The sequence below is a fragment of the Lutjanus erythropterus genome, chromosome 12 (genome assembly GCF_056507025.1).
Source record: "Lutjanus erythropterus isolate fLutEry1 chromosome 12, fLutEry1.hap2, whole genome shotgun sequence".
Taxonomy (NCBI): domain Eukaryota; kingdom Metazoa; phylum Chordata; class Actinopteri; order Lutjaniformes; family Lutjanidae; genus Lutjanus; species Lutjanus erythropterus.
This window is the reverse complement of record NC_139328.1, coordinates 12972427-13191270: the sequence shown is the minus strand read 5'-3', so window position 1 is coordinate 13191270 and position 218844 is coordinate 12972427. Positions and strand designations below refer to the sequence as shown.

The 218844-nt window shown below is 40.1% G+C and overlaps 6 protein-coding genes across 6 annotated transcripts; 3 read left to right on the top strand and 3 right to left on the bottom strand.

Annotated features, from left to right (window-relative positions):
* Positions 1-11532: 11532 nt before the first annotated feature.
* Positions 11533-55647, bottom strand: LOC146317704 (tensin-3-like). The gene is made up of 27 exons (XM_084731352.1): positions 55278-55647; positions 45773-45941; positions 45519-45569; positions 45253-45375; positions 44134-44198; positions 42568-42651; positions 40505-40617; positions 39947-40007; positions 38689-38764; positions 38469-38598; positions 38142-38207; positions 36612-36713; positions 29303-30502; positions 23900-24057; positions 23176-23308; positions 22966-23049; positions 20368-20500; positions 18920-19470; positions 18718-18804; positions 18485-18616; positions 16272-16367; positions 15214-15291; positions 14937-15014; positions 14537-14705; positions 14386-14454; positions 13256-13285; positions 11533-13129 (listed from the first exon to the last, which is right to left on the bottom strand). Exons 2-27 carry the CDS (start codon positions 45920-45922, stop codon positions 12985-12987), a joined length of 4164 nt encoding a protein of 1387 aa, XP_084587478.1. The 5' UTR covers positions 45923-45941; positions 55278-55647; the 3' UTR covers positions 11533-12984.
* A 2912-nt stretch (positions 55648-58559) lies between these two features.
* dspa (desmoplakin a) lies at positions 58560-82881 on the bottom strand. The gene is made up of 24 exons (XM_084733204.1): positions 82488-82881; positions 77254-77338; positions 77001-77119; positions 76465-76609; positions 73643-73768; positions 73436-73495; positions 73163-73330; positions 72945-73049; positions 72764-72859; positions 72552-72677; positions 72199-72351; positions 70263-70417; positions 69582-69708; positions 69276-69462; positions 68937-69160; positions 68590-68771; positions 68253-68391; positions 67836-68029; positions 67559-67721; positions 66986-67069; positions 66539-66646; positions 66246-66344; positions 63748-65562; positions 58560-62289 (listed from the first exon to the last, which is right to left on the bottom strand). Exons 1-24 carry the CDS (start codon positions 82742-82744, stop codon positions 59062-59064), a joined length of 8145 nt encoding a protein of 2714 aa, XP_084589330.1. The 5' UTR covers positions 82745-82881; the 3' UTR covers positions 58560-59061.
* A 9514-nt stretch (positions 82882-92395) lies between these two features.
* On the top strand, positions 92396-148335 carry LOC146317702 (solute carrier family 22 member 23-like). The gene is made up of 10 exons (XM_084731968.1): positions 92396-93725; positions 107851-107954; positions 108069-108223; positions 128151-128319; positions 130976-131103; positions 135844-135946; positions 136798-137033; positions 139578-139610; positions 142106-142229; positions 143019-148335. The coding sequence occupies exons 1-10, from the start codon at positions 93270-93272 to the stop codon at positions 144508-144510; spliced, it is 3000 nt and encodes a 999-aa protein (XP_084588094.1). The 5' UTR covers positions 92396-93269; the 3' UTR covers positions 144511-148335.
* Positions 148336-150698: 2363 nt separating this feature from the next.
* Positions 150699-155710, top strand: LOC146317701 (tubulin beta-2A chain). Its single transcript, XM_084731485.1, has 4 exons — positions 150699-150889; positions 151301-151409; positions 153047-153157; positions 154249-155710. Exons 1-4 carry the CDS (start codon positions 150833-150835, stop codon positions 155331-155333), a joined length of 1362 nt encoding a protein of 453 aa, XP_084587611.1. The 5' UTR covers positions 150699-150832; the 3' UTR covers positions 155334-155710.
* Positions 155711-162014: 6304 nt separating this feature from the next.
* Positions 162015-172255, bottom strand: LOC146317700 (desmoglein-2-like protein). The gene is made up of 14 exons (XM_084732366.1): positions 172046-172255; positions 170728-170850; positions 169527-169682; positions 169279-169423; positions 169022-169185; positions 168234-168368; positions 167948-168133; positions 167563-167834; positions 167290-167432; positions 166970-167191; positions 165829-166059; positions 165395-165519; positions 164928-165275; positions 162015-164098 (listed from the first exon to the last, which is right to left on the bottom strand). Exons 1-14 carry the CDS (start codon positions 172109-172111, stop codon positions 163070-163072), a joined length of 3345 nt encoding a protein of 1114 aa, XP_084588492.1. The 5' UTR covers positions 172112-172255; the 3' UTR covers positions 162015-163069.
* Positions 172256-179123: 6868 nt separating this feature from the next.
* On the top strand, positions 179124-189548 carry dsc2l (desmocollin 2 like). The gene is made up of 16 exons (XM_084731709.1): positions 179124-179458; positions 179674-179764; positions 179881-180083; positions 180181-180285; positions 181858-182013; positions 182199-182343; positions 182441-182595; positions 182710-182844; positions 183017-183202; positions 183331-183578; positions 183750-183892; positions 184832-185050; positions 186604-186825; positions 187100-187212; positions 187344-187670; positions 188538-189548. The coding sequence occupies exons 1-16, from the start codon at positions 179426-179428 to the stop codon at positions 188733-188735; spliced, it is 2679 nt and encodes an 892-aa protein (XP_084587835.1). The 5' UTR covers positions 179124-179425; the 3' UTR covers positions 188736-189548.
* Positions 189549-218844: the final 29296 nt, after the last annotated feature.

Genomic DNA, 218844 nt, shown 5'->3' with positions numbered 1-218844 from the left:
AATTAGTGTCGTTGATAACACTTTTGTTTATTCTAGTATTTCGTATCAGTTTGACTGGCCTGAATAAGGTTAATTGTGCCATTCTACAGATATTTTTTCTCAATAACAGACCACTGCTATGAATAACAGACCGTCGCTCTGGAGGTTTTGATCACAGATTCTGGAGGACTTAGCAGAAGCAACACAATTATTTTTAAATCAGTTAAATCATTTTACACCAATTTTGCTGCTTTTTTGTCATTTATGATAATCCGTGAAAAATCTTTTGGTTTTGGACTGTTGGTTGGATAAAATAAGTCATTTGAAGATGTCACTCCAGGCTCTGGGAATTTGGGATGGGCATTTTCTGCCATTTTTTGGACATTTTATAGACTAACTGATTAATTAGTTAATCATGAAAATAATTGGCAGATTTATCAATGATGAAAATTATAATCAATCAATAAATAATTGTTAGAAATAAATAACATAACACTGGAAGCATTTAATCTGCATAATAATTACTAATACTTTTGAAACTTCTACTTCTCCCACCACTGTAAAAGAAAATGACTTAATGCACTTTATTACTTATGACCTTATTAGCTGTGAGATATTCAACATATGCTGTATTATGCTTGTATGCAGGTTATATGATGTAGATACAGTTTATCTCTTTATTAGATTTAAATCTTGCCATTTGCAAGTAATTCTGCAGAACAGTGGCTTCAAAATGTTGCATTAAACCGTATGTAGTTGCAGACTTGATGTTTGTTGCAGGGCTAAGTTTTATAAATGGGACAAAGGCAACCCAAGTGATTGGATTTTATACTAAAGAGTTTTCATGTAGGCCAGATGAAAGTCAGAATATACAGTAATTCAGCCCTAAGATCTTCTGCTATCAGTTTACACAATCAGTTCTGTTGAAAACATGGAGAAAATCCACCAGCCGAACATAATTCAAGGTGACCTGCACATATGGTATTCAGTAAATGCCCCTCATGTACCTGTTCCTCACACATACAGTAAAGCAGCCGTCTCTGAACTTGTTGTTAGGACGTGTGACATAGTTGGGCCTGTTGTAGTCATTTGTCAGTGCTACAAAGCAGACCTTAAAATAAGGACACATACCACACATGTAAGTGAGAAAATTCCTCAGTAATTACATCTGTAGTAATTTTAGCTCCACTATTAATTGGTTACAGATGAGAGAAGGAATACACCGGCACAAAACGTCCAAAATACCTCAAAAGAATAACAGCAAGGAGAGGCGAGGTATACAGTTCCTCTCTGCTTTTGAAATTTCTTGGAAGCCAATGTCAAATGAGTTGCCAACAAGCCCTGGCGTACTGCCGCCTGTTAACAGACAGGTCTACAGCAGAGCAGTGCTCAAAGGAATGCCAAACATTTGTTTCATAAGCTGAAAAAAGCCTGCTGATTTTCCTCCCTCTGCTCCGCTCAGAGCTCTTTGGAAGGGGGTCTCTCAGCCACCTGTGCATATTCAGCATAGCAGAGGAGCGCGTCGGGCACAGGGAGTAATGTACTGCAGGAATGTCGTCCCGCAGAGCAGCCACTCAATAAAGAGGGAGTGTGAAGAATTTGCTTTTGCACACACAGGATATTACTGTACATGTGTTTAACATAACCTGCTGTCAAAGGCTACGCCGGCCAACCGCAACGGCTTGTCAAATCCTAATCCTGAGCAATTTTCCACTGTTTTAACATGATTTGGACAAATCGGATACACTCGCTGGAAGCTCTGAGAGTGGTCCCTGTTGGCTCCAGAGCTGCTCCAGCAGTTGTGCTGTAGCTTACTGCACTGAAGCCCTTGACTAAATATAAAGTAGCTACTGAATTCCTGCTTATGTACGTCACACGTATTCTCAGTTTCGTCTTAAATCTTATAAAAGCCGTAGCTTGCCGCTCTGTGTAATTGTATTTTCATAATGCTGCTTTTAGTATTGTATTTAGAATTATAACACAGAAACTCAATTATTAAAGAACCAGTGTGCAGGATTTAGTGGCATCTAGCGCTGAGGAATACAGCTGATTTCACCCTCCCTTTCTGTCTGATTCTAATGTAACAAAAACACGATACATTATTGTAAACATACCTATGATTATTATATCCCATTCTTGTCATACTCAAAAACTAGATCTGTAAAGGATCAGTCCACCCAAATTATAGTGGTACGTCTGTCAAGTCGATCACAGTGTTGAAAAATATCCATTTAATAATCAGTGAGGAAAGTGAGAAAACAACTAATTTTTACACACTCAAAATTACAGTGTGTTGATGTTGTACTGTTGCATTTAAAAATTAATTGCACAGTTCACCTGAGTTAATCACAGGGTAGAAAAAACTAGTTTACATTACTGATCAGAGTTCCTTAAAGGTTTGATAAGTAACATTTCTGCGTTAAAATGTATTATTATATATTTTGTGGAGCGGTCTACTTACATTATCCCAAATGTTTCCAACAATGTTCAAACCCAGAGAAATCTGTAATTTATTCAAGATAACAATGTGTTCCTCCTAGAATACACTGTATACATCAGAGAGTGAGGAAGGAAGCAAACGTGATGACGCATAACATGAATAAAACTCTACATTGCCTCTAACATGAACATGATTTAGACCTAAGTCATTTCAGTGGAAAAAAAAACAACTCCCATGAACCCTTGCCACTTCAGGATGTCATCAAATGATGTCTTCTGTTATTGTTTTGATGTGAGAGAGACCCCTAGTGGCAGAACTTAGCATATTGTGCATTTAATTCCTTTTATTAAAAAGTACTCTGATGCTGCTGTTTTGATACATCACATGTGGTCAAGTCAAGCCAAACAGAAGTTAGCTGAGGGCACTTTTATATAGAGCAAATGTAGAAAGTATTCTTTGTAATACCAATGGAGACCCAATAATGAGCAAGCACTTGGCAACAGCAGCGAAGAAAAACTCAGTTTTAACAGGCAGAAACCTCAAGCGGAACCACACTAATAATTATAATGCTTGTTTCCCCACTCCTCGCTCGGATGGTGTGTTTTTGTCTGTGCTCAGCGCGGAGATACAGCGGATGGTGTTACTGTAGTGATGGGGAAAAGCACAAGAATCTGCAGCGAGGGCCAAAGCTCACAGACTGAAAAGCACATAGTTTAATCAGCTGGAGGTCTGCAGAACATGTCTGGGTTAACCCGGAAGAAGGATGTGTGTGTGTGTGTGTGTGTATCTGTGTGTGCCCCTCACTCTCAATCACCAACCAGCTCTTTCCCCATTCTTACCTGGAATTTGGGCTGGCAGTGGGGGTCCGGTGTGTCTGGAGAGAGGAGTGTGGGTGCATATTGTGTGTAGATGTGTTGGACTACGAGGGGACAGGTGGGACTGTTTAGGAATGAGGCTGCCACAGATCACATGACAAGTCTGGTCCGGTCACTGTTATTCTTTTTTTCCCCCCACAGTCTCATGACCATCTCTGATATAATTGCCCCTGTCTGAGGGCTTTTCAGGCAGACTCCCCTTGCAAATGAATTGGACGCAAAGGTCTCTATTATGATTAATATGATCATCATCGTTTCCCTTTGATTCTGCGCTGGCTGGCACCCACACAGAGCTGCGACAATTATCCGATTATTAGATGTGGTTTGAATGGTGGATAAAATAAAGAGCCAAAAGGGCAAAGGCCACCTTTCATCTGATTCCAGGGTTGGTTAATTATTTTTTTTGGAGTGGTCTGTTCGAGGAGCTGTCATGGTCCCCGTTTCTGGAGGCTTGGCCCCCGAGGCAGTCCAAGGCTGTAATTAGGCCTGAGCGAAGTGGAGGACGGAGAGAGAGGAACTCTCAGCACTCAGCCTGACGGATTGCAGAGGGCTCGGAAGTGGGCTGAGAGTGGCGCCGCTCACTTTGGGCCCCGAATCCCCCCCAGACAGTATACACTTCCTATGTCTGTATTTCTCTGTCTCGTGCAGGAACATTAGGACATTTGAACATGTATTCACACATGTATGTACATTTCCTCACATGTGCAAAACATATTGACTCATTCAGTCAGTCTTTCTGTTACTGAGCCTCAGTATTTACAGAAGTGGGAAGTAACTCAGTACAAATACTTAATTACTGTACTTAAGTAGAGTTTTTAGGTATCTGTACTTTGTTGAAGTATTTATTTTTCAGGCAACTATCACATTTTACTCCACCTTCCCAACAAAACTGATTTCAACCCAAGTGGATGTGACAAATAGAAGAGACAGTTCTAACATGACAAAAAGCAATGCAAGAGATGTAACAAGTAAAGAAATGTAAAAGACTTAAAAGTTAAAATGAGATATAACAAGATGAAAACAACACAGAAACTACATAACAGATGTAACAAGGCAAAAACATGACAATGTGAAAAGACGTTAGACATAAGATAGACAAGACATAACAAAATGTAACAAGATGAAACCAGCGTAAAATATGTAAGATGAAAACAAAACACATAACAAGATGTGACAAGATGTAACAAACTAAAAATGATGCAAAAGATGTAATAAGATGTAACAAGATGAAAATAACGTAAAGATGCAACAAAACATAACAAGATGTGACGAGATGTAACAAGATGAAAACCACGTAACAGATATTACAAGATAAAACAAGGATAGGCTATACAAGACTTATATAAGACTTAACAAGATGTAACAGTGAAAATGTAAAGAATGTAACAAGAAAAAGAAAAAGATGTGAAAGATATAATAAGATAAAAACAACATAAAAGGCGTAACAAGGTGTAATAAGATGTAAACGTTGTAAAAGACATAACAAAACATTAAAGATGTAAAAGACAACAAGATGAAACAGACAGAGGGAGACTCACCTGCAGAGAAAAGGTGAGATTGAGTTAGCTTTGCATAGAAATGCCCTTCAGACGGCTACTTTTTATTTTTATATTTTAAGTACATTTCACAGACTGTACTTTTTCCATAAGAAGTTGAATCAGTACTTCCACTTTTACCATTTTTCTTTTACACAAGCATCTGCACTTCTACTTGATTAAATCATGTCTGTACACATCTGTTTTGTTTTTTTTCCTGAACTATAGTAACCGAATTATATGGAAAGCATGATTTTAATGTAAACGTACTGTTATTACTGCTTCTAACTGTCCACAAAGCACTTTTTCATTCGTGCTTAATTTATCTTTTTCATCCTGGAGACCCGCAATCAAATGATTTAAATACAAATGAAACAGACAACTACGTGTAATTTATCCCCGCACAGTCATATATCATTTCATCACTGACACCAACACGCCATTACTCATCATAAACAAAGACAAAATTATAGCTGTTGGAGGAAGGAATATCTCTTGCAGATGCAGGCCTTACAATGCTCCATTTATTTTATAAGTGGTGGTGGTCTGTGGTTGCAACATGTGGGCTGACAAAATGAAGACAAAAGAGAGTTGTCATGAAGTTGTTAGTCGTCTCTGACAGATTCACACAGCTAGTCTAATTTACATTTTGTAGTATAAGTGTGCAAATCAGATTAGTTTTACAGTTTCTCCTGTTACTCCAGCCATATCTTCCTTTTGATGTTCTCTCTTTTATACGTCATTGTTCATGTCTAGTTTATTTTTGGTGTAGCTTTCTTTGTTGGTCTGTTATAGTGAGTTGGGATAAGACTATGGAGAGGAAACATTTAGGTAAAGCAGTTACAACAGAGCACAACTATAAGATTTGCCGGCTTGCCCAGAGTAAGTAAAATGCCATTACACTATTTTGATAATCAATAATAGTTAAAGTAATTGTTAATGCAAAAAATGGTAGAAAATGCTGTTTTCAGCCTCTCATATATGGAGATTTCCTGCTTTTCTCTGTTTATTATCATATTCAACTGAATATTTTGGGGTTATCGGCTAAAAAAAACAAGACATTTGCAGATATAACCTTGGACTCTGAGAAATTGGGATGGACATGTGTCACTTTTTTCTGACTGTGCAATCCTACTTTAAACATGACAGTTTACTTTAGTCTTTGTTATTATTTGATAACCACCAATAAATAAAATAATTTTTAGATGGGCAACTAAGAACTGAGTTTGGACAAGTAAATTTCTGACCTACTTTTCCAATTAGGCAAATATGTAAAAAAAAAAAACAAAAAAAAAAAAAAACACTGAGTTTGAGCCCTGTACAAGAGCACATGGTACAGTGTGTGCCCAACAAGTTACAATAAAATAATGAGGTGTTTAAATTTTAATAGCTTCAGGGATTTTTCTCGGCTGTCATGGCCTACTTTGAAAAGAAAATGGTCTGACAAGTTTCACTCTGCTTACCTCTTTCAGCCCAGTGATTTCAAACAGGACTCTTGTGACAGAAATGTTACCTAACTGCTTGTCCTATTTCAATTTAACTTTCCATGATCAAACAGCAGTGGTGCTGCCATTTTTGGCAGTCGTTTTGAATTTAGGACAGCGTCTATCCATCCAAGAGTCTTCTCTTAGGACATTCTTCAGTTAGGGTGGTTCTGTATTAGCTAAATTCCTATCCTAAGATAAGACAGGGATGGATTCCTAAGAAAGATGTTTCTGTAATACCAGAAATCCTGAATGCCATCCTAATGATAATGAAATAGCTCAGATATTTTGATCCACATATTTGTGTGTAGGAGGAGAATAAACACACAAAAAGCTTCATGAACTGGTGTGAGGCTGATCTTTAGTATATTTATTATTGCAATATCCAACAGGCTTCAGGAACACTGCTTATAATTCAGGACTGTCCTGAATTTTTTTGTTTGATCACCCTAGTAACGCCTCCGACCAACCTCTGTGTTGGAAAATTAGTGGGGCTTGTTGGGTGGTAATGATGAAGAAGTACTCGATCTCGTCTGACAGGGATGAGGGGGTGCATCACTCAAAATCCACACACCCTTACTCAAACCATGATGTAAATAGAAATTCACACCACAGAGGCAGCGCTGGGCCTCAGTGATTGTAATTTCCAGTTCAGTGACCGTGACCATGACCTATTGAGACCCCTCCACAGCCCCAGTCAGTGAGTAGGAGACATCAGCCACCCAGGGCTCTGTAATTTTCTACCCTCCAGTTAATGGGTCACCTTTTAGAGAGCGATACATCACAAGCTTCTCTGTTTATGGCACAGAAATGTGCAGCTTTGAGACATTAAAATGCATTTTAAAAACTAAATAATACTTCACACTGCACCACTCATTAGCAACTAAATGATCCATTGGTGTTTTTGGGCATCATCTTGACCTGACCGTTTGACCTGAACTATTACGTGGTCTCATACGAAAGCCCACAATTAATCTCACAGCGCGTTTTGAGGTTTCAGCGTCTGCTGAAAACCAAACAGGGGCCTCAAATTGTGCAGCCATCCCAGAATGCACTTTCTATTTTTGCTCCCCAACCTTTATTCAGCCTCAGAGGAAAGGAGATGAGCCCTGCCCCTCTAATTAAGTGGCCGTAAAAATGCTGCAGAGCCGGGGTGCCGGAGGAATGAGAATGAGTTCAGTCAGCCTGATAAACAGGGCCTCTCACCTCCACATTATCTGCCAAGTGAAACTTGATTGGCTTCAGCCCGCTAGAAGACACTGGTGTAAATCTGTGAAGTTTATTAGAAAGCTGGTATTTGTTGAGACAGACATAGTGTATGTGACAGGCTTAATCAGTGTCTGTTACGGGTCTTTGCTCAGGTCAGGAACGTCAACACAATAGCCGTGATTATATTACAGAGGCTCATCAGCGGTCACCATGTGTAGGCAAGGGTTGGAAAATAAGCCTAACTCCACTCTGGGGCAATTTCTTGTCTGTTTTTCTTTTAAGTTTACTTGGTAACCCTTTATTTGAATGGATGTACATAACACTGTCATTACATCGTCACCACCATGTCATGTCACCTGTCATGAACATGAAGGAGTCTACTGAATGTTTGTAACTGTTGTCACTGAGTGTCATCTGGACACTTATTTTAATTTAATGCAAAGTTGACTTTGCTGAGATGTCTTTATCATGACAAGTTGACATTATCAAATATAAAGAAACTGTGTAACTTAATGTTTTAACATGACAAACTGTGTGGTTGGCTTTGACGCTGGCTGTTAGGAGACCATTGTATGTGTGTCATTCATCGTATATTTTGGACTTGTCATGAAGAAGTTTTACTACACTGTCAAATGCTTTTTTTTAAACTGTCATTAATAATTTCCTGGACTTCAACTAAAGTGGTTTTATTTGTAGTTGTCATAAAGATGTTATTGACGATGGAGTATGATACCAAGTTAGTTTAGCTTACAGAGTTAGCTGATGGGCAGTCAGCGGTTAGCTAGTTCACTTGTGACTCTAGTAGGATAACAGCTATCTGCTGTTAGCTGGCATTAGCTAGTTATCTTGGTTAGCTGTGGAGCTAGCTGACTAATTAGCTAACATAGGCCCGGGCTCCCAAGAGTGTCAAACCCAGTATTAAATCCTGTGGCTAAATCATGTAAATAGGCGGTTAGGTCCACAGCTAACAGAGCTAACTAGCTAATGCCCAATACAGTTAACAGCCAACAGTGTTTATCCTACTTTAGCAACAAGTAAACTAGTTAACCACTAACTGTCTTGGTACTTTGCTCTGTTATCAAACTGCCCACATAATATTTCATGACATCTTTATGACAAGTCCAAATGGTACCACTATAACTTAAGTCCAGGAAATTATTAATTGCAGTGTTACAAAAGCATTTGTCAGTGTAGTAAAACTTAATGACAGCTTTATGAAAAGACCAAAATGTACCACTTTACTTGAGGTCAAGGAAAACATTCATGACACACTTATAATGGTCCCGTGATGGCCAGTGTCAAAAATAAAAACATGAAGCTGAACAGTTTTTTTTAAGTTTAATGATATCAAGTTGTCATGACAAAGACACTGACAGGGTATGTTGCCTTGGCTAATGTCAAGTTGTCATAGTAAAGACATTCAGAGGTTTTGTTTACTTTTTTAATGTCAAATTGTCATGGCAAAGACATTGACAGGTTATGTTGCTTTGGGTAATGTCAAGTTGACATAACAAAGACATTGGCTTGATTAATGTCAGATTGTTATAAGACAGACATTACTGGCTTGATTAATGTCAGGTTGTCATGACAAAGACATTGACAGGGTATGATGTCTTGGTAAATGTCAAGTTGTCATAACAAAGACATTGTTGGCAGTTTCAATTTTGTATTAAAAATTACAAAATTGGCTGAATGACACTTAACGACAACAGTCACAAACATTCATTAAGACCCCTGTCATGTTCATGACAAGTTTCATCACATGGTTATGACAGTCTTAAGCACACCTCTTAAAATTAAGTGTTACCGTACATATTCTCCTGTAACATTAATCAGTTTAATAGTAAATATTTAGACATAAATTATGTTTGATGGGAAATCATTGCGGTATTGAGCCTACATAGCTCTGTCATGCTCACACACTGTTATTACCTCTGTGAAATATCATCTCTGCTGACAAGTTCCTCTGTAGTCTAATAATCTTGCTTGGTTTTCTGGACTTTCCCTGGCTTCTTTTATTTTGAGACCTCTCTGCTCTAAATAACAGAGGAAGACGGGCTCTGGGCTCTCTGCAGTCGCCACACCTGGGCCTTCGCTTCCTTCCTGCCCTCCCCGGGAATTCTTCACTTTCACCACCTGCAGAGGGACAGTAGTGAGGGGGGGAGGAGGGAGGGTCTACCCCATTACACCTTTCCTCCCTCTTTGGCTAGGCTCTGCAATTTTATTCCCTCTCAGCACCATTAGAGCAACCTGTCCAGGCTTGTGTGGAGGTAAAATCGTCTTTTACTGCACTTCACAAATGAGACAGTGGACACGGGTGCTGGATCCATGCATGTGTGCTGAGAAAGCAGGGCGTGGATATGCACAATGCTTGTGTTTGTCAGCCTTGTCAAAAGATGTGGTGGTGGTCCACTTATCTGTCTCCATTACTGTTTCACCTTTAAGCTACAAGAAAGTTTGTTTTGACAAGGGAAATAAGCCACGTCACAGAATCACTCCACTCGTGTGCAGGTTCACAAGTGTTGTGTTGATAGTGTCCTCTGCTGGCTGCAAACTGAACTGAAGCTATCCATGTCTAAAGCAGAGTTTCCTCATTACTGAGCCCTGGGCAGAAGTGTCAGGATCTGCTTGCTTTTCAAATCCTCCTTTGTGTTGGATGGTTAGCTACTACTGGAAGACACTGCAGCTAGAAACCTGCCTGTGACTAATACTCCATTTATTGTGGTGGAGATTTGAGACCAGGCAGGAACTGTGCATGGTGTTTTTGGTTTAGCAGTGTGCTCAACCCCTTAAATAGCAGCTTGCTAGTGAGTCAGTCATCACTAACACATGGTTTGCAGATAAACATTATCCAAACCCCTGTAACTTTATTTAAAATGCTAATATGGACCAAAAACATACCATATATGATCTTGAATTTTAAGGAAATGTAAGTTATATAAAATGAAGGACATCTGCAAAATTAAAACATTATTAAAAACATGGAGTCTTGCCTTTGAATATTTCATTCAACAAACAACTGGAACAAACTCAGTCACCAGACAGTCCAAAGAATGTCCCATTGGACAGAAAGTCCGTTTGTTCAACAGCCCATTATCCAAAAAGCCAACTGCTCCGATGGCCTGTTGTTGCACTTTTTTGCCCTTGATATCTTAGTTTATTTTGACATGCAAAAGTCAGCTGACTTTAGTCAGGTGACCTTTGTCATCATGGTAACAATAATCAGGTGACCTTCGTCATCATTGTCGGGCAACTTTGTTGTCATGGTAAAAACAATAACATTGTGAAACACTCGCAGCTTCGCTTTAGGTTTAGGAAAAGATGGTTTGGAAGAATGGTTTGGTGTGTTGGTTACATCCGTTAAACTATATACGGAAGTTCGGAGCAATGGGCATTTGCTTTCACGGTGTAACTCAACTGATGTGCCTAAAGTACTTATTTTAACCCAAACTATGATCTTTTACTAAACCTAACCAAGTACTTTTGTTGCCTAAACCTAATCAAACTGTAGCTGCATTTCACTTCATATTTGCTTGCTCCAAATACACAAAGATATTAGGGCCAAAAGGCTCCAGAGATAGTCAAGAGTGTGTATTGTTAGAACAAAGGGCCTTCAGAGCTGTGGACTAAAAACTACTGAAGAGGAAGTAGAAAACTCTCCTTATCTGCTGTCTTGTCGAGAGTTAACAATAACTAACCAAAATCTAGATATAAAGTTTGATACCTCTCAGCCTGTTTGCTACCATTAGCTAAATTTGAAGCTACTGCCAGCAGACAGCTAACTTGTTTTACTTCAAAGACTGGAAACAGTTAGCCTGGCTCTGTCCAAAGGTAACAAAACCGTTTTACCAGCACTTCTAAAGTTCACTCACACATTATGGTATCTTGTTTTTGTTTAATCCATACAAAAAAAAAAACAATAAGCCCACTTCTGGACTCTTCACAGGTTACCTGGCAGCAGGTCTTGGTCATATGGAACTTTTAACAGTTAACGGATCACTGAGATAAAATAAATGTTGTATTTTGTTTATTTACAGAACACATCAAACAATGCAATATCAATATACAAACAAACCATTCACATGTATAATGTTATACACAGAGGCACAGTATGAGATAAGCATGAGGTACAGATAATAGGTCATGAAAACAAGATAACAAATGTGTACATAATCAATGTAAGAATATCAACAGAGCTGTATATTGTGGTGGTAGGTCCCTCTCTGGTTAAAATGACCGCCCAGCACAAAAAGTTGAAAGGAATCCAGTTTTATAGTCATCAACTCATATACAATGTCAATAAAGACTCAACTTTGTCCCAGAGCAAGTACATTGTAACTGAGAGATGACTAATAGAGACTGTGTCAAATCTTAAATTTACTTGTGAAATTCTAACACTTGTGACTAGTACAGTTACAGCATTTGTTCTCTCCATATAGCAGCCTATGTCTTTCAAATGAAATGTACAAACTTGAGGATAAGGACATATTTTTGATACCGAAACACTGCAGTGCTGCTGTTTTGCCCCAAACAAGGGCAAAGCATAGTAAAATAAAAATCAGCAGCTGAGTGGTATGCCACTTGTACTATCTCCTAAGCAAAGTACTGATGTGTTTTTAACCTTGTCACGTCAATATATATTAGGGTTTAATTAAAATATTTTCTATGGTTTCTCTCATTTCAACACACACACTTGCACACTTTCATTAAAATGTTGCAGACAGTTTTAAAAGTGGTCATATTCACATACATCTTAAGAAGAACGTTATTTAACAGGTTCAGAGAAGCCACATACATGCTGCGGCACATGTACAGAAGGCCTTGGTTTAAAAAAATAAAACTTTACATTGCATAGATAAAATAAGATAATCCTGTATGCGATGTAGCCTGTCCCCAAAGTCCAAATTATACATATTTTCTCTACATTTTTAACTCCACATCAAAATACTGCATGTTGGACAGATGCAGCGCAAACATCGGCTACAACTTTACAGGCTGTTAATAGCTTGAATGAAGTTTGTTTTGGTTAAATATTAGAAAAAATACATGCAACAAAGTAAGGTTTTCTTGATTTGTCCGTAAAACTTCTATACAGGAATAAGAAAAGCAGCCTTTGAGTTAAAATATGTTGAAATTGAATATATCTAACTGAATAAGACATTACAAACCAGTAAAAAATGATTACACATGTCTTATGATTTAGTTGTTCTCTTACTTGGTTACTTTACAGTTCATTTTACAGGAATAAAACAAACAACAGAATAGAAGATGATTTATATTTTAATGTTAAAAGATGTCAGTAAATGTCCTGGTACTGGTAAGTGGTCATTATCCAGTTAATATCCAGGGTTCATGTCCAGTCATCACCTTCAGTCCTTTACATTTTGTCCTTTGTTCAGCTTTTCAGTCTTTGTTTCTTGTCTTTACTTTCAGTAACAGTCTGTCCAGATGAGGCTGCAGGCCTACTTACTCTTCTGCGAGCCAATCATCACCTTGGAAACAAAGTTGACGATGGCACTCGCTGGCTGCTCGGGGTCATGCTCCGCAAACAGGTGACACACATTGTCCATGGAAGTGCCAGTTTTTCTCGCCACAAAGCCAAAGATTCTGCAGAGGTGGAGAAAAGTACTTAATAACAGCTCAGCTGCCTCAAACAGACTATGTCAGTTTAAAAATAACTGATTTAATGCAGCTTTGGTTGCAGTGATGTAAAAGTAATCATAATTTACTTACTTTGCTGAAGGGCAGCCATCTTTCTTCCACCTGTGAGCAGTGAAAAGATGATAATAGTGTTACTGGCTTGTTAAATTTACATCAAATCACAAATTACACCTCAGGTTTGCCTAACTTAGCCATTACCAGTATCACAGAATTTAAAATCAAAATTAAAGAGTAACTTTGTTTATTCTCAACCTGGATCCTATTTTTTCCATGTTTTTGTGTCTGCACAAGTAATGGGTACAACAACTTTTGAAACTGGCCCAGTATAGAGGAAGAGTGCTGCTGTTGGCAGATGCTAAGCCAACAGACCAGACAACTGCTAACCGCCAAAGTATGTTGACTAAAAGTGCTTGTTTTTGCCACTGACAGGTTCAGATATTTATTCTAATTATCTGACAGCATTGTGGAATCACTAAAGAGGTAAACCTTTTTGTCCAGAGTAAGATCCTTTTTTTTGTTCAACTAGAAACAGTTGTTTTATGACTCTCACTCCCTTTACAGAAACAGTAGTTTTATCATTGTAAAAAAACACTCGTTTTTGCTCGTCTTCACACTGCTTTAGTCTTTAGGTTTAGTCAAAATAAACCCTTCATTAATTAAGGTAGATATGAGAGAAGCATTAGGGAGAAATGTGAAGTACAGCTAGAATATTTTCACATCCACCTTGGTGAATTAAGGGTTTACTTTGACCAAACCAGAGTTGGTGGTTGTTGCAACAGTGGAAAGTCATTTTGGTGAGTTTTATTTTGTTTCTGTCAAGTTTGAATGAAGATGACGACGACAAAGTTAAAATTACCATTTTGTAAATGGAGTCTGGTGGGTTCAGTGAGTTTGCTGTTTATGATTAAACAAGATGTTTCTTACTCTTGAAATCAGGTCTCTCTGTTGAGATCCTTTCTATATGGTCAGAATAACAATCTGAGCCTGTCAAGCCTTAAAACAAACACTTTTTAGTGGATGTACTTTGCAGTCCACAGTTGCCTGGAGGAATTATTTTGTAGCATAGTTTAGCTTCTGCCAGCTGCAGTGCTCTGAGTAAATCCTGGATGAGTTTCAAAAGCTGTTTACACTTATACACATATATATATATATACATACTATCCAGGTTTTAAAAAAAAACATACTGAATCAACAATACTCACTTTCTATCTTGAGGGTCCAATGCACAAAATATGACTGTATTGACATTGTAATGCCTCCTGAAGAAGAGCCTAAAAGGAGAAAGAGGGGGGCAGTTATTATGAGAAAAGGGTCTCTCTGCATGTATATAAGGTATGTCTTTGTGATACTCACTTCCTCTGGTTGTCAGTGAGGGTGATGCCCTGGGAGGACACCTTGAAGTGGACTACAGTGGAGGCCGGAGGAGGGTTGGAGCTCAGAGTCATACTGGTGGCTTTCTGCACCGCCTGGACGCCTGTTAGTGACTCCATCTCCACGGAGCACAGGTACCACACGTTACAGGCTGCAGGAGCACAAAGATTCAAATTACACTTAAATCATAACTGTAAATAGCTGCAAAGCGAGGGTATTCAGTGACTCAGTCCGTAATAACAGGGCAAGGCAAAATGCGTGGATAAGCGTGGGTGCGCTCATTTCCAAAAGTGTCACAGAATTGTCAGTGTTTATCTAGAGTGCCATCATTTCTTTGTCATAATATCTATTCAAAGCAAGTGATGTTAAGACAGCTGATTACCTGCACCCTGTTTTAGCAGCTCAGCAGCAGAGTTGGTGACTGATTGTGAGGTAGTCTCCACAACATCTTCAAGAGGATCTATGAGCAAGAGAAGCCAAAACTTCAGTGAGATTATTTGGGAAAAACCCACAACAGCTACATCAACAGAGAAAATGACTAAATGACCAGAGAGCTGAGCAGACAGACTAGTCGCGAACCCTAAATAATGTTTATTTTCTATTCTGACCATAATCTTGAACAATAACATTAGGTCTGTGACTGTGTGCTGAAAGTTTACCTCTGTCGGGTATGATGAGTTTGCAGGGCAGCGCCAGCGGAGTGATTGAATGTTGGCAAACCAGCGCAGTTAAACTTCCTGTAAAACAATAAGATATCAAATCAATATTACAGTGAGATTTGATGCTTTATTGCCACATCTGTCTTATTTTTCATAAAAAATCTCAGAGTGCTATCAATGAAATAGTTCAAAAGAAAGAAAAAAAAACAAAAACAAAGAATAACTGAAACAATATTGTGTAATAACAAAACTAACTAAAATAAAATGAAAAATATACACTAATTTGTCAACACAAAAAGTAGAAAGCATTGGTGTAGATGTTCATTAAGACGAGTCTACATGACTGTGAGGCAGTTGCCGTAACAAAGTGTTGTGTTTGTATTGTACCTCTTCTAAACTGACAAGTATCCCCCATTTAATCCCAACAAAGCCCTAAAACTAATAATGGCACTGATAAAAATGTACAGTACTCTGTACAGTATATCTAAAAAAGACTAGAGGAACGTACAATGCAAAGATATTTCCAAAATAAAATGACGATCAGTGGAATGACCCATCCATGTAATCATACAGCCACAACAACAGCTTCAACAGTTGCTGAGAATTTGTTGAATTGTACTTTAAAAACATGTGACTACAAGTCAGGGGAAAGGAAAATGTCATATTTATTGTTAAAAGGAAGTGATCAAAACATGTCACATGAAACAGCAGGTTATGGATAGAGCTGCAACGATTAGTTGATTCATAGATTAGTCGATCAAAAGAAAATTAGTAGAACTGCAACAATTGATCAATCAACTATTAAATTAATCGCCAGCTATTTTGATAATCAATCTTTTTGAGTAATTTTGTTTGAGAAAAAAATCTTAAAATTCTCTGATTGCAGTAATCTGTCATTTGTCTCACCAGCCTGTTGTACAGTGCAAAACACACCAGTAGAGGGCAGTGTGGTGCATGAAGTATTTCACGTTGGTGCAGTGGGACCAAACAGCCAGGAAGTGTCACTCTAGTCAACCAGCTGTGAACAGAAAAGAGGTTTTAACAGAATGGATACTCACCAAAATAAGGCTCATTGGGGCAGCCCTTCAACCGCACTCCTTTCTGTGTACACTCGATCAGGAAGTGGCGAACTAATTCATTGGATAGATCTCCTCCTATTAGAAAAAAGGACACAAAAGATACAGAAAGAGATCAGAGAGATGATTAATTCCTCACAACAGTTTTAATAAAACTGTCCCATAGATTTACTCTGACCTAAATAATAGCTCCAGAGCATTTATCTCAGTACAGCACGTAATTTCCCAGCCTCGAAGAGTTACATAAAACATATTAAATCGCTACATTCAGTCTCTGCGGAGATTAATGGGATTATGATTCAACAGAAGCGCCTCTGAGGGGGCAGGAGGAGTCTCTGTGAGGAATGTCTTGACACAAAGGCTCGGAGAAAGGCCCGTTCCTTAAGGTGGGTTGGGTTTCACACTTAGAAGGAACCACAATGCCCCGCGCTGAAAGTGCGGAGAAGGACCGTGTCATGATGTCACCACAGGTGCCGCTGGACTGCGACGGGGTGAAGGCAAACAAAAGGACAGGTGTGAGTGGGGGATGAAATGAAAGAGCTGAAACGCTGCGGTGGGTTGATGCAGGAAGGGCATGGGGGCATCCTGTGAGCCGTTTAAAAATGAAGGATTTGAGAAAGGCAACTTACTTCAATAGATTTCTGAGTTATGAGCCCAACTTCAAGTCTTAAAGGAGAAATCTATGATATATTTACTGTAATAAATCATAAAATGGCCATGATATGTCAGCAGAGATCAAGGAAACAAGCTAAAAACAGACAGCTGACAGTGGATCAACTGACAGTGACCTCGCTTACGTGTTCAGCTGCTTCATATTCTCCTTTAAGTTTTGAAAAAGTTTTACCAACTAATAATGTTTTAACAATTTACTTTTCTACTCTGGATAACCGTAAATCTTTGAGTTTTAGCAACCCCCAAAATCTGTCGTTATTTGACCCGAGTTTGATACAAAATTTCAGAGTTTCAGAAAGCCAAAAAATGTTTGTATTTCAGAAACTGTGGAGTAGACTCGTCAGATCAGGTTCACAGCTCACTGTGAGCAATTTTTGAAATACAATATTTTGGAGGGGGTTTCTAAAACTCAAAGATTCAAGTTTAAGAAAAAATTATATAATAAATATGTAAATAATAATAATAAATGATCTCACAAAAGATTAGAGGTCGGCAAAACTTTGTTTATCTCAAAACTCCTTTTTTAGATTGCAATTTATTTTTACAGTGAAATAGTTCCACTTATTTCTGATACACACTGCATAGGATTTAGTGTCCTCTGGGCCTGTTTTGAATAAGAAAAAGTGATGTGTGAATCTCTTTCATCACTCAATCAGCCTTTGTTTTCATGTTGAGTCATGGCCAGAGAATGTTTGGCCAGATTCCTCTAGAGACTTTGTTTCCCTTCCAAAAAATCCCACCCTGTAATTCCCAAACATGCTAAACAAACACACATGGAAGTAAATAACCAAGCAGCCTGTTTTGACCCCAGCGAGTCCCTGGATGTTCCATCTATACCAGACAAGAGTTATGTGGGGCAGAAAGCTTCCCAGGAGAAGGCCCCGGGATCAGAGCAGGCTTATGGACCCAGCACATCCTTTGTTCGGCGGTGAAACATTAGCTGTACATCTAAGACTATCAGGCAAAAAGGGGTCTGTTTGGCTTCATCGTGATGATGCCCAGGAGAGAAACACAGAGTGAGGAGCTCTCACACACAAACACAGGGAGGGACTCTCATGTTCCAGCATGAAGGGGACTACAGTGAGCTGTAACTGTAGAAGGCTTTGTGTGTGTGAGTGTGTGATGCAGGATTCCCATGATGTCTGTAAATACACTGATAAGTGAAAAACAATTAAACGTTTTGGGAAATACACGTTAACGTTAACGTTAACGTTAACATAACAAGGTTAATACCTACCTAGGATTTTAGCCTAACTTAGCATGAGGTCTAGGAGTAGGAATATTTTATTTTAATCTTAAAAAGACAAAAATCAAAAGTTTTTTTCTGTGTCATGGTCAAAAAGAGATGAGTGAAATTTTAAAAACATACTACTTGTATACATACTACTCCAATCCAGCCATCTCAGTGCACAGGATTGCTTGTTTGTTACTTTTAATAAATAATAAAGTGGACCCTATTCTAAAATAGATAAGCATAAGCCAACCATTTAAAACAAAAAGTGTGTTGTCCACATCTACTGTACCTTTCTTGGTCTGTTGGAGAACGGAGGGTGGAGGAGTGGCCACCTTCATTGCCAGTCCGTAGGCCCCTCTGAAGGAATGACTGTCCCGCACGATGAAGCAGCCAGGCTCCTTATCCTTCAAGACTGAAATGGCTGCATGAAGAGAAACATAATTGTGAGGCAGCTCTGTAATTCTGTGAATTATTTTTTCCCCTTTTATCACCTTGAAACAAACGTGGACATTGGAAACTTACCTTGATCCCTTGAGATGTCTGGCTTATACCAGAATTTTGATGTGTCCTGCACAAATTTTACAGTAACCTGCTTGCTGGCCAGCACATCTGGAAAACATACAATAATCAGCAAAAATAATCAGTACAGGATTCATTTGTGTGCAGTCACAAAGCCATGTGACAGCAATGACGCTGTTAGCTTCATTAGGGGACTCTGTCCTACCTGGAAGAGGCGAGGCTGTGCCCGGCATCTGAGCTGAGAGGTCAGGCAACACGTTGGGGAAGGGAATACTCAGGGAGCTCCCACTGTGAGGACTGGAGAACCCACTGAGGGCCGGAGACGCTGTTCCCAGCGAGTGCTCCCCATCTGACGCCCTCTTCTTCTCAGGCAGAAGTGGAGGCTGCATCTGGGGCAGCTGCGTCTGACCCTGCCCGTCCAAAAGTTCCCTGTCAATGCCTCCATTTCCCAGCAGAGAGGAGGTGGAGTTTGGACAGTCCGTGCCGTAGCCGAGGCCCGAATCATCCTGCTCGTCAAAGCTTTGTGCCGGACTGCGGTTGAGAGCGTATCGGGCCATGCGGCTCCGCTGGCTGCTTCGGGGAGAGCTGTGGGCGTTGGGGGCAGGGTGGATGTGTGGGTGGTGCAGCGGAGGAGAGTGGTGGCCGTAGTCCAGTGACATGGAGTGCTGCGGTGGTTGTCTGGCAGAGGAGTAGCTGCTCAGAGAGGAGTGGCGGCTCAGGACGGGATGCTCTGGCCAGGACTGGTTCATGGATGAACTAAAGAAAAAAAAAACAGTAAATAAGCATTAGTTAAGTTTCCATCTGTGGGACCCAAGTTATGTTTATTAAATATGTTTCAGTTTGATAAATAAGTGCAGTCTGTAATTTGTTTAATAGTTGTTTAATCAGTGGAGATAAGTGACTTCAGTGGAAACTAATTTGTCAACTAATAATCATAGATTTAATTTTTGTTTATGTAAGCATGACATTTTGTAAAAGGCAACACTATGTAAGCTTTCTGTTAGAACAGTGATGTGGGTTAACGTCACTTGAAGAGAAACAGGTGAAGGTTTAAAGACATGGTCTGTTCCGTTGACGCTCAAGTCATTACTGAGCCACAAGGTTTTCTTACCGCAGTTAAGTCTGCTGTTTAGGAGAACTTACGTTTAAACTGTGGAATAAAAATACTTTGTTTTATCCTTTTTTACATCAGAGTTCTGTGGTCCGTTTTCCTTCTCAAGTTAAAGTACGCGAGTTAAGCTGAGGCAGTCATTGAGCTTCAACCGCCTGCACAATTCAAATGTAGGACAAATATTTCCAGAAAATCAGTGAAAGAAAATGCAAATTAATGCAAGATTATATCCACTGTTATGCAAATATTAGGAGCTGGTCTCATTCTGTTTTTATCGATACAAACTTTTCTTCAGTGTAAAAACTTTTTTTCCATATTTCAACTTTTTTTCTAGTTTTCCATTCAGGTTTTTAATGAAAATGACTGAAATTGAAAATGTGCATTAAAACAGGTGGATGGGAACAGACATATTGTTTGTATCACTGGTGTTGCACTGAAGGAGAGGACTTGATAAATTTTTTTTCAAAAGTGCATAAGTCTGAGGTTTGCGCCCTCTAACAGATCAACGCCATTTTAAGGTTCTGGATAGGACAGATCTGTACCTGTCTGTCCTCTGAAGGGTCCCAACAATAGAGGCAGAGTGTGTGGCACTTAGTGTCCTGTGGCAGTTGATGGAGGAGTCCGGTAAACCGTCAACTCCAACATGACTGATCATCTCTGAATATCCCCGGGGTTCTGTGAGGGAGCAAGAAAACAAATAATTCAAGCATATTTATTTTTCTTTAAAACTGCAAAGCAAAGCTGTGCAAGAACTACTTCCATACATGTGGGACTGTATGATATAGGAAAAAAATCCTTCGGGAAAGGGCACTGAGTTCTTTCCAGTAACAAACAATCAATATTGGAGTTTATATGAAATGAAAACTGTCCACATGGCCTTGAATCCAGTCATCTATCTATATAAAACCAATCGCCAATTACCCTCGCCACGACCGACGGAGTCAACAAATCAGACGTCACTGTGGCTGGAAATTAAAAGCCCTCTGACGTAATTATCTGGAAGCTTTATTTTAATCAGTCACAGCCAGGAGCCCCTGATGCCCCAGCTCTCTACAGCCAGGTTTTCTCTGGTTACTTTTACAAGAACGAGAGGTGCAAGGCTGAAAGAGTTGCTGGTTTCTTCTCATCCCTGTTTTCCCTCTGTGTACACAGAGACACTTTCATGGGGGGGAGAAAAGTTTTTTTGTGTTATGCTTCCTGACCCACAGTAACCATGGAGATGTGGCAGGACTGAATGCGGTGATTCTCGCCTGGGTGTCTGAGGTGGTAAGAGAGGCACAGCAGGGGCACAGATCTGCTCCCAGGCCCAACGGACTTTTATCAAACTGTAGATAAGTACGGAAACAAGTCCCTTCTTCATGGGGAGACCAGCCATATGTATGTGGGTAATTCCTGACAAGGACAACCTTGTGCTTCCTGGGACAACACTGATCCAAAAACATGGCAAATAAAACACACCCAGATAAGCAGAAAGGGCCACCAGCATGGACACTATGCACAGAACTACAGTGGACAGGATCAGGCACAAAAGGTATATTAGCCACTTAAAAAATATCAGTATCAGTTTTACACTATATTTAGAATACTTCCAGCAGTTTGCCATCAGACAGTCTTTTCTGTTGGTAAACCACAGTTATACAAGCCAAATATCACTGTCTCCAAACCAAACAGGAGAGAGCAGCGGACCAGCAACAGGGGGTTGCTGGTTCGCTGCTTCCTCAGTCTTTTAGTTTGTTTGTGTAATTGTATGACTTTGGTGTTAAAAAAGGATGGTTCAGATTCACCAGGAGTCAGACAATAAGACAAACAAACAAAAAGATCGAGGCAGCAACTCAAAATTACTGATTCCGCCTAGGGAGTCTGGCTGATTTGGAGAGTGATATTTGGCTTATGTAACAGCAGTTTCTTGTCAGAAAAGGCTGTCTGATGGCAACTTAAAGCAGTGAAAATATTCTAAATATAACAAAGTGATAGTGATTTTTTTAAGGTTTACTTTTATTAAGTGGCTGAAATACCTTTTGTTGCCGACCCTGTCCACAGGACTTCATTGCTTACTTTTTCTGCTTCTACTGCAGTCCACTTCAAAAAATATGAACTATCCCTTTAATTTAATCAGCTTGGGGCGCAACATAAACATCAGAAAAGCGATAACCCAATTTTAAACTGTTTCTGCAAAAGTCCTAAGACGAAAATGGAGTAAACTGTAAAAACATGAAAGGTTTTTGGGAATTTGACAAAGTTCTCATATCCTGGTGCTACAAAATGCTATAAATGGACAAGAACCTTATAGGCAGGGTGTTAGAACCCTTAGCTCATCTTGGAAAAACACAGGGTGTGTTCCACCTCAGATAAACACCACATAAAAACATCCATACAAAAACAAACGAAAGAGGCCTTTAGTTTTAATCTAAAGAACAACAGTGTTATGTCTAAAAAAGTGTTCTCTTTGCCGTGCTGTGACCACGCAGACATTCTCCAAAAACCAAGCATGAAGGGCAGAGTCTGGTTAGGAATCTCCCTGCTTTTGCATTCATGAGACGTCTTTGTTTTCGGCCTCTGTCTCAAAACCACTAAAATTCCAAAAACAACAATGTCGCCATTATTAGGTAACGCAAAGGGGGGAACCTGAAAGAGCTCCGTTCTAATGAGAGAGTGGATCCAAACACGCAGTGACAACAGGCCAGACGAGAAAGAAGACTCTTGCAATTACCTCCCGTCACTTTTAACCAGCTGAGGGGAAAAACACAAGACAGAGCTATGGTGGAAAATAAAGCAGTCTTGATGTTTTGGGGTTTTTTTGTTATTTACAGCAACTTAAAGCTGCCTTGATAATGTTTTATGATAGCTATCATTAATAAATGGGTTAAATAAACTTCAGTTTATAGTTTAATAATAGTATCACTATTAACAAACTATGACATGACCATTAATTGCTAATAATTAATGCTATAATTAGCATTTTTTGAGATATTTTTGATATGTGTGCAACAATAACATTTATTTCAAGTGTTTACTCTTAAATGCTGCTGTTAAGTTCACAAACAAAAACCACTTTGTTCTCTCAGATGGGAGAATTTTATAACAGCTTCATGTGATGCTCCGTTTTCTAAAAATAACACATCCAAGAGATTTGAACCTACCATGGTCTGTCCTGTAGCCTCCGTAAGACTGCATGCTGGGAGACGGTGTTTGCCTGAGTTGTGTAAATTCTGACATATTTTTCACTGAAGACACAAAGGAGACGAGGACAGGGACGATTAATTAAACCTAAGAAACAAAGCCGGTCACAGATACATGCAAATGAAACACTGAGATAAAAGGAGGCTATTTACAATGACAAAGGACTTTACCATAAGGTGTTGGTGGAGAGATGGGGAAGGCAGGAGTGGGCGGAGTCATGTCACTCCCTGCCTCGACCCCGCTGTCCATGTCTGGGCCCTGGGCCCTGTAGTCAGCGCTGTCACTCCTGTACAACATGTGATGCTGCAGCAAACAACACAAACATGCAGTACATGTGACTAACCGAACAATGTCATTAACACTTCCTTTTTTGAATATTTGGAATATTACCAAAGTTGGAACGTTTTTTTTTACTCACAAAGATGCTGAAATACTCACTCAAATATTAATTGCTAGCAGTTTATATAACTGTAACTCCCTTTTTACTGGATTACTTTAAAAGTCTATAAGAAAACTACATTTGGTTCTGAATGCTATGGCCAGAGTCTTCACTAAAAGAAAATGGATCACATTACCTCACTGCCTAAAACACTACACTGACAACTTGCACCCACTAGAATTTAGAAATGTAATTTACTTGTATTTATTTTATTTATTTTTAGTGTCCCATAAATGTTCTTCTGTTCTGTAATCTTTTGTTTATGTGTCTCCAAACTGGAACTCAGTGCCTCTGGATATCAGAATAACTTTCTGTATTTCTAAAAGGAAATTAAAGATCTATCTTTTTAATCTGGTCAGAAGCAGTGGGAGTAATATTATATCATTAGTTTTTAATTTTATCCTTAGTATAAATAAAAGTCAAAAGAATGAAGTAAAAGAAACACTCTTATTTACCTGGGACTGTGGCACACAAGGGGAGTACGTCCGCTGGCCCCTGTACTCCTCTGTCCCGCCCCACCCTGAGTTACAGAAGCCTGGGTGATCCATGACATCACTTCCTTCGCGACTGAGACTCCGCGTGACACCCGTCCGCCCCTCATTGGACTGGACAGCTGGATACACACAAGTGGACAGGCAGCAGCAAGCAGATCATTAAGTGTTAACAGATTTACAGGCTTCACTGATTTCAAGGAAGTAAAGTACATTAAAAACACTGAAGGGAAAAACAACAGTGACATTTGCAGGGTGTCTGTCGCTTGGGATGTTAACGATTAATGATTCATTAATCTGTGATAAGAATTGAACCAATTAAAAATGTATAAATTCATAATTAATCAATTGTCTGGAAATGGCAGTAATTGTGCCTCATTAGACATGGTTTTGTCTGGTGGGGAAATTTGATGAATAAGGAAACACAAGAAATCTTATTAATTTATCAACTGTTAACATTTTAAACCATTGGTTAAGGAAAATGTAATAACCCTAACAGCCACCCTGCTTTGGTACCTTTTAGGAAAATATTCAGCCAAATGTTTTTACCAACACTGTATTTTCTTCTTGTCAAGGCACTATTGAAACTAAACCCTCCCCTTTTCACTCTGTGCTCCAATAACAGTTGAGCTAACTGGGTGCCTTCTTCCTATAAAAGTGACATATAGGTCACATCTTAAGTTAGCTAATGTTAGCAAAACTCAAGCACCTCTGTACAGAGCACAGGAAAAGGAGAAAGTTGACCAAAGTTACAAACTTGCTCACTTGACATTTTAGCACAGACTAAAAAGGTACAAGATCATAATAACCATCTGATTTAATGAAATCATAATCTTGATGTATTTCACTTTACTAACTAGAACTGTGTGTTCTGATGATCACACTAATTTTAACTAATGTTCTGACTTAGACAACTGTAAAATGACACGGTTACTTTCATGACGACTCTCTGTCAAAAGTCTGCGACCGATGACATTTTGATTTAGTCAGTCCATAAAGTGAAAGCACCCCGGGGTGCTGCTACAGCCATGTTTTCTGAGGACAGCTGAGGAATGCCAGGGGTCTAGCTGGTGGGCTGAAGGTGTGGAGTGTGTGTGTGTGTGTGTGTGTGTGTGGGTTCAATGTTGTGACTGCTGCCACTCAGCACCAGAGTGTTAATTTGAGCCCTCCCACCGAGTTGCGACCTCTCAGGCCTGAAGAATGCTAATGGTGCAGAAGTGCTAATGCCAGGGATCATTACTCACTTTGTCTGGGCCGAGTGTGGATAACACACACAGTGTCATGCATACTTGGCAGCGTTTCTCCATGCATGCATCACATTTTTTTTCCTCTTTCATCTATATATATTTGTCTACAGGACGTTATATGCTGTATGTGTGCAGCATTGATCCAGAGAATCTGTTTTCTGTCTGTAAGACGTAAACAACCAAGAGACGAGCCAGCATGAATCCGAATGGTTCAGTTACTATTACGCAACAGAGACTCTCTTTCTCCCCAATGACTCGCTTTCAGTGTCATCGTTTCTGTAACTTAATATGCACTCAGGAGTAGGGTTGGACAGTATGAGAATAAATACTGTATTGTGTGGCAATAACACAGCATAAGGTTTCTAGTTGTATCAGGCTGCTACAAGCCAATGACCTGGGGTGCTTTACGGCATTATCAGCTTTACAGGACTTTTTTAAATGATGGCTTGAATTTTCTGAAAATGTACTTCACCACAATATGTTATTAATATAATGTAACAGAAGATTTGATCCATAACTTCAAATCTACCCATTGCACGGGCAGTTCTGATATTTTAAGTAGGTTTGTATGAGGTACTTATCAATAGTCATTATTACCTACAGTAGATGGTGGGCGACAGGCCCCTGTTTTGGAGAAGCAGCAGGAGTACCAGTATAGGAAGCTAATGCTCTGCTGTGACCACAGTTAGCAGCATAACATGTTTAGCCACCTAAGTGTATGCTATCTTAAGAATATTTTTACCAGGCCATCAGACAGCTTTTTTTGACAGGAAACGTCCGACTGGTGACTTTGGAGAGAATCACTCTCTCCAAAGTCACCAGCCTCCATTGGTGAAATCAGTCATTTTACCATGCAGAGCTCAGAGGCTTCTGGTCTATTGCTGCTTTGATTGTTTAGTTTGTTTGTGTTGTTGTGTGACTTCAGTGTTTTAAAGGCTTGGTTTGGAGACCAGCAAGTCCCGTTCTGCCTGGTAAAATTACTGATTTTGCCAAAGGGAGCAATATTTGGTTTCTACAATGGCAGTTTCACCTTGGAAAAGGTTGTCTGACAGCAAGGAAAAGTGGTAAAAATATTCTAAATATAGCATACACTTGACTTTTTTGTGATGGGCCTTTTTTTGGTGGATAGAATATGTTTTATTGCTGAGCCTGTCCACAGCAGTACATTGCTTAGATGTCAGCTATCAGTAAGTACTTCATCCAACTCCACCTAAAGTAATATGAACCATCCCTTTAATTAATTTTAATTAACATCATAATCAAACCACAGTAATTCATAGCAACCTGCTACAGGTGTACCACAGGTATATTTTATTGATGCTAAAATAAACTAATTTGGATTTTATGTTGGGCTCTTATGCCGTAATATTGCCTGTTAAGATGCACAGCAACAAAGTGGTGAAAAAGATTAAATCCAACAAAAATTGCTGCCCCAGCTCCCTTGACACAACATAAACACTGAAACCTCCCTCTTCTCCTTTTCTTCACCTCCTTAATACAGCAGTAGTAGAAATGGGTGAATTTATGACAAAACAGTGAAAAGTTATTAAAAATCATAACAACATGAAGGTGTGGTGCAATGATGTGATGAACACAAGCAGGAAGAGCCTGACTGGTCTAGTTAGATGGATACCAGATAGTCTCTTATGTTTAAGGAATGAGACTCAACTGTAAATAAACTGCCTACCGCCAGCTTTAATACAGCTATGGGTGTTAAAGTGAACTGAGAAGAAATGGATGAAACAGAAACAGTGGTATGTTAGTAAAACTAATAACAACATCATGGGGACTTTCTGCAATGATGTGGTGAGCACAAGCAAGAAAAGCCTGACCAGTCTAGTTACATGAACACTGGGTACAAACTTAAGCCAAAAGCTTGGATTGCTTTGAATAGTCAAAAATCTATACAATTCAACCAAACCTTCTTTATAACAAAAAACTTTTGCTCAAACCGTGCAGAATGACTTCTGTTACAAGTGCAATCCTACATCAGAAAACAAACAATCCATTACTTCCTACAGGTTATTTGCAAATTAACAATATTACATAGCCTACAGCGTTCGTTTCTGTTGGAATGACGCTTCTGTGTAGTTGATATGCACAGACAGGTATGCTTTTGGAATCAAATGGGAAAAACATTGCCTCCAGGCTCACTTGTTCCTCTCTTGGAAATTCCTCAGGCCTCCCCATCTTGAGCCCCCCCCCCCGCAACCACACAAACATGCTGGAGTGTGATTCACGCTCTGCTGCTAACAACCAGACAGCATTTTCTCTGCTTCACTGGGTTTCACGTAAAGAAATCCACAGAGTGCCTTTGTACCCTAGTATGAATATTCTTGAGTCAGTACTGGTGAACTTGATAACCTGTGAGGCTGAGCCAAATCTGATGTAGAAAAGACAACATCTTTGTTGCACGGGAAAGCTCCGGCTTTCCAACAAACTCAAGATAGACAGAAAAAATTCATAATCTTGTCATTTCTATTTGGTAGAAGCAGATATACAGTTGGTGAAACACATTCTGTGAATTCTTGCGTAGTGTTTGGAGATAAGAGTGCATCCTTGAATGTGGCCTGGGGATTAGTTTCAACATGAATCAGGCGAAAATAACTTTGGTGGATATCTACCATTGATACAAGAGTCATTATGTTGCCTAACTTCTGTCTGCACAACAAAACTAACAACAAGAAGAAGAAGTAAAGAAGACATTTTAAGATTATAGCAAAGACCAAAGAAAATTTTCAGATAGGAGTGTGATGAACATGAGGATACAATAAGTAGAGCATCTATTAGAGATGACTAAAAGAAATGGTGTGTGTTTTACGTAATCCTTAATACTTCATCTACACACAACAATAAGCAGTCAGTCTGTGGGAAGGACTTTGATTTGGTAAATATCTGTATTCCTCAGTATGCCATCTCTATAATCAAACACTGAGAGATGGCAATGTTCAGAGAGGTCGATGACAGCTGCTCTCCCTCGCTTCATGTACCGTACTGATCCTCTAGTCAGATAGTTGCTACGCAGACAAGTCCGGACGGCGCTCTCTTCTCAGAAACACACCGAAAACATCTGAAAACCTGGCAACAACCCTGCTATTTCTGCCACTAAAACACGCCAGGTGGGGAGAGGGAGAGAAGGTGTGCTTGTTAAGTTAACTCTGTAGTGGAGGAGAAGGAAATCTGATGCTGCTGGAGAGGAACCACTTTTGAAATATTCTTTAAGGAATAATTCAGATTAGTAGAAGTGGAGTCTTATGAGATACTTCAATAGTGAATTATCTACAGTAGATGCTGGTCAGTGTGCCACCAGTTTGGATAAACAGAGAGGAGTACCAACATAAAAGCAAAGCAATGAACTGCTGTGGACAGGGTCTGCAACAAAATGTATTTTAGCTTCTTCAAAAAGGTAAACCTGCAAAAAAAAATACATTTAAGTTTGAGTGCATTCTATACATTTAGAATATTTTCACTGCAACGCAAACAAAATAAATGATTAGGGCAGCAGTACACCAGCAGCTCCTGTCTTCTCCAAAGTAAAATTTCTGATTTCGTCTATGGTGTTTTGACTGGTTTGGAGAGTTATAGTTGTATAACGCCACTTTTCTGCAAAAGGCTTTCTGACAGCGAGGTCAAGCAGTGAAAATATTCTAAATATAGGGTACACTTAAATTGATATTACTTTTTTTAAGTGGCTAAAATGCGTTTTGTTGCTGTTCCTGTCCACAATGGTACATTGCTTAGCTTCCGAGCTGGCACTCCTCTCTGCTTCTCCTCACCAGGAGAACTAACTACACTGATTATTGATAAGCACTTTATACAACCCCCTTCATCAAATAAGCCGAACTATCCCTTTAAGCTGGCATATGTTAGCAACTCCTCACCCTAAACCTAACCCTGACCAGTGATAAGTACCTCATACAACCCCGCTTCAAATATTTCAAACTATTTCTTAAAAATTGCTTCATAACTTGTAACTTTGCCGTGTTTGTTCGACATCTCTAGCAAAACAACCTCTCTGGTTTCCTAATGACAATCGCACATTTCTTTCCACGACCGCACTTCCAGACCACACTGCATCATCAGCATCATCACCACACCCACACTGTCTGACTGATCTTACCTGTCTGCTGTGTGTTTTTCAGACTTGCAGCGTTATTATCGTTGAATCTCAGATTGATGCCGTTTGAGCATTTGGAGACTGAGCCGTTCACGTGCGTCCCGCCGTTCCTCTTTATGGAGCCGCTGTGGCTCGACACCGGCACAAACGTGGGATCCAGGTCCATGATCAGCTGGTTGAGCTGGTCGATGGAGTTGTCGATGTCCTTTGTTAGAGATTTGAACTCCTCATCGCGTTTGTTGTTGTTGTTGTTATTTATGGTTGCCTGCTCCTTGTGTGGCGCCGTGTTTCTCAGAGCATCTGTCGTCATGTCCCTGGCAGGGCCCTGTGGTTCTGCGGGCAGGCCTGCTTTGGGTGAACTGCTCCCTTGCTTGTTCCCTGGGTATCTTTCTGTATCGTTTCCATCCTCTGGCATGTAGATAAACTGTTGTGCAGCAACCATCTGCTGCTGGCGGACCCAGGACTGTGTGGAGTAGCTTCCCTGTCTGTACACATGCTGCTTGGGCATGGAAGCACTGCTGGGATTACAGGAGGCCACAGAGTTGCTCCTGGAGTTCAGACAACCCCTTCTAGCCTCAGCATAGCCTCTCTCGTACTCCTCCATGGAAGGCGGTGCAGGATGGTGGAGGTGGTGTTGACTTTGGCTGTGCTGCTCCTCTCCTCCGGGACTCCCAAACCCATCTGACAGCAGGGAGTTCTGGCTACTCTTGTGGCAGGAGGACGACAAGGTCCCTAAACTGTCCACACTGTGCAGATCATGCCCTGTGATGACCTCGTCGTCCAGGATGTCCGTTTCCCTCTCTCGGGGTCTAGGGTCTCCGTTGATGTGCACTTGCGCCGGAACTATCTGCTGGATGCCCACTCTGGGGCCTTGATCATCCATCTCCTCCACAGAGGGGTCCTCAAGTCCGAAGCCGCTCAAAAGACGCTTGAGCTGGACCTTTTCCTGCTGACTGGGGCCCTGATTAGGCTTTACGGTGGAGGTGGTGGTGGTGGTGGTGGTGAGGACAGGTGTGGGTCTGTCTGCCCACAAAGAAGTGCTCGACAGGCCTGAGTCACTGCTGACAGAGAGAGCGTGGTCGCTGTGGTCAGGGCTGGAGGTGGCGGAGGTCGTGCGGGCCCCTCGGCCAAGCGTGGCCTCTCCTCCGATGGGGCTCCTCTTGGTGGCTGCTTTGTCCTGGTTTAGGCCTTGAGAGCGTGGCGCTGCAAAATAGAAGAGATGCAGCGCTTCATACAGTCAGCTGGTGAGGGGGACACATACACACAGAGACACACAAACAGCAGAGACTCACGCAGACGAACACAAACTGCTCAAAACCACAGACAGAACGAGAAGCTGTTAACATGCACAGTCATGTCATCCCACCAACTCCATCATTCACAATCTGTTATTGACAACTCAACACTTAGACTCTTAGAAATGAAGGTTCCAAAATATTTATTCCTGCAGGTCTGAGGTTCTATTTAGAACTATTTGCTTGTGACAAACCTTTTTCTGAAGAAATGGCTCATTATGAATTGTTGAAATTGTTGAAGAAACTTTGGTTCTAGATGAAATATTTGTAATACATAAAGGGTCAAGGGTACAAGCATCATTACACCAAAAAAGGGTTCTCTGTAGAACATCTTATTTGGTGAAAACTTTCCCAGATGGTTCAGTCAGGTACCATAAAGACTTCTCCAGTTAGGAAAAGGAAAATAATCCTTTATGGTTCTAGTTAGCACCTTTATTTCTAAGAGTGTACAATCACACCTCACCTGACAAAGACAATAGTCCAGACAATACAGACCACAATTAATACACTGACAGTGAAAAACATGTGAATCATGTTACAAGCAAATATCCTAATTAGATGTGTCAGAAAAAAAACTGTACAATCATCCACATTATTCAAATCCCCTCATTTTGATTGTCTAATTCAAAGATACTCCAACAATTATCCCATGGGGTTACCCAGAGTACTTCCAAGGTGCTAGTGTATGCAGTGTGCACCGCAGACAAAGGTGTTCCTCATACTCAGGTTATATAAGACACGTTCAGTCTTCTGTGCCGCTACGAGAGTCAGACGGCTGTGGATCTTCAGAGTCTGACCCCTGCATTCCTCACCCTGCTGCGATTAAGCCACCCTACTACCTCTCGCCTGCCCCTTGACCCCCAGCATATGTCCAAACAACCTCCTTAATCCCCAGAAGTGAAATCACAAAAGTCAGTCAAATCCATCATGACAGCAAACAATCCTTTCCAGACTCACACGAAGACGCAGCGTTGCCAAGTCGAGTGAAAAACTTGCTGTTTCACTGTAACTCTCCCTCTTCCTCAACAATAGAAGAACTGGAACATGACTCCTACGCTTCTCCCCTCAGTCTACCGCCTTAAGTACTTGCCTTTCAGTCAAACCATGACTGGAGGATCTGAATACCAGACATGCATGATAAAAGCTCCCCCCTCCTCCTCCTCCTCTTGTCCAAAAGCTCCTGTATGTATGCATTTGCCCCCCACCTCCTGCTCACACAAACACACTAGCTGAACCTGCATCCGGCCTTGAGGAGCCTTGGCTCAGAGGCAGGCCTCCGCGCAGGTCAGCTCCGCCGGGAGTTTTCCCAATAAATCCCTCGCATAACATTCCTTCTGGCAAGGTGCAAGAAGATTTTTTTAAGACAGATGTTTTCCCTCTCCCTCAGTGCTGGCCATCTTTCTCTGTCATCGCCCAGCCTGCCTGTCTTTTCTTTATCCCTCCCCCTTATGGTCATCTGTCTCAAGAAAAAAAAAAAATCTCTTACCTTCGCTGCCACCACTGCCAGGTAAACACACAAGACAATCCCAGTCTCTGGTAAAACAAACCTTGTTGAGGACCGGAGGCACCACAGATACACGAGAGCGGACATGGCTTTCAAGCAGCAGATAATGGTCAGGGTCAAATCACGAGAGTTGGAATAAGTTGGCCCTGCTTTCTTTCTTTCTCTGCTGAGAAGGTGAGAGTGTTTGCACTCCACACAAGGGGGGACCTTGAGATCTCCAAATAAGGGCAGAGGAATGTAAACAAGCGAGGCGGGGCTTCGGTGCGGAGGCGGGATGGAGGAAAGCAGTAACCCGACCTCTTGCCCCGCATTAGGGGACTACCCCACTGCGGGAGTGAAAAAAAGAGGGAAAGAAAAGAAAAAGAGAGGGCGGCCCGGAGAGGATCAGAGAATGAAAACAACATTCCTGCAGCTCCAGACTTTTTCACTCTGTAAAAAGACACTTTTTAATTAAAGCAATCCTTCGCCTTCTACTCTGAGCTCTGGGGCAATTTTCACGAAAAGTGGTAGTTGTTTTTCTCTCACTCTTGTGTGTGTGTCATGGAATTGCAAGCCTTAAATCCTCATGCGCTATATCAGCAAAGAAACAGATGCACCCTAAACTCAATTATGCACTACCAGAAATTAGGGAGTGAGGTTCTACCCAGAACCATTTGCTTCTGGAGAACCCTTTTGTGAAGAAATGGTTTGTCAAGGGTTCTTCGTAAGACTAAGAGGTCAATTAAGAACGCTTTATATCCAAAGAACTCTTTTGAGAAGAGTTCTTCAAGGATTTAAACAATCCTGAAACAATTATCTTAAGGGATTTTTTGTACCACAATATAAAAGGGTTCTCATTAGAACCCCCTGAGTGTGTTCTAGATAAAACCCTTGGAATGTACAAAGATTCTCTGTAAAACCCCCTAAGTCGGTTTTAGATAAAATCTTTGAAATATAAAAAGATTCTTAGGGGAACCCCCTCGTTGGGTTCTTGTTGGCACCTTTAGAAGGTTCTACACAGTGAGGTTTCTGGGGGAAACCACTGCATTATAGAAGGGATGTCTGTAGAACCTCTTGTAAGGGGTTCTGGGTGGAACCTTTCACAGATAGTTTCAGTATAACTCTTTATGTTGGGTTCTAAGTAGGACTTTCTGAAAGGGTTCCAAGTGAACCCTTTATGAAAGGTTCTAACATGAACCAAAAAGTGTTCTCTTATGGGGACGAGCCGAAGAACCTTTTATGGTTCTTGTTAGCGCCTTTATTTCTGAGAGTATGGGGTTAGAACAATTGTTTTACTTATCAGAACTACACTGACATTAACAAACCCATGACTGGTTAACCAAATATGTTCTTAGCTTAAGAAAATCATTCAGATCTTTTATATCCAGCATTCATCATGTTGGTTGTTGTGGTAAGGTCTGTCTCCGAATAATCCACCAATTACAGCGCAGAGAGGGGCGAAACCAGAACTGTTCCTCAAGCCTCTGTCACATCACAGGAGGAGGTCCGCTTCTGTTTGGCCATGCAATTACAAAACCTTTCCATTCCTTCTCAGTTACTACCATCCCTTTCCGCACCTCCTGAATGCCAAAACCGTGAGTCGAAAGCATAATGATGATCATCATCCTCGCTTTCTTCCGCCCAAGCTTCTACATGCGCCTCTGATGTTTGGCTGACAGCCCTCTGGGAAATATATCTCTTAAAAATCCTGTGTACAACTTCTACGGGACACACTACATACAGAAAGTGTAGAGAGGAACAAACTGTAAAGGGAAATCTTCATTCTTAAACAGTTGCATTTACACAATTTAACCATTTTCGCACATACATATACATGCAGGCAGTTTTATTTGCCCAGGTTTTGAGATTCTGCTTCTACTTTCTTACCATGAAGGTGAATAAAATGTTTTTAGAGCAGCTCAAAACATTAAAAAACTTCATCTTTAAAAAGTCAACAGCATCATTTCTTTCTAGAAACAGCATCTCAGTTACTCTGGGTAATCTGTGAACAGTTCCCTCTCTTTTGTCAGCTTTCCTTACTCAAGTTTTCCTGCAAAGTGACATGAACAACACAATGTTTTTACAGGATCGGGGCTACATCTTAACGGCAGGGGTGCTTGTGTGGGTTGTAAGTGGCCCCCAGCAAAAGAAGGAATAGAGTATTTTCATTTTTATCACATTTTCTATAGTAATCCTTGTTCAATCATTGATCAACTATTATATATAAAGCCTTTTTATTTTCAAACCTGCATCTACTTTGGGGGTCCTTGCCATGAAAGTTTTGGCAACCCCTGATCTGAAGGCATGTGCAGTCCAGGCATCCTGGGTTTAAAAGTTTATCTGGCATCTGCTCAAGGTATAATTTGAGAAATATGAGAAATCAGCTTCATCTCATCTCGTCCCTTTAATGACCACCAAATGAAAATAATACATTTTTATGAACATGAGCCATCAGACATTTTTTAACCACATTACCTCCAGCATCGCTTTTGTCCCCTTTTTAAATAAAGATTTCCCAAAGTATCAGATTCGTGCTTCCCCAAAAAACACTCTAACCAGGATGATGAATTGGTTGTCTGTTTGGCCCAATATATTACACCAGTCTTCCTCAGTTATGTGTAATTCTTCTATTGAGATGTTTGTGCTGTGAACAGTTTTCATTGGAGCTTCATTCTACCAGAGGAATAGTGCCCATGAAAACTGTTGACAGTATGGTTTAAGGATTATCCAGAGTATCTGGAACACATTTTCTGGAAAAAAAAAACTGTTGCTGTTGAATTTTTCAGCACTGTGAGCCCGACAGATGAAATTCACCTACACCGTACTGGGATGGCAGCAGAAATCTGAGAAACAAAACCTGCTGCATGGGTATATACCACTAGAGGAAAGCAGAAAATCTATATTTTTTGTAATTTAGGTTAACTGAGCCTTAAAAAGTCACTCTTCGCAAAGACAACAACCTGCTTTGAAAGTAAACTAAAGTAAACAATCTTTTAAAAATCAACTCTGAATTCACACATGGGGATAAACACACACTCTCACTGGTGATTGAAGAAAAGTCATTGAAGTAAATGAGGTTTTCTTTTCACAACCTTAGCACTACAGTGGCAAACGTTTTTTCAGACTTCCTCCTCCCGACCAAACCTCTGACTGACAGCCTCTCGGAGGCAAACTGAGCCTGCCGGAGGACTGCTGGTAAGTAGATGCAGAATTCCAACAAAAAGCTCCCAGTTTTCCCCCTCAGATGTAGTGTTTACATGAGAAAACAAGGCTGTAAATATCCCACATGAATGCTTTGGAATAAAGGCAAAAGAAAAAAAATTGCTCCTTTGTTTAGGTTTTTAGTTTTGCTTTGATGAATTCTTAAATTTGGTCTTTCATTACATACCCAGAGGTGTGTGTAAAATCCTATAAGGCCGTGTTGGGGTATTTTAAAAGAGAATAAAAAAGGCAGCTCATTTTCATCAAGCTGAACTTAGCTTATAAAAACACTCAATGAATACTGGGAAAGGGTGGATCTGTGTTTTAATGCTACCACCACGTCGCTCTATTCTGGGAGGTTGTTGTGAATTCTGTGGTTGAGTGGAGAGCAACGACCGCAGCTAGGACGGGACGCCCCGACAGGGTGGCTCTGAGTGTGAGTCTGTGTGTGTTTGTGCAGGCGTTGCTGAGATATGTGTGTGTGTGTGTGAGAGAGTGTGTGGGATGGTTAAAGCATGCCTATTCATTTGATGAAACAACAAAATAGAAATCTCTTGAGAACTGACTGCTCTTCCTCTGAACCCAGCATTCTCCACATACAACAGCTCTCCTCCCTGTCCTTCACATCACTGGTGGACTCAGAGGGGGGGGGGGCGACTATGATTGGTGTCTCCAAAAAAAAATTCAGCAAAAGTTCCCTTTTGGTTGCTCTTCCAGCTGAAAAACAATGCCATCAAGAGTGCCCTTCCAGTGGACAAACCATAAATGCATCACGGCTTTCTGCGTTACGCTGCCGGTGCCCTTTTTTTAAAATTTACATACAGCCTGAGTCCACCACTGCTCCACATAGAAACAACCCTGTTTGTCATGCCCATCACACTGCAACTAAAGGTACGTTTTAGCTTTCATTTCCTCTCCTTGCCATAATGGAAGTCTTGTTTCCACAGGGCCTACCCGCCCGCCTGCCTGCCTGGGATTCAAGTCTCACTCCTGAGTAATAACTCCTGTCGATTGAAACATAAACCAAGCTAGTGGTGACTGTACGTGCATGTTAATGCAATCACACTGCAGTCCCTCGGTAACATGGAGCACAGGAGCTGTCACACTGAGTTAAGAGGAGAGAGTTTATGTGCGTTTGCGCGAGCGAGAAACAGAGAGAACATGTTGAAGTAATAGCAGAAGAAACTTCACTTAATGCCTAAATAACAGCCTATGCATATTTCTTCCATTCATAAAAGAGCCGCTGATATTTTCACTATGATTCATTAAGCAGACCTTGGCACTGTCTGGTGAGTCATGTTCAGTGGTGACTAATGCAGCGTAGTAGCAGTACCTTCACCGTCACAGATGTTCTGGTAGGAGTCCCAGCGAATAAGAGGATCTGCTGTGTTGTAGTCCACAATAACATCCGCCCCGTTTTGCCACCTGTCTGCACCTGGACCCAAAAATAACATTATTGTAGATACAGTAGCTAGGTGTTTTGTATTTGTACAAAAGGAAGCAGCGTTAGTAGTACTGGAAAATACAAAATACATAGCTTGAGGGAAGAGGAAAAAAAGGACGTGACTTAGCAGTACATTTTTCCATGTATATTTAGGGCTGAGCAAATACTTTGATATTATCAGCTTTCAGTAGAATCAGTGATACAATCATTCATGTTCAATGGATATCAGTCAGCCCTGAAGACATAATAAACATATCTTTTTTTCTATATTTTTCGGCCATAAAAGCCCTAAAGGATTTGTTTGACATTTTGGGATATATACTTATTCACTTCCATTCTATGGAGGCCTGTTTTCACATCTCTGATATAAAAAAAGATCCTGCAACTCATAATGACAAACTTTCTCAAAGTAATAACTTACTTGTCTCAAAATAATGTGAAACTTTCTTGCAATAATAACTATAATAAAGTTTCTCTATATTTAAAGATACTAAGTCATTTGTTTGCGATACTTAATCATTATTTGAATATAGTGCTTTTTGATATGGTAAGTAATTATTTTGTGATACTAAGTCATTATTTTGAGTAAGTTTGTCATCATAACAACTTTGGTGTGCTTTAGATAGTTTGTTGAATCTTTGGACAAAGCCGTGCTAACTGTTTTTACCTAAGCTAAGCTAACTGCCTCCCGCCTGTAGCTTCATATTTACCATGCAGACATGAGAGTGAGTGAGTTTTCATTTTTAACTCTCCCCAAGAAAGCGAATAAGCGCATTTCCCAACTATTCTTTTAAAAATAGTTCCAGCATATCGCGCTAAATCACATTGTTGGGGGTACGGATGAAACCAATACCAGTTTCATGATAAAGCACTATAAGTTCACTTAGCTTTGAAAAACACACAGGAAATACGACCTATCATCAACCAAAGTTAGCAGCAGTTTCCCAGATGCAGCATGCAACGTTGGTTTGTTTTGCATCAGTTAAAACACATCATTAATCCATGGCGTGAAATTTTTCAGGCCATTTTGTCTCTCGTTAGGGGACAACAATGAAATCTGAAAACTGAATTTTGTCTCGCCCGACCCAACATATTTTATCTATGCTAGAGAAACTGTGTTTAATAAACACTCATGCAACTTGAACACGCACATACGCAGACCCACACAGCATAGTTTCACTCCCGCGGCGACACATGCTGTGCTTCTTTACGTCTCTGTCAGCACACACTTCACACTACATTTCCCCTCTGCAGCATTCCACATCCCTCCTCACCAGGGGGCAGAGGGGGAGGAACAGAGAGCAGGACGGCAATGGAGGAAAAAAAAACAGAGAAACAAACTCTGTGTCTGCTTTTCCAATTCACTCTCCCTGCAGAAACTTTAAAAAATAAAAAAAACACTGAGTTAGAGGGATCTACCTGGGATCCTCTCTGGTCCCTCGGAGAACACCAGCTCCACTTTACCATAATCTGCAAATCTGGGATCTGGAACGTAAGCACACAGGAATGCCATTAGTGTGGCCACTCAGAAATGGAAAGATGAATAGCGTTGTCTGCAAATATGATCTTCTCAGTACACGTAACATGTTTGGGAAAACAAGATTATTGGTCTCAAAGTGCCAAGTCTAAATTGAGTCCAGACCGAGCCCTGCAGATGCTGCGTGGAGCAGAGGAGCTGCTGTAAACTAGCAGCTGCACGCTGAGACCTGTCGTCAGGGTGTTTTTTTTTTTTTTTTCCGGGTCTACCTTTGTTGGCAGTCTCCATGTCCTCTTTTTCAAACATCAGGTTGTAGCCCTGCACTGCTCCCGTGTGGAACTGCAGCCGGAAAATAACCTCACGTTCTGACGTTATGTCACTCTTGTGATAGCATTTAATCTACAAAGGAACATAAACAAATGTTGTGATTAAGACAGTCCATACTGATTGTAAAACAACATCTAAAAAGGCTTCTTTCTGTTTTCCCACCATGATGTCTCCTTTTAAAAGCTGGGCAGGCTCCAGGGTGATGCACAGACGGTCTCTGTGGCCTGGACCAATGTGGCTGAAACAAAAACAACAGACAAGTGAGTCAACATGAGCTGTAAGCAATCTGTAAAGATATTTACAGAAAGTAGCCACTCAGAAATAGGCCTGCAACTAACTATTATTTTCATCATCGATTTATCTGCCAGTTATTTTCACAATGAATCAATTTATCATTTGGTCCATAAAATGTCAAAAAATTGTGAAAAATGTTCATCACAATTCCCCAGAGCCCAAAATTATATCTTCAAATCGCTCCATTTGTCCAGCCAGTTCAATACACAGACTCCTCATTTACAATATTTATCATAAATGACAAAGAAAAGCAGCAAACCCATACATGTAAGAAAGTGGATTCAGCATATGTCTGATATTTTTGTGATTAATTAAATATCACAATAGCTGGCAACTAATTTTCTCTCAATCGAGCCAGCGATTAAAATTTGGAGAATCGTTAAAGTAGTAATATGTGAGACCCTGGTATTCAGAAATTTGGAATGCAGTCCAAATAGCGAGTTGGGGCCATAGACAGTATTTTAAGGCTGAATCCCTATTTAATATACAATCTATGGCTGAAGTGGTTGACTCTATGGTTTAAGTTGTTTGTCCCTGCGCCGTCCTCCCCAAACTTGAGGAGGTTTGGGCAGGCTGCAGGAACACTGCAGGAACACTGCAGGAACACTGCAGGAGCGCAAGATGAAAACAGCATTATAATTTGACAATGGAAACCAACGAGAAATCATATACTGTAAGTTGATCAGCTGTTTATAACCACAAACTGTCTGTCGATCCAATGTTAAGCCCGTTATTATGAAAACAACAGCGCACAACTCCGAAAACACACACTCTGAAGTTGGAGTTCAGTGACGGCCTGTCTTACCAGACTCCATTAATATATTTCTCAATTATTACCATTGATTTCTTCCAACTCATAACCAGATATTTACTTATTCAGCAAACAATGCGGCTTTGATTTGAACTCTAATAAATGTGAAACAGGCACTGGATTGGAAATTTCGAAGAAGCATTTTTCCCTCAAACTCTGACGACTTATCATGGTCATTTTTATGATTCTGTACAGTAAATATATTACATTTTCTCCTTTAATAAACATTAAAACAGAGAATTGCTCTGATATGTTCCAACATCCTTTGAAGTAAACAATGTTAAAATTACTGTATGAGATGTATAAACTACTTACTAGATTCCAGATGAATACACTGCTTGCATTCCCTGGTAAACCTTGATGTACGGACGACACACTGAAAAGGAAGACAAATTCTTAGATAAACAATAGGTATGCATGCAATGACAACATGACCTTAAGTAGCCCCGAAGGCAAGACATTCATGTGTAGCATCTCAAATTGTTTTGCTCACAGTTAAAGTGTGATAAGCCGATGTTGTGAGAAAGGGATTTCAGTTCCACTAAGTGACGAAGACCTTTGTTGTTTCAGCGAAATTAGAGAAAACAGTCATTTACATGCAAACGCGGGTGTGAATTCCCATGAATTTACTGGGAACCAGTAAGCAAGTTCTTCTCTTCAGTTGTGTTTACTTGAGTGCCTCTATCTGTCTGAGCACGCATGTGTGTTGGAAAAAGAGAAAGATATAAAAGTACAGATAAGTCTCCAAGTCTTGTTTACTGCTCCAGCTCTGATGTGGTTGTGTCTGGAGTCTTTTATACTGCAGTGGTAGCAACAACTGTAGTTTCATTGGGAGTTGCAGCTGTGTGTAGTGGTAAACAATATGAGTTTAACCTCCAGTGGTGTCGAAGTTCGGTATCCCGTGAAGGATGACGCAGTGCAAGAACAACGGGGAGGCGTTGATCTTCATGGAGCCACTTAAAAGACTGTTGAGGATCCAAACATACCTGTCAGAAAAGCACAGAGCCGGACGTAAATAATATGCAGGAGAATTAGACGTATTACCACAACCAAAACTGTCAAGTAGTCTTGTTTACTTGTTTAAAAAAGTGAGATAGTTACAAATTTTAGATTCAGAACATCGATGCATCACAGGGTTGAAGATACACAGGCGTTCAATCCCTAACAGAGCCAAATATATCGATCAATTATTATCAGCCCGATATTGGACTAGCTCAGCTACATCAGTCTAAATCTGCATTGGTGTATAAGTTGTCCCATATTTTTTCACAGAAATACCCATAAATACCCAGATTGTCTTTTTTTAACATTTGTTTGGATTGTATATGTATATTTGTCCCTTTTTCTTAATTCAAATTGAGTTATTATTCAGAATTATTAAAAATACCAGTGAAAATATTTTTTAAATGGTTTAAAATCCCTAATATCTGTATCAGCATCGTCTTAAAAATCCTGTATCTGTTGGATCCTAATCCCTAGCACTGGTCAAGCTCCACAAACACTGTATCCTTCACTACATTTCCCATTATACACCCTGGCATTATTTTCATTAGACCATCCTCACCTGAAAAAAATGTCCTCACAGGCCTTTCATTAAAATAATTGCAATCTCCAAGCCAAAACTGGGACAACCCTGGTGAAATCACTATGACTTCATCGGGGTTATTTTCTCAGACTTAACAATAGTTAAACATTTTGGAAAATAGGCTCTTTAGCTGTGAAGTTTGATGAGTAGATCAATACCACTCTTATGACTTTGTATTCAATATGAAGCTAGCCAGTTATCTTAGCTTAGCACAAAGGCTTAAAACGGGGAAACAGCTAGACTGGCTCTATCCAAAAGGCTAAAGATTCTGCCTTCCAGCTCATCTGAAACTCCCTAATTAACATATTGTAATCTGTACAGGAACTGAAGTGTAACAAAAACATTTTGTGGTTTTACAGGGATTCATGTGCCAGACAATTTCTTGGCTGGTAGCTGTGACTTTCTTACTTGGCAACCTCATAGATTTGACAAGACTCCAGGACACTCCAGGACACAAGATATAATGTGTTAATTAATGAGCTTTAGAGGCGCTGGTAGGTGGATTTTGTTACCTTTGGGCAGGACCAGGATAACTGTTCCCACTCCTTTCCAGTATTTATACAACACTAAGCCAAGCTAAGCAGCTGCTGCCTGTAGATTCATATTGGACGTACATACATGAGAGTAGTATCGATCTTCTCATCTAACTATAAGCAAAAAAGCTGTTAAATGCACAATATGTAAGATCAGCTGCTAGGGATCTGTCACATTGAAACAATAACAAAAAAAAAATGACGCCATGAACAATCATCTTCACAAGAAACAGATACCTCTGTGTTTGGACATTGCTGCAAACATTTGGGATAATAGAATATATAACGTGTAGCGTTTTTAGATATTTTAATGTAGAAATTTTATGTATTATAGATTTAAATGAAAAAAGTGTTTTGCAGAAAAAAACATTTACTTTCAGTAAAGCATCACAAAAAGTATCATCTTCGTTTGTCTGCCAAAACTCAGGTATCACATATACAAAAACCCATCTACCATAATATGGGCTCATCTGTCCATGCAATAATTGCTAAATGTTTATTTCACATAAACTTGGGGACAAAACAGCCAGGAGAAACTGGAAGAAGAGCCATCAGTGAAAGCAATGATGATACACAGGGTTAGGATTACACCAGATCACCGTGGGGTCCCATTCTCATTACAATAATCAACAATGGCGGGCTTTTCAGTGAAAAAAAAAATAACCAAACAGCATCAGGACATGCAAAGTTTTGTATTGAATCAGGTGGGTCCGGGACATGAATGTGTTTGGATGCGGGTAAACAAAGCACCAGTCAAACAACATGTGGACAGACGCGTGTTGCTAGACGGCAGGGCGTGCTTGAGTTTTGGGTCTTACCGTTTCTGCGAAGGTGTCATCAGAGCTGAGACCTTATCATCATAGTATTTCCTCATCGCGAAACGGTCCAACGCCTGATCAGCACTTTGAGGGAGACAGAGAGACACATTAAACACTTTAGGTAATTATGACTCCAGAGAGAGATTACACTCCGCTGCTCTATAATTGAATGGTGTTAACCCTAACTTAAATTAGGACAACACACACACACACACGCGCACACACACACATGCATACACATGCATAATGGACAAGAGTGAAAGTAAGCAGAGAGACAGGGGATTCCAGCAGAGAGGAAGAGAATGCCAGCCTTAAGTAAACACGGAGGGGGAGAGGAGGACAGAGAGAGGCCAGAGTGTGTGCACAGCTCTGCTATTCAGACAGACCTAAAACCAACAGGCGCTGGAGCCTTTTCACCACAGCTCTGTTTCTCTCTCGTCGGCCCTCTCCCTCTGCTCCCCCCCTCAAATCTATTCCATTGTAAATCTGCCTCATTGTTTTCCTATCTCTTCCTCTGCCTCTTTTTGCCCTCTGTCTTTCACATTCGCCTTACCGACCCAGTCCTCCTCAGCGGGACACAAACACTGTGACTGTGTTGCACCAACAAGGATGAAACTTAGCCTGAGATTAGTTCAAATCGGAGTTTCACAAAAACCCAGATTTAATATGAAGCAGAGCTCTGTTGCACAATTTAGAACTAATCTCAGTTCAATCAATATGGAGATGCTTGCTTACCCACAGTAAAATAAATCAATCAATAGATAAATAAATTAATAAATAAGTGCACAGTCTGGAGCTAGACAGTATAAAATAAATTTGAGTGCATTTAAAGAAAGAAGAGACACATCATAAAACTCAACTGGTTTGAGGCCATTCCTTTAAACTGGGATCAAAATCTTTGGTGCAACAGAATTAAATTTCATCTAGGTTTACGTAGCAGATGTTAAAAATTAATCTGTCTTAATCTTATGCTAGTTTTACAGTTTGGTGCAACATATTTTGAAAATAATCTGCTGCGTGCTCATTCCACGGTGACCCTTCTGTGTGCAGAAAGGATCTACACAGCAGCGTAACACCAGGCCATCTCTCCTAATGTTTGCTGCATGTCTTTACTTTAGGGCTCAGTAAAGCTCCGGCCTCACTGAATTTCTAACAATGGTCAGATAATTCAGTTTTCTTCATGATGAATAGATTTCACGAAACTGACACTGTGGCCAGAAGCTATTACAGTAACTAACATTTTTCCAAGTTGATTCATGCAATTCAATATGGGGTGATTCATGGCTTTAATTGTGCGGTTTTCCTTTGAATCTGAGAGAGGTGACTTTTGTTTGACTCACTATCTGAATCACCTTCACCCTAAACTAAAAGGAGGTAAATAAATCAGCCGTGGTTAGGTGGCGACGTTGCTTGTGGTCTACGGAATGAGTCTTCATCAACCGTTGTGGGTTGTTGTTGACATCACTTGTTGCTAACAGAGCGGGTGCACTTATGATAAATCCTGACCTCAGAGTAAACAACAATATTTCAAGTGACATGAAATATGCGACACACGGTTGTGATTACCTGGCGGACACGTCGGTGAAGTGCACAAAGGATGAAATGACAACTCCGATTCGGCCCTTGCCCCCCTAAAGAAACAAGAGAGGACAGGAGATGATTCACTACACATCCAGCACTTGCGGTTTCACTGTTTTTAAAAGGCCCCAAATACTTATTTTGTCAATCATCTCCCCACTGTGAGTGATGGGATCCCACATAAACACGCTATTTTCTGCCAAACACCACTGGTTATTTCACATGACACAAATCTGTAGTTTAGAAAAATGCTGCGTCACATATTTGCGTGCACCAATCAAAATTTAGCAAAGATTTAACCAGAATATTATGACAGTTGGTGGGTTGATAGGACACTTTTTTTTGCTTTGCTTGTTTAGTCATGAATATTTTACATCATAGAGAAATACTTATGACACTTAAAGCAATAGATCAGATTTTTTGAAGTGGGGTTGTGTGAGGTACTTATGCAGTTTGTAGAAGCAGTAGGAGTCAGTGTAGTAGGAAGCAGAGCAATGTACTGCTGTGATCGGCAAAAAAAGGTACTTCAGCCACTAAAAAGGTCCACCTAAAAAACAATCATTATCAGTTTGGGTGTGCGCTATATTTAGAATATTTTCACCACTTTGCTGTCACACAGCCTTTTCCGACAGGAAACTGTAGTTATATAAGCCAAATATCACTCTCTCCAAACCAACCAAACTCCAAAGGAAAAATCAGTCATTTTTCTTTGCAGAACATGGGAGTTGCTGGTCTACTGTTGCCTTGGTCTGTTAGCTTGTTTGTGTTATTGTGTGACATTTCTGTCTAAAAAAAGATTTTCCAGATTTACTGAAGTCACACAATCACACAAACAAACTGACAGATAATGACAGACTGATGATTTCCCATCAGAAATGGCTGTCTGACAATAAAGTGAAGCAGTGAAAATACTCTTAATATAGTGTACAAGTAAACTGATGTTGATTTTTTTTTTTTTAAGTGGACCTTTTGTAAATGGCTAAAATAATCCGAACTATCCCTTTAATAAGCCAAGCTAGGGGTTTTCACAAAAAAGACTGTAGTAATCATTAAATTATGAATGTAAAACTAAAGCTAGCTGCTACAACACAATTCATAGATGCTCACCCTGCAGTGTATGACCACCACATGGAGAGGGTCAGCGTTGAGCCAGCTCTCCATGGCCTTACAGATGGTGCAGATCTTATCCAGAGGTGGAGCGTGCATGTCCGGCCAGCCTGTATCCAGGGTCTACAAACAAGAAATCACTCACTGTAAACATGCGACTTCCTGTGCATTACCAATCAATATTATACTGTTTATTTTAGCTGGTTAAAACAGCTGATCAGAAGGTGAACAGAGGTCAACCAGAATTTATAAACCTTTAAACTCACCTTGGGGTTCATTTTAGAGAGATCATGTCTTTTCTCTGACAGGTTGATAATCTAAAGAAAGAAACACAAAGACTTCAAATGTCTCTGAGATCAGTGCTTTAACACCGCTCCTTACATTACACTGAGATCAATAGTCTCCTGTCAATATCCCATGAAAGCCCATCAGCCCTGACATCAATACCGTTTGCACTTTGACACTTGACTTAAGCTCATTTCAAGGTGAGACAGCGTGCGGCACGTAGGCGAGCACTGACCAGGTAATTATCTGCATGCTTGGACTTGAGCATTCGCGTGACGTCCTTCAAGTTGTGAGAGTAGATCTCCTCTGTGCAGCCCCGGGGGAAGGACACGGCGATGATCCGCTCTGTGATGTACGTCAGGTCGAGCTCGTATCCCTCCTCCATCGTGAATCTTTGGGACTTCCTGTTTAAAAATAATGAAGCAGAGACGCAGGTGGCTCAGTCAGACCCTTCAATTACCTCACAAAGTTCCCGCTTTAAGGCACACTGAGAAATAAAGATTCCAAAAGGGTTCTTTATGAAGGGCTGAGGGTCTACCCAAGACTACTTGGTTCCTCTTGTGTAAAAAGGATTTGTCTAGGGTTCTTTGTCAGACTAAAGGTTCCATTAAGAATCATTTTAATCCAAAGAACCTTTTTTTGGAAGACAGAGTTCTTGCTGAAATTCTTGAAGGATGAATTTGTTGAAATCTCAATACAACCCCAAGTAGAACCCCATGGTAGTTTCTAGATAAAACTCTTGGAATATAAAAGGGCGCTCTGTAGAACATCTTCAGTGTGTTCTAGATAAAAACTCCTTGTCTTGTTGGGACCCTTAGAAGGTGGAAAGCTTCTGGATGGAACCCACAGAGAGGGGGTTCAATTACACCCTAGAAAGGTTCTCTTAAGAATCTCTTAAAGGGGGTTCTGGGTGAAACCCTTCACAGATGGTTCCAGGTATAACCCTTTATGTTGGGGTCAAGGTAGAACTCTCTAAGAGGGTTCCAAGTGGAGCCTGTGGGGACAAGCCGGAGAACCCTTCGTGGTTCTAGTTAGCAGCTTATTTCTAAGAGTGCAGGTGACTTTGCTTGAGTCAATATTTGACGTTCAAAGTCCTCGGCTTTAGTCATTGTGTCTGAGTTTCCCGCAGATATCTTTAGAGAATGACCTCAATTCCAGATTGTATGACAGAGGGCGTTTGCACAGAAACGGTCAACAGTCTGCGTCACAAACACTGTACCGGCTGAAACGAGACAATATATCAGCTGCTTCTGAGGATGTGAGGGATGATTGTCACTTACCTCTGCTGCAAAAAGACATACAGCGCAGCAGCGGGTATCAAGAGATTGAACACCAGCAATCTAGTCCCCACAGTCGGAGCAACAGTGACAAAGACAAAAACAACTTTCAAAGAACTCCGGTTGAAACCAGTTGCTGTAAATCCCAGAGTGATGGCGTGTCCCTCTGACCTCATGTCCATGCACTTCCTGCAGCGGTGGTCTGGAGAGAGCCTGTCTCACCCCGCCACCACATCCACAGACACATCCCTTATTCTCTTATCTAGTCATCTCTGTATGCTCTGTCAGCCGGAGAACAGCAAAGTGTCGCCTGTTATCACTGCTGCTGACACCATTGGTCGATTGATCAATAAGTCAACTGACAACTAATTGTTTTTTTATCGAGGGAATGAAAACATTTGCTGTTTTCCTACATTAATTGTGCTTCTCTCTGTTTTTAAGTGATTTTCAATGTAATATACACAGGTTTGTTAAAGACATCTTGACATTTCTGATATTCTATGGACTAGAATAAAGATTATTCTAAAAAAAAAAAATGCACATTATTTTTATTGTGAATTAAAATTTGGAAAGTTACAGCCCTCGCCACTGGTGCTCTACACAAAACCACATCTGCCTGGAACCTTCTGTACCTTCTTGGATCTAAAATTACAAAGTCTGGTCAATGCTTTGGGGTGTTTTGGTAGTTTTTTTGTGGCATATATTGTTCTTTGGTCTTTCTGCAATCAACTGTTACTGCTATCATAGCCAAAGCAGCCTCAATGAAGCTTCTCTGGTTAAATAAATGTAAAATTATTAAATAAAATAAATGAAAAAGCACTAATTTCTTGGGGAAATGCTCTGTTATAAGATTTTACAATTACATCTTTTAAGCTACTTTTTCCTAATTATTCTAAGGAAGATGTATTATCATCATCATCATCATTATTAATAATAATAATTATTATTATTATTTATAATTTACCTTTCAATTAATTTGCATATAATTGTTGTTTTCTGTTATTTGACAATGTCTCCATCTTAATGAAGGTTAGTGGACAGTGAGAAAAAAACATTAAATTCTTTCTAACAAACTAAAGAGTATCTTCATTATCAAATATTTTGCTGCTTGCTTTCTCAATTAACTGATTGACTGTTTTGTGTAGGCTATAAAAAAGTTTTAAAAACAATGAAAAATGTCCATTACAATGTTCAAGCGCCAAAGTGAGGCCTTCATATTGCTTTTATTGTCTGACCAACAGTTTACAATCACGCAAAACAAGAAAGAGGAGCCAGTTCTCACATTTGTGATGCTGGGAAAAACAAATGCTTGGCATTTTAACAATAAATCAGTTATTAAAATAGTGATTTTAATTTCTGCTGATCAACAAAGCAACTAATTGATTAATTGTTTCAACTCTCATTCTATCCCTGACAAAATCTGATATATTATACGTTATAATATTATTGTCCATAAAGCAAACTAAGCCCAATGTTTTATTGTCAGTGACTTAAAAAAATAACTGATCTATACTACCATTTGTAAGAGATATCAGATCCATACAGCCGAATAAATGTTTCAGATTTCACACAAACATAAGCACACGCTCTCACAAACACAGACACATTCCTAAAACGGCCAAAGATATCATCGCTCCTTCTTGAATGACCCCATTTGTTTGTTGTGATTAAATCGATCCACAGTAAAGAATGTGTCCATCAATTAAGTTCGCAGTGACTGCAGGCTACAGCCCAACACTTTGAAGGGGGCCGGGGAGGGAGGCCATAAACCAGGGACGGCGTAGCCACAGCTTAAACCAGCCCTCAGAGCGGAATGAAAGAGGCCATGTGTATGAAGAGGTCATCACTCGGGGAAACGGGGCCCGGTGTTTTGTGCGAGTGTGTGTGTTGGTGGAGGTGGTGGGAGCGGGGGGGAAGAGGTCCTCAGGGACTGTCAGGACTAAGGGCAGGGTTAGTCTATTTCCCCGGAGACTCTGAGGAAAAACTGTTGACTAATGGGAAATTAATGAACAGGTCGGCCAGCACTTAGGCTCTGTGTATCTCCAGGGCAGGGGTATGGGAAGAAGGCTTAGTGATGTTTTGGAAGTGTCAGAGTACCGTGCTAACTGGAGATGGGAAGGGTATCTAACCAACACTTAACCTCTGTGTGACCCAGGAGTGTGAAAACATGTTACTTTATTAATTTGGTACAGCAATTATCAGTATAAAGATGTGTTTTCAGGGAGTTCTTAAAAAGTTTGCTCAGTTAGATGAAAAAGATTGGGAAGTTTGACATTTCGGGAAACGCTTGTGCACTTTATTTCTGAAAGTTAGATGAAGAGATTATTGTGAGTAGCCGGGTAGCTTAGCTTACTGTAAGATGAGGAAACACCTAGCCTGGCTCTGTCTGTAACAAAATCTGCCTGCAAACACATCTAATGCCAGACTTACACCAAACGACTTTTGAAGGGATCTCACTGTCGCAGACAAATTATCAATGTCCGAGTAAAATGATAAGAGTCTTGCTGGAGTGAAGGCACGCCGTCGTCCCAATCATTTGGCTCAAGGTTGTCTAAAACTCAGCCTGTCATTCAGTTAATGACCTAAAACTTCTGACAAATTGTCTTTAGATATGAGAGGTTGTCAGACTTAAGTCTTATACAAATCGTTTAAAAATCTTCTATTGTATGGTAGACATAAAGCTCAATAGATATGTGCCAATCTATTAGATAGGCATAGAAATTTCCTACTTACTTGTTTAAGACGAAACAGTCCAGCACATAACACCCTGTAAAACCTCAGTGTTTGTTTTTGGAGGTGCTATCATCCTGGTAGACTGACTTTGCACAGAGCCAGGCTAGCTATTTCCCCATTTCCAGTGCTTATGCTAAGCTACGCTAACTACCCTGATGTTAGCTTCATATTTAACGTACAGACATAAAATTGATATCAATCTTCTTATCTTACTCTTGTCCAGACAGCATAGTAATACTTACAAAAACCTTTTAAATAACTGACTAAATGACTACTTTCAAAGTAACTAAACAAATACTAGGGTTGCAACTTGTGTGCATTCAAAGCAATAATCAGTTAATCATTAGAAATTAATAAGACTCCAAATACACTTTGGTCATTTCGTTGCACTTGTGTAATGACAAATAAAGATTTCAATTCAATTCCTTTGTTTAAGTTTTATTCAAACAGTTCTAGGGACACATTGTTCGCTGTCTGAAACATTAAGTAATGAAGCAAAGTAAACAAACAGAGTAAAAAAACAATAAGGCTCTTGCTTGAAATTGCTACTCTTGTCTGCCTGCCCTTATTCAACAAATGGCTCTGCCAAACAAAACGATGTCAAATAGGGCAAAATTACTGCCATTTCTAGATTAACAACACAGACCAAACCAAATCTTGACAAAACCTGCAGGCTCCAGGGAAATGCTGCCCAAAATACACACTGTCAGCTAATAAATTCTAATGTGTGAAATACTTCACGGCAATTAATCATCAATCATTAACATTCCTACAAAACCCATAAAGATGCACACATGTAGCTTCTGTGTCACCTTATAAAATGAATCATAAAACTTTTAAATATCAACTGATGCTCATTAATTCCACATGAATCATTCATGCACAACGCTGCGGCAAACAACATCCTTTTCCTACTCGACCTCTCACTTCTCCGCTCATCATTCAAGCTAACATGAGCGACTTGCCCGAGCACGCACTAAAGATAATTGGTCTTTAATTTGCACTGACTGCTTTTGTTCCTGGTTTGAGGCGCAGCATTAGCTCACAAAGGCAGAATAAGCAGTGCCAAGGAACTCAAATCCCGAGCCCACCCATGGCACTGTGAGAGCAAGGCTGGTAGAGGAGTGTGGCAGGCGAGGAGAGATTCAAGACAACGGGTTGCCAGGTCTGCTGTGGGCAAGCTGCGACAGGTTTGCTAAGGTCAGGATGTTGGGGGATTAGGGTGTGTCTGGCTCCCCCAGCTCCAACCCCTGCAGGTAAGAGCTTGACTAGGCTGCGTGGGTGCTGTCAGCCACGTTCACACACGCATGACCAACGCTCGGGACCGGCTCCAAATACTTTTCTCTCAATTATGCAGAGCAACGCTGAAAATAAATTGATCAAGCATTCCATTAATGAGCGACAAGACAGAGTAGGAAGGCATATTAAAGCGTTGGGATGGAGCCCGTTTCTATTTCAGAAGCCACACCCGTCACCTGGCCTGGAATCGTCCATTTTGTACGAGCAGGTGAGCCACAAGATGAAAGCAGCATCATCTAATAAGACATGAACCGCAAAGCGAACTGTCTCAAAAATCCAGACACCGGTTAGTCAGACCCTAAGGGTTAAACCATGGCCTAATCATGTGAACAGTGACCTCATAGCTGTTTTCATTTTTTGAGTCCACTGTGGTGACAACAGTTGGCAAGAACTTTGCATGCTTGTCTGCTGGGCCTGGTGTTGAGCCACAACAACCAAGTCCATCTATGCAAAAGTTTGTTTGTGTGTGATTAGGCTGGTTGCTACATGTCTACAGACTCCAACGCTGTATTTTCCATTAGTGATCTCAGTGTGGTCATCATCATGCAGATTACTTTTACATACTTGTATAAGCCAGTAGAAGACAGTAGATATAGAGCATCCTAGCTTACCATAAAGACAGGGAAATGTCTAGCCTGGCTCTGTCCATAGGTGACATAAACGCCTAAAATGCAATTGTGTGTATAAAGAAAATTTGCCTTAATTTACCAATTTTTTAAACATGGTTTGACGTGACACTCTTTCCTGCTAATGTTGGCTCACTGTGCTAAGGCAACAGGGAAAGAAACAGTGATTTAGCTAAAAAAAACCACCACACTGAACCAAAATGTCTCACATCTGAGGGACAACTTTTTGTCAGAACGGAGCGCTCCTCAAGTCTCTGTCCTGTCTGGGGACCTCCAGTGTAGAAATTAAATATTCCTGAAATATTTTATTTGAAGATTATAATTTGTTGCATTCAGAATTTGAAAAATTGCACAGTTTGCATTAGTGCAACCTAATAAAAGTCTACCTAATAAAACTGGGTAGGTTGCAAATTAGTGTTTTTAAATCAATTAAAGAAGACTAAAAATGTCCACAATCATTTCACTTGCACACATATGAAAGCAATCAAGGCGTTCCTCCCCCCCCCCATTCACGCTCTGAAATCAAGCTGAATTGCTTCTGTTGGCTCCGGCCTCAAGTTTATGATTGACGTGTTGCGGCAACAGCCTCCATTTTGTGACAGCTTAAATATTTTTATAGGTCCATTAAACTGAAATTATGTGTCTGAAATGAAAATGGGCGCACTGATAAAGGAGAAAGAAAAAAAAAAAACACCTAACCCCTCGTTACACATCGACCCAAACTTTATCTGGTGCAGACGGCAGAGCTGCTTCCGCTAAGATTAGAGCTTGAATTCAAAGTGGGGTGATAAAGCTCATCCAACCCAGCAGCAGGTAGGAACGGGCTCTGTTTTGCACCTATGGAAAAAGAGTCTACACATACTTTACACTGCTGTCTCTTTGGGAGACTCTGGACAGATTAATGATCTCCTAAGCTGTTTGTCTGCGAACGCGAGTAACACCTAAAGTGCCATAAATGCTTCAGGAAGTCTGGCTGCCTGTGGAATGCTGGATTGATGTTTTTTTTTTTAACTTAACGCATTTTTCACTAAATTTAGCTCCATTCTTTCGCAATTATCTTTATTTCTTTGTTTGCCCAGCGCATGAAAAGAACTATTCATGCCTGTTTACAGCTCCATCAGATGACAAGAGTTGAACAACCAGAACAGATTTCTTATTTCTTTGTCCTCTGCGGCTGTAGCCCCCACTTGGTATTTAGCATCCACATCTAATAGCCACCTTAATAACTCTGATACCATCAGCTTCACTGTTCCAAACCGCCTTGTGTTCATACTTGGCACGAGCGCGCAGCCTCATACTGCGGGATAACATGTCCACAGTGACATAACAGGCTGGTCGAAGGGCCCGGCAGAGAGGGACAAGGCCACAGTTTGTTCTGTCCTTTTCCTGTCAGGGGCTCTATATGTTTGTGCTGTGGCTTTGACACCCTTTCACTGCCGAGGAACTGAAATAAACAAAACCATGAGAACTATTGAGAAAAAGCCGCAGGATCGAGGGGGAGCTGGGTATTTTTAGCAAGTTTATTTAGCAACCCTGGAACCCTAACGTGTATTTGTCCCACATTTTCACGAAGGGAATAAAAATGACAGCCCTGGCTCGGAGCAGATCTGTGCACCCTTAAGGCTCCTAAAAGTACTCCCTAATTACCGTTCTCTATCCCAAGGTCATAGTGGAATGCGTTCCAAAATGGATTATGCTCCCACTCTCGCTCTCTCATTCCCTCCATCTCTCTTTTTCTTGCCATTCTTTCCCCCTTTATTGCTTTCATTCTCCTTCCTTCTTCCTCCAGGTCTCCTTCTCTCCTCTCTCTTTAATGGCTTACACATGTCAAGCCGAGTGGCCGTGGCACCGCTGTGACAAAGTGAAATGCCCCAGTGCTCCGTCCCATTCTGTTCCTCCTCCCAGGGTTAGATCACAGTGTGCTGCTTACAGTACACAACATCCCCAGCCCTGTGCCAACCCACCTGTCCAAACCACACTATCAGGATCCCCTTTCATCCAGCCCTTTGTTATCACCGCCTCTTATCAGTGAGGAAACAGTGACACTTTGCATTTCGGTTGAACTTTACTGTACAGTACACTAATGAGACGTGACAAGCTGTACTTTGTATCAAATTAGACAAAAACTAGAAATAATATGTTCTTCATTAGATTTTCTTAGAGGGTAATTAGGGACACATTAAAGCAGAACTGCACTGTAAATTCAAGTGTGCCATTTCCCAGTCTTAGACCCTTATTAGACTTTTTTAGAGAGTCATTAGAAACTCATCACAACAGAACTGTACTGTAAACTAAAGTGAAATCACATAACTGCTACTTCTCAATTTAAAAACAATACAAGAACCAGATCTAGAGGTAGAGGAATAGTGGATGTTTGTCTATAGGTGAGTGCGATCATGATTAATCAAAAAACTAGGCATTGGTCTGGGCTACTCTGCTAACTGCACAGGATCAGCCACAGAAGCTGTGTGTTAAGTAGTAGATTGGAGATTTTACTTTAGTTTACGGTTCAGATCTGCTGTAATGTGTCCAAAATTGCCCTCTAATAAAGTCTGATAGGGGTCTCAAAATGTAAAATAAAGTGTGACCAATTGTAACTGCCGGGCAAAAAACTGACACTTTGGACACATCTCCTTCGCCTTGAGGGGGGCAGATATTGTTCATGCGCCTCTGACCTCAAAATAGAACCACCAACAAAAGCTATAATTGCCAGTTCAAAAAAATGTTTCTCCTGTCTCACTGCCGGGCCTGTAATTAGAGCTAATCTTGAAAGAGTTTAGCCTGCAAAATGTTCAGAACAACCTGCATGGTTTATGTTGCATGAAAGGAAGGTGCGCGGGCCGGGCGGGTGTAAATGCAGGTGTGTGTCTGATTTCGAAGCAGGTAAAGGAGGGGAGGGACTGATATTCAGGTGAAGAAGAAGAGGGCTGTGATGTAAGGACACTTGTACATGTCATCAACAATGGCCGCCTGAGGAACTTGGCCCCTAAGGCCGCAAATACCACGCAGCAGCTGTAGCTCAAAGAAAAAGCCAAATTCTCCAATTTTGAGTCTCCATCCTAGATTTCCCTGTCTGTCTGTCTGTCTGTCTGTCTGTCTGTCTATCTACAGAGGAGTCCAAACAAGTCAACAAAGGACAAAAAAGGTTGTTTCTTTTGGAGCTCTATAGACTGCTCCACAAGAATGGCCCCATATGTTTCACATTATAAAAGGTCTCCAGTACACCATACAGCCCACAACAGCAAGGAACCCCAAATTACAGCCACTGCAACACACAATTCATTGAGGAAGACATTTAAAAGCTAAAAAGACTCAAAGAGATCAAGCCAAGCTTTAGGGAATTCAATTCAAAGGCCATAAATAATACTCTTTCACATTTAAAAAAAAAAAAAAAAAAAAAAAAAGGAAGGAAAAAAAATCACAAGATCAGTGCTTGCTCAGTTTGAATGACTCCCTTCTCTGTCCTCTGGAGGAGCTGAAGCACAAACACACACACACTCTCACACACACACACACACACACACACACACACACACACACACACACACCCCTGGTTTAGTGGGACTCAGAGCCAAAGTAAATACAGAGCAGTGCCCTGTTTTGCACTTTGAATAAATGAGCAAACTCAATGAAATGTGACTGAGCAAAGGGCTAAAGAGAAGGAGGGAAAAAAGGTTGAAAGGTGCTGCAGAGTGTGGAAGTCTAATCCTGCTTTTTTTTTTTTTTTTTAAGTAGTGACCAGCTCGACTTTAAAAGCCTCCCTGCTAATGATTGACCGTGGAAAAGTTCGGACACCGTGCCTTACCTTTTCAAACTGAGGGCGAGTTACTTTGATTCTTCTTCTTTTTTTCTGCTTCTCTTTGTCAGTCAGAGCTGCAGCTGAAAAGAGAAAGAGTGGGGTAAAGTCCTGATCAAAGAGCCCTCAGCCCGTCATACAGGCTTAATGCAGGCTGAGAGGCTCATTTTCCTCTACTGGAATCTGCTCTCCGGTGCTCTCCTCTCCTCTCCCCGGCCTTTTCTCCGGCTGGCTGTCGGGTGATAAAAATGGAAGCTTTCGCTCGGATCCAGAACTTGCTGCTTCTGCTGCTCGGCTCGGCCCCCCTCAGCACACTTCCTCCAGTCCAGGCTGCCGCTGCAGCCGCCACAAGTCCTGGCATGGGATAGTCCTCCCACTGCGCCGCCAGGGCTGTCTCCCTTGTTCCCTCCCCCTTCCACTCCACTCTGCCTCCCCTCTCTGCGGCCTCCTCCTCCTCCCTCTCTCCCATTTGTTCTCACCCTCACCCCTCACACGCAGACGGAGACTTCCTCCAGCCAGCCCCCCACAAGACCCCCCAAAAACTCTTCAAACACGAGACAATGAAATAAGCTTTTTTAATGTGTATGTATGGCTCATTAAATCATAGAATAACAATTATAAGGTACTTAAGTATTACAAGGTCTCATCAAAGTGCAGTTTCACAAGTTTTGCATAACAATATAGGCGCAAAAAAAAGTTAATTGGGTTTTTTTTTGTAGGGGAGACTGGGGACGGTTGCAACACTCCTGCATTCATCTGTTACTAATAGACTTTTTCGACTAGACCAGGTGCGTCAAACTCAGTTTCATTCCAAATCAAAATTGTGGTTAATAATAAGACTAGCCTATGTACAGTAAATATATCTACTTCTTATATATGATTTCCTCTGCATTTGATTATTTTTAGTTTCAGGCAATAATTTTTAATTAGTAACTAGCACTGACAGCAGAAGACTGAAAAATAATGGCAAGCATACATTCAGGTGTAGTATTATCATTTATTTAAGAAATTAAATATACACATATAAGTAAATAAGTCACAAAAACAATAAGGGTTGTTTCAGTTTGTGTAGTCTACAAATGTTTTAAATACAAAGATAATTTTAGCTTAAAAAATTAATGATGACATTTTGCTTGGCTGCTACTATTAATGTTACTAATGTGTGTACAACCACTTTGCTAAACTGCCATTGCTGAAAATAGCTATATGTTTGTTTGTTTATGCATCAAACATAGGCCTACTTTGAGTCAATATGCAGGTGTTACAGATGCTATTCAATCTCTTAGTGTGAGACAGGAAGATTGGAACAATTTGCAATGCGACAAACTTTTATTAAACATATATTTATTGTACAAAACTGCAAGAAGGACTCGTTGGACTCGTGTTGAAAAATACTGCTATGTGGTCTGTTTTAAAATGTCTGTTTTTGCTTGGGGAGAGCTGCAATTAAGTGTTGCAACCATCCCCACTCTATGTAGCTAAGACACTGTCACTTAGAAATCAACAAAACAAGGATTCAAACCAGGCAAGTCTTAAATGATTGATAGAAAAGGTAAGGACCGTGTGACAAAAACACATTAAAAAAAAGTTTACTTATACCTCAAAAAAAAAAAAAGGAAAAGAAATGCAGTAAATGCAGCAGAAGACTCTTACTGTGTTTCCATCTTTGTTGGGTAGAGGGTCTAAGTAAGAATGTGTAGTATGAGTATCATCACTCTACCATGTTTCTGATTAGAGGAATAAGCCTTGTTGTAACCATCAAATTGGAACCGTCCCCAGTCTACCCTATCCTACAATGTCACCTAAAACAAAGATTTATGTGTCAGTTCAAGTCAGTTTTATTTTTGTATCCCAAAACTCAGTGGCCAGGAATCAGTTAATAAACAAACATTAATTATATTTATCAGATGAAACAAATGAACATTAAAAGGCCCAAACTCATCTTTGAACGTGCTACAGAGGGTTTGCACATGATTGGGTACATTCAGAATATACTGTATGTTGGCAACAGTTGGGTTTACACTGGTCATGCCAAATGTGCTATCCCTGAATAATGACTTCATGAATAATTGCTAATTAATTTTTAGTTCAGTCTGTCATATTCATTATCATAAAACTGACAGGTCCATCTATTACCAATATTGTACCAGTGTCCCAGCCTCCAGTGGCATCTGGATACCATCAAATTATCTTTAGGTTAGGAGAAAAACCTGCTTGATAATTTTATATTTAATTATACATACTGTATTTAATGTGGTTATAAAGGCAGTGGTGTAAGACGTGCTTAGATCCATAACTAAAAAGTAGCAATACCACATTGTGAAGGGTAAAGAACTGCATTAATCCTACACTTATGTAAAGGTATGTAAGTGTGTGAGGAACATTTACTTAAAGTATCAAAAATAAAAGTGCTTATTATGGAGAAAAAAATTGTCCTTGATGTGTTTTACTATCATATATAATGTTTTTCGATTAATATTACTGCTGCAATGTCTAAGATGCCTTTTACCACTGTCAGTGTTTAAGGATGAGCTCATTTTAACTTTATATATTGTTGGGTAGATTAATTTGCAGCAATGCATTATATTCTGAGATTATGCTTGTAGTGCTGCTGTCCTGTGAGAACCACGTCCTTAAAAAGTCTGCAGTGAGCTCAGAAAAACAGCCCTATTTTCTGATTTATTAAAACACACTTTACAGGAAATCCAAGAGGATTTTTAAGGTAACGAAGCAGCCCATAAATGAATCCTTCAAACTCAAAATAACCAAATATTTAGATAAACAGTTTTTACTGGACAGAAAGGGTATGAAAAACTGTAATCTGAAAACTAAGTAGTAACTCAAACTGAGTAGAAGTATAAAAATGTATATACAATATTCAAGCATAACTACCTTAAATACAGTAGTTGAATATACTAGTTACATTCCACCACTGCATACAGGGACCACAATTATCAAATTGCAAACTAAACATCTCGTGTTGCTGGTGAAGTTCCCATCAGTCCATTAATATTAAATGTTTCCAACACAACAGCCTTGCTAATGTTATACTATAACCAATGTGTATACATTTAGTTTCCCACCTCTTTTGTAAAATGTAAAATGTGCTGTTAACTTGAGGCCAAACAAAATTGCAGGCATGTAACGGTTTGGCGCCATCCATTGGTTACAACGGATACTGCTTTTGAGAGACATTAACCTCTTCTTACACGGTGAACTTCTTTAGCTTTTAATGCACAATACAGATATTCAGCCAGTAAATGCATGAATGAGTAAACGAATGAATCAAAATTGTTATGAAAACTTTATTTTTAATCACTTGAGAATAACATTGTAGTGACATGGATATCATTATTTTGTCAAGTTAGTGTTTCAAGCTAAACCTAAGTACTTGCAGTTGACAACAAATGTTTTTCTTCCAAAAAATAAAACATACACAAGTCAAGCAAGGCTAAGCAATACAAAAAACTGTGTGCTAAAACTGAGGTCAACAAGCATGTCTGTTAAATTCTAAAAAAGCCATATATTAAACGAGCTATGACAAATATATTCATTAAACATTATGCATAGTTCAAGAGCATTAATAATACTCTGCATTAAATTTAATATAGAAATACCAAATTACCAAAAACTGCAAACAATCAAAATACATAGATGAATTCAGAATCAGATTCAGTATTTAAACAAACCTCCAAAAATCTTAAAAGTAGCATGAAAACATTTAGAAAAGGAAAACTGCATAGGAACTGCTGGTAATAACTAGTGTAGTTCCATTCTTTAGCAATGCTGCATATTAAAAATGATTGTTGGAGCTATAGGTGGTGCTGCTGGTGGAGAAGCTGTAGCTGTAAGTAGAGGAGTAATCCACACTGCCTCTACGAGATCCATTCCTGGAGCCGGTACGGGAACCAGCCCTGGAGCCAGAGCGAGATCCTGGGTTGGAGACGTTGTATGGACTGCTGATTCCCTTGGAGGAGACCGAGGAGGCCTGCAGCATCTTCATACCATTGCTCTCCTCCACCATGCAGCTGTCCATTGCTTCCTTGTAGGAGATCTTCAGTTTTGTCTTGGGACAGGTCAGATTCTTCTTGTGGTTCCGTGCATCCTGAAGTTTCTGGGCCCCCTGACCATCTAGCCAATCTCTGCGGATTGCTTCTTCGATGGTGATGCGGCATCCAGAGCCTGGCTCGATAAGGCCTCCTGTCAGGTACTGAAACTCCAAGAATCTCTGGCCAGCTTCATAAGGCAGCCATGTCTCCTTCACTGCCTCTGCTGCAGACATTCTTCTTTTCGTCTTCACATCCTCAAAACCAAGAAAAGCTTTCTGGGCAGGTTTCAGTTTGGTGGCCATGTCATCATCAATGATGCCCTGATGGACAGCATCCTGTAGGGACAGTCGTTCTCCAGTGGCGGGGTTGATAATACCACCGGTGCATGCCTGGGCCTCCAGTAGCCTCTGTGCCGTAAGAGTATCGATAATGCCTCGTTTGATCCCTTCAGGAATAGTTATTTTCTCCAAGGTCTCTGTGTCAAAGATAGCTGCCACTGGGCTTTGGTCGTCAAACATCTCAGGTGGGGAAACAGTAATAGAAATACTGCTGAAGCGCTTACGGACGGTAGGAGAAGATGGTGAGGCCTGGGTGGGACTGCTGCAGGTGACCATGTCCTCAACATTGCTGGCTGAAATGGTCATCTCAGTGCTGCTGGTTCTGTTGGCAATTTCATCAGCAAACTGCGTCAAGGTGAGGTTTCCAGCTTTATACTGATCAAAAGACCTCTGGTCAATGATACCACGTTCCACGCAGTCCTTGATGTCATACTGGGTTCCCGTTTTCCTGTCCACTATCACCAAACGTGCAGAACCGTCAGACCCCGTGATAGTTATTTCCTCCCACTCACACTCCTGCTCCGACAAGTCCAGGAAAGTGTCATAGTCAATTAGTTCCCGGTGGTAGGCCTCCCTCACTGACATCTCAAGCCCAGTGTCTGGATCGACGATCACAACCCGCCTCTTGCGGAGGACATTGGTACGGCTCTCCTCTGACTTCTTGGGCTTCTTGTTTTTGTCCTTGAGCGGCAGGAGTATTAGGCCTGTTTTGCTATCTGTGATGCACCTTTCCTTTAGCTGAAGATATGTCAGGTTATCTTTGGTATTGGGGTCAAAGAATCCTTTTGTGTCATCTCCTTCGTAAGTTAGGATATCATTCATCTCCTCATCAAAATATCCCCTTTTATAGGCAACAGCGACATCAATACGGTGGCTCTCTTTGGGGTCAATAATCCCACCGCTAGCAATTTGGGCCTCAAGAAGACGGATTCCATGACCTTTCTCAATAAGATCTTTCTCAATAGCCTGGAAGAGGGAGATTGTATTTCCTGTGGCTGGGTCTTTGTATCCAATTACTGCCTTCTCTGCAGACAACAGCTTTTTCTTAAACTCTTTTCCGATCAGGCCTCTCTTTGAGGCCTCTTCTACTGTCAAGAAGACATTGTTGACTGGATCAACGATGAAACCAGAGGCAGCTTGGGCCTCAAGAAGCTCCAGGGTGGTTCCTCTCATGAGCAGACCTTCCGTCATTGCGTGATAAAAAGGCATTATTCGATCATTGGCTTCATCATAGATCCCTGCAATGCAGGTGCTGCCATAGAGATAGGACTTCAGCTTGTCTTCAATTTCTCTGCTGGTGAGCTTGCCCTGATTGAGCTTCTGCAAATCAGTTTCATCCAACAGTTCAGATTTGATAAGATCTGTGACAGAGACTTCACCACGGAGACCCTTCACTGTCATGGGTTTTTCTGGACCACGGAGCAGAAGCAAGCCAGCAACTGGGTCCACTGTACACTTCTTCCTCAGGTCACTGTAGCTGTTCTTCTCTTCTGTTGCTGGATCCAGGTAGCAGGCAGGTTTTTTGTTCAAAGCCCTGTAGAGATCCTCATCAATCAGATTGCGATCCAAGGCCAGATCTTTTGGAAGGAACACACCCAGAACAGGGTCCAATATGCCTCCAACAGAATCTTGAGCCTGGAGCAAGCGGACGGCTGTGTCTTTGTCTATGCGGCCCTGTTTGCAAGCCTGGCCGACAGATAATACTTTGCCAGTGTATGGATCTTTGAAGCCTGTGCTAGCTGCCTCAGCTTTCACCAAGGTGTCTCTGTCTTCTGTGTCTACAATTCCTCTGGAGCACGCAGTATCCACAGGCATCTTTTCGTTTAACACGGGGTCAATTATGTAGCCTGTTGCTGCTTGAGCTTCCAGAAGCATGAGGGCACTCTCTGGGCTGAGGAGCTTCTTGTTTTTGGCTGCAGTGAATGGCATTTTCCCTTGAGAATTTGTCGTCATGCCGGCAATGACGCCGGTACCCTTTAGACTGAGGTGGATGTCCACAGCTACCTCGTCCACTGTCTTTTTTCCCTTTAGGAGCTGGTCTAGAGTGGATTTACTGATTATACCACAGTCACAAAGCTGGTGGGCTGTGACTTTGCGGCGCACCCCATCAAATAACAACTTGGATGGGTCAATTGTTGGGACCTTCTCATCTGTCTGGGTCTGCTTGTTCTGAGAGCTGGGTCTCTGCTTCAGCCTCTGTATCTCTCTCTCAAGGGAGTCTTTCCTGAGGGCCAGGTCCGATGCCTCCTTTTCAGAGATCAACAGGCGGCTCTTGTACTTCTCCTCTACACTCCTTAGCTCCTTCGTGAGCCTTTCTATCTCATTCTTCAGGGAGAGCCTCTCTCGATCAACCTTGTCTCTGTCTGATTCACATTGCCTAATCTGGGTATCTCTCAGCTCATACTGGCTCTTCATGTAGTTGAAATCCTTCTGGATGGCGTTCTTTTCATCCTGCAGCCGCTGTTTGTTGCGGAGCTCAGTCTCTAGTGTCAGCTTGATGCGGCTGAGCTCCTCTTCTATGCGCAGATGACGGGTCTTGTCCTGCTCCAGCAGTTTGAGCTTGGACAGCAAACTGTCTCTCTCCAGCGTCAGTTCATTGTACTGGCTTTGGGATGTTTGCGCCATCATGGATGTCTGGGGAGAGACAGGAAAACACATTAGTATGTCTATACAGAAATGCACATAAACATTCCCTAAGCAGCATGTTCTAAGTTTATCAACATGTAAAATGTTTCATCATATTTATTTAATTTGTCAGGTCACAAGCCAATTGAACGTCAAGCCCACACGGAATCTGCGCACGCAGAATTTCAACAATACCTCTGCAGATCTTCCATAGAAACAGAAACAAATAGAGATGCTGCTTGTAAAACTCAGAATGTTATCAAGCAACTTACTAGTAATATACGTGTTTAAGTGGTAAATGTTCAAAGATGAATGAATAATTGTTTTGGTAATCAATTTTTGCTGCTCCTCACTGAACCTTTGTGTTTTTCTGACAAATCTTCACGCTTTGTTTTGAACTGTTGGTGATGAAACAAAATATCAAATTTAAGGTACTACTTAAAAAAATGAAAATTCTTTCAGCCCTATTTGAACTTTTTTATGTATTATGTGGCTCACAAACAATCTTTATCTTAAGTGAATATTATTTATAGGGCTGCAACTATTATTGTCAATGTAGATTAATGCTTTTCATTTTGCTTTGCACTTAAGCACTGCTGCAAAATGTTGTATTTTCCTTGATTTTATGCATTCTACATACTTTCTAACTTTAACTTGAACTTTATTAATATCATGTGAATGGGTTTTATTTTCCATCTTAGGTTATGCATTCTATTTTTTATCCTTATTTTTATCTTTTACAAGTATTATCAAATGGGTTGAAAAACATTTCATGCATCCTATTCTCATCTTATTTTTACATGTGGGTTTTACTTTTCATCTTATTTCACATTAATTATGGCATTATATTCCTGTTTTTTATCCTCATTCTATGTCTTTTTATGTGAAGTACTTGGTGCATTTAATTTCCTTAATTTACAGCATGTTGAACTGCACTTCTAGTACGAAAGGTGCTACACAAATAAGTTTGAGTAATTATTATTATTACGTCATAAAATGTCCTGTTTTTTCCATGAGCCAAAGATATTCAGTGTACTGTCAGAGGAATAAAGAAAATAGAAAATAGAAACATTTTTTGAAGTTTCTGAGAATTTTGACTTTTGTTCCTTAAAAATACTCTACTTCCACAGATTTTCATTCTGGATAACAGCTTAAAAATACAAAAATAAAAAAGCTGCTGATTCCATGTGGACCTGCACATCAGTTAGTATGCAGTGATTAAGTGATCATGATATTCACAACACATTATGTGCAAAGAAAAAGGGTGAACAACATGCATATCAAAGCAAAAGCACTTGTAAGTAAATGGATTTCTTGCAAAACTCCTAAAATAACTCATGGACACTAATATAACAAGCCTACTTTGCAGTCAGGTACAGTCTTACTGCATCTAAAGCCAGTCATGCAAAAGCAGAAAAACATTAGTTGAATTGTGTTGAGATGATCCTTCAAGGCCATCAAAAATACCTCGATCGATTGCTTTTGGAATTTGTCTATTTCCAACTTAAGCTTTTCCCTCCCCTTGGTCAGGTCATTGATGAGAGCCTGGAGCTCCGCTGTCCTCTTGGTGCTACTCTGAAGCTGGACATGCAAGGCTGAGATCTGAGTGGCACTTTCTCCATCAATAGCATCTTTGCTAAGCTTCAGGTCATCCCTCTCCTGTCTGACTGCCCTCAGCTCCTCCTCCAACCTCAGTCGCTCCTTCGTCAGGTTCTGTGTCAGACTCTTAAGCTTCTCAATCTCTGTGGTGTACTCATTAAGCTGGCGACTCTTCTCCTCAATGGTCTTGTACAGGCTCTCGTTACGTTGGTTGAGCTCAAAAATTCGAGCCTGTTCCTGTTGGAGCTTCTGTTTCAGTGCCCTCAGCTCAGCAGTGACAGCTGCCAGCTCCTGCTTGGTGATTTTATGCTCCCTCAAGCTCTTCTCCAGAGCTTCCTGGAGGGCACTGCGATCCTGCTCGAACTTCCTCTCAGTGCTAGAAACCTCTACCTGGATAGATTTCAGCGTGTTAATTGTTGTGGTGTGCTCTCTGCAAGTATGTGTCATCCTCTCCAACTCTGCCTCCATTCTCTTTCTACGTGTGAACTCCTCCTGATTCGCCTTCCTTTGCTTCTCCAACTCAGCTTCCATTGCATCCAGAGAGCACTGAAGTTCCCGGATGCGGCTCTGCAGCCTGGCAGAACCCTGCTCAACTTTAGTTTTCTCACTCGTCTGCTTCTCCAGCTCGACTCGAGTGATGCGGATCTGCTGCTCAGACACTTTGAGCTTGTTAATTGCCTCCAGATGGGAGGCGTTCTTTGACTTCAGCTCTGCCTCAACCTGCTTAAGGCGACTGATTTCCAGTTCCAGGGCTCTCCTCTTCTTCCCCTCCTCCTCCAGGTTAATTGTTAACATGCTGATCTGCCTCGACTTTTCCTGACTTTCTTTGGTAACCTCTTTTAATTTGTGCTCATCATCGCCTCTCTGCTGCACAAGACTTCTCAGCTGAACCTCCAGCTCACTGCGCATCCTCGTCTCCTTTGTCACCGAGGCCCTCTGCTGGCTGGCCTCCTGCTCTGCTCTGCTTCTCTGCTCCTCTGTGTGCGCGATGGACTGCTTCAGCCTCCTCAGCTCTTCCTCTAGATCTCTCTTCTCAGCGGTCAGTCTGTCAATTTGCAGTCTCAGTTCTGTTGAGTCTTCTTCCTTCTGCTGTGAGGCTTTCAGCATGGTGGTTTTGGTAACGTGGATCTCTGTCTCGAAAGTCTGCTTAAGTTGATTAATCTCCTGGCTGCACTGTGTTCTTACCTTTGAGATATCTGATTCAGCATTTCGTCGACGTGCCGTTTCCTCCTCGAGCAGTATCTTCAACCTCTCCAATTCACGTTCCTTGTCCTTCACTGCCTTTTCCAAGTCAATCTTGGCCCAGTTGAGTTCTTCCAGTTCTTTCTGTCTGCGGCGGACAGCCCCCTCATACTCTTCTTGCTGACTGTTGTAGCGCTCCTCCGCCAGCCTTCTCTTCCTCTTTTCCTCATCCAGCTGGTATTTAATGCGCGTCAGCTGATCATTCAGATCTTGAAGCTGGCTCTGTTTGCTGTCCAGGCTTTCCTTGGTGGCGTTAACTTGCATCACTGTGGTTCTTTTCACTTCCTCCATAGAAATTAGCTGGTCTTTTGATTCAGCGAGGTCCAGCTTGTAGCGGGTCAAAGCATCCTCCAGATCCTTGTTTTTCTTATTACGATCCTGGATGTCCTCCTTCAGACGCCTCAGTTCCTCCTCCAGCATCTCAATCTTGGTGTTCCTGATCTGAAGAACGCAATGACAGAAAGAGAAAAAGCCTTAGTCACCTTTTTTACCTCTCACCTATATTTATACAGTTAAACAAACCAATTTATTTTTCATTCCCTTTCTTCATGTTTCATGTTTATCATGCTTTTTATACTAACATAATATTATAGGATTAACAAAAAACAGTAACGTCTTAAATACACAACATGGCATTTCTGCCTCTAAGAGTCTCTTTCAAAACAAAACATTTTGATGACAGTTTGATGACGTTGTGAAGTAGTTTCGGATCATGGTAGCCGTTATCTTTATTGTTAAAAAACTACCAAACAATCAAAATCTATCACATTTGCCCGCTTCTTTTCTGACTCTCTGATGTGTCCCTGTTTCCCCTGAAGTTACAGCAACAGGCAACCAAATTAAACATGATTGTAAGAGGCTGTGAAGACAGAAGTCTGGCCTTTCCTGTGTTATATTCCCCTCATGACATGCAAGGAAATAAAATACCTAGACTCAAAAAACACTGGCATTATAGCCTACATAAGAACTGTTTAAACTGACTGATGAACTACTGTGTTTTTATATTCTGTCTTCTTTTATCTTCTTTTTTTTATTGCGATGGATCCTCTTGTGAGTCCTTAACAAACTTTGAATTGAAACATATATTATATGTTACAATGGCATCGTACAAATTCAGTACCGACCTTCAGCTCTTCCATGTTCTTCAGCAGCTCTCCTAGGAACTTGTAGTAGTCACTGGAGCGGGTGAGCAGCTCTATGTAGTGAGACTGGAGGTCAGCCGCCTGATGGAATGAAAATTAATGGATGAATACTGATGTCTAATGTTCATGGGTTAATGACATACAAGTGAGCGCTTAAATGACCATATTTTAATTAATAGTGATCAAACAACAGTGTATAATTATTACTTGACTGTCTAATAACTAATGTGTGTTAATAACAGTGTGTGAATTAAACGGAGAGACAGTCCTCATACCTCCTGTCTGACCACAGAAGCAGGGGACTGAAGCATTGTTCTCTTGATGGGAATATTAAGCAGAGTTTCCAGGCCTGAACTGTAGGAAGCCAGCTGCAGCTCGTAGTCCTGAAAACAAACACACAACACAACATGGACTTTATTATGTTGTACCATTCTTCCTTGTGCTCATCAATTTAGTAATATGTATTAAAATATTTTACACCGTAAAAAAAACATAAAAAAACAATGATAATTTTAAGGCCACTAGATTTTTGAGCTTTGAATCAAACGCAAACTCTTACATTTTAATATAAACTAAACAAAGCTTTGCCAACATACAATCTTTTGTTGAGATTATTTACTTCTTTAGATAAACTTAAATCTTGAAGTTTTATCAAACTTTTAATTATTACAGTGTAAAATGAAGGAGTGAAGAAAAACAGTGCAGATGAATGGACAACCTACCTTTATGGAGGCGGCACAGGTGTCAGCGTTTTTCTGCACATCCTCTACTTTCTCCTTTTTCCCTTTGATTTCAGTGTGAAGTGCCTGCGTAGTCAGCAAAGAAGAGCATGAAACTGATGTCAGATTTAATCTGATATCAGACAATCCAGTCTGTGTTTCTTCTTTAACATCCATTACTTCATTAAACAAGAATTTTAATGGCATTACAAGCAGTTACTCAAATCTACACAGCTACACTAATGCTCACAGCTGTCAGCATCTTAATTTATGTTTAAATGGTCCAATTCAAATCCTATCATTTGAAACTTGAGTTTATAGAATACCACCTCAAAATGTATTTTGGCTGCAAGTACTGTACTGTAACAGTTATACTGTTCAGTTTCAAGTCCAAATGTGCTTTTGCAAATAAAGCCTTGTGGTTCTTCCATCTTCTTTTTTTTTTTTAAGAATTATTTCAGGCAACATTCAGGCACCAGGACCATTTTAAAAGTATTGTTTGAGCACTGGTGTCGGAAAATACCCAAACAATACCCAGCCCTAATAATATGTTGATGTAAACTAGGAAAAACGTGCCTTCTGTTGGTTGAGGTGATCCATTAGAGTCTGGATGTCACTGAACTTCGCCGTCTGAAGCGTGTCCTGGCGCTTCCTGGCATTGTCTATCCACTGTTCCAGGGAAGCGGTGCTCTGCTGATAATGGTTCAGCTGCTTCTCCTGCTTCTCCAGGTCCCACACTCTGAGGAGGAAAGAGTGGGAGAAAGAGGAAGGGATGAAAGGATTATTTTTAGTGTTGTTACCAGCAGCGATGAGTGAGGCATATGGAGAAACGTTCACGTGCGGATGAGCCTACCTGCTGTCAATCTGGGTTTGGATGCGGCGCCAGCGGTCACTCATCTGACCCACCAGCTCAGAATACTTGGACAAGTCCACGTCACACTTGTGGAAGGAGTCAGAGATTTGACCATTCCAGTGCATGGCGTTAGCCAGGTCAGACTCCATCGCTGTCAGCAGGTCTCGTTTCTGCTCCAGATCGCTCTTCATTTGCTTTAATAAAGAATCACAAAAGATTTAGATAATAAATTTTAAATTATAACCATACAGTCCTCTTCAGTATTTTTATCTAGAGATGGGCACTGTGGTCACATTCTGTATATATGACACATGATATGAATTTAGGCATCAATGTACCAAAAGACTTATGACTTATAAAGTAATTCATTAACAACAAATTCCTATCTGGTTGATGTATCCGTAAAAATTGTCAAACCTTTAGTGTGTTCCGATAATTCTCCACCTCTCGGAGGTCCAGAGAGGTGGTCTCCTTCTCTGTCAGCCGAGCCTCATGGACTTTAACGATGTCTTCAACCTGGAGAAGGCTCTGAAGTAACCCCTTCAGAGCTGTCAGCCTGTTACAGACACACAGCCATTACATTAAATACACTTGGCTTTCACTGCATGAAATGAGAAAGAGAATTTACTCCATCATCAGTAGAGCTGTATGTTACCACGACTTCTGGTTCAGATACTTACTGACATGTGCAGTATTTACTCAGTCATCGTGGGATAAACACTGAGGTTATGCGATTAGACAAAAATCTAAGTACCTTTGAAGGTAGGCTTTGTAGAGACCCTGCAGGCCTCCCAGTTTGTGGTTGATGATTTCCAGTTCAGAGCGGAGGAACTTGGCTTGCTCGGAGTCTGGAGGAATCCCCTCCAGCTGCTTTATGATCTTTTCCCTGAGTCGCAGGTACTCATCATAAATGGAGTCCAGTTCTTGGTGTGCACCCTAGATATAGATATGATAACAAGTTAAATTTAGAATAATCACTTGTTTGAAACAGGACAGTGTTTGTTTTTACAAAGTGCTCTGGAGTTAGCTATACTGAAGGATGTTGTGTATTTACAATTATATTTTGCTGCAAAGAAAGAACAATAATTAAAATGTACGTACCTGCAGCGTCTGGATGTGCACTGAGCACTCGTGCACACTGTTCTCCCCCAAGGGAACGTGGAGATGACTGGTGAGGCTGGACTCAGCCAGCTCCAGCCTGCGTCGAAGGTCTTGCAGACCACTGAGCAGGGTCAGGCTGAGGGTGGAAGTGGGTGGCGGAACCTGGACAGGAATGACCTTGACGGTGTCCTGCTTTGGGGGTTCAGGCTTCACTGTTTCATCCTCTTTAATGGTTGGTGGAAAATTTGGAGAAAATCAATTGACAGTGAGAAAAATAGCAGCATTTTTTTTACAAATTTAGAGGTCATATTTAGGGATAATAGTACATTTTATACTCACTGTAAGCAGGCAGCTGGATAATCAGTGTGTCATAGTGGTTCTGGGCTTTATCAAAGTGGCCTTGGATATTTTTCTTGTCCTCGTCCCCAAAAAGCTCAGAGCCTTGGCTGTTATGCTGGAACTCTTGGTAGTGAGTCTCCAGTCTTTTGATGATACTGCGGTACTCCTCAGGACGCATCTTGGACAGCTGCAAGACAAAGGACGCAGGAGTTGAGTGGGATAAGATAGAAACTGAATCAAATTCAGCTTTTTTTCGCTATGAAAACAATAAAACTACATTAAATTGCATCCTCTGAGATAGCTTACCATGCTGAGTGTCAGGGAGTTGATGTAATTGATGTCTTTGACGCAATACTGCCACGAGATGAGACTCTTGATGTTGATGTAGAGCTGGTTCCAGATGCTCATGATGGCGTCATAATACTGCTCATTCCTACGGAAAAAACACATGAATCAGTCTAAAAGTGCAACTATATCTTGCTTTGTTCCAAACACTATATCTTAAACACAGTATTTTACATATTGCACAGTAATGCGTTACCAGCGATACTAATGAAAGGGTTTTGAAGTGGAGTTTACTTTGCCTTATTTGCTGTTATATAAGCAAAATATTGCTCTCTCAGAACCAACCGAACTCCAGTGGTGAAATCTGTGTTGTGGTTGGTTTGGAGGGAGTGATATTTGGCTTGTATAATGGCACTTTCTCATCATAAGGGGTGTCTGATGGCTAAGCATAGCACTGAAAATATTCAAAATATAATATACACCAAAACTGATGATTTTCTTAGGTGGAGCTTTTTTAAGTGGCTAAAATACCTTTTGTCGCTGACCATGTCCACAGCAGTTCATCGCTTATCTTCCATGCTGCTGCTTAAATCTGAGCTATCCCTTTAGAATATTTTTCTTATCTGTTAGGCTTATAAATCTCTTGGTTAATTTCAACAAAAATATTTATTACTAAGACAAAAGGAAGGCTGTTTTTCTTACTTGTTAGCAAGGCCGATGCTGAGCGGGTTTGGTGGGGGGATCAGCAGACACACAGAGGGAATCAACATGTCCAGACCTCCAGGTCCAGTCACGAGCCACTTGCTGCGCTGTGAGTTATCCTTCAAGATGCCCTCGTTTCCTTTTAAAATTCCTTTCTGAAGGACAAAACAGAACATGCAGACAGATAAAAGAATTAATTATACTTATAACATTTCACTTCATACTTCAAGGAGCCATTGTGTCTATATGTATATCAGGTGTGTCACTCTTTGCTGTAGGAGAAAAGTTCATATTCAAGCTCTAAATTCAACATTTACAGTCTATAAACGTATCAGATCATTTGAGGTAGTTTGCCTTATGATCCAGCAGAGGGTCCTCTAAGCTTTGGTTTTGGGTTCTACGCTGCAGAACACCAAGTAACTAACAAACAGGCTGTTTATCAATTTTATAAAAAGAAGCTGTCTTACTCTTCGACGACAACAAATCTTACCACCCAACGGAAGCAACAGAGGCGGTGGCACCACCACAGACATGTGGAACAATACCAAGTGTACAACCTTGTTCGACTACATACAATTCAACACATTCAGCTCCAGCAGGCTCTTTGCCAGAAGCTCGTAAAAAAGCTGCCAGTGTCTAGATAGAAAGATTTATACGCAAGGACAAGCAGCCCATTGGTTTTGTTTCAGGATCTTGTGATGGATCTGAATCCACAATATAAAAGTGCAAGTTATACCACAGACTAAGCAAACCTAGTGCAACTGCAACTGCATGACAGCACACAGGAAAACATAGACTATACTAAAGGATAAGACATTTGTTCTCACCACAGGCGGATGGATATTGCTAGTCACATTTGCTTTTAGTCACAGCTTGCTGTATTTCAGACTCATGGGAACTTGAATATTATCTTCTGTGTAGTAAGGAGCTGAGAGGAAGCCACATAGATGTCCAAACTGCAGAAAGCATGAAAGCAAGAGCAAGAAAATGCTGTGAACTAGAGGTCTTCACATGTCCAGCCAAACCCTAGGACCCGTCACCTGACCCGGGACCTGTGCTGGTTTGGATCCATGTTTTATATAGTTAATTGGATCCAGGTTGGTTGCCATTCTATTTTTGTGTCACAAGTCTGTTTAAAATTATATCTAATATCTGAGAGGAGACCCTGCTGTGAGCAGACAGCTCTTGATCATGATGGAAAAGCTCTGTGTGTGTGTGTGTGTGTGTGTGTATTGTAACTTTTTTGGATTGTGGAGAGCGCAGATGATAACATTATAGCAGCCGCAGCAAAAAATGACCAATCGTTATCATAGTTCAAAAGGGCAGAGTTCTCTGTGTTATGTGAGATGCAACAAAACTGCACAGCTGATGATTATCTGCATTTATAGGACTTTAAAGATGAAACAGAGTGGATTAGTCATGCTGTTTCACTCAGCAAGAGAGGAATAGTTGTAAACCTTGGGGAGGGGGATGGATTAATGCATCACTGCCAGGCATAAAAGAAAACAGTACGCTACTTTAGATAAGACACAAAGTTTTGTTTTGACAGCCTGTAAATTAATGTTAACGTGTTAGTTATGAAGTCAGGTCTGTGCCTCCTGGCTGGGTCAGGTTCGACATCTGTCGGTTTTACATGGGTACACGTCCCAGCTTTCAAATAATAGATGGGTCTAGTTCACTTTGAAGTCAGTACATTTCCAGGTCTTTTTGGGTTTGGGCTCGAATATTTGGATCCGTGAAGACCTCTACTCTGAACTGTGAACACTGTATTATTAATGTACCCTGTTTGGTTACCAGGCGAAACCTTGCAGTGTGGAAGGGGCTGGAGATGAAAGCTGTTGATACGGCCATTTTCACACTAAAGCAACCTCCTCATTTCGGAAGGTCTCCATTGTGTGTGTGTGTGTGTTCGTAAGAGAGAATATACGTGTCCCACCTGGTCTTGTTTAAAGTCACATAAAGCCTGCACCATGACGGGGCTGGTGCTCTTCGTCTCAGGGTTACGAGGCTTCAGCCTGACGATGGACTTGGATTTGTTGACCAGACTGTGAACGTGCCTCTTATTCTCCATGATGCGCTCCTTCTCTTTCTGTGAACAAGCAGAAATCAGTGGTTTTACCTCTGCATCTGTTCACTGCAAATATCATTTAAAGCAGCCCCAAGCATTCCACCTAGTCTCTTCAAAACTGGTTTAACAAGTTCACCAGACACGTAACGACAGCCATGTCACTCAACAGAACAGACTGTTTTATGTCTCACACCTGCAGGGAAAACAGATTATAATGATACCTCCAGGTTTTTCAGGAGTTCAACGAGGTTTTCCAGCGAGGTGTTCTTGTCGCAGGTGAACTTGGTTCGGATGGTCTCATGCTGCTTCTGCAGCTTGGAATACGTCTCATTGGCCTCTTTGAAAAACTGAAGATGGCAGCAAAAAGTTGCAATCAGTGTTCACATCAAAACATGCAGGGCTCTGTTTGCATGAGAACAGGAGCATGATTTACTTGGCTATAGGCAGCATTCTCCTTCAAATGAGTGTCGATACACTTGGTGATCTGGAGGAGCCAGCTCCACTGGGTCTGCAGGGTGTCCATGTAGGCCTGTGGGCACGCAGCGTCGTTAGTACAAAACCACTGAATGATTTGTGGTTTAAGAGACTGTAAACACCCATAAAAGGCATTTTACTTGAATCTTATCTGAGGCAGGGTGGTCACTGTTCAGGAGTCCGTCTGCTTTCACTTTCAGCTTGTTCAGCTCCTTCTCTTTCTCCTCCAGGTCCCTCATCATTGCCTGCCAGGAAAACACAGTGTGAGGGATGCAAAAGGCTAGAGTGTAACTCTGAGACCCTACACACGCAATGGAGGTGAGATAGGGGTGGAGAGAAAAGAAGAGTTCAGGCTTACTGAGTAGCTCTCTTGCTTCCTGGGGATGTACTGGTCGATGTTCTTGTCTCCCCAGTCGAACATGAGCTCCTCCTCCTCTCTCTCATTCACCCACATGATGGCTCGAGAGATCTCCTCGATGATACTCTGAAGCTCCCGCAGCTGATTCACACGGCTGTGGGACATTTTCTGAGACAGGAATTAGGTAAATGTATGAATTTGGTCTAAAGTATCATCACCAATAATGCATGATGATGCTGATTTTGACATTTTTGTAAAAGCGTTTGGTTCTACCTGCAGACTGTCCCATTCTTGTTCCAGGATGGAGAGGTTGTACCGGTCGCCCTTTGAGTTCTAAGAAAAGACATTTTGGTTTTTGCTAAAATATTAGTTTTTTGTACGCATGATCCTCCTCAACAAACACAGTATCTAAAGAACAAAGATTAGGCTAAAACAGTCCAAAGTGAAAGAGTAACAAAGAGGAGCTTCAAGGCCACTTACCAGTTCATCTCTGGCACGGTCTACTTCCTGGCTCCTCTGGAGAGAGCTGTGGGTTTTGTTGTGGCTCAGGATCTGCTTTTCGATGGTGGCGGAGTCATCTCCAAAAGGAGATGTCTCAATCATGCGCTACAGGATGCCGAATCACAGTTTATTAGCTTTTAAAAGACAATACCTGCTACACAAGTACAATATCAAAGTCAACAGGAAAAGAGGAGGAAAATAACATTTTATAGAACATTAAGACAACCTTTATTTTAACTCTGATAATACATTGGGAACGCATTTATTATGTAGCCCAGTAAAAAACACAAAAAGCGCCTATACACAAAGAAACACAAATAAGAAACTTAGATACAAATAGCAATAAAATGTAAAACCAATAAAAGCCACAATAAAAACCTGAGATTAAATAAAAACCTCAACAACAAATAAAAACGGTTAAATTCTTGCCCTTTCTGTTGCCTATGCCCATTCATCTCAAGAAGTAAATCCATAACAGGAGGTCACCAATATATTATTTTATTTTCTAACAAAGATCAGCAATTTCCTGAAACACCTAGGCAATGCAGTTTTTAGCAAATGCTTCTTAAAACAGCAGTGCATTTGGCTTTTATTGACAATAAGAAAAATATTCATTCCTTTTCTCTCCTCGCTAGTAATTCCCCGACTTAACTTTGTGTTCTTCCCCTCTTTGTCCTCTAGGTGTCAGCGTCTAACCATTAAATAGGCTGTTAGGCAGGAAACTATCCCAACTATTCCCCCCCGGTTCGCAGCCCTCAGCTTTGATAAGAGCTCTGCCAGTAAATCGACTTCAGCCAGCCCCTGCTCTTCACTCACATTTTTTTCTCTCTCAAGCCTTTTGTTCTTTCACCACTCCCTTTTTCTTCAGGCTTACTGGGCTGGGGCTGCACACAACACGACTGTTAAGAGACTGTGCAGCCAGTCCAGAGCAGAAAGGTTAACAAATGTTGTAGGTGTACTTGCTGAAAGAGTGACCTAAAAGCAGAACACAGAAACTGAAATATTTCTGGTTTTATAAAACGCAATACCCGAAGTTTCTAGATTGCAACATAAAAATATGTGACTGTAACTGATGACGGGGGGAAAATGAATGACATTATATGGAGGGTGAGGCTTGAAGTGGTGACAGAATGACAGGGTGTGTTCTTTGGTTGGGTGGGAGGGTTGGGGAGGTAACAGAGTAGAAGGGCGTTTTCCCATGAGCATGTGATAGATCTGCTGAACTGCCCTGTCCCATAACAAGCGAGTCAGTAGAGAGTGTCAGATTTCACACTCTTTTACTTCTACTTCTCTTTCTGCCTTCCACAGCGTCTTTTTTTTTTTTTTTTTTTTTATCTGCCTCCCTGTACCTCCACTGCTCTGTCTCTGTTTCTCTTCTTTCTCAAATGGCAGAGCTCTTTCCTCTTCATTGTTTCAATCCTCCTGGCCTCTTTCACTCACGGATCAGGTTTTGGCAGCATGTCCAGATGGTTTCAGTTACAGGAGGTCAGAATAAGTGATAGGGTAAGTGCACCCCCCCTCTCTCCACTCCTCCTTCCTCCCTTCACATAAAAAAAAACCCAGTGCACTCAAATGTGCCCATACAGGCATGCAGGCACATGCAGGTGCAACTATTCACACTGCTGGGAACAAAGTTTTATCAGTACATTTCTTGATGATGCTGTCACCAAATGGTACTGAATAAGGGAGTGTCCTACATATCACACTTTTTTCCCCCCTAGATCCATCTCAAACAACTGCTCTAGGAAACTAGAACTGTGATCACTTGTAACTTGTGACATGTTACACAATGTATTTTCTCTTTTTTTACCTGTGTGTGTACATTGTATATTTGTTTTTGTACATTGTTGCTTGTAATATCTCTGTTTTGTTACCTGTCTAGGGACTAAATTAGCCTTCTTGCTGAAAGCCAGCTTGCTTACCTTGTGTTTTTATACTGATGTTCATTTTTGTGTACTGTCTCTACCAAATACATAACTAAGGAAAGAAAGAAAAGTAAGAAAGAAAGTGTTGATGAGTCGACTCAGCCCCCTTGACTGAGATTCTTCAAGTTGAGCGGTTGGTTTTTGTTTTATTTTGGTGTTTTTTGTCTTTTTTTTTTGCCAGTGCATTACAGTAACAATATAGCTCAAATGAAAGCTTAAAATAATGCATATGGAAAATCTTAAATATATTTTCATATTAGCTGGCACACTTGCTAAGAAAATCCATGTGATAGCTTGGGCTGGTGGTGAACCAAAGACAGAAGCTTGAAACCTGCGGTGGAGTGGTTGGTAAACAACTTTCAACTGTTTTTTTTTTTTAGCCGCATCATTGTACACAGAACAATGCAACAGCATGGCAGGCGGTAAATTTAACAAACGAGTCTCAAAATCACCACAACCAGCAAAACCGACTGTGACGGAAGCAGAGCAAGCTACAAACAGAGAGCAGCGTGATGCCAGGCAGTGTGCACGCATGTGTGGCAATATGATGTTTTCACATCACAAATGACAAATAAAGCTCTAAAATATGAGTGTTACTGTTAAAACACACTCATGTAGGCTGATATATAGACTGCTGCGGCTGTGGTGCGCTGAGATTTTATACTGAACTACTGCACACTTTTACTTTCTCTGACTGAGTGGAGCTTGAGCCTTGCAGGTAAAAAATATTAATTTGGCTAATATAGGAGTTAAGTGTGGGGCTGAACTGAAAAAAAGGAATAAATAGTAGAATCTTTGCACTGAACAGCCTCAGAAAATTCAGATTCGGGTACAGCCCTGGTGCTCTTATCTTTAGCTAAAGTATGAAGCGCTCACCTTCTGTTGGGCAATCCAGGCCATGGCATCATTGAAGACCCTCCCCCCGTCAAGGGAGCCAACGCTGCCTCTGTCCCGTCCTTTGGTCATGCTGCCAAGTAACTGCTGCTGGATACCGGCATGCATGTGCTGAAACTGCTCTACGCTGTGGAGTTGTACAAAAAAGGGAAATACTTTGTGGATCGTCCAAGGGCACACTCATCATCACCACTCAGCTTCAAAAGCTCAGCTGGGCGAATACAGCTGAACAGGAAGAATGTTCAGAGGGCATTTCACTATTTTTCTGCTAAAGGTTCGGTTCAACTGTAAAATAAAATTCAGTTGTAACTCAAAAACTAGCAGATTATACCCATTTAGAGCCATCTATCTATGTTGATCTGTAGACAGGATTACTACAATGTGTACACACTGTAATGAATGAACACATGCAAATTCAAGCATGCAAAAAAAAAAAAAAAGCACACATACTCACAAGTGCACGCCCACACTTTGCAAATGCAAACAAACACACACACACACAATGCATCTTGTCTTACTTTCTGATGATATCATTAGGTACACGTAGTTGCTGCAAGTCTCTGGCACAGAGCTTCATCTGCTCTATGGTCTCTGCAGCCATGAACAGCTGCCTCTCTGCCTCCATAGCTGGACCTCCCTATAAAAAAAAAAAAATCCCCCAGGAGTCACAATTACACTTTACTGATGATACTGTCTGATTACTGTCTGAATACAGCATCGTCATGAGACAAAGATCTGTAATGTCCAGTGTAGTTTGTGTGCTTCACTTACACCCTGGACAATAATCTTTGCTCGGTGCAGGTGTTCTTGACACTGGCTTGACAGGTACAAAGATTTTTGCTGAATAGCATGTGCACTGCAATGAGAAAAAGAAAAAAAACAATACATTTTCAGACTTGTAATATTTCTTTAAACAATATCAATGAGAAAAGAGAACACAATGGCATACTGAGAATATAGAGCCAAGTGTATATTTTAAGAACTCAAACATCTACAGCTGACTTTGTTTGGGAGGAGATTATTTAGAAGCATAAAAATGTTCAATATATCATTAATGGAACAGCGTTTCAAAGATGGATGCTGTTAATATAGCTAACGGGTCAAATTCACAGAAAGAACAAGGCAGTTTCTAATGAGGAATAAGCCTTCAAAAAGTACAAACGTAGTTTCACTCATTCAATTTTTTTGTAAGTCTGGCTATGTGGGATCTGGAAATGACCAACTGTTGGGACCTTAGCTGGAAACAGCTAACAAACCCCATCGGCTTAAATTATATCCGGTATTTTCACTTTAACCTCTGTTCACCATGACTTGATAGATAAATTATAAATGAGGAAATAAGTCTGACAAGCTCTGGCTCAGACTCAGGCACCATGAAGGATGACAGCAGTGGAAAAACGTTCAGGGGATTTGTGCAAGTATTTCTATAAAAATAATTCCAACAGTTTCTGTTCAAGTGCTTGCTATTGCATTATTCTGTTCCAGTATGAAAAACATATATATCGTTTTCTACTCTTTCTACTTTGTACGTGACCGCCTGCTTTTAGCCTACTCCTCTAACCTGCCCTGCCAACATGACATGATAGAGATATTTGGGTTCAATTTCATAGTGGTGTTCTCACAAACAAATCAGTCTTTTTATTTATTTCTGGATCCTTACCAGGATCGTGATTATTATGCTGGAATATGAAGATTAAAACAGCAGCAATTTCATCACCAGACTGTGAAGAATTGTTTATGTTAGTCAAATCTAACTGAATTCAGGTTTAAAAATAAATTAAAGGAAAAAACATACAATAAAACTAGATGCGTTTATATTTTACTTTCTTTTAACAGCAGATTATTATTGTTTGAATCGTAACATGCATATAAAACAAGGTGATCATGAGATCTTAAACATGTCCAGGAATATTAATTCAACAAAAAACAGTCATAATCTAAGATGTGTTTTCATTTTTGAAAATCTGCAGTAGCAGAATGAATATGAATACAGGTGTGCAGTGTGCCAGGACACTCCTCCCTGCTGAAAGTACATTCCCACGCACATGATGTCACATATTTTACATGTACATTTAATAGATAATTTAAGATCATTTAAAAGGAAGAGGCACTTCAAAGTTCTTACCTCATTCCAGCACCTGTCCTCGTACTCAGTCCCTGCATTATGTTAATTTCTTTCGGTACTCTTTTGGGAACGGTGGCTGGGAATGGTACTGCCCCTACTCCACCGTCCCCTTCTGTGGAACTGCTTTCACTAAAATCCGCCACTATCAGTCGCGAATTAGTTCTCTTGCCCATCGAGGCCGGTCCTGAACTGGAGAAGTACATATTCAAGTTTGCTGAGTTGTTTTATGTTTTTATAAAAAAGTGTTTTGGGTGTTCATGTGTTTCTGTTCTGCTGAGAACAGACCTCTGTCTTCTCCTGTCTCCTGCAGTGCAGATCATTGTGTGCTGCGTGAACAGAGGGGAGGGTGGCTGCCACACCTTTATGAAACACTCCTGCACTCACTTGCCCATGTAGGAAGATTACTGGAGCTTCTTTTTCATTCTGCCGAATCCTCTGAGATGTTATGTCGCAATCATCACTTTGACTGCTCAGTTGTATTATGATAAATTACGTTTTGTTTTGTTTTTTTTAAGTTTGTGAGACTGCCATAAAGCTGCAGGGCAGGTGCCTTAAAGGGACATTCCACCCTCAAGTCAAAAACACGTATTTTTCCCCTGGCCTGTAGTGCTGTTTATCCATGTAGATTTTTTTGTTTTGAGTTTTGATGATAACGGCTGTAGAGATGTCTGGCTTCTCCCCAATATAATGGGACTAAATGGTACGTACAAGTCCTGCGGTGCTCAAAGCGCCAAAAAAATACACTTGAAAAATTCAAAACTAGTGTCTCTTTCCAAAAATCATTATCTAGTTACTCAAGGTAATTCACAGACCTTGTGGTGAACTTTCAATACGGTTTAATCAGGACCATTTCCTGGAAAATACAATGATGGGAAATGTTTTCGTTTACCTTTTTAAATACAGAACATATGAAAGTGTACTTGGAAAAATTTTGGCTGACAGTTTACTGTCTTAAAACACGTAGCAGGTATGTGTGTGCCAGTAAAACACAACACAGCTTATTCATTAGCATGAAGCACAATAATTAAAAAGGACATGCATGCTCAGAGTCTGACTTTGTGGGACTGCGCCTCTATTGTAGGTAGTATGGTAACACCTTTTGGTCTATCAAATTCATTGTGTTGCAGGCTGACCTCTTGTGATTGCGCCAATTCCAATGTTTAATACGGTTGGCTGACTGACTTCATCTGTTGCAGGTAACTCGCACTCGCAACCTCGGCTCGCAACAGGAGAGCAGCCGTAGAATACTTAGTTTAATAGAGTGGCTTAGAAAACACCTAATGACTTGCTTTACCGAATTTCGTGATTTTGAGCTTTATATTCTGCCTGTGTATGTGGAGCCATTTAAAGTGTGGAGCATTAAAGACAAATTTGTCAGGTTAAACATTCTTGAGGTCAAAAGGAAGTAGCTACTTGAAGCTGACAACCAAGTCACACCAAGTATATTTTTATATTTCCACGTTCTTTCTCTCACTCGACTATCTCTCCATTCCTCTGCACACCACAGGCAGGTGTGTCTGAGCTTTGAAAAGCGAAAGAAAGTGAGACTGACAGGGAGTCGGGAGGGTCACACGTGACGAGGGGTCAGCAGAGGCGGTGTTCAAAAAGTGTGTCAGTAAAAAAAAGTAAAACAATTAACTTATTCATTTGATTCATTCCATCTGAAAACATTTAGTACATTTTATCTATTTTCAGTCCTAGTGAAGAGTATTAAATCCCCTCATTTTTCCTTCCTTATTTTAATTTAATTGTTTGTTTTTTCCCAGCATACATTTAAATAATTAGCATACAAATATCAGGAGCAACCTAAACTCTTCAGGTCACTAAACCTTCCTGAATTTCTCAGAATATTACAGAAGACTTGACCTCCATCCTCAACTGAGAATAAAACACATCTGCAGTGAACTTTGTGTTACTTCCACAGTATTTGGCTCATGAAAGATAATTAACTCAAGAATTTTTACAGTATTTGTTCATTTGTGTATATTTGTATGGTCTTGTACAGTCCATACACTGCACACGTGCACGTCTCATGAATTTATTGTTTTCCCTCTTTATCTAAGGTGATTTTAACTCACTTTGCACTAGTCCAGTGTTTCTCAAACGCGCATAATAGCACCCTTAGGGGCACTCTGGAGAACTGCAGGGGGTAAGTGAGATTTTTTTTATGTTAATTAAAAAAATATTAGTTGTGCATAATTCCTAAAATAAGTATACTGTAGCAAGTTCAATAAAAAATACACATTTACGTTTGATAAACCACATTTTATATTCAATACTCCTATTTTCAGTGTTTCCAAACATTTGAAATGGTGCATTTAGGTGTTTTTCAGTTACAAGAACACAGACACTGATGACACAGCACTGTATTTTACCTGCTGTATTTTGGTCAGGGGTTTTTTGGCCGAAAAAGAAAACATTTTAAAGTGGGTACAACTTTGAAACCAACTGTCTTAATGACTAACGTGTGAAAATCAAAGAAAGAACGAAACTTGTCACGAATCCAACACATTCATTGTTTTGTCTTGCTATGCAGGACATGAAAATGAGTCACTGAAGGGTCACCAGCACAAAAAAACACGAACCAGCTGTGGTCAGCTCAAGACTTTCTCTCTTGCAACACTTTCCGTATTCTTACTTTAACCTTTGTTCACCATGAGTTGAGCATTTATAGAGAAAATCTAGAAGTGGAAACAGACACAGACAGCAGTGTTACAACCTTGGACACTGACATCATTTGAATGACAGTAGTGGGAGGACATTCAAGGGGTGTGTGCAAGTACTTCTATTGTAATTCATTATATTGGGCAACAGATCAGGAGTGATACAACTGGGATTACTTAGATACACACATTACACAAGCTCATTAAACAATGATGTCAACACCTGCAGTGACGAAACAACAGCTTTTATGTTGCTGTGGTGCAATTAGCTTCTCGACATTCATAGATTTTGCCTGTTTGTGCTACTTAAAGGTGAGCTAACTTAGCTGTGGCCTTTTTGGAACCTGCTTGATGACTTTTTACCCTTTCACAATGTAAATAAAATTGACTAAAACTCTGCAAACAAGTTCTAATAACTTTACTTGAACAGATCTGACACAGTATTCCTCAAGAATTCTAATAAGTATATAGTTTATGGATAAAAATTTGGGATTGTTTTCCTTAGCCTGCTTTTTATTTGTAAATTTTGATGACATTTTTCTCATCAATTCTCTCTTAATCTTCTAAAACACATCCACATGGATTCTCATGCACACCTGACATTATATTCCTCATAAATTCTGATAAATATGTATCTTATGGATAGAATTGTAATTGTTCTTATGCCATTTTCCTCTTTCATGGTGTAAATAACAACTTAATTTCACCTCCAAATGGATTCTCATGCACACCTGACATAATATTCGTCACAATCCTTAATATAAATGTAGATTATGCATATAATTGGAATTGCATACTTGTATTTGTACGTTTGTTAACATTTTTTCTCTTTTATGGTGCAAATAAAAATGACTTTATCTTCGAAAACATTCCCACATGACTTTACATGGAAACACCTGGCATAATGTTCCTCAAAAAAATCTTAAATATATGTAGTTAAAGGATAATTTGAAGTTTTATTTCTAAGTTTTCTCTTATATGGTGTAAATAAAAACGACTTATTCTTCAAAAACATTCTTAAATGGGTTCTCGTAGCTTTGCTTGACATAATATCCTTTAAAATCCTAATAAAAATGTAGTTTACATATAGAATTTGAATCGTTTTCCCAGGCCTACTTAATATGTAAGTGTCCTGCGTCACACTTTGTGTAGGTAGGCCTATATTAATGGCTAATTGAAGCGCATTTAAAAGCAACAGGTGTCTTAAAAGTTCTTACCTCAGTCCACCACCTCCACCTCCGACCATGCCGCCCATGCTAACAGGCATCTTCTGCCCCCCGCCGTGCATGGAGGTCCTGGAGAAGGTGGAGGTGTAGGTGTATCCTCCGCCGTCTCCTGCCTGGTAATCCCCCTGCATGAAGCCGTTTCCACCGCCGAACACGTCGTTTCGAAAACTTGCGCTCGCCAAATCCGGTCGCGAATTACTTCTCGGGCCCATGGTGGCCAGTCTTTGGTTGGAGCCGTAGTGACTCATGTTTACGGAGTTGTTTTAATGTTTGTTTGTTTTTTTTGTAAAAAGTTGTTGTTTTTTCCAGTCGTTTTTAGTTTCGTCCGCTCTGCTGTCCTGGGAGAGGACAGACCTCTCTCTCCTCCCCGTCGTCTCCTGTTGCGCAGATAATGGACTGCAGTGAATAGACGGAAGCTGGTCGCTTTTTGACTGAAACCACACCTTGCTGTGTTTATGAAACACTCCTGTGCTCACTCGCTGGTGTGGGAACATTAGTGTTTGTGCTGTCATTACATTCTGCTAAATCCACTGAGGAGAAGTTATGTTGCAATCATAACTTTCCCAGCTAAATTCTGATGAATTTCATCGGATTTACAGAAACCGAGCAGTGGGATGTGGCTTAAAACCTGTTAGATAGGCTAGAAACTATATATACTTCTTGGTTATCAACAAGACGCCTGTCTTTTTTCTTCATTCTCGACAAAGTCTTCTGTTTTGCTTTTTCAAAACACCCCTATTCTCACATTCCCAAAAACAAACTTCAACAACTTGCACACTTGTCTTTACTTAGTTTCACTCAATTTCTGAATCATAATTATCTTTTTTGATCCTATAGACACTCAGCAATTGAGCCAAGACAGCCTATTATTGCTCTTTTACAACTTCAGACTACACAGAATCAGTAACTATTGATTATTTACCTTAATGCCATAAGTGAATCCTGAATATCTAATATATTTTGTACAGGAGAGTGCGATCAATGACCAGAACAGAGCACAACAGTTGGGGGTAATTTATACTGAAGATTTGGAAAAATGGAAATCCCTTGATTGATTGCTGCTACTGATAAAACATAAAATCAGTGGTCCTCAAACTGTGGGGTGGGCCCCACTGGTGGGACGTAGAGCCACTGCAGGTGGGCCGCATATGACCAGAGAAAAAAAAAAAGTTTCCTGATGCTGTCATGCTCGTCATGATGTTTATTTCACTGAAAATCAGCTTGGCTCCTTTTTTAATTTGTTGCCTCCCTGATTATTGTTGATTTTTTTTAAAAATGGGGAGCGTGAACTTTTTTTTTAGCTTCTGAAGTTGGGCTTGTCAAAAAAGGTGGAGAAACACTGCATTAAACATCAATGGTTTAAGAAGTAACTAATTCTTAGAGCACTTGTGAGTATGTTTAACATCAGTACTTTTATTTGTAATTGAGTGACATTTCCATAATGTAACAGTACTTGCACTTGATTGTAGATTGGCTGTAATGTTAGGTGTACTTTATATTTAATGAATCTACAATCAGAGTAAATTGATTTACATATACAGTGTTTGGGATGTCTTTTTCCTGATGTGACAGCTGGCAAAGACACAAAATAATATACACTGCTAATTTTACTGGCAACTCCCTGTTGTTTCTTGGACCCCTTCAGGGCTCACTGAACCACACTGACATGATAATAGGGTATAAATCTGTCAAGGTAATGTATTTGTAATTACACAACACAATGTTGCACAAGTAAAAGTAAGTTGTTGGCTAGTACCCTCATGCTACACACTCATAACATATTTGCATCTGGGAAATGTAAACAGCAGCAAGATGGTGGTGATAATATGGTTGACATACTTACACATTAAGTTTGACATCTGGGAAACACTGTCCTTCAGCTTTGACTGAGTTTGTGTTTGTTTTTAGATTTTTAGGTTGCCGTATGTCTGTTTCATTTGCTTGCTCCCTTTTCCCCTCTGTCACAACACCAGAATCAACGTGGAGCCATGTAAAAGCCTGGCAAGTGACAGTGTCATAATATATCCACTTTATAAGAGTGAAAGCAGCCAACACATTTCATCCCAGAGGAGTGAGTAGAGATAGTAGTTGCGCAAAGAATTTGTCATCCTGGGTTCAACATTCTTGAGGTCAAAAGGATCCCATTTGAGAGTTCAGTGTTTTGTGCAGCAGCTTGGAGCTGGCAGCCAAGTATATTTTTACATTTCCATTTTTTTTCTAACTCTGTCCCTACTTCTCTGCTATCTCTCCATTCCTCTGCACACCACAGGTAGGCGTGTCTGAACTTTGAAAAGTGAAAGGGAATGAGAATGACAAGGAGACAGGAACAGGGAGGGTCACACATTGGCTGACAGTCAGTGTGAGGTGGAAAAAAAAGTCGGTGAAATGTCTGAAGAGTAAACAATTAACTCAAGTGTGATTTTATATGATTCTGCAGGGGAAATAAAATCAGACGACCCAAGGGAAGCAAACACATAAAAGATATAGCCCCAGACATGGCAATAAAATGCCTGAAATGCTTTGCTCTTCATGAATTAGCTGGTAATAAAAAAGTTGTACAGCCTTTATGAGTGATTGAGAAAGCAATTTGCTGGCAAACATATTGTGCCCTCTGGTGCAAGGGTGGATATTTCATGCCACAGTTGGTGAGGACAATAAACATGTCCCCCTTGAGGTCAGTACACTACTGCTAGTAGCTACACCAAAATAATATAGCTATGTGTGCATTAATAAGACAATTGAAGCAGACATTTAAAAGTAATGCAAAAGTTACTTTCCCTGGTAACTAATTACTTTTATATGCAATAATTGGTAAAGTAATTCCGTTACTTTTGAGAGAAACTAGTAACTAGTAACTGTGACTGATTACTACATTTCAGTAACACGGTTCAAAGGGAGACGGCGAGACGCTGTGTTGCTGCCAGAGGAGTGCTGACTAAGATTACAGCATGGATGGGAACAAATTAAAAAAATAATTGGTTTTGGTATATGTCTCACTTTCCCTGTGATGGTCTGAGTAACTCACGAGATTTGGCACTAGTCGTTCATTAAAAAGATCCCCTGGGCTGCAGGTGGGCAGTGGAACAAACCACTGTGAGGCGTAATGAGGCGTAATGTAGAACTTTTAAACTCATTGTTTTGCCTCCCTAATTAGCACAGGTGCTTTGTCACAACATTGAAACCATGCTCTGGTGTTTCCACCCTGAGCTGTAGCCCTTGGACACACCCAAGTACTCTCCTACGGCTGTGGACAGAGAGAGGGCTGAAGTGAACTGGCGACTTTATGAAACCAAAGCCCCAAACTGGAATCTTCGCACCATTGAAGCATTACGAAGCTTTTCTTTTTCACATTCAGCGTGGTTATTTGAAAATCTGGCATGACTAGCCCACGCTGAATATTCCAGAGAACTTTGTTTCAAACCTATGAGGACATTCACATCTATTATGACAATTCTTTGAACACACCCACCTAAATACACACCCAATGCTTTCCTCCCACTAGGCTCAGGTGGGTTTGCTTTACGTATTTGCTATTTTTCTTCCAAACAAAAGACACTGCAAGACTGAGCATGTAAAAATGTTTCAAGCGTCATGTCTGATAACAGCTCTCATGCCAGAAGAAACGGACTGAACAGTAGGACAGTGAACTTGTTCTGTGTATGAGATAGTTCAGATTAACTGGAACCAGTCCATTAATTATAAGTTTTCCAACAGAAAGGGTTTGGCCTTATTACAGAAAACCACAAACGCACACTTAAAGGTGATTTATGACATTGTCGTGCAGGGTGTTACTTTTTACTTCATTTAGTTTTGGTAACACTTCCTGTGGTAACATTGTCTCTGCCATGACCATAATGCATTGTAAACACACTTATAATGCATCACACCATGCCTATAGCGATGTATAATTATACTAATGAGCATCAATTAATATCCATAATACTTTATAACAATAATGATAACACATTATAAAGCATTTTATAATGACTTATAAGGTCAAGTATAAAATTAATTAATAATTGCTGGTCACTCACTGATATTTGTTGTATATGTATATATGTGTATATATATTATAATCACTGTTATGATGCAATATAATGTGATTATATGTTCCTCTGAGTGGCCATTGGGTGCTTGAAGTGAAGTAATGAAATATGGAGGCATAGGGAGATATAACGCAATACAAGCTGGTTATAGGACACTATAATTGGTTAATGGTTGTTTTAACTTAAGTGATAAGTTTATTATACATGTTTTGGGCATCATAGAAAGTGTTATCATAGTTGTGTTTTTATTGCTTTTTTCAGCAAGACATGAATCTTTCTGGGAGATAAGTGTCAGTGTGATCACCATTTGTTATAAGCACAAATGTATAACTCTGTAGGTAGATTTAAGTGACAGGGCGGTGACCGTGAGGTGTGGCAAAATACTGTAAGCATGGCTCATTTTTGTCAGATTTAGTGATACTCATCTGTCATTCACTGGAGCCACCCTCGGACTTATCCTCCTTTATCCTTTAGGTCTCTCCTTAGCCCATACTTTCTGTCTACATTACTCATTCAGATGTACACAGACAGGGGATTGTGAGCAGAAAAATAAAAGCTTTGCTTACTGTCTCTTCAGCTGGGGAGTAAATATTTAACTTGATGTTTGCTTTCAGGACTGAAATCCAGTGTGGGTCACTGCTACATTTCCCGGTTGCAAAGAGGCGGTTTGTTGCAGAAGTGAATTTGTCACTCATGTGTTTGTCACCCAGAGCAACATCTGGAATATAAATCTGAAGCGTAAAAGGACTGATACCAAGACGTAATGGAAGTGAAATATGATGAATCGGAAACAGTGTGAGGGCAACAGCAGGTTAACTCTCCCATATTATGTCTAGTGATTCACAGTGACTGTGTGAGACCTGCTGACACTTGTAGACACACGTATGATATCACATCCAGACACTGGAACTGACATCATTCATTGAGCGAACAGTGAAAAAATGCCTGACAGCTGATTTATTAACCTGCACAGGCAATTAACGTTGTCTCGCTTATTAACCTTGTGTCATATCTGAGTTTCAGCAGCCTGTTAACATACAGATGGTTCCTCAGACTTTCCACTGCTTCATAGAACGATACTGGAGAAGAGATGTTTCTTCAGTGCTGCTTTATAGCACTGGTTTCCAACCTGAGGGTATATATATATATATATATATATATATATATATATATATATATATATATATATATATATATATATATATATATATATATATATATATATATATATACATATATATGTATATATATGTATAGAGAGAGAGAGAGAGAGAGAGAGAGAGAGAGAGATATTCAGTGGGCCTATATCATTCATTTCTGTAAAGTAAACTAAATGAAATTGTTATTTTTTAAAGCTAGGACTTTGTTTAAGATATAAAAGTTAAAAAAAATATCTTATAGGATAAAGACAGTGAAGACCTGAACACAGTCTATATTCACAGAGCCTTCACTCTGTGCTATAGCTTTATCCTGCATTACAAAAGTTCACAGTTAAAACAACAAGGGAGAACAAAACAATGAAACTGTCAAAAAAAAAAAAAAGCCTATTAAGCATTCATGAGTGTTAAAAATAATTAAAAACAACATAATACAGATAGTGAATTGTACATTAAGTTGATAAAAACATCAGGAAAACTCATCTCTGATGCGATATCAGTGTACTCAGTGATAGAAAAGGTTGGGAACCACTATCACACATCAAAACATGTGACTCACAGGGCTAATGGATGTGGAGCTTGTCCACAGCTTATCTTGCATACTACTGGACCGATTAGCCTCAGGTTTGTGTGTGTGTGTGTGTGTGTGTGTGTGTGTACATTCATGACTGTATGCTGAAAGGTCTGTGTGATTCACATTTTTTTAAAAACCTTGAAAAACTTGGGTTGGCTTGGCTCTACACAGACAACAGCTGTGGCCTGCAGCATTATGTTTTTTATACCATTCTTGTGAATGTGACATCTCAAAAAACACCTTGAGGGAACTTCTTCAAGGATGAACTGATTAGATTCTGGTGGTAAAAGGTCAAAGGTCACTGTTACCTCAAACTCCTGGCATGCAACTAGTTACATGTAATTAAATTACAATGTAATTTGTTACTGACAAAAATATGTAATTAAATTACAGTGTTTACAAAGGCGTTACATCCAAATATTCTTTTCAGGTTGCTCCTTTTCTTTCTTCTAGTTTATCAGGGATTTAGTTTTATATGGAGAATATTATATCCTTATGTATTTTATTTTGATATTTTTGGCAGAGAATCAGCCTGAAAATGTCTCTCATATGAAGGAATTTGTTTTTGATTGTAGAATGTAAACTGCATAGGTCATTAAACCCTTCCGTATACACCAGAATATTTCACAGAACATGACCTCCATCCTCTACTGGGGAAAAAAAAAAATCACAGGCCATTCTGCAGTCATTTTAAGCTTGTAGTTAACTGGCTTCTCTATTGTAATATTTGCTTATCTGCAGGGAGATTGACTTAAGAATTTGTGCGTTAGTGTATCTTTTTATGATCTTGCACAGTCCAAACAATGGGTTATTTATTGTTTTCTCTGTCTGTGTAAGGTGTGACATTAACCCCAAAGTAACAAGTCACACAAGGTTGCACTAGTTTATCTCTTGAACTTTGAACTGACCTGTAAATCTATTACATAATGAGCAGAAACAATGTGACAGATGCACATACAGATCTAAATACTGTTATCTGATGGCGAAAAGTAAAAGTACGTTTTTTTTTAACAGCAGAACAGTTGAGCATTATTCGCTTGCAGAGGGAAAGCTCAGACACACCCCTGGATTGAAATTCTTTTTTACAGCTCATGTGTAACCAGCCGGTTTATGACACACACACACACACACACACACAGACAGACAGACAGATAGGACACACACTCATATAGATATGAGCACACTGACTCATAGCAATGCCTTGAGGCGGGTCCTTGACACACCTGAATTAGTTGCTAGGGAGGGTCCCGAGCAGGTTTGAATGATAACAAACAGCACAGTGAGATAGAGTGAAGGTACAACGGTCGACTGGTTTCTGTTGGAGCAGAGCCATGCGATAAATTCTGCACACACCGCAGCAGAGTGCTTTGTCTGGGTGTCTAGTGATTTGTAAAGGATGTAGATAAAATAAATCCGGTCATTAGGGTTTTTGTATTGTTAGCTTTCAAACAATAGAGCAGCTAATAAAAGAAAATGAAGGCTATTTCATTTCATAAAAGACATTTGGAATTCAGTAATTAGGATTCAGTGCACAGGACACAAAAAAGTACATTATTTGAATTTAACAGATTCATTTTGCACATATCCTGCCATTTATTTTGTGGGATTTTAAAACCTGCTTTCACCAGTCAAAGGTAATCCTCAGTGCATCTCCACCTTACTGTAATAAAAACAAACACAAATTTCCAAAACACAACAAATACAAAACTGCTTATGTTGCATGATTGTTGTTGCCAGGAAAAACACAGGCCGCATATGCTGCAATGAGAACAAAAGCTGCTGTTGCTCCAGTTTTCCTGCAGGTGTCATCAGTGTGTAACAAGACACAACAAGACACTGCTAGTCATAATTCTAGGGGCCACTCAGGACCTGTCATGCCTGCTATGCATGCAGTAATGTGTGTTAAATCCTAAAATGTGAAATAAGCTGGCATCGCATGATGATCTGCTCCCATTCTAATCCTTAAAAAAAGAAAGAATTGCAAAATACAAACAAACAAACAAAAAAATCAAATAATTACACTAGCAGATCCTGGAATAGCTAATAGAAAATAAATACATGCATGTTTCAACACCTTCATTTAAAATCACGTATGTACTGGCACATGTTGGCCAGGAGGGTGAAGCATTGCTAAACATACTGCTCTGTAGATGAAGTAGGAGTCTCCCGTCACATGGCCAGATAAATATAGGCTTCCAGGCTGGTGGGAGTAAATCAAACCTGACCAATATTGAACTCTTTGTTGTCATAAATTTTGTTCATTTCCCATTAGACCTCCTTAAATCTCCCACAATGAGTGTTACAACACAAAATAATCATGGTTATAAATCAACACATCTGTCTGGAGTGTAAAGTGTAGTTTTGGGAACATATGTCTTTATTATATTCACAATAACACATCAGTTATAATTATTGGACTTAAGTAAAATGAAAGAAAGCAATTGTAAAATATCAAAATAATGAATCATCTTACATTGACCAAATCAATTTTGTTGATTAAAATGTTAAACACATCTTGTGTTGGAAATGTGATGTGTTGCTATAAAGACTGCCCATTTAAACTGAACATACTTTATAATTTGTGGCGTTATTGATTGGTAATAAATAATTTATTCATGCTTTATAGATTAGCACTTAGCCATTAATAAGGAAAGGTTTGAGGTTGCCAGGTTGTGAAAAATTATTTGGCTGGTGTTTATCCTACTATAGCAAAACTTAATTTTGTCTTTTGTTTTAGTTTGTCAGCAAAGACTCGTCAATGTTTAATTCAGCCTCTACTGGAAAGAGATGAATATCATCCAGAACAAAAACCACTGATTAACCACTAATTAACACTGACGACTTCAAACATGTTAAATTGTTGTAGTAGAAGAACGTCTTCATTAATGACTCAGGAACATTTATAACTGCAAACCTGACATTTCACCACCGGGCATCTTAAAAGTTCTTTTTAATAATGTTTTATCATTGATCTGTAAATGCATCCAAAAAAAACTAAGAAAAAAAAAAATCACAAGATAGTAGAAGTGACTGCATAACACTGACACTGATAACCTCCATTAAGAAAAACTCAAACTTTATTATTCCCCATAGGGGAAATTCATTTTTCTGTTGTTATTTTATACACACAGGCCTAAACATGCACAAACATAACTTATGCACATGCATTCATGTATAGACAAAAGTCAGTGCTTTGGTGCCTTACACAAGGGCACTTCAGCTGCGCTCAGGAGGTGAAGTCGGACCTTTCAAGCTTCCACTTCAAACTGTGTCCTGACTGGTACATGCCGGACTCGAAAAAGCCTATGACTACCAACAGGGCAGAAAATGATAAACCCTTCAACCCTTCAATTGATTTAATTTGATCTCTCTAAGTTATTACAAGTGACATAAAGAATACTACTTTTTTTATTCACCTTAATAACCTTTAATAAATAAATAAATAATTGATATAGTTCATCCTCTTCAAGTCCAATTAAATACTAAATCTGACAAATATTAGATTCAACTAATCTTTTCTCATTAACTTAACGTAAATATCAAGTTTTGTTTATTCAAGTTAATTAAACTTAAAATTTCTCATATTTATTTTAAGAACTTATAAACATGAGTTTGTCTACCTTGATGTCTTTTGACTTGAAATGATGAGTTGAATAAATATACTCATTCAGTTCAGTCAGAGTTCAGTCAACTCATTATTGATGATATTCCCAGCATGCACTGTGAGAGAGTTAAAACTGTCCTCAGACCCTCCTTTTTTTTAACATATATACAAACATATAATGGAAACTGTGTCTGTAATACCCTTCAAAACCACTCTGAACCATGACAACAGTTAGTCTTGATTTAGTTCATTAAAAGTTAATGAATTTTATAAATGAATGAAAGAAATGTTTGTCAGTGTGTCTCAAGAGTTGCTGGTTCAACATACTGCATTTACTTAAGCTTATTGAACATGTTTTCTCATGTACAACATGATTAGTATCAAGTTAATTTGACTTGAAAAGTTTACAATACAAAATCACCTCAACTCGTGTTTTCAAACTCAGTCAACCTAAGATTTTAAGTCAGCCTGGATACTATTTGCTTAAGTTAAAACATATATTTTATTATATTATTACTTTTTTATGTTTCATGTACATAACACAGTAGCCTAGACACAGAATATGAAACTGCACTGGATCTTGTGCCTCTCTTGCAAAATGTTTGTAATTCCAGTTTCTGAAGAATAGTTAGAATGTGACTGTTGCTATGTTTTGGTTTAATTTTATTCTGTCATTAAATAATATATAATAATACACATTACATGCTTGTAAAATATGCAGTATAAGATCAGAGACACGTGTTTTCTATTATATAATATATAATATTTATAGATTTATAAAATATGAAGGCTACAAACAAATTTAGTGGCGTGTTTTTAGTGAATAGTACTGAATATTTAAAGGAAGAATATGATGGCATGCTCTCCTCCTGCACACAGAATGAGCAATTTCCTTTCAAACTGGTTACCAGTGGTTACAGGTGGCCATATTGGGGTAGAGTCAGCAGCAGCACACAGCCTGCATGGGCAGGTGTGTTACCTGTGGCTCCCTCAGGAAGAAGCACTTCCTCCAGGAGGACTCTGCTCTTGCGCCCACAGCCTCAGCTGACCGACACAGAAACAGAAACCACCGAGTCAGACGACGGAAAGGATCATGAAATAGTTTTCCTCGCTGCTCATCAATTCATCGCAGTCCTGCCTTTTGTTTGGGAGCTTGAGCCCCGCAGTCAGTCAGTCAGTCAGTCAGTCAGTCAGTGAGCCAGCCAGGAGGAGGGAAGTGCTCCTTGATAATAAAGAGGTGCGTCTTATTTCCATTCCAGTGATTGACTGCGCACGGCTGGCTTTCACCGCCTGTTCGGAGCTGGGGGCATTGACGCATTGTGGAGTCGACAGGGGGGAGCACTGCAACCCCGGCTTCGCTACACAACGGAGGCATCTATCGGCGAGAGCGCGATGGCCGTGGTGCAGCTCGACACGGAGGACCACCAACCGGAGAACGGCTTCGTGTCCCCCGAAACCACGTCCGCGGGGCTGCTGACACGCATCGACGGCGCCGTGCTGCCGTTTCTCGGGGGATTTGGGAAGTACCAGAAACAGCTGATCGTGCTGACATGGATCCCGGCGTTATTTATTGGATTCAGTCAGTACTCTGATAATTTCCTCCTCGCCCAGCCGAACAACACATGTGTGCAGCCTTTGGTCAACCTGACTCAGAACAATAACCACACTGCAGGTCATTCCTCGCTGCTGGACAGTCCAAAAAACAGCAGCAGCGGCCGGCCGGCTTACATTTATGCCAATGGAAGTTACAGCAGCAGCGGCCACAATGACACGGACAACATGCAGTGTCGCTGCAGCGAGTGGACGTTCGAGCTGCACACGGGACTCGTGCAGAATGTGGTCACCAAGGTAAGGATGGGCAGCCTTTCCATCATATTGTGTTGTGCATATATGATACCCTCTCTGCTGTAATCCTCTTAGGATCGATTTACCTCAGCGAGAGGAACAAATACTGGCACTTATCAACACGAGAGGATCACTTTAAAGCAGCAGCGCGCTCATGTTCATTTAAAATCGTGCACAAATCGTGTTCTGACAGCTCCTGGATGGTGGTTGTGGTTATGCCTCCATTATTGCATCAGAGGCGTGCATTTCTCCTCACTAACACTAGAGTCATTTTTATTCTGATGTAGAGATTGGCTCACATTTGACAAGAGCCCGACCGATATATCCAGTTGATATTATCGACCCGATACCAGCTACATCAGTCTATATCGTTATTGGCATTAGGACTGTGCATCGAATCTGGTGATACAATGTGTGTCATAATACAGGAGTTATGATTCAACATATATCATGAAACTGTGAGGTGATATATTTCTACTTTCTAGACCTTCATGTGCATAAAATCTGAATTCAAAAGTTTACTTTGTTTACAATCAGAACAGAGGATAGATAACAGCAATGCTAAGTAGTGGTCAGGGGTCAAACACAACGTAAACTGAACCACTGCCCCCAATCTTTGCACTTATCACAGTATCATGAGACAGTGTTCTTTTCTTACACCCATTGTTGGCATATACTGTATGTTGGCAGATGTGTGCCAATATGTTTTTTACAGGACATAATGCATATTGTTTTTATTTATTAGCTTCATAAGCAACATTTTATGTGCATTTGATTCTTTTTCTTAATTTTAAGTTTAATATACGTACAATATATTAGGAGTGTCATGAATCAATCTTAGATTTAAAATCAATTAAAAATTTGCTTTCAGTTTTAATAATTGAATTGAAAAGGCAAGAGATCACTTTACAGCAGTTTGATCGTTTTCATAAAAAAAATTGTGCCCAAATCTTGTTTTGTTATTGTGATGTAGAGATTGGCTCAAATTAAACTAGAGCCTGACTGATATATCAGCTGAGTCTTATTATCAGCCTGATACTGGCCAATCACAGCTATAGAGAGGTGAAGTCACGCCCCTTCTGGTGGACCAAAAGGGTAGTCAGTGGGCGGTAGTCAATAAAATGTGCCTTTAATTAAAATGATGTTTGTCAGTTTGATAATAATTTTACATGTCAACATTGTGAAGGTAATTAGAAGGACTACACACCCAACACAACAGGTTTAAACACAACACAGAAATGACCCACTGTCACGAAGTGTGTGAATATTTTCTGACACCCATAGTGTCATACACTTGAGGTGTCGCAATTATATCAGAAATCCTACTTGCGCCGTTTGACACATGTTTGAAGGTAAAAACAACACTTAAAAGATGACGCAGCATAGGTTAGCACTGGTTGTTACATCACGCTTGATACCATATAGATCTTTATAAAGAAAAAAAATAAAAATGACAGTTGGGCATGAAACCAATGATCTGTTGAGCTTTACAAATCAATGCTCAGTAGTAACAAAGGCTTAGCTGTCAGTTCTGAAAAGATTTTTATTTATAGTTTTTGATAATAATTAAAAATGGTGCTGAAAATGTATTGTTTCAGTGCTCTGATGTTTTTTTTGGACAATAAAGTTCATTGTTAAACTATAAAACATCCTGCGTCTATTACGTATCTTTGTCACAAGTGTTTGATAAACACATTTGAGGAATTATTGCAAAACTGTGTTTATATATCAGCTATATTCTGTATATTTATAAAGAATATCTGCTGATATCGATCAGAATTTTTTACTCCCTAATATCGGCCCAAAATATCCAGTATCGGTCGGGCTCTACGTTGGACCTGAAAGTATAGTAATACTGTATCTATAGGTAACAGTGACTCATCGTAGCAGCTGACACAAAGTGCGACCCGTCGCAGAGAGACGCCACCATTGGCGCATTTGGCAAAACCGCCAGGGCTGGTGGAATTTGCCGGTTGTCCTAATGGACATAATAGACTTAGAGGCTTTGATTTGGAGCAAAGGTCATTAGTGCACTCTCTAGAATAATGCAACCCCATCCCTGGCCAAACACCACCCTCCCCACAACTGCCCTAAACAAACACACCAGTCAGATATTCTTCTTACTTTCATTCTGAGGTGATGTCTTTACCTCCTATCACCATATTGTTGTGATAGTCCCATCTGCACAGGCCAGGTTGAGGAGACAGTACAGGCTTGCGGCCATCAGAGTTAAAAAGGGGTGAAAGAAAATATCGATACACTTGAGTATCACGATAGTATATTTTATGATACCGTATCATTTCTCAAAAATACCGTATCGTGATGTGGTGATTACGGTTGTGTATTGGTAAGAATCTCTCAATATGACACATATCACAATACAGGGGTTACGATTCAACACATTGTGAAATATTGTGATACTACTGTACAAGCAAGGTGATATATTGCTATTTTTTTAAATTCAAATTTTAGGAAAACTGTCATAACATAAAGAAAACGCCAACGTATGTATAAAGTCTGAGTTAAAGAAGTTTACTTTTTATGTAATCAGAACAGTAAAGATAGATTACAGTGCTGTTATCTACCAGTCAGGGGTTGAAGCAAAATGAACCGCTGCTAGTGTTTTTGATAATCGATACACTATCACAAAACATAGTACAGTAATACTCAAGTGTATTGATATTTTCATACACCCCTAATCTTGATACATATAAAGATTTCTGGCAGCGGTTCATTTTATGTTACAGCTTGTGTAAAATAGGTTAAATTATTTTTAAACTGACGAACATCGTTTTATGCTACAGCTGCCCTGATTACATCAAAAAACATACTTTGTAACTCAGATTTTATGCATGTGGTGGCGTGTTCCTTATACTATGACACTTTTCCTAAAATTAGATTAAAATTAGCAATATACCACCTTACTTAAAGTATTGCAATATATTAAACTGTAACTCCTGTATTGTGATACGTATCGTATCGCCAGATTCTAGACCTCATACGTATAGATTTGATATTTGATATGGACCTAAAATAATATCATGATACTTTTCCAATATCTCCACTATATTTCTGAAATAATGGATGTTCTTGATGATATGACAAAGTACAGTAAAATATTTTTTTTAGAGTTGCTCCTGTTTGTAGAAGTAACTCCTCCACCATGGAGCTGGTAGCAATGCTACTTTCACTTTCAGACAGGCTTGTTATTGCTTATATTATTTCTTTTTTTCATTTTTTAATAAAAAGAAATTATAATAACATATTGTGAGCAATAAAATATGACACACCCCTCCCAGTAAGAACTACGAAATGTAGCAGAGGACTTTATTTTGATGTGACATTTACCTGAGAGTTTTACTGCATTATGTTGTTCCATAATATTTTAATTGGTCATCTGGCACCTAAATTTTGCATTTTCCTTTACATAAATAAAGACATTCCCACTATACGCTGGTTGATGCAGAAAGCCACAAATTGGTGCATAAAAAACCCCCCACCAGAATGAAGGAAATGAATGCTGAAACAAAACCTACACCCTTAACAGCCCTAATCATAGTTGGCCTGCTGGCTGGAGGAGGAAGAGTTTTTATATCTCACTACGCCTATGACCTCTTCTGCTATTGTGGATGCTTCATGCTTATATCAAGATATCAAGTTTTATTTTTGTGTGAGGAGAAACTCATAAAACATTGATCTGCACAGGCTTCTCTGGGTTAACTTGACATTAATATTGATGGGGTACTGACAGTAGGCAATGAGAGCGAACGGCATCCCCCATTGTTAGCAAATGACGCTCTCCATCCCCTAATAGCAGAGAGAGTGCAGTTGCACATGTTGGTCTAGTCTGCCTGACGTATTGATCTGTTATCTGACTGAGGTTTGTGCAAGTTAAAATCTATGGCCCTGACCATAGCTCTGAAATATCATATCCTGTCCTTCTATCAGTTTCATCCTGGATCTATAACATTATCTTGACTATACAGAACTAAACTGCAGTTGCTAGTCACAGATGAATGAAACAAACGTGATTCATCCCCTGTGTTTAAAAATAAACAAATCACTACTGGGTAATGTGATTACATTACAGAGAAAAGACTCATATGTTCTTATCATAGAATGGTGTGAAATGAAAACTTGAGACACAGAAAGACTCAATAATGGACATTATTCAATGTGCAGTTTTCCTCATTAAAAAGTCTAAAATGTTGTCACACCCTCTGATAACCTCACAATAAATTGCATTTTAATCTGCAGCATCTTCACCTCTGAAGAGTTTGGCATGCATGCTATAATCAAAAGGCTTATCAGGAATAGTTAGATCTGAAGCCGGAGCTTTGAAGCCTCTCTGTGCTGTAGGAGGGGGGTTGTGGCACCCTGAGCTTGCGTCCACTGTGATGCCAACAGCCCATCTGCCTATCGCTGATAATGTCCCCATTTAAATAACGCAAATAAAATGCAGCTGGGGCTTTTTAATTCAGTCATGATGGGCCAGGGGGGACAGTTTGAGCCATGATTTCATTTACTGGCCGCAGGGTAATTTGGGGGGGTGTGGTTGCATGTTCTAAAGCAAGTCTGATATACTGTTGTTATGGATGGAGGGAGGCAAAAAACTCTTAACCTGCAGCTGAATGTGAAGTCATATGTGTGGGGATTCAACTGGGTGGATACGTATTACTAAGAATCAAAAAATGTCTGTTCCCTGAAAAAGAAGTGAAGTTTCTAATATGAAAACACTGCTCATGCTGGCACTGTAACCTGTAGATGCTAATATTTGTGTTGCCTTTACACGCATTCAGAGAATGTCATGTTGACACTACCACCACTGTAGATTGGTGACAGGCCCGAGCAGTTGGTAAGAGTGGCTGTGGCTGTGTGCTCATCTTCCCCTGACCCATGCAACCCACATTCTGACAAGGTCACCGTTGGAAGAAATTGAATCAGATGGCATGCAGACGAATCCCGAAATGGAGCCAAAAACTGTGGCACAATTGACCCTCTCCAACTTTGTCTCTATTGACGACCTGTCCCTCACTCTTCCAACGCCTCTTCTCTCCTCCACAGCACAGAAACTGGGATGTGACCAGGGTTGGGAGGGCTACTTTAAAAACGTATTCTGATGCAATTACTAATTACTTGTTGAAGTATCCAAGTATCACAATATTAAAGTAGTGACAGGTTAGCTAGTTTACTGGATTTCTGTGTTGCTACTGTTAGCAGTTGGTCTGTGTAGCCAATGTTAGCAGTTGGCCTGTGTAGCCAATGTTAGCTCTTGGTTGTGCAGCTAGAATTAGAAGTTGGTCTGTTTACCTAACGTTAGCAGTTGGTCTATGTAGCAAGCGCTAACTGTTGGTCTCTGTAGCTAATGTTAGAAGTTTGTCTGTGTAGCTAATGCTAGAATTTGGCCCCTGTAGTAAATATTAGTGGTTGGGCTGGGTGGGTAACAACTTTCCTGTAGATGTTTCTTTAAATCAGAGGTTGAGGTCTTGATTGATAATGGTATTTTAACAGCTGAAAGCTGAACTGTCACAGTGATGTTCCTCATTTCTGATTTAAAGACAAAATAATGTTGAAAATGACACCTAGAGAAACATTTTTTCACATGAAAATGATTTGACTGTACCATTAGCTATGGTTTCACTGGAGGTCTGAGTCATTTTTTGAGACTTGTGAAGAGTTGTAATGTGTGTGCAATGCAAGTGGTAGTATCGTTTTCTATATTAAAAGGTATTTTAATTGTAATCCTGCTAATAATCTCCATTTTTACTATATGTATCTGTAACCTAATTATGTCTTTTTTATGTAGCTGTAATTGACAGTTAGCTTTTGTTTTGTGTCCTTTCTACGTAATCTTGTTACATGAAATCCATTACTCGCCCAGCCTAGATGTGACACTACAGCAGGAAGTGATGACTTGGCACTTCTCCCTGTGTTTGGATTGCATAGGCATAACTGCACATGACTGGGCTCAGCTATCTGTGACATTCGATCCCCTAAAAGGCAGAGTGGAGTGCAAACGCTGAGGAAATGTGGTCGTGTCTCTGTCAAAATGTACTGACACACTCTAAGACCATGCAGCATGACTCTGCTAACACTTCATAAGACATGAGGGGAGCATGTAAATATATGTAGATGTAGTTTCACACAGCTTTTCTGCAGCACAGGAATACGTTTCTGCTCACTCCTCCTCTTTCTCAGCGTCAGAATTGAAGGCTTTGATGGAGGCGGTTGTTGAAGGTTGAGGTGGTGGTGAAGGATCCAAAGTGGTTTAATGTGGAGACCCATCCTAATTGAGTCTAAGCTCTCCTCAGGGCCTGTCTTAATTGGACTGAGCCTTAGAAATGAGAATGTATCATTACTCAGAGACAGATAGAGTCTCTCTGCAACCTACCCTGCACAGCTCCCATTCAGACAGGTCGCAGCTGCACATGCTGACCAAAATAGTGGCATTGAATGCAGAGATTAACCTCTACACTGATCCCTGTGAGAGTTTGGTTCTTGTATTTTGAACAGAGACCCTTGCAGTGTTACATCTAAACCTGAATGTAGGATTCCCATTTTGAAAAACACCATAGAATGGCGTATAGATTGCATAACTTGCTACAGCACTATGACACCATCCTGCACTTTGGCTATTTTTAATCTAGACTAATGACTAATGCTGAGTCTATCAGGGGTTTTCAAAGTGCCTTGGTCCATTTCAACACTTTCACTTTCAATAGCCTACATTTAATGCACTACTCAGCTGCCACACCATATGGTGACCCCACTAACAAGCGTCTGGCAGGAATTACGTTTTGCCATCAATGCTAGTTCTCTTAGCTAAAGCTAGCAATTGGCTTTGATTCATCAAAACTTTGAGGACCCTGGTCATTATGATGTCAGAAAAAGGCGCAAGTTCCCCCAGTACAAGCTGATGTCCTCAGATTGCTAATTTTGTCCAACCAACAGGCAAATTCCCAAAATGATAATGATAAATCTGAGGAAAGCAGCAAATCTTCAAGTGTTATAAACTTGAAACAACCAGTGTTATGAATTGTTGCTTGAAGTTGACTGAATCATTGACTGTGAAAAATTGGACCCTTCTTAACTCCAATCCCTTTTTGCTTTGTGCTCAAATGAAAGTTGAGCAAACCATTAGCAAAAATGCTGCATACTAGGCTCCTGTACTTGAAAAGGAAAACAAATTTTGAAGGTGGTGAAAAGATGTTGCTGGGAGACCTGTAAAAGCGACAAATATTCACATCTTAGGTTAGTTTATGTTAGCAAAACATTAGCTAACTAGCTAATCTGTGGCTGTGTATGAAATTCCATATTAACATGCGCTAAAACAGTATGTGAGAATTTTTAGTATCTCCAAAACCTTAATAAGAAACCAACAGTATGTAAGGTGCATACTATGTCCACCGAAGTATTCCAGCATGCAAGCACTGGACTCTTCACTGGCATACATATCCCACAATGCAATGCAGCAGTGATGACAACAACATAACAGACAGGAAGATGACAATCAAGGCAGCTCTGGTGTAACATCAGTAACACTTAAATTTAACTCAGGTTTCACTTTCCTAGACGTAATATATTTTTAAAATTGGATCGTTGTTGGCAGGGATTAGCACGGGTACATGTCTCCAACCGACAAGAAGGCTATTCCAAAATGAGGTGATACATACTGAGCAGTATGTCTGCAACAACACATACTTCTGTTTATTTACACACAAATTTGTTGAATGATGACAATCAATAAATCATTAAAGTAGTTATAAAGCAAATGTCACAAATATTCTGTATGTCCTTGCGTTTTGGACTGTTGATTGGACAAAGAAAGGCATTTAAAAATGTTAAGTTGGGCTTTGAAAAACATATCATCGACCCAACAATTCGCTGAATAATTGAGAGACATATTAAGCTTACTGGGCAGTTATGAACAGAATAATTAATTGTAGCCCTAGCTGAGTGATTAATTGTTCAGTTGTTTCAGTGCTACATCAGTATGGACGTGGTACAGTTGTAAAGTGCTATTGATGTAGATTAGCACATTGTATGTAAGTGATAAGGAAGATATGTTGTAGAAGCACGTTAGAGGGTACACCCAGCCTCAGTATCACTGTACTGAAGCTTGCACACCCATAGATCTGAAAGATGATACTGCAGTTGAACACCCATGCAGGCCTCTCTGCTCTGTGTCCCTCCATACTGTTTACCCAGCTGGTCGGCTCCTTCCACAGACCCCGGATGAGTGTGGGACACTTTGAAACAGCCTCAGCTGTCGAGAGGCGACGAACCCGCTGAAGACACCCAGTCAGCAACACAATGACAGCCGCTCAAAAGACGCCTGTGTGACCAAAAGATAAAACTGTGTTGAGGCTCTGTGTGTGTGCATGCTGCAGGCTTGTTTCTGATAAGTGCTGTTTTTGTGACAGGGAGGGGTGAGCATTGTGGGGTCCCTGACCCTCCTCGGCAAAGGTTTAAGTTAAGTCTTTTGGGTTTGTGTGATGGAATTCAAGTTGTTGGTTGGTTGTCAATGCATATTAGTACAGTTCGGTGACAGATGTTGAGTTATGCGTCTTTATTACAATCAAAAAGAGGCAATGAATAATAGATTGATGGGAAAGGGTTTGTTGTTTCACCATCTGTCACTGTGAGTCATTGGAAAATAAAACTGCCATCAGCCAACTTGTCAAATATGTTAGTGTTTTCCATTTGATATGTAGCAGAGCTGCAACGATTAATTGATCATTAAATTAGTCGCCAACTATTTTGATAATTGATTCATGGATTTGAGGAACTTCTTAAGAAAGAAATTCAGAAGTCTTTGGTTTTATTTATTAGTGTTATATATAAATTAAACCCCTTTCAGTCATCACTTATGATACTAGATACTTATTACACTAGAAGTGTGTGGTTTGTCTGTATCTGCCCTGTGCCTTTATTTCCTTGATTTTTCTCATTGTTTTGCTGTGCTCAGGATGTTTCACCAACCCAAAACATTTGTATTTGACATCTTGATGCCTTTATGGACAGCTTGGACAAATCCCACTGGCTCTACCCTTAACTGTCATGTTTAATCTGGGACTGCAATGTCTACAGAATGTCAGAAAATAGCAAAAAATGTCCATCCCTTTCTCAAAGTCCACAGTGAAGTCTTCAAATGTCAAATGTCTTGTTTCATCTGTCCACAAACCAAGGATATTTAGTTGAATTAACATGAAATTTCAGTATTTGAGAGGCTGACATAGTATTTTCTGGCATTTTGCATGAAAATTACTGTAATGATTAATCAAGTTTCAAATTGGTTTAATAGTTTTTATTACCACTTTCCTGGTTGGCTGAATCAGTTGCCAGATTTATCAGCCCAACATGGCATTTTATTTTCCCCAGGCAAGTGGGTAATCCTTATTGTTGAATCCTGTCAGTAAACTGAATATCTTTGGGTTGTGGACAAAACAAGACATTTGAGGACAGCACCTTGGGTTGGGGAATACAGATCAACATTTTTCTCTATTTTCTGAAATGTTAACTTATCAATTAATTGTTAGTTGCAGTTCTAATGTGGAATATAGTTTGGATGCTGCAGTTGTGTGGCAGTTACCAGAAATGTGGCCACACCTAGATAATATAAACATGCTCTCAAACTGTAAGTCCCTCAGGCTGCATCTCCAGTGTCAGATATCTGTGTATTGTTTCCTTCTACACCTCTTTTTACCACAGCACCTGCAATGGAAAGTGAGTTTGTGTCGTATAGATTCATTTTTTCTCTCCCTCACCTATAAGCTCCCATCACATTATAGGATTCAGTGAGGCAGTGATGCTAAAACTTGCACTTGGAAGCAGAAAGAGTCTGATAACCACGGTGACGGTCTGTTGCTAGGCAGTAACTATGCAGCAGTCTCTCCATGTGTTTTCTGCCTTCTACCTCACCCCTGCTTTTAAGCATCTCTCTCTTTAGCCTGCTATCCTTTCCCCTACTTTTTCTTTATTCTTTGCATTTTTCACCACCTCTTTTGAATGTTCTGTTTCTACGTTGTATAATGTGTATTTCTCCCTCTTCCTGTGCCCCCCACCCCCCTCCTTTGAACCCCCCACCCCACACCCACCGCTCCGTAGTTCAACGAGTGCAGAAATGTGCAGCTGTAGTTGAGAGCGTCTTCATCTGAGCTAATGAGACTCGCTGGTGTACGCCGATCATTGGTGGCCCGTCATTTGAGAGAGGTCGGGAGACACCCCAGGGATTTTAACTGATTCGCTTTTGGCCCCTCATTGCTCTGCATTTTTCTGTCGGCTAATAGATTTATGTGCGTCTAAACCCGACTCTACACACTGACTGCTATTCATTAGTCCCAAATGAGCAAGACAATAGCGAAGGGAGCAACTGACAGAAATAATAGGAGCATAGCAGACAAGCTGCGTGGATTTGACTCATGCTCAGTTCACTGAGATGTCTTTGCTCTGCTGTAGCTGAAAGTCTGTCCATATTTTTCCCACTTGTGCTAATAGCAGTGTGGATATACCCATTAATGATGGCGTATGAGCTCGGTCAGAGTGTTGGCCTGGAGAAAAAAGCTGGTTTAAATAATACATGTGAATTGATGCTTTTAAATAAAAAGCATTAAAGCAACTAGAAACCAGAATCCACAATGGGATTCAAACTATGTAGGTTAGAGTCTTATATACATATTAGAAAGCATCTTAAAGTATTAGAAATGAGTTTTAATCCATATTCGAAATATTGTCATTTAAAGGGATAGTTCAGATTATTTGATGTCAGGTTGTATGAGGTATAGTCAGTGTATAACCTGAAGTAGATGGTGGTCAATGTTCCCAGTTTGTAGAAGCAGAGAGGACCAGCATGGAAGCTAAGCAACGAACTGCTGAGGACAGGATCAGCAACAAAACATATTTTAGCCACTTCAAAGAGTTCCACATACAAAATGTGAAATGTGAATGAATATTAGTTTAAATATTTTAAACATAGCATATACTTAAACTGCTTTACTTTGCCGTTAGACAGTCTTTTCCAATGGGAGACCACCGTTACAGGAGCCAAATATTGATCTCTTCAAATTAAGGTTAAGGGGGGAAATATTTTCAAATATATCATGAACTTAAACTGATAATGATTTAGGTTAAAATATCTTTTGCTGCTGACCTTGTCCACAGCAGTTCATTACTCAGCATCCATACCCTTCTCTGCTCTGTCTAACTGGGGGCATGCCAATTGGCAAGTACTGCAGGTAATACACTATCCCTTTAGGTTTTTGTAAACTTTCCTGATATTAGGCTTGAGTTGGGTGTGCTCAAACATCTGTTAGAAAAAATATCCAAATAATTCCGCAAACCAAACATAGACAATCCAAATCAGCTGCTCCACCAAAATAAGTGCAACAGAACCTCTCTGCTTCTGCCTAATCTGCCTCTTTGAGTCTGAGCCGACTCAACAATTAGAAATTCGAGCCGTTGACGCTTTTGAGAAAACAGTAATTTTACCTTGCAGAACAGGGGAGTTGCTCATCCACCACTGCATCGATCCACAGCAAGTAACAATAGTTTGGATCGGAAATAACGTGTCAAAGTCACACAAAGACACAAACAAACTACAAACTAATGAGTATTTTGATTGTTGATTAATCTCTCGATTATTTTCTCCGTTAATTGATTAGTTAGTTTAAAATATTGATCATTTCTCAAAGCCCAAGGTGCAAATATCTTCTTTTGTCTACACCCCAAACATATTCAGTTTACTGTCATAGAGGTATTAAAAAAAACAGAAAATATTGACAATGAAGAAGATAAAATCAGAGAACCTTTTTTCTCAAAATATGACTCAAACTGATTAATCACAATAGTCTGTGATTAATTTAATAGTTGACAACTAATGGATTAATTATTGTACCTCTACTGTAATGATACTTTGGCTGTCACAGTCTACCACGCTCTGCCCATTTGGCCATACATTTCAACAGCACTCAGCACTTGTGCAACATTCCTGCGTCGTCTCTGGCATGTGATATGGGAATGCTCATATGTTAGTGTCTTGCAGCGCTGGTCATCTGTCTGTGGTCACCCGCAGATGTGTGCTCTGCACAGTCACCAGACTGTCATCGAGCCGTACAGTGCCGGGCCCTGCATAATCGCCAACTCAGAGTTTAATTTCAGTGTACATTCCGGTTTGTCACAGTCCCGGGGGAGGGTGGCTTCAGTCCTGTTTAAACACCCTTGCCTGTGTAGAGATTGTGCAACAGGAACTTGTTTGCCTCCCTCTGTCTTTTACTCTGCTGACATCGATACTGAAACCATGAATGAGTGGCATGCCTGGATCATGTGATGACTGGTGGCTCTGGGTAATCCTGGAGCGTTCCATTCGGAACAGGTCACTATGGTAGAGGTTATGAGAGGTTAGAGCCCCTGACAGAAAAATGCAAGAACAAGCCACAATTTGTATTTCAAGATGAGGTCGAACTGCTGCATGAAATTCAATATTTTTTTTTTTTGTGACATGGCAATAAATGTTCCCATATTTTTCATGGTGCTAAATTGTATGAAATTGCATGTTTGCTTTATAGATGAGGCACAGTTGAGGCCAGTGTTGATCAGCCTCCCCATACACTATGCACCTGCTATAGCCACCACGCCCCTGTCTGCTCCTTCCTGCTGCTTGTGTCAGCACAGACAGCTGGGAGGCATATGGTGCCAAAAAACACTCCGAATATCCACCTCCTCTTCGAAATTCATCTTCTGTTCCTCTCAGAGATCCCAGTTGAGCAGTTGATCCTGAGTAATCGTGTCAATGGTAGCTGCAGTTGCAGGTTAGGGTAGATTTCTTTGAGGTATCGAGTTTCCTACTGCAAGCAGTTCACATGCATAAGAAGTGCACATGCTCCTCTGGGCTTTACATTTGCTGCTGCACCTCTCCCTTTCTCTCAGGTCTATTTGTCACAACTTGTCGCGACTGTGGAGGAGAAAAAAATCAGGGCGTGCTTTACTCATGCAAAAGCAGACACACACTGCATTGTTTGCAGTCGAGGAATCCCTCTGCTGCTGGGGTTTCAGTCACGGAAGAAAATAAAGAGTGGCAGAGTGTGCTCGTAATATTGTATACCGTTTCGACACACAGCAGGGGAGGCACAAATACATAAGAAAATAAGAAATGTCAGCTTAAGTGCACCCGATGGTTTTTGACTGGGGAAATTATAGGCATAAACAGAGATAATTTAATCCCTGATGTTGATTTGCAGAGGACGACCTTCTGTCGGGCAAATACATGATGTGTAGTGGAGGAAAACCCCAATGCATTTTGATGCTTACTTGCAGAATCGCCATTTTCAACACCCTTATTCCATGAGAGAAATTCTAAAACATCAAGTCTGTTTGGAGATGTATTATTTTTGAAGACTGCTGAGCCTGCAGAGTAATAGCAATTACTTAAAATACAGTTTGGAATAATAATTGAAGTTATAATCCCGAAAATTTCTGTCCTGGTTAAGCAAGCTATCATTTGAATAAAGAAGTCAGGCAATAATTGGCCTTTTCCATGATCCTGTGAGCAACCATGATGTGATTTCATGCTGCACATAGCATGAGTCTTTCTGAGATGTTTGAGGTGTGCAGCCTGTCATTGCATTTGCTCCTACTTCATAATAAAGGTCAACTTGTTTTTTTGCCAGTTAAATGCTTTTAATGTGAAGTCGCAGCAGAAGGAAATGTTCGCTTTGCATTCGCAGTAACTTCATGCAGCCTTTTTTTTCAGAAATGTTGCCACAGACATCCAATTTGTTACATACCAGATACTGCAAACATATAAATATTGCAATGCGTTCATCAGTAGGCCAGACTGTTGCTTTAACAGAGGAAACGGTAATTTTTGGAGCTCTGTCATGCCAATGTTCACATCAGACGAAATACCAGGAAGTCTCCTTCTGTTACACACTGCACCCTTCTCACATTTCATTGTTATGTGTTTTGAGTGCTAATAATCCCTCATACATTAGACAGTCACTGACCTAGTGAAGAGTGAAAGTCAGTAGATACAAATGTCTCATCCTACAAAATTATATTCATCTTTCATTTTCACATTTTTACCCATCATACACTTCCCCGAACTCATGCCTGTGTTTATTTGTCTCTACAGTGGAGTCTGGTGTGTGACTCAGCATGGAAAGTCCACATTGCAAAGTTTTCTCTGTTGGTGGGATCCATCTTTGGATACTTGGTGTTTGGAATCCTTGCTGACTGGTAAGATTTTCAACAACAAAAGTTCTTGCACAACATACTGTCTCAAATCAAAGCCTAATTTTTTTTTTTTCACAGTACACGTAGTCAAAGATGAACCTTTACCTTGTTCTGTAGGTTTGGCCGCCACCCGGTGCTGATCATTTCGGTGCTGTTCATGCTGGTGTTTGGTCTGACTGTGGCCTTCTCTGTTAACGTCCCCATGTTCAGCACCCTGCGCTTCTTTGAGGGCTTCTGCCTGGCAGGGATCACCCTTTCTCTCTACGTCCTCAGTAAGTCTCTCAGCCGAAAGCCCCTCTGTTATTGCTGCTACGCCTGTCGAGCTTTCCGTTGTAGGCATTCACCACTCAAAATGTATAGTAACTTTGGAAGCAATGGTCGTTACATTTTGCACAGAATAATATGAAACCAGGACTCACATTTCTAGCCAGCAGCTGTCAAATTTTATTGCCTGAAATGACAACTTTTGCTAGGACATTTTACCTGTAGCTAGCTAGCTGATTAATGGTCATTTGTTTAACTGCAACTGACTTTTTAATGTTTCTAGCTGATTTTAAATGAAAATGGAGGATAAAGCTGAAGCTATTGTTCCTGCAAATTGTGATATACATTACTATCTTAGGTGTCCCAGTCCTGAATGAGGAATTTTCACCTGTAATCAAACAAAGTACTGTAGTTAGCAAAGCTCCTGTTATGGAAACAATGCTAGGCTACTGCTGTAGGTCGTAATAATGGTGTTTTTCCATCGGCACTTTTGTTTCTCTCCTGCATGCTTGTTTGTACTTTCAGGTATCAGCTGTGTTTTACAGTTTCATATTTGCTTTCAGCTGTAATTGAATATGTCAGTCCCTGCCACGCCATGCTGACACGCTGAGTCAGACTGAGTCAAGCCATGCCAGCACATGTCTATGGAAAAGTCCTACATTAGCTTGGCATGCTAACATTTTCAGCTCACCTTACAGCAAACAAACAGGCTGTTAATCCATTCAGTTGTGGTCTTTTGGTTTTGGTTTTGGGAAGGTTTAACATGTTCCTCGGAGGGGTTTGGCAAACAATCAGTTGATGCATGAATACTTACCTGTATTGACTGTGAACACTGAATATTTTCCCTAATACTTGGCACTTCAAGAAGCAGAGACATATTTTGCTTGAGGCTTGAGGCAGAAGTGCTGACAAGGAATGGCACTGCAGTAATGCAGCAGCATACTGTGAAAAATGCAGCCCTATTCCATGGTAACCTGACGATTTACCTGTTGGACAAACTGGTTTGTTCGGGACTTGGCTCCATGTCTAGAAAGTAGGAGCAGCTCTTGTTGCGCTGCAAGTTGTTAAGAGCAATTGTCCTCGTCTGGGCTGAGTAAATATTTCGACATAACGTCAACAGTATCAAAAAAAATCTTCAAAACATCATACATATTACTTGAACATACAGACATTTTTGAAAAATTTAAATGTGTGGCCTTGACTAATGTGATGTACATTTTTTTCATGCTTTTGAAGCGCTGTAGCTTCTTGCTTTATTAATTAGCCCACACCGCCCACTCTTATTCCTTTGTATCCTCCCACTGATGCTGTTTTCATTACAACCAGACACACCTAATCAAAAGGCTATTCTACTTTAATCCTCGTCTCTAGCTGAGGGGAGCATCCAGTGAAAAGAAGAGTAATTGTGTTGCAGTGACCTCCTAACATTTATTAAACCGAATGTCATTGTCGGGACAAATTCTCATTACAGAACAACTACCAGCCTCTTTACCCTTGAAGTGAACTCTTTAATTTTCATTTAGGGGGACTACCGTGTGCCTTTTCCTGAGATTTTAATCCTCGTTACTGTTAATCAATAATGTGATAACGGCAGAGGGGGATGGTGGAGCAGAGACTGTAATGTTCTCAGAGATGAGTCCTCTCTGTTGATGTGACCTTCTCTCTGCACAGTAAAGGTTTTAGATAATTAGTTCTCTGGGAAAGTTTGTAAAGAATGGGAAGGAGGGGACTTTTTGATGGCAGCAGATGCACATTCTGGTCTAAGCGATGGATCCTTAAAAGCCCGTTTGGCTGCAGAAATTGACCAGTGCAGGGAAAGGTTTGCAAAACGTGGAGGGGAGGGAGGATGAGAGGGAGGGGACGGAGCAAGGGCGAGATGATGAAGGAAGGGGCCCTCAGTGTCCTTGTCATTCTAATTTACTCCACACTGTATACCTTGAAAAGCTTCGCCGCGCTCCCAAAATAGAAAGAACCGTTCAGTCTGAACCCAGGACAAAGAAAAGAGGGTGGGACAGAAAGAGGCGAAGGGGCGGGGTTAAACTGTACAGTGCGGTGTTGTATCAAATTTAAACGAACTTGACATCTGCAGCCATTGTTTTCACATTAGCCTACAGTTTATGGTTCAGTAAATCAATGGTTCTCAATTTGGTGCTTGGAACCCAATAGGAGGTGGTTTGGTTGCATGACGGTTTTGTTGAGTCAATATTTCTCCACATCTCTACGATACAAGCTTATATAAAATGCTTATTGTTTGCTTTTTCTCTGATTTTAGATTTAATCCTGTGAAATCTTGTATTCAGTCTGTAAACTTGGTCTGAGACTAAAAGAATCAAACGAAAGAAATAACATAAAACCAGTGTCAGACTTAAGCAGTTTTGGGCTAATTTTTTTTATGATTCACCCCTCCTGACAGCTGGAGGAGAAATCTTGTCTGGGAACTTGGCTGGTAGGGCTGGGTATCGTTTTGTTTTTTCCACATTGGTGTTAAAACAATACTTTTAAAATGGTACTGGTGCTTAAACCGTGCCTGAACCAATGCTTTTTTTTAAAGTTGAAATTAAATATGAAATCATATAGAAATTTGATTATATTATCATCTTTATCGTCATATTTGTTAAAGTGAAAAAAGGCTGCTGGCATCATCATCATCATCAGACATGTTGTAGCCTAGTAGACCCGTGATTGGGTAAGGAAAAACTCTCCCACAAAAAAATCTTTTTAAGAACATCATGTACTGTGTGACATACCATTATTTTCAGATCCTGCAGTGTGAACATGTTTGAGATCAGAGAGCAGGGAATGTGTGAAGTTTCTCCTGATGTGCGTGATGCAACCTGATTTCAAAATCAGTTAGAGGCTTCTCAGTTCCTGCTGTCTGAGCCCAGCTTAAGAGAAAAATCACTCACTGGTTGAATTAAGTTGTTAATAGGCATAACTTGATTTTACAAGCGCCACTGCAAAATTGCACAATTCAGACTTGGTACTGCAGCTCTTAGTTTTGTGCGTCTGTCTTGTTTTATCTTGACTCGCAAATATGTGTAAGTTTAATGTGTTAACCGTTAAAAGATAAGATTCACCTGCCATCTGCTCTGCATAGTGCTGCAGTGAACAATGCAAGTTGCTGATGTATGGAGGAAGAATTAAAAAGGCGTTTGAAAGCATAAATCATCTGCCTCCTTAACAGCTGAACACCAGAGCAGAGCAGCTCAGCAGTATTTGACCTTTCTGACTGATAAAAAGGAAACGATATTTGGATGTATCTGGTGGTTTCATCAGCAGCAGATAACATAATGTAGCAGGGACTCATTCCAAATAAACTACAATTGTGTCTAGAGAGCCCAATTATTGTAAGTCAGAGTAAAGATTTATGTTTTTTCCCTTTCCTCCTTACTTTCTTCTAATTATTCTTCATTCTTTCTGTAGTTTTAGGCCTAACTTTGTTGTTTGTCTGCTTCCTTCCCTGCCTCCATCTTTTGTGCTGTTCTCTACCCTGCTTTTACATTCTTTGCAGACTTTATTGTAAAACTACAATACAGTGATTGCAAAGTAAATCCAGTGGTCACGAACAATCTGTTGTAATTTTATAGGTGCTCTTTTCTTCACTCAGCCGTCTTATGAAAGGTTAATGCAACACCTTACCCTCTGCAGTCATACTCATGTACCTGTGCGGTTGAGGAATGGATTAGAGGGTGAGAAGTTTCCAAGAATATCTAAAATATTAGGTTTAAAGACTCTGTAGCTTTATGGGAAAGTAACTCTAGAGGTGGTAACCTTGTATGCCCTGAAAGCCCAGGATTGACCAGGACTGTGGAGTCTGGTTAGATAACTCACGTTGATCCGTTTGCATCAACAGCAAACACATTTGTATGTTTCCTTGCTTCAGGCTGAAGCAGATAGTAATTCCAGTCACCGGTTCCTCATTTAATAATCATAAAACAAACAGTCAGCCACAAAAACTGTCATGTAATCAGTCAAATATATTTCCTCCTTGCAGTTGTTGTGGAGTTTTCCATTTCAGATGGCCACTTAATCTTGAAATGATAATCAAACTAATTTCCCCACAAATGTTTTCTTTACTGATCAACTGTGTCCTCATGATTACTTTGAAATTACTGCTCTGTCTATGAACAGCTTGCTGTAGTAGTATAAATATAGTAAAGTCAACCTGAGCAGGGCTGAACTGCACAGATGTTTGTGCTTTGCATATTTGTATAGGTTTTGTGTTGCTATACCGCCGCCCTTATTTGTGATCATGCATGGCCTCCGTCACATGCTATTTACCCAGCAGGCACTCTGTATTGACAAAACTCCACAAGAGCTGCTCCAAGAGAGGCAGTGCAATCGTTCAATAACACATTACTGCAGAGAATCAATCGTTTTTATTTCAAGACATTCTGTTTAGGGTATTTATTGCATTCTTGTGAAAGTTGGCTACATAAGCTGATATTCCTTATAGTCCGGATACTGTGTCAGTCATATGACGTGTCTGCGTGTAACGTTATGAACCACATGACCCTCCTTTGTGGCTTGCTTTGTTTGACTCTGCTTACAAAGGAAAGTCAGAGCCAAATCCCACCTTCGCCTGTGTTTGCACTGGAGACTTCACACTAATCCTCCCTTTCCCATCAATCCATGTGCAATTAAGTCTTAGTTCATGGATCTTGAAGGCTGGGCACCATAGCATGCCATAGTTTTAATCTAGAAATCAGCTATATGATAATTGCAGTCTGTGTGACAGATAGTTTCTCACGTTCTTGTGAATAATTAGAAACCAGCACCTCCCTGACTTCTCTGTATGTTACCTCAGTGACTATGTTTACATGCTCAAAATATCTGTAATAGTCTTTGCCTTAATTCCAAAAAGGATAATATCCCTACTAAGCTGTTTACATGGCTAATGAAAATAAATATTCCACTGATATTCTCATTTACACGCATACTTAGATTATGGTAAAGTGGAACAGCTGTAGCTGCTCGAGCCATTTTCCATCTTTGCATTTTAATCTATTTATTAAAGGTTTTCCACCGTTGGAGGACTTGTTTGACCTTGCAAACACAGCCTCCCTCTGCCATTTGTTCAGCCGCCTTCTTCTGTGCTGCAGTATTTGCGTATATCCAAAACACTGTCGATATCGAAGTCTTTCATGATATTTAAAATTAGGCGCACAAACGTTTGGCTAGTTGGTTTATTTACAGTGCTCAAAGCTGACTGTAAATGGAATGGAGTGATCTCTAAGTGGAATATGCTGTTTACACGACATGTGTCAAATTTAAAATATTGTTGTATTCTGAATTATAGTGGAAGATTAGCGTACGTGTAAACGTGGTCATTGTGGAGAAGGCGGCAGTCAGGAAACCCACTGAGTTTTCAGTATGTGGGTTAGCCTCTTTTAAGAGTGTAGGGCAATTTGCGCACAGCTACAATCCGTTCCGCCAGAATGGCCTGTCAAAGTTAGCCCCACTGCTGGGCCCAACACAGCTGATATGATGTGACACTTATACGCTAACTGCCACAGAGAGACAGAAACAGCGGGAAAAGAGAATTGGCGGCGGTATGGTTTCAGACAAAAGGAGAGAATGGAGACTTGCAACTAATATGGATAGAAAAAAAAAGTGGACTAAAAGGACTGAGAGGGATGTTGAAACTACACAGGGGACACAGAAAGCAAGATTTTTCTCCTCTGATTCTGGACAGTGCTAGACTTAGAGACAGTGTGACACAGTTACACCATCACAGCAAGTGACACAGTGAAGTGTTTCTGTATGTTGACATTCAGCCCTTTCATGTATAAACTAGGCTAATGCATCCTTCTACAACATTGATTTATTGTATGTTGGCTCCAAATTATAACAGCAGAATAGCAAAGCTGGTAGCTATAGAAAGTCATCTGATGCAGCGCTGCTATTTATACCCCAGTGCTCCATCCAGTGTGTGCTAGCCTTTTTAGCATCACAACACCAGGCAGCAGGACGGGCAAGGCTCACAGTGCCTATAGCTCAGCATCATTGTGCTGCTCGCTATTGCGTTTTTTACAGTAAACATACCCCCCCCTCCCCTCCCACTCCATCCCACCCCCGATGCTCACCTACTGCCCCCTCACACACAAACACACACTGTGCTTCAGCTTGCTGAGTCATGCTAACTGGCTGTGCTGGGTGTTTGTGTGAGAACTTTGTGATCAGCTTGAGACGAGGTGATTGTGTTCTGGGGCAGTGGGCCAGAGCTCGCTTTTTTGTTTACACAGCTTATACCATGTGTTGACATCAGCCATTTGGGCCTAAAATCTTTTTGACGGAATAAATTGCTTTTTCTTTCTCTGAAATATTTATTGTGACAAAAGTACACATATCTGGTTGCGCAAACACAGACTAATTTTTCACCCCTACTTAAATCATGGTTTAACTTTAAATTATGTTGCACCAAACATTTAAACTTCAATTTAGTCTTGTTTAGTTTTTTAAACTAAAAACGTACACTTTAAGGGACTGTAAAGGGACAGACTCAACACATCACTGAGTATTTGATGTGTCTCTCTTTCACCCCAGCTGATAATTTGGCCAACAACTTCTCTGCCAAGCCATCATGAGTAGCCTAACTTTGCCTGCTAGCTTTTTAGCTAACGCTAGCAAGCCAATTTGTACTTGTTCATTGGCTCGCAAACAGTGTAACATTTTTAAAAACTTTTTTACCTAGCTAGCAAACAGTACAACTTTTAGTCAACTTTCTAGTTGGCTAGCAAACATTATGTTAAGACAAACAGGTCTTGACTTCATTTATTTATTTGAATTTTGGTAGCAAGCATTGATTAATTTCAGTTTACATCGCTAAACTTGGATTTTTTTACTTAAATGAGATTAGTTTTTAAGTGTGCAACAATACTCTGCTTAATTTTAAATGTGGATTCACTCATTTTAAATCTAATTTTGATCAACTCTTATTTAAAGTTATCTCAGATTAAATTAATCTTTGTTGGTGCAACCCGCTGTCTAACTCGGTGAAAGAATTGTGTGTCACTGCATGTGCATGAACCAATAAGCTTAATGTTTTTCATTTCACACCTTGAATTTCCTGAAAGCAACTATTCAATGTTTTTAAGAGGCAGGATGTCTGTCTGTATAATTCCCTCGCAGCAAAGAGCAAATGCCTCTACACTCCTCTCAAGAGGAGTTCCTGCTCCTTTCCATGTCTGAATCAGAGGTGGCAAGCCTATACATGTCCTGGGTGTGTGGGAGAGGAGCCTTGTAGAGCAGAGAGCTACAGTAGACATAGAGAGGGAAAGAGAAACAGATGCAGACAGAGCGCAGACAGGCCACATGATTCTGTCATAGTCTCGGGTTGGGCGTCATAAAGAGCTTTGTGACTTCTCTGTCAGTAACCTCTGACACGCATGTTCATGACTGCTCTGCATGTGCTGATGCAGGCTAATGGAGGATGTCTTGGGAGAAACTCCCGTGCTAATGGTCGGCTCTAATGATCGTCACTTCCTTAATTTTGATAAGGGGTGGCATATTCTTTAAAGGTTGATTCCCTTTTTCTTTATGCTTACAAAGTCATGATATCTGAGACGTTTCTTAAAGCAGCTACAAGGAACTTCAATATGTTGTTGATTTTGGAGGCCCCCGTGGACAGAAGCACTAGTGTTTCCACTGCTATAAGCACAAGATATAACCTCAAAAATACATTTCTTCTTTCTATAGAAAGATCTACTGCTTCTTTTTAACTGGCTGACGCACTACTCACTGTAATTTTGCCTGGGAAAATGTAAACGTGGGCTCTCCCAGTCTGCATGACGTAAATCATTTCATCTCTGATTTCAAGGAGAATCTGATCCGGTGGCTGGCATTGAAAATAGCCAGACAGAAATCAACCCAATCAATCTTCTCATATCAGTATTGAGACGGTTTCATAAACAGATAAAAATCTGTTGTTGTCCGTTTAAAAGCAGCATGGGATATTACCCCAGTATGTTTTGCTCTTCCTATGAAGAAGTTTTCCTCCACATTTGATTTCCGTTACATCATTCTGTCATGGATTGATAAGGTTAAAGTGAAATGATCTGGTTGTGAAATATGTTTTCAACTTGAAAATCATGTTCAGATTTATTGGCACATGTGCCAAGCATATAAAGTTTAAAATATCAATAAAACCTCCATAGTTTGGTCAAGATTTTATAAATGATTTCCAGCTAAGGACATCCTTTTTTGTGCAGATGCCAGATCATGGCCACATAAATAAATGTAATGACCAGAACAGGTCACACAAAAATAAACACACCTTGTGAGATGACAGTTGGCGGCACTCAGTGCTCATTTAGCAAATTTAATATTTAACAATTCAAAATTAATTTGTAAGACGTGACCTGTTGCTATGTGCCACCAAAATGGCAATAATGGAACCGCTCCCTCTGCTGAAGTGACCTTGTTTTCCAAGCTGATTTTGTATTGCAGTCTTGTTGAGTCCTGGCTAAAATTCACCCTGCATAAATAATTTTTGTGGCCCCAAAAGGCCTGGATTTTGTTTAGTTAGTAATTCCAGTTGCTGCTTATGGAAACATATCACTCCTTGGACAGAATTTGAAAGGAAAAGGAAAGACAAAACTGTACAAAAATACAAATGTCTACAAAACGTATCACATTCATGTCTGGTCCATGAATGTTACATTACTCCACTTCAGAAAGTGTGATTTCTGAGGAGAAAAAAAATTGTCTTGTATTCGTGTAATATTGCTGCTGACACCCACTCAGACTGTATTGATTGTGTGGGTAGTGTTTGCTGTCACTCCTTTTGTACATAGCAGACAAATATTGTAGTGATCAAGTACGCACATGAATACGGAGGGAAGGGAGTTACATATGATGATACATGGCATTATAGCACTAACGGTTTGTACTAAAAGGTTTGTGAAGGGTGTTACAAGTTATAATTTGACTGCTCTTAGAGTGTGTGTGTGTTAGTTATTGCCTCAGTTCAGTGAGGACGCTGTCCTCAAGGTTGTAACCATTTATTGCAACAATAATATGCATTACAGTGAGGTGGATCTGCTCTGCTCATGTGGTGCTTCAGAGCAAATCAGATCAAGACTGATACAGACTGTCCCTGAACTTACAATCACTACAGCACAGCCTGAGGTACACAACACAGGACAAAAAAATGAAACCTTTTTGCTATACCTTGCGCATGTTGGTTAAATCATCGTGAGGATCTGACAGCAAACTGGGCAGAGACATTTTACACAGCCGCCTCTATGCAAACAATAAAACACGGGCTTGTATAGCCTACAGTACATCCTGTTTCAACATGCAACTAATGAACCAGCTAGCCTCTCAAAACACATGGCTGCATACAAACTGTAAAAGTGCACAGGCTTTTAAATCACAGACTCATCCAGCCATTGTCCTCTCTAGTCTACTCTTATGTAATGCAGGAGAGGTTTTTCAAAGCGTATGTCGGACAGCCGGCTCCTCTGATTAAACTTCCGAGGCATAAGAGCCTCTCCACAGGTGCAGTAGTCTGGATGGTGTCAGAGTAACTACAGAACTGCAAAACTAGCAGGTTACAGTGTCCAACAAGAAAGGAGGTACTCTGAGTATTTCCAACACTGGTCATACATGACGGTTTATAAAACGTGTGACTGTAACTGTGCCGTACTCAGCAGGAATTTTCACTTCCTGTTCTTAAGAATGTGTGTCAGTGAAAACACACAGCACAGTAAGGACATTTGAGAGTGTTTCCCTTTTTTAATCGGAATCATATTCGACATGCAAAACCAAAACGGTTTGGCAATGTGACAACATCCTGATGTCTGATCTGTCCTCCGTGAGATTTTATGCAGTCATGTCTGTTGCCCAGCTGTTTGTGCGTCCGTTTCCTTCCTCATGACAGTGGAGTAATGCTCCTCTGTTCTGGCAGGATGACCTGTGATGTATGCTTCCTGCTGCAGTGCCGCGCTGTGTTTTGTCAGGTTGGCCAGGCCAGGTCAAGCCCAGCCGGTCTTGTCCTCATCACTGTTCCTGTGTTCCTCTGTAATGAGGTCCTTTCTCTCTGTGGTGCCCTCTTCAAACCGCAGGTATTAATCTCTCCGCACACAGATGAGGCACAGGGGGCAGCACAGAAAGATGGAAGCTCGGTGTGTGTGTTTATCTGTGTAAATGGCTTCCTTTGTGTCAATGACAGATTCCCGTTTGTTGGTACAGTCCGACAGGCGGCACGCATTGTTTGCCAGCCTCCTCTCCTTACCTGTCTAGCTCTGTGCGTTTAAACTGTCTGTGTGTGGGCCATCGATGGGTATCGCTCAATCTGGCGTGATCTGAGCGGTGCATGCCAGATCCGGCGTCTGAAGGGAGAAGCTTTTCATTTCCCATCATATGGCGCTGCCTCCCTGAGGACAGTAGCCAGGCCTGCCTCACGCCACTGCAGAGATACTGTGCTGCCAGCAGATTGAACCTATTGAACTAATGCTACTTTTTATTCATTCTGTATGTTGCCAGTAGTCTGGAAAGGATGCTGAAGTACACAGAGAGGCATGATGCGACACAGACTATGGACTGTGTGCAGAGAGCAAACGCTTTTCAGACAAAGAAAGGTATTTTCCATGATACACAGGTTGACCCGTCCTCATCCTTCCTCACAATCCGCTCTAGCCGTCTCCTGATAAATGGGTTAAGGTGCAGACTCAGTTTTTTCCCTCTAAGCAGGGTTAAAGTTCCCTTTTGTGCAGAGTTTGTGATTTTGGTTGCTAAGCAGACTTCCTCCCCTGACACAGTAGGTTACATGTACAGTAGAATATCTTACATTTGTTTTTACTGTACATCTTTACTTTAGGAGATCACTCCTCTGTTTAAAAGCAGACTGGATGACCTGATGGTGATGCTCTAATTGGCCCAAAGAGGGAATAGTTTTTAACCCTTGTTGTTTGTGAGAGACATTGCATGATGATATAATCTCGAGCTATCTCACACCACAAATTCCTGAGTGAAGTCCAGAGATTGGCAAAGTCAGTACTGGTGACCTTTGGACTTTCTTTTGATGAGTGTGAAAGGAAATGAACCAGTGCCCTTTTGAATGTTCGACAAATTATTTCACTTTTAAAAGACTGCTATGGTTACTTTAAAATCTCTTGTGTAAAATGGTCGCTAAGGCCATTCTAACAACGCAGGCAGACAGACTGAGGTTTATACACAAATTTTTTACATGCAGCTCTAAGAGGAACTTAGTCTATTACATTTGTGTCAGAGTGTAATCTGTGTACCAGTCACTCTGTTCCCCTTTGGTTTGTCCCAGAGAACCAATAGCTCGGTTTTGTGCTGACTTGTCTGTGTGTGGGAGGACAGGGGGTCGGAGTGGTGGAGTAACAGGGTAGTTAGGACATACAAACACACACGCACAGAGAAAAGTAGTCTCCTGGTGGTGTTTGCCTTATGTTTGATTGGTCATTTAAGCACACATGGATCAAAGACGGTGCCTGTGGCCAGTTGGGGCTTCTTTGCATTCTTTGCTGATCCAGATAAGGAGCTAATCAATGACTATGACCTTATTCTTAGTCAATAGCCCCTTTTAAGTGCTTAGAATAAGGGAGGACACCTCAGGATATTTGTGTGCTAACACAATCATCCTATATATAAACAAGGCTGAGAGGGAAAAATACTTAGGGATCTCCCTTCGGAGCATTCTTTGGAAGTTAATTGTAAATAAACCACAGCTTCTTCTAGGCCACATGTACCCAGTATCTCAATTATCTACCATCAGAGGGATCTTTTCACTTGCACCAACTCCAAATCAAACTCTACAGCCCCTTTCACAAAAATCCTGCTAACAACAGGCTCTTGTCCTCAATGGGAAAAGGTACAATCGGCATTCATTCCCAAAAGTCAAAAGACTCTGCAGTGGCAGACACGCAGATTCCTGGAGGGACCATGCTAACTTTCACCACTGTTCCAGCAGAGGCAATAAAAAATTGTTGCCTCCGTCTGTAATTATTGCGACTCTTTTGCCCCTCTTCCATACACATGTGCTGCTTGGCTAGGTTGGGTTTGACTTGATGTGTCGGCCCAGCAGGGTGGACTTTGCACCCATTTGAAAGTATGTATTTAAAGGCATGATATGCAACATTTTCCTAAATAAACAAGGTAGAGACTCAGAAACATAATCCCTTTCTATCATTACTTATGACCCTTTACTAACCCAAAATGTTGGTATTTGACGTTCTGAGAGTGAGACATGACGATGAACTATCTTTCTGGTGAGTTTACAAACAGTTTGTAAAAACTTAATTAAAATTCAAATGTTTTACTATGAAGCAGCAAAATCTGGAAGTTGAGTTTTCATCAATGTAACTTAAAAGAATTCTACATACAGCTGAAAGTGACCATGAAGCAATAAAAAAGCAGAAACTTGAAAGCACAAACGGTGATGCAGGACAGAAACTAAACCACAGAGATTCAGTTAGTAGCTACAAACGTACCGAGAGCGGAGCACACAGAGACTTAAAAACGCGTCACAGACATGAGGCTTTCTACCACATATTCTGCCTATTTTTAGAGGGTTAGCAGCATTTAAAAAATCTGCATAAATGTGCTAATTTTGCTGTAAAAACAGTGTACTTTTAATTGATCTGACAAAGACCATTGATCTGCCAGAAGAAGTTTATTCATGCTCCATCATGCTATTGGCTTTCTGCAAGATGTTATGTTCTATTAAAATGTAAAGGGTACCTTATGAGTAATAATACTCTCCCAGTCTACTCTGGGTCAAACAGAGCTGTGCACTCGCCCCCACACTGTTTGTTTCTTGTCCTGTGTGGTCACTATGTTCAACTGAGGGACTGATTTGCCTTCACATAAAAAAAAAAAACCTCTTTGGTGTGCAGTAATTCTCGGACAAGGTTCATTTGGTCCTTATCAGGCCAGTGCTGTTTGCTGACAATGCTGCACCGGCATGTCACTCAGAGGAAGCACTCCAAAAACTCATCATCAGCAGAGCTTTGCACATGCCTGAACTGAGTTTGGTCTCACCAAGCATTTCCACATGTGACCACCACAGCTTTGAAGGTGCACAGCTTAAGAAGCACCTACGCCGTGAGGTCTGGATGAGCCCCATGCGGACCACACACATGAAAGTGAAGCAGGCTTGTAAGCTCATGTACTTAGTGTGCTTAGTGTGTCATTGTGTGGAGGCAAGACTTGGACTGTGAGCATCTCAGGAAATGACCTGACTGCTTGTAGAGAAACAGAACCAGTGCAGATGCACAAAGGGCCTTGATTTAATGAGTCTAAAAATGCTGAAAATTATGGGAATCATATGACCTTTACAGTCACTAGATTTCAACCCAATCACACACCCTTTGGAGATTTTGGAGTAATGTGTTAAAGCATCAGTATGCTTCAACAGAAGTGCTTTTTGGATGGTTGGACAACAGCTTGAAACCCCCACAGTCAGGACAGCACCCACTCCTGCTTAGATGTGGTATTGGCATACGCTGGGTGCGGCTGCTGTGGATCTGATGCACGAGTATTACTTGTGCTGCCTATGTTGTTTTGTGTTTCATGCTGGGTATTTTGTACTGTTGACTCTGTAGTAGGTAAGGCTATGCCCCTTTGATGTGCCACTGTGCAGTTTTTCCTGACCCACCGTTATAAACTTCTTTGACCTCAGACTGATCTCCCAATTACATTTCCTACAATCGCACATGTTGAAGACAAAAATTGTTCATCTGAGCCCTTATGTCCCCACCACTTTTCAGCACAAAGTGACAGCCGTGCACACACATTTCCAGGATTTATGAGGCGTGTGCAAGTGTAAGGCTGGATGTTACCTTTATTTTATTTTTCTCATACTACTTCCATTATTTTTAGTGTGTGCAACTGAGTACAACACCATAAATGCCTTCATGGAGAGAGATGCGCACCACAGTGAGCAATATTGCGTATTGCTCTTCTAAGACGGCTAGCTTTGTCACTGCCTTTGATAGTGGAGAGTGAACAGACAAATCATACAGCTTCATTTACTGCTTCATTTCAAGCATACCCTGACCTTCATAAAGCACTGTTCACCATCATCAAAACATGAAATAGGAATTCCTTTTGAAAAATAAAAAAGTTCATCCCTTCAAGCAGCGCTTCAGAGACACCTTGCAGCTTGCAGGTGTCCTTTCAATGAAGTTTTTTTTCAGGATTTGCATTGATGTTACACTATACCAACCTTTATTAACCCTGCGTCAACTCTGACATTGTGTTCATGTCAGCCAATTTCTGTTTATGAAGAGAGGACATTTTGTTTTTTTTAATAGTGAATGACTTATCTGTCCTGCCAACGCCATTTTTAATCGCCATGGTAGCAATTGCTCTGAAATTGCTCACAAAGAAATATGCTGTCCCCAGAGTTCCCACAGCCTGTACAGCTGTGTTAATGTCATGCATGTTTGTTATCATTTTTGTGGTCAATTTTCCATCACCATTTCTAATGGATGTGACTAGATAGCTAGCTATGTAGGAAGCTGACGTCTTCCCTTTTTAATTTAATCTATAAAGCTTTAATTGATCGAATGTTTCTCCAATTAGAGGAAACAACCATTAATAATGGATGGCACACTGGATAGCACTTTGCCACAGCAAGAAGGTTGTGGGTTTGAATCCTGGTTCACCCTGCCTTTTTTTTTCGTGGAGTTTGCATCTTCTCCCTGGGCTTGCATGGGTTTCCTCTGGGTGCTCTGGTTTCCCTCACCATCAAAAAACATAACTCCTACCCGAGACCAAGATGCTGGCTTATAACTGCCTTCTGCTTTTTATGCTAGGATGGGTTAAATGCAGAGACTGAATCTGACTGCACACTGTATAATTGTGTATGTCACAAAAACGATTCAACTAACGATTATTTTTACTATTGATTACTAGGCCTATTATTTTCATGATTGATTGCTTAGTCTATAAAATGACAAAAACATAGGAAAAATACTCCTCATGATTTGCAGGAGCCTAAAGCGATGTCTTCAAATTGCTTCTTTTGTCCAAGCAACAGTCCAGAACCCAAAGACTATTCATCTACTGTCATAAATGACAAAGAGAAACAGCAAATCCTTACATTTAAGAAGCTGAAACCAGCAAACGTTGGACATTTTTCCTTGAAAAATGACTAAAACGATTGATAGATTATCAAAATAGTTGGCAACTAATTGTCTTTCGATTAATCAGCAAATTGGTCTCTTAATAAGCACAACACCAGACCTATTTTAATTTCGGAATGAATTCTGATATGTTCGTGGTGAATCAGAGGTCTGGAACCGTGGCACCACTGATGCTGAGGTATCAGAATTCACAGCAGTGGAGGTAAAAGGCGTGGGAAGGAAATATGGAGCGCAGCCGAGAGATGACCACTGCAATACAGCTGCACTTTTCATTTCACCTGTGACACCTGCAAGAAGGCCTGTAGCTTCAGACTTGGACTGCACAGCCACTGCAGGTGCTACAAAAAGTAAATCATAATTATGCCATAAAAATTAGCCACAGCAAACAAACTGCTATTATCTCTGATTGTACAGATAGTCTCCTCACTGTGAGTGGCCAGAGTCAGGCAGTGAAATCATGGCATGAGGCCACATGGAGCTCATGTGACTAGTAAAAGGTCATGACATTAGCCTGTGGGTACAGGGAGTGGCTGCACTGAGTGCCTTTAGTGGTCAACCAGTCTCTTTCACTTGCAAAACAATGGGGCTCCTTGATGGAGCTGTGTACTTGACAGAAGGCTGGTGAGCTACTGCGGCAAGTACCAGAGAGTCTGATTCATATTCTTGTTTTGCCAAAGTCAGCAAACCAGCTAAAGCTTCTTTAGGGATTATCATTATTAATTGGCTATTGGCTTGATCATTGATGACGTCACTTCCGCTGTGTACAGTGTGCCTCCAAATGCATTGAAACATCTCTATTTTCTTATATATTGTATGTCCCACGTGTTTTGTGCCCTCACAGATCCTTGGCGAGTTTCTTGTATGTGACATCAGAATAGTTAGTGTTAGATTTATGTCAGTGGAACACAGGCTGTAGCAGGGCATTGTGGGAATGCTGATCTAGTGGGTTGTGGAGGATTAGGGTCAGCAGGAGTAAGGAGCTCAGGCCTCCTTTCCTTTTCACAAACTTTGGTTCCATTCTGTAGCTCCATCTACAGAACATGTGCCATATTATGTATGAACACTTATTTTACCATCACAATTACAAAAATGTTGGCACGTTGTGTAAAACATAAATATAAAAGAGAATGCAATTCAATTGAACGCAGTTCAAAGACAAGAAATGTATTATTTAAACTGATCAACTTTATTGTTTTTGTAAATATTCACTCTTTTTGTATTTGATGCTTGGAACATGCTCCAAAAACGTTGTTTACCACTGTGATACATCGCCTTTTCTTTTAGCTTGAATGTGAAATTCTTTGTCATTCTTGCTTGATATATGACTTCAGGCACTCTGCAGTCCGGAGTCTCTGTTGTTGTATTTTGTGCTTCATAATGCACCACTTATTTTCAGTGTTAGACGGGTCTGGACTGCTGAAAATGTCTGGATGGAAGCATATGGAAGCATATGTTGCTCCAAAACTTGTATGTTATTGAGTATATTAAGTATTTGCCCACAAAGTTGTGTGGTGAACCTCACCCCATCCGTGCTTGTGAACGACTCAGCCTTTTGAGTATTTCCCTTTAATATCCAATCATGATACTGTCATCTGCTACTAGATAACCTGTTTACCTGTGGAATGATTCAAACAGATATTTTTGAAGTATTCCACAACTTTCCCAGTCTTCTGCTGATCCTGTCCCAACTTTTTTTGAAATGTGTTGAAGTTATCAATTTCAGAATGAGTGTGTATTTATAAAAAATGATAAGGTTTTTCAGTTTGATCATTAAATATTTTGTCTTTGTATTATAATCAATTGTCGAACAGTATTTGCAAATTTTAATCTTTAACTTTATATTTGTTATGTCAGCGTGTACTGTCATATGTCTGTCAGTGTGCGTTAGCAGTTCTCCACAGTTCACCACAGGATGTACTTTTTTTCCCCGGTCACAATGCAGTGGCCTGTTCAGCGCACATGACGTCTTATAGGCTACATAACCGAAGAATTCAAATCCCATGCAGTTCGTAACCAGTGAACCGTTGCTTTTCTCCCAGCAGCACACAGAAAGGGGGTCTTGAGGTTAGTTGGTTCAAACTCAGCAGGTCTTGCACCCATCGCCCTGCTCTCAGCTCATTGGCTTTGTCATTCCAGCTGCGATAGTGTCTGTGAACAGAGAGCATTATTCATGTCCTCAGAAGGGGGCAAGTCCTAATTGAAATTCCGGTCTTTTCCACTGGAATGAAGCGGGGCCGCTGACACCCACTGTATTATGCTGGCCTTGTCACCTTGAAAGGCCCATCTGGAGACCGTCCACATTCCTGGGCAGCAGAAAAGACCCACTGGGAAAAAAAATAGTGATGTACAACGAGAAGGGATGAATGAAGCGGGACAAAAGATTTGGGAAGAGCGAGAATAGCAGCATTACAGTACTGTTCACCCTGTACGGTTTGATGTGAAGCCATCCCCTCCACTGCAGTAACTAAAGGGCTGGACTGTCTGTGGTTGCTGGCTGCCAGTGTGGTGTGCATGCTAATGGCTGGCTGAATGAATCAGTGCCATTCTGATAGAGGAGAATTGAGTACAAGGAACCTCTTTCTAGTTAGTTCACTCTCACAGCAGCCTACTGTCTTGGTCTGTCTACTGTCTCAGAACAACAACTGTACACGCTGATTTGTCGCCTTTATTTAATGTCAGAACATATGACACGCATTGAAGCTCTCAAAGTAACATTGTTTTTGACTCTAGGACATATTGGTGATTTTACAATTAATCAATTATACAAAGCAGTTTTGAAAATGTCAAAAAAAAATTGTCAGACATTTCCCACAAATCCCACAATTTCCCAGAGCCCAGGGGGATGTCTTTAAATGGCTTCTTTTGTCCAACCAGTAGCCCAAAACCCAAAGAGATTCAGGAAATCTTCTCATTTTAGAGGCTGAAACCTGCAAATGTTTGGAATTCTTGCTGTTTAAGTGACATAATCATTTTAAAAATTTATCAAATTTTGATGGAATTTTTCATAAAAGTTTCCAGATTAATTTTCTTTTGATTAACTAAATACTCCAGCATTAACAATGGATGGAAATCGTTAGGATTTTATCGATATGGATATCAATACTGATAATACTTACTGATACAATGCTTACTTACTAAACATACTATATATTGATTCTATTCATCATAATTTGGTGCAAAAAATAAAGATATAAGTTACCTTTATTGTTTTTAGCTGCATTTTCTTTGTGTATTTTCATTATTATTATTCATTATTATTATCGTGTATGTTATGTTACATGAATACTGATAGCATTGTCATTTTTCCAGGAGCTTATCAATATTTTGCAACTGACCAGTCAGGAATAGGTACCGGTTTAGTATCAGTTCTCGATACCCACACCTAGAATCAATTGGTGCACATTTCCACAATGTTATTTAACAGGGATGTGACTGGCTCCAGTGCTGGTTTAGTTTAAAACAAGTGTAAACTAATATCAGGTGTTTTTTAGTGTTAAAAGTCACAGTATTACTGTAATACAGTAGTCATCGATGTACAGTGACTTGGGACTTGTGTGTGTGTTGCATCGGAACAATGTACACGTCTGTTCATGAGTCTCATCATCACTGTCAGGATCCATGTTCTGGCCTGTCTGCCTCACCTAGTCAGAGGTGGTGTTCTGTTTTGATGGTTGATTCATCAGCTTTGCCCTGTTTCTGTCAGCATGAGGAGGAAATCAGCTAACGTTCAGATCTCACGTTCTATTTACATAAATACTCCCGGGTCAGGTTGCTGCAGCTATTTGTGAATTCCTTACCAAGTCTGTGTGTAAAGTCTTGCCTAAGTTCTTAACAACTAGCTAGTTTCAAGCTTGTGATTTACTATATTCAAACTTAAGAAATGTCTTAGCTGGTAAAGAACTGTAGTAAAGTTTAAACAGGTTGCTAGCTCACCTGTAGTGCTGTCCAATCGAAGGAAATCAAATCTGTTATCTGTTACTTCCAAAAGGTACAGGAGAAAACAACGCTGCAATGTCGATGCTGTATTACTTTGTTTTATTCACACAGTATATTCACCCATGGATCTAGATTAGACAGATTCAATTTAGTGAAGAATGAGTGGGAAATATCAAAACGCTAGCAAACTAGCTAATCTACATCAGTTACTGCTAGCTAGTTAGCTTGCATTTTGCCAGTATTAGCTGATGTGGCTATATATGAGTCTCTTTTACAGGTCCTGCTTCAAAACCAACTTCAAAATGCTGCACAGACAAACCTAGCCTAAGTGCAGGAAACAGAAATGGAGAGCATACCTTTTTGCACAGAGCAAAAAGGTATGAGACTAAAGAAGTAGTTTGACCTGGCTGTTACTGAATGTCAGTACTTGGCGAGTAACAACTAACCTCTACTTCAAGAATTATTAATAAGAGACACTCTGCCGCCAACAGCGGAACAGTCAGCACAAGCCATCGTGACACTGGTTTATTGTAAACTACAAGTGGAAACATGACAGACTAAATCATCATCAGAGAACGAACAGATTAAACAGATAAACAAGAGGAGAGAGACACAGTAAACAACAGCTTCTGATCTCACAGAATCACAGTGGGCGTCACAGGTGCAATCTGTTTTAATTTAGTGATTCGTAACTGTTCACTTAGCTTGAACTAACAAAAAGCTGGTGGGACTGGCCGGTGTTATATTAACAAGAAATCTTGAAATTCGGTATTTGCCTTGTCGCCACACATGCTCATTTTGCGCCTTTGTCTGTTGCAGAAAACCTAATAACACATGTGCTCTCTCTTTCTTTGCTTCTTCTCTTTGTTCTCTCTGCCAGGGATTGAGCTGTGCCTGCCAGGATGGCGTTTTTCCATGACTATGGTGGCCAGTTTTGTGGTGCTGGGTGGTCAGCTGCTGATGCCGGGGGTGGCCTACCTCTGTCGAGACTGGCAGGTACTCCAGGCCGTCATCATCTGCCCCCTCCTGCTGATGCTGTCCTACATCTGGTAAGGAAAAGCCCAGAGCATCTGCTGCACTTTGGCACAAGCCCGTCTTTTGTTTTTGTTGTTCTGCTGAAGTTTAAATGTGTTTTTCAGTTCAGATTCTACACAAGACTCTTCTGTTGCTGAAATATGTGGTGCCATCTGCAGTAAAATTCAAGGTGTTAGATTCTAAGCAACCGGTGCTTTTATTGTAAAGTAAAACCCTGTTAAACCAGCAATGCTTTTGCAGATTTTCTCGAGTTAAACAAAGAACAGGGAAAGGTCTTACCTCCAAGGACATTTTCCAGCAGCGAATTCCCAGTTGACTTAAAAGTAATGTCTTCTCACTAACTCATTTGACCTCTACAGTGACTGCAGTCCCTTTTGCTAAAGCTCAGGCAATAAATACTTATGTATTCACTTTGATTTATTCTACCGTGATGTACTGTGCTCCACAGCACTGCTGATGTGTACAACGCAGAAGGAAAGCTGAAGAAAATCGAGGAATATAGATTTTTATCACAGAGTATCAGAGAGCTTGGCTTTCTTTAATGGTGTACCTGAAAAACAAAGGGGGTTTCCACTCAAAAACACTCAAAAAGTACTCACTGAACTGATCAAACGTCAATACTGGTGATATCATGCACCAGAACCGATGTGGGATTGATGGGGATTTCCACAATGATTCAGTGCAGGAGTCAGAAACCATAAAGGGATAGTTCTGATTCTTTGAAGTGGAGTTGTGTGAGGAACTTATCCACAGTCAGTGTATTGCCACGTAAAAAAGGCCAATCTAAAGATCCAGCCTGTTTTGTAAACCAAACCAACCAGACTTCATTGGCGAAATCAGTTATTTTACCTTGCAGAATACTGGAGTTGCTAGTCTACTGCTGCCTCCATCAATTAGTTGGTTTATGTTATTGTGCGACTTTAAAACTGTAGTTCAGAATCACTGAAGTCACACAGTAACACAAACCGATCGAAGCAGCAACCAAACAGCAACTTTGGTATCCTGTCAGGTAAAATTAGTGATTTTGCTAACAGAGTTTGGTTGAGTGAGTAAGAGCGATACTTGGCTTTTATAATGCTGGTTTCCTTTTGGAAAAAGTTGTCTAACAGCAAGCTTAAAGTGGTGAAAATACTCAAACAAAGGAACTGGCATGCTCAACTTGACTGTCTTTAATATATGATCTTTTTACATACATCACTGTTACATTAATGAATAAAAAAGCTGAACTCGAGGACATGAGGCAGTTGTGAATCTGATATTTCACACAGATGTTATTACTGGACATTGGACAGTAAACTCAAACTAGCTAACGCATGTCCACACAGCACCCACTGCTGAGATAGCCTACGCAAACACATCAGTGAGCTTGAGTCAGCCTTCACAAGAGGATTCTGGGAATTTCAAAAACATGGACCCATGTTGACTTTTGATTAAGCCAGACAGTGTCTATGGGTACAAATTGGATTCATCGCTGATAAGTGGCTGACTCTGCAAATATAGAAATAAGAGCTGATTGGGCTGAGGAGTTCAACGCTGCAGGTGATCCAAGTGTGCTGATTTGGGAAAACAAGAGCATGAATCATACTTTTTTTTTTTTTACTTGCTCAGACATCTGTTCCAGAGAAATTCAACCGACAGAGGCAAACGTGGCATTGTTTTTGCTGACTGTCTTCAGGGCAACATATTTTTGCGAGGAGAACCCTGACCGCTCAGAGGAATGTGTGCCACATCTCGCAGTACCACTACCAGATAATAGAGTGTAACAAATGAAAGCAGGGCAGTCACATGCTCGTTTATTGTTCCCACTGTTAAGACATCTGGTTAGGCGAATGTGAGACACCTGTTAATGGTGTGTAAGTGTGTCTGAGAGCCTGTTTAAACCTGGTATTAAAATACATCCTGCGTGATCCGATCACAAGTGGACAGCTCTGAGTACGTCAGTTCACACCTGGCGTTGTGTCTCCAGCTGTGTCTCCTGTTAACTCTTTATTTATTATTAGGATACAGTTCTACCGTGGGGCGCTACAGTTTTATAAATGAACTATGATCGGGACACTGCACCTTCTTATTTTTTTTTAAATGCCATGTTTTCACATCACAGATGACAAAGAAAGACACCAACAGAGTCACAGGGCTTAACAGATAGAGAGCATAAGTGTGCAACCCTGTACACCACAGCCCAAACATGCAATTTGCATTACACTGAACCAAATGGAAATCAGACAGCGTGTTACATGTGTACTGGCAGGACGTCAGTTGAGTAGGCAGCCCTTCAAATGTGGCCCAGGACACATTTGCATACACACTGCTGAAAGAATGTGGTCACACGCAGCCCAGACTGTCCTCAACGCATCTTGGGTGTATTCACACCTGAACTTAACGCTGTGCACTTGTGATCAGATGTTGAGACCGTGTGTAAACAGGCTCGGGGCGAAGCTGGAATGGATGCAGTTTATCATCTCAGTTTATCATCACAGTTTTCTTTTCTGCATTTAATTCAGAACGTGTTGAAATGACACATTGATTAACAAAAACAAGATTCAATACTGTCAACCCTGATTAAGAGAGAATTCAAGCAGCCTTTGAAAAAAAAAAAGACATTAATTTCGTTTTGACAAATTTTTCATGTCTTATTAACAAGGACATCCCCCATCTTTTTTTTTTTAACAGGATCTTCCCTGAGTCACTGCGTTGGCTGCTGGCCACTCAGCAGTACTGCCGCTCCAAGTGGATCATGGGACACATAGCAAAGAAAAACCGAGTGAACATGGAGCTCGACGCTGACAATATCCTCACAGGTAACAAATACACTGACACATTTTGGAGAAATCCACATTAAATAACTGCTCTCTATATTTTGATATTATGATTGCTGTTTGTTAATTCTTGTTTTTATTTAGTAGTTTTCCTGATATATTTGCTGTAGTATCATCCTTCAAGCTTTCTTTGTTCTTCGCTCTTGTATCCCCCAGCTGTTCTTTCCTAAATAAGCCAGATTGACAAGGTTATATCAGTTTCCTGTCTGGTTACCATAGTAACCGACCACTCCAGAGGTAGCAGTGGGTGTCGAACATTACATTATGACACTCTAGAAGGTTCATTAATTTCATTACAGCCTGGGTGGGTGGACATGAGCCGACACGTCGGTGTACGGACAGCAGATGGACACAGGTCAGGCACTTTGACCCCGGGGTTAACTGTGTCTTTACTCTCAGACCTGCCAGAGGCAAAGAGGCAGGGTGAACTTTGCTGTTCTTTAACGTCGGAGCGGATTGCAATTGCATTAAACTTTAACTGTTTGCTGCGGTATGCTTTCTCTGTCTTTCTCCCGCTACTGTAGTTATCAATACATTTGGAAAAATAGTGCCACTGCTGGGAACAGGCTCAAAGAGGAACCACTCAGTGTGAAATTGACTGCACTTTTTCAGAGCTCAGAGACAGTGTGCTGATGCAGCATTGAGGAAAGTACATTGCTATAGACATTAATTCATCTACTCTTGTTTTTATAGTAACTGGCTGTCCCTGACCCTTACAATAATATCTCCTACTTTAAACTGTTCAGCACTAAATACAATGTTGGGTATTGAAAGTTCCTACTGTCGCTGTTCTCTACTTGCACAATGTCTGTTTACTTCCTGTCAGCGCAACAGTTAACATTACCACTACAAACTTAGCTATTTTCCATCCTTAAGTTAGTTGCTTCACTTTTCACAGTTAGGTTGGTGCATATTGTTAAAAGTAATTACAGTTAATTTTGTATATAGTGTTTTTTTTAGCATCTTAATAATCACCTTAGTGTCTTCGGTAACCGTTAGCAATGTTAGCTAGCTATTTAGCATTGTCATCTTCGTTCAAACTCGACAGAAACAAAACAAAACTCACTGAAAACTTCTTGGCGGGTCTTTCCCCTGCTCCAACAATCACCTGTGGTTTGGTTCAAATAAATCCTTTATTCACTGTGTTAGACATAAGAGATGAGTGAGGGGGGGGTGGACATCGGAGACCCACTGGGAGGAAAAGGCATGTAGAGACAGAATATTTTCACACCTAACAAGGTGCGTGAAAGATTTACTCTGACCAGTCATGACTTGGTGATTGTTGGAATAGTGCAAAGTAGAGCCAAGATGTTTTCAGTGAGTTTTATTTTGCTTCTGTTGGGTTTGAATGTAGATGACTGCTAGCTAGCTAGCTAACAGATATCTAAGACACGGACGTATTTGCCAACTTTCTCAGTTTTCCCAGGAGATTCCAGTTTTTCATTGCCCTCACCTGATGGCCTCCAGGGATCGCAACTGCCGTCTCTCTCCTGACTTCACACCTTGTTTTTTCCTTTTCATTATCACAAACTGTTTCTGGCAGCGTACAGTGAGTACTGTTTCCAGGCGGTCAACAATGCAGCAACGTGTGACTGCTTGTGTCCCCTAAGTAAACGAGAGACAGGGAAAAATGGAGATCCTGAAAAGAAGAATTCCTGCTGCTTATGAAAAGTTTTAAAGGAAAGGTGCCCTTTTTAAAAAACAAAAATGCAGCCTAGCCTGAAAACATTTATACAATATTATTTTCTTATTTATTATTCTGTACAAAACACAATGTCTCAAGGCTGGCAAGTGTGGATGCTAAGGTGATTATCAAGATGGTCTAAAACACTTTATGTACCAAGCTAAATATGACAAGTGAAGTAACTAACGTAAGGATGGAAAATCACTGGATGGAAAATCACTGTTTGGAGTTGAAGGTAACGTTACTATAGCATTGACAAGAAGTAAACAGACATGCAGATCATAAAACAGATATGTGACACTACATTGTGCAAGCAGAGAGTAGCAACAGCACAAACATTCAGTGCCCAGCGTTGTATTTAATGCTGAGAAGTTTAAATTAGGAAATATTACTGTACCCGTTGAGGACATCCAGTGGATAAATTAATGTACTTTTCCCAATGCTGCGTCAGCATACATACAGAGTAGCAGAGCAGTTGAGACATGACAGATGTGTGTGTAACTGCTGATGAGGTCATCTTTGGAAAGTCAGTGGAGTGATTTACATACAGTAGATCTTAGCGGGGATAGTCTTACTCAGAGGTTTGCAGCTCGGTCAGGGGATCACCGGAAAGCCTGAGTGATACCGCCGGAGATAACCTTGAGGCTGCGGCGTGGAATGCTGTCACACGCCTGAGTCAACATGAACATACATTCCCGCAAAGCCGAGGTGTGTTTCTGTGGCAACCCCGCCGTCTGATACCAAAACAGCGACCCGTGCGCCGTGCCTCGTATCACTCGCGGCGCAGGGGTGTTGGCCTCCACGACACTGTTCCTGTTCTTCTGCGAGCGTTGTCATACCTGTCTCACAAAGCAGCGGGAGACGAGTCGTGTGGGATGAAACGTGCTCATTAAAAATACATGTGGAATTTTCTGTGGTTGCAATGAATCAGGGACGTCCTTGTTTGACTCTTTAGAGAACCCAGACTGCTATCAAACTTTCCTTTGATAACTCTGTTAGTCATGATGGTATTAAGAGGAGCCTGAGGGATATATGTAAGCAGGCTGATATCACTTTATTACAGATATATTAGAATTACTGTGTATGTTTGCAGATATTTGTGACCCTTATTTTTCTAAATAGTGTGTAACATATCTTTGTGGCACTTTGTATTTTATTTAACCCCCTCCAACATCCTCCCTCACAACATTTTTAGCTTTTGTAGGTGGGTGTCAGAGGATCTTTAAGGGGAGCAAGTCAAGTTTTTCTGATCATAATTCTGCAATAAACACTGTGTTTTCTTTAGGCGCCTATTCAAAATTTGAAAGTCTCGTGTATGAGGCCAGTAATGATTGAAATATTCTGTATGATAGCCATTACCATCTTGATGATCCTCCGTGTCTCATAAGCTGTCGCAGCAGTTTTTAGGTTGAACAATATAACCATTTTTTAACCGTTTGAGAATCGATTCGGTAGCGTGTCGCACTGGTAAGTCTGGCAACTCATAAAGAAGAAAGAAAAAGTAAGTAAAGTAAAAAAAAAAAAAAGAATTTAACTATTTTGATGATTAATAATTTAAGCAAATTTTCACGCAAAAATGGCACAAATTGCTGTTTCAGCCTCTTGAATATGGGCATTTCCTGCTTTTCTTTGTTTATTATCATAGCAAATTGCATATCTTTGGGTTTTAGACTGACACCGCTTTGCATTTTGAAAAACTGAGATGGACATTTTTCACTATTATTGATATCGCTCATCTTTATTCCTTGTTGTTATTTGATAACAGCTAATTAACAAAACAATTTGTACAGGGGTGAGTTAAAATGTACTTAACGCAAGTAGATTTTTTGACCCACCCCAAAAGAAATAAAAAAAGAAATTAACGTTGAACCCTGACTAGGAAAGCCATACATCCTCTGACTGCTTCAGGTCTCTGGATTGTCGTTGTAAAGTTTTATGAGATTATCTGAGTGGTCACTATAGGGCATTTTATACAGTGAGGTCAAGTTTCAAAAAATTGTCTCACTAAAGTGAAATGGCTACTGTGGGGACTGACACCATGACACACGAATACAGCTGGGCTCATTGGGTCTCATATTTGCAGTCATACCCAATTTCAGCAATTCCAACCCCTTTTTAGTACCACAATATGCAGAAATATTCAAATCCATCTTTGGAGCATTTACCATAACGTGGTTGGTATTAATGGGTTCCTTAGGCTGGTAGTTTCATATGGTACAAGTATCTCCACTCTAGCTTCAATACTGAGCCAGCGACAGCCTCTTAAAGACAATAATGTTGGTCGGGGACGCGGACGTCCCTGCAGAGTAGATGGGGTTAGATCAAGAATATAAGATTATATAATATCCAGTGAAGTTTATTGCACCTTACTGGTTGTTATCTTGTGTTTGCTGTCACATCCTTGATAGAAAAGTGTCAGTATCCTGCCTCAGTAGATCTCTTTATCACAGGGCTTCTTTGACCAAATTTAAAGGGTAATTGCTTGAAGTATTATTTATTTTTTGTGGGGAAAAAAACTAGGCGCAAATATAACAGATTTTAGTTGAAAAAGGGACTGATTTGATTTGTTTTTGATTAGTAACTTAAATGTAATTATATCTTTTTTTTTTCTCAGTGACTGTAATATATTACGATTACATTTATTTTGAACTTTAATTACATGTAACTAGTTCTGTGTTACTCACGGGTTACTCCCCAACACTGTTCGTATTTTAGCCTTGATTTGGCCCAGCAGTTGATGACTTGCAGCCCCTACTGGCTGGTTAAAGGGAGTAAGGAGTCATAAGTCGGTCTAGGATATATATACGCATTCACACATACGCGCACACACCAATAGCATGCTTATGGCTGGTGGAGATAATAATTTACAATCTATTATGGTGAGAAAATACATACTCGCTAAAAAAAACAAGGATTTGTGCAGCATCAAAGAGAAATTGAGGCAGAACCCTATGCACATATTCAGAATGATCACTCTTTGCATTTAACAAGTATGATATTTTCCAGCTTTTAATATTAATTTCTTTGCTTGTTTCCAGAACTGCAGAGAGCCCTCCAAAAGAAACCCAAAAAGACGTGCATTGTAAAGATGGTCGGGACGAGGAACCTGTGGAAGAATATTGTTGTGCTCTGTGTCAACTCGTAAGTGTTTGTTTTATGTGTCAGTGCTTACTTATAAAACTGTTTGGACATTTACGTGTCACGTTATGCGTGTGGGAGGATCTGAGCACCGAGACGGGGGGAAAAAAGAGAAACGCTTGTGTGTTCTTGTGTGGGGTGAGGCAATGCCAGTCAGACACGCCATTTTGTGCAGCCAGGATGCCAATATTAACCTGGAGGCTCAGTGCAGCATTGATCAGTAGGCCTCAATGCTTTTGCCCTTCCATATTTGAGCTGCTCTCTCTTTTCATCTCCGGTGGGATCTCTCCTCCTCTCTCCATCTGAGATCTAGCTAGGCAGGCCCAGCTCTGGCTCTGCTTCAGCGCACGGCGTCCCTGACTCCCACAAGTCGGCATAAATTTTACATGAGCTGTGTCCTTATGAAACATTAGACAACCAGGGGAGAGGGTGTGAGTGTTTGCTCGCGTTTTGTGTATGCTTGTGGGGCGTGTGCTTGTGTGTCAGTACGTCAGTGTTTACATGTGTGTACATGTGGAGATGAGAGAAAGTGTGATAAACTTTGAACTTTCCCTCTTCCTCTTCCGTCTCCGCCCATCCTCTTCATCTTTTAGATTTGCTCGGATCTATTTTCTCTGTATCCTCTCCCTTTATGGTTTATCCCTTCCCTCTTTTTTTTTACTTACTTCACCATTCACTTATTTCTCTCCTATTGTACATACAAACCTCAGTTTTCAAAAAAGTTCAAAACTTTTTTTGTTTTTTCAGTTTGATGACTGCAGCACATTCCAAAGAAGTGGGAACTTCGTGTTTATACTTTCACCACTACTGTACTTTAACCTAACCACTGTGCCTTGTGTATGCTCTTTACCCAGGCTAACAGGCTACGGGATCCACCACTGCTTCGCCCGCAGCATGATGGACCCCGAGGCCCGGGAGACGACCATGTTCCATAACTTCTATGCAGACTATTACACCATGGCGGGCATTGCGGTGGCGTCCTGCATGGCGCTGTGCCCGGCGGTGGGCCTGATGGGCCGGCGTGGTGGCCTTCTCATGTTCATGATCATCACCGCCCTGGCATCGCTGCTGCAGCTCGGCCTGCTCAACTGTGAGTACTCTGACGAACATGTGTTCACTCATACAGGAAGTTCTGCTCTTGAATTATGATGTTTATTGGTTTTGAATATCTGGGCAAATTTGAAGAAACTCAATAGACCAAATAACTCGTGATAACTACAACAGTCACTTCCAGGTAGACAGCTGACAGCTGATTTTAAATGAGGAGACATGTAAAATTAATAAACTTATAGTGTCCCGTTTCCAATCGTAACTGTAACAGTTTAAGATTTATACTTAAACATAGTGCTTTGACCTATCTGATGTTCCTCTTTCCTTTAATAAACCACCCAACAATAACATCTCACCACATTTGGACTGACTCAGCCTGAAATGTCTCTAAAACCATTTTAATTACCCAGCTATGACTTCTGGGTCAGGCTCACAGATCATGCAGAAAAATTGTTTGTGAGTTAAGAGTTCTTGGTTGTTGTCAAGAAGAATTAAATGATGAGGCTGGTACAATTCTATATTTTTTTCTAAATGTCAAAAAAAAAAACAATCCCTGAAGATCCCGAACTAACAGACCACACGTACAAGCAAATATTGCCTACGTAGATAAAAAGCCTTATATTTTATTCCTCTTTTGGGCTCCATTATTAACCAACCTATTAAAACACAGCAGTGAGCCATGACATGTTCTTACATGACATGTTCCTTCAGTACAGTGAACACGGGCACCGATGTTGACGTCCTGTATATGTGTTCATTCATGGCAGAAAATGGTCCCCGATAACTCTGCCCTTTTTACTCTTGTTTAAGTAACATTAACTAAAAACAGCAGCAACCGGCTGTTTTTAGAAGACAGTTGAGCCTGTTTTTTAAAAATAAAACGATATATTTGTGGCCCATTTTTTAAAGCGTGTATCTTAGAGAAGTCAAAGTATTGAAATTACATGAAATGATTATTAAACATTAATAAAGACATAAAATATAGAAATGAGAACCAGTTTTATTGCAGGTTTTCTGCATATTTCTAATGAAACTGCAGTCAAAGAGAAACCTCTTTCAGAGCAGATATGATCAGCCGGTGTCCTATTAGGGCTGCAAAACATGTATTTAGTATTGTTTATTACTTTCAGCGCAATCATTTTATGAAAGGAATGATTTCAAGCTAATTAAAAAGTAATAAAAATACATTATTGGAACTTTGTTTACATGTGTAAATAGTTTTGCCTGATGTAATGCACCACTGTGGAACACAAGTCATCATCAGTTATTTTGAATACATTTTTCATTCATGTTGTAAGATTATAAGATATTAATTTCATAATATTGATTTAAACTATCTTGCTTATCCTTATCCAATAATTCAAAAAAAGTAATTATGAGCCAAACTGTCATCTTAATAGTACTGTGTCCAATTTTTGTTTTTACAGTGTTTAACATAAACTGCATGCATGAAATGCACCTCATTTACACTTGGTTTAAAATGTTATTCAGATAAGGACGGCCTGTTAATGTGATGTAAAGCAATTTGTAAATGCTTCGTAATCGTACTGTCATCAGATCTGCCTGACCACTGGAGACCAGCGTGCTTTCTGTTCAGATCTTAAGTACTGCAATGGGTTTCCATCCACAGCTAACGTGAAATATAAATTGTTCCAATTTAGAAAGCAAGTAAGTGAGAAGGCTGAAAGAGACACGCTTATATTTACTGATTATACGTCTATTCTGGTCCATGAAAGCGCTAAAAGATGTGTTATTCAACAGACCGGCATAAAAAAAATGAAAGCAACATGGGTGTAAAACAAATGATGCACAGTAATATGTAAATACACGCTGATATACTGCTATTTTTTTATACAAAGAACAGAATAACTCAATGTACTGCATTTGCTGAATTTATGAGAGTGGACAAATAAATAAAAAATACTTATTAGACAGCGTCATACAAAGTTTTCTAAAGTTTCCCCTGACTCAACAACTCACTTTTTGTTTAAATGAGTCTGGTGCTGATTTTGCTGCCTCACATTACTTACACACAGGTTTTGCTCTGAGAACAGAGATCTGATCTTAATGAGAATAATTAAAAATACAAGGTGTAAACACAAATGCAATATTATATCGTTCATTATACAGATAACCTATCCGGATGCCGGTCGCATTTTAATACCCGGTGTAATTAAGGTCTCCTGCACACATTCTGTAAACACTAACACTGAGTATGGTGACTGTATTATTTAAGAGCTTTGGTACCTTTAGGTGTTTCTAATGGAGAGTCAAACATGATAACAAACTGCTCTTTTTAGTCAATGTTTACCAAAAAAGCGCTCCAGATCAAAACAGTACACAACTCAGTTTATTCAGTTACAAATGTGCGAGACTTAATGTTTAACCCGAGTCAACACATCAAGGTCATGTTTCACGTCCCCATTTGAAGTTATTTAACAGCGTGTTGACAAGATTTGCTCAACTTGTGTGCATGTTTTTGTTTTTATGGTTCGACCGTGGGTCTAATTTATTGCATTGAGTGGGTGTGATGACGTTACTGCTTTGTGTTTCTCACTGATACATGTCTGTTTATCTCCTCTAGTGCTGGGGAAGTACAGCTACCATCTGAATATAGGTAGGATTTAATTCTCTTCTCCTTATCTGAGCTGCACTGATAAACTGATCAATAATTGAGGCTTTGATTTCATTCCACTATCATCTTTTATCAGCTTCTCATTCTTTCAGAGTATGAATTGAATTGTTTGGGCCGCTGCTCTATCTTGATGAAGTTTTACAAACTGAGCTGCATGCAGACATCCTGCAGTATTTCATTGGGCATATACAAGCCCTGCAGAGACACATAATGAAGTCCTAGATGTAATTATGGCTGGCTTTTCACTTATTTATCCCCTTTGTTTTGAAGAGGGTGAGTCTCTTTGTTATAGAGCTGAGAATCTCAGCAGCAGCTCTCATTCACTCTTCTCCTCTGTTTATCAATCTCTTTCTTCTCTCCTCACTAATCCCCCTGTGGGAAGCAAGAGCTGATCACAGAGCGGCCTCCTCTGATCCTCTTCATCTCCATCTTCAATGTGTCTTATTCACAGAAAACACTGTATTCATCTGTGGCCTAAATGGGCCATTTGGATGCGAGGCAATTCCTCAATAAGCCATCAAAATAAACATCAGTGCCCGGAAATCATAACATTTTATTGGACCAAAGTTTATCGGACCAAAGTTTATTATTCACCACTGGGTTTCTCAATGCTCAGTTGGAAAGTGGTTGGAATGACTCATTCTAAAACACACATTTTAAAATACCTGCTTCATATTACTCTAATTTCAGAAACATTTATTCTATATTCATTGGCAGAATCCGATTATATACTCTATATTGTATATTTTAGAGGTTATGCAGTTTGTGGTGTCCTATGAAAGCAGAGAAACGCCACAGTAATTTTGTGTTTATAAGAAAATTAAAACCTAATTTAAAATTTAACCATTAGTGAATACTTGATATTGACATTCAAAGCTACAGTGTGTAACATTTCTGATACAAAATGTCTAAAAACGCCAGACCTATATTTTCTATATTTTTTTCGAGTGTTGAACTTACTCTTACATCTCAGATGTTTCCAACAATAGTCAAACCCAAAGAAATTAATAATTAATTTAAAGTGTGTTTCCAACTACCTGCCAGTTGCTGTAACTAAATGCGACTAAACGTAACATTAATAAAACTTTAGTATTGCCTTGCCCATGAACAGGATTTCTGCCAGAGTTACTTCAGATAGATTTTCATCATCAGTGTTTAACTTTGAAGACAACAACTCTCATGATCCCATGCTACATATTGTTCATTTAAATACCACTGAATTTATAAAATTTAAATATTTTACTGAAATATATCTTTATGTGGTTTGAATGGCTGTTATTCAATGTTTTTAGGCTCTTTCAAGTTCAAAACTAACTAAAAAGTGGCGGGAAAAGCTGCTCAATTTTAGTCTAATTCTCAAGACAGGTGAAAAAAAAAAAGACAGCTTTAAATTCAGACACCAGAATTCATGATAAAAATTTATTCAACATCTGGGCTACCGTTACCAAGGACAGTTACCCAAGCATGAAGGAATCACCTCAATCCAATCAGGTTACTTCCTGTTACATGGGTCAAGAAATAAGAGTGACTGAAAAGAAAATGAAAAGAGTTTTTTGAAAAGTTTTTTGAAAGTAAAATATCTTACATCTTATTTACATTTGATGGTGTTCTAAGTTTGAAGTATTCAATAGTGGTTACACTGTGCGATGAGATCTACAGGTGCTCAAAATTCTAATTATTATGGCCTTTCTGTGCTTCCTTGTTTACTTAAAGCTGCAGTAGGCAATTTGAACATGCAAAGCTTTCCACCTCTGTCTCTGCTGCCCTGCTCCACTAAGCTCCTCCCACCAAATGACACACCAAACATGCCCGTTCATTTTGCTGGGCTTAAAGTGGAACGTCATGGTGGTCACCTGTTGTAACTAACTAGTTCTACTCAGCTAGTTATGTTCCAATCAGAGGAAAGAAAGGCACAAAAAAACAACACTAACAAACTGACATATACAACCTGGATGACCCTTGTTTGTATAGAATGGCTGTGATTGGCTAGTTATGTGTTAGCTAATCCTAACACTGGATATTTGATTCAGACCAGGCACAGTTTTGTAAAATAAATAAATAAATAAATACAAGGGGCTGCCTCTCACAGACACACATTTTTAAAGAAACCTTCAATTAAATATTGTTACTGACAAGCAATTGTCAAAATTAGTTATTTGAACCAAAATTATATTAAGATATTGTCTAATGAATCTTTAACACCATTTAAATTCCCCAAAAAATCCATTATATCTTCTCTGTATGTTGTTTAATAACACAGAAATGCTGCAGTATCATCTTTTAAACACAACAAATTGTTTAAATTATGTAAAATATGGTATGTTGTGCTATTTTTTGTGAGTCCTTACATGTTTGTACATGTGCAGCACTTTTACAGACTGCACAGGGTGAGTGTTAATTACCGTGTGTGTGTGTGTGTGTGTGTGTGTGTGTGTGTGTGTGTGTGTGTGTGTGTGTGTCTCCTGCTTTGTCTGCAGATAACTCAAGCACACTGAAAAACAACTTCTCTACTGCCTTCTCCATCATCGGCATGTTTTCCTCCCACGCAGTCAGCAACTTGAGCATCTTCTTCTGTGCTGAGATCACACCCACTGTGATCAGGTAAGCCCACTGAAAGACTGGGACCCTACTATGAGAGGAGGACGACGAAATGTGCAAAAATGTGCTTTTACTCATCGGAGAGGAGTGAAACAGTTGTGTTACTGTATAGGCACCTGCTACTCACACATCCACATGATTAGTCACAGATTTAAAAGTAATGAGAAAAATTGCTTGGGTTGTCAACACTGGGTTGCAGAAATTTTAAGTATCATTTTATGCCTGTTTCATGTAGTGTTTAGCTTATAATTCACTTAATACAGTGGTTGGTTTCCATTGCATCACGTTCCTGCAGATGGATTAGCTGCTCCACCTTCTGTCAAAGGACGGAATGAAGTTATTGAACTGCTGGAAAACAATGGACTCTCACAGTTCAGTGTCAAATGTAATCCACGTCTTGTACAAATTAGCCATACCCTCTGAGAATATATGAGACAGCACTGGATGTTCGTGAGCTGGCCTTATGTAAAGGGTGTTGTTCTGCTGACAGTGCTGCGACGGTGGCCTCTGGTGGTGAAACAAAGCAATTACAGGAGGGGAATGGGACTGCGTGTAGAGGAGGGCGTTTGATGGTACTGCAGCACTCTCTGCTGCTGTTTGATATAAATGCCAGTGATCAGTCGACAGAAGCAAAAAGAAGGGCTTCCCCTCCCTGCGAATGATTTAGATGACAGTTCTGTAGTGATCCTTCTTCCCCTTTGGCTGGTTTACAGGAGGTTTAAGAGGTTTAAAGGTATGTGTGATCATAAATCCTGAATCCTACCATGTATAACATTTTCCATCTCCTTGTAGGGGTGGTGGTCTGGGCCTGGTCCTGGCCAGCGCTGGCTTTGGCATGCTGACCGCCCCTATTATGGAGCTCCACAATCAGAAGGGCTACTTCCTTCACCACATCATCTTCGCTTGCTGCACCCTCATCTGCATCATCTGCATTCTCCTGCTGCCTGAGACGCGCTACCAGCCCCTCCCTGAGACCCTGGCTGACGGCGAGAGCTACACTCGGCAACCTCTCCTTCCTCCAAGGAAACCTGGAGAACAGCGCCTCTTGCTGGCCCAATCGGAGAGCAGCAGGGACTACACCAGGGTACATGACACGCCGCTCCATGAGGCAGCCACCACCGTGGTGTCCACCATGGACTCCACCGCCTCTTCGGCTGTTGACCTGACTGCTCCATCGGTTGGAGATATGTCAGCTCCCACGTTCATGGAGGTTCACCCAGGCAAACCTGAAGCTAAAGACCCCAACGGTCATTCGATTTCCCCACCAGCGTTGGGTAAGGACAGCGTCATACACACCAGTAAAGAGCACCTTCTGTCTTCCACTCCTTTACACAAATTGGCATGCGTCACGGACCCACTTTTAGCCGACGCTGAAGAAACTCCAGCAATAGTCTTGGAGTCTGTTGATCCATCGACGGGATCTCCCGTTCCTGAAATGAACGACATTGGTCCTTCCCCTACAAAAGAGTCAGTGGACCCTTCTACTTCCCCTGCCCCTCAAACTGTGCCTGCCTCCTTATTGATCTGCACCACACCCATCATCGAACCCCCACCTAGCACCACACTGGAATCCCCAAACCCCATGCCAAATGATATTGACAGTATCACCCCGACGTTTGACCTACCTATTGCACCCTCCCCTACTCCATCTATGCATGACAGTCCCCCTCCATCCCCTGCCCCTTCTCCAGTTCCGATGACAGACTGCAACATCTCCACTGACCCTCTTCCACCCTCCATTAGCGCACATTCTGACATTCCCATCCAGTTAGAAATAGTAGACGAATCTACACCTTCCCCTAGAGACTCCCCCGTCCCTCCTGTCATAGACTCCCAGCCGCCACAATTAGACTCTACGTCCCCCTGTGTTAATCATGTATCTCCTCCCTGCTCCCCTACTCCCCCTAGTCCAGTCACTGTTTCTCCTTCACCCACTCCTCCTCCACCCATTGACTCAGGCCATATGTCCTCAGCAGACTCTCCCACTCACCCCGTCATAGAAAATGTCGACACCGCTGCAGCGATTCCTACCATCCTCCCCGTCACAGACATTGTGCACACTTCCACTCCAGAATCAACCACTCTGACTGTCACGGACGTTGTTCAGGATGCAGCTGCTTCCCTTGTCGTGGATCCCGTCACAGATTCAGGATCCACAGAAGCAGCAGCTCCCCCCTCTCTAGTGGACTGCACCGTCTCCTCCCCCATAGACTCCGGTGTCCACTCCATCAGGGACAGTGCCAGCACAGAAAACAACACTGTCAGTGGCGTGGCGTCATCATGATCCACCGCTGCAGCCTGAAAGAGAAGCTTTACGGTTGCCATGGGAGCAGCCACATGAATAAGGGGGGTAGGGGGCGCGGGTGAACTGTCCTGCTCAGACTTCAGGCACTCAATGGAGACTGTCCCTACCTGGAGTTGAGTAGTCTTACAGTGCTGCTGTACGTTTCTCGATGCTCCTGCCCCCACTTCTCACATTAGCCAATAAATGAGACCACACAAGAGAGTGCCAGAGGCTGGTTTGTGACAATGTGACAGTATCTTCTGCTCCTTTTTTTGAATGTCACTGGAAATCACCAGCCTATAAACTACTTTGATGTAAATGAATGGGAAATCACTGTCTGTCATTTTAAAGAGACTTATACCCACAATCACTGAGAGGACTGGTGAAAAATAATGCAATGATGCTAAAAACAAACAAACAAACAAAAAAAAATCAAATCACTGGTACTTTTGCTCAAATGAAGTGTCCGTCTAACATATTTGTATAAAAATATCGCCTTACCTGTATGGACAAAAGAAAATCTGAATGTTACAAAGTATTTTTTGCCGTTACAGAACTAAACAATCCAAATTGGAGTGATTTTTTTTTTTTTTCTAAATACAACGCCAAAAACTACTCTGACCAAAATTAAATGTAGAATTAGTGCCAAAAAATAGTATAAATGCAGTATTTGCCTGTTTGGGGAAATACTGTTTAGTGCAATCCCCTGCCATAGACTGTATGTGGATTAAAGTGAATCAGTTAAACCCCACTCCGAAGTTCAGAAATGCAAAAATAAATAATCAAAATAGAGTAATCAAATTAGGAAAAGACTGATATGCTGCATCACAATTTGATGAATTAGAATTGAGATGAGATTGCGAAATTGCTTTCATCAACACATGGTTCATTGTGTGAACAGCGACATTAAAGAAAAGAATGACCCATATTTTGTTGGTCTGAAGAAACTTTTATTTTTCCAATCGTTTCAATGAAATTTATGGTATGCAAATGCTTTTATTTGTAAATGTGGTATTGTAAGTAAATGCATAATTAGTTGTTGAGCTTGATTCAGTCTTTTTTTAAAATTCAAAGTATTATTTTTGAATAATCTCCCATGGCGTGCCCTTATTGTACAAACCTATACTCCATTCTTACAGTATTCGTGGCACCTTATTCTTTGCAGTTGGGACAAAGCATGAAAATAATTGTGAACGTGTCAGCAAAACAAACCTTAGCAAACCTTAAAAAGCTCTTTGTGAAACGAAACCAATGGATGACAAAATGTTTGATATGATTGCCAACTGTCACGGCATCGCTAACCTTCAGTGTGTTTTCCAAATCATGTTCTGGCATTAACATAGTTCATGTATGTCAATGTGTTCATACATTTACATGCACAACTACGTTTACCTTAAAAAAATGCAATATTTCATATATTTGTCAAATTGACATTTTAAAATACAGGTGAAATGATTGATTATACATAGATTAACCTCTTCATATTCTTGAATTGACAGACTCTTGCTTAAGGAGGCACTTTCTCTTCCAAAGCCTGTGTGTCCATCTGTGGACAACGTTGTACTTGACTTAATACTTCTGTGTAACTTGACAGGTGTTGTTACATACTTCATGCATTGAAGGTTGTAATATTTGTCAGAGAAAGATGTATAATCATGGATAGACCACTGTTTACAACAATAATAATAATGGTAAATAATAATAACCACACGTTACTGTAAAACATTAAGAGCCAACTGAATGATGTCTTGCCATTTCAAATGTGATAAAATTCTCTCACACTCATCATATTTACATTTATCCAGGGAGTATTGGTGATCTGTTAAAGGGATAGTTCAGGTTTTTTGAAGTGGGGTTGTATGAGGTACTAGCCACTTAAACTGATACTGACTTTTTTTTTTGCATGGGACTTTTAAGTGTACACTATATTAAGACTTTATATATTTTGCTGCTTTACTTTGCCATCAGCCAGCCTTTTTCTGGCGAGAAACTTGACATTATATAAGACAAATATCGCTCATTCCATATCAGCCAAACTCCATAGGGATAATCCATCATTTTACCTCTACTGCAGCCTCGATCTGATAGTTTGTTAGCATTATTGTGTGGCTTCGGTGAATCCGAGCTACCTTTTTAAAACACTGAAGTCACACGATAACATAAACAAACTAACCAAGGCAGCGGTAATCCTGTGTTCTGCATGGAGAAATTACTTATTTCGCCTGTGGTGTTTGGTTGCTTTGGGAAGAGCAACATCTTGTTTATATAATGGTGGCTTCCTGTCAGAAAAGGCTGTCTAACTGAAAAGCAAAGCTGTGAAAATATTCTAAATATGGTGTACAGTTGAACTGATATTGATTTTTTTAAGGTGGACCTTTTTTTAATGAGTTAAAATACATTTTGCTGCTGACCCTGTCCACAGCAGTACGTTGCTTAGCTTCCATGCAGGAGCCCCTCTCTGTTTCTCCTCACAATAAATACCTCATGCAGCCTCACTTCAAATAACCCAAACTGTTCCTTTAAGGTGTCATTCAGGAGTCAAAGACAGCTAGAGACTTTACAGAGGACTTTCTGTTGCTCACACCTTGTGGTACACTTATGAAGAACCGTACAGGTACTTTACTCACCAAAATCCTCTTTTGCTTTTATCTAAGTCAAGTGTGCACTGACAAAGGCTGCAGATCTTTTGGTATGTGAATGATTGAGCAAACCTGCCTGTGGTTGTTTTGTTTTTTTTTATCTCAAATGCAGCTTGACTCAAAAGTATGAAAGCTCTATTTTCCATTGATTCAGGATGATCTTTAAATAGATCGTGTCAACAAACTTCCATTCATTGAAAGATTCATATGAACATTTAATGTCTGACATATGTTATGCCATGCTGCTAAGCCTCAAAGCACAATGCCCTGCAATCATGTGATGTCAAATTTGGTGGAGCTTGACAGTAAAAAAAAAAAAAAAAAAAAAGGGAAAATGGAGTTTGATTTTGCATATAATACAGAAACTTTTGCAATAGACCCACATGTAATCTACTTTGTGGAACAGGGTGTTGACACTGGATTTAATAAGGAATTCTTGGCATCTGCAGTAAAGAGTGAGATTGACTGCAGTGGTCAGTATCTTCACATTACTCGGAGTACTCGTTGTCTGTGTGAGTGTTGGTCTCTCTGTCTCAGTGTGTGTATTTGCGGAAACTGAACTGTGTATTGCCCCAAAAAAAAAACAAAAAAAACATGCAACACCAGTGTAAAAGACAGTAACACAGCACAATACATCCAGTGTCTTCTCTGAGATCGGTTGCTTCCATTTTCACAACTCCCATGCAGCTATTTCATGGTGCTGATTGGAGCTATTACACCTGTATTTGGCATTTGGCTTGACTTTATTTGGAGTAAAATCAAAGTAAAAAGCAATCCAAAGCAATGTTAGCACCAGCGATAGACTAGAAGACAGTGATCAGTGGAAAAGCAAAAAAAAAAAAAAAAAGGAAAAAAATGGGTTTTTGCCTTTGTAAATAGTAAATGTGTGGAGACACTCAGCTTTGATAAGATGAAGGATCATAGATCATTACATGGACCGGTGAAGAGCTCTGATTAAAGTCTCAGAGACATGAAACCCCCAGTGTACACATTTCAGGTTTTGCTTCTCTCAACCGTGCGACTCAGACTCTCTTGATGAGAGATTTGAATGAATGTAAAAACCATGGATTGTACCATTTATAATTTCCAATTGTTTGGTTTCATTTTGTTTTTGTTTTAACAGACATAATGCACTTGTATATAAGCCATACCTGTTGTTAAAATAAACCACTATTTATTGATCAAACATGGATCTCAGTGAGTCCTTCGTTTTATGTTTCATGGATTTTATTAACAGCGGATCCCAAGCAAATAGTCAGGTATTCACAGAAGTGAAGAGCAGAAACAAACTATGACTTCATGATTGTTATTACATTTTTTAGTCAGGGCTGTAGCCAAGGCTGGATTACCAGCGGAGCAGAACAAGCCAATGCCTCCCACCGTTGGGGGCCCTGAAAATTATCTGTGTGGCAGTTCCTTTGTTTTGTTAAACATTTGTTAAGTCAAATGCATCACCAAAGCACAATAGACCTTTTTCACAACATGTTGATATAAAATAGTAAAGTAAACACAGGTGTTATCAATGATACTAAGGTTCCATTCCATTTAGTGTAACAGAGCCTTTCCATTGAGCCAACATGCACAATAGCAGCAGCCTGACTCTGTCTGACCTGAGTGGAGCAAAACCCAAATTATTGTACCTGTTTTTACCCTACTATTTCATGTAAAAATGGCTGCTGTGAAAAAGGTCTATTAACAAAGCTAAACCTGCATTCCAAATCTCATTCTTTTTCCTTTTCCTTTTAGTACGCACTGCAGCTGCCCTTACAAAGAACAGCCTGTTGCATGCAGTGTGCATGCAGTTGGGACATACTACCTTCTGATAACATTGTGCCTTGAACTTTGACCGTCTTGCTCATACACCCATCACAAAGGATTGTGGGTCAGAACAACCAGAAAAACCACCTTCCTAGGTATTTTTGGCATACTGCATTGGACATACTATGTACTGGGACATGCTAAATCTTTTTTCTGGCATACTAAAAAGTATGATAGCATGGGTATTGGGGCGCACAGTAAGAGTCATTAGCCATGGTAGCTATTTAGATGCAGAGATATTTTTTTAGCTAAATGCTAACATCAGCATGCTAATATGCTCATAATGATAATGCAGACCTGCAGATGCTTAGCATATATAAGATTTACTGTGTTCACCATCTTAATTTAATATGTTAGCATGCTAACATTTGCCAATTAATCCTAAACACAAGGGTTAGGGTTTCTGGGGACCATGAATATATGTTAAAAAAAATAAAAATAAAACAAAAATCTCAGACTAGATCAAAGTAGCGGACTGACCACCAGACCAAAGCTAGCAAACTAGCATCCTAGGTTTGAGGATATTTTATACAGTGGCACTTTTTTTTACATTTCAATTGATATTATGTTTACATGATGTATATATTTCAACAAACTTGTGATTGATCAACTGAAATGCAGCAAATCGGGGGCAGGGCATTCTCCACGCTGAAAAAAAATTAAGCCATTTAAGATAGAAGTGCCTGAAACTGTAGTCCCTTGAGTTGCCACTTGAGGCTCCAAAAGCAAGTCAGTCTTTGTCGACTCCCTTATTAAAATGCCTAACTTTAAAGCAGAAATAAACACATTTACAGCCTGGTGCGAAAACGGTTTAGGTCCCTCTAGCTAGTTTTCCTGTTCATGACAACAATACGCTAAAGCGCTGCTTTAAATTATATGAAGGCTTAAAGTTATACATAATTAAGTGCATGCTTGCTTTGAGTGACAGGTAGGCACCAATCACAGTTAGCCACTAGGTAGCTGCTTCAATGGCTGCCTCAGCTCCACTCTTTGCCCATTTTTGGATTAGCTGAAAGTTAGCTGAGTCAGGCACTGCCAAGATGGCGACGGCCATCTAGTCTCCACACTGAGGGCTTCACCATGACTCTTCAAAGATCTATGGGTGATGTCATGGGCTCCCTGTCCACTATTTATTACACTGTCTATGGGGCAGGGTAGCAGCACAGGTTGGTTTGTGGGAATCTGGCCAAAATAGGATGGGGAACATGTGCCTGTGTGTGTGAGGGGTGGAGGCTCATTAAAGCCCCACACACTATTTTTGCCCCCAGGGTCCCTTCATGAGTCAGTCTGACCATGTTTTTTTTTTTTTTTTTTAGCATTTTTTCAGCTCATCTGCATTATTGAAACTAAAATATGAACATTTTATAGTCAGTCAAAGATTTCCTAATCAAATTATGAAATGAGATTTTTCAACCTGGAGTGTGAAACAACAGTCTCTTTTGCACAGGTAGCTGTTCACTCCTCACTGAATCAGTGCTGCAGCCTTCAGTATCACAGTTTTAAACTTTGACATTTCCTGGCAGGGAACAGTTACCTGAACGTTACAGAAACGCCTCAGTCCAGCGAAAAAACAGGCAACATTTTCATTACATGGGACGGGGTGATGTCAGGGGGATGATGCGGCATGATCCTCTGGTCCACTGCATCAAACCGAGCGGCTCCCATTGGCTGCCGGGGATGCTGGGATGCTGCGCTGCGCGTGACGTCACCCGACCAGCAGCACGTTTATCTATCTCGCCGGCTCAACACTCGTCCTAGAAATGAGGCAAGTGCTGATTTTGAGAAACACAGCAGCGGCGAGAGGCTGAAGACTGGACGCCGGTGAAGTCGAGACAGACAGGACGCATCCGCAGCAGCAGCGCACCATGAGGGAAATCGTTCACATCCAGGCCGGACAGTGTGGGAATCAGATCGGGGCGAAGGTATAAATATTATTATTCATTTTAAGAAGGGGAAAAATTAATTTAGTGATTAAAATGTTAATTCTGAACGTCACACGTGTTATTTATCAGGGGTTATTTATACATTCAAGTGATTTTAAGAATTATTTTGGAGTCTCTCAAATAAATATCCGTTTTTAAAAACTTTGAGATAGATCATAAATTGTTCGTGTATATGTGCAGGGTGGGGTTCGGTCGGGCTGGGCTCTGCTCAGAGCCAGTGCAGTGATGTGGCCCCCCTCTGCTCTGCTGCGTGTCATTTTCACACCAAGCAGATGCGCAGTCACTAAAATAACCTGAAGCACATGATTTAACTCTTTTTTTTACACTGTGTTTTCTTACTAAACGACCCCTAACATTAAAGTTCATGAGATCATGTTTGTCCCATCTTAGTTCTGGGAGGTGATAAGTGATGAGCATGGCATTGATCCCACCGGTAGTTACCAAGGTGACAGTGACCTGCAGCTGGAGAGGATAAATGTCTACTACAATGAGGCATCAGGTAAAAAAAACAAATATTTAATGCCAAAGTTTGTTTTTAACGAACCACATGTTTGCATCTGTATAATATCTGTAAAGTGTAATGCTTTGTTTCCATTGCTTATTAACCTTGCATGACCTTATGCTACACAGACCTCATTTCAATGCTACTCATGTTACTAATTTAGCTGCAAAGGGAAAGTAGGTCCCACCATGAGTGCAGGGAAAAATGAGGACAGTGAATCTGCTAAAAAATCTCTCCCTCTCTGTCTCCCTCTGTCTCCCTCCCTCCCTCCCTCTCTGTCCCTCTCTATAGGGAGTACAGGTATCTGCAGTCTCTGTATAGCCGACCCTCAGCTCACTGTGCAGCTTGGTGTCATCTTTGCGACTGATTTTTATTGGCGTGTTGGCATGTTGAAGGTCATACCAAATGCATCGCGTGTCATTCCTCACAGCCACTGTGCACTGAGCAGTCAAACGCCGAGGTTCATGCAGCTCTGTCTGAGAGAAGGACAAGTCAGTGCAGATTTCAAGCCACGTGTAGCAGGATTGAGATCAAACAGTGCTCACTCATCCGCTTTGGATAAAGGAAAGGCCTGTACAGGAGGCCATATGCAGGCCTACTGTCCACCCTCTCCTATTTCCTAGCAGCAGGCATTATTGACCCTTTGTTTCCATGTTGCATGCTGACGTCAGTGTCACCTGCTGAGTCACTATTGCATGTAGATTGCCTGAGCATCCCATAAACTGACTGGCAGATGTTTTCCAAGCAACATTAAGACTTATGCTGGCAAGATGAGGAGAGGAATAACAGGTATGGGCAGGGTAAAGATCGCATCTTTGTTTGAAAGGCCTCTGCAGTGATCAGCGCTTTGAAAGCTCCACTGGTCCAGAATAAAGCAGTGCAGCATGCTGAAGCAGTTTGCTTGCTAGGGAGGTTACAGACAGAGATTGGGGAGCAAAAACAAGTGGAGGAAACAAACAAAAGAAGGCACCATGCAGTCTTAAAATATCCAGATTGATGGACAAGGTGTTGTGTCCTTAAAGTAAAAGTCTGTCTACTTTAAAGATTAGAAAACAGCATCATACTTCCACTTATACTTATACTTTGGCAGCATTATTAGATCGTGGTACAAGGATGCTGCATGCTTACTGGCTCACTGAAGCTGATGAGATTTACTCCTTAGGTGTTTTTCAGTATTCAATAGCATTGAAGCATTTCAGTCAAGTTCGATACCCAGCTTTACCTGAAACAATAAACTTTCACTGGTATTTTTTAATAATTATGAATAACTAGAAATAAAAAAAACACAAATAGAGCAAAATATATGTATATATTTAACCTGAATTAAGAAAAAAAGATCAAATATACATAAAACACTGCCTATAAAGCTAAAAAATATAAACAATCAGTATTACATTCTGTTAAAAAAAACTTTTCATATAGGGGCAAATTGTTCCTATATGACTGATATTATCAAGTGGTCGGTCTCTAGAGTTGATATGCTTTTAGATCAGTTTACTTAATTTAGAGAAAAGAGGTTTTTTTTTAGTGTTCTGACATCATTCCCACTGAGACTGTCGATATCCTACTCCACCCTTCCTTCCATCCATCACCTCTCTCTATCCCTCTGTCCTCTGCTTTTTTTTCCTCCAAAGGCAGCAAATTTGTCCCTCGTGCCATCCTGGTTGACCTGGAGCCAGGAACCATGGATTCAGTCCGCTCCGGCCCGTTTGGACAGCTATTCAGGCCTGACAACTTTGTCTTCGGTGAGCGAACAGTAAACCACGATGTCACCACTCATTCCGAACATGCCTACGATATGTGTATATGTCAGCAGCTGTTGTCGTATCCTGTAAGGCCGTGCTTAGTTTCACCTGAGAGCACTGCACAGTGCTGCATATTCCCTGCACAAAGCTTCTGCAGCCTCTCAGCGCTGTGCCAGCAGTGTGATGCATTGTCCATGTGCAGCTGTGTCAGACTGAGACAGCTCTCGTGGTGACTCAGCGAAAAAAGAAATCTACTAGGAGATGATGCTGCAGTGCTGAGCACAAGGGAGGATTACAGGGGCCAGTAAACCCTGCCACAGCATGACTCTCCATTTCTCCTCACCAGAAAGTACACAATCGTAAGAACTGACTTTGACCTTTATGATAACATGTCATTAATTCAGAACTAAAGAATTACAGTTCACTAGAAATATCATTTCCAGCATGTAGACGTTAAAGGGCCAAAGAAGAAATGTACATTAATGATTTCACATGTTTAACTGTCATATTTTCTCATTTATTCAAAATAAATTTTAGGACCAGTGTCGAAAAAAAAACAGAACAATTCTTATTTTCATGTGATCATGATATGATCATGTGGTTGTACAATAATGTAAACATACTTATGAATATTATATTCCACTTCTGCCATATTCTGCTATTAGATCCCCTGAAATCTTGCACATTAGATCTTTAGAGTACTGGGTGCCTGTTTATAACAAGGTATACTTTTTAAAGGCTTAAATGAATATTTTGTAACAAATGGGTTTACTAATGGTTAATACAGTGGTTAACTTTTTCTCTAATGTTTCAGATGATGTCACCAGCCTTATTTTTAGCTAATCTTGCTATCGGCAACCTCAAGGATAGGCCTCCACCGACTACTCAGTTTTGTCCCTCACCCTGCACCATAGTTTTTGAGACATTTCACTAAATATGATACCAAGCATGTCAACCTGTATGTCACCATTAATTTTATGGCAATGCAGACATTAGTTACAACTTTTAAACCCATTATAAAGGATGCCTTTGTAGAAAGTGGTGCCATTAGTTGTCCAACATGATTTGTCTCTATTGCATGCATCATGCAGGTCAAAGTGGAGCAGGAAATAACTGGGCCAAGGGTCACTACACTGAGGGAGCTGAGCTGGTGGACTCAGTCTTGGACGTCGTGAGGAAGGAGTCCGAAAACTGCGACTGCCTCCAGGGCTTCCAGCTCACTCACTCTCTGGGCGGAGGCACGGGTTCAGGAATGGGTACACTGCTCATCAGCAAGATCCGTGAGGAGTACCCTGACCGCATCATGAACACCTTCAGTGTCATGCCCTCCCCGAAGGTGTCCGACACTGTGGTGGAGCCCTACAACGCCACGCTCTCCGTCCACCAGCTAGTGGAAAACACAGACGAGACCTTCAGCATTGACAATGAGGCCCTGTACGATATTTGTTTCCGCACCCTGAAGCTGACCACGCCCACCTACGGAGACCTCAACCACCTGGTGTCAGCCACCATGAGCGGGGTGACCACCTGTCTCCGCTTCCCTGGCCAACTCAACGCTGACCTCCGTAAGCTGGCCGTCAACATGGTGCCCTTCCCCCGCTTGCACTTCTTCATGCCAGGGTTTGCGCCCCTCACAAGCCGGGGCAGCCAGCAGTACCGTGCCCTCTCCGTGCCAGAGCTCACACAGCAAATGTTCGACGCCAAGAACATGATGGCGGCCTGTGACCCTCGTCACGGACGCTACCTCACCGTGGCAGCCATCTTCCGTGGCCGCATGTCGATGAAGGAAGTGGATGAGCAGATGTTGAGCGTGCAGAACAAGAACAGCAGCTATTTCGTCGAGTGGATTCCCAACAATGTCAAGACTGCGGTTTGCGACATCCCTCCCCGTGGCCTCAAGATGTCCGCCACCTTCATCGGCAACAGCACGGCCATCCAGGAGTTATTCAGGAGGATCTCTGAGCAGTTCACTGCCATGTTCCGCCGCAAGGCCTTCCTCCACTGGTACACCGGAGAGGGAATGGATGAGATGGAGTTCACCGAGGCCGAGAGCAACATGAACGACTTGGTGTCTGAGTACCAGCAGTACCAGGACGCCACCGCTGACGAGATGGGCGAATACGAAGAAGATGAAATCGAGGATGAGGAAGAAGTACGCCACGATGTTCGCCACTGATTTTAAAAACACTGACATGACACTCTGAGTGAACCTGCAAAATATTACTTGTTGTTGGACAAGTGCAGTGAGATCATAAGAAGTTCGCTAGAGATGCAGATGTTCAACTAAATATTGCAGTGTGCAGATGATTATAGCTGTTTAGCCAAAATTATATTGCATATAGATATGGCTTCTTCTGACCAAGATAATGAGTGGTGTTAGAACCTAAAAAATATGCACCATAAGTTATTGGTTTTCACAGACATGCTTTGCCAATATCAAAAATAAATACAGTCTTGTCCTAAATACAGTTTTGTAACATTCACTTCAACATGCATTCACTGTCTCTCGCTCTCTCTCTCTCAAGGCTCAAATAAAAGATACAGTCCTGTAAATACTTCATGTCATGTTTTTACTTGATTGTTACACAGCCGTAAAGGTGAATTAGGGAGAGATTGGTCTTCATTTATCCCAATGTACATCCTGTTTTAGTTGTGACGTAGACTCCAGTGGTTCCCAACCTTTTCCTCAACGGATCCTTTTCTATCATTGAGTAAACTGACAACATCCTGTCAAGTGACATATTTCATGGATATTTCATATTATATTCATGACATAATAATGACATTGCAGAACAACTGATAAACTGTACAGTTAATCCAAATAATCAACAGAGGCACTGCAGAAAGTTTTCCTTATATTTTTGGGGAATTTTTTTTTTACATTATATTTTTAAGTTTTGTTTTTGTTAATTTTAACAATTATATATACATAATAGACTTCTTTTTTTTTTTGACAAGTGTTTTCTTCTTCCTGATTCTGAGCAGTCATTTTTCCAGCTCTTTGGTTGTTTTAACTGCATACTTTTCTAATGCAGGACAAGACAAGATAATGAGAATAATAATAATAAAATCCTTGTACATTATCTTATTCCTCTGTGCCATAGAGCTCCATTGTTGTCCAACTATTTATAAACCCATCAATGAATATCCGAGTGCAGTGAATACTCACTGTTTAAAAAAAAATGTTTTCAGACGTTCTTTAGCCTTTTTTGAAGATTTACATCTTCAGGTGGAAATAAAGTGCTTGAGGCTGAGTGCAACAGGTGGAGCAGGGAAAGCAGAAAGTAACGCAGGAAAGACAAATGTTTTGTAGTCTTTTGTAGTTAAAATGTACAAAACATTTAGCTCTGTCATGTCCAAACTTAAGTAACACATCAACATATGAGAATGAATAGGATCTGTCTGAACTGTTTGAAAACACGTCAGAGGGATGCCAGGATGTCAAATACTGATGTGTTGGGTATGTAAAGCATCCCGGTCAGAAAAATAATGAGAAAAATAAAAAAAAATGTCAGCAGAGGGCTGGAGATACAGTCACCACCACACACTTCTAATCCGTCATAAGTGATGATTAAAAGGTATTATGTTTATATGAGTCTATACTGTACATTGTTAATTTAGGAAAATTTTGCATATTATACCTTAACCATACGACTTAATTTAGAATTTCCTGCTTAGTTTGAATTTGTAGAAGAATGGAGATCCTTGTGAAATGTTGATCTATTATGTTGTTCTGCAGATTGGGTTGACATGTGTCCAACAAACAGGGAGGAGCCCAGCAAAAGTAAGTAGATAAATCTGCACAGAAAAATGGGGAAAGTGATGAGATGATTTCAAAACACACATTAATCTGTTACAGTCTCATGGTCTAACGAACCGTTACAGTGACATGATGAAACTTGCTGATATGATGCTTAGGCGTCATGACAAACACTAGAGCACATATGGCATTTGAGTCAGTTAAGGCTGGCAACTGGCTGTCGAGCTCCTCTCTAGGGTTGAAATATGCTACACGTCTGGCCACACCCCAGTCATGGCTGTCAAAGCAAGAATTTTCCATTAAGCAGATGATGAAAAACATCTGCTTTGACATGACTGATGGCTCAAATCCTTGAAAAAATGTAACTCAGGGAGAAGAGTGTAGCAAACTATTTTTGTCCTGAGCCAGAGGGAAAATACTCAGACGTGGCTTTTCGGTATGTCTAAATGTATGTAAATCATGTTATTAACTCGTCTTGTCATGAAACCAAAGACAAATATTAATTTTAAACACCTTATCCCAGAACAAAGACAAGAACAGGACGCAAGAGAGAACAAAGAGAGAGCGATCTTTGCAAATTAAAACCGGTCTGTCAGTCAGACCATATTAGACCCTGTGTAACCCACGTCTGTCATGGGTGTTGGAATTGATGAGAACTGATTTGCTCAAAGGTGTGTTAAATGCTGTGTTACTGACAGCTCTGTGTTTGTCTTTTTGTAGGAAGACATCATTATCTGGAGGACACTATTGTTGTGGTCAAACTGAAGTGGCATAACGCTATAACAACAAAACTGAATAAGATAAAGAAGATATGACGAAGAGGAACTGTCTGGACAAACACAAGTCCCTCTTTTGGATACTCTGAGATCCAGTTCCTGCACTCTTAAAAATACGGGTTCCAAAATGGTTCTTCCTAAAGGGCCGTGGTTAAACCAAGAACCATTTGCTTCTGTGGTTATTATGATGAAGGTACATTAGAATGCTGCAGTAGAAACTGCAGTAAATACAACCTCTGATGCTTTTTTTACTTGCAGTGCACATTAAGTCCACCTGTGCATCCATACATCCCATACCACCATCTGTTGACCGCATGACTGGTTGTCTGACATACGAGATGGTGGTAGAACGTGTTCTTTGACCTCTGTGCATCCTTCTTCAGATAACATCACAACACTCCTGAGTCTGTGGTATTGATTCTATCCTTTACTTCATAAAAAATGTATGCTTGAGTTCTCAGTGTGAAAACTAGGCTTTTGCCCAGCCGCATTTCATTTCTAAACAGTCTCTGGACATTTTTTTGATTTCACCTGCATAGTGAATGACTTGTATCCTACTCTGTCAAGAAAACCTGTTTTTCTACTTTCTCGTCTTTGTTCAGATAAAGCACATCTGAATTGTTTTCCTACATAGGCATGTCATTGTCTGCTTAGAAAGAAGCAAACTTCTCTCTCTTTCTGAATGAAGCCTTGTTTGAACACAGAAATATGCTGTAGGCTTATAGTCAAGGGGTGGATTTTCTGTTTTTAACATGACAAACTCCACATTCCGCGTGTCTACACCTATTTAAGTCTGTACTACTGTGTGTGCTATAAGTTGTATAAAGCCTGTGGCAACTCTTATAGGAGCTGAATGCCTGAGGTGGTATCACTTGAGTCACAGTCAGGAGATGGAGGTGGGGAGTTAGACAGAAGTGAGTTTACCATAGTCCACTTGCTTAAGGCTAGCAACTAGGGCTGGGTATTGTTTAAGAAATAACAATACCAGTACCGATACCAGTACCTTTAACGTTATATTGATGCCAAAAAAAAACTTAATTTAATACCTTGTTTTTTATGAAGAGCACTTGCAGTGTATGGGTGTAAGCAAGACCCTATAAATAGGCATTTTTTCTAGATCTGGGTTCCAAAAGGATTGAATTCAGGTTGTTTGACTGGGGAAGTTTTGATATTACTTGGAACTGAGTTATTTCAATCAATATCTAAAAGGTATTGGGTACCAATATCTATCTCTACTAGCAACTTGAAGCCGAGCTAGCAGCTGCTAGCATAACAACAGACACGAACACCAGAGAGTCCAACCAGGCTGTGAGCAGTGGTGTTCTGATAAGGAAGAAGAATGTGTGGGATGAAAAAGATGATATACCTTGCTGCATCAATTTTGGTTCTTTTTATTGAAAAAAACAAACAAACTGTCCATCATGAGTGCAATGCTAAATGTACTCTTTTAATGGCCCAGTTTGTAGTATCTGTAGCTGTTATCTTCCACACTGCAAACACTTTGCCTCACCGATCCCTTCCAAACATGAACCTGCAGTGGCCTCAAAAGTTGCCAAAAACACATCAGGCCATACATAGAGCCAGTGTTTGTTTTGTCTGTTCTGGGCTACTGTAGAAACATGGTGGCAGAGAGGGCCGCACCCTCTGTAAATATAAACAGCTCATTCTAAGGTAGCAGAAACACAACAAGTCTTATTTTTAGGTAAATAAAAACATGTTTATAATATTCAATTTCTGCCATATTTTGCCAATAAATCCCCTAAATCTTACACACTGGACCTTTTTAGGCTGAAGTCTTGCAACTTGCAGTGACACTAGCTATTGCTAGCACAACACAGTGGTTCTTAACGTTTTTGACTCGTGACCCCTGAGAGAAATCAAGCACACTAAATGAGATCTATTCTAAATACAAAGGCGATGTAATGTAAAACACATTCCCCTGTGTACAATACAGAACTCATTTCACATCATGCTGGATTGAGTTGTTTGTTAGGTTTGCTATTTTATGATACAAAATGCAAATGTTACTTTTTATTTGTTTGTTTAACACATGGTGATTGTTGTTGGTAATTGTCATTTTTTGTGCTGGTTTATAGTTTAAGTTTAGTTCCTGATGCACAGGTTGAGAACCACTGGTACAACACAGAAACAGAAATTTCCAACCGCTGTCAGCAGTGATATTTTGATAAGGAAGAATAGTTTGTGGAATAAAAAATGATATTCCTTGTTCTGCTGCATGCATTTTGGTCCTTTTGAAAAACAGCATGTCCATCGTGAGTCAGACAGTGTTACAGAAGTACAATGATAAATTCCTGGAGCCCTTTTGCTGAATGCTGCCCTCACAGAATTTGCATTGGCCTGCCAGTATATCATTTGTGTCTTATTCAGGTTTTGTGATAATACTTAACAGCACAGACACAAAGCTGGCAGCAGTAAGAGTTTGCTGGTTTGGTCTTAGTTTTAGTAGAAAGGTGAAATGGTATTATAGACATAATGCTAAACAATTTCAAATCTAGTACAGGCTATCAAAACACCATGTAACACCCTTATGGACTGAGTTCTTTACAGTACAGTGAAAGAACACATTTGTTTACAGCTAATTTGCAGTGAAAGCAAATACACATTTATTTGAATGACACCCTTCCTGTTGAGAGCTGGATGACAAAAGCATTGCATCAGTTGCATCTCACATTCACACTTAAAGCCTCTGCCCTTCAAAGGCACTTGTTACGACACACAGCATACACAGGTGTGTACAGAAATTCTTGTTCAACACTACCAACACTTTTGTTTTGTGAATGGTATTAAAGTATTGTGTAATAATGTTGTCACTGTTGTATTTCACAACACTTGAACAACAGCGTAATGCATTGGTATGTTGCTCTATTGTCTGTTAAAATTGTGTGAAATAAAAAAAAAAAGGTCAATGCAACAGCTGCTTTTTCTTTTTGATTTTATTATGACAGAAGGTGCAAAACTGAAAAAAAAATAAAATGAAAAAATACAAGAAAAACATTCTCATAATCACGTACAATACTGCTACTTTACTGCTGTATTGTTATAAATCAATACATTCTATAGCAAGGCTTACAGCAACAAGCGATACAGCATATTAGAAACCAGAGATGAAAATACATGAACAGCAGTACTTAACAGTGATTACAACAAATGTTTTCAGTGCTCTGCAAGCTCATCCTCTATTATTCTGTTTATCCATACCCCACATTAGGTTACTTTTACTCTCACACACAAACAAACAATAAAAACAACATATTAACAGTATATCTGTTAATTTTGGCACAATATACATTTGTAAAAAATATGGCCACTGTGCTATTTTACACAATTTTTACAACTTTGGCACTGACATTTCTTGGCTTATTGTAAAAAGACAATTTAGAGACCCACAGATGTTCTGTAAAAATAATAAAGAGTGCAACAATAAAACTGAGAAGTTGTTAAGAACTCTCTTCTTCAGTTTATAGTCTGTAATAACTCTACTGATAAAAAGAGTCTAATCCCTTCTTGGGGCTGTAAATCATTAAAACACTGTGGTGTTGGTTGTTCTGCAGAAGGTGCTTTCCTCAGTTTTACAGTACAAACAGCATTTATCTACGTTCCAGGGAAGCAGAAACTGCCCATATAACAGCTCCAGATTAGTTACAGGATAACTAAGTTAAAAAATCTTCAGCAGGTCAGCAGAGCAGCTCGTGACAGGGCGAAAGCTAAAATATTACAAAATACGACCCAAACCTCTTTTAGAATCACACCACACTAAAAAAATACTCACTCAATCTGGTGTTCAAATGGATAACAACAACATTATACTGTAATTTGCTCCAGAAACTTTGTTCTACCTCTGCTTTAATCACTCAAAATAGATATCCACTACTATATTGATATTTGGCAAGTGACTAAAGATTAGGATGAATTTCCACACTTTCATTAACAAATCTTAAAATGATCCTACACAGCCATGTTTTGTGTTGGTCTAATCTAGAAGAGCAATAAAATTTTAACTGTCCGACGGCACATATTGATCTTTGACTATGAAGAGGGTTTAAGAGCACGCAAGTTCTATCAGTGGCTTTTTTACAACTTGACTGATTAATTGTGAGTAACATACTTAATGGTGTCGGATAAGTTACTCAGGAAGTGTGATAAGTTACTTTTTACGTACTACTCCTTTACTAAGTAATTTGTTATGTTACTTACTATATTATTTCTGTACCTCGTTGGTGGCCTTGTTTTGCACCAAAGCTGAAGTGCTGAATATTCTTGAGGAACCAAACAAACTCAAAATAATGACAATACTTTTACCTTTCTCTCTCTCCCTCATCCTCCATTCTTTGTTTAGCTAGCAGCTGATGTGACCTGCCCCTGACCCAGTAACTAAAGTGTTACTTTGATTTGTAACTGTAATATAATTACTGCGTTGGAAATTGTAACCCTTACACTACTTATTACTGGTGTAAAGTAATAATATTACAGTAATTTTATTACTGAGTAATGCATTACTGCTCAACACTGGTAGTTAAATACTTTCTTTTTTGTCTGTTGTGATTGTGAGTCTGCATGAGCTCATTTCTTGTTTTCGTTATTGGATTTGTTTGAACTGCGAGACTGATGTGGAAGTGAGTCTTTGCTTATGACTGCTTCAGAGATGCAGCCTTCACTACTAGCCAGCTGCAACCAGTCCAGAGGGTCCCTTCTGTCTCTCGCCTGGCAGGTTGGGAGTGTGAACAGAAAGGGACACAGGTAATCTGCCCACAGATCAGCCCTAACCTTATTGTTGATCCTCCACCTTTTCCAGTTTGTCTTTGTTTAGGAGATAGGGTCAGAGGTTTGTCATTTTTGTTTGATAAGTACTCTTTGCTGTAGGTCAGACTGGTTTAGATCTGTTTACTTTAGCTGTTCCTGTCCTGATGTAATGCTAGTTGTGTGCCTGAAATAATTAGAGTGCATTTAGGGCTGTCATTTAGTGCCTAAGTGGTCAATCTTGTGGACGGAGAAAGAGCGACTTGTTTTGCCAAGTTTTCCCTCTGCTGACATTTAACAACAAAAGTCAGGTAATGCCTGTTAAAATCGGTTGCTTTGTCCCAATTCTGTGAAGCATATACTTTCAACTGCAACGTAATATATAGAAATCCAATCCATGCAGTCAACACCATGTTTTAAATACTATACGCTGCAGAGTTATCGTTAGAAGTGTAGACATACAGTATTGCACTTTTGGTCAAGCAGGCTAAACTACCCTTTTACCAGTTTTACTGCAATCTATGTGTATTAACATGTATTTATTCATTGCCGCACATTTTAGTCATACAGTATATTTCAGTATCAAAACAAGCGTGACATTAGTGCATATGCTTTTCTTTACGCTCTTGTACTAGATTCAATATTTCTTTCTGTGACTGAGACCTTCTTATGTTGCACAACCACTCTCTGGCCTGCTTGCAACTTGGGTGTGGCTGTCACTGCAAAGTCCTCGTTTGACTCTGGTGAACTGTGTGAACTCAGTGAAAAACTCGGAGTTTTCACCTTCATACCCTGACCTCTGACCTCAAGGCCCTGACCTCTGACCTCCAGACCCTGGCCTCTGACCTCCAGACCCTGCTCTGCAGACCCATGCCCCACCTGAACAAAGCCGCTCTGTGCAACTTGCTCTGTACCCGACGACACCCTGGAGACTGTTGCCTGTGAAAGGCCTTGTACTACCTGTCCTGTCAACCCACCCATTCCTACTTGCCTATCTACAAGGACCACACCCTGAGCACCTGGGAGGCCGCCAACCTGCACCATCCCTTGACTGAGCCCAACTTGGCCCACTTGACCCACTGCCTGCTGGGCACCCCCTGCCACAAGCACCACTTGAGGTTTGGGCTCGACTACGTACATGGGCGTGGCAGCATAGTACATGGCAGGTTGTTGTATGAGCAGCGTCTGGCTTGGAATCACAACCTTGTCCTGGACATGTACCTTGGGAACAGCAACTGCAGCCTGTGCTCTCTCAGTGATTCGCTCCTCCTGGATGATGGTGGAGGATCCAGATGCAACATTGGAGGTGTTTAGGGTGTTGATGTTGACGTGGTCCCTATCCCGGATTGTTTCGCTGTGAGTATGGACATGTGTGTGGGTGGAGGTTGAGGGCCTGGCAGGAGACACCGGTCTGGGTGAAGGGACAGAAACCTGTGCATTCACAGACTCGGTCACCAAAGTTGACCCCTTACAGATCTCAGCCAGGGTTTTGAATTTAGGCCCGAGGTCATTGAGGAACGCAAGATCGTCATCATTCGAAAGAAGGCTGCAGCAACCCACAGAACCTGCTGGGGACTCCTTACCCTCATAATCATAGACCAGCAGACCATCCTTCTGATGGGACTGCTGTGCAGCATGGTTGGATTTCTGCAAACAAACAGAACCAAAATATATTGAGTCCAAAATCAATAATACTTAACAAACTTAAAAGTAACATTCTGTAAGTTGTACTTTGGATCCAATCTTTTTTAAGCCTAATTTTCTTGCAGCACTAATTAACCCTTCTTAAGCTTTTTCCTTTCCTAATTCCTGTACATAGATATGCTACGTGCTAGGCTCATCTGTTCATCATCTATGTAAGAAAACGCCTCATGGTGGTTAGGTCCATTGCCTACCTATAGCTATGGATCTCTTTTAACTGCCACAATTTCTAATATATAAATTAAGCAAATAGCAAAAAATCTAACGAGATATAGGGAGTCAAGCAAGGAAATAGCTGCCTGTGATCATTAACTAGCGTGCTAGCTATTGTTTTGTTCTGTAGTAAAATGCTATCTAGCTAACTAGCCAGCTAATCCATATAAACTGTTAGCTTGCTAGCTATATTTGATAGTTAATGATAGCAAAAGGATGGCTAAATAGCTAGCTAATCTAATCAGCTGTTGGCTAGATAGTTAGCTAGTGTTTTGCTAACATTAACTTAAGATGTGACTATGTATATGTCAAGCTCCCGTATCAACATGTCTTAACTAAATGCAAAACTAGATGAGCCCAGCACACAGCATATCTAGATACAGGAAACAGGAAAGGGGAAAATTCCACTGGGTACCAAGCTTGTTACTGAAGCACAGGGGGGAAGGGGCGGGACTTAAAAAGGGTCAATTGTAAATGATTGACTCATCACTGAGATGTTAATTGAAAAAAACAAAAAAACATTAGACTTGTTTGATGTTGTCAATGACTTTTTTGTACTCACACTTGAATAATACTCTCCCAGGAAGTTGTCAGACAGAGCCATCCCATCAAAGACACCGGCCCCAGCACCGTATCGGGAATAAAGATGCTCTTGTCCTGTCATCATCCCACCACCACCGCCTGCATAGTCCATCTCCATCTGCCCACTGGAATGGTTATACTGGTTGTACGTGTGCATGTTCTCGGCTGTCAAGGTTGAAGTGTTCATGGCGCCTAAGGCTGCTCCTCCACCTGCTGCTCCACCTGCTTCACCAAGTCCTCCCAGGTACCCCTTCCCATAGCTGTTGATGTTCTTGGTTTTCAGTGTGCCACCATCAGCTTCGACTGGGATGTGTAGAAGAGGAACTTCCTGTGAGAAAAATGTGAGATTATGTCAAAAGATTCAGCATTTTACACAAATTTGAAATATTTTTAATACTAAACATATGTAAATATTGTATAAAATCAATTCATATGAAGTCAGAGTACCTTGTCTTCTCCCTGTCCCTCAGTGTGATATGAGATCAGCTGTTGTTTCGTATCATATGGTATGGACTTGAAATCTCCAGCTGCTGCACCTCCACACAGGCAGAACAGCAGCAGAAGGGGCACCACTGAAACACATATTTGACTCTATGTCAACAGAAATTCTAATAAAAGTACACCTGTCAGGTCAAATTTAGTCCAATCATCAATTGATTACTTTCATTCATCAAAGGGTCTTAACTCATGGGGAAAAAATACCAAATAATTATGTAACACATGCAAGAGTAATAATCTGCCTGTGACACACCCATTCTTGTCAGCCTCTCCAATCATGCTACAACATGTGCGGTTAGGCAACTTTGTAGGGGAAAGTTAATGATTCTTATCAGACTAACCAGGAGCCATGACAAGAAAAGAAGATTGTAAACTATACTCACGCAGCAGAAGCAGCAGTCCCAGGAGCAGAAGCAGGATACCTGCAGCTCCCAAACCTGTAGTCGTTCGACTGCGTGCCACACAGGTTTTAGTGGTTTCATGGCAGGTACACACAGTTACATCCACTACCTGAACATCAGCACACGCCTTTCCCTGCTGGTCTTTGACTTCCACCGCCACTTTGTAATGGCCGGGCCACAAGCTGGCTTCATCCCGCAGAATGGTTGTGGTCTCTGAAAAAACATGAGACCCACAGTTAAAAACATGCAGCACGAGTTATAAAGATGTGTGTTCGCGCCTCATTACATGTAGAGATGCATCCTTTCCAAGATCTTTTTCATGACAGGCATTTGGAAATCTAATGCTTTAGACATCAAAAACTGTCATTATCTGTCATTAGACAATAGCCAGTGTTTTCTGAGACTGAAGCAAACCTTAAAGGGATAGTTCACCCAAAAATAAAAATTCAGTCATTATCTACTGACCCTCATTCTGATTGAGGGTCAAGTTTATTTTGTTGGACCACAACACACTGCTGGAGCTTCACAGGAAAACGATGTTGCAAAATCTCCCAAACAACGGAGGTGAATGGTGACCAGTTTTCAAAGGTAAAAAACAGCTGGAAAAAAAAAACATAAAATGCCTTCATAGTTCTTGTCTAGCATAATGCAAGTCTCCTAATGTCCCAACATGCTGTTTGCACACCTCATCACACGCAGAGTTCAGACAGTGTGCATGTGCACATGAACATGGCTCCAAGCTAAGGATCTATAGTGAAGATTTAGGCAAAAAAACATGGTGTAAATAGCAATTTTTTGTCAAATTGGCATGCTGGGCGTTTGGAAGACTTGGATTACACCAGACGAGCAGTATGGAGGCATTTTATGTTTTTATTCTGTTGTTTTTTGTTTTTTTTTTACACTTGAAGACAGGTCACCATTCACTTCCATTGTTTGGCAGATTCTGCAACTGTTTTCCTGTGAAACACCAGCAGTGTTTTGTGGACTAAAAAAACTAAACCCAACCTTCAATCAGCATGAGGGCATGTAGATAATGACTGAATTAAAATTTTTGGGTGACCTATCCCATTAAAGAGGTTGGGAAAGGAAATTTTCCAATCTGTTGTCTAAATTGTAAGCTTACCATTAAATGGCTCCACTTTCCATTTCCCCTCGCTCCTGTCACTGATCACAGTGAAGTCAAACGGTACTGAATTGGGGAACTCATCTTCATCTTTGGCTGTGACGTAGATGAGATTGTCCTCGAAGCACATGGTTTTAGTTGTGGCGGTCAGTTTGGGACATTCATCGTTCAAGTCCTTCACCTGAATGGCTATGGTCCCTGTGGCAGTTTTCGAGGGAATCTCTGAAAGCCAATTCGAAAGAGAGATCAATATTAACCTGTTGTGCACCATTAATAGTCCACTGGAGAAAAATGATAACTGTCATATTTATAGAACTCACCATTGGTGATGCAGATAATTTTGGCATAATATGTTCCATTGACCAAGAACAGGGATTCTCTGTCAGGCAGTTTGTTCAGCCTGATATCTGCTGTCTTCGAATCGATAATCAAAAAGTTGTCATTATCAAGGATTTTTGCATACCTATGAATATGAAAATACATGTAAGAGAGGACAAAAATAAACCATTAATGTAAAATACATCAATTCAGGGACATAAAGAGAGGTATGTATTGTATAAATCTGCTGTTTTGTAACATCTTAGCGGCTGTACCTCACGTTGGTGGCTGTCTGTAGCGTGTCACTGTCGATCGCAGCGTAGTTGGTGATGATTTTGCTGAGTGAAGTGTATTCCTCAGAGACAGTCACCACTTTGACACTTGGTTGGAAACGGGGGCCTTCCTTCTGATTGATCACATTAATTGTAACAGGGTAGGGTTTTTTGTATATGGGCCCTATGGGACGCCCACTGCCAAAATTGTACTCTGCTTTGTTGGAAACAGTCACTTCCAATTTGAGAGACTTTAGTTCCTCATAGTCCAAGGCCTGCAGATTGAAGGATAATGCATAGGTTCATCCTTTGTCGAGCTCATTTAATCACACTCATTCATTTTAATGTTGATGATTTCACTCGATTAAATGAGACTTCTCTTTTTTACCTTGTGAATCATGATAATTCCCTCATTGGTCTTAGAATCGGTGGTGATGCTGAAATAGCCGGCCTCGTTCCCTGAAATGATTTCGAACACAGCCAGCCAGTTGTCAGTGTGAATCAGATCCATGTCGAGGGCTTTGATCCTCATCACTTCCACACCGATGGTGTTCTCCTCCACACTCCCTTCGTACTGCAAAAAAAAAAAAAATGCACGCCAACAGCTGCTTCAGAACAACTGCCAAACATTGTGCAAGTAAAACTGTTTGTTGCAGTAATTTTGTCACACCTACCAACTCTTTTTCCAGTGTTGGAATATTGTCATTTATGTCCAGAATTTTGATCTCAACTTGTCCGGTCCCTGTGTTTCCTCCCGGCCGTCCATTCAGGTCTGAGGCTTTTATAGTCAGCTTATATGTATCTTTTGTCTGGAAAAAACATACAATACACTGATTAAAGGGATAGTTAGAGCTACAGTAGATGCTGGTCAGCACGCCCTCAGTTTGGAGCAGCAGAAAGAGGCGCCTGCATGGAAGCTAAGCAAGGAAGTGCTGTGGAAAGGCTCTTCAACAAAAGGTATTTTAGTCACTTAAATAAAGGTCCACCTAAAAATATTGATTATTTTAAGTGTATGCTATATCTAGAATATCTTAACCATTTTATTTTGCCATCAGAGCAACCGAACTCTATAGGAAAATTGAGTAATTTTATCTCACAGAACTTAGGACTTAGTGGTCTCCCAATGGCTTTGTTTGTGCCTTTTCTACTAGGGGTGTGCCAGCCAGCATCTACTATAAGTAATACTCTGACTACTAAGTACCTCACACAACCCCACATCAAATAATTTGAACTATCCCTTTAATATTTCCTAGGTTTTGGTTGCCAGTAAAAGTATGATTCTGTTTCAATATGTGGTTAAAAATGATCACAATCTGTCTTTCTCCAACGGAGATTCAATAAGTAGAGGTGAGTAATTGTTTGACTTATCAAAACAAATATATATTGACTGCAAAAATAACATTAGTTGAATTAGTTGTACCAGATGACAAGTGAAGAATTTCAGGCCAGTCAAGTGACTCACCTCCCTGTCTAGAGTGGTCCGTCGCACCGTAACCACCCCAGTCTGATGGTTGATGGAGAACATCCCAGCTGTGCTACTGTCCTCCACAATGCTGTAGTGAATTTGTGAGTTGGGGCTGTTCTCTTCATCATCATCAGTAACTATCACTCTCATCACAACAGTACCTTGGGATCACCAATATGAAAGAAACAATACATCAGTTCCATGCAGGTAAAACACTTTGTTGTATCATATATACTGTGGATGTCTTGAAATACCTATTGCACTGGATTCATTGACAGATCCGACTTGATCTACTTTAATGATCGGTATGCAGTCATTCTTATCCAGGACGACAATTTTGAGTTCAATGTCCTCTTCAGCACGGCTCCCGTTTGACGCATACTTTGCCACACCTTTCAACTACAGAAAGAGATATTACAACTAATTTAACATTTCCTCATTGTGCAGGACATGCCTGTAAATGCTTCAGATTTTTCAAACAGGATGCGTATAAGTCTCTTACAAAATAGGTGGCGATCTCCTCTCGGTCCAAAATGGAGTGGATTTTCACAAAGCCAGTGATATAGTCAATACTAAATATGCCTACAGGAGGCTGGTCAACACCAGGCCCCGTCAGAGAATAGTATATCCTTGTAAAGTTCTCCTTATCAGAGCGAATCTGAAAAACAAACACACAAACTGAATCAAACTGATACCACACCAGTATAACAACTTCCAATAACAAGGAAAAGTTTAACGATAACTTATTTACTGCAAGTTTTTATTATAAATCATTACACGCCTTCACTGAATACTCTTTTCTGATTGGTCAATTATGGCATTTTAAGGTCTGTTATTTCTTAATATGGACACAATTCTTATCATTGATTCTGGTGGACCAATAAAGTAATTTTCAAATCAAAAAGATAATTTCTGAATTAATGTTCTGTGTCAAATCATTGACTGCCTGGGTTTATTTCACAACAATTCAGATCGTGTGAAGGCGAGCAAGTGACAAAACCAAAGTGTGGCATCCAAACAGGTTCTGCTCTGATGAGAACCTGGCCTGTTGCTAAGGTTGAGGGCAACGAGGTCATGTATTTTTTTCTGGCGACATATATATTTCTTGAAATGTTAAATCGAGATCAGTCAACACTGTGTTTGACTACAGTTTTACCTTTTCATAGCACACCAACATGATACTGGTGGTAATATGGATAATATATGGCTAGGATTCATAATCTCAGTGTTTCTAAAATCGTGGCTGCTGATCTGATGTGAACAGTCACTCACAGACCCGCATTATTGTTTGTCAGCAACATAGTTCACCAACAGCAGCTCACCACGATTAAAGCATGGCTCAGAGCATAAACTTTCAAACAACGTCTGACTGAGATACCAAACTAGACACACAGGTGAATGTGTCTCAGTATTGGTACAAATAAGCATTCATCGTCATGTCTGAAATGACTCATTGTGAATTTGGAAGTTTGCCAGTGTGTGAGGAGCTGATCTCACTCAGTCTGAGCTCGGCTTTGAAAAAGCAAAGGGCTGAGGATAAAGACGGAGAACAGGTAACAATTAACTTGACAAGATGTAATTAGTTTAAGGGATGTTGCTGTACCTACATTAAATGTTTCTTAAATAATTCTAAATGAAGAATTAGGCTTAGCAGTAATAACAGAATTATTTAGACGGAAACTGAACAAAAAAATAGTACATACTCGAGCAATACCCTCCAGGCCGGTGTAATCGTGGTTCTCATCCAGCTTTCTGGGAGCTGTGAACCACTCTCTTTTATGTCTGTGTAACACTTGTCCATATCCTTTTGCCTCCACAGGAACATGCTGCAGGTAAACAAAGAGGGAAGGGAAAAGACTTCATCATTATTCATGTGTAATAATTACAAAATCACATGGCATACTGTTGCTCCTGACTCATCCACACATGGCATTAGTTTAGTTTTACATCTCAGGGTTATACATGGGTAGTCGATAAGTGTAAAATGATGTAAAACACTATATAGAATTGTTAGACAAACTTAAAAAAAATACTTAAAATGGTAACACACAAATGAATTAAATCAACAAGTTCGAGTAGATTAGATGAGATAAATGTGTTTAACACACGTGCTTATTATTTGATTTGGAAAAACCATATTGATTTGTGTGTTACCAATTGAAGTATTTTTTTTAAGTTGGTCCAAAAATTCTCTTTTTTCAGTGTTGCTAACCCGTCATTAGCAATTAGCAAGGCATATTTGCATAATTATCCATAATTATGTAGTTTAAATATGTTTTTAATTAAAAAAAATGAACAAAACAAAACAGAATTTAGGGATGTCACAACAAAGGGCAATTTTGAAATAAGGCTCAAAAGTTTTTAAAATCTAATGAAAAAAAAAAAAACAATTTTATAACAACAGGTCGAAATAGACAAATGTTTAACCATATTATTTTATTTCATTTTTTTATTAAGTGATAGTGAAAATGCCATGTCACGTCAACAGCCCACGTATTTTAAACAACTAAATTATTTTGTTTTCAATAAAATATGGCAATAAGAAACACGTGCAGTATCATCAACTCTTTTACTTTGCATTAGAAGGGGAAAACTTTCCATAAATTAACACGAAATTACTTTTTTTTTTTTTTAATTTCACTTTTTTTTTCATCGTCCATTATTCAACCTACAACTACACTCTGTCAATTTAAAAAAACTTTTCCATAGCTGTACCTGAGTACCTCTGAAGTGCCTCTAAAGTTTTCCCCACAGCCAGTGCTTTGGGTAAATAGTTGGAAAGCTGCTCTGCTGGGGAGGAAATAAAGAAAGAGCTGATCCGTGAGCAGCCTCCATGTAAACACGGTGACTGCGCATCAACTTTTTTTTTTTTCTTTCTACTCTATTACGGATGGTTTAACTTTGGCACCAGGTACAGATGCAGTTTATGAGTTCTGTACGTCTCCAGAGAAGAGCCACACCTGTTTAAAATAAGTTATTCCACTAACTCCGATAATGAAAAGTATGCGTCGTTATACTTACCGTTATGAAGAACGCCAGTAGAATAAAAAGGCAGCATTTCAGCAGTGGAGCCATCCGCTTGGACATAAACTTGTTGAATCCTCCTGTTGAAGTGAAATCGCGTCAGCTTTACTCTAATATCTGCGGTATATCGTCGGTTTAGACTTTGACCCTTCGGAGAGGCAGGGACTTTTACTGCTATAGGCGGTTCCTCTCGCTGTTTGATTGCTCACAGCTCCTGCTGATAACAGGCGGAGAGAGAAAAAAGGTGGTGTCCACTCTGCGAATAGCTGTAATACTTGGTGCAGCCTATTGTTTCAGACCGAGAGGAAATCACTGTAAAACATGGCAACGGAATGAGTTGAAACACAGACGGACATGCGTTTATTGTAAACCTGGAGTTGTGATTTAAAAAAAAAAAAAAAAAACATGCATAGTGTTGAGGAAAAAATAGTTCTTTTTTAAAAAGTTGAATAACATTTAATTATGGTTGAGGGAGTTACTTTAAAAAGTGTATTCTGATATTATTACCAATTACTGGTTTAAAAATGTAATCAGTAATCTATGGCAATATTACTTTGAGTTACTTTTGGATTACCACAAATGGTGATATTGTTTAGCCTATAATGTTTTATGTACATACTTATGTTTATTAAGGGTTTAATTTTGTTATGCACAAATGCATGTTTAGAAAGTGGTAATTATAGACCTTTAATAGATAAAATCTTTACTGTCTGATATGTATTACGCACTCCCTGTACTTTACTGTTGTTTTATGTTTGTATGATGTCATGTTGTTTATATAATGTCATGTCTCTTTGTATAATGTCTCTAACATGACAATAACGTTTGTTAAAAAAAATATATATAGACCTTTAAATGTGTTTTGTTAGGTATGCTATGTATACTTCCCACCCAAACTTCAAATAAACTGCCATAAGTTGTAGTAGTATTCACAGGTTAGCTGTGTAGCCAACAGTAGCAGTTGGTCTGTATTGCTAATGTTAGTAGTTGTTTTGTGCAGCTAATGTTTAATGTTTAATGTTGTTCTGCATGGAAAACATTAGTGATTGTTCTGTGTAGCAAACGTTTGCAGCTGTTCTGCGTAACTAGCATTGCTGGTTGTTTAGCGTTGCTAACATTAAAGGTTGTTTGCATTTGTTCTGCATAGCTAACATTGGTGGTTGGTCTGTTTTGTTAACATTAGCAGTTGTTCTAATGTAAGTGGTTGGTCTTTACATTAGATGTTGATTTCATGTTTTTAAAGTAGCTGCTTTGGCTTATCAACTAGCACCATCCACTGGTGGGCATTGCATTAAGTATATTCAGTCTGACCAGAAGCAGGGATAACACATATCCCCACTGGGGACCAAAAATGAATGACCAGAAGCATCTGCCTCAGCAATTCCCACTCAGATCATCAAGATAACAAGTCACATTTCAGTGTTTGATCATTTGTGTTACATTTAAACGCTTGTTTTCAGTTTCCTGGCATGAGTTTTTCCTGTTTTTGCAGCCATTTGTTGTTGGTTCACTGCTACTAAGTTAAAACAAAATAAAATAACTAAAATATTTATCGATGCATTTTACACCATATCTTACATTGGTTGAACTGAATAAAAACTTGTGGTGAAACGTTGTGGTAAAAGTAATGATACAGGCCTTCAAGGTGACCATTACATTTTAATAGAATTACATGCAGAGCATTTTTGTGGTCAGTATTTGACGTTCTGATAACTTTCCGGTGCGTTTATGAACAGCTCGGACAAATCCCACTGATTCCAGCTTAAAGGATGTATTGTGTGACTGTTAAAGGCCAAAATGGGTGTGTTGCCTTGAGGCAACCCTGTAGAGGGTTATAAGATTTTTAAAAAGTCCATCTTGACTTTACAATATAGGGCTAAGCCTACAAATTATTTATGATTTTTATATTCAGCTTTTAAAAAATGTATTGGAGTCTTTTTAGGCCAACTTTCTCACTCGTCTGTAAAACTTCACCTGTGCCTGTGAAATTCCCAACGAGTGCACTTCTGTTTCTGCGTTCGTCACTCATAAACATCCAGCTGCACACTGGACTGTGTGAGAACGTGTGTGTATGTATGTCATGGGCATTGGTCAGTTTGTTTAAAAAAAAAAAAAGATAAAGGTATTGGTACAATGACAGTTTGTGTTGCGTAGTTACATGAAACCTTCACTCCCTGTGTTCAAAGGTGTGTGTGGGAGAGTAAATACACCATCAGTTACATCTTACTTAATTATTCATTAGTTTCTACACAGGAATTATGATTAGTGTGTTTGTCAGTAACAGCGCGTCTCACATTTCCGTGGAAGTCTCAAACCCTGTGCGTACATTTGTAAGAGTAACTGCTTTGCAATGTGGTTGTTTATTCTTTATTTTCTCTCTCAATCAAACAGCAGTATGGAGCACAAAGGTGAATGGGTGGTGGTTTCGATGGTACTGGATGACAAATGACTCACTTATTGCGCTGCATGAGGCTGAAGCTAACGCGGATTTGATAGAGATTAGAATGTTTAAAGATCAGTATTTTTGTTTAGTACATTCTGAAAGTGCAGCAGAGTGAGTCTGTTACAAAACATGTCATATGAACTGGGTGTGTCATCTGTCTGTCCACTTAAAGTGACCAAACCGCTTTTGGACGATGCAGCATTTCAGTGTCAACATTTTTCAGAAACCACCTTACTGCTGATGTGTATGTAATGGCTATTCTGACAGACCAGTAAATAAATATGATGTAGTAGTAAGGATGTTATCTTATACGTTTGTTGCAATCATGCAATGTATTAGTCTGTATTAAAGGGAGAGTTCACCCAAAATCAAAACTACACATTTTTCTTCCTAAATTGTTTTGGTGTGAGTTGCAGAGTTTTAGAGATATTACAGATGTTTGCCTTTTTTTCAAACATAATGATTCTAAATAGCACTTGGCTTGTGGTGCTCAAAATGCCAAAAAAATATGGTTGAAAACTGCATTACTCAACATAATCCACAGGCCTTGTTGTGACCAGTTTCTTGTAAGACTGATTTTCTGTCTACTGTCTGTCAACCGTATCACCTTGCAGAAGGAAGCGTGGATCTACTCATGGAGGAGAGGCTTCTGCTTGTGACAGTGTGGAAGAGACATTGCTGTAGTTTCAACAAAACTTAAACATATAATCTTAATTTAGGAAGGATTTATTGCAGCTGTTGTAGTAGTGTAGTGTTTCAGATAGGTGTGCCTGGCTGTAATAAACTGGTAACTTAAAGGGACAGGTCAACCCCAAATCAAAAACACTTATTTTTTCCCCTGGCCTGTAGTGTTATTTATCCATCTAGATTTTTTTTGGTGTGAGTTCATTGTTATCTTGGTGCTCAAAAGCACCAAAATAAGACACTTGAAAAATTCAAAACCAATGTTTCTTTCCTGAAATCCTGAACCTGTTATTCAAGATAATCTACAGACCTTGTTGTGAACAGTTTCTTGTAGGAACTATTTTCTTTCTTCCACAGGACTAATGCCATTTGGTTCCTTATATTGGAGAGAAGGCAGACATCTCTGTGGCTGATATCTCCAAAATTCTGATTTTGGTGTGAACTGTCACTTAAAAATCTTTATAGAGAGGTCTTGCTCAACTGTATTGTCATTTTTGGATGCTGTTGAATTGTGTCATACTGAGAGGTGTTTCTAATATCTCAGTATAGTAATTCAATAGCAAAAAGTAAGTACGAAGTTGAGTCAACACCTTTAAACAAAACCTAAGCTTAACCTGCATTCAGGTAGGATCTATCAGACCGTTTCATATAGGTGTGCCTGACCTTACCTACTGGTAACTGGTAAATTTCATCATGTTTGATGTCATGCATTTTGGTACGCGTATTATCAAGAACTAAACACTAATAATCACATCGCTTAGTCACATTATTCTCTATAAAGCAACACTGAGAAACTTGTCTCACTCAAATGCAAACCCTTGCGCATGACGTGCATGTCACACCCTGCTCCTTGTTGGCGCTCATCCAACGGGTGTGGCGAAAAGGGTGGAGCAGCTGCACTAGGTATAGTTAAAAAACTTTCTTACCTCAGGGATATATATGTCGCTGTCACAGAGGGGAGAACTGTCGACTGTTAAACCTATGTGCTGTCATGAGCCCTCTGGGATTTCAGTTGCGTCCAGCGTTGACATTGTTCTGCTAATGTTATTTTGCAACATGATATAGATTTAAGTTGCATAATACCTTAAAAACATCATAGAGCAAGTAAACCGCAAACCTTGCTACAACACCTCAAGAAGTAGTCTCATGGTTTAATGATGTAAAAACACATGACAACACTGGCTCAAGACTCTTACTGAGAAATTAATCATTCTTGGCTTTCTTCAAACTGTACTACTCAGCAGGAAGGCATTAAGTAAATCTGTTATTTACAGAACTCAACTTCCTCCCAAATGAGTGGACAGTATGGGAGACAGAGGTCAGACGGTGTCACAGACAGAATAAGTAGGGAAGTAATGGATTTATCTGCTCACACTCACACTGTGTGCTCTGTTCGCTCACTGAAGCCTGGTTTCATCGATAACTCACTTTCATTTTTCCTCGGGAGTGACAGACCGGTATTTTGCTGAGTCTGTTTTACATTTGAGCTTACTGTTGTTGACTCCCAGCCCCGAGCCCTTTCATTATGTCCACACCCATGGCTCACAGTCTTCCTGACATTTTTCTCACCTTTCCTGTTGCAGCCCCACATAGACTGACTTCCCACTGCACTGTTAGGGCAAGTGGGACATGTTTGAATAAAGGACACAGGCCCGGTGTTGTTGGTTCGGCCCGGCGCTCTCCCTTGTTTTTATCAGCAGTTTATAGAGATAGCGAGCGCTTCGCTGTGGGAACAGAGCCTCCCCCACACCAGGCTCCATTCACAGCACACATTCCTGCGGCGTTAAGTGAGGAGCCCAATTTCTGTTCCTCCTACCCGAATGCTTCAGTGGAGCTGCAAAGAGGAGAGAGGAGGGGCGTGCAGAGGTCAACCTCCTGTGCCGTCCTGGGAGAGGTTTCTCGAACTGGATCCTCTGCAAGAACAAGCAGACAAACAAAGTTACTATCCAGAGTCAGAATCAGGGTTATTGCCAAGTCGATTTACACATATGAGGAGCTTGAGTTTGCGGTTTTGTGATAAATATAGTATATCAAACATATTGTTTCTTGGTGTGATAGCAACTTCTTGGATTTAAAGCTACTACAAGAAGTTTTTAATTGGTTATAAAAGCACCCCAATTCATCACTGATGTCTCTAAATGACTTAGATAAACAAGCAGGACCAAGAAGACTGTCTATTTCCTCATAGCTCTTTTTGATGCCTGCCACTGGGTCGGAGTCTCCTTTAACTCAGAAGAAATGAGCCAGTGTTTATATTTTCCCTAGCAAAGTTACAGTGAGTTGTACGTTAGCCACTTAAAATGAAGCAGGAGGACATTTTTATATACATCATTTTTTATTTTTGTCATATTTTGTGGTTATTATAGTGGAAACACTATGGGTTTGATCCACAGGGGCTTCTAAAATCAATAGAATATGAATGTTCCCTGTAGTAGCTTTAAATGTATCAAAAACAAAGGAAGTGATTATTTATTTTAGAAGTAACAGGGATGCAGCTAACGAGCGCTTCATACATAATGAAAAGGTGAAAATGGATACATCATACAAATATCTGGGTACTGTTTGATTATCACCTTAAATTTGACACAAACACTGAGGCTGTTTTGAAGAAAAGTCACCCTCTCTGCAAATGAAATTATTTTTCTGTCAGCTCAATCAAGCTTTGTCATTTTTATCAGTCCTTTATGAAGAGTTTTCTTTGTCTGCTGGTCTCACAGTCAGAAACAATGTTGACTGATTGTTAAAACCTGTTTTAAGATCATTGGAGTGATACAACCAGATCTAAATTCTTTTTCCAGCCAACAAATTCTCTGAAAAGCAATGAAAATTTTGGCGTCTTCTCTATAATATTCTTGCCAGCAAATTTTCTCTCTATGTTTCATATTATCTTGTTATCATGCTTCAGCAAGTTTATTTATTAGTATTATTTAATGACTCTATTCCACATTAACTTCCTGGTACCATGATTTGTTTTTTACTGTGTTTATGTATAACAAGCTGCTCCAACAAACTGCCCTTAGTGTCATTAATAAAGTTATATTGAACTGAAAATATAACAAATGATAAAGAGCAAGTACTTCAAGTTAATAGAAAACTGACAATAAGATACGCAAATTATTATAAATATATATGTACAGGGCTGTAAATGATGATGATCATGAAAGCCATGATTTTTAAAAATGAAATATTGACACTATTTTAATGAGACGCATATGATCCATACCTTTTCACTAGACGTGAAGTTTAATTACACATTTTGTACATTTTTGTTATGGTTACAGACTCCCTCCACCCCACACACTTGTATAAAAAGAGACAAAACGCACAATAAACAAAGTTTATTAAAAGCATTATTATTATGGTGATTACTATTATTTTATCATCGTTATTATTATTATTATTATTATTATTATTATTATTATTATTATCTGTTGTTGTTGTTATCATATTTCTTATAGATATTGTGATGATTTTATTATTGTGCCCATGATAATCATACAATCTGATATTGTGACAGCAATAATATAAGAATATTTGAAATGTGTAAGATAGTAAGTATAGTATCCAAAGGATACTGCCCACTAAAAAAAGATGATTTCTAAAACCTGCCCAGCATGAATACAAGTCATTATAATAATAATCCTCTAAACCAGTGGTTCCCAAACTTTTATCTAGCAGGAGACTCTTCCAAAGAAAAGAAAAGTGTCTTTGGGAACCACTGCTTTAAGCCATTACTATGCTTTGATAGGCATTTGTATTTCATATGGCAGCCCACAACAATAACTCTCCCATGGGAAATCATATGCTGTTTATCTTTGTTTTGAGGTCTTGGAACATGATGGTATTTACAGAATTATTTTAGCAATGTTTCCCCCTGCTGGCAGGAAAACAACACACGTTTTTGCAAACTTTTTCAGGGAGTTGACGTGTAGAGAGTGTTGTGCGGCAGAGCACAGCCTGGAGGTAAGGTGCTTCTGAGCGCGGATCCCAACAGGGAGGCTCTCATGTCTGGGTGGGGCCGCCCGGTCAAGGTGTGTCTCGCCTGTTGACTCACTGCTGGTAGCGACAGATATCAGAGGAAAGTCAGCCTTGTCTCCGGAGAGAACACGAGTGTGGGAATAGACGAGTTGGTGTCTCTGAGATAATCCATCATTTGTCACCTGGTCGATTGACGAAACCCCTCGGCGGAGTCCAGCGGCTTCCTCGTCCTGTCCGGACCGGGACAAAGTCGAGTCGAAAGTTTTGCGAAAATGGCGAAGGTTTTAATTTTCTGCCTGGTGTTGGTGAGAGCTTCCACTTTTGTTTTACATTGTCGAAAGTTTCTGTCGATACAAATGTTTCGTCAGCCGACTTTACCTCAGAATGTTTGTGAAAACTAAAGAGGAATGTTGTTACTATGTAATTATTTGCTATTAAAGTGTAACTTTTCATTGTTGGTAAGTTTTTAAATCGATAAGTCTGTTTGAAACCCACTTTTAAGATCGATTTTCTGCTTCAGGTCGTGTCCCGTGTGGAGTCGTGTTTCACCCCTGGCTCTAAATACATATATGTGCCTCCAAATATTAGAGCTGGATACCAAATCACAACAGGTACTTTACACATTATTTCCTCATTTTCTCCTTTATAGTTTGAATTCTACGCTTTTTTTTTTTTGTTATGTAACCACTGTCCCCCACCTTTCACCTTTCTTTTGCTCGGTTTCCAGTTCAAGTTGCCGACTGTGACACCCAGTCATTGGAGTTGAATGACTCGAGTTTTACAATAAACAGTAATGGAGAAATAGTAGCTGTGACTTCTGTGCCGGTGGCAACAAGAGGGCGGACATTTTCTGTGTTGGCTCAGGACAGCCGTGGTCTGAGGAGGGAGATGAAAGTTCACCTTGTCCGCAGTGAAATACAGAAAAGTGGGGTAGGTTTATTCATGAGTGTGTCCTTATATAGGTCAGAATGTAAATGGATCTTTTTTTTGTTTTGTTTTAATTTCCTGACCTGTTTGCATGTTACAGCGCAGAGACCCGGGCTTCCTGAAGCGTACCAAGAGGCGTTGGAGCCCCCCACCCTTCAACATAGTAGAGAATGATCCAGGACCTTATCCCAAAAAAATTGAAGAGGTAAACTTAACTCTTGAAACTATACTTGAGCATTGTGGTGTTTGGATTGGCACAGTTGATCCAAATATCATTGAAACTGCAATATGCATTTTTTCCAAAAGAAAATGTGTGAAATCTTGGCCTCCAGATGTAAGAAAACATGTTTGTTTGGTACAAACCACAACACATGTCACATCACCATGATTGATGATGATGGTCAATCATATTGCAATTGAATTATCTGTCAAAATGTGCAGTGTGTTTTGTTTTTTACCATACTTTGCAGCTCTAGTGGTGTTTTATTTATGCATTACATTATTTTCGTCCTGCTGCACGTGCCTTTCTTCCCTCCCTTGTTCTTTTTTCACAGATTATCTAATTCCCACGCCCAGACACGCCTATTTTAATGACACAACTTTCGTCTGGCTTTATGCAGTGATTAATTCATTGGTGTGTTCGTACCTGTATTACGAGATTGTCTATCCGAATTGTTCCTGATCACGAGTGCTGCGCCCGTTCAAAACGTGGCTGTTCAGAGCCAAATTCTTGCAATCTGATGTTGCTGCATGCAGCTTTCTAAAGAACTGCTCATCTAAACACATTCAGCACAGACTGCTTGTGGTTATCAAAACATTAACATTAAAACTCCAGTTATATTAAGTTGAGAGAGAGGGTTGACTCAGTTTTTACTGAAGTACTCGACATGGATTTATTTCTGGAGGAATACACAATTAAGAAAATCACTAGCAGAAGTAAATTTTCATCAATGTGAGGAAGGAAAATAACTGAAACATTTACAGTCTGTAATGTAATGCTAATGTAATGCAATTTTCTCATGCACACATGTCCATTAAAGTAAACAAAAAAATGTATGTTATATGATGTGTGGTACAAGGTTATGTGACCAGAACAGCAATGATGCAGAAATTACTTTTAACACTGGGGTGATGAAGAAACATTGAGGTAATCTATCATCAAAGATGACTGCTAACAGAAACACGTTAAGCATCTTGGTAATGTCTCGCTGTCGTGGCCATCTTGACAAAGTGCTCCGGTGCTCTCATTTTAAAAGTGTGCGTGGATAGAAGTTGTACTGCTGTGACAAACCATTTCCAGTTTGCAGAGAACTACATGTTTGGGTCTCTGTCTGTCTTGGACGAGCTGCAGTTTGTTTTCCAGGAGAATCGTGCCTGACTGGGCACAGCCATCTTTGTGACACACCGTTGTAGTAATTGATGACACTGATAAGTGCCAGCGCCCGCTGGTGCTCAAAGCACTGTTCGCCTGTTAAGTCAGAGTTTATTCATATTGTATATGTTATGTGTCCAAACTCTACCAAAGTTGACACTGCATGTCTCTGGATCCCCCACTGTGCACTTGGCAAATGTGAAGTAGATCAGATGGGCAGTTCTCAAGATATGCAAATGACATAGTCTATATACAGATTTCTTCCTTTATAGTTACTTTTTTCTTGACCTATTTCGTTTTTTTTGAAAGCTGAAAGAGGTCACAGAGAACTTTCATAGATTGTTTATGAATAACAGAATCTCTGTCTAATTGTGTTTACCTGAATCATTTGTTTTTTGTTTGTAGATTGTGTCAGATTCTGCAGCCAAGTACAAAGTGTACTACACCTTCTCCGGACCTGGTTTCGATCAGCATCCAGTGGGAGTGTTCACTCTTGACCGGGAAACTGGGATGTTAACTGTGCACAAGGCAGTCGATCGTGAGGAGTTCCCATCGTTTAGAGTGAGTGTGACAGTTATTTTCTTCTTATTTTTTATGGTATTTCTATGAAATGCCATAAAAATCTAATCTTTATTTGTATTTTTCCACATTTTTTATAATAGATTAAATTCTATTCTGTGCTTTACACTCCTTTGTATCGTTGAGTGTGTTAACCTTGTAAAATGTACTTTTTTTGTTTTTAACAGTTAATAACTAGAGTTTTCAACCAAGTAACAAATGAGGAGACAGATGACCCTTTGCCCATCAATATAATCGTTGATGACGAGAATGACAACGCTCCGACATTCACAGACCAGCTGCAGTTTACTGTGCTTGAGCAAAGCAAAGCAGGTGAGGAGCAGGAAATGCAGACCGGAAATTCTGCGATACTTGACCCTCAGTGTGAATGATGATAAACCCCATGTTCATGTTTTAATTGACATCACAGGTACGATAGTGGGGAAGGTGAATGCTACAGACAGAGACCAAGAAGGCACCGAACACGTCAATATCAAGTATACTCTCCTGTCTGGATTAGACCGGTTTGCCATCCACCCAGTCACAGGTGTCCTTACCTCCACAACTATAACACTGGACAGAGAGGTGAGCACCTGTACTGTTGTATTAATGATTTACTGTGAAATTAGAGGATACAAATGCTTCATATTACCTTATCTTAGCATGTTATTAACCTTTATCTCGTGTTTCTTTCTTTAGGTACAAGACAAGTACATGGTAACAGTTCAAATCAAAGACTGGGGTGGTTCTGACAAAGGTCTGTCCAACACAGGAACAGCAACCATCATTCTGGCTGATATCAATGACAACCCACCCACGTTCACAAAAACATCTGTAAGTGATTAGCATTTACACATCTTAAAATAATGTCTTAAGATGCATTTTATATAAACTCTTTATTATTATTGTACCTGGGGGTAAATTAAAATGTTTTGAACCTGTTTTACTCAACAATTGTTATACTAATTTTTTTTTTTTTTTCAACTTTGACTTTTGTTTCCTTTAGTATGAAGCCACTGTCAAAGAAAATGAAGAGGAAAAACTTATCCTCCGCATTCCTGTCGAAGACAAGGATTTAATAAACACCCCAAACTGGATTGCGAAATTCCTTATCACTAAAGGAAATGAAAATGGAAATTTCCGAATCGATACTGACCCCAAAACAAACGAGGGGCTTCTGTATGTCATAAAGGTAAGCAGGATTTTGTATTATTGTGAAACTAGTAGCAGCACAGGTATTTAATGTGACAGAAACTTAGGTATTATGGAAAGTCATGGTTTAAAACACAGCACTGACAACACATTTGTATTTTTTTCCAGCCTTTGGATCATGAGCAGGCCGGCAATGTGAAGCTTGAGATTCAGGCGCGTAATGAAGCTGATCTGGTGGGCACGTCAGCCCAGTGGCTGTCCATCCCCGTGGACGTCATTGTCACCAACGTCGACGAGGGTCCGCAATTCTCAGCTCCAACCATTCGCTTCAATGTCAAAGAGAACACACCAAACGGCACGGTGATAGGAAGCTACACAGCTGTAGATCCTGAGACCAAGAGCAGCGCAGGCATCAAGTGAGCAGTCTTACTTCTATATTATTTGTCTTCAGTAAATGAACTTTATTGTAGTACAATATGGCTCAAGTTTGTGTTACTCCTCTCAAACACTGGAGGGCAGACTTTCACTGCAGAATGGAAGAATGTGCCACTAATGCACTAATGTACTTTTTCTCCACTGTCTCTCAGGTATTTCAAGGTCACAGACCCAGCCTCCTGGATCAACGTCGACAGGAATACCGGAGAGCTGAGGGTTGCAAACACAATTGACAGAGAGTCACACTTCGTTCAGGATGGAATTTACAACATCACCATGAAGGCTGTTGATGCCAGTAAGTTGCATACAAATCCTGTGCATTTCTTTTTCTGTAACTTCTAAAAGCCATGGACTCCACAAAGAACTCAAGCTTATTACAAACCATTAGTTAGTTTGAGTAATATTTAAAGAAAAAAATTCAAAATTCTCTGATTTCCAGCTTCTTGAATGTTAATATCTTCTGGTTTTGTTAGTCCCCTATGATGGTAAATGGAATATTGATTGTGTTGTGGACAGTTTGATGACATCATCCTTAGCTCTGGGAAACACTGATTGACATTTTCCACCGTTTTCTCACCATTTTGTAGACCAACAAAAGTTATCAGTGAAACTGTAGCTTATTTTCTCGATGAATCCATGAGTTGTTTTGTCCAGAAAATGGTGAAAAATGTCAGTCAGTGTTTCCCAAAGCCCAAGATGATGTCCTTGAATGTGGGAATTACAGATACCAGCATTCTAGGCAGTATCGGAAACAACCCTACATCTTTTACTTGTTTTTTAAACTCGCTGTTTGGCAAATATCCATCATGCTGTCACCAAGAAAACAGTGATTTAATAAACTGTCAACATTTCACATCACCACGCAGATGACAGGTTTGTCATCGTCGCGCCTTTCGGCTGAATTTCCTACACCAAAGCTTATGAAGAACCCCAGCTCCACCCTGTATCTGTCTGAACAAACAGTCAGCTATGTCCTGGCTTTGTCTCACCTGAGAACATCTGTTGATAGGATGCAAAATGACTAGTCTGATTTACAGTGACTCATAGTTGCTCGGTCTGGTAGTGAAAACTTGGCTCCTGTCCCAGATCTGTGCCAGAATTTGAAATTTCCAGGAAAGTGACACACAAGTGATGTGAACTACTATTACTAACTAAGTCTATCTTGTTTGTCATCAGTACTTTCATGCCCTCATTTGTTTTGCACAAGTACTAACATAATGCCAATGTACTTCAGGCTCCAAGACTGGCACAGGAACAGTCATCCTTGTGGTGGAGGATGAGAACGATGAGATACCAAAACTCCCCAGTGAGGTGGTAATGTGTGAGAAGGAAGGACAGCTCGGCTCTGTGGATGTTGTGGCTGTAGACAACGACCAGACTCCCTTCTCCTCCCCCTTCAGCTTTAGTTTGCCAGCCGATGATGACGGCAAATGGTCTGTGACAAGAGTTAATGGTAGGTGGTTATATGTTTACCCATTTGAGCTATGTCTGTTTAAGAGCGTCTTTTAATAGAAAAAAAAGTTTAATGGGACAGCAAAAACTTTGAAACTTATCTGTAAGAGCTCTGTAAGAAACGTTCAAACAGCTCACACACATAAATCAAGTTTTTTTGGTGTGTGAAAACGCTGAAAAACAAACCACCACCACCACCACCACTAAATCTAACAGAAGCATTCCTGGCCAGCAAAGGAGCCAGAGGCAGGCAGAACATTGATTGTTTACAGCTCGACTGAAAGATTTTTGAGCCTTATACCAACTGTACTGGATGAAGTCAGATCATTTATTTAAATAAAAGCAGCAACGAAACACTAAAAATACTCCATTATAAATTAAAGGCCTTGCATTCTGAAGTAAATGTTCATATGTATCATCAGCAAAATGTACTTAAAGTATCAAAAGTGAAAGTAGTTGTGCAGAAGGAACCCTGCTATGTATATAATTCATTATTGGATCATTAGTATCGATGCAGAAATGTTTTAGTAGCAGTTTATTGTTGTAGCACTTTGTGGTGGAACTAACAGTTTAGTTCATTTAAAATAACAACTTAACACGTTTAATAGAGTTCATTTTACATTTTGTAACTGTAGGTGTCAAATAGTGAAGTAAAAACATTTCCTTCCTAGAAGTAGAAATAAAAATATGAAAATACAGTACAACTTGTTATTAAAAATCTTTAAAAATCTATTAAGGATGAAGGTATATTAACCAATATGTTCTAAACGTAAATGCAACATTTTTTGATGAAGATCCCCTAATTTTTTTAAGACCTGTGACCAAGATATAAGTGGGACATTTTACAGTTGAAAAATAAACTTCCCTGTTCCCCTGGTGGACAAACTGTGGAATTGATTGTGTAAACTAGATTTCATTAAATCAAACGAAAACTAACTGAAATGATATTGTGTACTAACTAACTAAGTTAGCTAACTGAAATAAAACAAAAAATATATTTGACATGTCTTAAGTTTTAGTCTTTGTTAATTAAAAACACAATCATGAGGAGGTATTGGTGCATATGTTTATTATTAAATCTGCTCCTGACGCACACTTCCCATTTTCTGAAAAAACTTTTGTAAGGTGTGGTCAACTTTATGTCAAGTCTAAATTACAGAGGGTGAATATTTTGATACAAAATGACATCTTAGTTGTTTGTTTTAGGCAGGGCTGCACAGTTAATTGAAATATTATTGAAATTGCATTATGGCCAAGTGCAATACCCAAATTGCTCAAGCTGCAATTTTTCAGACCCCACAAATATCACATTATCATGATTTTAATAGTTTCTTTCAGTGGAAATGAAAACTGTGATGCAAAAATGATCATTTCCACAAATTGTGAACATAATCGCAATATCTGTCAAAAATATTGGCAATATGTTTTTTTAACCATATTGTGCAGCCCTTGTTATAAGTCCAAAAAAATTCACTTGAAGTTTAAAATTTTCTGCACAGCGCTGTGCTGGTTTTATGTCTCGTCATACTTTTGACACGTGTGTTTCCTCCTCAGGCACTGCGGCTAGATTGTCGCATCAGAAGGAACTTCATACGGGGATACACGAAGTTAAAATCGACGTGAAAGATCTGCAGGGCCATGGCGAGGTACAGACGGTGAAAGTAAGGATCTGCCAGTGCCTGAATGGAGCCTGCTTGGACAAGCAAATCTCTAAGTCATTAGGGCCACTGGCTTTACTGGCTATGCTGTTGCCTCTGGCCCTCCTCCTACTGCTCTGTGAGTCCCCCACTGCTATAATCTTGCCAGTAGAGCTGTGTAGACTGTGTAGATAATGAAACAGAAATTTTGTGCTCATGCATGTGTAAAAGTGCAAGAAGAGTGATAGAAAGTTAGGGATTCTGTAAGTGAATTATGCATTGTTTATCTGGTACTGAGCAATGAGAGTGTGCAGTGTCATTATGCTCAGTCATGCGATGCCTACTGCATGTGAAGGACTGATTATTCTAAAATACACCAATTTCTAACATACTCAACTACTTTTTTATTGCAGTCCTACTTCTTGCCTTGTTCTGTGTGACAAAGAGAGAGCATAAGGAACTTGATGTTGGAGACAGCGGTGGAATCTTGCTCAAATCAAACACCGAGGCCCCAGGGGAAGAAGTGGTAAGAACATAATAATGAAAGCACTGCCTGGGCTCAAACCCTTGTAAAGACACCTCATATTTCTTTTTTGTCTGCTCCATGTATTTAATTGTTGCTTACATTTTTTTTTGTTTTGTTGTCTTGCTCGGCAGGATGCAAGTCTCATCGCCGTTCCCAACGTTGATGCAGCAGTGAAGGGCTCAGTTAAGGGTTCCGAGCTGAATGCAGGATGGATGGGGACCAAGAGCTACAGCACAATGGGAGGCCATAGCGTGCAGGAGAACGGGATGTATAAGTCTGGCGTTGTCACAGGCGATATGCAAGAGTACTATTCCTCGGCCCAGTATGACAGCCAGTATGGTGCGCAACAGTTTAATGGAGGTCTTGTTGGTAGCGGAGTGGACTTTGACAGCAGGTACTTCGCCCACGACGCAGCTCTTCTTCACACCTGGCAAACAAATGGCCGCTATCTACACCAGGTAATGTTATGTAATAGTTAAAAGCATGTTACAGTTTTAGATGTACAATCCCTAATTCATAATGCACCACACATTTTCAATGGGAGACTGTAAGCAGGCCAGTCTAGTAACACGCTGTTGTAACCATTGCAGAATATGTCTTGGCGTTGTTTTGCTGAAATAAACAGGGACGTCCCTGGACGTGTCGCTGCAAAACCTGTATGAACCTTTCGGCATTAATGGTGCCTAAATCCCTAAAGTGAAATCCCCAAATTCCCCTGAAATTGTGTGTTGAGCAATGTTGTTCTTAAACTGTTGGACTAACTGGTTGGAAGTGGCAACCCTCACCCTATCAACACTTGTGAACGACTTAGCCTTTTACGGATGCCCCTTTAATACCCAATCATGATTCTGTCATCTATTATTAATTATCCTGTTAACCAGTGGAACATTCCAAACAAGTGGTTTTTTGAGCATTGCACAATTTGCCCAGACTTTTGTTGGCTCTGAGAGTGAAAGCTGGCACAAAAAGGCGGAAGAGTGTGGTAGAATTAAACATGTCCAGATGTGTACATGTTTCACTCTCAGAGGTTTAATAACTTCTTTATCTGTAAGAGCTCAGGTAACTCTCAGGTGTAATATAATCTTGTTCTCTAAGCCATGATAGTATCCTCCGTAAACTTTAATATTTCTTAGCTTCTTGGTGGGAAATATTATTTCTCCAACTTGTTGGTGGCTTGTTTGTTCGCTGTGTAATATCTGACTGCCAGTCATATCCTGAGCAGCCTTGTGTTATCACACAGTGTAGTATCTCCCCCTCCTACAGCTCAGGCTCAGTCCACACACTGTAATAACACACTTCCTCTCCCTTTCCACTTCGTCTTGCAGAAACTGGCCTTCCTTGGAACAGAGGAGGACGGACGCTACGCGGATGACATCATCCACGCCTACGGGTTCGAGGGGGTGGGCTCACCAGCTGGCTCCATTGGATGCTGCAGTGACTATGGCGATAAGGATGACCTCGACTTCCTAAACACACTCGGACCGAAGTTCAAAACTCTCGCAGATGTCTGCACAAAGACATGAACAATGAAGCTCCAAAAGAATGGTGTTTACTTTCCACTGTACAGGATGTGGAGAGGCCTGGGATCTAAATACTTGGTATGCTCCTGAACATGAATGAGAAAATGAACAAGCAGTGTGTGCTCTGCGAATGCTTTTGGTTATATTTTTTTTTTCCTTTGCTGCTTTTTGGTAAAAAGTCTTGCACTGAGAACTATGCAAATGCAATCAGTTGTACATAGTTTGTGTTTTGTATTGTGTGTTGTTTGCCTTTAGATCAGCTGTACCCACCAATCTTTTTTTGGAGGGCAGTGGTGGGACTGGTTAACCTATTAAGTTGTATTAATATATGCAGTGAAGGGCTGATGGGTTTTCTATCACTTAGTAATAACTTTGGGTATTTTGGTTATTGTTGATAATCTGCTTCTGCTGTTCACAGGAAATGACATTGTTTTGCATTTGTGTGGCTGATTTAAAAATGTTTAGTTTTGATATATTTTTTTAAAGAAAAATAAAACCAAATACCTGAATGTCATAAGTCAATATTAATTAATTTTCAAATATTAATATGAAAATAATTCCTTTTAAAGGTCCAGTCTAAGACAGGCTTATGCAATTACTTTTTTAACAGGGCCAAGTGCCAAGGGGCTGGAATTTCCTTTGTCTGACCTGTAGAGTTAGTAATTTAAATGTGTAAAACAATGAACCTTTTTATTTTTTTCTACACTTTGTTTTTGTTGGAAAACATGCACACAAGTACAGGAAAAACCAAGCTCCTTTGTAATCCTAGATTAGAAGTAGCTTGTTGTTTTAATAAAGACAATGTTGCATTTAAAATCTTTTTTCGTTCAGTGACTCACCTAAATTCCCTTAAACAGCCTGAACTTTTTAATGAAATAAGTGTCTGTGCTTAACAACAGACATAACCACTGAATTAGCCAATAAGCCCTTTGCTCGTTTAAATTAAGTTTTAATTTATAATTTGTGTCATATTTGTAAATGATCAAAGGGCCAGATTGATGTTGCTGACAAGCTGGACCCAACCAATTAAATAAGCCATTTAATATTTAGAGTATGGCAATTAATATAATATTCATAAGTACATTTTCAGTAGTGTATATTCACCTAAAATAAGAATTGTAGTGTTTTTGTTACCTTACAGTAGAATGAGCCATTCATATCAACAGAAGCCACCATATTGAGCCGCCCTGTTCCTACAGTAGCCCAGTTTTTTTTTTTTGCAAGTTTCACTCCGACTGTAGTTTCTCCTGCCTGCCTGTAAGTAGAGGTTGAGGCGAGCAGTATTAAGTTGGTTACGATCTGCGACCCCACTGCTAGATGCCACTAAATTCTACACACTGGTGCTTTAAATCACATGCATATAATTATTTATTAGTTTCAATACATTTTTATACGACAGTTCTGCGAACACCATTTATTAGTTAACTGTAAAAAGCAACAACAAATTATGGTTTGTTGGTTCATTTAATAATTTATTTGGCTCTGCAAACACATAATTCTGCAACAGGACTGTAACTGGAGTGTTGCTAAGCATCACGTAAACATTTACATGCAGACAAACTTAGTTTGCTTGTTGCTACGTGTAGGTCTGCATGTTTACTGTTGTCGGGATAGATCCATAAAATTGCCTCAAGACTACTTAGCTTGGTCTTCTTAACAGACTGTATGTCCATGTTCATATTTTTTGAGATTTAAGCAGGTCAAAGCCCATTAACGCCTCTTAAAAGCTGAGCGACACACAAAGTTAAAAGTCACAGTGCTGATGTCTGTATCAACACTCATGGAATGCCTCTTGACCAATCAAGTCAAACTTGGTCAGAACTTATTGTACAAACAGTATTGTTGACTGTCTTCCTCTGGTTTTCCACATCATACACCAATTATCTGTGCAAACACATTCCAGTGCGGCTCTTGGCCGTCGACTGGGTGTAGTTTCTGCTCTCAGTGTCACTGAGGCTGTTGCAACATTCTGACAGTAATCCTGTGAAAGTCAGCACAAGGGCGTGAAGGGTGGAGCGAGGTGTTACTGACACTGCCTGCAACCGTCGGAATACAACAATGACCAGATATAAGCCAAGCAGATTGGAAAAATGTCCTTGTACCAGAAAACAAAATGGAATCCAACATTCCCATATGTACATTAAGTTGTAATTTTGCATGGTCTTTAAATAATGCTTCTCTTGTTAAATCTGTGCCAGTGTAACAGCTTAATTTAATAGAAATAAGATTTAAAAAAATATAGGATGCACCAATGGCTTCAGTTACAGTCGGGATCTATTGTTACATAATACTTTGTTTTATACACATTAACTTGTACAATAAAAAAAAGCTTCCTCATGCTGTTTTAACTTTGTACTTAGAACGATAAAACAAAATATTGGCACAGAGACAGTTGTTCATTGTGCTCAGTCTCTGTGTGTACTGTGGTGAATGATTTACTGGGTGTGGCACTTTGAGCTTGCACAAAGTGAAAGGCACAATGGTCCACCTACTGGTTCTTGGCAAATATTTACCTGCAGTCTTGTGCAGATCAAGTTTGTGCACTTGGGCCTACATTACCATTGTGCTTTTCCTGTAATTATCCAATTTTCTCCATGCCTGTACCCGTTGCTGCAAAGTTTAGAACATCATAATTGTGATCTTCTTCATTTTGTTAACAGTAAAATCATCTTAGGGACAGATTTACCAGTAGTCCAATCAATGTCCTTTGAAATAAATACTGACAATGTTCTCTAAAATGGTGAGATTCTGTAGATAACAGGCTTAGCCACATGATGCGCAGACCTCCATAAATAAATAAACATGTACTGAATGTATTAAAATCAAAATTGAAATCCCCCATGAGTTGGTGATCTCATTACGCTTAGGCCGATTAGAGATTATTAATTTATAGATAATATTATAAAAAGCATTGGTGCTTGTAAACAATTCAACTTTTGTTTAGATGACATACATCAGTGCGATGAATTACAAATGCATGGAAGCTGGAAATATAATTATCGGATCTAGAGAGGACCATCTGTCATGTGATTGCGATGATGAGTATCAAAGATGACAGCAGAGAGCAGCGAAAAAAAGAGAGGGAGTCGGGGGATTAAATCTTGGAATGAAGCTGGTCTGTGGCTACGATCAAACACTGGAATCTTGTTAAAAATACAACAATATTATCTGCGCAGATTACAATAATACTGTCACAATTATGGGAGGATGTGAACGAGATGTGAACATCAAAGGATTTTGCTCAAAATCCCACTGGGGCCAATTAGGAGAATCTTGAAAAGTCACTTAACTCAAAATAATGAAAATAAGCAGTTAACCCAAATATCTTAAGAAGGCACTCCAAGCACAGACAGCCACTCTATTACCCCTATTTTACCAATAAACTTTTTTTTTTTCCTTTTTAATTACTACTCTCTGCAGAAATAAAAGCTTTTCTTTGTGACTGGTATTCCAGAAATCTGCTTGCAAAGGTTTTGGAAAACACTTTCATGCAGTGCATTCACCACGGGCCAGATATTTAGCATATTGTGTGGATATGAGAGTTCACGCTGTCTGTTGTGCTGTCAGGAATCTCTGACTAACAAACTGGTCACAGCGATGACACAGTATTAAGACCTGGGAGTGAATGCCACTTGAGCAGCGAAAATCACTTGACACAGAGTTTATTTATAGACGCTTACAATTCAGCTGTGTGAAATGTATCATGGACGTCCTAACTGAGCGCCAAGGAGGGAACGAGTGTGATGGTATCAGATCTTATATGATACCTCATTTGACCTCGCTTTGCCTCTATGCTGACACATTTTCATTCAGCAACTTAGTCATCAGGGGTGGGGCACAAATATATCAAAAGGCAGCTTGTTTCAAATGACAAATACTTGCTCATCAAATGTGTTTCAGCAAAATGTAAAATATAAAGGGATTTGTAGTTTCAAACTGATATCATCCCATTTTTGTTATTTGATAGCATCAATCTGAGCAGTCTGACGATAACTCCCAGAACTGATAAGACTCTCTGCCAATTTCCCACGCCATAAATTTAAAGTGGCCAGTCGGTATTCGGTATGGTTTCAGCTTGTTCTCACCAGAAACATATCTGTGCAAGCTGCTTATTTACATTTATTGGTAGGCGGCGACCTCTAGTAGCAGTAGTAGTTATGACAGGAGCAGTATAAAAAGCGAGAAGGCCTCCATAGGGACGGTTGGGTCAAACACGTTCACCCACAGGCCTGGGGTTTGTGTCCCTCCTGTGTGAAACCAAAACTCAATGCTGACTTGTAAAGTTTTAAGTTACTTAAAGGCGAAATCTGTAATATATTTACTATAATGAATCATAAAATTACCATGAAATGCCATCAGAGACGAGGGAAACATGCTAAATTGAAATACTCACTTCTCTCTGACATCAACACATCAGCCACAGTGTCGGCCTTTGAAATTTCTATTCCAGCCCATAACTTGTGTTGTTGTTTGCCCATTTCAAATTAATGTTTGCCAGATGAGTTAGTGTCTGTTTATGAGTCGTAACAAATCATTTAGAAGGAGAAGATAGCGGTTAAATTGAGCGATATGTTAATGTAGTCTGGCAGGCAGTGACTGAACTCAAGCTCCAGAGTGTGTATTTTTGTTTTTTAACTTTACATCAACAGACAACCAGCAGTTGCAAATAGACGATCAACTTGTTGTAACTCGCTTGTTATTGTGAAATTGCAATGTTGCGCTTGTTTCGTGCTCCTGCAGTGTTCCTGCAGCCCGCCTGAGCTTCCTCAAATCTGGAGGAGAAACAAGTCGCTTCATCGATAGATCATATATTAAATGGCTCTATAGCTCCAACTCACTATTTGGACAGCAGTACTTATTTTTACATATTGCTCCTTTAGATAAAGAACGATGTAATAGAAATAAATACAATAATAATAACAATAGGAGTTACAATATTAAAACAGATCTATTAAAATTACAAGTTGCATCAAGTGCATGGGATAAATAACTGTAGTAACAGGTAAAAATAATAATGGTAACAGCCTGATAGGCAAAAATAATTAAATTAGATGATAGAATGCAGATGCTGTACACTAATAAAGATGATGTTCCAGCAAAAATAAATGAAAAATAATTGTAAAGATAAATAAATTAATTAATTAAACAAAAAAGGAAAAAAATCTGATAAATAAATAAAGAGGAAAAATAAGAAAGGGTGTGGGTGTTAGAAGTGAGTTATTCTATTACTATGAAGATGCACCTCAAGACCAACTCAAAGTTTTTAAAATGCAATTAAGTAAGCTCCCAACCTACGCCTCATCTCAAAACCCACATTTGTAGTCCATCATAATGTGCTAGAAAATAGAGACCATAATGTATAAAACTTCTTCTCAGAAGTTTTTCTTTTCCAGTTTAATGTGAAACATCACGTCTTTCACCCATCTGTTAGGTGTTGGAAGGGACGCGTGTTTCCATTTAAAGATAATCAGCCGCCTTGCCAGCAGGACTGTAAACGCACCAACACTGGTACACATCCGTACTCAGAGCGGTGTCATCTGGTCCCACACCAAATATGGCCATGGAGAGGTAGACCATGTCTTGCATGAGGAGAGGATGTGTGCACTCCATTTAGCATTTTATCCCATTAAACGTCAGGGAAGTATATGTTCAGGTCCAGCTCCCATGCTTTCCTTAGGTGGTGAAGTACTGAAGGATTCAAGAGTTAATTATTGACTAGACAGAATAGATTAGTGCTGGTACTGATATCTATCAATTTGAGATGTTGGGAGTAAATTGGGTAAAGAACCCTGACACATTGTCATTCAAAAACATAGTTACACAGTGCAGAGGAAGCATTTTTGTAAAGACCTACTGCGCAAAACAACACGCTCAGCTGTCCTAACATATGGTGTGTGCGCGCCGTGGGGGCTGCATGACAAAAATACCTTAGCAGCAATTAAAACGACAACAAACGGAAGTTTTAGATAATTTCTGTAAGGATTATCAAGTGCATCCTTATGTAAAGTAATGGCACTGATAAGCCACATAATTCAATAGACCACTTTGTGTGTCCACCCTTATCAGGGCTGCTTGAGCCATCACTTCCACTCACTTCTGTAAAGATGCAATTAATTCTAAAGCAGGAGCGTGAAATTAATTTATTGCTTGTAATTAGTTTTCGGCATACTGTGAAAACAATCTCTCCAGATAGGGGTGTTTTCACCCTCCACCAGAGAGTCTGAGGACACTTGGCTCCATCTGACTTCAATATGGAGTGGTGTCTGCAGCTGCCAAGAATGTGGAGTGCAGAAACTTCTTCACCCCCTGCTGACTTTGGCTTCAGGATTTATAGTTTTGAACGACACGTGCGAGATATTTTAGTTGCTATCAATGCACATGACAAAGTCATTTCTTCATTGTGCGTCTTGGGAGCACAAACCAGGTCATGTATATATGGAATTGAGGTTGGTTTGTGAATAATTTAATCACTGAATGTGTGTGTTTCTGCATGCAACAGGCCTTAATCAAATTACCGCGATGTATTCATGAAAGCGGCAGCAATTATGTATTGTTTAAAATGATTCTCGTGTCACTAATCACGTATGATTCATTTGCACTTTTACTCATGAAAGGATGCTGCAAGTGCAAGATGCTGTTACAGGAAGTGCCACTAGGTGTCACACTTACCTCTCATCTGAGCTGAACACTGGCTGTGGAGGTGGTGGCTGGGGGGGATATTAATAGAAGGTGGCTGATTTCAGTCAAGACACTTTCCCTGTCTGTCACACGTGTAACCAAACACCTGAAATCACTTCAATTAAGCTGTGAAGCCGGCGACAGCCCAGTTAAAGTGAAGTGATGTGACAATTTGTGGCAGGAGCCTCATCGTGCTTTGATGTGGCATATGCCAGGCCGTACAGTTATCATGTGCTCTTAAGTCACCTTCACTGATATTTGGTGTCACTTATCCAACAAGATCAGGCTTCAGTGCTCATTATAAAGTGAAATGGGAGATGACCACCACCTCTGCAGGATAGTGATCTAATACAGTGGGAAAATCTGTCAAGAGTAATGGTAGCTCATTTTAAAACTCACTTTTAATGATTCAAATATTTAATCACCTCTAAAGGATTATTATATTTTATGCTCCACCACAATTAAGTCCCAGATCAAATAGGGATTACGCTGAGCTTTGTCAGCGTTTTATTTACAGTAACCAAACAATAGGTTGTAATGACTAGGGGAGACCGGGGATGGTAGTAACACTTTTTGTCTGTAACTCTGTGGTTGTTCATGCTGTGTCAGTTTTTTTAGTTGTTCAGTTTTAGTAGGCTTTATTGTCATGACATTTACTTGTGTTGCCAAAGCACAAGTACAATATTTAAAGAAACTGACAATTGAAAGCAACAACAATGATGTAAATAGCAACACTTGATAAATTAAAACAGGCAATGACATAGAAAAATTAAATTAAATATACACATTATTAGTAAAGTTATCTGTAAAATTTAAATGTGTTTTCAAAACTAAGAAGGAGACTGAATAAAGAAATGTTAGGGATAACCACTGAGGTAATAACAAGATAGAAAAACAAACAAACATACAAATGGAGACGGTGTCGTAAAGTTAAATATAGCACAATGTGTATTTATAATTTTCTATATATCTCTTTTGGTATTATTCAGGTTTCAGGAGCCTTCTTTGTACATGTAAATAGTGCATTCAGAATATGCGTCTCAAGTGGGGTTTTTACTGCAGTTTGCAAGGGGGCACAAAAGAAAAGTCCATATTTCTGGTTGGACTTGCAACGGGTTTTTGAATACGTGCAAATATCGCAACGCCGACCTTTTTAAGGAGGTGGTTGAACGAATTACAGAGAGATGCTGTGCTCACATCGAAGAATCAACATAGCTCGAGCGGCTCCGGCCACTCTGCTCTTTCTTAAATTTGAGTATGCACGGCTGCATGTAAACTGAAATATTAGTGCTAAATTAATTTTCATCGGCCCTGCTGAGTAGTATTGTTTTTTTTTTTCTTGGAACAAAGACGAAAAACTGAATACTTTGTGCACGTAAACGTAGCCATTGTCACAGTTGGCAAATGTAGACGGTGGCCTCTTTGCGGCAGGCTTTGTTGACCTACCACTGAGCAGACCCACACTTCTTCTGGCCTTGAGTTTGAAAAGTGTTCCATGTAGACAGTGCAGAAATTTTCATCATTTTAATGACCTGTTATAACTGTCCACTCCCCACACAGCCATTATGTAGCTAAATGTTTTAACTTGTGGGCTTGATGGTAGCATAGAGAAACTGCTGCTTTAGGTTGTGTGAGTCAAACCATTTGAATACACAAAACAATGAACTGTCTCACCTGAAATGTAATTTTCTGATCATAAATGCACAATGCTGCTCGCAAAGCCGTGACGCTTCTCCAGTGACCTCGAAACAGAAATGGATTTGTAGCATTTTGATGGTGTCATCACTCCTTGACGTTGTTACAACTAATCTGGTGTTACAACACTCCCAAGTCTCCCCTAGAATATGATTTTATGGTATTTCTGGTCCCCACAACAACTATTACTAAAGACAGAATGCAATTAAGACAAAAAAAGCTGAAGGATGTGTGATTTTACTGTCAACACCTAAGTACCATATGGCAGAAAGTAGTGTATCACCAGACTTTCCGTACATTAACTATGCATGAGCTCAAATTACTTGTTACATTGTTTGTTTGAGGTATTGTGCTTCCTCCTGGAGCTGCCGTCCATATCTTTCACACTCAATTGAAATGTGCAGCTCACATATTAATTAGATAAATCTGTTTAGCAGCGGAAAGCCTCAGTGAGACATCTGGGTCTTAATTAGTCAAAAGGATTCAACTGATAAACAGTCTAAAGAAAATGTGAATAAATGCCAAATTAACCCATTCAATTAAATCCATAATTATTAACAGCAGAATACCCGCATACAGTCTAAATATTAATTTGTCTTTTATTTTCCTGATATTTGTTTCATCAGATGCAGATGCAGTTTTTATTTGGATGATTTTTAATCTGATTGTAAAACTGTTCTACATTGACATCAGACCATTATTTCATATGGATGTTTTTTTGTTTTGTTTTTTTTTACACTATTTAACTTCATTTTTAGCTTAGGAGTTGCCTCAATTTTGGCTTAAAGATATTTGTTATGTTTATTTAATTTGTTTCTCATTCTTTATTGTTCAAATGACACTTGTAACACATGTAGTAGGTGTAGTTTGGGATGTCTATGTCCTTTTCAGTGTTGCCATGTTGATTGTTTTGTGATGTTAACTTCAATTATGTTCTCCTTTCAAATTTGTTTGCCCGTGTCACAGTTCAAATGAATGCTGAAAGAGTAAGTGTGCTTTTATGAGTTGTAAGAAAACATTAATAATCTATTAGAAGGAGTAGATGTTTATAATGGTTCAACTGAGCGACATGTTAAAGGAGTCTGGCAGGCAGTCACTGAACTCAGTGTCCAGAGGAGGGGTGGGAATCTCTGGGTTCCTCACGATTTAATTCGATTCTGATTCAGAGGGCTACGATTCGATGATGAAGTGATCCTTGATGCATCAAAATCTTATGCTTTTATGTCACGGGGGTGCCGGTCGGTTTGTATTTATCTGCAGCTGCTCACGTTCACCAAAACTCAAGAAGGAGCCTGGTGTAGAAGTAAACATGATACACACATTTTGTCTGATTTGATTCAGAGTCTCTTCTTGACTGAATGAACAGAAAAGGAGGCACCATTTTCAGTCTCTTGCTCCAGTTTCAATGGAGTACAATATGAAACCTAACTGGCCATTAAATAGTCAGCAGTCTTTTTATTTTAAAAAGTTAACTGCATTAATTAATGGATTCGTCTATTTGAAAGCATCACGCAGTCTCCTGCCTCTATGAGAATAACAAGTGAGGAGGAAGCAGAGGGCTCTGCTGTGTGTGTTGTTATTAACAATATGTCTCCAACAGCAGAGAGCAGCCTCTCTGCTGCACCATGAGCTCCGAAAACACATCGCCGTCCAACGTGCAGAGCTGGCGCACAGTTTCAGAGGTGAAACAGGCTGAGCAGACAGTTATTGTCTACATCACAGAGATGGTTGAAGTTGTGTTACGCTGCGATGTGTGTTGCTCAGCCGCTCGAGTTATTACAGCTGATTGCTTCTCCACTCTTTAACATCTAATGTTAGTCTCTGGGTGATGGTGTGAAAAGTATTCAAATGAAAAACGTAATTATTTAGACACTAAATCAAAACATGGTTGTAATCGCTGCGTTTTGAGAAGATTGAGTAGATCTCTCTCAGCTGACTGTTGATAACTTTAGCGTGTGCGTGCTGTAGACTGTCCAGGTGCTTCATCGCCCTCGCAGCTGAATTCTGCCTTTTTCGGTTCATCAACATCATGTTAATTTAGATTAAGAAAATCGATTTTTAAGAATCGGGTATTTCCTCCAGGCCTTGTCCAGAGTGTGCAATTTCGAGGCAGTGGATTTGTGAACTTCGCTTTACATTGACAGACAATTTACAGAATTATAAACAGCTGATCAACAGTGTAGGACTTGTTGCCTCTGTCATTGTCCAGGTATAATGTTGGACTTGTCTTGTGCCTGAGTCTGGAGAGGAGGGAGCGGGGAGAAGCAACTCGCTTCAACCATCGACCACATATTAAATAGAGATTCAACCTATTTAATATACCGTCTATGGCTCCAACTCCAACAGTTTGCTCTTTTTATTTTGTTTAAAGCTACTGCAAGACGTTTTTAACTATTAAAAAGTCTCAATTTATTACTGATGCCTCTATGTGACTCACATAATCTAATGAGACCATCTGTGGAGAAGACTGGTGTTGGATTCTCCCTGAAATCAGATGAAATGTGCCTGTCTTTACATTTTTAACCAGTTAAAAAGAAGGAGGAGAGACGTCATATTTTGTGGTTGTTACGACAGAAACAAAACCGCTTTTGTCCTCGGTGGCCTACAAGTTCCTTGTAGTAGCTTTAGCATCCATGTTTTGTACCTGAAGACCACCTTGAGACCAAGTTGGTGCATCACAGGGCTTTTATCCTCTTATTAAAATTTTAAATGAAAACCACAAATAGATCGGTGATATTATTCTATGTCCGAACTGCTGACCCTTGTAAACATTTTCTGAATAAATACGACATTATTCCTGCTGGATTTAAACGAGTCTATGCGATTGTTTCTGAACAGAGGCCTTCTTTTCATTCAGACGGTGGATACAAGGACATGAGTGACGCATGTGGTAAAAGCATAGACATGGAAACTTAGTGGAAAATTGTTTTGAAAGTACAATTATTATTGTATTGACCTCTTTTATTCCCCTCCAAACAGTTAATGGCAGAGCATGGTATAGGAAAGTAACAAACATAGCAAGATGAAAGCTCGACTTTCATCTTATTTCTCCTAATGAGAACGTAACATTGGAGGACCAGGCTGCTGCATTCATCAGACTTCTGTTTCACCATCAAGTGTCCACCGCAATAAACACCGGGCGGGAGGAAAAAGCCTCACACTCATTACTGCATCGAACGAATGGCTGAGGCTGACAACCGCTGCAGCCATTTATCTCCAGTGTCGCACCTCTGAACCGCATCAAAAGACCGTTCAGGAATGTGGTCGAGATTTCTGCTTGTGTTTGTCTCTGCTGAACAGAAGTACTGAAGTGCAATAAACTAGAGGTCAGGGCGCGGCGGCGGACGTACAACGCACAGAAATCATAAAGCGCGGCTTCCGTTCATTAGCGAGCCTCACACTACAGATCACACTCTGAGTGAGGTGGTTCGGCTTTGAACAATATTCTGAGAAGAATTCACAGCTTGTCTTGGTCTCGCTGGTGTGAGGTTGAAATCATGTCAGAGTACAGCACTGCATAACACACTCATACAGTAAAAAAAAAAGAAAAAGAAAACAGACGCAAACAAAAAAAGATTACAGAGAATAGCTGGTATCTCCAAAAGGGCGGTGTTGTTGCCAGAAAGCCATGAGAGAATAAAGAACAAGAGTTTCTGTCTGACTAAGAGCCTCAGTGTGACGTTGCCGCTCGTCAGAGGCGCCACATATTAGCCCCGTTACATTTATCTGACGGGAACAGACAAAAGGGGACCTGACAAAGTGTTTTCCTCTGTACTTATCATAATCAAAGTGAGCCCTCTGCGAAATCTTACTGTCATGTTTCACCAACTGCTAGAATTTAACAGGGATATAACAGCTGAACACGCAAAGGATCAGCAGAGTTCGACTTTCCTGAGTAGAAAGAAAGAGATCGACGGGGTTAGACAGGCTGAGGAGGAAGAGGAGAGGAGGAGGAGGAGGTATAAACAGGTAGATTAAGAGCGTAAAGAAGACAGACAGAGTGTCTGACATACACTCTTAGAATTAAGGTGCTAACTAGAACCATAAAGGGTTCTTCAGCTTACCCCGTAGGAAAACCCTTTATGGTTTATGGTAGAACCTAGAACTCTTTCAGACAGTTCTACCAAGAACGCTCTTACAACCATCTGTGAAAGGTTTCACTCAGGAGGTGAAAGGGGGTTTGACAGAGAACCCTTCAGTGGTATAATGGTCCCAACCAGAACCCTCACTGGAGGTTCTATCCAGAAGCTATTCACTGTCCAAGGGTGCTGATAAGATCCTACCCAGGGTTCCAAGGGTTTTTATGAAGAACCCAAAGACGGGAACACACCCATGGGTTTCTACCCAGAACCTTTTTATATTCTGAGGGTTTTATCTAGAACACACTCAGGGGGATCTACCTTGAACTGTTTTATATTCCAAGGTTATATCTAGAACCCACTGTGGGGATTCCTCCGATACCCTTTTTTATTCCAAGGGTTTTACCTCGTACTAACCCTGGAGGTTCTATTCATTATCTTTTTTATTCTAAGGATTTTATTTAGAACCCACTGAGGGGATTCTACTGTAAACCTTTGTTTGTTTCAAGGATTTTATCTAAAACTCACCCATGAGGTTCTAACGAGAAGCCTAAATGAAAGAGTTCTTCAAGGATCTCAACAATCCTTGAGGAATTATTTTTTCCAAAAAGGGTTCTTTGGATGAAAAGAGTTCTTAATGGAACCCTTAATCTTACAAATAACTCTTAACAAACCCTTTCGTCAAAAAAGGGATCTTCAGAAGCAAGTGGTTCTGGGTAGAATCTCAGCCCTTCAGGAAGAACTTTTTTGTAACCTTTATTTTTAAGAGTGCACACATGCACACACAGACACACACATACACACACGCACGCACACATGCACGCACACAAAGAGACAATTTTCATGTGGGTGTTTGCAAGTTGATTTTGGGGACTGATGTCAGGCATTAAGTCGGCACAAAGACGGAGGCTCACTGCGGTTCTCAGCAGGGAACCCCTGCCGTGAAGATCTATACGGATGATCAGACCACCGTCTGTGTGAGCCGCTGCTTTCGCCTCACTGTCAGTCTCTTGGCTGGATGCAGGGAGAGACTTCGGCGGACTACAAAACGTAGTCTCACACAGGGGTTATGCCCTGATAACCACACAGTCTTAGTGAGGAATTTAATTGGCCCGCTGCACATTTGACTTCAGGGAATGTTTTGACACTGTAGGTGTCAAAACAAGATGAGCCAAAGGTTGAAGCTGCAGATACAAAGCGTGCAACCAAATCTCGGCCCCCTCAGTCCTCGGAGCTCAATGGCCATAACGAAAAATTTGCATATTGATGAGGATACTTGGAAAGTTTTTTAAGCTGCGAGTAAACATTTAAATTCAAAATCAAAAACGAGGATTATGACACCGAATGTAAACATCACCAGATTTAAGTAAACAGATTTTTCTGCTGTATATTTGGACAAACATGTTTATTCCATACAATCTGAAAATAACATGCAACCTTTGAAATGAAGATGCTAACTAGAACCGTAAACCTTTTATAAATGTTCCACTTGGAGTTCTACCTAGAACCAAACATAAAGGGTTATACCTAGAACCATATGTGAAACCTATTATAGGAGGTTCTACAGTGAACCCTTCTATGGTGTGATAGTTCCACCCAGAACCCTCTCTGGAGGTTCCAGCCAGAAACTTTTCTCTTTCCAAGGGTGCTAACAAGAACCCACCCAGGGTGTTCCACTGAGAACCTTTTTCGTTCCACGGTTTTTATCTAGAACACACTCAGGGGGCTTAACCAAGAACTTTTTATTGTTCAAAGAGTTTTATATAGAACCCAACCAGTGGGTTCTACCAAGAACCTTTTTATATTCCAAGGGCTTTATCTAGAACCTTCCAAGAGAGTTCTATTGGGATTGGGATTTTTCAGATGATTTTTTTTCACCCAGTGGGTTGTACGAAGAACTTTTTTACATTCCAGTGGATTTATCTAAACCCCCACCCCAGGGGTTCTATTGGGAACTTTGTTATATTCCAAGTGTTTTATCTAGATGACACTCAGAGGGTTCTACCAATAACTTTCAGAATTCCACTGTGTTTATCTAGAACCCACCAAGGAGGTCCTGCCGTGACCTTTTTATATAATGGTGACCAAGAAAGAACCCTTGAAAAAACCTTCAGAGGCAAATGTTTCTAGGTAAAACCTCGGTCCTTCAGGAAGAACCCTTTTGGAACTCTTATTTCTAAGTGTGGCAAAGCGGAGCTGTATATCAGTCATTGAAGATCTGTGTCGGCAAGTGCGACAAAACACATAAGAAATGCACACACTGCATGTATAAGAGGGCACCTCAGAATACGACTTCATTATCTCTGAATAAATATATCCACAGAGGTAGCCAAAAATCCAATACTGCACAGCAGCAAATCTCTCACTAAGCCCTGTGACCACTTTGTTGTTTATTTATACCAAAGTCTGGAGAAGTTAAACCACACCGACACCCCTTACATGTTGATCCCTTTCATGTTCTAAGACTGAGCTCAAAAGACATTTTTTATATCCACCAACACTGATGCTAAGGGAATACACTTTATTGATTTGCTGTCAGTCTTGGATCAGCATGGCCCTATCAGGAGGCTCGGTAGGCAACAACACAGGCGGCGGACGGCGAGCAGAGCACAAATAGACCAGCAAATGATGATGTGTGCTGTGGAAAACACAGAGGTTGACCCCATATCTCATGCAGCCGGCTCAAAAGAAGTAGCATCACACAAATCTGTCGTGCTCCGTCGAGTTCACATGGCTCACATTCCCAGACAATTGGCAGCCAAGTGATAGATATCAGTGAAGACGTGATTTAACCGAGTTAGTAAATCAGATAATCAATACCAAAAATGAATCACAGCAGCACACTGTGCTATTACAGATCTATCTTGTGTTCCATATTGAAAAGTATAGGATCCGCCAACAAAATTCATTTGGTTTGCGCTCATACAATCCTAAAGTGATGACTTTAACAAAATCCAAAATTAACATGTGAAAATGAAGCGCATCCACACTGATGTTTTGAGGTTGTCTTTGTGAAGATCTTGTCACACTGCCAAAAACAGCAAGAAAACCTTTAAATCTTCTTCATCTGGCACAAATTGACATTGTGCCAAAGTCATTGTGGGAAATACACTTATTCCATTTCTGACATAGAGTTAGATGAGAAGTTGATACCACTAGTATGTGCCTGTTAGTGATCTGAGGTGCAGATATACTCATGGGCACGCAGGTAAACCACAGAGCGGGTGGGGTGATTCATAAGAAATAACATATCAGATTAATGTCAGGTGGGTGAAAATAACTAATTGAGTTCTCCAAAACATTTTAAGCTTAATTTTTTTGAGAGACACTAATGTGAAGAGAAGAAGAACATGAGTGTGTTTTGCCAGCTAGACTCGCGTTTTAATGCTTTTCTTTGACATCTGTGATGTGAAAGCATCAGATTTTTACACAGTCAGAGAAAGTAAAGGAGTGCATCAGCCTGTAGTTCAGTTTCAAAAGCAGCGGACCTGTGGAGCATTATAACCAAGACTGCTGGAGCCCCTGCCTGAAATCACCTGCCCTGCACGCTCCGCGCTCCATTATTTCAACCAAACCAGAGCTGGCGAGTGTTGGAATGGCGAAAAAGATAAACCAAGATGTTTTGGTGAGATTTATTTTGTTTCTGTCGAGTGTGAATGAACTTGATGAGGATGATGGAGGAGTCTGATGTGGGAGTCTGGTTAGTCACCTGTGCTCCTCTTCTCCACTTCCATCAGTTTTGTGGTTTGCGGTGATTTAGAGACTCAAAATTTACAGCCTGTCATGCTGTTGCATTGCTCTGTGTACAATGTCACAGCACTAAAGCAAGCACTCAAACGTTTTTACCTCCTCTCATCAGTTAACCACCATTGCGCACTGTCACCAGAATTTTTAGTAAGTAAGTGTGACATATGATGTAAAATTATATTTATGATTATTTGTAACTCCTCAGTGTTTTCTCTGTGCATTTTTGTAAGCTTCTCTCTTTATCCTGTCGCTGTAATGCACACTGCGTGACTAAAGAAAAAATGACTGCTCGGCTGGAAGAATCTCAGGGGCAGCCCTACAGTGCGGGTGTTGGTCTCTAAATTAAGGACAATAATTGGTCCGGGTAGGTGGGAAGTTGATGATTCATGGATACGTGCGGTTTTGGGTGACGTCGGAACGAATCCGTGCATCTCTACCGCCTCTTAAATATGAGTCTCAGCCAGCAGTCAGTTAGCTTAGCTTAGCATAAAAACTGTAAATGGGGGCACACAACTAACACATTATATATATGTTGTTTGTTTAATCCACACAAAGGCCATGTGGTAACCACACCTGGAAAGAGTGTTCCCCCAAAAAGCAAAGCATTTTTAAGAACTGCTGCTGCAGCTCTGATGACAGGCAGGTGTTAGGTCCACAACATGTATAGTAGCTTGCAAATCTCTGTATATGAGCATCGTATGTGGCTAGCACTGTGATGCACAGCTCCAGGTACTTAGACACCAACACTAGCTGCTCCTTCATTGCTTCTTTCTGGCCCACTAGGCCTGAATTTTACACAATGCTCGCCCCCTGACTGGCCACAGGTACACATTTATACATAAAGATCACAAGGTACATGCACTGGTGTGGGCATGTATCTATGGGTACTGGTAAGAAAATAATATACAACCTGGAAAGTGTAGGTTAGTCATTCATTCCTCCAGCTCAGCAATTGCAATGTCTGCAAGAATGTGGGGCAATGGTTGAATCAGGTTAAACGTTTTTTTTTTGGTGGGCAGCCCTGTGTTTTTTCTCTGAAGTCTTCCATATCATTAGCTTTCACTGAGATGAAGTAGTCTGAACACAGCCTTCGTACTTGAGCACTGTCCCAAGTTACGTTGCCATACTGTTTCATTTTTAACACCTGCTCACAACAAACACCTCATTCAGCAAACAGGCAACCTTGACCTATTCGCTTTACATGCAGGATCACCTGTTCCCCCGCTGTTCTGCTGCTCGCTGTGTGCAAAATTCCCTCTGCAACGAACTTCATGCAATGCCTTTCCCTTTAAATAAGGGCGAAGCTCCTTTTCTTCCCCCCTTGTTCTTCTATCAACCAAAACCACCTCCTCCTCCTCCTCTTCTTCTCTCATCGATTGCCACCCCAACATCCCAGAAATCACTCCATCTATCGTGAGTGGCAGGTGAAGGAATGACGGTGGAGGATAAATCGATGCAAGTTACATTTGGCAGTCATTCCTTTCCTCTAACCTTTCATCCTCTCCACCAAGAGGTCAAATCAAAGATCCATCATCAGCAATTCAAACAATGTGGAATGAATTGTTGCATTTGAAAAAAAATATTCCACTCAATTGTGTGAAATTAGTCTGGACAATAAGCAGGACCTCTGTTTGTGGCTTTTTGCACAGAAAAAGAAAAGAGTTTTCGGTTTTGAGCTCCTCCAACATTTGCAGATTTGCAATAATCTTTTTGCTGATGTCACTGAAATATTTAACTTAATACTTATTTCTTCGTCTTAAACTGTTGCATATTTCCTGTCACACAGAACTGCCTTGGGAAAATAATTTCTGTACATTTTTAAACGGACGCTTAAACAAATTTAAATCCAATCTCGGCTCTGACTCATTCAATATGTGCATAGCGATGAACTGGTATTGACTGGAGGAGCCCCCGTGCATCCTGCAAATACAGGTCTCAAAGAATGACCAGCACCTGGGGAGTTTGACCTTTCAGGGGTCACTGTCCAGCGCGGTGAGTCCCTCTCGCATCAAATGAATGTATTACCAGGCGCCTGTGATTAATTACTAACAGGGCCTGGAGCAAATTGCTGCCACAGACGACAGCTCGTGTGATAACATTTCTTATCAGTGACCTCCATCACCCCCTCCATAACTCACATAGATCACACAGCCCTGATTTAGACCTTCTTTCACAGAAGGTATTAATGGAGCCATTGTTGCTGAATGATTGATTCCACCAGAACAATCGCAACCTTTATTTTCAGGGCATATTAAACAATTGTTACATGTTAAAGGTGGAGGATGGATCAAAATTAAAAGAATATAAAAAAGGACACAGCCTCTTCCCTAAGATCTAAAGACCTTTTTGTCCTATTGTTAAATTGTCCTTAAAGTTGCTTTAAAGTAAACATGAATTTTAAACCTGAGATGCCATGTTTTCATTATTTGGGCATTCTAAAACAGCCTTTCCAGCGCGTAAGGTTTAGGAGGATCCATTGGCAGAATATGGAAGAAGTGAAATCCATAAGTTTGTTTTCATTAGTGTATAAATACATGAAAACAGTGTTTTCTTCAACTCACAGTGAGCTGTTTATATTAAAGATGCTCCTCGTGACAAAGTTTCCTTGTCAATTAAAGGGACAGTTCACCACTAGAGTTTCATAGGAAAACAGTGTTGCAAAATTGTGGGATAGTGACCAGCTTTCATTTTTCATGTAAAAAAAAAACAACATAAAAAAAACAGAAAATGCCTCTATACTGCTTGGCTAGTGTAATTCAAGGCTCCTAAAGCCCTGGCATGCCAAGTTGGGAGATTCTGCAACTCTACTGCGACTGCTACTTTTCCTGTAGTGTGTCCAACCTCAACTCTGGAGGTCACATTACTTCCAACTTTGGAACTCAATGTAAACTCATATTAAACTTATTAAACTGTGCAATCAAATTTTTGGTGAGGACAGTATCAAATATTCTAGAGATTTCTAATGTATTACTTTAGTTTGACATCTGTAGTATCTCCGGATCTTCACTAGAATTTCAAATGATGTTCTGTGGGTTAGAGCAAAGTTTGTCCACACATCATGAATTTGGAATGAGAGCCACTGGCAGGTCAGTGGAGACAAAGAGGGTGAGAAAATGCAACCAACAAAACAAGTACACCAACATCCATACTAAAACCAGGGCTGCAACTCATGTATTATTTTCATTATTGATTAATGTGTCCATCATTTTCTAGATTAACTGATTAACTGTTTGGTTCGCAAAATGTCAGAAAATGGTGAAAAATAATTCATCATTATTTCCCAAAGCCTTAAAATATCTCGTTTTGTCCACAACCCAATGATATTCAATTTACTGACACACACAACTCCAGAAACCAACAATAATAATGATTATTTTAATTACTGAGTAATCTGTCAAACATTTTCTTGATTAATCATTTAGAAAATGGTGAAGATTTTTTTTATCAGTGTTTCCCCACAAAGATATTCAATTTACTGAGACAGAGGAATAAAAAAAGCAAAAAGACATTCACATTTGATAATCTAAAATTACTAGGTGACAACTAATAGATTAATGGACTAATCATTGCAGCTCTATTTAAAACAAAGTGTACAAATTCGCTTAAAAGCTATCTTGAGCTGGCAAAATTATGACCATCTACACGTGTTTATTCCAACGTAGTAGTAGTAGTGATGACAATTTTGAATAGTTTGGGCAGCTTAAAATATCTGCAGAACCATTTTTGAGTCGTTATCTTCCATTTATCATCAACATTACACTGGAAAATGCTTCTATTTTACAGCTCGAGGGTTATATAGTGAAAAACATTACATGTACTCCCACTTGTGGACAGTATATTTATGACGCAAAACATTTTTCCATTAATAACCTGGAGACTAATGGCCAAGGTTGTTGCCAGCAGAAAACAGGTAAAGCGTTGTGTGCAGTAGCTCTTCTGCTTTCAGCCCTCAGACAGCACAAAAGTATGTTTTAAAAAGTCTCTTTGCACATCTATTATATACCTGCAATACAATAATGAAGAGTGTTTAATTACAAAAGCTCATAATGCACCATCTCATTCTCTAGATCTCCACATTTTAAAATGTTGCTTCTCTAAAAAAAACACAAGACAAGCTTAATTATTCATTTGAATAATTATTTTATAACTTGCCATTATCCAACCAAGTGAAGAGGCTCTAATGTGATCATATATACAATTCCATTAAACAGCAAATGGAATATTAAGGCAGCATGAAAGCCTAAGGCATTTCTTTAGAGCTTTAGCGGTGATTTTTGTGTCTCTGTGGAATCGTACAGTGCAGCTAATGCATTGAAAAGTCCCTGGGCGACAGCAGCATAGGCACACAGCCACTCAGTCCATAGGCAGCAAGTAGCCATAACAATAGAGGATAGGGCAGATGAAGGTTGCATGTAATTACACCTACCCTCAGGCTTAATTAGGTCACCCTTAAGTGAGTGTTGTGTGATAGTGTGCCCGTGTGTTCGTCCATGAGCCAACGTGTGTGTGAATGCTATCTCCAAACAGACCAGAGGTCTGTGAGCCACAAGATCAGGATGAATGTACAGGAGGCTGCGGGAAAGTGCCTCTCTACCCAGCTGACAGCAAATCTGGTAAAGCATACTTGTGCATGAGTGTGTTTTCATGAGTTAAAATCCAGGAGGTTTTCATCTTTTTTTTTGGGATATGTCCCACATACACGAGTATCCAGGTTTTTGATCATTGTTTGTTGTCTTTGGCTCCTGAACATTGCAGTCTCTATCTTTTTTTTAAAAAAAAAATAGGCATGCCGATTACTTTATCTCAACAGCTGAACACAAAGCCACTTTAGTTTATAACTGCCAAGACACTGCTGCATTGTAATGCGCTGTTGTGGATTTGACTTTTTCATCTTATCGCTAGTAATGGAAGTTTAGAGCTTATCATCACATTGTTTGTTTTTTTCTGACAAACTCCTGTGTGACTCCAGTTGAAGAGCAGTCAGATAACAGAGCATAACAGATCAGAAACCTGGATAAAAGCTCACTAGCTGCTGCAGATTCTTATCCAGCTTTCTGTAACCCATATACGGCATGTTTTCCCATTAATTTTTACATGCACAAAAACAGTTGCGTGCATGTACTGTACACACTTCAGGATTGCAGTTGTGGCCTCATTTTTATTTTAAAATATATTCTGTGATAACTATCCAGCATGTTTTTATACGAGTCTGATCAGATTTGGTGTTTTTCAACTTGGACCTTATTTTCCCATGTTTTTGTGTCTGAGGGACTCATGGGAACAGCAGTTTTTGAAATTGGTCCAGTATTGAGGGAGAGCATGAGGGAAAGAAGTGAAACTGAGCTGCAATGTAATCCCTCAGGGCAACTGTGCACTGTCAAGGTAAGTCCACCAAAAGTGCTTGTTTTTGTGACTGACAGGCTCAGATTATTATAACAAGAGTCTGACAACATAGACAACATTCATTTTCACTAGATGTCACCAAACACCTATTTGCTACTTAAAGATATAGTGGAGTTATGGCGTCTTGAACAGAAAATGAAGTCACACTCTCTTTATGTGTGTTGTTATCTGAGCTCCTTTGTTTATTTGGACGCACATGAACTTTGAACAGTCCATACATACAAATACTATTCAAAGCAGGTGCTGGACAATTAGAAGACAGCAATGAAAACATAAAAGTTCTGCACACTGTAGCTCCTTTAATTGCAATTATTGACATTTCAAACTAAAGCTCTTCTTCAAACCAGGGAGGAACTCTTCTTCTTGCTGGTAAGAAACTCAGTTTGTGCAGTTTGTGTTCAGGTGCCACTTTCTGTCTTTTTTCAACTTTATCGAGTAAACAAAGCGTGCATTTGTTTTGGTTTGAGATACTGGCGATCTACTGCGAGCTGGAGCGGCAATAAATGTTGCTTACAGCACCTTTAATCAGAAGCAGTTGCCACATCACTCTGTTCAAAGTGAGCAGACTGTATGGACAAAAAAGTAATTTCACCCGTCTTATTTACCTCTGCCTGGATCTGTTAGTTTGTTTGTGTTATTTTGTTGGGTTTTTTTATCGTTTGTGTTACCATGTGACCTTTGTTTTTTAAAGGCTGAAAAAACAATCGAGGCAGCAGTAGACCAGAGAAGTAAAATTACTGGTTTTGTCAATGGAGTCTGGTCACTTTGAACAGAGCAATTTAGTGGCTTTTTCAGATTAAACAGAAAGGATCTTACTCTATCTCTGTAGTGAGCCTTTCCATAATGCTGTCAGACATTTCTAATAACAGTCAGGGCCTGTCAGTGTCAAAAACAAGAATTTTAGTTGACATACTCTGATGGCGCGCAGTTGCCCTGAGGGTTTACGTTGCAGTTCAGTTTTGCTTCTGCCAGCTGCAGTGTTCTCTCCCAATACTGGACCAATTTCAAAAACACTGGACACAAAATACCTTAGTTACTCCTTTAAGGGCTAAACTTTATAGTCTTGTCTTACATGTTGAAGAGACTAAAACTTCACACTCGTGCAACTACTTGGGATTCAGTTGTATCGACTCTTTTCAGATACTGTCATCACAGAGGAATGGCTGGAGCAACTCATTTAATCATACTGAAATTATTCCAAGGTGACATTACTGCCTGCATTCCACATGTTATGCTGTTTTTTTCTTCCACTGCTTCCATTTTTCATTGTCATTTTAAACTGTCAACCTTTTGTCCTGCGCTCTCCCTCTCTCTCTTGCTGTGTCCTTGATATAAGTACCCACTGCTTCTGTCTGAGAACACCATTATTACCATGCATGGCTGTTTGCTGAAAAAAACAGAAAGAAAAGCTAATGATGTTGGCTTGAGCTCAGAGCTAATTAAAATTCTATAAATATGGTGGAGGTAGGTGATGTGATGGATGTAGTGTGTCAGAAGTCCGGTGAGCAGGGAGGTGCGCCGAGATGTCCGGACGATCAATACCAGCATAGTGAATGCATGACACTGCATATGCATTTAATGAACCAACAGTTTTATCTGTTAATTACACACTGGGACGCACACCTTAGCATTCCTCACACTGTGCTAAACCTTCCTGGCTGTCCAGATAATGGCCAGCTATTTCACACAACAAATCTGCAAACGCTGGGCACATTCCTCTATTTTTACCCGCTCACTTTATCTCCTCCTCTCCTGGCTGCGCTTTCATTTGTCGCAGGTAATTCTCCATGCAACACACTCCGCGTTATATCGGTAAATGTAATGCATTTCTTCTTTTGTCCCTTGACCACCTAGTTTAGAGTAGCATCGGCATTCATTCTGCAAACGTACCTCTGAAAGAGCCAGCGGTTTGTCAGCGTGCTGGGGGAAATTGTGCAGGCAGGCAGAGGGGGTACGGGTTAATTGGCCTAACAGGCGATGTGGGTAAATGGAGAAATAAAAGTCTCATGTTAGAGCCAACATAGAAATAATCTCCAGCGACTGAAGAAAAGCCCAATTTTACTGTCAAAACTCTGTCAGCAGTGCTTATGTAAAACTGACACAAAGCAATATCATAATGCCTCTCTTTGCCTGTCTGAGCTGTGATCACTGTGAGATAATTGCTGGTAGTGGAGAAGTAAAATCAATGCTTATGTTACACCATAGTGATGCTTCTTTTCAGAGGAACTTGGTGCCATTTCAGCTTATGGCTTTAAAAATCCTGTGGAGGAAGCCGTGGTATAATCCCTTATTACAGGAGAAATCCTTCTGTGATGGTGAATTATTTTGAGGGTTAAGCTTTGAATATTATCTCACACAAAGTCGTTTGTTGTGGGGCGAGAGGGTAATATTGGATGCAGACACTTACGTAATTTACTGTGAAATATGAATAACGAATAGAGGTGAATAGTACACAATGCAAAACATTAACCTTTGCTGCACTTTACTCTTCAGCTGCCACTCATGGGTCTAACACCAACACTTTTAGATAATTTTTGCAGCACCTACATACCTACAGGGACTAGTTATTAACAGCTTTTCCCCCTTTAGACACAACATTTAAACATCAAAACATTCAAAGACTGATCAGGTTTTTATCCCTTTTTAATACATATTAGAGATGTTATTGGTGACTTATTTTCCCTGTAAATTAAAAGAAAATTTATGTACTAGCTGACTAGTCCAAAAGTAAGATAACTCTCAGAAAACAGTCAAAATGTATAATTCAATAAGGTTAAACATTGTCCAAAAGTATTGCAGAACTGTTTATGATTTTAAATGCTGCTGAAATGTGAGGCACTTTGCACCATGCATTATGAATGTTTTTCACATACTGCAAAACTTGACAATCTGTTTAGACCAAGCAAGATTACAGTGTCAGCGGAAAAAGTCATGACATCATAACGTTAGCCGCTACACAGTGTGGCTAATTTCTCTGGTCAAGTGGTTGTGTGCCAGTTTATTCAGATCAGAACCTACATAACCTACATTTATTCATTTTTATACACTGACAAAGCATTTTTAAAAGATGTTTTAAAACTTGCAAGATTACAACAACATCAGGGCAATCTAGGCATTAGCACACTGTGTGGCTGTGTGACATCTTAGAGGCAACAGTTAACTTGCATTGCACATGAATAAAATATCAGTAATCAGGGGATAGTGGCATTTAAAAGTTTAGCTGACTAAACTTCTGACTAATAAAGGCTTTAAAATGAAATATCAATATCCGTTTGAAATGAACAGTTCTGCTGAAAAGACAGGCTGATAAGATGATGCTTTAATTATGTGCAGCTGACATAAGTAGGTCTGCAGAGGTGTCAGAAATGGAAAGCAAAGCTGCTATTTGCAACAACTGCTCAGTGTCAGCCTGGTGAGGAAGAGCCAGTTCACATTTACTATAGAGTGTTTGCGCCTGTATGTCACGGTTTGGTCAGTAACCCGGATGCACTGCCATGTTGGAGGTGCTGGGATGTAAACAGCAGTATGGATTACAGGCTAAAAATTCAACTGAAGCTAACTTGAGGATGTCTAAATCACGAAAAAGGAAAAGGTAAACGTGCAGAAGCTGCCAAAGCTTAAAGAGCAGGAAAGGGTGTCTGAGAAACTAAGGTTAATATGTGGTGAAGATCCATACAAGCTGGCTCCTTCATCTTGGAATGACGACCTAACAATATGCCTTTTATTTCCTATTCCGACATAGTGAGCTACCTCATTAATAAACAATTAAAACATTGCTCTTTAACCAACTTATTAAATAACTCAGTTATAATGAGACAGTAATTTGTTATTCTTACAAGCTTGTAAGGCAGTGCTGTTTTGGTTGACCAAAGCTGACATGGAAAGTATTGTACACGACTTGCAAATTGTGAGCTTTTAGAACATTTAGAAAATTTTCACTAATGAGGTTGTTAATACCACAAAACAGGGGCTGTTCATAGGAACTATTCTTGTGAACACGGTAAATGTGACCCCACTTAAATGGCCAACCACCACATTGACAATGTGCCTTGAAAACACTCTATAAATGCAATTGCCCATCTTAAAGGACCAATATGTAGCATTTAGCGGCATCTAGTTGCGAGCTTGCAGACTGCAAAACATCCCCATCACAAAACAGGGCCGTTTCTAGAGCCAGTGTTCGATTGGTCCATTTTGAATGACACACAACAAGGCGAACTCACTCATTCAGTCACTCACTCTTATGTTCAAGGGGATTATATACTAATGAAAACATACCTGACATATTCTGCCCCTGTAAATCTTGCACACTGGAACTTTAAGCATGTCATCCTGATCATTAAGACGAATTTGTGAAGAACAAAGAGAAACAGGCAACAGCGAAAAAAAAAAAAAAAATGTCAGCAGTAATTTTCTTATCTCGCCCAGTGATAACGTAGCCTACATTTTGAAAAGAGTTATATTTTATGTCTGAATCTACTAGCAGGCCATCACAGTAAGAGAAGGTTAATCCCATGATAGGAGAGACTTAATGTTCTCTGCAGTTACTTGTAAAATAACGTGTGGATACATCAGTATCGGCATGATATCGGCATTATCCCTAATTGAACCTCACAGTTATGGTTTCAGTTGGAATCCAGTGTACTGAGCGGAGAGCACAATGACAACACGACACAATGTGCGGTAAGTTATTCATGAAATACTGTACACACACACACACACACAGGGTAGGTAGTGGATAAGTTCAGGTTTCTTAAGCTGGAAGAGGTAAAGAAGAGTGCACAGGGACGCTGGGACAATGACTCAGCCGCCGTGTGTGAAAGCCTTGGCTGCAGTCAAAGAGCAGGAGGCTGGTGAAAAGTTACTATTCTTACTGCAATTCTTTCAACACATCTGCCTCGTCTCTCCGGCTTACATTATCAGAGGAGTATCTTGACAGCTGCCAGAATACCCTCATGTATGATATGAAAGCTTTTTTTTTTTTTTCAGTTTTCATCAGCTCAGAGTGGGCTGCAGCAGAATCCTAATAATAAGACCAGATAAAGACATTTTTCATTTATCATTAAATCTTAGTTGGTATGCCGGGACTGGTCCTCCGTAATCTTGAATACTGATAAGGACATAAAATGAATAAATGAATGAATGAATGTTGCTTTTTTTCCCTCCGTGAAGCCTCATATCTCAGCTTTCACCATTTTTCAGAAACACATACAATGTAATGTAAATTGGATTGAGTATTTTAAGAAAATAAGCACATTTTGGGGTCAAATTGTATTCTAGTATATCTTCTAGTTCATTTGCTTATAGCTTCAGTTGTGTTTTTGCAATGGAAACGTTTGTCCAAGACTTTCTAAATAAACTCTCCCTGTCTCTATCTTTCACTTCCTCTTTCTCTCTCTCTCACACACACACGGACACACACACACACACACACACACACACACACACACACACACATACAGAGAGAGACAGTACTGTGACCTCTGGATCATTAGGTCGGCCTCTTGAAGCTGCCTCTACAGCTTTCACCAGCTCTCTTCCCATAAGTACAGTTTCTGTTTATTTTTAACTCTGGCAGCTGTATTTTGTCTTTTCCTCCACTCTGGGTTGAAACTCGGACAGATGCTGAGATGGGCTCAGATGGAGGAGGCAAAGATAACATTCCTCAGCTTGATACACTCCTCCCCCAAGAGAACAAGCAGCCTTGTGTTTGTGTGTGGTAGTGGTGATGATGTGCAGGTCATTATTCACAATAAAAACATTAGATCTTATGTTACTATTATTTATACACAGTAGGGCCCCTGTTCTCTGCTTAACTATTGACTCATGCATCACTAAAGGTGACTGACAGGTGCCTCATGTGGATTGTAAGTAATCTAGAATGCATGGGGTGGAGTCACGGTTTGACTTTAGCACAAGGGAAGATGAACACATCGATGCTGTTCAGCGAAGCTTAAAATTTTAACTTTCAACGAGAGGCAGAGCTTACTGAAATGACACATTTGCCTCATCTTTAACATGTTTCATATCTGTGTATTAGGCCTGTGCAGGACCAGTAATATTTGCAAAGTGGCCCTTTATAAACAATGTTAATTTTATGATGGTAGCACACTCTGGCTGACAGTATGTACAGAATCACTTTGCAAAAAGAAACTACTGGCTCATGGACAAGGTGAAGATAGTTGTCCAGCTTTTATGTGTGGATGGACTGAGGAATAAGGAATAGTTTCCTGAACTGATGGGCTGTTTTTTTTGTAAAGAATGGGATATAAATTAAGAATACATCCACTTCTCCATCACCACTACACTATTACTTTACAGCAAACATTAAATGAAATACACTAAAATATTTCCTGACATTATACAGTCTGATGATGATTATTTCTGTCACAGTATAGTGAAGTGTGTCAGTCTGCTCCTCCTAAAAACTTCCCATCTTGCAAGGATCAGTCTAACTTTAGGTTGTGCATCATGGGTTGAGATTTACATGAAAAGCTTTAAAATAATGCCTTTTCAGTTGCTTCATCATTGCACCATGACTATGAACCTTAGTCATCAAGGGAAATATTGCCACATGTTGAAATGTGTCTGCAGCATTGTTATCAGGTTGTGATATGTAAGTAAGTAAATTGCCTGAGTCAAAATGACTAGCAAAAACGTCCTTCGTGCCTGAGAATTCACCCTGCTGACCAGGCCGAAAGCCCTGCCTCTGGCAAAACTACCTGCCAATGAGGTACAAATATCACACCATCTTTGTAAAAGCGACAAGTTGAGCAGGCAGAATCGCTGTGCATGGTGGAAATCTCACCCTGCATGCGGAAAATCAGCCTGCCAACTCACAGGGGAGGGAAAAAAAATGAGGATCTGTTGGCTGATGGTTTTGCCAGAGGGCAGGGCGATACGGCTCCTGGTTGGCAGGTAATTTTACAAAGAGGCAGGGCGATACTTTTGGCAGGCTGGTAGGCGGGTTCATCTACCAGAAGCAGGGCCGTATCTCTACCATGCTGGGGGATTGCGCCTGGTTGGCAAAGCTGTTTTTTTTTCCCCCAGAGGCGGGGAATATTTCTCTGCCCGGTCAGCAGGTCATTCTTCCAGAGGCAGAGCAACAGGGCATGATGCCTGATTCTTTTAGGGTTCTGGTTGTAGTTCCATTTCTAAAAAAGGTTCGGTGATTCAGCCTTCACACTATTACTGTAGCTGTCTTGACATCATGTTCCTGCCTCCTGAGGAATCCTGCTTAAAATGGCGGTCAGCGGAGTTGATAATGGATACAGCAGGCGACCCGCAGAATAAGAAAGCCACAGGCAATTAGGAGAGGTGCCAAAGAAGGCTTACTGCACTCCATTATGTGTGAGTGTGGTCCAAATTAAAATCTAATTTAAGGCAGCATCAAGATTAAAAAAAAGTGTGTTTCATTTCTTCAATTTGCACAACTATTCCATTCCATTAGACATGTAATTTCTGCTCATCAGACACTGGGTGAAATTGGTGCCCCAAAGGAGAGTTTTTTCATTTAAAGTAATTAGTCCTGGAGAACAGGGATGAGCAAGCATGCATGCATGTGTGCATTTTTGTACATGTGGGCAAGCGGGAGACGATGGAGGAGAAAAGGAGAAGGAAAGGAGCAGGGGAGATTGCGATAAGCAGGCACTAATTATTTAGTGACTGGGTTTTGAGGTATTGATTCCAGTGTATCGTCTTTGGGAAATATTGGACAAAATCTCCAGACGATTGGTTCAACCTTTTCTATTCAAAGAAATTCAATTAGCCTAACTGAACAGACTGACAAAACAACACAATGGAAAGGTAAATGAAAAGAGGGGTAGGACTGAGCTGGCTAAAAAGCTAAACAACATTTTGTGCAAATAGGTGAATACAAATCTACATGCTTGGATGTTACATGTGGAGTCCCACAGGGGTCAGTATTAGGTGTGAAATTGTTTGTTCTTTACATAATGACATAAGCAAGGTATCAAAAGATTTGCTGATGGCATCAATACTTTCTGCTGTGAGGAATATTTACAGCAGCTTTTGGATGTGGTCTAATATAGTAAGGTGTGGTTTGACTCAAACCAATTATCATCACATTGAACTAGTGTTGTTTGGAAATCATAAAATAAGTAGTACAAATTATAATAGATAATATTACTGAAAGAGTAAATGAAAATAAGTTTCTGGGTGTGATGCTAGACTACAAATTCTGCTGGAAACCTCACATATGTGCCACTGAAGTTGGCAAAGAGCAGTGCAGCTCTGGGCAAAACTAGATACATTCTGCATCACAAAGCATTGCACACTCTACTCTTCACACTGATATTGCCATATTTGAGTTACTGTGTAGAGGTATCGGGTAACACCCCACGAAAGCACTCTACAATGATTATGCATATTGCAAAAAAGAGACATGTGGATAGTAAACTGCTGGATGTCGGGAACACGCGAACGTAGAGTTTCTGAATTCACGTGCTTTGAAATCCAGAGATCTGGTGGAATTTAGGACTGCACAAATT

Coding starts and splice junctions, on each gene's coding strand:
- LOC146317702 (XM_084731968.1), top strand. CDS start 93,270: ATGGCCGTGGTGCAGCTCGACACGGAGGACCACCAACCGGAGAACGGC. Junction 93,726..107,850: donor TGCAGAATGTGGTCACCAAG/GTAAGGATGGGC, acceptor TTGTCTCTACAG/TGGAGTCTGGTGTGTGACTC. Junction 128,320..130,975: donor CTGATGCTGTCCTACATCTG/GTAAGGAAAAGC, acceptor TTTTTTTAACAG/GATCTTCCCTGAGTCACTGC.
- LOC146317704 (XM_084731352.1), bottom strand. CDS start 45,922: ATGGAGGAGGGATACGAGCTCGACCTGACGTACATCACAGAGCGGATC. Junction 40,618..42,567: donor ATGACACCTTCGCAGAAACG/GTAAGACCCAAA, acceptor CTTTTCTGACAG/GTATGTTTGGATCCTCAACA. Junction 18,805..18,919: donor CACAGCCTCGCCTCTTCCAG/GTAGGACAGAGT, acceptor TATGTTTTCCAG/ATGTGCTGGCCAGCAAGCAG.
- LOC146317701 (XM_084731485.1), top strand. CDS start 150,833: ATGAGGGAAATCGTTCACATCCAGGCCGGACAGTGTGGGAATCAGATC. Junction 150,890..151,300: donor GGAATCAGATCGGGGCGAAG/GTATAAATATTA, acceptor GTCCCATCTTAG/TTCTGGGAGGTGATAAGTGA. Junction 151,410..153,046: donor CTACTACAATGAGGCATCAG/GTAAAAAAAACA, acceptor TTTCCTCCAAAG/GCAGCAAATTTGTCCCTCGT.
- dspa (XM_084733204.1), bottom strand. CDS start 82,744: ATGAGTCACTACGGCTCCAACCAAAGACTGGCCACCATGGGCCCGAGA. Junction 73,331..73,435: donor AAGAATGGGACAGTCTGCAG/GTAGAACCAAAC, acceptor TTCCTGTCTCAG/AAAATGTCCCACAGCCGTGT. Junction 72,678..72,763: donor AGAATGCTGCCTATAGCCAA/GTAAATCATGCT, acceptor TGCCATCTTCAG/TTTTTCAAAGAGGCCAATGA.
- LOC146317700 (XM_084732366.1), bottom strand. CDS start 172,111: ATGTCCAAGCGGATGGCTCCACTGCTGAAATGCTGCCTTTTTATTCTA. Junction 170,851..172,045: donor TACTGGCGTTCTTCATAACG/GTAAGTATAACG, acceptor GTTTACCTGCAG/CATGTTCCTGTGGAGGCAAA. Junction 166,060..166,969: donor GAAAGTGGAGCCATTTAATG/GTAAGCTTACAA, acceptor ATGTTTTTTCAG/AGACCACAACCATTCTGCGG.
- dsc2l (XM_084731709.1), top strand. CDS start 179,426: ATGGCGAAGGTTTTAATTTTCTGCCTGGTGTTG. Junction 183,893..184,831: donor CATGAAGGCTGTTGATGCCA/GTAAGTTGCATA, acceptor AATGTACTTCAG/GCTCCAAGACTGGCACAGGA. Junction 186,826..187,099: donor GGCCCTCCTCCTACTGCTCT/GTGAGTCCCCCA, acceptor TTTTTATTGCAG/TCCTACTTCTTGCCTTGTTC.